This window comes from Mobula birostris, chromosome 3, assembly GCF_030028105.1.
Source record: "Mobula birostris isolate sMobBir1 chromosome 3, sMobBir1.hap1, whole genome shotgun sequence".
NCBI classification, from domain to species: Eukaryota; Metazoa; Chordata; class Chondrichthyes; order Myliobatiformes; family Myliobatidae; genus Mobula; species Mobula birostris.
The window spans coordinates 179517888-179806245 of NC_092372.1; positions in this window are offsets into that span (position 1 = coordinate 179517888).

Genomic DNA, 288358 nt, shown 5'->3' on the forward strand with positions numbered 1-288358 from the left:
TATCTGGTAACTGGGAAGGGTACATCTTGGAGGAGAGATCTTGGGTGTCGTCTAGTTACATTTTGGTTTCATTACTTAATGAGGAGTTCCAAGGACCTTTGTGGGCAGGCAGTATGGGGGGAGGGGTCCTGTTAGGCCTGCACAAGCACCTCCCAGTCTCACCCAGCTAACAGAAGTCATCAGCCACTCGTTTCCAACTCGTCACCTGCAGCCTATTTAAACCCAGCATTCATCAAACTAGTCAGCTCTAACCAGTTGTTCCTAGCCTTCTGTTACCTGTTTCCTGTTGTGCTTAGTATCTGGTCTCTTTTGCTTTGTGGTCTCTCATGGCTTGTTATTTTGTCGATTATTATTGAAGTTATCATTCACTGGCCAGGTAATTACAGGCCAATGAGCCTGACATCAGTAGTAGATAAATTATTGGAAGATGTTCTGGGAGTTCGGATATACAAATATTTGGACAGCCAAGGGCTGATTAAGGATAATCAGCATGGCTTTGTGCGTGGTAGATCGTGCTTAACGAAACTTGTAGAGTTTTTCAAGGAGGTTACCAAGAAGGTAGATGAAGGAAAGGCTGTGGATGTTGTCTACATTGACTTTAGTAAAGCCTTTGACAAGGTCCCACATGGGAGGTTAGTTCAGAAGGTTCAGGCACTAGGTATCCATGGAGAGGTTGTAAACTGGATTTGAAATTGGCTGTGTGGGAGAAGACAGAGAGTAGTACTGGATGATTGCTTATCAGACTGGAGGCCTGTGACTAGTGGTGTGCTTCAGGGATCTGTGCTGGGACCATTGTTGTTTGTTGTCTATATCAATGATCTAGATAATAATGTGGTAAATTGGATCAGCAAATTTGCTGATGACACTAAGAATGGAGGCATTGTGGACAGCGAGGAAGGCTTTCAAAGCTTGCAGGGAGATCTAGACCAACTGGAGGGGTGGGCCAGAAAGTGGCAGATGGAATTTAATACAGATAAGTGTGAGGTGTTGCATTTTGGAAGGACAAATCAAGGTAGGCCTACACAGTAAATGGTAGGACACTGAGGAGTGCGGAGGAACAAAGAGATCTGGGAGTTCAGATACATAATTCCCTGAAAGTGGCGTCACAGGTAGACAGGGTTGTAAAGAAGGCTTTTGGCATCCTGGCGTTCATAAAACAAAGTATTGAGTATAGGAGTTAGGATGTTATGGGGAGGTTGTGTAAGACATTGGTGAGGCCAGATTTGGATTATTGTGTGTAGTTCTGGTCACCTAACTATAGGAAGGATATCAGTAAGATTGAGAGAGTGCAGAGAAGATTTACTAGGATGTTGCCGGATCTTCAGGAGTTGAGTTACAGGGAAAGATTGAACAGGTTAGGACTTTATTCCTTGGAGCATAGAAGAATGAGGGGAGATTTGATAGAGGTTTGCAAAATTATGAGGGGTATAGACAGACTAAATTTGAATAGGCTCTTTCCACTTAGATTAGGAGAGATAAATACGAGAGGACATGGCTTTAGGGTGAAAGGGGAAAGGTTTAGGGGGAACATTAGAGGGCACTTCTTCACTCAGAGAGTGGTGGGAGTGTGGAATGAGCTGCCATCTGACGTGTTAAATGCAGGCTCACTCTTAAGTTTTAAGAATAAATTGGATAGGTACATGGATGGGAGAGGTCTGGAAGGTTATGGACTGGATGCAGGTCAATGGGACTAGCAGAATAATGTTTTGGCACAGACTAGAAGGGCTGAATGGCCTGTTTTCTGCACTGTAATTTTCTATAGTTCTATGATTCTATGAATCATCCCCGCTGCTTTGTATTTGGGTCAAGCCTCTACATTTCCTGAACAGTTGAGGGAGAGGGGCGGGTGGGTGGGTGGGGGAGGGGGGATGAAGTGGGAATCTAGGAGGTGATAGGTAGTGAAGTTAAAGGCTGAAGAAGGAGGAATCTGTTGGGAAAGGAAAGTGGACTATGTGAGAAAGGGAAGGAGGAGAGGCACCAGAGGGAGGTATCATGTATCAAGTAAATTTATTATCAAGGTACATATATGTCACCAGACACTAACTCGATATTCATTTTCTTGCAGGCATTTACAGCAAAATAAAGAAATACTATAGAATTTAATGAAGTCATTCTTTCTTGAATCAATCAAAAGGCTTGATTTCCCAGAATTACAAACAACTCAGACATACTTAATTACTCATTATTCACGATTCCTCAGGATAGAGATTTGTGAAGATTCAATGTCCTCTGTGAGAAGAAATTCCTCCCAATCTCAGACTCAAATTGGCATCCATTAACCTATGGTCATTGTTCTGATTTCTCCATTTAACCTGGCAAGTTCCTTTGGAGCCTATGTGTTTCAGTATGCTTAACCTGATTCTTCTCAACTCTTCAGAGAAAAGACACAACCTCATCAGCCTCAAAAAACAACCCCATTAACCCTGAAATGAATCTTGTCAGTTTTCTCTCTGACACAATTATATCCTTCCTTAAATAAGCAGGCCTTAACTGTACATTATTACCTCGAGGTTTGGTCACATTAATGCAGAGCACAATTGTAGTAGGTCCTCACTATTTCTGTACTTCATCTTTCTCGCAAGAAAAACAACTTTCCATTTGCCTTCCCAATAAGCTGCTGTAATCTGCACACCAACTTTTTGAGTTTGTGTGTCTGTCAGAAGATTGAATATATGTGGTAATGCCCATAATAGGAAGGATTGCATGAGGTGGACATTGTGGACTGTTATAATATCGAGTTTACAGTACATTAGCTCTTCTTCCATTGCTTCTGACTTCAGTTTCACTCCATGCTTCACCAGATTTTTTAAAAATTGACATGAATAGTTCAAGGACAAACTATTTGAAAGTTTACCATTCCTGTTGGTCTTGTTGGGAGAGCATTGTTGCTTTCAGATGCTATCGTGTTTATCAGAATATTCTTTTTGGTAGTAATGGTACTCAATGCTATTAGCAGCTAGAAGGATGTAGAACATGATGACAGAAAGTCTAGTTAAGCTACTAATTAATGTAAATCAGTGTGATGAGCTGAAATCCCTTTTTTGCATGAGTTCTGTACATTATATAATATTAGAGCTTTATTATATTTTTGATACAAACTCAAAATACAAACTTATTATGGATTTCTTGGCTGTATGCAGATTGTGTAAAATTAACAGCAATGAAATTGGAATGATTTAGTATTCAAATATAAGGTATGATTTTCATAACATATTTACAAATAATACTGTTTACTTAAAAGAAAGAACTAAATTTATGCCAGCCAACTGTATTCAGCAAGGATATTGCATGAAGGATTGTCCTTACTTAGAAACATTTTCACTGCTTTATTTGTTTTGTAGTTCTTTTGTACTCAAATCACATTACATGTTTTAAGTATAGACTTTCAAATGAATTTCCTCCAGAATATTGTATCATACCAACTCACTTTCAAAACATTCATAAATTACCTTTTATCAGTGAGTATTATAAATATAGGAAACACGTACAAAATGCTGGAGGAACTCAGCAGACCAGGCAGTATCAATGGAAAAAAGTACAGTCAACGTTTTGGGCTGAGACGCTTCATCAGGATTGGAGAGAAGTTGAGAGAGGGAAATGGGAATGGAGATTGCTGAAGGAGTGGAGGGCGGACGGGTATCACCGGAAGTTTGAGAAATTGATGTTCATGCCATCAGGTTGGAGGCTACCTAGATGAAATATAAGGTGTTGCTCCTCATCATGGCAGTAGAGGAGGCTGTGGACTGACATGTTAGAATGGAAATGGGAAGTGGAATTAAAATGGATGGCCAGTGGGAGATCCCGGTTTTCCTGGCGTTGTGTTTGGTGAAGTGGTCTCCCAATCCTGAGAGCGGACGAGACGGAGATGGAGGAATTAAAAGAAGGGGAAGGCATTTTTACAAGTAATAGGGTGGGAAGAGAGCTGTGAGAATCATCTGCTCTCATGATGAGGCTTTGCATTCCAGAACTATGGAGATGTTCTCATCCTCCTAATTTCCACCAGCATGTTGATTTTGCTACCAGAGGTGGAAATACAGTAGACCTGGTTGACACTGACATACCAGGTGCCTATAAAGCAGTTTCTCGAGCCCACATTGGACTCTCAGATCACTTACCTGTAATGTTAATTCCTGCATACAAACCAGTGATCAAATGGGTCAAACCAATTCTAAAGGTGGTGAAAATCTGGCCTGAGGGTATAATTTCTGCACTGCAGGACTGCTTTGAAAACACAAACTGGAGAATGTTCAGGGAAGCTGCTACCTATGGCAACCATGTTAACATTGAGGGATATGTGGATTCTGTGACCAGCTACATAGAGAAGTGTACTGAGGATGTTACCAACATGAAACATATCTGGGTGGAGGCAAAGCCATGGTTTTCTGCAGAGGACTGTGCCCGGCTGAGGGATCGTGATGCTGCTTTTAGATCGGATGATATGACAGCTTGCAGGGAAGCAAGAACTGTGCTTTCCTGCTCCTCCAGGAGGCAAAATGGGAGCATTCTCAGAGAATTTACAGCCACTACTGCGGTACCAGAGACACAAGGCCCATATGGCAGGGAATCCAGAGGATTACGGAGTACAAATCTACCCGGCACTTCAGTAAACAGGATGCTCCACTCCCTGAGAGGCTGAATGTCTGCTATGCCCCATTTGATGTGCAGTACAAAGTGCTGGCGAAGAAGGCACCGCACCCCCCAAGGTAGCAGACGCCCCATCTGGCTGAAGCTGAGGTACAGAAAACCCCGGCCAAAGTCAACCCATGTAAAGCCGCGGTGCCTGGTAGTATACCATGTCAGGTCTTGAAAGACCGTGCAGCCCAGCTGATGGAGGTGCTGATGGGTATATTATATATGCCATTCCCACTTCTCTCTCTCACCTTATCTCCTTACCTGCCCATCACCTCCCTCTGTTACTCCTCCCCTTCCCTTTCTTCCATGGTTTTCTGTCTTCCCCTATCATATTCCCCCTCTCCAGCCCTTTATCTCTTTCACCAATCAACTTCCCAGCCCTTTAGTTCAACCCTCCCCCTTTCCTGGTTTCACCTCTCACTACTACCTTCTGTTTCTTCCTCACTTTCTCCCAGCTTCTTACTCTGGCTTCTCATCTTTTTTCTCCAGTTCTGCTGAAGGGTCTTGGGCCGAAACGTCGACTGTTTATTCTTTTCCATAGATGCCGCCTGGCCTCCTGAGTTTCTCCAGCACTTTGTGTGTATTGCTTGGATTTCCAGCATCTGCAGATATTCTCGTTTATAAATATAGCGAATGATTTTTAAAAATTGAAGATATTTAAAATCAGAATAAAAACTGAACATACTGGAAACACAAGCAGACTCTTTATCAACCTAAGATTTTAACTCCATTTCTCTTCCTAAAGGTGCTTCCAAACAGACTGAATGTTTCCAACGCTTTTTGTTTTTATTATACAGATAAGAACCTACAAAATAAAATGGGGTTTGTCACCTCTCAATCCTGTCCCAGCTTTCATGGCAATAATAATGAATTCACTGCCTAATTATATGTATGATTTGAGCTCCTTTTATCTTAATACCTTTGGTTAATAAAATCTATTTATTTGAGATTATGCATTAACCCTCATTTCTATGGAGAAGTGTTTCCTAACTTCACCCATGAAACAACAGGCTCTAGTTTTAAATATCCTTTTGACCTAGATTCCCAAAGCAACAGAAATAACTATTTCTATCCATCTTGTCAACTATCATAGGAATGTTAGAACATTGAACATTGAACAGCACAGCACAGTACAGGCCCTTTGCCCTACAGTGTTGTGCCAACCCATTTTCTTTAACTCACAGTACTTCAAGATCAATCTAACTTGTCCCTCCCACACACCCTTCCATTTTTCTTTCATCCACGTGCCTATCTAAGTGGCTCTTAAATATCCCCAACATATCAAATCACCCCTTAATCTTCTAATTACAGGGAATAACTTGCAGAATCTCCCCCAGCAGTTTAATCCTTGAATTCTGGAAACCTATGTTGTGATAGCACTAAGATGATGATCTTAAGATGGGGTGCCCGAAACTATTAACAGTGCTCCATAAATGATTAGCACTTATGATAACCATATATGATTAAGATTTAAAATAGTTGATCACAGATTTGGTTTTCATGCAAATACATTTGTTCAAGTTTTATTCCTTTCCCTTAATCTTTCAATATCTCTTGTGAAATAATGCTTCTATCTACAGTACATATGTTACCACCTATACTTGCATCATTAACAAACTTAGATGTCACTATTTAATCTGCTGTCAATTCATGTATAAATGCAATGAATTCCAGCAGTCTTAATACTTATTTTGTGAGGCACCATTTCCCGCATCAAGCCGATCTTCATACTTGTCCATTGTATTTGTTATCTATCTCTTGCTTTGAGATATCCAGCATGCTAGTTTTATCTTCTTACAAACACTCTAGCGAAATGATATTTTATTTCATTTACGATACAGGGCATCCCACAGTGTCCTTGATAAGGCAATAGTAAGTCATCATTATGAATCACCATAGTCCTTGTGATGAAAGGCTTTTAGCTAGGGAATTCCAAAGATTTAGCAATGACAATAAAGGAACAGTGACATATTTCCAAGTCAGGATTGTGTGTGATTTGGAGGAGAAATTGCAGATGATATTATTACCAACCCATGAGCCTCTGCATCCAATACATCATTCTCTGCAACTTCCACCGTCTCTAAAAGGATCCTATCACTAAATATATCTTTACCTATCCCACCCACCTGCTATTCGCAGGGATCACTCCCTCTGTGATTCCCTTGTCCATTCATCTCACCCCATTAATTTCACTCCTGGCACTTTTTCCTGCAAGTGGCCAAAATGCTACACCTGCCCATTCACCTCTGCCCTCCCCTCCATTCAGGGCCCCAAACTTTCCTTCCCAGTGAGGTAACACTTCACCTGTGAATCTGTTGGGGTTGTCTCTTGTGTACGGTGCTTCCAATGTGGCTTCCTCTACATTGGTGAGAACCATTGTAAATTGGGAAACTGCTTCATCTGCTCCATCTGCCAAAAGTGGAACTTTATGGTGGTCAAACATTTTAATTCTGATTCCCATTCCCATTCTGACATTTTGTTTTCTTGGCCTCCTCCCATGCCAAGATGGGTAGCCTCCAACCTGATGGCATGAACATTGATTTCTTCTAGTAAAAAAATATTTTCCTCCCCCTCCCCTCTTTTTCTATTCCCCAGTCTGGCATCTTACCTCTTCTCACCTCCCCCAGGAGCACTTTCCTCTCTTATCAGATTCATTCCTCTCCAGCTCTTTAACCTTTCCTACTCACCTGGCTTCACCTATCATCTTCTAGCTGTCCTCCTTCCCCTCCCCCCACCTTCTTATTCTGGCTTCTTCCCCTTTCCTTTCCAGTCCTGAAAAAGTGGTCTTGGACTGAATCGTCAACTGTTTATTCATTTCCATGGATGCTGCCTGACCTGCTGAGTTCCTCCAGCATTTTGTGTGTATTGCATATGATGGTATTACTATGCATCTGCTACCTTTGCCCGCATAATTTGCAGAAGTCATAGGTTTAGGTGATGGTATCAAGAAACCCTTAATGAGCTTCTGCAGTGCAATTTGTATTGCCATGATGGCAATAAGAGTGATTGCTTTGGGAATGGAGAACCAATCATGTGAGGTGATTTGTCAGAGTCAGCAGCAAGTATATTATCAGACATATGTTGTGAAATTTATTGTTTTCCAGAGCAGTACAGTGCAAGACAGGTGAAAAAAATTACTGTAAGTTACAAAAATAAATGAATTGTGAAAAATCAAATAATGAGGTGGTATTCATGGGTTTATGAACCATCTGATGGCAATCCTGTGCACCGCAGCCTCCTGCAATCCTGTGCAGCCTCCTGCAATCCTCTGCAGCCTCCTGCAATCCTGTGCACCAGAGCCTCCTGTAATCCTGTGGCTGCAGCCTCCTGCAATCCTGTGCACCACAGCCTCCTGTAATCCTGTGCACCGCAGCCTCCTGCAATCCTGTGCAGCCTCCTGCAATCCTGTGCACCAGAGCCTCCTGTAATCCTGTGGCTGCAGCCTCCTGCAATCCTGTGCACCACAGCCTCCTGTAATCCTGTGCACCGCAGCCTCCCGTAATCCTGTGCACCGCAGCCTCCTGTAATCCTGTGCACCGCAGCCTCCTGTAATCCTGTGCACCGCAGCCTCCTGTAATCCTGTGCGCTGCAGCCTCCCGCAATCCTGTGCACTGGAGCCTCCCGCAATCCTGTGCAGCCTCCTGCAATCCTGTGCACCGCAGCCTCCTGCAATCCTGTACACCGCAACCTCCTGCAATCCTGTGCACCGCAGCCTCCTGCAATCCTCTGCGCCGCAGCCTCCTGTAATCCTGTGCACCGCAGCCTCCTGTAATCCTGTGCACTGCAGCCTCCTGTAATCCTGTGCACCGCAGCCTCCTGCAATCCCGTGCACCGCAGCCTCCTGCAATCCTGTGCACCAGAGCCTCCTGCAATCCTGTGCGCCGCAACCTTCTGTAATCCTGTGCGCTGCAGCCTCCCGCAATCCTGTGCAGCTCCTGCAATCCTGTACACCGCAGCCACCTGTAATCCTGTGCGCCGCAGCCTCCTGCAATCCTCTGCGCCGCAGCCTCCTGTAATCCTGTGCACCGCAGCCTCCTGTAATCCTGTGCGCCGCAACCTCCTGTAATCCTGTGCACCAGAGCCTCCCGCAATCCTGTGCACCGCAGCCTCCTGTAATCCTGTGCACTGCAGCCTCCTGTAATCCTGTGCGCTGCAGCCTCCTGCAATCCTGTGCACTGGAGCCTCCTGCAATCCTGTGCACCAGAGCCTCCTTCAGTCCTGTGCATCGCAGCTTCCTGCAATCCTGTGCACTGGAGCCTCCTGCAATCCTGTGCACCAGAGCCTCCTTCAGTCCTGTGCACCACAGCTTCCTGTAATCTTGTGCACTGCAGCCTCCTTCAATCCTGCGCACCGCAGCCTCCTGTAATCCTGTGCACTGGAGCCTTCGTACCAGGCCGTGATGCAACCAGTCAGAATGCTCTCCACCATGCATCTAGAGAAATTTACAAGACTCTTTGAAGTCTTTGACAGTGACATTCCCAATCTCCTCAAATTTATAATGTAGTAAAGCCTCTGGCATACTTTCTTCATGATGGCATCAATGCGTTAAGCCCAATATAAATTTTCCAAAATTTTGATGCATAGGGACTTAAAGTTGCTCACCCTTTCCACTGCTGACCCCTCAATGAAAATTGGTGTGTGTTCTCCTGTCCCTCCCTTCCTGAAATTCACAATCACTTCCTTAGTCTTGTTGATATTGAGTGCAAGATTGCTGTTCGGACAACACTTAACCACCCAATCTATCTCACACCTATACGTCTCCTTCTTGCTATCTGAGAATCAGCCAATGACAGTGATGTCTTTAGAAAATTTATAGATGGTGTTTGAGCTGTGCCTAGCCATACAGTCATGAGTGGAGAGAGAGTAGAGCACTGTCTAAGCACACAGCCTGTTTTGCTTGTCAAAGAAGGAAATATTATTACTGATCTGCTGAGTGGAGTCAGTGAGACTATATCCACTGTTGTGGTGGCAGGCAAACTGCAGTGGGTCCAGGTCTTACATAGGCAAGAGTTGATTGTAGCCTTGACCAACCTCTCAGTGCGCCTCCTCACACTGGATGTGAGTGCTACCAGGTGATAGCTTTTTGATGTAGATCACATTGCTCTTGGGAACTGGTATGATTGCTGCCTTTTTGAAGAAGGTGGGAACTTCTGAATGAAGCAAGGAGAGGTTGAAGATGTGTATTAACACTCAAGCCAATTGGTGTGTGCATATTTTCAGTCGGTTCTTAAGTGCTGATACTGCTGCAGTAATGAAAGTAAGTGGAAAGTTTTCCATCACACTCAGCATCCTACTTTGTAAATGGCAGAAAGACTTTGGCAAGTTGGGAGGTGAGTCACTCATTACCAGGATTCCTCACCTTTGTCCTGTTCTCGTGGTTGTTCTGACCATGTGGCTAATGCAGTTTGTAAATGGTAGTCCCTGCCTAACCCTTTTTTACCGGTACCCTTGATGCCCATATCTATCTGGACCCCTACACTGGCACCTGCCAACTACAAGTTGCAACTTGCCAATTGCTGCTGTAGTAGATCTATTTGGGCAGGTAGTCAGATTCTTTAATTTTGTTGATTTTTATTAACTAGCACCAGTAAGGTTTATCACCTTCCATATACCAGTCCATCCTCAAATGTGCAGGTGAGAACTGCTATATTATCTGTGAAGGTACACAGGCCATTGATTGTTCCACAGTGACCTTATTTTGGAGAGAATGTCATTGATGAAACTGCTAAACATGCCTACAATCCACTCTTAGTATTATTAGTTATCTAAGGACCTATATTGTTCTAACTCACCCTGTTTTTTGCATTTATTTGTTGAATACTTCCTTCCATGTTAATTCTGAAATCCCTTCAGGTTTTCTCATGCTGTGTTTTACCACTTCTACAGAATTATTAGAGTTTACTCTTCAAAGAATCTCTCCTAGTCACTAGGAACTGCATTAGCTGATGTAACCTTTTTATGCTTTTTCATTGTTTCAAAGGTCTTTAGTCATCCATAACTTTTCCTTTTGGCAATTAGAGCTTTTACCTTCAGAGGCATAACCTGGTTCTGTGTCATTTTAAAGTGTTTGAATATCTGCCACTGCTCTTATGGCAGGTTACAATGGATAGTGTCTGTCGCATGATTTTGAGATCAATCTTTCCTAAACTCACAGTTCAAAGAAATCTTTTGCATTGTCCTCTAGACATGATAGTGTCTTAAAATTTCCACCACTTATGCTTAGAGCATGTCCTGGGAGGCAGGCATGGTAGACAAAGCTGGCATTTATTGTTCATCCTTGTTAGCCCCTGAAACAAGAGACAGGTAATTACATTAGTGAATGTGGAGTTACAAAAAACCAAATTAAGTAAGGACAGTACATTTCCTTCTCAGAACGTTCTGACTATTATGTCAACCCAATCAATTATTATGATAATCTAGCATTTCATATTATTGTTGTTGATATTTAATTACAGGTCTAATGTCTAAAACATTTGAAAACTTCACAGAAGTTACCATGGAGAGCATTCTGACAGGCGGCATCACTGTCTGACATTGGGGAAGGGGGAAGGCTACTGCATAGGACTGAAAGAAGCTACAGAAAGTTGTAAGATTAGTCAGCTCCATCTTCAGAACTAGCCTCTGTTGTATGCAAGACATCTTCAAGGCGTGGTGCCTCAGAAGGCGTCCGTTATTAAGGACCCCCAGCACCCAGGGCATGCCCTCTTTTCATTGTTAGCATCAGGAAGGAGGTACAGAAGCCTGAAGGCACACACTCAGTGATTCAGAGCAGCTTCTTCCCCTCTGCCATCCAATTCCTAAAACAGACACTGAACCCATGAACACTACCTCAAGTGTTTAATATGTTATTTCTGTTTTGCACTATTTTTAATCTAACCGTTTAATATACATATGTACTTTAATTGATTTACTTATTTATTTTTTTCTTTCCATATTATCATGTATTGCATTGTACTGCTGCTGCTAAGTTAACACATTTCATGACACATGCCGGTGATAAAAAACCTGATTTTGATTCTGATTCTGAAATCCTGTACTGTGAAAACTAGAATTATCTGAAAACTAAACATTTCTGGAGACTGGACCAATAGGTAGTTGTCAAACTTCATTGCTTCTTTCAATGCTATGCTCATCTTGCACTCATGCAACATCATCCAAAATGCCTGCTCTTACATTGGACACGGGTATCAGGAAATACTTTTCTTAGTACATCATTTTTGGAGAAAATCCAAAGCTAGCATGATCCTTATACCGGATTTTGGTTGTTTGATTCATGCAAAAGTTGAATATTTCCAGATACAATGGTGGGATGTGAACACGTGTCTTCAGACATGGTCCAACTCTCTCGATCCTCTTACAAGAACTCATCACTGACTACAGCATCTCATCACATTTACCTCTGGTAAGTGTCAAGATGCTTGTGAATTTGTGCAAATATATATTCTCACAGATAATCTGGACTTTCAAACAGCTGACCATAGTTGTCACTCTCCATGGAGTCCAATGACTCTTTCCATAGCTTCTCAGCAGTCATGCTGATAAGTTCATCTACAGAACCTATTTTCAGCAATGCTGTGAGGAGTGGCTGCAAGGGTGACAGATACATTTCAGGTCATTTTTTTTGATTTATTTGAGTTAAATTAAATGTTTATAAGGGTACTATCTACTGCTTTGGAGTATCTGCATTTTAAATTATTCATTCCTATTTTTTAGGTAATTCAGTTTTTATTTTTATTGCCATTTTAGTATGAGATTATTAAAGACTTTAACATATTTTGAAGCTGATTGGCAGCTTTGACAGGTGGTTCAGCACGGGAAGCGGTTTAACTGGATGTCAAAGTACCTCTGTGGGATTAACAGCTCTCGTCTGGTCCTTTCCCATCAGGCGAGAATTGATTATGCAGGAAGTTCTTATTGGGGAATTGGCCTGGTATAGAATAGATTTGTGGGAATGTGTATCTATAGCTTGCTGTTCTTAGAGAAATTAAGGACAATTAAACTATGTAATAAGTTACTACTAGATGCACTATTCAAGCGTTTAGGTGGCATAGAATTTTTAATGTTTTTATCATGGTCTTTGAGTTTAAGAGCCAAGAGGTAATGTTGCAGCTATATAGGACCCTGGTCAGACCCCACTTGGAGAACTGTGCTCAGTTCTGGTCGCCTCACTACAGGAAGGATGTGGAAGCCATAGAAAGGGTGCAGGGGAGATTGACAAGGATGTTGCCTGCGTTGGGGAGCATGCCTTATGAGAATAGGTTGAGTGAACTCGGCCTTTTCTCCTTGGAGTGACAGAGGATGAGGGGTGACCTGATAGAGGTGTACAAGATAATGAGAGGCATTGATCATGTGGATAATCAGAGGCTTTTTCCCAGGGCTGAAATGGCTAGCACAAGAGGGCATAGTTTTAAGGTGCTTGGAAGTAGGTACAGAGGAGATGTCAGGGGTACGTTTTTTACGCAGAAAGTGGTGAGTGCATGGAATGGGCTACCGGCGGCGGTGGTAGAGGCGGAAATGATAGGGTCGTAAGAGACTCCTGGAACTTAGAAAGTTAGAGGACTATGGGTAAAGCCTAGGTAATTCTAAGGTAGGGACATGTTTGGCACAGCTTTGTGGGCTGAAGGGCCTGTATTGTGCTGTAGGTTTTCTATGTTTCTAATTATTCAATATAGAAATTATACATAGTGAAGTAAAGATTAGAAAAATGCTTCACAGAACAATACTAGAGCTATATAACCTTTTTCATCTGAACTTGTTTCTTATCAAAATAGATGTGTTTCACCATATTGAAAGGCTCTTAAAATGTTTAAAGGTCATAAGGAGATGATGAAATATTGGGTATATCATTCCTGATCTGACCCATGGTCTGAGCTTAGGGTCCTTGCACTTTTCCTGTAACTGTATTTATATAGAACAGGCCCTCTGAACCATGACGCCAATCCAGACCAATCTCATATGCTTGAAGGGAAATGGTAGAAGTTTAACAGAGACACGTGTGAAATGCTACACTTTACGAGGTCAAATGTAAGAGGAATGTATACAGCAAATGACTGAACCTTTAGGAATACTGGGGAGTAGGTCTATATCTTCCTGAAAGTGGCAACACGGGTAGATAGGGTAGTAAAGATGGCAAGGTTTATGTTTGCCTTCATTGGTCAGGGTACTGAGTATGAAAGTTGGGAAGCTGTGGCAGCTCTTCAATACTCTGGTCAGGCACATTTGGTGCATTACATGCAGTTCCAAATGTCCCATTACAGATTCACCAAACTGTTGCTTGGGTTAGAGAGTATTGGCTAAGGACTGGTTGGACATATTTGAAGTACTTTCTCTGTCACATCAAAGGTTGAGGGGTGACTTGATAGAAGTATATGAAGTTATGAGAGGTATAGATAGGATAAGTAGGGAGAAATTTTTTCTTAGGGTGGAAATGCTAAACACAAGGATACATAGCTTTAAGGTGAACGGGGTCAATTTTAAAGAAGATATGTGAGAAAAGATTTTTTTTATAAGCAGAAGTTGATCGGTGCATGGAAGCCCCCGGCAGGTGGCTGGTGGAAGCAGATACAATAATGGTGTATAGGAAGCACTTACACATGAAGATGCAGGGAATTGTCAATGTGCAGGCAAGGAGGATTAAGAATTTAGGGAATAATGCAACACAGGAACAGACCCTTTCATCCATTGCACTGATCATAATGCTAAATTAAAGTAAGTCTAAGTGCCTGCACTTGATCCATTGCTAGGTTCGATTGGCATCATGGTCAGCACAGACATCATGGGCTGAGGGGCCTGGTTCGATGTTAAAATACTGGCTAATTTATAAAGTTTCACAATAGCAATTTCAAAGATAAATATCATAAGGTGTTATATCAGTAATCTTAGTTTTACCTGCTTTTCCTTGCATTCATTAAAAAGTAACACAAATCAAAAAGAAGATGCTCTAAATACATTGGATTGGTGAATGCTTGCATTAGCAATTTAGAACAATAGCGAAAATCCTTTACAATTAATCCAGTAACCCTGCTGTGCCTGAGGAAGCAATTCACTAATAGCTTCAAATCCAGGATTGGACACAGCAGAAGAGATAGATAAGCAAGTGCAGTGTTTTGGAATCAGCACTGCAGAAACTATTTATCTAATCAATGCAGGGAATTGAAAATGCCAATGAACAGTTGATGTTCTTCCTACTACACAAAGTGCTTGTCTTGCCAACTTAAGTTAACAGCAGAGAATATAATGATAAATACCCATAGGAAGAACATTAGGTATACCTACAAGTGTGCACTCAGTCAGAACTATGGTCATTCTCCATTACAAATTCAATTTGTTGCATACACACATACTCTATTAATGGTGTGATGGAACATAGGTATTCAAACACAATACTGATGGCTGTGAGAGTCACGCCTGCCAGCCTTTAATTAGTTTACAAGCTAGTTTCAAATTTGTGGCAACTGGTCATATATAGACTAGAAACCATCTGTTCAGCACTACCTGATTTTCGGCATTTTGTTTAAAGAATATATCTGTTAGAAAATCATGTACGTGTATTACAGTTGTGTCAAAATGCCATGAGAAGCAATGTAAGATGAATGACTTCTGGAGTACCATGCCATAGACAAAAGGAGCATAAAGATTACAATTCATGCAAAAGGAAAGTAATACATAAAAATAAAATATATAACAAAATAATGAAGATTGGATAAAGTGGTATAATACTTGGGTGCCACTGTTCCAAAGCATTTAACAGGACACTATAACAGCCTGCGTATCGGAGTTTGGAGTTCAATTCCGTCTCTAAGGAGTTTGTACATTCTCCCCGTGACTGCACAGATTTCCACTGAGTGCTCTGGTTTACTCCCATAGTCCAAAGCCGTACAAGTTAGTAAGTTAATTAGTCATTGTAGATTGTCGTGTGATTAGGCTCGGTGCATTGTTGGGCATTGAGGCTCACTGGGCTGGGAGGGCCTTGTCCGCACAGTATCTCTGAGAAAAGAAATAAAAATGAATCACGCAAAGATTGAACAAATATGCTAGGGTGACAATTAATATTTAAGTTCTATATAGTAATAAATTACCAAGCTGATCTTCCACTAAACAATGCATTTAACAATAATAACTTTGTATAAATATAGAAACATGTCTGGAATGCAAGAAATCTAGAAAATAGTACTACAATCAATTTGAAAGACAATTTTTTTTAAAAGATTATGAGCACACTCAGTCCTCATTTATTGTCATTTAGAAATGCATACATTAAGAAATGATACAATGTTCCTCCAGAGTGATATCACAAAAAAACAAGACAAACCAAAGACTAACACTGAGAAGACCACATAATTACAACATATAGTTACAGCAGTGCAAAGCAATACCATAATTTGATAAAGAGCAGACCATGGACACGGTAAAAAAAAGTCTCAAAGTTCCGATCAATTCCCGATAGTCCCTATAGCAGGCGGCAAAAGGGAGAAACTCTCCCTGTCATAAACCTCCAGGTGCCGACAACTGCCAATGCGTTGGAAGCACCCGACCACAGCCAACTCTGAGTCCGTCCGAAAACTTTGAGCCTCCGACCAGCCCCTCCGATACAGCCTGCTGAGCACCATCCTGTGCCGAGCGCTTCGACCCTGGCCCCGGCTGCCGAGCAGCAAGGAGAGCCGAGGACTCGGGGCCTTCTCCTCCGGAGATTCTGGATATTTATTTATTTGTTTTTTTTTTTGCTTGTGATTCCAGTGACACTGGTTGTGTCAGCAATTTTCACTTGTTCTTATTGCCCTTGAGAAGCTAGTTGTGAATTACGTTCTCAATTTGCTCTAGTCTTTCAGTTGGAAGTATTCCTACATTGATATCAGGGAGGGAGACGCAACAATGGCAATATATTTGCAGTTCAGGATAGTGCATGGCTTGAAGAAGAATCTGCATGTGATTGTGTTGTCATTTGCTGTTGCCCTTGTTCTTCTTTGTGTGAAGTTTCAGGATTGGAACATACCGTCAGTATGGTTGAGGTTAAAACTACACAGTACTGTAGGGATTACACCCAGATGAAAACCTGAAGGTCAGTTTGAAGTCCAGATCAAAGCCCGAAGGTTGATGAGAACTCCAGAAATCAAGGCCGGATGGCTGGAGCATGAGTCTGCGAATCTCTGTGAGTCTGCTGGAGAAGCCAAAGGCCAAATGTCATCAATTCTTTGAGTGCGCCGGAGGCCGGAGGCCGAAGACAGCTTGTCATGGAGTTAGAGGACTGTGTATGTGTGTGGGTGGGAGGAAGGGGGCTTATTTTAATGTTGACGCGTCGTCACTTGGTACGTTGTGCTTTTTTTTTTGTCTGTGCTGATCCACTGAGCATAGTAATAATGCTATGTGAGCAATGGAATGTGTGGCAACACTTGTGGGCTGCCCCCAGCATATCCTTGGGTGTGTTAGTTGTTCATGGAATTGACAAATTTCACGATATGTTATGAGGTACATGTGATAAATAAATCTGAACCTCATATACCAAGCAACTAAAAATCAATTAGAGAAGATTTAGAAAGAATAGAAAGAATAGAAGAAAAGAATAGAAGGGATAATATTAATAGGCACTTGGAAGCATTTGAATTATTAGAGCAGAACTAGCCGGGATTTGTTAAAGGGAAAACATGTTAGACTAAGCTGATTGATATTCAGAACTCAGTGTTTATTCACAAGAGTGCCGCTGAGCTTCCAGTTTAATTCTCTGTCCCACTCCCACTTTAATTTCTCTATATTTGGCCACCTACTCTGTTGCAATGAAACCTGATCGAAGCACAAGAAATTGCATCTTATCTTCCCACTTGCCTCATTACAATGCTTGGGATCAACAGTGAATCAACAAGTTCACATCATAAGCCATTGCAGCCACGTAGCTTACTTTTCTGCAATTCAGTTCTTCTCTCTGTCTCTTCCTCTGATGATTTTGGGTTTAATCTGTCACCTCCTACTTACACCTGCCCCAGATGTACGAGGGGTGATTGATAACTTCGTGGCCTAAGGTAGAAGGAGTCAATTTTAGAAAACCTGGCACATTTATTTTTCCTACATTTACATACTTAGTCCAGTGGTCGTGAACCATACGGATCTCTCCTTTGTAGAAGTTGGCGTCTTGGACCTCCAGAAAGTGGTCCACAGCAGGGTGATTGATAAGTTTGTGGCCTAAAGTAGAAGGAGATGAGTTATTAACTTCAAACTTTCTACATTTTCACTCAAAGAGTTGACCTGCATGTGCATGTAACGAGAGCTATATAACTAATCTCCTTCTACCTTAGGCCACAAACTTATCAATCACTCCTGCTGTGGCCCACCTGGAGGTCCAAGACGCTCTCGTTACATGCACGTGCCGTTCAACTCTGAGTGATTATGCAGAAAGTTTGAAGTTAATTATTCATCTCCTTCTACCTTAGGCCATGAACCTATAGATCACCCCGGCTGTGGACCACTTCTACAAAGAAGGGATCCGTATGCTCCATGGCCACTGGACTAAGGGTGTACATGTAGGAGGGGACTATGTTGAAAAATAAATGTGCTAGGTTTTCTAAAATTGACTCCTTCTACCTTAGGCCATGAACTTATCATTCACCCCTCGTACCTTTACTGATTTCTTTCATCTGGTTCCAACACCACTTAGGTTATTCAATCTCCCCTGCTCTCCACCATATCACAAATCTTGGAGTTTGGTTTTATGTTCCACTCCTCTCAATGTTCCCTGCAATATTAAAACTTGTTTCACATCACAGCGTTGCCCAGTTCATTGACCTTAAAAAGGTAAGATGAAACAAAATCAATCAAGGCTTTTAAAAAGGGATTTGATTAGCACTTAACTTGCAGGGCAGTGAGGAAACAGCACAGAATCGAACTAGTTGGGTTTCAGTGTAAGGAGTTAGCATTGTCCGAATGGCCCCCTTTTACATTCTGACAATTCGATGGCTGGATCCTCAGTCGAATTTCAAATTTCCTAAGGCTATGTGTATAGCTTGCTCAAACTTATCAGTCCCCAGGCACTTCGACAAGTCTCTAATGCTGAGCCAAACCAGAAGATTAAGGGACATGGGGTCTGTAACGACTGGGTAGATCAGATTCAAAATTGACTTGACCATTGAAGAGTCAAAATAATTTCTGGAGGTGTGTTATTCTGACTGGAGGTCTATGTTCCACAAGGATCAGTGCTGGAACCTCTGTTGTTCATGATATACTGTATATATCAATGATTTGGACGAGAACACTGGTGGGCTCACTAGTAAGTTTGCAGATGACACAAAACTGTGGATGGTGAGGAAGGTTGTTAAAGGATACTGCACAATATAGATTAGTTAGAAATATGGGCAGAGAAATGACAAATAGAGGTTAATCTGGATAAGTGTGAAATGTTGCTTTCTGAGCGCTGAAATGCAAGGGGATATACAGAGTAAATGACAGGACCTTTAGAATAACTGTTGTACAGGGGGACCTTGGGAAGCTAGTCCATAGGCTCTTGAAAATGGCAGCAGGTATAGATAAGGAGGTGAAGAAGGCATATGGTACACTTGCATTCACTGTTTAGGAGGTTGGGTGTAAAAGTTGGAAAGTCATGTTGCAGTTATATAATCCCTTGGTTAGGCCACATTTGGGATACTATGTGCCATTTTGGCTGTTGCATTGTAAGAAGGATGTGGAGGTTTTGGAGAGGGTGCAGGAGAGTTTCACCAGAATGTTGGCTGGATTTGAGAGCACTAGCTATAAGGACCGATTAGACAATTAAGTCACTGTCTCAGAGGGCCAGAGAATTATTTTTATCTCTTCTATGTGGAGTTTGCACATTCCACATGACCATATGGTTTCCCCTAAGTGCTCTAGTTTCCTTCCTCATCTCCAAGACATGCAGGTTGGGTTATTAAATTCTACCGTACAGCTTACAACTTAAGTTGCCCCTAGTGTGTAGGTGAATGGTAGAATCTTAGTGGGGGAGGAAGGAGGAAACAGAAGTAATGTGAGTATGGAGAGAAAAATAATAGTGTTAGTTTAAATGACTGATAGTTGGTGCACATTCCATGGGCTGAAGGCCCTGTTTCTATGATGTATCTCTCTATGACTCTATCCACAAATGATAACATGAGTGGATATGGCACTGAAAAGGATTTTCGGTATGTTTAACTTCTTAGGCTGAGACATTAATTGGGATATTGTGACACACACACTTAGTCAACTCCATCTTGATTCATGTAGCATACCTACTATTCCCTGGAAGTAATCTAGGGAATCCGAACCACATTCCCACCATAGCAAGTAAGGTCAGGAGAACAAACCTTTATATAATATTCCAGGTGTGTTTTTAGCAGATTGCACAATAGCTGCAGTAGACATCTGTACCCCTGATTTTTCCAATCCTATTGAAATAAAAAACAAATTACCAATTGTCTTCCGATTTTAGATAATTTACCCTAAGTCAATGTGCTGTAACCACGTCGATCAAGCGCTTGTGTGGGACCTCATTGAAAGCCTTCTGAAAATGCTAATATACCATATTCATTAGTGTATATTCATATTTATTAGCTCCCATGTTTATTCTATTAATCATATCCTCAAAGATCTTCTGTGGATTAGTCAACGATATTTGGCTTTCAAAGATCCACAATGACTCTACATAATCTCATTAATCTTGTACCGGTGTTCTCATGTTAATTTTTCATAATAGGACAACTTCTGGATCTAGAAGTTCAGTTGATGTATTTGATCAAGCTTCTTGCTATTTTGGTAAGATTTGACCACTATTTTGGAGCTATGCTCTCTTCTCATTGCTGCCATCAGGTAAGAGTTACAGGAGCATAAGATTCCACACCACCAAGTTCAGGAACAGTTATTACCCCTCAATCATCAGTCTCTTGAACTGGAGTGAGTAACTTCACTCAACCCAACACAAAATTGATTCCACAACCCATGGGCTTACTTTCAAGGACTCTACAACTCATGCTCTGAATATCTATTTATTTATTTATTTATTTGTTTATTTACTTGTTTGTTTGTTTTTGTTCTTTTTGGTGTTTGCACAATTTATTGTCTTTGCACATTGGTTGTTTGTCTTTGTGTGCAGTTTTTCATTGTCTCTATTGTGTTTCTTTGCAGTTACTGTGAAAGTCTGCAAGAAAATGAACCTCAGGGTAGTATATGGTGACATATATGTCATTTGATAATAAATTTACTTTGAACTTTGAAGAAAGACATCAGTGAAAATATTAAATACTGTAGGACATTTAGAAAATGTAGAATTAGTAAATGCCAAAGAATGTTAGCAAAATATTGTCATTAAATATCTATGGATGAGGCCTAACATAGATAAGGAGCAGAAACAAATTATTAAATAGAATCTTAAACGGCAGTTCTCAGCTCAGGCAGTAAGATTGATGAACAAAGACATTACTGACTCTTTGGTCAGTTTATCTGCTATAGAGTGGAGTGGACTAGAACTTACTATGTGAAGAAGTTCTTCTACCATTAATTTTAAATCTGTGACATTTAGTCTTATACCTATGATTTGTCACTGTCGACCCTTCAGTAAATGGAAATAGTTTGCCATCTTGAATCCTGATTTAATTTTAAACCCTTCCATTGCAACACCCTGTAATCTGTGTGGTCTTGAAAATTTATTGCCTGGATGTTGGTGCCCCATCAGTAGTGATAAAGATGTTATTAAGCAGTGACTCTCTGTTCTACTCTACATCCGTTCCAATGATTTTTAGTGCTACTAACTGAGGATGGATTTCTAGGCATCAATGTTTCAAGTCCCTTCTAATATCAGTATTTCCTCATACTGAGCAGCATCAAAATAAATCTGTAAATCCTCAATCTTCTTTTGATAGTGTGGAGACCAGTGTACTTTAGCTCCACAGCTGATCAAATGCATTCTCCACTGGCTGGCTTAGTCATCAGTTATGAATGAAGGATTATCAGACTGACATGATTGAGGATTGGGTGGGGGGGGGTCTAATAGAAAACAACTGTCCAGCTCTTGGCTGTATCCCTCCCCCTCCTGTCTTCTCTTCTCATTTTGGATCTCCTCCTCCACCTCCCACTTTCAAATTTCTTATTAACTCTTCTTTCAGTTAGTCCTGACGAAGGGTCTCGGCCCGAAACGTCGACTGTACCTCTTCCTAGAGATGCTGCCTGGCCTGCTGCGTTCACCAGCAACTTTGATGTGTGTTGCGTAAATGTATTTGTGTTTCGTTTTGTGCTTCGTGGAGACCTGGCTGATGGAGGAGATACTGGATCATGCCATCGAGCCCGTTGGGTTCTCCCTGTTCCGGGCAAACAGGTCAAATAACCTCTCTGGGAAGAGTAAAGGAGGAGGGGTGTGCTTCATGGTCAACAACACTTGGTGCGACCCCCAGAATGTGCATGCCCTCAAATCCTTTTGTTCCCCAGACCTGGAATACCTGGTGCTGCTGTGCAGACCCTACTGGCTGCCTAGGGAGTTCACGGCTGTTATCATCACAGCGGCGTACATTCCGCCGCAGGCTGATACTGACCTGGCTGTCAAGGAACTGTACGAGACCATCAACACACTGGAGACTGCACACCTGGAGGCTGCCTTCATCGTCGCCGGTGACTTTAATCGGGTGCCGGTGACTTTAATTGAGCATCGCTGACAAAATTCTCTGTGAAGTTTTGTCAGCACTTCCAGGTGAGTACTCATGGAGATAACACACTTGACCATTGTTACACCCACTTCTGCAATGCTTACAAAGCTCTCCTTCGCTTTTGGAAAATCAGATCACTCTTCGATCCAGCGTTTTCTGACGTACAGGCAGGAGCTGAAACAATAGGCGGCCATAGTTAAAACCGTCCACCGTTGGTCTGACCAATCGGCCTCCATGCTGCAGGATGATGTTGTCCCCCAGAAGTCAGTTAGGGTCTTCCCGAATAGTAGATGGATCAATGGTTCTGTGCAAGCAGCACTTACAGCAGGACATTGCTGGAGATCAACTAGAGCTCAAGAAAAGCAGCTATGGTCTGTGCAAAGCTATCAAGGGTGTGAAACAACAATACAGAGAGAAGACTGAGTCAAGATTCACAACAAATAGCACACGTGACTCGTGACGAGGGTTGCACACCATTGCAGACTTCAAAGCCAAATGTTGTGGTGCCGCCAGCATCGTGGCCCCTCTCCCAGAGGAGCTCAATCACTTTTATGCTCGGTTCGATGTCGCTAACTCTGAGAATCCACGGAAAGCCACCGCTACAACCTGCAACCTGGTCATCTCTGAGGCTGAGGTACGCAGATGTTTCCAATGAGTGGACACTTGCAAGGCTGTGGGACCAGACGGCATAACAGGGCGAATATTCAGGACGTGCACAGCACAACTGGTTGGTTTATTTACAGTCATTTTTAATCTTTCCTTCTTCCAGTGCTGAGTGCCCCCCGCTTCAAATTATCCACCATTGTCCCTGTGCCAAAAAAGACCATGGTAACATGCCTGAACGACTGGCGTCCTGTCGCGCTCACCTCAATAATAAGCAAATACTTTGAGAATCTGGTCAAGGATTACATCTGCAGCCTGCTACCACGGAAACTGGACCTTTACCATTCACCTACCGACACAACCAATTGACAGATGACGCAATGGCCGCTGCTCTATATACCGTCCTTACACATCTGGAGAATAAGGATACTTATGTGAGAATGCTGTTCTTGGACGACAGTTCAGTATTCAGCACCATAGTTCCATCCAGGCTCGACAAGAAGCTCAGAGACCTCAGCCTTGACCCTGCCTTGTGCAGCCGGATCCTGGACTTCCTGTCAGATCGCCAGCAGGTTGTCAGAGTGGGCTCCCTCACCTCCAACCCTTTGACTCTCAATACAGGAGCCCCTCAGGGCTGTGTACTGAGTCCTCTTCTTTACTCCCTGTATACCCATGACTGGATCGCCACCCATAGCTCCAATCTGCTAATTAAATTTGCTGATGACCTTACATTGATTGGCCTTATCTCAAACAATAACAAGGTGGCCTGCAGGAAAGAAGTCATCTCTCTGACACAGTGGTGTCAAGAAGACAACCTCTCCCTCAATGTCACAAAAACAAAGGAGCTGGTTGTGGATTACAGGAAGAATGGAGACAGGCTAACCCCTATTGACATCAGTGGATCTGGGGTTGAGAGGGTAAACAGCTTCAAGTTCCTCTGCATAAAAGCCAGGACCAACAGGCTCCGGGACAGCTTCTTCCACCAGGCCATCAAATTGATGAACTCACGTTGACTTGAATGTACTCTATATTACATTCACTGTTCTATTTGTTATAAATAATTATAAATTACTATGATTGCACATTGCACATTTGGATGGAGACATAACGTAAAGATTTTTACTCCTTATGTACGTGAAGGATGTAAGAAATAAAGTCAATTCAAAGTCAGTTCAAATGTGTAGTTGGCCCAGCAAACTCTGTAGAAAGGAAAACAAGGCTAAACGTTCAGTTCAAGGATGCTTATGACTTGTTGTGTTTCCAGCATTTTTATGTTCTTATTTCAAACTTCCATCATCTGCAGTTTCTTTGATTTTCTTTCAAAGGGGGCTTCCCTTTTTCTTGTTGCTGCTTCACAGGTGGACCAGAAGTTGTGCAATGTATGGTAGATAGCCATGACTATCGATACTTCCTCAGGATCTTTTTGCAATGCTCTTCTGATTGGAGCTAGCACCTCGAGTATTGATTTCAATGAGCATGACTAGTTAAGATGGTATCACGTGGCTGCCTCTTCAAGCTCATTTGTGGAAATAGCTTAAGTTCCTCTCTTTAATGTCTCCTTTTTCCCTTTTCAAGTGGTTTGGGTTCTTTCGATGTCCTGATTTGCAAGTGGCCCTCAAAATGCATTTTTTAATGCTGGATGAGTTCCTGTTCCTTGAGCTCGCTGAGTGACCGTTTTCCGACTTTCTCCAGATGTGGCCTGGAAAATGCTGCCTCCTGGGGTGCATCCCGTGACTGATTGTAGGCTGGTGTTGCTGACTGAGGCAATGTGGGAGATGAAGCAACAGGATTTCGCTGCAGCAGATGTATGGACGGAGCTCTCTGTAGTGAAGCACTTCCGCTCTCTTTTTCTCAATGGTAGAGAGAGCTTGCTGCTGATTCTCGAGTCGGAGAATTTCGGAATAAAAAGTAACACAGCAGACTGTAGGATCATAACAGTGACTGTCAGTCTCCTCTTTCGCTGTGAAATGGGTGATATCTCTTGGTCCCTTGTTAGTGAGAGAGAGCCCGTGGCACGTCAAACTGTCGGGTAAACAATAGATTTTGTTGACTGCAGATCATAGTCTCTCTTTGGGTGCTTTGCTGTTGCTTGGTGGGTGGGGGGCACTGAAGCTTTTTGCTGAAATGGATGTGGGGAGGAAGGAGTTCGACGTTTTGCTGCTGCTTGCATGGGGGAGGAGAAGGTGGGGGCTTTGGAGTTTTAACATTTTTCTGTCATTTGTTCTTTTGGGGTTCTTCTGTTTTACGTGGATGTCTGCAAAGGCAAGTATTTCAGGTTGTATACTGTATACATTCTCTGATAATAAATGGAACCATTTGAACCAGTTGAATAATACTTGTTTGCTTGAGATAGAACTTAGGCATAGAACTGTCAGAACAGGAGCAGACCCTTCAGCCATAATGACCATACTGAACATAATGGCAAATTAAACTAGATTTCTTCTGCCTGCATATGATCCATATCCTTCCATCCTTGTACATTCACGTGTCTATCTAAAAGCCTCTCGAACAGCATATTTCCTTCCACTGCTCCCTTGCCAGCCTGGTCCAGGTGCTTACCTCTCTTTGTGTTAAAAATAACTTGTCCCCATTTTTCCCCTAAACTTTTTCCCTCATTATGTCCTCTTGTGTTTGACGTTTCTACCTTGGGAAAGAATATGACTGTCTTACCCAATTTATGCCCCTCATAATATTATGAATTTCTGTCTGGTCATTCCCCCTCAGCCTCTGATGCTCCTGAGAAAACAACCCAGTCTATTCTTTCCTTATGGCTGATAATCCTGTAATCCAGGATGCATCCTGCTACACCTTGTTTGTACTTTTTCCTTGTATTTCCTGCAAAGGGGTGACCAGAACTGCACACATGGAGCAGCATGGCTGGTATTGTGAGCATGATCTGCAGCTGGACGTATGTGGTCATGCAGCAGGTCAGGGCATCTCTTACCATCCCACAGCTAGCACTCTGACTGAAATTTAGGCAACATGGAAAATATGTGCAAGATGAATATATTATGCAGGAAGTGATGGGTAAAGATGCGTATTCATCCCAATGTATTCATTCATTTGAATATCAACTAATCAGTCAAAACTTTCCACAGTTAGAACCATAGGGAACAGTATTTAGAAGGATTAAAATATTAAAAGATGCTCTTTTCTCCTTTCAATCTCTTTTTTTGTGTGTACCTGTAATTAGTTCTCAAGCTTGCATCAGACCGTTTCATCTTCCTTCGTAATCCACAGCCAGATCAGCCACAACATTTATCTTTACAAACTGTTGTCAGGAGGTTTAATTAATGGGTGAGGAGGCTTCAGCCCACTTTATCTTAAACAGGGAAGCAAAATTTAATTGTGGTTCAAATTACGGTGGTTAATGAACGGAATCCAGAAACAATTTATCAGAACTAATAGAGGTAAAGCGACATTCTTCCTACACCTATTCGGGTTTCAACATTAAACATGCCTTCAGGGATACAGACCTTGCTTCTATTTAATATCAATTAAATGGAAAGAATGACTTCTCCCATTAATTAGAATTTTTCTAATTAATGCATTGTTTTTCAAATGGCAAAGGAAGGTATTAAGTCTGATTTGCTCTTAGTGAAGAATAGACTGCAGAGAAAACGGATAAATTGAAAGAATGCGTAGCTTTTTTTGTAGTTAAAAGTGCAGTGGTGCAGCTGACAACAAATTCAGTGTTACATGGTTGTGCACTTCACCTCAAGCCCCTGTGGCAAATAAATTTTCCACTGTGTTATTCCTATGTACCGGTTTGGAAACATTCATTCTTATTTGCCTACATAATGGGATATCAGAAATTAGGGCTCCATGCAATTTGTAACTCAATTTTCCTTGAACTTTTGATTAATTGTGTGATTTTATGTAAGTTGTGGTAAACCATTGCAATGTACAACCGCTATTATAAGGTTGGTAAAACTTGCTTGTACCAAGTTATGTTTGTGATGCTTCAGTCATAGATCCCTATTCTGGTTAAGAGTTTAAATTAATGGTACCAGACCTGCACTAGCAGCCTCTGCATTAAGCAATAAAGAATACTCTTGTGTACTAGGAGAGTGTGTGAGGCTGGACAGACAGAAGAACAGGACCAAAAGATCAAGTGCTTCAATTGAACAAACTCTACTTATTTGCCCAGTTGAATGCACAAGGATGTTTGTCTTATCCATGTGTACACTTCTGCAGCAAGAAGGCAACTGGAACATTTAGAAATGAAAGGATACACTAATCATATAGCAGTTCATGCGGTGGGAACGTAAATTTAAAGAGACGCTGTCAACCATGTCCTTGTCAAAATGATGTGACCGGTATCACTCGAAATGTGGGGAGAACAAAATAAGAATCAAAACAATTTAAAACAGTTCTATCCTGTAAAAAACACACAAAAGAAAAGATTTTTAGAAGCTGCAAATCTGAAATATGAACAGAAAATGCAAGGAATACACAGCAGGTCAGACTGCATTTGTAAGATAGAAACAGAGCGGATGACTTTCCATCAGAACGACTGAAGATTGGTGTTCTAACAAAATGTCATTGAACTGAAGTATCAACTCTTGTTTCTCTTTCTGAGGAGCTGAATATTTCCAGTATGCTCATTTCATTTCATCCTCCAAAAATGTACTTCACTCATCAAATTATTCTCAGCACAGAAGTGGGCTGTTTGGTCCATTACATGTGTGCCACTGCTAGCTCTCCACCAAAGCTACTACTGATATCCCAGTAGGTGATGTAATGTTCCAGTGGCAATTCCTTGGAAAGTGAAGTCATCCATGCCTGCATGTAGAAGGACCTGTACAACATTCTGGCACATCCTGATAAATGGGAAGTAATGTTTGTGCTGTGAAATTTTCAGGCAATGACTAGTCTTGTAAAACTGCATCGTATTCTCTGCAGCTAGAACACACTCCCTCCACGCCAAACACGGGGGATGTGGAAATTCAGTCATTGCGTTCATTTTAAAAAGATCTCAATAGATTTCTGGGCATCACGGGAATCAAGGGTTATGGTGTTAACTCTAGAAAATGGTACTGAGATCAGCCAAGATCTGATGAATGTTACAGTTGGCTTGAAGGAGGTGATGGCCTACTTCTGCTCCTACTCTGAATGTTCTTATAAGTGAAGTCAGTAGCAAGAGTGAGGAGGTGTGAGGGCAGAATGGAAGTGGACCCACTTAGTACTTATGGTGCTTTTTGTGAGACCATGTTGCAGATTGGTTATGAGCTCCTTATGCTTTCCATGGACCTGTACTTACTGCTGTTGTCCAGGAGGAAATTCCCCTGACATTATAGAAATGATTGAAAAATGAAAAATGCAAAATGCCAGACATTTGCAGATGCTGTGAATGGCTGACAGACTGGCAGTTCAAGCCTTGTATCATATATTGTGTGAGTTAGGAAATTACAAGAAACTCCTGCCTCTGCTGTTGTGTAGCAAAGTAATGCTGGCAATATAGGAGCAACTCAAAGGAATTTCTTAACTATAGTCTTCATACAACTAAAAATAACCTTGTTGCATGCCATATACTATGCTGCCCGATGGAAAATCAACAATAAAACCAGAAAGATTTTGAACATCTGGTCTTTTATAACTAATTGAAATGTAAGTAGAGCTAAATTAAGCTTTATGAGCTAACAATTAAAGATGTGTGCTCGTGTTCATTTTCACTCTGAAGTGGTAATAACCTCATTATAAAAAGAGTTTTATTCAATTCAGTCTGATAGACTGCGACCAGGATATTTTTGACAAGTACACAACTATTAACTGAGATTTTCTTTTGACATCGCTCTCCTTGTTGAATGAACATTCAATGTCATGTTTCATAGAAAATGTTTTACAAGTGTAACAAAAGGTATAATTTTTTTTCTTATTTGAAATAAGATAGCAGTGAAAGATAGTGCAGAGTTCAGTAGAGGACAAATTGATACAAGAACATGATTGACAGGTATACTGTACACTCACTGATTGGGAGTCCATGGCCTTCTCCCCGATTTTGGATAGATTAGAAATTACAAACCAGAATAAGGGTTAAGTTTTTTTTTTGTCATTTTCCACTTAGTAGAATGAACTGAAAGGCAAATTACTTAATCATTCAACCAGAAATGCATTATATTAACTGGTTAAGCATTGAGGTGTTTAAAAATGAAGCACATAATTGACTAAGTCTATTATTGTCCAAAGACAAAAAACAAGTAGCATATCAACATTTTCAGCTGGGTATATCTTTGCATCTATTCTATTCTATTAATTAAAAGGCATATATTAATTAGAAACCTCTCCCTCAATGTTGAAAAAACAAAGGAGTTGATTGTGGATTGCAGGAGGAACAGAATGTGGCTAGCCCCTATTGACACCAATGGGATTGCAGCTGAGAGGGTGAATAGTTTCAAGTTCATTAGTGTGCACATCAGCGGAGATCTCACCTGGACTGAACATAGCAGCTGTTGTGGTGAAAAAAGCACAACAGCGCCTCTTTCATTGCAGATGGCTAAAGAAGTTCAGCATGAGTCCCCAGATCCTCAGGACTTTCTACAGGGACACCAGCGGGAGACTGTGCCATCGCCAGGTATGGGATAGGTACTATCCCCAATTGCAGGGCCCTACAGAGAGTGGTGGGTACAGCCCAGCGCATCTGTGGATATGAAATTTCCTCTATTCAGGATACTTACAGCAGCAGGTGCATAACAAGGGCCCGGAGGATCATCAGGGACTCCAGCCACTGTTTCAGCTGCTGCTGTCTGGCAAATGGTACCACAGCATTAAGGCCAGGACCAACAAGCTCTGGGACAGCTTCTTTTACGAGGCCATCAGATTTATCAATATACATTGATCTGATTGCATATCTAACCGTACATCGATCTGTTTGTGTATCTGACTGTACAAAACAACTATGTATATAATTTTAGTGTTTGGGCAATATCCTCCCACATTTCCCTCTGTTTTGCTTGTACATTGCATTGGAAACACAACATAAAGATTTTTACTCCCTTGGATGTAGGGAATAAAATAAATACAGATACAAATACAAAAGGGCCATTCAGGGCATCACGTTTGTGAACACAAGAAAATAGGAGCACGAGTTGTTAACCTGAATCCTCAGCTCCTCCTCTGTGTCAGTTCGCTCTATTACCCTTCATTTCCCAAACATTCAAAATATTATTCAACACCTAATTACTTGCAATCTTTTTACTTCCACTACACTCTGGAGCAGAAAATTCCTGAGATTTACCACTCTCTGCAAAAAAAAATCTACATCCCCTCATTTAAGGCTACCCCTCATTGAAAACACGCCAACATCTGCCCTGTTAAGTCTACTTATGATCTCTTCTCTTCGAATAAATTCTTCTAGTCTCCAAAAAATACACACCTAAACATTTTAGCCCCTTTCATCCCAGAATTAGCCTTATGAATTTTCTTTGGACTTCCTCCTATACCGCTGTGTCGTTTTTTTCAGATAAGAGGAACAGAACTGCTCACAGTTCTCCAGGTGCTGTCTTATTAACAAAACCTCTTTATTTTTAAAGTCAAAACCATTTTTGCAATAAAGGCCAAAGTGCTCTTTGCCTTATGAACTGCTTGTGGCCCCGTCTGCTTACTTTTTGTGTGTGATGCAGTAGTGAGCTAGATTCTTCCAAATTGCACATTAGCAGTCTTTCTCCATTTAGATCATAATCTTCCTTTTGATTCCTCCGTCTAAAACATATGTCCTTACACCTTCCCACATTAAACTCTGTTTGCCAAGCTTTTGCCCAGTCACTCAATCTACCTATGTATATCCATAGCAGTGTCAACGTATGCACTTCCACCTATTTTTGTATTGACCTTATTTTGTACTCTGGATAACTCTAAAGTGAATCTTTCATAAATTGAGTTTTACAGACTCAGGTGATTAAAACTGGATAAGCATTCCTTTCCCATTGTTCTGATAAAGAATTTACAGATGTAATTCCTGCAAGTTCTGTCAAGATGACAATGATCATGATGATAAATATCAGGGAGAATGCTGTGTTATTAGTTCTCATTTCTATGTGATTGCTGATGCATCACTATTGTGAGTTTGAGTTTGATTGACAGAACAGCACTTTAACATTGCCTTAGCAAGTTTTCAAATAGTTGGAAATCAGGAATATCAGTTTAAAAGTACCCTGTTATGTCGAATAGAAACATAGAAACATAGAAAATAGGTGCAGGAGTAGGCCATTCGGCCCTTCAAGCCTGCACCGCCATTTATTATGATCATGGCTGATCATCCAACTCAGAACCCCGCCCCAGCCTTCCCTCCATACCCCCTGACCCCCGTAGCCACAAGGGCCATACCTAACTCCCTCTTAAATATAGCTAATGAACTGGCCTCAACTGTTTCCTGTGGCAGAGAATTCCACGGATTCACCACTCTCTGTGTGAAGAAGTTTTTCCTAATCTCGGTCCTAAAAGGCTTCCCCTCTATCCTCAAACTGTGGCCCCTCGTTCTGGACTTCCCCAACATCGGGAACAATCTTCCTGCATCTAGCCTGTCCAATCCCTTTAGGATCTTATACGTTTCAATCAGATCCCCCCTCAATCTTCTAAATTCCAACGAGTACAAGCCCAGTTCATCCAGTCTTTCTTCATATGAAAGTCCTGCCATCCCAGGAATCAATCTGGTGAACCTTCTTTGTACTCCCTCTATGGCAAGGATGTCTTTCCTCAGATTAAGGGACCAAAACTGCACTCAATACTCCAGGTGTGGTCTCACCAAGGCCTTGTACAACTGCAGTAGTATCTCCCTGCTCCCGTACTCGAATCCTCTCGCTATAAATGCCAGCATACCATTCGCCTTTTTCACCGCCTGCTGTACCTGCATGCCCACTTTCAATGACTGGTGTATAATGACACCCAGGTCTCGTTGCACCTCCCCTTTTCCTAATCGGCCACCATTCAGATAATAATCTGTTTTCCTATTTTTGCCACCAAAGTGGATAACTTCACATTTATCCACATTAAATTGCATCTGCCATGAATTTGCCCACTCACCCAACCTATCCAAGTCACCCTGCATCCGCTTAGCATCCTCCTCACAGCTAACACTGCCACCCAGCTTCGTGTCATCCGCAAACTTGGAGATGCTGCATTTAATTCCCTCATCCAAGTCATTAATAGATATTGTAAACAACTGGGGTCCCAGCACTGAGCCTTGCGGTACCCCACTAGTCACCGCCTGCCATTCTGAAAAGGTCCCGTTTATTCCCACTCTTTGCTTCCTGTCTGCTAACCAATTCTCCACCCACACCAATACCTTACCCCCAATACCGTGTGCTTTAAGTTTGCACACTAATCTCCTGTGTAGGACCTTGTCAAAAGCCTTTTAAAAATCCAAATATACCACATCCACTGCTTCTCCCCTATCCACTCTACTAGTTACATCCTCAAAAAATTCTATGAGATTCGTCAGACATGATTTTCCTTTCACAAATCCATGCTGACTTTGTCCGATCATTTCATCGCTTTCCAAATGTGCTGTTATCACATCCTTGATAACTGACTCCAGCAGTTTCCCCACCACCGACGTTAGGCTAACCGGTCTATAATTCCCCAGTTTCTCTCTCCCTCCTTTTTTAAAAAGTGGAGTTACATTAGCCACCCTCCAATCCTCAGGAACTAGTCCAGAATCTAACGAGTTTTGAAAAATTATCACTAATGCATCCACTATTTCTTGGGCTACTTCCTTAAACACTCTAAGATGCAGACCATCTGGCCCTGGGGATTTATCTGCCTTCAATCCCTTCAATTTACCTAACACCACTTCCCTACTAACATGTATTTCGCTCAGTTCCTCCATCTCACTGGACCCTCTGTCCCCTACTATTTCTGGAAGATTATTTATGTTCTCCTTAGTGAAGACAGAACCAAAGTAATTATTCAATTGGTCTGCCATGTCCTTGCTCCCCATAATCAATTCACCTGTTTCTGTCTGCAGGGGACCTACATTTGTCTTTACCAGTCTTTTCCTTTTTACATATCTATAAAAGCTTTTACAGTCAGTTTTTATGTTCCCTGCCAGTTTTCTCTCATAATCTTTTTTCCCCTTCCTAATTAAGCCCTTTGTCCTCCTCTGCTGAACTCTGAATTTCTCCCAGTCCTCAGGTGAGCCACTTTCTCTGGCTAATTTGTATGCTTCTTCTTTGGAATTGATACTATCCCTAATTTCTCTTGTCAGCCACGGGTGCACTACCTTCCTTGATTTATTCTTTTGCCAAACTGGGATGAACAATTGTTGTAGTTTATCCATGCAACCTTTAAATGCTTGCCATTGCATATCCACCGTCAACCCTTTAAGTGTCATTTGCCAGTCTATCTTAGCTAATTCACGTCTCATACCTTCAAAGTTACCCCTCTTTAAGTTCAGAACCTTTGTTTCTGAATTAACTCTGTCACTCTCCATCTTAATGAAGAATTCCACCATATTATGGTCACTCTTACCCAAGGGGCCTCTCACGACAAGATTGCTAATTAACCCTTCCTCATTGCTCAAAACCCAGTCCAGAATAGCCTGCTCTCTAGTTGGTTCCTCAACATGTTGATTCAAAAAACCATCCCGCATACATTCCAAGAAATCCTCTTCCTCAGCACCTTTACCAATTTGGTTCACCCAATCTACATGTAGATTGAAGTCACCCATTATAACTGCTGTTCCTTTATTGCACACATTTCTAATTTCCTGTTTAATACCATCTCCGACCTCACTACTACTGTTAGGTGGCCTGTACACAACTCCCACCAGCGTCTTCTGCCCCTTAGTGTTACGCAGCTCTACCCATATCGATTTCACATCAGTAATGGAGGATCAGCTCAATGCAGAGGACAAAACAGTCACTGGAGTTTCCAAATTGTCTTTAATCGTTGTAATCCTTAAGAAAATCCCTATGGAAATTTTGACTGTGTTTTGTGGCTCTATGTGTACCTCCTTAGATGCCCAAATTGATCATTGCCCATGCAATAAGAGTTTGAGAACATCCAAGTGTTAAGCTGAAAGTTACATTTGTCCCTCACCAGCATTGGACAATACACATCTCCAGCAAGACATAGTTTAATTGTTTTCTCTTGATGTTTAATGGTATTACCATTGCTGGATTCCTCACTATCGCCCTCCTGGTAACAGTATCACCATAGACAAAAGCTGAAGTAAACCAGCCATATAAAACCATGGCTAGTGGAGCAGACCAGAGGCTGGGATTTCTGTATCATGAGACATCACCGACAAGTTATTAGCAGTTTGAATAAATAGTATTTATCCACGTTCAATGTAAAGGAATTCATTTGATATGGCATCAATTTGCATGCCCATTCATTCATTCTCTTTATCTTTGGTGTACAACGACTGCAATAAGCACAAAGCATTATTCAGTGAAACCCAAACATTTCGTTAGCAGCATCTCCACCATGTCCAAACTCTAGCAAGCCTAGGTTTGCTGAGTTACACAACTCACAGATACAGAAATTCATTGTTCTTCCATCATTGGCAACCCTATGACAAATAAATCTGATAATAAATTTAGGATATTTTTTATTGCTGGTTTTGACTATTTTTTATATGAAAATGCTAAGTGTAGACTAGAGATTAGAAATTAGACTTCATTTCATTAACATAAAAGTGACACTCATTCCGACACTCATCAGAATGACAACAGAGAAGGTACTTGATGGAAACGTTGAGTGATAAAGCGGTGAAAAGTGTCTTCATATAAAACTTGACATGGTATTCAGATGTGGGATGGAAAAAATCAGCAAACGCAAAGGAACATATTGCTATATGCTCTTCCAGATGCTTTTTTAACACTTGATATTATTTTAAATGAATTAATGTTTCAATTAAGTAGTGAATTATCAAGCAATTTCTATAAGCATTAATATTACTGACTGTAATTTCACCCACATAAGACTGATTCAGATACACCGTTGGAGTCTAGCACAGATTGTGAAATTCAGTTTAATTGCATAGATACTATAAGGGAAAATTTTATTTTTCATTTTTTTTTTATTGAGATACAGTGTGGAATAGGGCCTTCTGTCCCTTTGAGCTGCACTGCCAGTAATCCCTGCCTAATCACAGGACAAATTACAATAACCGATTAACCTACCAAACAGTATGTCTTTGCCCTGTCGAAGGAAACTGGAGCAACTGAAGGAAACCCATGCAGTAACAGGGAGAACATGCAGACTCCTTACAGACAGCAGTGGGAATTAAACCAGCATCCCCAGTGATGTAAAGCGTTGTGCTAACCATCGCACTACTGTACAGTGCTTGTGAACAGTGGTCATGCAAAATTTTGCTATCATATAATGAGACTATATTTTGACAGAATTCAATAAACTTGATGTAGGGAGAACGTTTCACCTGGATGAAGTGCCCAGAATGACAGGTCATGGCTTTTGGAACTGTGTGGTAAAGGAAACCATTGGAATAAAACTAGAGGGAAAGAACTTTAACAAGATAAATGTCTCGCTCTAAAAACTGGAATTCAATTGTAAACAAGGTGAGAGAGTGAAAACTTGATTGGATGAGGACTAACCATTCAGGAGGGACAAACTACGGGGTTATAAATACCATCAAACTAGACATGCCCAGGCATCACTCCCAATGAAGATGGCAGTGTTTGTCATAGAACTGTCAGTTATAATCAATACCTGTACCTGGCTGGAAACCCGAGAAGAAATTATTCGTCATGTATGCCAGGAAAGCACCAGATCCTTTTTCCCCAAGCAGTAAGGCTGATCAATACCTCCAACTACTAACCCACCTCTCCACACTGCCCACCATCACTACTTTATCATTTCCTGCCAGTTACATTATGGATATAAAATCTATCTATGTATATAAGCTATCATGTGCATATCTCTGCCGCATCTGCTCTCAGAATGAGGCTTTTCATTCCAGGACGAAGAAGATGTCCACCTTTTTTAAAGAAAGGGGATTTCCTTCCTCCACCATCAACTCTGCTCTCAAATGCATCTTTCCCATTCACATCTGCTCTCATCCAATCCTCCCACCACCCCACTAAGAATAAGGTCCTCCTTGTTCTCACCTACCACCCACCAGCCTCCAGGTCCAACATATAATTCTCCGTAACTTCTGCCACCTCCAACGGGATCCCACCACTAAGCACATCTCTCCCTCCCCCCCACTTCTGCTTCCTGCAGGGATCACTCCCTATGCAACTCCCTTGTCTGTTCGTTCCCCCCCATCCCTTCCCACCAATCTCCCTCCTAGCACTTATCCATGTAAGCGGAACAAGTGCTACACATGCCCTTACACTTCCTCCCTCACCACCATTCAGGTGAGATGACACTTCACCTGTGAGTTGGTTGGGGTGATATACTGTGTCCTGTGCTCCCGATCGGCCTTCTATATATTGGCGAGACCCGACGCAGGCTGGGAGGCCGTTTCACTGAGCATCTATGCTCTGTCCACCAGAGAAAGCAGGATCTTCCAGTGGCCACACATTTTAATTCCATGTCCTATTCCCATTCTGATATGTCTATCCACGGCCTCCTCTATTGTCAAGATGAAGCCACACTCAGGTTGGAAGAACAACACCTTATATTCCATCTGGGTAGCCTCCAACCTGATGGCATGAACATCGACTTCTCTAACTTCCGTTAATGCCCCACCTCCCCCTCGTACCCCATCCCTTATTTATCTATTTATTTATTTATTTGTTTGTTTGTTTGTTTGCTTGTTTATTTTCTCCCCCCACCTTTTTCTCTCTTTTTTCTCCCTCTGTCCTTCTCACTATAACTCCTTGTCCATCCTATGGGTTTTTCCCTCCTCCCCCTTTCTTTCTCCCTGGGCCTCCCGTCCCATGATGCTCTTCCTTCTCCAGCCTCATATCCCTTACTGTCCAGCTCTTGGCTCCATCCCTACCCCTCCCGTCTTCTCCTATCACTTCAGATCTCCCCCTCCCCCCGTCCCACTTTCAAATCTCTTACTATCTCTTCTTTCAGTTAGTCCTGATGAAGGGTCTCGGCCCAAAACGTCGACTGTACCTCTTCCTATAGATGCTGCCTGGGCTGCTGCGTTCACCAGCAATTTTTGTGTGTGTTGCTTGATGTGCATATTTATCGTGTATTTTTAAAAATTATTGTGTACTTTTGTGCTGCATTGGATCTGAAGAATTTTTTTTTTTGTTTTCTTTTACACTTATTGTCTGGAAATGATAAACAATCTTGAATATTCAAAAAATGCAAGTTTAAATACCAAGCTCTGGATATAGATTATAAGAGGGGTCAGTATAGATTATATCATTGTAATGTGCAGACCGATTTCAGTATTCACATCCTATTCACATCTATGCTTTTTAATTTTAAGATTTTACTCCACGCTTATAGAAAAGTAGGCCAAGGGATTACAGAGCCACTAATTATTATTATTTTCTTAATATTTTTATTAATTACTTGAATAGAAGAATACGAAATACATTATGGTATTATGGAAACAGAAACAAGATTGAATTCCCCCTTAACTATGCATTGTAAATTAACCATAATATTGAAAAGGTATAGTTTATTCCAATCTAAAGCAAAATCAAAACCCCATAACAAAATAGAAAAAAAGAGAGAGGGGAAAAAATGAAAAAAAGCTGTTTGGTTAAAAGAAAAGAAAAAAAAAATCTCTGATATATAATCGTAAATTCAAACAGATAATAGCCATCATCATTGCTGACCAAATTGAAGATTGTGAAAGTAGTTTCAAAAAGGCCCCAATAATGTGAAAAAATCTTGTCTAGGTATAGAAATAGAACACCTCATCTTCTCTAGATTTAAACATGACATAACATCAATCAACCAATGGACATGAGTAGGTGGAGCAGCACCTTTCCATTTAAGCAACAAAACTCTTCTGGCTAAAAGGGAAATAAAAGCCAAAATATGCAAATCATTTGGCTTAAGAGTAAAATCATTTCCTCCAACAATGCCAAACAAGGCAGTCAGAGGGTTAGGTTTAAAGTTTACTTTAAAAAGCTCAGAGAAAGTTTGAAATACTTCTTTCCAAAATTAATCAAGCCGCGGGCAGGACCGAAACATATGAATTGGAGAGGCCACTTCGACATTACACCTATTACAGTATGGAGAAAAATCCGAGTACAAACGAGAGAGCTTATCTTTAGTCATATAGGCTTTATGAACCACTTTAAATGGGGGTGTGTGATCGTATGCATTGTGGCTTGTCATTGCTTACGTCAGCAGCACCAACTGCCACTCTGATGGCAAATGAGATCAAGATGCACCATACACTGTGGTGAAGGATTGGGGGTAACAAAAAAGATGCATGTAATAAGAACAAAGGAACATAAAAACATAAGAGGAGGAGTAAATTATCTTAGCTCTCACGCCTTTTCCACCATTTACTAAGATCATGACTGAGCCTTTGCCTCTGGTTTATGAATTCATCTGATTTCCAATAATCAGGAACTGACCATTTTGAGTCTGCATTCATTAAGATCACAGCTAAACATTCACTGCAATGCCAGATCCCTGCATAGTATTCATATGCCGTGACTCCAAAAATCTGTTTTGCTTGTGCTCAAAGACTGAGCCTCCATGTCCTCCAGTCTGGAGAATTCCAAAGATTTGCCATCCTTTAAATGACAAAATTCTCTTCATCTCAGTCATAAATGGTCTAACCCTGGTATGAGACTCCTCTGTCAGAATCCCTCAGCCAACATCCCTGCGTCCAAACTGTCAAGCCTTGAAAGACTTGTATACTTCAGGAGATCATCTTTCATTCTTTCAAACTTGAGAGGATACAGTCCCAATCTACTCGGTTTCTGCTACTACAACAGACTTGCCATCTCTACAATCAGTCTGGTGAATCTTTGCTGCATTCTCTCCAGGACAAGGAGACAAAGCAGATACAATTTTACTAAGGCTCTACGAAAGTGCAGCAGACATCTTTACTCCTGTACTCAATCCACACTTTATAAAGGCCACAATTTGCCTTCCTCATCCCTTGGCGAGTGTTGGTTTTCATTGTTGTGTGTACAAAGTCACCTTGGCCCCATTTGAACATAAGCATTACTCTATTTCTCACCTTTGAAAAACATTCTGTTTTGTAGACCAGAGTGCAAAAATTCACATTTTTCACATTATATTGCATTTACCATTTTGTTGCCAACTCATTTAACTTGTCTATAAACCTCTCAAAGGATCTTTACATCCTCCTCTCATAATCCCACTTAGATTTGTATCATCAGTAAAAGTGGAAAGTAGGACATCAGGTCCCCTCTGCCAAGCTATTGATATAAATTGTAAATAGATGGGGCCCAAGTACCAATCCTTGCAGTACTTCATTAGTCACAGCCTGCCAAATTGAGAAAGATCTGTTTATTCCCACAAGGAAAATACTAAATCAAAGAACCATATAAAATGGCAAGGGCTAGTGGTAAAATAAAAGACTGTGAATTTTGAAAGGAACAGCAGTGAGAGGGAAAAATTGATCATGAAAGAAAACTGACAAGCAATATCAAGACAAACAGCAAAGATTTTTATATATGTATAGGAAAAACATGGTTAGAGTTAGTGTAGGACCCCAATAGAGTGAGACTGGGGAATTTGTAACTGGAAACAAGGAAAAGTGGGTGAGTTAAATTAAGTTAACTCAATAACCGGTTGGGTGAAACTTGAACTAGAAGTTATGGATTAAGGGTGAAAGGTGAAATATTTAAGGGAAAATGAAGGGGAATTTATTTACTCAGATGATGGTGACATTGTGGAATGAGCTGCCAGCAGAAGTGGTGGATGTGGGTTCAATTTCAACATTTAAGAGAAATTTGGATAAGTACATGGATGGGAGGGTTATGGAGGCCTCTGGTCCAGATGCGGTTGATGGGATTAGGCAGAATAATAGCTTGGCACAGACTAGTTGGGCTGAAGAGTTATCTCTGTGCTGTATTGCTCCATGACTCTAATACATTGCTTTAGTTTTCTTGGTAGAGGACACTATTAGGATTCCAGAGATTTCTGATTGACTAAATCAGACACAATGGAAGAAGTTGTGATATTTACCTGTCTTGAGAGGAAAGGTATTAAATAAGCTAATGGGATCAAAGACAGACAAGTCACCAGACTTCAGGGGCTCCTATTTTCATATGTTCTTATGGCCTTTGCTTTCTGTCTGATAATGAATTCTCTGTTCATGCCATTGTATTATATTAAATCCATGTGCCCTAACCTTGTTGGCCAAGCTCTTGTGTGGAGACTTATCGAAAGCCTTCTAAAAATTCAAATTCGCCACATTCATTTGTTCTCTTTTACTTATTCTGCTTGGCCCTGAGGAATTTCAGCAGCTTAGTCAAATATAATTTTCCTTCCATGTATCCATGCTGACTCTGCTGCTGCTTCATTCCCTGAGAATTCAAAAATCTTTTGCTGTCAAACTAGAGTATAGGTGGGTGAATGTGATGCGTTCACAACCAACTGAGGGAAGAAATATCACCTCACCCAAGCCATAAATGACTGATGGCTTATTCTCAAACTAGGCCCACCATTTTTGAGCTCTGTATCTTATGGAAACAGCCTCATTGCATCAAAGCCTCCACAAATTTGCATGTTTCAATGAGATCATTTCTCATTCCTCTAAATGCAGGTGTTTATAGAGCAATTCTACTCAATTACTCCTTATAATTCAAGTTCAAATTGAAGTAGATTGTCATCTGGTCGTACAGATATACAACCAAATGAAACAATGTTCCTCTGGACCACGGTCCACTCACAAGCCATATATCGCACAAAGTGCATAAACCAAAATATCACCATAAATATGGCAATAACATACTTGCAAAATGCATCTACTGCACAGCACAGGTAAACAGTAAACAGTTATAGAACAATCCATCATTTTAGGGCTTAATCTACACTGTCATAAGAATTATCAAATGGCAACATGTTTTTATATTCAATGCTGTTAAATTTTACTTTGTTGAGAGATAGTGGAGGAAGGAAAGGAGAATGGAGAAAGATGTTCAATCGAGGTCCATGATGCACAATATGCTCCTGTGGCTGGAGGCCTCGAGGCATGGACAATGATCTAAATTAGCATGCAACGCATTATTATCATCGTTAATGTGATTTTTCCAGGCACATGTGATTTATGAAAACATTTATCTTTCACTGGACAGAGAAGGTGTGCATCAATTTTATTTTAGGGTCCTGTGAATTTAACTCAAACAAATGCGAGCTGGTGCATTTTAGGATGTTAAACCTAATGTCAGGGTCCTGGAGCATGTTGTTTACCTAGAGGTACAAGTAAATAATCTCCTGGAAGTGATGACAGAGGCAAATAAGGTGGTGAGGAAGGCATTTGATAAACTTGCCTTCCTTCCATACGGCGCTGAGCACAAGAGTTGACGTGTCATGTTGGAGTTGTGCAAGATGTTGATGAGACCATTTTTGGAGCATTGTGTACAATTCTAGTTGTAATTCTATAGGAAGGATGTGATGAAGCTAGAGAAAGTGCAAAAACGATTTACAGGGGTGCAGCAGGGACTGGAAGGTTTGACATATAAGGAGAGAATGGTTAGACTGGAGCGAAAGAGACCGAGAGATGACATGATAGAGGTCTATAAAATCATGAGGTAGATGGTCACAGATTCCACCCACCCCCCCACCCCGGTTAGGGATGTTTAAGATGAGAAGAAAAAGATTTAAAGGTCCAAACGAGTTTTTCCATAGAATGGAGGAGCTAGACGAAGTGGCAGATGTGTTCAAAGGAGATATATGTAAGCCTTAGAGGAATGTGGTCCAAATGCAGGCAAACAGGACTAACTCAGGAAGGCATCTTGGTGGTGTCGACAAGTTAGGCAGAAGAGCCTGTTTCTGTGCTTTATAACTCTACTGTTTTATGCTTACTAAGCCCAAGATCATTGAAACAGCTGCAACACACACAAAATGCTGGAGCAACAGCGCCTATGGAAATAAGTTCACAGTCAATGTTTTGGTTTGACACCCTTCTTCAGGAATGGAAAATAAGAGGGAAGACAGCAGAACAAAAAGGTGGGTGTGGTGGGGGAAAGCAGTGTTAACTAGAAGGTGACAGGTGAAGTCAGGTGTTTGGAAAAGATAAAGGGTTGGAGAAGAAGGAATGTGATACGAGAGGGGAGTAGACCATGGGATGGGAGAAAGGAAAGAAAGAGGGGCACCAGGCAGAGGCTATAGCCCATTGAGGAGAAGAGGTATGAGGTCAGCGTGGGGAATAGAAGAGGGAAGGGGGTGGAAAAAATTACTGGAAGTTGAAATCGAAGTTTCTGCTTCAGGTTGGAGGTCTGTTCCTCCACCCTGAGAGTGGCCTCATTGTGGCAAAAGAGGAGCCATGGACTGACATGTCGGAATGGGAATGGGGGCAGGAATTAAAATGGTTGGCTAGCAGTAAATTCATTGAAACAGGTGGTGGACTGATGCTATTAATCAATCTGCATCTTTTCATATGGGTCTATGTCTGACAAAAGTGTAGCCAAGAAGCCATCACCACCTCAACCACTGTCCAAAGTGCTAATCTCTATTGGCACAATATCCAATGTGTTTTGTAGCCACATTTTAGCTAACTTATTTACCATCCCTTCCCTCCAATGCTATCTGAGGGAAAATTTGTCTAAAAATGGCACAGATAGCTGATCCAACATATTAATGGGTCGTGTGATTACTTTGCATACAGCTTTATTGCTCAAGCTTGTTTTATGCAAAATCAACCTCCTAGGATCAGAGATCCCCAAGTCCGCTACACATGACATGTAGAAGTGAGGGCCCATGTCTGTGCTTTGCAACGCTAGGATACTATAACTATACATTATGTGGGCTGGAATGTTACACTCCACAAACAGTGCAGGCAGATTCACCACACACTTTGGTCCTGAATAGAAATTCTAATCCTTTGCCTTCCAAAGGAGCCATTAGAATATTAGAATACCTTTCAAAGCCGCTTTGGAGCTTTGAATGGCTCATAGAAGAATATCCACTGTGGATTTTGCTTGGGCTATTAGATAGGAGTAAGTGAGAAACTTGTAGCTCCTTCCCTTCAAATAGAACAGAAACAAGGTAGATCACAGTTTTGTTCTAAGTTCTAAAAGATCTTTTCTCTCGCCACCGAACACCAATTCCAACTCCCACCCCCCACCATCACCACTACCAGCCTACTGACATTACAAAAGTTATATCCAGCCTAGGGCAAAATTCTGAGCCTAAGTTTGCTATTGGGCTAATTTTTAATTGGAATTGCTGAAACGTTAATTGGAACTGAAAAGTATCAACTTAAAATAAGTTAAATCTAAAATTGTTGTCCCTGAGGCTAAGTAGGGTAATAAAATAATGAAAAGACACCTCACAAGGCAGATTATATTGTCCTTCATTAAAAATACTATTTAAAATGAAAAGTTTGTATTTATCCTTTGGCCATATCCCTGCAGATAAAGAGCCACTAATTAGGCTGTCACCATTAGACTAGAAAATAAAGAAAACAACAATAATTGTGATAGTAACTGCAGGTTTCTGAATGGTGGAATGGAGAGCCCAGGCATTGAGTTTGTGCATTTCTTTTATTAACTGTATAGATTTCTGACACAGAGTTCAGTGAGTTGAGAGCTGTGTGTCACATCTGCAGACATCATTACTGATTGGTTGGGAATGACACTGTGATTTATAAGCCATCCTGAAAAAGGGTATGTGAAATTTCCAGTCTAATCCAGCTTCAGATGAATGCACATTGGGCCCAATGCCACAGCAACTGTGACTGCTACTGCATTCACTGTTGATTGGTTCTGGCAAGGATGCTAAGTGTCACATGCTTTATAACCTCTAGGGATTAGACATAGTTCTTGTTTCTGTATCTTTCTTGGCTGTAGACTTGTTGCCATGGTATCACATTTTATGAGGCTACTGGAAGAAAGAACATATACATCTGATAAATCCTATCACTTCACCATAAAAAAGGATCGGTCAGCCCTTTGTTTGTCAATCGGTATTTTCTTCCTGAACAAAATATCATCTGTTGACCTTCTATTATTGAATTGCAAATAACGCAGAATCCTAATCAGGTTAACGAATCAGATCATAGAATAATAGAAATTATGATGCTTTCAAAGATTTTGTATTAAAGTAGAATTTATTCATTTGAAGATCGCCATTTGCACGCTAGCTAAGAACTAAGCTCCTTTTATTTCAAATTTTAGAGGGAATTTGAAAATTACTGTTTGAAGACTACTGACGTGAAATCCTGATAGGCTGTGTCCCAATTTTCAGATGATATGAGTGCTGATTGTGAACCAAAGTAAATCCTCTTTGCAGGTAAAGGCTTGTGGAATGGGTTCAGCAATATATACGTAAGTATTTGACATCCAACACAGAACAAGGATCAGGACAAGCCACTGAACTGGGTGGAAGAGAAGGATAATGTGAAAAAGGTGAAGATCTCCCATATCCTCAAGGTCAATTCTCCAAGCTAAATAGTAGTCCAGAGCAATAAGTAATATACCCGCACCCCTTAAAAATGACTCTCTAAAATCTGTCAGCCTCAGAGCAGGTCGAGTGGTAATGCTCGTGGCTGCTAAGGTTACTGTTGGTACAGAATCTTCATTACAGTAGTGCAAGCCATTTATGTACTATTACCTATTCCAGTGTCTAGGAGGTGCATTATTGAAAGGCTGCTCCATGGCTGATGGAAGGCTGTTGCTATTCAGTGAAGTAAATGACAGATGATCTTGAAGTACAACCTTGAGAAACTGTGTCCTGAGAAGCAGACAGGGTTATCTCAGCCTGATGACTGTCTAACACACAAGTGCATGTCTTAGAAAGAAGAAGAAATTTTTGGTGTCTGCAGCCAATTCCCCCTTAGAACATAAACAATTCCACCCATCTGGTGGAACACAGATGACTAGACCACTGTGAAGCTCTGCAAATCCTCTTGCTGTTTCCCATGCTCTGAACTTTTAAATTAGCACTCAAGTGCCATATGACTCTCCCTTCTCTTGCAATGAAAGCTACAGGATTGGATGTACTATAACTGGGTCCAAAAATGGATGCATTGACATATTTCCACACTGACATACAGTAGATTGCCTCCAAGCTCTGAACAAAGTCTGATGTTAAATTGGTGCCAATCGTTGTCACAATCCTTGACATTGTATCTGTCATCCATCTCAATGACTCATCTATGTCTATAACTCAATGGTGCTCTTGTTTCCTAATGAGTGGATATGATCACTCTTCTTTTTTCATGTGCTGACTGGAAACACATTGGCCTTTCTATGTAAGTTACATTTTAAATTATACACAATAAGGCTTCTGAGCTGGGGCCATAAAATTTAAAACTGAGTGGTGCTGTTCCCTCATCATCAGCTTCCCACTGTCCTTTGAGCAGTTTATTGTTCATGAGCTTCTTAAATAAAAGAAGAGGCTTAGCAAAAGTTATATCGGACAAGACAGACAACCTTTCACCATTTTACACCTGTAAAATCGGTGTAATGAGTTCTTCGGGCCTGTGTGGGGCGCCAGAGAGTGCTGGACTATGAGGGTTTTAGAACACCTGAATTGGTCAATTGTTGTTTGATGACAGTCATTAATCGCTTAGAGTTCCTTGTGTTTTTCTTGAGCGATTCACTCTCTAATACAGTCTCCTGGTGCCCTCTGTTTAAACTTGTTAAGTTTATTTTGACATGCTTAGGGATTCTATTTTAGTTGTATTATTTAAGTGGATCCTGTATTGGTGCTTATTGCAGGGTCCCAGTTTCGAGAATATTACTTCTCATAGTGTCACTTGGCTGAGCCACCGATGTTCGTTTGGAATTACTTACCGCCCATTACACCACTGGCATTTAGGGCAGCAATGAAGGTCCTCCATCTCTGGTGGTGTTCAGGACTTCCTTTATCATGTCAGTAGGTTCCTTTCGGTTTTCACAACTGTCAGTCATGCAAGTCCCGAGTGGAGACTCAGGGATACCATCACAATCAGATGTAGAAAGATTCCTCACTGTTGTTTCACCAGTCAGGGTCGTTAACCCCGGTAAGCAGCTGGTGGTAGACCTGAGGAGAGCTAAGGCACCAGCGACCCCTGTTTCCATCCAGGGGGTCAGTGTGGACATGGTGGAGGATTACAAATACCTAGGGATACGAATTGACAATAAACTGGACTGGTCAAAGAACACTGAGGCTGTCTACAAGAAGGGTCAGAGCCGTCTCTATTTCCTGAGGAGACTGAGGTCCTTTAACATCTGCCGGACGATGCTGAGGATGTTCTACGAGTCTGTGGTGGCCAGTGATATCATGTTTGTTGTTGTGTGCTGGGGCAGCAGGTTGAGGGTAACAGACACCAACAGATTCAACAAACTCATTCATAAGGCCAGTGATGTTGTGGGGATGGAACTGGACTCTCTGACAGTGGTGTCTGAAAAGAGGATGCTGTCCAAGTTGCATGCCATCTTGGACAATGTCTCCCATCCACTACAGAATGTACTGGTTGGGCACAGGAGTACATTCAGTCAGAGACTCATTCCACCGAGATGCAACACAGAGCGTCATAGGAAGTCATTCCTGCCTGTGGCCATCAAACTTTACAACTCCTCCCTTGGAGGTCAGACACCCTGAGCCAATAGGCTGGTCCTGGATTTATTTCCTGGCATAGTTTACATATTACTATTTAACTATTTATGGTTTTATTACTATTTAATTATTTATGGTGCAACTGTAATGAAAACCAATTTCCCCCGGGACCAATAAAGTATGACTATGACTAACTCCTGAACCTGGAGGACCAGTGGACGGCTCTTAGTCTGGCCTCCACCCTTTGACCTGTTTGGCATGGGTGACCCTACCAAGAGCCAAAGCGCCAAGCCCTGACTCCAGCCAACATAGCTCCCTGAGTTGAGGCACGCAAGCCTCCAGACCCAATGACAAGGCTATGGTTCTCTTGGAGTCTTTTGGAATTATTATGAATAAATTATCATCGTCGTCCCTACATCAAAGCCTGTCATTCCTCTGCACTTGGTTTCCGACAGAAGGACCCCACCAAGAAATAGACCCAGCGGAGGGTGAACTGCATCGTTTTGACATCAGAATCAGAAACAGGTTAAATATCACTGGTATATGTTGTGAAATTTGTATCTTTGCAGCAGGAATACAATGCGATATATGATAAATATAGAAAAAACTGAATTACAGTAAATATATATATGCATATTAAATAGCTAAATTAAAATAAGTAGTGCAAAAACATAAATAAAATAAAAGTAGTGAGATGGTGCTTATGGGTGCAATGTCCATTTAGGAATCGGAGTGCAGAGGAGAAGCTGTTCCTGAATCACTGAGTGTGTGTCTTCAGGCTTCTGTACCTCCTTTCTGATGAAAACAGTATGAAGAGGGCATGACCTGGATGATGGGGGTCCTTAATGATGGATGCCGCTTTCTTGAGGCATCGCTCCTTGAAGATGTTTTGGAGACTATGGAGGCTAGCCACCATGATGGAGCTGACTAATTTTACAAGTTTCTGCAGCTTACTTCAATCCTGTGCAGTAGTCCCCCTCCTCCTGTACCAGACAGTGATGCAGCAAGTCAGAATGCTCTACATGAAGCATCTGTAGAAGTTATTGAGTGCTTTTGGTGACAAACCAAATCTCCTCAAACTCCTAATGAAATATAGCTTCACTCTTGCCTTCTTTATAGCTGCTTTGATATGTTGGGACCAGATTAGATCCTCAGAGATATTGACACCTAGGAACTGCTGAACCTCTCCACTTCTGATCCCTCTATGAGGATTGGTTTGTGTTCCTTAACTTATCCTTTCTGAAGTTTACAATCAGCTCTTTGGTCTTACTAACTCTATGTGCATGGTAGTTACTGTGACACACTCAGCTAGCTAGTATATCTCGATCCTGTATGCCCCCTCATCACCATCTGAGATTCTACCAACAATTCTATCATCAGCAAATTTATAGATGGCATTTGAACTATGCCATGCCAATCTTGGGTGTAGACAGAGTAGAGCAGTGGGCTGAGCACACATCCCAGTGGAGCAACAGTGTTGATTATCAGTGAGGTGGAGATGTTATTACCAATCCATGCAGATTGTGGTCTTCTGGTTAAGAAGTCAAGAATCCAGTTTCAGGGGGAGTTACAGAGACCCAGATTCTATAGCTTTAGTTGAAAATGCCAACTATTCTCAAGTCCACATTCAGAGTTTCTCAGGTTCACATTCCAACTCCATGTTATGAGCTTCTCCAGTGACTGTACTAAGATTCTCCAGTTTCCTTTCAGAGCTTTTCAAGTCAGAAGTACTCTGGTTCCCAGCTTTGGGATCCTGTGACTCTGGTCTGCATAATGATTGAGGATTTCAAGCAAGCTTACCAATCAAATTCATTTGATTCAACAAATCAGCATTCAAGTTAATAATAGTTTTGGAAGTGTAAAACACTGTGAAAATGATCCTTCCAGGATCCTTCCGTAGGTTTCATGTTTTCAAGGCTTTTTTTCCGGCCTAGCCATCCAAGGTTCTCCAGGTCATCAAGGTTCTCAATGTTGTCAAGGTCATTAAAGTTCTCAAGGTTTACCATAGCGCTTCAGGTTTCCAAGGACTTTTCAAGGTTTTCAAGGTCTTTAAGGTTTCCAAGGTCTTTTTCAATATTCTCCCCATCTTGAGGACTTCCAATCCTTCCTCTCAGAGCCCCGCTCGAGGTTCCCTGGTATCTCAGAGTTCCCAGATCTCTCTGCCTCTCAAGGCCCCCAAGCCTTCCTACCTTTTGACGTCCCTCTCGAGTTCCCCATGCCTCTCTCTCAATTTCCTCCTGCCTTTCTCTTGAGTTCTCCATGCCCCCCACTCAAGTCCCACCTGCCTTTCTCTGAAGTTCCTCCACTGCAACCTCGAGTTGATTTGAATTGACTTTATTTCTTACATCCTTCACATACGAGGAGTAAAAATCTTTACATTACATCTCTGTCTAAATCTGCAATGTGCAATCACAGTACATGTAATTTTTAATAATTTATAATAAATAGAACAGTCAATGTAGCATAGAAGTGACTCAAATCAGCGTGAGTTGTCCCTGGATCTCAAGTTTTCAGGTCTCCCTGTGCTGTCAGGCACCGGCCATAGGGAGCAGAATCCTGTAATGAACTCTTCGGACCTTTGTGGGGCACCAGAGATTATTGGGCTCTGAGGTTTTTAGAACACCTGAACTGATTAATTGCTGATTAATTGCTATTTAATTACAGTCTTTAAATGTTTGAAGTTCTTTGTGTTTTTCTCGAGTGACTCACTCTTTGTAATGTGGTCCCCTGGTGCCTTTAGTTTAAGCTTGTTAAGTTTATTTTGATAGGCTTGGTGATTCTGTGTTACTTGTATTATTTAAGTGGTCGCATTATTAGCACTAATCGCAGGGTCCTAGCTTTGTGAGTGTTACTTCTTGCAGTGTCGCTCGGCTGAACCACCAACATTCTTTTGGAATGGCTATGTATAAACTCTCATCGCTGTCTCCACATCAGAGCCTGTCTTTCCTCTACACTTGGGTTCCGATATTATCAGCGCACATTGTGACCATTAGAAGGGCTGTACGTTGAGCTAAGATGGAACGTGTCATATATGGCCACCCTCATTTCACTTTTGGTCAACACTGTCTGCTCCTTGGGTGGGTTAGGGCACACAGGAACATGTCAATCAAAGCTTCATTTTGCTGTGCTCCTCCTACACCTGCAAGATACAAGGAAGCATGCCAGTGATAACTATGCCTCACGTTTGTGTGGCTGACAATGCGGGCAAACTATGAGATGTATGTGTGCAGCTTACATTAGTACTCGATATGTGATGCTGTTATGCAGCATCGATGAAATAGGTGTTGTCTTGTCAGAGGTAATCTGTAAGTGACTGATGGTGTTGCAGTGAATTGAGCAGCCTCAGGCTGTTAGCATAGTTTTTAAGAGATCTGAGTGACACTGCTAAGGCCAGGATTTATTTTCCACCTCTAATTGCCCTTGAACTGAATGGCTTGCTAAACGCCTTGTGAATAACTCATATTTGTGAGTCTGGATTCACATTAGTCCTTACTGGGCTTAGAAGTCAGATTTCCTCCCTTATGTATCACAGTCTTTGCAACAGTCCAGTGGATTTGCAGTCCTCATTACAAAGGTTTGGTTTTCTTTAACCTGCATTATTCGAAGTGAATTTAAATTCCAAGTCTGCAGTGTGAACCCAGGTGTCAGGTTTGGGACAACAGATCTCTGGGTTACTTATCCAGTTACGTGAGTACTAACCCATCACCAGTGAAGGGAAATTCACTGACCTGAACCACATGTGTAAGGTGAGGGTGCATTTTTCTTTTGCTGCTCCTAAACTCTTAGGATTACTCTCGTGGCATTGACTTCCAGGGTCATGATCATCAGATCACACATGTAGAGGGATGCCTGGCCTTCTTGTAATGGCAGGAGATGCCTCCTCCTTTCCATATCCTTCACCATGCTCTGCTGACTGCATCTGAAAACTCATGCAACGGATCCAAGGAGCTGCCATTTTCCATTACTTAAAAACGCAAACACGAGGAAATCTGCAGATTCTGGAATTTCAAGCAACACACATAAAATTTGCTGGTGAACGCAGCAGGCCAGGCAGCATCTCTAGGAAGAGGTACAGTCAACGTTTTGGGCCGAGACCCTTCGTCCTTGAGACCCTGAGTTAGTCCTGACGAAGGGTCTCAGCCCGAAACGTCGACTGTACCTCTTCCCAGAGATGCTGCCTGGCCTGCTGCATTCACCAGCAACTTTTACGTGTGTTGCTTGATTTTCTATTAATTGCTATTTTAGCTTTACTGGCTGTTAACACCTTTCCTTTAAGCAACGTAGGTTAGCTGTACTTACTGACAACATAAGACTATAAGACATTTGCAGTTCTTCTTACATGTTCTCGACATAACCACTGCTAATAAGCGAAGTCAAGCCAATAATGAAAGTCGAAAAGAGGGCATACAATAGAGCAAAAATTGGTGGGAAACTAGAGGATTGGGAAGCTTTTAAATACCAACAGAAGGCAACTAAAAAAGTCATTAAGAAGGTAAAGATGGAATATGAAAGTAAGCTAGCCAGTAATATTAAAGAGGATACTAAAAGTTTCTTCTGATACAAAAAGTGTATAAGAGTGACGAGAGTGGATATTGGACCACCGGAAAATGATGCTGGAGAGGTAGTAACAGGGGACAGGGAAATGGCAGATGAACTGAATAAGTATTTTGCATCTACCTTCACTGTGGGAGACACTAGTAGTGTGGTGGAAGTTCCAGGTGTCAGGAGTCATGAAATGTGTGAAGCTACCATTACTAGAGAGAAGGTTCTTAGGAAACTGAAAGGCCTGAAGGTAGATAAGCCACCTGTAGCAGATGGTGTACACCCCAGAACTCTTAAGGAGGTGGCTGAAGAGATTATGGAGGCATTATTAATGATTTTTCAAGAATCACTAGAATCTGGAATAGTTCCAGAAGACTGGAAAATAGTAAATGTCACTCCACTGAATGTTGTTTCCACTGATAAATGAGACTAGAACTAGAGGACATAGCCTCAAGATTTGGAGGAGTAGATTTAGGATGGAGATGAGGAGGAACTGCTTTTCCCAGAGTGTGGTGAATCTGTGGAATTCTCTGCCCAATGAAGTACTGGAGGCTACCTCAGTATATATAGATAAGACAAGGTTGGATAGACTTTTGCATAGTAGGCAAATTAAGGGTTGTGGGGTAATTCAGGTAGATGGAGATGGTCAGATCAGCCATGACCTTGTGAATGGCAGAGCAGACTTGATGGGCCAGATGGCCTACTCCTGCTCTATTTCTTATGTTCTTATGTTCACTCTTCAAGAAGGGACAGAGGCAGACGAAAGGAAAGTATAGGTCAGTTAGTCTGACCTCAGTGGTTGGGAACATGTTGGAGCTGACTGTTAAGAATGTCGTTTTTAGGCTACTTGGAGGCACCAGATAAAATAGACAGTAGTCAGCACGGTTTCCTCAAATGAAAATCTTGTTTGACAAATCTGTTGGAACTCATTGAAGAAATAACAAGCAGGATAGACCAAGGAAAATCAAATGATGCTGCGAACTTGGATTTTCAGAAGGCTTTTGACAAGTTGCTGCACATGAGGCCGCTTAACATGTTATGAGCTCATGGTATTGCAGGAAAGTTTCAAGCATGGATAAAAACTTGCCTGATTGGCAAGGGGCAAGGAGTGGGAATAAACGGGGCCTTTTCTATTTGGCTGCCAGCAGCAAGTGGTGTTCCACAGGGGTCTGGGTTGGAACCGATTCTTTTTACATTATATGTCAAAGATTTGGATGATGGAATTAATGGCTTTGTTGTAAAGTTTGCAGACAACATGAAGATAGGTGGAAGGGCAGGTAGTTTTGAAGAAATGAGGAGGCTGCAGAAGGACTTAGACATATTAGGAGAATGGGCATAGAAGTGGCATCTGGAATGCAGTGTCAGGAAGTGTATGGTGATGCACTTTGGTAGAAACAAAGAAAGGGTTGAATATTTTGTAAATGGAGAGAAAATACAAATATCTGAGGGATTTAGGAATCTTTGTGCAGGATTCTCTAAAGGTTAATTTGCAGGTTGAGTCTGTGATGAGGAAGGTAAATGTAATGTTAGCATTCATTTGTAGAGAACTAGAACATAAAAACAAGGATGTAATGTTGAACATTTATAAAGTACCAGTGAGACCTCACTTGAGATATTGTGAGTAGTTTTAGGCCCCTTATCTTAGAAAGGATGTGCTGACATTGGAGAGGGCTCAGAGGAGTTTGACGAGAATGATTCCAGGAATGACAAAGTTATCATATGAGGAGCGATTGATGGTTCTGGGCCTGTACTTGCTGGAATTCAGAAGAATAAAGGAAGGGTTCTCATTGAAACCTTTTGAATGGTGTCAGCCTTGTCAGTCATGGTTTTGTCATCCTGCCTTTAGAATACTTTTCTCTTTGTGATATATCTATGCTGCATTTTCCTAATTGCTACCAGAAACTTCAGTCATTGCTGCACTGCCATTAACCCTGCTAATGTCCCCTTCCAATCAACTTCGGCCAGCTTCACTCTCATGCCTCTTTAATTCCCTTTATTAAGGGAAGATCAAGGCCTCCTCACTGCTCCTTACCCAAGCAGAATTGTCTTTCCCCTGGTGGACTCAAGCACAAGCTTTAAAAAGCCATCTCACAGGCATTCTACAAGTTTCCTCTCTTGAGCTCCAGCACCAATTTGATTTACCCAATCTACCTGCGTATTGAAATCCCACATGATGATTGTAACATTGTTCTTTTGGCATGCCTTTTCTGTCTCCCATTGTAATATCTAGCTCACCACCTTCAGTCCTGTATTTGTAACCCCTTTCAATTTTGTCCCCCTTTTGCACTGCAACTGATCCCACTCTCTGCAATTTTTTTAGGTTATGAGGACACTCAGTCCTTGTTTACTCTCATTTAGAAATGCATGCATTAAAAATGATACAATGTTCCTCCAGAATGATATCACAGAAACACAGGACAGACCAAGACTAAAACTGACAAAAACCACATAATTATAACATATAGTTACAACAGTGCAAAGCAATACCGTAATTTGATAAGAGCAGACCATGGGCATGGTAAAAAAAAGTCTCAAAGTCCTGATAGCCTCAACATCTCACGCAGATGGTAGAAGGGAGAAACCCTCCCTGCCATGAGCCTCCAGCGCCGCAAACCTGCGGATGCAGCAACCTGGAAGCACCCGACCACAGTCCGACTCTGAGTCCGTCCGAAAACTTTGAGCCTCCGACCACCCGTCCGACACCGAGCACTGAGCACCATCTCTGCCGAGCGCTTTGACCCCGCCCCAGCCACCGAGCAACAAACAAAGCCAAGGATTCAGGGCCTTCCCCTCCGGAGATTTCGGATCACACAGTAGCAGCGGCAGCGAAACAGGCATTTCAGAAGTTTCACCAGATGTTCCTCTGTGCTCTCACGTCTGCCTCCATCAAATCAGAATTGTGCACGGCATCCTACTTGACAGATAACAGATATCGTCACTGGAGTGGCCGCGCATGCTGCGTCGCGCCGCCATCTTCTCCTCCTCAGGCTATCATATTTTGCCCTATCATCTGTCTGTTCTTCCCCACAGTCTCAGTACACACTGTCTCTGTTTGTAAATCAAAAGCCCTATCCTCCATCCTATCATTTCAGTTTCTATACCCCTGCCAAACTACAAACGTAGTTTAAACCCTTTCCAATAGCTGCAGTAATCCTGCCAGCAAAGACATTGGTCTCTCCTGGGTGCAGGTAAAACCCAATCTTTTTGTACAGGTCATACCTTCTCCAGAAGAGATCCCAATAATGCAGAAATTGGAAACCCTGCCCCCTACACCAGTTCCTCAGCCATGCATTCATCTGCCAAATTATCCAATTCTTACCCTGACTGGTGTGTGGCACAGGCAGCAATTCAGAGATTACTAATCTGAAGGTCCTGCTTTCAGCTTTCTACCTAGCTTCCTAAAATCTCTCTCCAGTACCTCCTCACTTTTTCTACCTATGTCATTAGTGCCAATATGTACCAATGCTTCTGGCAGCTCACCCTCTAGAATGCTGTGGACTGATCTGCAATGTTCCTGAACCTGGCAGCTGGGAGGCAACATACCATCGGGTATCCCTATTATGCCCACAAAATCTTGTGTCTACTCCTCTAACTATGGATTCTACAACACCATTACAGTCCTCTTCTCCCCCCTCCCCACTTCCTTTCTAAGCCAAAGCACACTCAGTGTAAGAGAACCGGTTACTGCAGCTCCCCCGGGAACTTGTCCCTTTCAACAGTATCCAAAATGGTTTACTTATTATTGAGGGGAACGGCCACAGGGGTACTCTGTGCTGACTGACCATTTACCCTTCTCTCCTCTGACAGTCACTAATTTACCTACCTCCTGCAACTCTGGGGTGATGACCTCCCTGTACTTCCTATCTATCATCTCCTCAGTTTCCTGTAGGAGCCGAAGGTCATGAAGGTCTACATATTTTCCCACTGCTCAAGCACTTGGCCAATAAACACCATAGTTAGTGCTGGCTAGAAGCAGCAGTCGCTTTTGATAGCAGCTGGCTAGGTACCCATGTTACTCTGAGTTGCACCCACTTTAGCTGTCTATAGGATTTAGTCACAGGACACTCTATTTTTACAGGATCTAAATCATTGCCTTTATGGTCTCCTGAGGTGAATGATTGCAACTTTATGACTCTTTCCAGAATGAGGTCATCCTTCACTCAGTTATCAATGAAGTGCTAAAAATAAACATGACGCAGTGTAGACATTTCTTGATAATCCCTTGCCCCCATATGCTCACAGTCATGGGAAGTAGCTGTCATAAAAACAGAATTATACTTTCAGGTTTTGCTTATTTATCCTATTTATTGGGGCAGATTTTGCTCTCAAAATAGTGGTGAGACTAATGGCTGGAGTTGTTATTCTTGTGTGAGTGGTTCAGTAACTTCAGCCAACGAACATTGGGCCATTTATCTTAAATATTCTAAAACTTGTTGACCGACTTGCCTGGCTTTGCCAAAGTGGTTAATCTTCATCCATCTCACACTGCGATTTGCAGAATGTCACAGCTGCCATATTTGTCTGGCAGATACTGGCTGATTCACCACAGGAAGGGTCAATTAATTCCATATCCATCATGTTTTTTATTTCATATTTTCTTACAACAAAAGAATATTCAGCCCAATGAGTAAAAACTGCCTTTTACTAAATCTGGGTTCCCATTCCCCTATATAATTCCCCAGTAATCTATCCTCTGCCACATTCCTAATCACTCCACGTATCTTCTGTCACTTACATACACTAGAGTTTATTTACTGTGCTCAATTAACCTCACAAATAGCTCATCTTTGCGATGCTGGAGGGAAATGGAACATCAGGGAGACAGGCAGAAAATACAAGTTCCACCCAGATAACACCAGAGGTCAGGATTGAGCCCAGCTTAGCAGAACTCTAATGCAGCAGCATTACATGCTCCTCCTTTGCCACCCAAATTTACAGCCTACATTCACAGTAAATGCCATGATAATTTTTATTGTTTTGATCAATCAACGTCACTGATAGCGAGTATTAATCTTTGCAATCATAGATGCCACAACTGCAAAACAAGCAGTGGCATGATGTAACTCAAACTGGCAAATTGGTAAATTACTTTATTAAAAAGTTGAAAGTTCAAAGTTAAAAGTAAATTTTTTTTATCAGAGTTACATACGTGTCACCACATACAACCCTGAGGTTCTTTTTTCCTGTGGGCATACTCAGCAAATCTATAGAATATAACTATAATCAGGATCAACGAAAGATCAAGTAGAGCATAGAAGACAACAAACTCTGCAAATACAAACTTAATTAAATATCAATAAATGACAGCATGAAATAACATGTTAAAGGTCCTTCAAGTGAGAAAATTTATCGTGGGAACATCCCAATAGATGTGTATAGTTATCCTCTTTTGTTTAAAAACCTGATGGCTGAGAGTAGTAACTGTTCTTGAACCCAGTGGTGTGAGTCCCGAGGCACTTGTACTTCTACTGATGGCAGCAGTGAGAAAAAAGCATGCCCTGGGTGGTGAGGATCTCTGATGATGGATGCTACTTTCTTACAACAGCATTTCATGCAGGTGTGCCCAGTGGTTGAAGGGTTTTACCTGTGATCTACTGGGCCTAATCCACTAAATTTTGTAGGATTTTCCACACAAAGACATTGGTGTTCCCATACCAGACTGTAATGCAGCCAATCAATACACTTTTCACTACACATCGATGGAAGTTTGTCAAAGTTTTTGATGTCATGCCGAATCTCTGCAGACTCCTGAAGAAGTAAAGGTACTGTCGTGCTTTCTTTGCAATTACATTTATATGATCGGTCCAGGACAGGTCCTCTGAGATAGTAACATCCAGGAATTTAAAATTATTGACCATCTTCACGTCTGATCCTTCCATGAGGACTGGCTCATGGACCTCTGGTTTCCCCCTCCAGCAGTCTGCTATCTGTTCCTTGGTTTTATTGACATTGAGTGAGAGGTTTTTGCTATTACACCATTCAGCCAAATTTTCATTCTCCATCCTGTATGCTGACTTATCACCACCTTTGATACAGCCCATAACAGTAGCGTCATCAGTAAACTTGTATATGGTGTTGGAATTGTACTTAGCCAGACAGTCATAGGTGTAACATGAGTAGATTAGGGGGCTAAGCACACAGCACTGTGGTGCTCATGTGCTGATAGAGATTGTGGAGGAGATGCTGTTGTCAATCCGAACTGAGTGAGGAAATTCAGGATCCAATTGCACCAGGGGGTATTGAGGCACAGGTCTTGGAGTTTACTGATTAGTTTTGAGGGGATGATGGTATTAAATGCTGAGCTTTAAACAACACAGAGAATTGTGACGTATGCATCTTTGCTGTATAGATGTTCCAAGGTTGTGTGAAGAGCCAATGAGATGGCGTCTGCTGGGGGTCTGTTGCTCTGATAGGCAAATTGGAGTGGATCGAAGTCACTACTCAGACAGCAGCTGATATGTTTCATCACCAGACTCTCAAAACATTTCATCACTGTGGATGTAAGTGAAACTAGGCAATAGTCATTTTGGCAGGTTACCATGCTCTTCCTGGGCACCAGTATCATTGAAGCCTGCTTAAAGCAGGTGAGTACCACACATGCCAGAGCGAAAGGTTGAATATATCTGTGAACACCTCAGTCAGTTGGGCAACACAGGTTTTCATTACTCAGCCAGGTACTCCGTCCAGACTGGATGCTTTCCTTAGATTCACTCTCTTGAAGGCAGCTTGTCTTCAGATACTGAGATCAAAGGATCATCAGAAGATGTGGTGGTTCCTCCATGTTCTGATGGCATAACTGAGCATAGAAGGCATTGAGCTTATCTGGAAGTGAAGCTTTGCCATCTCCCATGTCACTTGATTTAACCTTGTAGGAGGTTATGGCATTCAATCCCTGCCACAGCTGTTGAGCATCTCTCGTTAATTTTAGTCTAATCCGCAATCCCCAATTTGCACATAAAATGGTTTTCCTGTTAGAATACCTGCACCTCTTGTAGTATTCTTGATCACCAGCCTTGAACGCCTCTGACTTGGCTCTCAGCAAATGTCTATCAGGGTTTCTGATTTAGTAGGACCCTGAACAATTTTGTGGGGAGACATTCATCTACAATTGCTTTAATAAAGTCTGTTACGACCCTGCTGTGGTCATTCAGATCCTCAGATGAGTGCTTGAACATGGCCTACCATCCTGTAATTGTTCCCCTGCCTCCCACAACCACTTCATAGTTGTCTTAATCTCTGTCTGTCTATTGTCACAAATCAATTCATTACAACAGTGCATTGAACTAGTACAAGGTAAAGCAATAGGAGAATTCAAAATAAAGAGAAAGTGCAGTATAGGCAGACAGTAAAGTGCACTGTCATAACGAGTTACAGGCAGACAGTGAGGTGCACTGTCATAACAAGTTACAGGCAGACAGTGCACTGTCATAATGAATTACAGGCAAACAGTACAATGCTCTGTCATAACGAATTACAGGCAGACAGTGAGGTGCATGGCCCTAACAGGGTAGACTGTGAGGTCAAGTATCTGTCTGGATCTGTGAGCTGTGTCCACAACTCTGCAGGTTCCTGTGGTCGAGGGCAGAGCAGTTGGCATACCAAACTGTGATGAGTCTGGATAGAATGTTTTCTATGGTGCATCGGTAAAAACTGGGAAGGGTCAAGGGGGACATGTCAAATTTCTTAAGCCTTCTGAGGAAGTAGAGGCACTGGTGAGCTTTCTTGGCCATGGCACCAATGTGGTTAGATCAGGACAGCCTATTATTGACATTCACTCCTAGGAACTTGAGACTCTGAGCTGCCTTGACATCTGTGCCATTGATGAAAACAGGAGCATGTGCTTTACCCCCTTTTTGAAGTTAATAAACAGTTCTTTTGTTTTGCTAATATTGAAAGAAAGTTTGTTGTCATGACAATGATGAAGTGTTTTGAGAGATTGGTGATAGGACCTACCAACTACTGCCTGAGAAGCGACTTGGATTCGCCCCAGTTTGCCTACCAGAGCAGCAGTTTCACAGCAGATGCCATCTAATTGTCTCTTCACTCAAGCTTGGAGCATCTGGACAGCAATGGTGCTCTTGCCATCAGGATCCTCTTTATCGATTAAAGCTTGGCATTCAATACCATCATCCCCTCAAAATGAATCAACAAGACCTTGGTCTCAATACCTCCTTGTGCAATTGGATCCTTGATTTCCTCACTTGTCAGTTAGGACTAGCAACACCATCCCCTTCACAATGAGGTGGAGAGGGTCAGCAACTTTAAATTCCTTGATGTTATTATTTCAGGGGACCTGTCCTGGGCCTAGCATGTAATTACAATTACAAAGGAAGCATGGCAGTGCCTCTAGTTCCTTAGGAGTTTACAAAGATTCAGCCTTCACATCTAAAACTTTGACTAACCTCTATGGATGTGTAGTGGAGAGTATATTGACTGGCTGCATCACAGTTTGATATGGAAACTTGAATGCCCTTGAATGGAAAATCCGACAAAAAGAAAGTCGATACAGCCCAGTCCATCATGGGTAAATCCCTCCTCACCACTGTCCACATCTACATGAAGCATTGTTGCAGGAACGCAGCATAAATCACCAGGGACACCACCACTGGGAACATGTTCTCTTTTCACGGCTGCGATCAGCAAGATGATACAGGAACCTTAGGATTCACACCATCAGGTACAGGGACAGTTACTATCCCTCAACCATAGGGGAAACTTTACTCAATTTCACTTGCACTGTCATTGAAATGTGCCCACAGCTTATGGACTCACTTTCAAGGACTCTTCATCTCAGGTTCTCAATATTTATTGTTTATTTATGTATTATTATTATTTCCTTCTTTTTGTATTTGCACACTTTGTTGCCTGTTGCCCATTGGTTGAAAGCCCAAACTGGTGTATTTGTATCATCTTGTAGATGGAGGTCGAGCAGAATCAGACCACACATTCATTACTGTACAGGGACTAGAGTGGGGAAGGGGGTGCTGAGGACATGGCATGGTAATATGTATTGCTGCGAACATTCATGGCAGATGTGTTGCTGCTCTGTTGGTCAGGAAGTTAAGAATTCAGTTGCAAAGGGAGGTTTTAGTCCTGTGTTAGAATCTGCAGATTAATATGCTTGGATTTATAGTACTGAAGGCAGAGCTTTAGTCAATTAGCAGTAGCATAACACAAGTTGTTGGATGTTTCACCATGATTTCCTTCTTGCCAAATGTTGCTTTATCATTTACACAGATTTAATAATGATCATCTCTTAATATCTTATTATTTTGAAAGCATTGGTGGTTTCATAAGGTTCAAGTATGTATTCATTAATTATTCAATGAATTATTTAATTATGAAGCTGTTGTCTTTACCAGACAATTAATATAAAGCCTGTGAAGGACAACAAGACTGTTTACATGACAAGGCGTAGGGGAGGAAGGATTGAATGAGACCATGTTCTGTGAGAGTTATCGAGGGTACACCTGAGACACTGAGGAGAGAAGGAGCACTGTGATAACAGTGTCCAGAATAAAACCGAGTCTTTGAGTCGGAATGGGAAAAACACCTTCTTAATCAGCAGATGTATTTAGGCGCTGATGTTGGAGCAAAAAGGACTAATTGCACATGTTAGGAAGTATTTGACGGTCAAATGGAGTTTTCATCTAATATCAATGTATTGACCATCAGTAGCATCCGATATGCAGAGATCTTACTTTAACATGCTGTTAGGTTTCACTGATAATTGGGCCCTTTTTTTTCTTTTTTTTTGTTTCCTTACTAACCATATAGTCAAAGTAAGAATTATAAAGCTTAATCGTTTAATTGCATGTTGTGTACTGTTTGTTATTTCGGGGTACTGATTTGTAACAGGGGACACATCGCGCAGCATCCATGCAAATGAGATTTCTTAAGTTTGGCCAGGCCGGGGGCTATCACCCCCTATATTAAGCCACTAGCCGAAGCAAGAGTTACATTAATTTTGCAGTTGTCTCTACTGTCAAATTTATAACATGTTGTACAATCAACCACTACCAATTTCAAGTGTATCGGTATAGTCTGTTTTTCCCAGAACTATCTCACAGATTCACTGCATTATCTCATACTAATCCCAAGTAAGCAACTAATTGTATCTTGTTTCTATTAATAACTGAAATACTATTTAATTGTAAAGTAATGACTATTTAATATTGCTGATGTGATGTTAGTTGGTTCAAAAAGCCAGACTGTAACTGAACTTCCATAACTGATTAATGATTTCAAGCAAATTATTCAGTCTAACACTGAAAAATGTCAGTCATAATTCTTTGCATTTGAAATAAGAAAATAATTATTAGCTTTCAATATTCAGTAGCAATCAAAATGGACACTAGGCTATTAATAAATTCTGGCACTTTCGTCTTTCCCTACATTAATAAAAATGTGAGAATCTGTTTAAAAAAAACACAACCCAGGGTCTTCAAGGAACAGGTAATTAAATGGACCATCTCCCAAAAAATGTTGCCCCTCTTTTCTGTATTGTGTCATGGATAAATCAATGCTGTCATCTTCCAACTAGTTCCCATTCTGTCTTCTCCATCACATCACCACTCACAACGTAACTTCTCATAGGCTCACTTAACCTTTCACATGTTCCCATCACCAAATCCTCATGCTGTTTCATAATTACATCTCACCAAGTGCTAGGTGACTAGTCATGTCTTTTCTCTTTTATAGTAGAGAGACCACAGAACACCAAGAGGAATGAAAGTATCAGAGGCTGCCTTTTCCAGATCACACATTTAACTGCAGATGACAGCACTAGAAATAGGCATGCATTGGATCTCCTGGCTCTCAGTGAAGAGTGAGATGGTGATGCCCTGGGTACAATTTCAATGGTCCAGATGCAACACAACATGCAATCCAGTTGAGTTGGTTTCAGCAGGGAGTGAAAATCAGAAACTGAAGCAGGAGTAGGCCTGCTTGCATTAACCCTACCTATACCCTTCATCCCTTCATAATTTTGTACACATCTATCAAATCTTCCCTCGTTTAGGAACAGTTACTACCCTTCAACCCTCAGGCTCCTGAAGCAGCATGGACAACTTCACTACCTCAACACTGAAATGATTCAGCAACCTGTGGGTTCACCATCGAGGACTCGAGAACTCATGTTCTCGGCTTTTATTTATTTTTTTGTTTTTGTTACTTTAGTATTTGCTCAGTTTGTCATCTTTCCCACAATGGTTGTCAGTCTCTTTTTGTATGCAGTTTCTCATTTTGATAATAAATTTATGTGGAACTTTGAACTTTGAACTCACTCTCCACGAGGATTGTATTACCCCTGCATCATGCATACCTAATCTCCTGATTACCCTTTAGGTTGCTATTGACAAACCTTTTGCCATTACTCATTTGCTAAACTTCTCCTTGCCAATACTCATTGTTAGCTTCACCCAATGGAACATTTCTCCTTCCTCAATACTGGTACTGTGTGCTGCTAACCAAAACCCTTGCCTCCCACACCATCTATGCAAAACTTTTAAAATTCTAATGTCTTTACCCCTGTGACAAGACTTTTACCTATGGCACAAGTAACAAGTAACAATCCAAAAACTATTACCTTTGACGTTCTTTTTTTTAATTTCTCCTCAAGTAATCTTACACAGAACATTCTAGTTCAATGGATATTACAATTTAATCCATGTATTACAACAAATTAATTTTCCTCTTCCTTTTCTATGCTCAAGAAGGTGTCTTTAAACCAGGCACCAGCATACAACATGACCTTTCGAATTCCTAGTCATAGAGGCAGAGAATAGAATCTACTCTCTGAACACAGCTCCTTTTGCAACAATATTCCCCTTTCTTCTCTCAGCTTGAATTGTCTTATTCTCCATGTTGATGTAATGTGAAACAGAATAAGGTTTAATATTTTTGGCAAATGTGTAATTTGTTGTTTTGCAGCAGCATTACAGTACTACACATAATAAAAACACAATAAGTTTCAATAAAGTATATAAAATATTAAATAAATAGTTCAAAAGAGAGGGAATTAAGAAGTAGTGAGGGTTTACAGCACATTCAGAAATCTGAGAGAGAGAGGCTGAGGGATGTCGAGCTGTTAGGATGAACGGTAGCTTTTGATGGATTGTTGACCATGGTCTCTCTTTGGGGCTTTGCTGTTGCTTGCGTAGTGAGTGGTGCGAGTGCTGATGCTCTCTGCTAAAATAAATGGGGAAAGGAGAGGGTTGATGCTGCTTGTGGGAAGGGGGCAGGGGGCAGGAGGCTTTGGAGTTCTTACGTTTTAAATTCTGTCAGTCATTCTTTGGGGTTTTTCTTCTGTTTCGTGGATGTCTGCAGAGAGTAGGAATTTTAGTTTGTACTTTGTATAGATTCTATGGTATTAAATGGAACCAGTGAACCATTGATGATGGACGCTTTTCCTAAAATGTTGAGTTTTCAACTTCAGTTGAGTGTGTGTCTTCATGCTCCTGAACCTCCTCCTTGATAGCAGCATTGAGAAGAGGGCATATTCTGGCTGATGAGGGTCTTTAATGATGGCTGTCGCCTTTTGAAGATTTCCGTAATGCTGGGAAGGCTAGTTCCCAAGGTGAAGCTGGCTGAGTTTGCTACTTCCTGAAGCTTTTTCTGATCCTGTACAGTGGCCCCTCCATACCAGGTTGTGTTGTAACCAGTTAGAATTTTCGCCATGGTACATCTGTAGAAATTTGCCAGAGCCTTTAGTAAAAAAAACAAATCTCCTCAAACTCCTAATGAAATAAAGCCACTCTCATGCCTTCCTTGTAATTGTATCAATATATATTGGGCCCAGGATAAATCTTTGGAGATGTTGATACCCAGGAACTTGAATCTGCTCATCCTTTCACTGCTGATCCTGCGATGAGAACTGGTATATGGTCTCTCGACTTCCCTTCCTGAAGTCCACAAACAATTCCTTAGTCTTACTGACTTCGATTGCAAGGTTGTTGTTGTGACACTATTCAGCCAGATTTTGATAGAGGGAGTGAGATTATTTCTTCAAAATGTTGCATGCGCTTGATAGAGCAGATGGGATTTTTGTTTAATGTTTCATACAGACAAAAACAACTCTGGTATTACAACACTTCCTCAGCCCAGATTTGAAGAAGGAAGTCTGAGATTCGGAGCAGGAGTGCGGAGGAAGCCATTTTTGAATTTTTCATTTTTTTTCCATCGGCGTTCAGAGAGGCAGGACTGCGCAGGCGTGTGACGTTGGGCAAGGCAAGGAAAGTTTGGTATTCATTTTTTGTTGTTATTTGAGGAGGGGGCTGTATGAGTGTGAGGGCAGTTTGTTGTTCTCAGTGCTTGATGTGGGAGGCCCTGGAGTCTCCAAGCCTCCCTGACATCCACATCTGCGCCAGGTGCGCCGAGATGCAGCTCCTAAGGGACCGTATTAGGGAACTGGAGCTGCAGCTCGATGACCTTTGTCTGGTCAGGGAGAGTGAGGAGGTGATAGAGAGGAGTTACAGGCAGGTGGTCACACCGGGGCCACGGGAGGCAGACAAGTGGGTCACGGTTAGGAGGGGGAAGGGGAAGAGTCAGGTAATAGAGAGTACCCTGGTGGCTGTGCCCCTTGACAATAGGTACTCCTGTTTGAGTACTGTTGAGGGGGACAGCTTACCCGGGAGAAGCGACAGTGGCCGTGCCTCCGGCACAGGGTCCGGTCCTGTAGCTCAGAAGGGTAGGGAAAGGAAGAGGAGGGCAGTTGTAATAGGGGACTCAATAGTGAGGGGGTCAGATAGGCGATTCTGTGGACGCAGTCCAGAGACCGGGATGGTAGTTTGCCTCCCTGGTGCCAGGGTCCGGGATATTTCTGATCGTGTCCAAGATATCCTGAAGTGGGAGGGTGAGGAGCCAGGGGTCGTGGTACATATAGGTACCAATGACATAGGTAGGAAAGGGGAAGAGGTCCTGAAAGGAGAATATAGGGAGTTAGGAAAGAAGTTGAGAAAAGGGACTGCAAAGGTAGTAATCTCAGGATTACTGCCCGTGCCACGTGACAGTGAGAGTAGGAATGCAATGAGGTGGAGGATAAATGCATGGCTGAGGGATTGGAGCAGGGGGCAGGGATTCAAGTTTTTGGATCATTGGGACCTCTTTTGGCACAGGTGTGACTTGTACAAAAAGGACGGGTTACACTTGAATCGTAGGGGGACCAATATCCTGGCGGGGAGATTTGCGAGGGCTACTGAGGTGTCTAAACTAGAATGGTTGGGGGGTGGGAATCAAATTATAGAGACTAGGAGAGAGGAGGTTAGTTCACAACAGAGGGATGGGAACAAGTGCAGAGAGACAGAGGGGTGTAAAATGAGGGTAGAAGCAAAAAGTAGTAAGGTGAAAATTAAAAGTGGCAGGCCAGCAAATCCAGGGCAAAAATCAAAAAGGGCCACTTTTCAACATAATTGTATAAGGGCTAAGAGTGTTGTAAAAGCAAGCCTGAAGGCTTTGTGTGTCAATGCAAGGAGCATTCGTAACAAGGTGGATGAATTTAAAGTGCAGATTGTTATTAATGAATATGATATAGTTGGGATCACAGAGACATGGCTCCAGGGTGACCAAGGATGGGAGCTCAACATCAGGGGTATTCAATATTCAGGAGGGATAGACATGAAAGAAAAGGAGGTGGGGTAGCTTTGCTGGTTAGAGAGGAGATTAACGCAATAGAAAGGAAGGACATTAGCCGGGAGGATGTGGAGTCGATTTGGGTAGAGCTGCATAACACTAAAGGGCAGAAAACGCTGGTGGGAGTTGTGTACAGGCCACCTAACAGTAGTAGTGAGGTTGGGGATGGTATTAAACAGGAAATTAGAAATGCGTGCAATAAAGGAATGGCAGTTATAATGGGTGACTTCAATCTACATATAGATTGGGTAAACCAAATTGGTGAGGGTGCTGAGGAAGAAGATTTTTTGGAATGTATACGGGATGGTTTTTTGAACCAACATGTCGAGGAACCAACTAGAGGGCAGGCTATTCTAGATTGGGTACTGAGCAATGAGAAAGGGTTAATTAGCAATTTTGTCGTGAGAGGCCCCTTGGGTAAGAGTGACCATAATATGGTGGAATTCTTCATTAAGATGGAGAGTGACATAGTTAATTCAGAAACAAAGGTTCTGAACTTAAAGAAGGGTAACTTTGAAGGTATGAGACGAGAATTAGCTAAGATAGACTGGCAAATGGCACTTAAAGGGTTGACGGTGGATATGCAATGGCAAGCATTTAAAGATCGCATGGATGAACTACAACAATTGTTCATCCCAGTTTGGCAAAAGAATAAATCAAGGAAGGTAGCACACCCGTGGCTGACAAGGGAAATTAGGGATAGTATGAATTCCAAAGAAGAAGCATACAAATTAGCCAGAGAAAGTGGCTCACCTGAGGACTGGGAGAAATTCAGAGTCCAGCAGAGGAGGACAAAGGGCTTAATTAGGAAGGAGAAAAAAGATTATGAGAGAAAACTGGCAGGGAACATAAAAACTGACTGTAAAAGCTTTTATATATATGTGAAAAGAAAAAGATTGGTTAAGACAAATGTAGGTTCCCTACAGACAGAAACAGGTGAATCGATTATGGAGAGCAAGGACATGGCGGACCAATTGAATAACTACTTTGGTTCTGTCTTCACTAAGGAGGACATAAATAATCTACCCGAAATAGTAGGGGACAGAGGGTCCAGTGAGATGGAGGAACTGAGGGAAATACATGTTAGTAGGGAAGTAGTGTTAAGTAAATTGAAGGGATTAAAGGCAGATAAATCCCCAGGGCCAGATGGTCTGCATCCTAGAGTGCTTAAGGAAGTAGCCCAGGAAATAGTGGATGCATTAGTGATAATTTTTCAAAACTCGTTAGATTCTGGACTAGTTCCTGAGGATTGGAGGGTGGCTAATGTAACCCCACTTTTTGAAAAAGGAGGGAGAGAGAAACCGGGGAATTATAGACCGGTTAGCCTAATGTCGGTGGTGGGGAAAATGCAGAGTCAGTTATCAAAGGTGTGATAACAGCACATTTGGAAAGCGGTGAAATCATCGGACAAAGACAGCATGGATTTGTGAAAGGAAATTCATGTCTGACGAATCTCATAGAATTTTTTGAGGATGTAACTAGTAGAGTGGATAGGGGAGAACCAGTGGATGTGGTATATTTGGATTTTCAAAAGGCTTTTGACAAGGTCCCACACAGGAGATTAGTGTGCAAACTTAAAGCACACGGTATTGGGGGTACGGTATTGATATGGATAGAGAATTGGTTGGCAGACAGGAAGCAAAGAGTGGGAATAAACAGGACCTTTTCAGAGTGGCAGGCAATGACTAGTGGGGTACCGCAAGGCTCAGCGCTGGGACCCCAGTTGTTTACAATATATATTAATGACTTAGATGAGGGAACTAAATGCAGCATCTCCATGTTTGCGGATGACACGAAGCTGGGCGGCAATGTTAGCTGTGAGGAGGATGCTAAGAGGATGCAGGGTGACTTGGATAGGTTGGGTGAGTGGGCAAATTCATGGCAGATGCAATTTAATGTGGATAAATGTGAGGTTATCCACTTTGGTGGCAAAAACAGAAAAACAGATTATTATCTGAATGGTGGTCGATTAGGAAAAGGGGAGGTGCAACAAGACCTGGGTATCATTATACACCAGTCATTGAAAGTGGGCATGCAGGTACAGCAGGCGGTGAAAAAGGCAAATGGTATGCTGGCATTCATAGCAAGAGGATTCGAGTACAGGAGCAGGGAGGTACTACTGCAGTTGTACAAGGCCTTGGTGAGACCACACCTGGAGTATTGTGTGCAGTTTTGGTCCCCCTAATCTGAGGAAAGACATCCTTGCCATAGAGGGAGTACAAAGAAGGTTCACCAGATTGATTCCTGGGATGGCAGGACTTTCATATGATGAAAGACTGGATCGACTAGGCTTATACTCATTGGAATTTAGAAGATTGAGGGGGAATCTTATTGAAACGTATAAAATCCTAAAGGGATTGGACAGGCTAGATGCAGGAAGATTGTTCCCGATGTTGGGGAAGTCCAGAACAAGGGGTCATAGTTTGAGGATAAAGGGGAGGCCTTTTAGGACTGAGATTAGGAAAAACTTCTTCACACAGAGAGTGGTGAATCTGTGGAATTCTCTGCCACAGGAAACAGTTGAGGCCAGTTCATTGGCTATATTTAAGAGGGAGTTCGATATGGCCCTTGTGGCTAAAGGGATCAGGGGATATGGAGGGAAGGCTGGTACAGGGTTCTGAGTTGGATGATCAGCCATGATCATACTGAATGGCGGTGCAGGCTCAAAGGGCTGAATGGCCTACTCCTGCACCTATTTTCTATGTTTCTATGTTTCTATGAACTTAAGTGAATAAAGCATGGATGCAAATGTGCTACCAACTTTACTGGAGCTTAGATTTGCTCTGCCTACCATTCTCCAGCAAACTCACACCTTGGTGGGGTTAGTCAACAGGTCATTGACTTTTTTTATCTGCTGACTCACAGTTCACAAGTACTCTGAGTCTAAGCTGTAGGAGAACTGTAGGGAGGGAACATCAAATGGCAAAGTTGTGTCCAAGATCAGCTCAGCCACATGTAGGTACAATACCGAGGGCTCCCAATGAAAAGGATTATCATTGGAAGGCAGCAGGAAATGTGTGATATACAGACTAATTTTCCATCTACTTTGTGGCATAATATCCATCCACACTAAGCCTAATTGTTAAGGAATGGTGTTGTCCAATTCAGACAATGGCAATTTGACGTTGCATAGAACTGGATGTGGATCTCCATACATGGAATAGCCAACTCCAAGGAATACCAAATTGTAACAATAGAGTGTGTCCACATAGCCTCTGACCAAAGCAGTCGCCTTGATTTTATATCACACCACTGCCCTGCGCTAAGAATGAAGTGCAGCCTGTCCATTGTTGAGTTAAATCAGTATTCAAACCTTCCTCTTCCATCTGTTGTCCAGTCTGCTGAGGTCAAGTTCAGACAGTCCTTGGTTCCCCTCTTGATGATTGGGTCAGTGCCTCTACGGGCAAAGACAATCTTTGCAGCGGCCTCGGAAAGTTGGAGTTCACTGGCCAAGAACATTCTGTCAATTAGAACAGAGACTTGAACTACCAGTATTGCAGAAAGGAAATTTGTAGGGTTTTGGAACCTGTCTATGAGAAAATGTGATGATATTAAATTTCAGTTCTCTAAGGGGCTACATACCATTTATTCATTTCTATCACTTCCCTGTCTTGCATATTTATGCCTGCTGAGTGGCAATGCCTTTTTGTTGCTGGTTGAAGAATATGCAGCCACGAACTGCAGAGGGTATGTTGTGAATGTGCAGTCGATAGATGGTTGTTAGCTGGACAATGGCTTGTTATTGACATTGGTGGCAAAGAGGCTGATGGACATAATTGTTATATGGGTCAACATCGAAAACCAACTGGATCTACAGCTGTGAAGTAAAACAGCAAAATAATGAGTTGCTTCTGTATAGAAGTCATAACCTTCCTTCCTGTCTTCTTTATACATTTCCTCTTCATGCCTATCCTCAGTTTTATCTGGATTTGAGTGACCTGTTCCTTATTTCTCCTGCAGCCCTAATCCATGCTGCCATGCAATGTTATGCACCTTCAGGATGCCACAATGATCCAGGAAACTCTGGTGAATCACAAGCCAGAGACCTTGCACACTCAAACTGGCTTCCAGACCAATGGGCAATTTAGTCCTATCTACAGCTAAGCACTTGCATTTCTCCGTGTTAAATTGCTCCCTGCACGTTGATTATCCTAGGCCATAAAATCTGAAAAATCTTTCTTCAAACCATTTTCAGTCTCACTGTTTTTTTTTTGATGTTGCATTAACATGTTTTTTACGTACCAGTTCACTTAATGACTTTAGCACCATATTTGCCATGCGATTAAGAAGAGATAATTATAAAAGCTGGCCAGATTAATTCTGTCTCTGTCTACATACATCAAACTACTTCAAAGCAGCTTGAGATGGAGTATTGTTTAGGTGACAGCTCATCAGGGCAATGCAGTAGAAATGCCTTCCATACTGTTCATGTGAATGAGTGCTGTCCAGAACTAGACAAAGAAGGCTTCTTTCCTTCCAAAATTCCATATGTAGATAGGGTTATGAACAGAGCTTTTGGTATATTGGCCTTCATAAATCAAAGCTTTGAGTACAGCAGTTGGAATGTTATGTTGAAGTTGTATAAGATGATCGTAAGACCTAATTGGGGGTATTGTGAGCAGTTCTGGTCAGCTACCTACAGGAAAGATATAAATATGATTGAAACAGTACAGAGAAAATTTACAAGGGTGCTGCTGGGACTTGAGGACCTGAGTTATAGGGATGCATTGAATAAGTTAGGACTTTATTCCCTGAGGCAGAGGAAAATGAGAGGAGATTTGATAGAGGTATATAAAGTTAGAATGGTGTAGGTAGGGTAAATGGAAGCAGACTTTTTCCACTTAAGTGTCAGGGGTTAAGGGTGAAAGGTGAATATTTAAGGGGAACATGAGGGGGAATTTCTTCACTCAGAGAGTGGTGAGAGCGTGGAACAAGCTGTGAGTGGAAGTGTTGGATGCTGGTTCAATTTCAACATTTAAGAGGTTTGGATAAGTACATGGATGGGAGTGATATGAAGAAGTATGGTCCAAGCATAGTATGATAGGACTAGGCAGAATAATAGTCAGCATGGACTAGATGGACCAAAGGGCCAGTTTCTTTACTATAATGTTCTATGACTCTATGACTCTAATTGAGTAATAAAAGAAAATATCAAGATTAATAAAAGTGGAACTCAGCAACATAAGGATTTTGGTGGTGGTTAGGGAGATGGCTATGGCTCTGCTTTTGTTTCAGCATATGTGATGCACTATAAAATGCATCAAAAGTTCATTTATATTTATTCCTTAGACTGAAATCTTTACTGTTCCAATGGATTATAAATTCAATTCCAATCATGTGATTAATTTAAGGAAATTTACTCAAGTCTGTGACAATTGCAGATTTATCAGTCAAAGGAATATCATAAAGGTAGAACATTTGGATATCCTCAGTTAAAATACAATAGGCAGCTTGACACTTAGAGGATATAATTAATCCCTTATGAATTGTTCCTTGAGCATATGATGCCACTGACAGGATCTATAGATTCATTTGAATCGGTGTATTACACATTCAGCGTTGCATTACTTTTAGTATTTTGAATTTGTGTATTAATAGTCTCAATTGATATTGCGTTCATTATATCATGTATATTAATTTAAAATAACTGCTTATGTTTTATTTTACCAGTTATCATCTTCTTCTAATGTGCAACAGTATCCATCTGGGGTGTTTGCAAGATAATGCAGTAATGTGTGCTGAGAGTATAATCCAACAGAGCAGTGGGGAAGATTGTCGAATCAATTCAACTCTCTTTCACTGGGAAAAATCAAATTTCATTTTCACTGGTACAGTAATCAACCATTTTTTAAAAAAATTTAATTTAGCTATTTTATTTAGAGTGGTATAGAGTATGTAAATAGTACTAAATGTTTCAACTCTGCAATATACCTAATTATTCTCACAATAAATTAAATACATGCTACAGTGTTTTAGCTCTTTGCTTTCAATTAGAATTCTTAATTACTCCTCTTATGCAATCTAAACTCTGCTCTGGTATGCAATTTAATATATATACTCGATTAGCTGATGAAACACTTAATTTATTTTTTGTTAGGGCAGAACGAGCTGGAGTGTTTCTCTTTATATCCCAACATTAATGAGGATAATAGCCATCCTGGGCTTCCTGGGATAATTTTATAGCTTTTCCCAACCATATCAAGGAACCAGCTGCCTGATGTGTGAGTAGACCACCCAATTACCTGCAACAACACATTGTAGATATAGTGTGCTAAATCCGTGCTGAGATGGGGGCTGCCCCCACCCACTCTGTCGGTACTGCTCTCCAGTGTTCACTTGGTGGAAGGCAAGCTGGATTGCGTTTGCAACTGCACTGGCATGAGATGAGGAACTGCTGTGGGCTCGTTCTTGCAGAAACATGGCCCCAGAACAATATCCATGCATCATTAATCTACAGGCCATGACACTGAGGGACTTTGTCTATTTTGTCTATGTGTACATGTGTGTGTCTATATATATATAATGATTATTTGTATCTGTATGTTTCTGCTATTGTAATTATATGTGCTGTGTGCTATGTGTGATTGTTGGTAGGGTGTTTTGGATCTTGGCCCCAGAGGAACACTGTCTCATCAGGCTATATATGGTTGAATGACAATTAAACTTGACCTTGAACTAAAAAAGAAATAATAATTTGGTTTGCTATTCCTGATTAATGATGCCAGCACTTCAGTTATGACAGTAGTTCTCAGTTTTCTGATCACTTTGTGCTCAAGTCACTCTGGGATTAAGACAACAGTGTTTGCTTAATGGTTTGATCCAGTCAATAACTCGATCAAACTAGATGTTCAGTCTCCTGATGTGTATTATAATTGCTCTTTAAAGGCTGATGGAATGCCTAAAACTGTATCTATAGCTCCATTACAAAATGGCATCTTTTTTTAAACAGTTTCCCTTTGGCACGAAAGTGATGAATGAAATACTATTCTTAATTATGATCACAACTCTGAGAAGTGTTGAATAACATCCTTTCAAAATAACAGCATGCGGTTACTTAGGTCCCAGAAATAGCTTACGTGTCACTCAGGATTACTTATGCTTTTGTGATGCAGCACAGCAATTCCACAAGTCTGACCCAATCTCCCGGCATGGCCGAGTGCCCATTTGTTTTTATAAAACTATCTACCAGGTGGAATAAAGGAAAACAAAACAAAATATTGGAAAAAAATATGTTTTGCTTTTGTAGCTCTGTAATGAAATCTACATTACAGTATGGGTCACCCGAGACACAGAAAATGATCCACAATAAACCAAGCATAACAGATGAAACTCTGCTGCTTGTAGGGAATGTGGAAGTGTTATCCTGGGATATTAGTGATATTTTACAATCATTCACCTTATATTACATATGGGACCTCTGGCTAGGTTAACTATCTACTTTATCCATTACAATCAAAATTCCTGTTTAGATTGGCCTGGCCTTGCTTCAGATTTCTTCCCTGTTATTTTAACCCCTAACACAGGATTCCTATGATCTAAGCATTTGACAGACCAGATATCTCAATGGTTTCAGAGAGCTTTCTATTAACATGCATAATTGCAAATGTCCTTTCGCTTGTTTCAAGCATGAATATTAAGATCAATCAAGAATAAATGTTGACCTTCATATTGATCTGTTTTCTGAAAGCATCTGCTCTTAAAATGGCTTGAATTTTGTTTGTTAAGCAGGCAACTTATGTAAAAGCAGTGACCACGATTTGTGCATATATTTATTATGTATTTTTGTCAATAGGAACATATTAGCTTGTTTGAATAGTTATCAGACATTTAACTTAAAAAACTCTACCCATCCCCACATCCACCCCATACCAACTTCCAGTGCCCTTCTGCGGATTTTCACAATTTTTACTCCCGGGTTATCTGGATCAGCTAGCCATTCCTTATGTGTTGATCCATTGGTGGTTTGCACTACCACTATGCCCAGGGTTGGTCATCTTAGCCCACATGTACAGGGGTGACTGGACGAAGATAAGGTGTATTAATGCTGGAGGCATAAAAGGCCACCATTATTGATTGTAGCATTTACTTATTTACTTATTTTTGAAGAGGATGCAAAGAATATCATGGACGAAATGAATATCTAATGACGATGTCATGAACAGAGCAAGCACAAAAAGAGAAATAATGTATGAGATCATGAAAGGGCAATGTAACTTCATTGGACATGTGATTAGACAAGAGGAGTTAGAATGCACAGTAATTATGGGAAAGACTGAAAGGAAGAAAGCAAGAAGAAGGCAAAGACAAATGATGATGGAGTCAGCAGCCAGAGAACCGTAAATAAATACCAGTGAATTGATCCACTTGACCCGAAACAGGAGTGTGTGGGCCATGGTAGTCAAAGCTCAAACTGGGCATGGCACCTGATGATGACGATGATTTACTTATTTGAACTGAAGATCCCCAGCTGTTGTTACGGGATTCACACCTACCTTCCCAGAGCAATTATTCAAACCTTAGGAAATTAACCCAGTAAATTTACCTCAGTGTTGTTGTGACCTTCTACATTTATTTTGCTTTTGTAAAATTATCAGTGCCATTGTGAGTGGAGTGGAGAAGCATTTTTCAAAATAAGGATATTCTCAGTAATATTAAGGGACAGACGTAAAAGAATAAGATCAGCTACAACTTCCATCTCCCATGTGTAGTCACTACATATGTGCATAATAATTTCTACTTTGATTTCCCTTCTGAGAATTGTACTGTTCCATTGTTGGTTTTCTTCTTAACAGTCAAGAAAAATCTGAACACCAACTGAAAATAAAATAGAAGATAATATTAAAAACAAATAGAATGACTATAGCGTGATTGTCTCAATTCAGGAGACTCCTTTACTATACTATATACTATATTTCTGTCTGTTCAGTCAGAAGCCATTGCAATTCTCAGTCAGAAGCTACTCTGCAATGTTTAATGCACGCCACACAAAGCTGCAGTTAGGATGTGCATGTATTGACACAGATTCATGAGGCAAGAGTACATTGGTCAGAAACTCATTGTAAATGAAAATTCCTGAGTTTCTGTTCTACTTGCAATTACCAAAGAAACACATTCCAAGAATGATGGGTCGAAATAATTACAATTAAGTGTCTCCAGAAATGCCAAAAGGAAAACTGACTCCAGGCTTTTTAAATATCTCTTGGGAATCTGGGGAGACCACTCAACATCAAATTCAGGTGGATCAAACAATCTCTGAATATCAGAAAAAAATATAGATTTACTCCACACAAAGTCTTTGTCTTGTGGTTAGAGAGTTAATCTTTTGCAATCAAGTATTTTATAATTTATACGAAGTGTTGTTGGCTCTTTTTCATCACATGTATAGCACATTTCATTGCCCTAACCATGTTTGTGAAAGGATCATGCTGAGTACCAATGTGGGCTGGCTTTGTGCACTATTAATACTCAGCTCTTTCTCACCTTTCATTAAGATTGAAGAAATGTTTTATTTTGTGCAATACTTAAATAGTATAACTAAGAGGGAATAAGGTACAACTTTTACGAATGTCCATTCTAGGTCATAAATTGAATAGTCATAGAAATCTATATCACAGAAGGAGGCTATGCAGCCCACCGATTTCAAGCAAGCCCAAAACAGACTGCAGGTGAATCCCACTTCCAAGGTGTTGGTTACTGGCCCTGTATGTTTGCATTGTCAGGCAAGTGGTTCTCAAATACCCCAGTAATTCTAGATTTCTGAGGAGTACATAACCACTTCGGATTATCAATAGACAGTTGCATTTCAGGCTTATTTGCTGCTGGTGGTCATCAAGTCTATTTATGATGCAGTCTATATGTCGATGTGTAATAATTATCATCAGAAACCAATCTCACCTTCAAATGTTGATTACCATTTTATTTAATCCTACAGCCAACTTGGGTTGTGCTCAAATACAAGATGCTGGAATATTCTGATTTTATTTCAATTGTACAGTACCAGCACATTTTACTTTTAGTTAGCTGCAGGTCTTTTTAACGACATTCCTTATTAACTCTCCTGTAGGTCAATTTATTGCAAGTGTGAAGGAATACAATGAAAACTCCAGTTTCAATTTAGGGTTTGTGTCAGCGGTATTACCTGGAGCAAAAAAAAAAGAGGAAACCACATCAGGTGTCAGACCTCTCAGTGGGAGAGAATTTCTGAGACTACAACTCCCTATCCTTCACTATTGTCTCGGAGAGAGGAATAGGAGCAGGTGGCAACATTTGTTCATTATGTATTGTGTTGTATGATGTAGGCGGTCATGGTCTTTCCATGTCTGTGACTCCTCTTGCCAAATTTTTCTGCAGAAGTGGTGTGCCATTGTTTTTTTCTGGGCTGGTCTTTATAACATGAGTGACCTCAGCCATTATCAATACGCTTCAGAGATTGTCGGCCTGGCGTCAGAAGTCGCATAAGCAGGAGTAGTGATCTGACCAACCACCAGCTGCTCCCATGTCTTCACGTGATTCTGATTGGGGGGGCGTGGTTAAGCAAGTGTGACACCTTGCCCAAGGGCGACCTGCAGGCTAGCAGAGGGAAGGAGCGCCTTGTATCTTCTTTGGTAGAGACGTATCTCCACCCTGCCACACAAGGTGGCATGGGAAAGTATTTAATTGGGGGAAGGGGAATTATGATGCTATTAGGCAAGAACCTGGGAGCATAGATTGGAACTCAGGGAAGTGAAGAACAGTAATGTGGAGGTTTTTTAGGGAGCACATGCTTTGGGTTCTGAATAGGTTTGTCCCACTGAGGCAGGGAATGGATGGTAGGGTGGAGGAACCATGGTTGACAAGGGATGTGGAGCATCTAGTCAAGAGGAAGAAAGAGGCTTACTTCAGGTTTAGAAAGCAAGAATTAGACAAGGCACAAGAGTGTTACAATGTAGTCAGGAAGAAACTGAAGAATGGATTTAGGAGAGCTAGAAGGGGGCATGAGGAGGTCTTAGTGAGTATGATTAAGGAAAATTACAGGGTGTTCTACACGTATGCAAAGAACAGGAGGCTGGCTAGAGTGTGAGCAGGACTGATCAGGGATAGAAGAGGAAATATGTGCCTAGATTTAGAGGAGATAAGGGAGGATCTTAATAAATACTTTGCTTCAGAATGCACTAGCAGGAGGGACCTTGGTATTTGTGAGGACAGTACAAAACAGCTGAAATGCCAGAACATATTGACATAAAGAAAGAGAAAGTGCCTCTTTTGAAAATCATTAGAATAGGTAAGTCACCAGGGCTTGATGGGATGTATCTCAGGTTATGACGGGAAGCAAGGGAAGAGACTGTTGTGTCTTTGGTGATGATCTTTGCACCCTCACTGACCACAGGAGTAGTTCAGATGATTGGAGGGAGGCAAAGTATATTCCTTAGTACGGATAATCCAGGGAATTATAGACCAGTGAGTCATGCATCAGTGGTGGGAAAATTACTGGAAAAGATTCTTAAACACAGGATTAGAAGCATAGTCAGGTTAGAGATAGTCAGCATGGCTTTGTGAGGGACTCGCCATACCTCATGAGTCTGATTGAATCCTTTGAGGATGTAATAAAGCACATTGATGAAGGTAAAGTGTTTGATAAAGTTTCCCATGGTAGGCTCATTTATAAGACATGAGATTCAGGGAAACTTGGCGGTATGGATATAGAATTGGCTTGCCCATAGAAAGCAGAGGGTGGTTGTAGAACAGAGATGAGGAGAATTTCTTTAGCTAGAGAGTGGCAAATCTGTGGAATTCTTAGCCACAGGCAGCTGTGGAGACCAAGTCTTTATGTATATGTAACATTCTGGGAAAAGTTTTACTGCTAATCTGATGGTCTTTCTGTAGAAGTAGTGTTTGGGTTATGGCTAGAGATAATGGGTGCTTTGTAATGTGAGCTGGGTCCTTTGTCAGTGGGAGATGAACAGGGAAGACGCTGGAGAGAACCGGCCACAGGATTCGACCTGGTGGGGGACCGTGATTCGATGGAGCTCAGGTGCTGAGATCGACTGAGGATTGGTGAATATGAATATTTGGGAAGAGTTGAGCTCCTATTTGTGTACATTTGACTGTTTAATTATAATGGGCCTTTTTTGTTTTTTCTTTCTTTAATAACCCCTTAGCTAAGTTAAGATTCATAAATATAATTCCTTTAACTGTATGCAGTGTACTGTCTGTTTTTTCTTGGCACTGAGTTGTAATAGGGTAGCAGATTACACAGCATCCACACAAACTGGGGTTTGGGTGGGAGAGCCGTCTCAATCACACAGGTTTGGTGGGACTGGAGTCTGTATTCCCTAGACTTACACAGCCAAGGAAACTAGTGAGGTTTCATTTGTGGGGGCTCATTGGGGATCGATTTCATTGGATGCTGTGTGATTGTTCTGAGCATTGATCTAATGGGATGTGTGTTTAAGCCTGTGTGAAACTATTGTCCAGTACAGTAATTTGGATACATGATTATGGACATTGCAGGGGTTGAGCAGTGGTGGGAATCCAGGGGTTACCAGTAATGAATGCGCTTATATTGACCGGGGTAGACATTCGTAGCCCCAATTAATTGCAAATTCAGACTTCAAGTACCTTTAAAGCATTAGGAACAGTTACGATCATGGAGTGAAAGTTTGATAAAATGGTGGGCAAAGACATTGTTTTAGTTCAGACCAGCACTCTCTAGTGGATCTGCCTGGTGCCCTGGGAGAGGGAGGGCCATGGGCTGTCCATACTTTCTGGGAGAAGGGAAGTGTTGTCGAGGGTGACAAATTGGAAGCTCAGTTTCCCATAGCTGGGAGCAGAGACTTTAAAGCCAAGTTGCTCTCGTTTCTGTGGAACAAGGGGAAGGAATGGAAGGATGTGGAAGGTCTAATGTGTCCTTCAGCAAGGGGTGAGCATTCTGAGCTGGTATTGGCCCTCTTCTCCCTGCCGAATAAATGGCCAAAGTCCCAGCTATAGTAGGCTCAGCATGTTCTCATGAATAATGCCCGCCCCCAAAGGGGGAGGAGAAATATGAGACTTGGGCAGAGCAGTCCTCCCAGATGCTGGATGAGTGGCAGTGCTTTGATAATGTGAAAATACAGTGATTGGTAGAGAATTTGAGGGGGCTTGCTGCTGATGTAGTGAGATCCTTAAAGACACAGAACACCTTTGCTACTTCCGTGCAATACAGAAAACGTTTTTGGTGTGACAGAAATCCCAATGGAGTTTATGACGGGATTTCGAGAATAGGCTCATACACAAGTTACTGAACATGCTTGGAGTCAAGAAGTCGAGGACTGTGCCTTATCACCCATAGGGTAATCCCCAGCCCGAGAGGTTCAATCGGACCTTGTTTGACCTGGGAGTGTATGAAGCTGAAGAAGTAGATGATGTGGAAAGGAGGTCCCAAAGGGTCAGGAGACCCTTGGTGAGCTATGTCACTGCCATTTACACCTGAGTTGAACTTTGTATTTTGTATTAAGGAGTGACAAATTTTCTCAACGTCATAAGGACATGACTAATTTTGGTGGGGGGACCTTCTTTGACATGCTTGGGACCTTGGAAATCAGTAAAAAGAACAAGTGGAGTCAAGCTACTGGGTACTTGCCGCATTATCTGATGTTTGGGTGTGAGGCGGGTTTGCCTGTTGACCTCTGTTTTGGGACTGGTGGGGAAGATCTACAACAGAAAATTTATCTGAAGTATGTGTCTGATATGAAAATGGAGATGAAAAAGGCTTATGAATTAGCTGAGGTCTCGGCTACCAAGCAGAATCAAGGAAATAAGAGGAGGTATGATGAAAAGGTTAGGTTCTCCCAACTAATGCCTGGAGACCGAGTCCTCATAAAGAACTTGGAGCTATCTAGGAAGCATAAGTTGGTTGACCGCTGGGCAGCTATGCCCTACGTGGTGGAGAGTCAGATGCCAATTGTACCAGTTTTCCAGGTGAAACCCAGCGATGGGAATGGGCCCGTCAAGATTCCCATCGGAACCACCTTCTATCTCTGGGACAAGAGTTACGGAGCCTGAACTGGACCCCACATCTATTAAGAGAAGTCTGTGGTGATGTGGGAGAACCGAAGGACCAGCAGCGGGAAAGATTAGACTTACACGGCCGAGGAAACCACACATCCACACAAACCAGGGTTTGGGTGGGAGAGCCGTCTCAATCTCACGGTTTTGATGGGACTGGAGTGTGTATTCCCTAGGCTTACACAGCCAAGGAAACTAGTGAGGTTTCATATATTTAAGGCAAAGGTTGATAGATTTTTGATTGATATGTGGAGAAGGCAGGAGATTGGGGTTGTGAGGAAAATATGATCAACTATGATGAAGTGGCAGAGCAGACGATGGGCCAATGGCTTAATTCTGCACCTATATCTTATGGTCTTATGGCATGATTTTAGGATGATTGGAGGAAATTATGAGGGGTTTTAGAGATAAGTTCTTTAATAGAGAGGGATGAGTACGTGGAACAACCTGCCAGGGGTAGTGGTAGAGACAGATACATTAGAGGCATTTTACAGGCATCCATTAGTCTCGTGAGACCATGGATTTGTGCCTTGGAAGGCTTCCAGGGTGCAGGCCTGGACAAGGTTGTATGGAAGACCGGCTGTTGCCCATGTTGCAAGTCTCCCCTCTCCACAACACCGATGTTGTCCAAGGGAAGGGCACTAGGACCCATACAGCTTGACACCGGTGTTGTCGCAGAGCAACGTGTGGTTAAGTGCCTCTCTCAAGGACACAACACATTGCCTCAGCTGAGACTCGAACTAACGACCTTCAGATCACTAGACTGCTGCCTTAACCACTTGGCCACGCACCAACAGAGGCGATTATGAACTCTTAGATAGGCATATAGATAATAGAAAAATGTGGGCTATGTAGGAGGGAATGGTTAGATTGATGTTAGAGTAGGTTAAAAGGTCAGCACAACATCATAGACCAATGTGCTGAAACATTCTATGTCCTATGTTCAATGTTAAATATAATTAATGCCTGAGGCAAAATGCATTTCGTTAATTAAGCACACAAAATGTTATAATTCAATACAATAAGTTACAATTCAAGCATAAAACTATTGAGGATTCATTGGTATTTTACAAACTTGGTGAGTAGCCATCACAAACTCTCAGAGTTACCGTAAAATGTACTGTCAACTTCATGATAGGGTTCCATTTCAAGTAAGGATTATTGCGCTTGGAAGTCCCTGGGATATGATCAAGATCTTGTCACACTTTGAGACTGTTTGTTCATTTTCCATAGCAAGATTTTGAAAGTTAGTTACATTTCAGCCCATCATTTTAAATGAAAGTAGGTTACATGATTTCAAATTCTTACAGCCAACAAAGACCTTAATAAATGTGGTTGAGAATCAGAGAAGATGTGCTTCACTTCTCAAGATTACTGGTCTAAACTTCGCAGTCAGTAGCAGAAACCTTAGTTCACTGCTCATTATCCTCACTGATGCCCACAGTGGTATTTTGTAGTTTCTGACATGGGATTTAAAATCATTGAAATAGTATCAGAAGAATTACAATGAGAGATTGAAACCAATTGGCCCATTATGCCTGTCTCATTTGAAGGAGAAACCAATTTAATCCATTCTTCCCACACCAATTCATAGTCCTCCAAATATTGAAGTTTTTTAAAATCCAATAAGGTATTCGATCTCTTACAAACCTTTAAGTCAGTAAGTTCTCGATTGATACCATCCTCTTACTCATCCTCCCACTCAGAATTACTATAAATTTGTGTTCCCTGGTTTTAGACCCCTCAGCTAAGGGCAGTAGGTCTTCTCAAAACAGAGAACTATAATTGCTGGAAACTTGTAATAAAAATATAAAAAGTAAGGCAGGAATCATGGAGGGAGAAACAGAGTTAACATTTCAGCCTGAAAACTTTTCATCAGAAAAGCTTCATTTTACTCATAGTTGTATACATTATCATTAACTTTTCCCTCAGCCACTTCTCTTCCAAAAAGGAACAACTCTATCTAATCTTTCCCCATTTTTGCATAGTTCTTCAGTATCTTTGACACAGCAATCATGTCTTTTCTTTAGGTACTCCAGTCCAACTAGTGTTATATACATTTCTATCAAGCCTCCCTGTGCCTTCTTCTGTGCCTCAGTTAATAAAGGGAAGCATTCTATATAGTATTCTAACTACTTATTGGCCTGTCCTACAACCTTGTGCATTCTCAGGCCATAGGACCATATGAATTAGAAGCAGGAGTATCTCACTTGAACTCTATAGGTTGTATTGCCATTTACTATGGTCATAGTTGATTTGACTGTAATCTCTACCCCACCTTCCTACCTGTTCTAGTAACCTCTCACCCCTTACTTATGAAAGATCTATCTACCTATTCCTCAAAAATACTCAAACACTTTTTTTCCACTATCCTTTCAAAGAGAGTTCCAAAAACATTTGCTTCAAATTACAAGAGTAAACCCTGTTTCTAGACATTCTCACAGGAGAAAATATCTCCTCATCCTTATCGATAACTGTTAAGTCCCCGCAGGATCTTAAATTGAATGGCACAGTGGTGCAGCTGTCAGCGTAATGCTATTACAGATTCACCAAGCCGGGCTCATTTCTGCCACTATCTATACAGGGCTTGCATATTCTCTCATATTCTCTCCGTGATCGCATGGGTTTCCTCCTGGTGTTCTGGTTTCCTCCCATATTCCAAAGAAATGCAAGTTAGTAGGTTAATTGGTCACATGGCTGTAATTAAGTGTCATGGGCTCATGGCTGGAAGGGCCTGGGACTATGCTGTATCTAAGTGAAAAATCAATAAAATGTTTCACTCTAATTACCTCTCACTCTTTTCAGCTCTAGTAGATATGTGACTAGTCCACCCATCCATTACAGACATGAGTCTAATAAACCTTTACGAACTGCTCCCAACACATTGAACATTCTCTCTTCAAAAAGAAGAACACTACTGTAACAATATTCCAATTATATTCTCACCAATCTCTTGTGAAATTCTAGCCTTTTGTGAATCATGTTCCAGCACTAACTCATTATTTGTACCTTGATAATAGAAAGATTTTGTGAAGTCAGGAGGCAACTTACCTAATTTGTCCTGACTTACCTAATTTACGATTGTAGACCCCGTTAAATTTCTGGTCAGTGGTAGCCTCCACGGGGATCATGGTGAAGGCAGGGCTGACACAAGCAACTGATGTCTGCTCAACTAATTAGATTGAACAATCCTCAAAGAACATAACCACCTAATCTTGGAGGTATAAATTAGAATATTTAATTAATGTAATTTTTTTTTTTACAGAGAGCCAAATCCAGAGAGGAAAAGAAGATTCAAGACTTGTTAATGCCATTGGCAGTACACAAGTGTAAAGGAGAACAAAATAATTGTTACTCTGGGTCCAATGCAGCACAAAAAAAGACACAATAAGATTAAGACACAATAATAAAAGAAAATAAATATAAAAAGTTAAGAGAGCTTATATACATAGATTGATTGTATGTCCTTAAAGTGAGGCTAGGAACAGGAGTGGCTGACAGGAAATGATAAAGTAGTGGTGATGGGGGTGCAGGGTGTGCTGGGATGGGTTTATGGGTGAAGGTGTTGATCAGCCTTACTGCTTGGGGAATTAACTGTTTTTGAATCTGGTAGTCTTGGCATGGATACTACGTAGCCTCCTTCCTGATGGGAGTGGGACAAACAGTCCATGAGCAATACCCGCAAATGGCTGCTGTTTATTGATTACGGCTCAGCATTCAACACCATCATCCCCTCAGTACCAATCAATAAACTTCAAAACCTGGGTCTCTATAACTCTATAACTCCCTCTGCAACCGGATCTTTGGCTTCTTCATCGGGAGACCACAGTGTGGACTGTGGATTGTGGATCTCTTCACTGACGATCAACACAGGTACACATCAAGGATGTGAATTTAGCCCCCTGGTCTATTCTCTCTATGCTCATGACTGTGTGACCAGGCAAGACTCAAGGACCATCTACAAATTTGCTGACAAAACTGGCGTTCTGAATCTCGGATGGTGACGAGGAGGAGAACAGGAGTGAGAAGGATCAGATGGTTGAGAGGTGCCCTGGCAGCAACCTTGCCCTCAACATCAGAAAGACTAAGGAATTGATTATGGACTTCTGGAAAGGGAAGTCAAGAGAATACACACCAGAGTTCGTGTAGGGGTCATCAACGGAAAGAGTGAGCAACTTCCTTCTCAAAGAACCTATCCTGGGCCCAACATATTGATGCAATCGCAAAGAAAGTATGTCAGGAGCTATACCTCATTGGGAGTTTGAGGATATTTGGTGGGTCATCGAAGACTCTTACAAATATCGACATATGAACTCTGGAGAGCATTCTGAGTGGCTGCATCACTGCCTGCTATGGAGGTTCCAACGTGCAGGATTGAAAAAGGCTGCAACAGTTGTAGACACAGCCAGCTCCATCACCTCCCCAACATCTATGATTTTCTCAAACGGTGGTGCCTGAATACGTCATTAATGATCCTGACCACCCGACACATGCCCTAAACTCATTCCTACCATCAGGGAGAAGCTATAGGAGCTCGGAGATGCACACACAATCATTTAGGAACAGCTTCTTCCCCTCCGCCATCAGATTTTTGAATGGTCAATGAACCCATGAAGTCTACATCACCATTTTGCTCTCAACTAGCACCACTTCCAAAAATATTTCTTCTTGTAACTTAGTGATGTTTAATGTAGGCAATGTAACAGTTATATAGGAACTTAGTTAGACCCACTTGGAGTACTGTTCTGGTTACCTCACTACAAGAAGGATGTGGATACCATAGAGAGAGTGCAGAGGAGATTTACAAGGATGTTGCCTGGATTGGAGTGTGCACCTTATGAGAATAGGTGAGTGAACTTGGCCTTCTCTCCTTGGAGCAACAAAGGATAAGAGGTGATGTGATAGAGGCGTATAAGATGATGAGAGGCATTGATCGTGTGGATAACCAGAGGCTTTTTCCCAGGGCTGAAATGGCTAACACAAGGGGGCATAGTTTAAAGGTGCTTGGAAGTAGGTACAAGGGGGATGTCAGAGGTAAGTTTTTCACACGGAGTGCATGCGCTGCCAGCAACGGTGGTAGAGGTGGTTACAATAGGGTCATTTAAGAGACTCTGAGATAGGTACATGGAGCTTTGAAAAATAGAGGGCTATGCAATTGGGTAACTCTAGGCAGTTCTAGAGTGGGTTACATGGTCGGCACAACACTGTGGGCCAAAGGACTTGTAATGTGCTGTAGTTTTCTATGTTCGATGTTCTGTGTATTGCACTGTACCGATGCTACAACACAACAAATTTCACACTGTGTGACAGGACAATAAACCTGATTCTGATTCTGATGTACTGTAGATATCAAGACAGCACCAGTGATAAGGAGCATGAGTGCTAATCATTAGCAGCAAATTTTAAAGACATGAGGTGTGAAAGGGAACATGATGATGAGAAAGAATGAGAGAGCAGTTTAGCTTTTGGAAAATTCCCTGATCATTCCAGAAAGTTACAAAGTGGCTAGATGGAAGATAAGATGTAGTTCTTCTAGTTAACATTGAATCTCAATATGGCAGTGAGGAGGCTGCAGAAAGATGGTTCAGAATAGGATTGGGGCTGGGAATTAATGTAGCATGCGTCAGGAAGCTTAACCTCCTCTGCTAAAAATAGTGCAAGTGAAATGCTGCATCGCTCAGCATGATTGTTTGAGGCCCTTGTGGATAAGATGAATAAACAAGTGTTTAATCCCTTCCAATTTCATGTGAAGGTGCCATGGGGTGGGGATTGGTGGCAAGGGATGGACAAATAGTCCAGAGAGTCACAAGTCCGCATGCACTTCAGATGAGGGAAGAGAGGGCAGATGTGGGATCATGTTGGAGCTGGCAGAAATTATGAAGGACAGCACCTATAAAAGATGTTTTGGTTCTGAAGTTCTCATCCTTATTTTCAAATCTGTAAATGGCCTCACAGCTTTCTACATAACCTGTCCTCCTCCAATTTTGGTCTCTTGAGCATACCAAATATTAATATGTCCACAATCACTGGTCACATTTTCAGCTGCTGAAATGCAAAATCATGGAATTCCACTAAACTCTGTTCTCTAGTACTAATGAAGTGACACTAATTAATTGATCCGAACAAGTGTAGTCCCACAGGTCTAGTTGATCGTGGGAGTTGCAATGTGCAATCTTTATTGTTATTAAGCAATCCTCCAGTGATGTTGCTATTCCAAATAATCACAGCCCGTATGATGTCAGTTACATCAGGTCCTTGTGCCTGAGATTACCACATTTTCTCCTCTTAATATGAAAAAATATATAACTATGAAAAGGTGGTTGAATACCATGAGAACAACAGAAGTATAAAACCAACAGTGTGGACCTAGGGTACACTTTCTCAATTTATTATCAACATCAGCAGGAAGAACTCTCAGCTTCATGATGAGTATTTTCGCTATTCAGATATTTAACCAGTGTAATGATTTTCTTACTGATTGCGAACATCAGCTAACCCATTCCAAAGATATGCCTTCAGGTTAACTGGATACCATATAACCATATAACCATATCAGGACGAAAACAGCCCATCTTAGCCCTTCTAGTCCATGTCAAACTCTTACTCTCACCTAGTCCCACCAACCTGCACTCAGCGCATAACCCTCCATTCCTTTCCTGTCTATATACCTATCCAATTTAACTTTAAATGACAACGTCGAACCTGCGTCAACCACTTCAGCTGGACCATAAACTACCTGTACAGTAGGAAAGTGACAGAAGAATATCAGAATCAAAATCTGATTTAATATCACCTGTATGTGACTAAAATTTGTTAACTTAGTAGCAGCAGTTCAATGCAACACATAATAGAGAAGAAAATAATAATAATAAATCAATCAATCAATCAATCATATTCAGGATACTTTATACAGTATATGTATATTGAATAGATTAAGAATTGTGCAAAGAAAAGAAATACTATATTTTTAAAAAATGAGGTAATGTCCATGGTTTCAATGTCCATTTAGGAATTGGATGGCAGAGGGGAAGAAGCTGTTCCTGATTTGCTGAGTGTGTGCCTTCATGCTTCTGTACCTCCTACCTGATGGTAACAATGAGAAAAGGGCATGCCCTGGGTGATGGAGGTGCGTAATAATGGATGCTGCCTTTCTGAGACACCGCTCCTCAAAGGTGTCCTGGGTACTTTGTAGACTAGTACCCAAGATGGAGCTAACTAAATTTATAACCCTCTGCAGCTTCTTTCAGTCCCGTGCAGTAGTCACCACTCCACACCCCCCCCCATACCAGACAGTGATGCAGCCTGCCAGAATGCTCTCCGTGGTATATCCATAGAAGTTTTTGAGTGTACTTGTTGACTTACCAAATCTCTTCAAACTTCGAATAAAGTATAGTCTTGCCTTCTTTATAACTGCATCAATATGTTGGGACCAGGTTAGATCCTCAGAGATTTTGACATCCAGGCACTTGAAACTTCTCACTCTCTCCACTTCTGATCTCTCTATGACGATTGGTATGTGTTCCTTCATCTTGCCCTTCCAGAAGTCCACAATCAGCTCTTTCGTCTTACTGACGTTGAGTGCCAGGTTATTGCTGCGACACCACTCCACCAGTTGGCATATCTCACTCCTGTACGCCCTCTCGTCACCACCTGAGATTCTACCAACAATGGTTGTATCATCAGTAAATTTATAGATGGTATTTGAGCTATGCCTAGATATACAGTCATGCGTATATGGAGAATAGAGCAGTGGGCTAAGCATGCACCCTTGAGGTGCGCCAGTGTTGATCGTCAGCGAGGAGGATATGTTATCACCAATCCACACAGATTGTGGTCTTCCGGTTAGGAAGTCAAGGATCCAATCGCAGAGGGAGGTACAGAGGCCCAGGTTCTGCAACTTCTCAATCAGGATTGTGGGAATGATGGTACTAAATGCTGAGCTATAGGTGATGAACAGCATCATGACATAGATGCTCATGTTGTTCAGGTGGTCTAAAGCCATGTGGAGAGCCTTTGAGATTGCATCTGCCATTGACCTATTGTGGCAATAGTCAAATTGCAACAGGTCCAGGTCCTTGCTGAGGCAGGAGTTCAGTCTAGTCATGACTAACCTCTCAAAGCATTTCATCATGTAAATGTGAGTGCTACCGGGCGATAGTCATTAGGGGTCATGTTACTTCTCTTAAGCAGTTGTATTGTTGTTGCTTTTTTAAAGCAAGTGGGAACTTCCGCCCATAGCAGTGAGAGGTTGAAAATGTCCTTGAATACTCCCACCAGCTGGTTGGCATAGGTTTTCAGAGCCTTATCAGGTACTCCTTCGGGACCTTCTACCTTGCGAGGGTTCACTCTCTTTAAAGATAGCCTAACATTGGCTCTGAGACAGAAATCACAGGGCCATCAGGTGCGGCAGAGATCTTCACAGATGTAGTTGCACTTTCCCTTTCAAAGAGGGTATAGAAGGCATTGAGCTCATCTGGTAGTGAAGCATCACTTTGTAGGAAGTAATGTCTTGGAAGCCGTACCAGAGTTGTTGTGCATCCGATGTCACCTCCAACCCCGTTCAAAATTGTCTCTTCGCCTTGAAATAGCCCTCCGCAGATCATACCTGGTTTTCTGGTACAGGCATGGGTTGCCAGACTTGAATGCCTCAGATCTAGCCTTCAGCAGAAAATGTACTTCCTGGTTTATCCACAGCTTTTGGTTTGGGAATGTACAGTAAGTCTTTGTAGGCACACACTCATCCACACAGGTTTTAATGAAGTCGGTACAACTGCAGCATACTCACCCAAATTCAAAGTGAATCCCTGAATACAGTCCAGTCCACCGATTCAAAGCAGTCCTATAGTCACTCCTGTGCTTCCTTGTCCATACCTTCTTGGTCCTCACTGCTGGTGCTGCAGTCTTCAGTCTCCACCTATACTGAGGGAGTAGAAGTACAGCCAGATGATCAGACTTCCAGAAGCAAGGGCATGGAATAGCATGGTAGGCATTTTTTTTTTGTAATTTATTTTTTATTGAATTTCATCAACAAACAAACATTTCCATAAGATGTATTTCAGATACTGTACATATATATCATATAATCATATTTGTTACAAATCTCCTCATAATATTTGTCTGAGGTATACATTTATAGAAAGGAGAGGAAAGGAAGAACAATCGAAAGAAAATTATGTACAGAGTAGGGAGTGAACTTTTTTTTTACAACATATTCATTGACTTGTGAGATTAAAATCAGGCCTATGAGGTGTTATGTAGTTAAACCATTTTTTCCAATATGAATAAAATTGTTCCAACTTATGATTAACAGATGCTGTTATCTTCTCCATTTTGTAAATGTCCATTGTAATTTCCATCCATACATTTAAAATTGGGCTCTCCTGTGATAACCATTTCCTGGTAAAGGTCTTTTTACCAGCCTCCTGCAGTATATTCATTAAATATTTATCTCTTTTTACCCATTCCTGAGGTATATACCCAAAATATATTGTCTTACTCTTTAAGGGTATTTCACATTTAAAGATGTCTTGTAGAGCATTATGTATCCCACTCCAATAGACTTTAATAATGGGGCATTCCCAGAAAATATGATAATGGTTTGCATTTTGATTTCCACAATTTCTCCGGCAAACAGGGAGGTTACTATCATAATGGGATTTCTGAGAGGGTGTAATAAAATACCTTATCAAGTTTTTCCACCCGACCTCCTTCCATTTCTGTGAACTGGTACACTTCCATTGATACCTCCATATTATTGTCCAGTCTTCCTCAGATATTATTATCCCTCCTTCCTTCTCCCATTTTGTTTTAATGTATGAAGTCGAATGTGTTTTAAGATTTGACAAACCCTTATACACGCTTGAAATGATTCTATTACCGTTGTCTGAATTATATGCTTTTCTAAATAGCTCTATCAGACATGTACTTGCCTTAGTTACATTTTTAACTGTCCTATTAACATACTGTCGCATCTGTAAATACCGGTAAAAGTCTTGTTTTTCTAATAAGTGTTTCTCTTTGAGCATTTCAAAACTGAGCAGTGTCCCTTATTTCATTATATTGCAAATAGCTGTTATTCTTTTAGCTGTCCAGTCCTTAAATCTAGCATCCAGTTTATTTGGCGTAAAGTCCGAGTCATATGCACACCATTTAAGAATTGCAATGTCTCTCTCTAGTTTATATTCTTTTATAATAGTTTTCCATATTTTAAGAGTTCATTTCACCCACGGGTTATCAATAGTATTTATGTAACTTTGTAGGTTGTTATCAGCCAAAATTGCCTGTAATGGGGATGGAAAGTATCCTCTCCTCAATGTTTTTCCATTGAGCATCATATGATAGATTGCACCAGCATATCACAACTCTCTACTGTGCTACAAAATAGTAATCTCTAAGAGAAGGTAGGCCCCATCCCCCCTTTTCCTTGGCTAATTGTAAATTTTTGAGACGAACCCTGGGCCTTTTACCTTGCCGTATATATATTGACAGCATCTTGTTCCATTCATTGAATTGATTTTGGTTCATCTCTATTGGTAGGGTCTGAAAGAGATATAGTAGTCTGGGCAGTATATTCATTTTAATAGATTCAATCCTTGAACTAAGACCAGGAAAAGGAATTAGGTTCCATCTTGTTATATCTTCCTTAATTTTTTTATATGTAGGCTGATAATTGCATTCTGATAATTTTCCCAAATCTTTTGGCATAATGATGCCCAAATATTTGACAGACTCTGTTTGCCATGCCCAAGGATATCTACTTTCAATTTCTCTTGGTGGGCTATAGTTATATGAAAGTAGTTGGGTTTTATCCATGTTGATCTTGTATCCTGACAATTGGCCATATTGTTCAAAAGACTGCATCAATTTAAGTAAAGAGAATGCTGGTTGCCCTAGATAGATCAAAATGTCATCCGCGTAACAGGCCAATTTATGCTCTGTCCCTTTAATAGTAATTCCCCTGATATCTTCATTTTGTCTGATGTACTGAGCTAATGGTTCCAGATATAATGCAATGAGTAGCAATGACCATGCACAACCCTGTCTCATGCCCCTTTCTAGGGTAAAACTAGTAGATAAATATCTATTGATTTTAATCCTGGCAGTAGGATTGTCGTATAGTGCCTGTATAGTTTTAATAATTGTGTCATGTAGACCAAATCCATGTAAAACCCTGTACAGAAATTTCTAATTAACCGAATCAAATGCCTTTTCAGTGTCCACACTTATCACTATTGCTTCAATTTCATTTTTTTATATGATCCATAATGTGAAGTGTCCTTCGTATATTGTCTTGTATTTGGCGTTGTTGTATAAAACCTGTCTGATCATTATGTATCAGTGTGGGTAGAAACTTTTCTAATGGTTTGGCCATGATGGAGGTGAATATTCTATAATCCACATTAAGAACAGATATTGGTCTAAATGACCCACATTCCATTTTAACTTTGCCTTCTTTCGGTGTAGCTGAGATTATCGCCTCCTTCCAGCTGGGTGGCATTTGCGCCTTTCTTAAAGCCTAGTTCAGTGTGGGGAGTAAAACAGGAATTAACTCACTTCTAAGTTCTTTATACCACTCTGCCGTATGTCTATCTGATCCTGGTGACTTGCTTAATTTAAGCCTACTAATTGCAGTTTTTAGTTCAGCTTCAGTTATGTCAGCAGTCATTGTTCTATTTTGTTCTTTGCTTAAAGTGGTTAATTCTAAAGAATTCAGAAAGGTGTCAATTTGGTTTATGCTTCCCCCTGGAACTTTGGAAAATGGAGTTTTGTAAAACATTTCAAAAGCCTCTAGAATTTCACTTAGCTTATTTTTATCACTTTTGTTCTTGGATCCCTAATTCTATGAATTGTATTTTCTACTATCTTTTTTTTCAGTTTCCACACCAGTATTTTTATTGATTTAGATCCACTTTCATATTGTCTCTGTTTCAGAAACATTAATTTTTTTCTAATTTCTTGTGTAGCCAAACTATTAATTTCATTCCTAATTTTTTTAGGGTTCCTCTAGTGTATCCTTGCCAAACTCAATTTGTGTTTTTTTTCTAGTTCCTTCAGCTTATTTTACTTTACTTTATTGTCGCCAAACAATTGATACTAGAGGGTACAATCATCACAGCGATATTTGATTCTGCGCTTTGCGCTCCATGGAGTACAAATTGATAGTAAATATAGTAAAAATTTAAATTATACATCATAAATAGAAAATAGAAAAAGGGAAAGTAATGTAGTGCAAAAAAACCGAGAGGCAGGTCCTGGTATTTGGAGGGTACGGCCCAGATCCGGGTCAGGATCCATTCAGCAGTCTTATCACAGTTGGAAAGAAGCTGTTCCCAAATCTGGCCGCATGAGTCTTCAAGCTCCTGAGCCTTCTCCTGGAAGGAAGAGGGATAAAAATTGTGTTGGCTGGGTGGGTCGTGTCCTTGATTATCCTGGCAGCACTGCTCTGACAGTGTACGGTGTAAAGTGAGTCCAAGTTTGTGTGATGTGCTGGGCTGTGTTTATGATCTTCTGCAGCTTCTTCCGGTCTTGGACAGGACAACTTCCATACCAGGTTGTGATGCACCCTAGAAGAGAGGAATGCTTTCTACAGTGCATCTATAAAAATTAGTGAGGGTTTTAGGGGGCAGGTCAAATTTCTCAGGAAGTAAAGGCACTGATGGGCCTTCTTGGCAGTGGACTCTGCTTGGTTAGACTAAGTCAGGTCATTTGTGATATTGACTGCGAGGAACTTAAAGCTTGTGACCTGTTCCACTTGTAAATGGGGTCATGCGGTCCACTACTCCTTCTGAAGTCAACAACCAATTCCTTCACCTTGCTGACGTTGAGGGATAGGTTATTGTCTTCGCACCATGCCACCAGGTTCTTAATTTCCTCTCTGTCCTCAAACTCATCATAAAGGAATTATTTTGTAATTCCTCTATTGTCTTATTACTTATTTTTTTCTTATATGAAGATATCGCTATAATTTTCCCTCTTAAGACAGCCTTCAGAGTATCCCATAGAATGGGGGTGTGAAACCTTTCCATTATCATTGAATTCTAAGTCAAGACCAATTTCTTTTTTAATTTATTCCTTAAAATAGATATTATTGAGTAGACTTGAATTTAGTTTCCAAATAGTATTCTTTGGTTGTAGGTCAAAATCAACAGATAAATATGGTCACTTACATCTATTGTTCCAATTCCACGGGTGATTATTTTGTCTCTATCTTTTCCAAATATTATAAAATAGTCCATTCTTGTATATGCGGAATGGGGGGCAGAATAATGAGCGTAATCCTATCTGTCGGGGAAAAGGTCCCTCCATATATCAATTGGACCAACATCCTTAAAAAGAGTGTTAACTTTCTTATGTAAGGACTTTGTTTCAGAAGTTTTTCTATTGGAAGAGTCTAACTTTGGTTGTAATTTTAAATTTAAGTCTCTCCCACATATCAAGAGACCTTCTGTTTCCATTACCATAATATTTGTAATTTTCTGGAAGAAACTAATATCACTTCCTGGGGGAGCCTATATATTCAGTGAAGTAACTGGATTTCCGTCTATATTGCCCCTTACCAGAATATATCTGCCCTCCTTATCTCCCGTTTCGAATACTTTTTCAAAATTTTGCTTGCTTGAGATGAGAATAGCAACTCCTCTTCTATGTCCTGATTTATATGAGGAGAAAAACAAATTAGTGAAGCCCATTCTCTTTAATTTTCCATGCTCATTATCACTTAAGTGAGTTTCCTGTAAATATCCTACATGGGCTTGTTCTTTTTTCATTTTTGATAGAATTTTACTGCGCTTGACTGGATTCAACAGCCCATTGACATTAAAAGAAATGAATTTTACTTTGTCCTTAGTCATGTGTATTTATCTGTTAGTGTATCATCAAAATTTGCAGAATATAACTTAATCGATCTACTCCCTGAACAAATACAAGCCAAGATACGCAGATAATAAAAAAAAGGTAACAAGGTGTGATTCCAAGGCTGGGGTCTCTAGGTGACCCTGGGTTGAGCTATAAGAAAGGTCTAGACGTGGGGGATACCCCCTCCTACCTGTGAGTTGAGAGCCCCCGCTGCAGTACCTATAAAAGTAAGTGAAAAAAACTATGTCCATTACACAGAAATTATTTCCCTGTGTATTCCTCCCATGTATATATTCTCATTTAGGTGGAGAAAAAGGAGTGAGTGAATGAATTAATTAAAAAAATTGAGTAATATAAAATCCACATTATAATACGTATTTCTCGAGATAGGTATATCACCGTTTATTTTTGCTTCCGTTTAGTTTATCAGCAGTTTTAAAGTTAGCCAAAACTTATGGCTCTTCTGGAGGGGGTGAGGGCTGTTCTCAGAGAATTTATAATCTCTTCCTAATATCCTTCTCTCATCCTGCTCCCATCCCCTGCTTTCTCGGTTCTCTTACTATTTCCCAAGCAGATCGGGATAACTGCTCAGCCAGATTTTCCCTTGGTTTGACCATGCTAATGGGCAGCCCTCTGTTCTTCATGTCTGTAGTTGCCTCTTCCACCGTCTGATATAGTCATATCTCTTCTTGGTAAAATACCCTCAGTTTAGCAGGGTACAGGGTTTGGAATTTAATCTTTTCTTGCTTTAACATACATTTCACTTCAGAATATTCCTTCTGTTTCTGTAGGACCGCCGGGGGGGGGGGGGGTGAAGGTAATCTTGATCGAAGTATATTAACTTCCCGTTCCAAAGCACTCTCTTCTTACCCCCAGGCCCTTCGTAGAATCTCCGCCTTGCCCTTGAATTGAAGAAATCTAAGTACTATTGAGAGTAGCTTACTTTCTCTGTCTGTGGGAGGCCGCGGGACAAACGCACGATGCGCCATCTCAATTTCAATCTTCATAGTTGGGGGAATCTCCAGCGTTTCCCGCAGCAACTTCTCTACAAACTCTGTCATCAACAATCCTTCCGCTCCTTCGGGAACATTATAAATCTTGATATTTTTCCGTCACGATCTTCCCTCCTGGTCAAGCAATTTACTTTCCTGTTGATTTAATATTTTTATCGCCTTACTTAGTATCTGTTCCACGTTTTGCACGCGATCTACCACCTTCTCAACTCGAGTCTCTGCCACCACTATTTTTTGATTGATGTTGGCAAGCTCTGACTTTATATTATTGAGTTGCTGTTCTATACCTTTTTGAACTTCCCTTATCTCTTCCAGAATCTTCTTCATATTTGCTGCTTCGCCTGCACGAGGCCCCGCGTCAGCCTCGCCACGACGTGCACATGCAGGAGAGCCACGCGTTGCACCTCTTTCTTCCATAGGCTCCGCAGTGATGCTTTTTTTATCTCCACTCTTTTTCCCCATTCTTGCCCCCCTTATCAATTCAGATATTTTCAAAAGATCTTATATTTGATGGATTAACGGGGCAAAATATGCGTTTTTCCAGAGGAGCTATTGATTTAAGCTGCCATTCTGAACGATGATGTCACCAGAACCCCACGGTAGGCATTCTTGATGGTGGTGTAGCAACGGTCCTGTGTGTTGTTTCCCCTGGTACTGCAAGTGATCTGTTGATGGTAATTGCTCAGTGATTTTTTTCAGGCTGGCCTGGTTAAAATCTCCCAAAACGACGGTGAAGACATTAGGATGCACAGTTTCATGCATGTTGATCCCCTTGCTCAGATCATCTAAAGCCTGACTGACATTGGCCTGAGGTGGAAGAATGTATACTGCTACCAAAATGCCCCAGAGAACTCCCGTGGTAGATAAGAAGGACGGCGCTTAACTGCTAGATATTCCAAGCCTGGTGAGCAGAATTGGGACAGCACTGATATCTTTGTGCACCAAGAAGAGTTGATCATAAGGCATACTCTACTTTTGAGAGACTCTATATATCTATCCTGCCGATGTATCGTAAGCCCATTGATCTGAATCGCTGCATCTGGTATGGAAGGGATTAACCAGGATTCCATGAAACAAAGGACACACACGTTCTCAATGTTCCTAATAAAGAAGATTTGTGAGAGAAGGAATAGATTACAGACAAATACAAACACCGTGGCAGACAATAGCCGATGGGCTGAGTGGCTTAATTCTGCTTCTATGCCTTTTAATGGGTTGCCATCATAACAATCTATGAGGCACTCAGCAAAGGCCAAAAAAAGAAGCGAAGTTTTAGCGGGGCAGCCATTGTGTGAATGAGCCACTGTTAGAGTGGTCAGGCTTTGGCTCAAGAGGCTGTGGCAAGAGGGGCGAAGACTGTAACTTTTTTTTTCTTTCGTTGTCTATTAATACATTGCTAGTGCGGTCAGAATGGATCCAGGTTTAGTGGTATGTTCTTCATGTGAGATGTAGGAACTCTGGGAAACCTTCAGATAACTGCATCTGCATGAAATGCATCAAGCTGCAGCTCCTCAGAGACTATGTTAAGGAACAGGAGTTGGGTGACCTTTGGCTCATATGGGAGAATCAGGAGGTGAGCTACAGGGAGGTAGTCACAACTAGGCTGCAGGAGGCAGGTGCCTTGGTGATTGTCAGGAGAGAGAAAGAGAATATACAACCAATGCAGAGTACCCTTGTGGCCAGCTCCTCAATAATAAGCATAACATTTTGGATACTGTTGGGGGACTGAATGGGGGGAAGCCACATCAACCGGAACTCTGACACAGAGTCTGGTTTTGTGGCTCAGAAGGGAAGGGGTGGGGGGAATGAACAGGAAAAGTGCAGTAGTGATAAGGGATTCCATAGCTGGAGGAGCAGAAAGGAGATTCAAGACTGTATTCAGATGATGAACACAGGACTGAAGGTGTTATATTTCAATGCATACAGTATACGGAATAAAGTAGATGATCTGTAGCACTGTTAGAAATTGGCAGGTATTTTATTGAGGGCATCGTTGAGTTGTGGCTGAAAGAAGATCATAGTTGGGAGCTCAATGTCCAAGGATACACATTATATTAAAAGGACAGGCAGGTAGGCAGAGGGTATGGGGTGGCTCTGTTGGCAAAAAATGAAACCAAATCCTTAGAAAAAGGTGACAAAGGAACAGAAGATGTCAAATTCTTGTGAGTAGAATTTTAAAAACTGATTAAAAAGACTCTGATGGGCCTCTGAACAGCGGCCAGGATATGGGCTACAATTTACAATGGGAGACAAAAGAGAGAAAATTTGTGGAGTGCCTAAAAATGGCTTTTAGAGCAGCTTGTGATTGAGCCCACTAGGGAATAATATAAAAGAGGATGCAGTAAGTTTTTTCAGATATATCAAGAGTAAAAGAGCTGTGAGAGTGGATATTGGACTGTTGGAAAATGATGCTGGAGAGGTACAAATGGGGAAATAAATAAATGGCGGATGAACTTCAAAGTTCAAAGTTCAAATAAATTCATTACTAAAGTTTATATATGTCACCACTTACAATACTAAGATTCATCTTCTTGTGGGTATTCTCAATAAATCCATAATAGAATAATAACCATAATAAAATCAACAAAGTATCACACCATTCAGCCAGACTGAGGAAACGAGAAAAAAGTATGCAAATAACACACACAAAATGCTGGAGGAATTCAGCAAGCTAGGTAGCATATATAGAAAAGAGTAGACTGTCGACATTTTGGGCTGATACTCTTTCCAAAGGTGCTGCCTGGCCTGCTGAGTTCCTCCAAGATTTTGTTTGTGTTGCTTGGATTTCCAGCATCTGCAGATTTTCTCATCTTCGCTGAAACTGTGCAAATACAAAAATAAATTAATAACAATAATAAAAAATAAAAAAAAAACAATAAATATCAAGAACAGAAGATGAAGAGTCCTTGAAAGTATGTTCATAGTTTGTGAGAGCATTTCAATGATACGGGGAGTGAAGTGACATTATCCCCTTATGTCAAGAGCCTGATGGTTGAGGGGTAATAATTTTTTCTGAACCTGGTGGTATGAGTCCTGAGGCACGTGTGCCTTCTTCCTGAAGGCAACAATGAGAAGAAAGCATGCTCTGGGTGATGGGGGTCTCTGATGATGGATGCTGCTTCCCTGCGACTACACTTTGTGTAAATGTGTTCAATGGTGGTGAGGGCTTTAGCCATGATGGACTGGGCTGTATCCACTACATTTTGTAGGACATTGCATTCAAAGGCAGTGATATAGCCAGTCAATATACACTCCACCATACATCTATAGAAGTTTATCAAAATTTTAGATGTCACGCTACGTTATAAGTATTTTGCATCAGTCTTCATTGTGGAAGACATTAACGGTAAGCCAGAAATTTGAGGGAGTCAGGGGGCAGAATTGAGTGTTATTACTAAGGAAGAGGTGCTTGAGATGCTAAAAGGTCTGAAGGTAGGTAAGTCACCTGGACCAGATGGACTACCTCCGGGGTTCTGAAAGAGGTAGCTGAAAAGATTGTGGTGGCATTAGTAGTGACCTTTCCAGAATCACTGCATCCCGGAATGGTTCCGGAGGACTGGAAAATTGCAAATGTCACTCCACTCATTAAGAAAGGAAGGAGGCAATAAAGGAAGTGATAGGCGAGTTACCTTGACTTTAGATGTTAGAGACAATTATTAAGGATGAGGTTTCGGGGTACTTGGAGTCACATGGTAAAATAGTCCAAAGTCAGCATGGTTTATACTGGGGGAAATCTTGCCTGGTAAATCTGTTGGAATTCTTTGAAGAAATAACAGATAAACAATGGATAGTCAATGAACGTTGCTTACTTAGATTTTCAGAAGGTCTTTGACAAGGTGCCACACATGCGGCTGTTTAACAAGATAAGAATCCATGGTATTAAGCAGAAATCCTAGCATGGATAGAAGATTGGCTGACTGGCAGGAAGCAAAGAGCAGGGAAAAAGGAAGCTCTTTATGATTGGCTACCGGTGACTAGAGGTGTTCCTCCGGGGTCAGTGTTGTGACCGCTTCTTTTCACATTATAAAGTATGTCAATGATTTGGATGATGGAGCTGATGGCTTTGTGGCCAAGTTTATGAATTATATGAAGACAGGTGGAGGAGCAGGTAGTGTCGAAGAAGCTGGGAGCCTGCTGACACACTTAGATGGATTAGGAGATTAAGCATAGAAGTGGCAGATGGAATATAGTTTAGGCATGTGAATAATCATGACCTTTGTTAGAAGGAATAAAGGCCAAGGCTATTTTCTAAGCAAGAAGATGATTCAGAAATCAGAGATGCAAAGGGACTTGGGAGTCCTTGCACAGAATTCCCTAAAAGTTAACTTTCAGGTTGAGTCAGTGGTAAGCAAGGCAAATGCGATGTCAGTGTTAATTTCAGGAGGATAGAATGTTAAAGCTAACATGTAATGCTAAGACTTTATAAGGTATTGGAGGATTATGAGCAGTTTTGAGCTCCTTATCTAAGAAAAGATATGCTGGCATTGGAGAGGATGTAGAAGAGGTTCATGAGAATGATTCTGAGAATGACAGGGTTAACACATGAGGAGTGATTGATGGCTCTGGGCCTGTAATCACTGGAGTTTAGAAGAATGAGAAGGGATCTCATTGAAACTTATTGACTATTGAAAGACTGAGATAGAGTGGATATCTAGAGAATGTTTACTATTGTGGGGGAGTGTAGGACCAGACAACATAGCCTCAGGATAGAGGGACATCCAATTAGAACAAGGATGAGAAGGAATTTCTTTCATCACAGCGTGGTGAATCTGTAAAATTCATTACCACAGACTGTTGTGGAGGCCAAGTATTGAGTATATTTACAGTGGAGGTTGATAATTTTTTGATTAGTCAGGTTGTCAAAAATTACAAGGAAAAGACGGGAGAATGGGATTGAGAGGGATAATAAATTAGCCCTGATGGAATAGCAGTGCAGATCCTTTGGGCTGAATGGCCTAATTCTGCTCCTATGTCCATGATCTTGTGGTCTCATGGCTTAAATAAGTTGGGAAATGAAAGTGATAGGATCGCTCTGACAAGGAGCCAAATAGCCCCTTCTGTGTTATAAATAAATTTGAATAAAAACACAATAAGTGCACAATAATTAGATTGCAACCTGAGAACTTGGAACAATTCTCTCACCAGTCATCAAAACAGGAAGATTAGACAGGTGAGGGAGCTGAGGATATATAGCAAAGTGTTGCAATGACGACAGATTGCGTAAGCTAGAGTTGTTTCCTTCGGAACAAGGAGGATGAACAAAAATTTAATTGAGGTGAATAAATCGACAGGCCAAAATAGAAACCAAAGTTAATTAAATAACTCAGCCGCAGCATACATGGCAATAAGGAGAGCAGCCTGTAGTCATGGTGGGCTTGAGGGGCAGGGGACACAAGAATACTGAAATACTGGCTATTTTAGGGTGCGATTTTCCGAGGTGTATCTCAGAAACTCTGTCTACCTTGGACAGCAGTCTGAAGGGGGTTAAAAGCTCGTATCCAAGAACACCTGAGCTTTCTATAAAAGTTTTAGTGTCACACTGTATAACTCCAGTCTGAAGTAAAATTGCTCTGTCCTCTGTCAACTTCTACAAAATATAATAGGGTCAGTGCTGAAAGATATCAGAAGCATCCCCAGGTTGCTGGAGATTTTGAACTTTGCTTTTTTGAATCCACGGCTGACGAGTAATCTGATGAAGTGGGTTCATAGCTCACATCCATGAACACCTGAGTTTTTCTATCAAGTTTTAGTGTATAACTCTATTATATTTTAGTTGTTTGTGAAGTTAATTTTTCTTCACAGCATCAGGCTTTTTTGCAGCCAGAATTGAAATGTGCTGAGAACACATTGTGCTTTGCACTCTGGAACACAGATGTAATGCAGAGCAATACTGTTGGGTCAAGCTGACTCCTGGAACAAAGCCCTGGAGCATAAATATTCAGCATTAAAATTGGAATTGCGTTGGCATGCTCCTAGACTCACAGGAAATTAACTTGCTGCCAGCAAAGCTCACTTCCTTTCTTCAGAACTTTTGTGTACATTACCCTGTTCTAAAGCTGATAGAATATTGGGTATAACTGTAGCTTAATTCATGATGAGTTTAAATCCCACTGCACTCTCTTCATAATTACTTTTCAGCTGTCAGGTGAAATGCCTTGGGAATGAGTTTTAATAGAAAAACAAACTGAATTTCAGAATGAGATCCCTTAGCACCAATACAAATCCTAAAATCCAGCACAATAAAAATGAATTTAAAATAAAAACAGAAGATATTGTAAGTACTCATAGGTCAGCCAACATCTTTGTAGAACAAAAAAACACTAACTTCCTAGGTTGACAAATCAGGTCAATGAGTTAGTCATTTGCCCACCTTGTAACGTGGGCTTCAGCTTTTACTCAGAGCCATTTTACTAATATAGATTTTTACAATTCCTTTTTGGGAGTTCTTTGACAACTTTTCCAGGTTTTGCAGGTTGAAAGGGTTGAACCTGATACAATTTTCCTAATACCTGTCTAAATAGCTGTCGGCTCATGATACAGAAGTTGCCATTTTAGGAGCCTATCAACTTCTAAATGAAGATGAGTGGGCATCTGTCTCACAAACTCTTCTTGTCTCTTTATCAAATGTTCCCCCAGTATGTACAGTGCTTGATCAGTAAACCTTTTTAATTCTGACTGAAAACAAAAGGGGAGAGGAATTTGTCCTTGTTCATTAGAGCTAAATGGGTGTAAGAACATTGCCTGCTGGTTAAAATTGCTCTCCAACTGACTCACTATGATTGACTTGAATGGCTAACGACTATATTTACTGCCTCTCAAAAGTTTTTGTAAACTTTAGTTATTCCTCCATGCTTTTGAAAAATAATTGTTTTGATTAGTTTTTTTTAAATAAACCAAATAAATCCGCGATAGACAGTATGTGTTATCAAAATGTAGCTTTTGGGATATTACACACACATTGTGTGAATCTCACTGTCTCTGCAGAAATAAAAACCAGCAGTTACATCTGCAGTATGTGGGCATTTAAGCCTCTTTTCTCTAATGCAAAGTATTTTTTAATAATCAAGGAAACTGAAGGAAAATGTTAACAATCCTCACCTTTGATAGACAAACAGAGAAAATCTGCAGATGCTGGAAATCCAAAGCAACATACACAAAATGCTGGAGGAACTCAGCAGGTCAGGCAGCATTTATGAAAAGAATAAACAATCAAAGTTTAGGGCCGAGACCCTTCATCAGGACTTTGATAGATACTGTGATGATGACTGGGAACAGTAATAATAATTTCTAAATTTTATTACTTGTGGCAAATCCTGTATCCATTAATCTTTTAGTCAAGCTTAACTTGCATCAAATAGTTTGTAGAATGCAACGTTTCACCCCCTAATTAATTCCTTGAGTTATGATTTGCAAATAATGGGGAATGCTGCCTCTGTTCTAAAACCTCATGACTGGCCACAGACATCGTGATGTACAGGGTTAGTAACCACACAGGAAAAGTATGTGGTGGGGAGTGGTGAGCCAGGGTGTATCTGAAGCAAGAACAAGAGCTTTTGTGCTATTCCTTCTGTAAATCTAAGTGGCTGGATGTGACATGCTCCTGTTACTATTTTCATATTCAATACCTTCATTATCTCAAGGTTTGGACTTCTAAAGGGTAGCTTTCCTTATGTCTGTTAGCCTTAATTATGAAACCATATGCTAATCATCAGAATTCAAGTGCTCATGACTTTAAGCTACCAATTATTTTTCTTTGACTGTTAAGTATTAGATTTAATATAATTATATCTCAATGCGCTCAATCAACATACTAGAAAGTGGTCAATCACTGAAGTTCTAAAGATGCTTTTCATAGTGCTTCTCATTGATCCTGCTCATTTTAACTCCAGCATTTTGAAACATATAATAAACGCAGTATAATTTCCTGTGGCATATCATTTTCTCAATTCTTCAATGTTAAATGTACATTTATTATCAAGGTATCTGCACTATATACAACCTTGAGTTTCTTCTCCTTACAGGCAGCCTCAAAACAAAGAAACCCGATAGAACCTATTAAAAAAAAGGAGACCGTCAAACACCCAATGCACAGGGAAAAAAACAAGTCCTGCAAACAATGAAAAGTAAGCAAATAACATTCAGAACTGAAATTCATGGAAGTGAGTCCACAGTCATGAAGCCAGTCATCACTGCAGCCAATTCAGGAGCCCTCTAGTTGCAGGCCACTGCCTCAGTTCAGCACAGAGATGAATAAACCTCACGGAGCAGCGAGTTGAACACCGGCCATCCTTTGCCTCAGGCCCTGATGTCTGGCCATTTCAGTTTGGCCCACTGATTAAATCGGCCAAACAGTGGGTTGATCCTTGCTCTCAGACCCGGGCCTTACCACTTTGAGACACTCTCAGGCCCAGGACCAGCCGTCTTGATTCAGCCCATACCCGGCCTTTACAATTCAGCCTTGTGCTTAAATCAAGACAAATCTCTATTTGCTCTTCACTCTCGGGGCTGGACCCTACCACTTCGTCTCTGCCTCACCTCAGTTCTGCCACTTTGAATCACCACCAAGTCTGCTCCAGCAGCTAAGCATTGGCTCGTTCCCCTCTTTCAGGCCCTGGCTCCACTGCCTTGATTTGACAAGTACACACCACACCACAACTGCCCTGCACCTTCAAGATTTCAGTTCACGCCACGAAAAAGCCAGGTCAAGTCAGGCAGTTCAAAAGCTCGAATCCGAAAGGAAAGTTACAGGCTATTGATTACAGTGATTGTTTCCAAGAAACAGTGTGATTAATAACGTAATTAATAGTTGCTTTTTCTGCCAAGAAGTCATTGCACATTGCTGTGCTTCACTCATGCTATCTTAAACATTTAATTTCTATTACGTTTCACACCACTTGTTTTGTTCCCTTTCAATCATTTTCAATATAATTTGCATGTGATATTTTCACCATTGACTTAAAATTTCATACCCACTACGATACTGATTCTTTCGTTTGCTAGATTCCATCCTTCAGAATTCTGCTAAACATTTTTTGTTGTTTCACGGCCAGATTTCAACTTGCAAATTCCTTTGCTCGATACGCTAATATTTAATTCCAATACTTCTTTGTAATAACTGAACAAAATTAAAATATTTTTGGTATCTGTTCCTATGAGAACATTTGATTAGTTTTCTTTACTCTTAGTTATAGCATGACAGAATAAACTAATGCATTGACAAAATGGTAAATTCATTTTTTATTCTCCCATTATTTTTCTCCTGCCTCCTAGACAACCTTGACTCACAACAGATACCATCTTCCTGGCCATCTGCTTTGCCTCTGTTCCCTTCCTGTACTCTGACGCTCTGTTATTTGAGATTTAGCACATTATAGTGGTGTCTCCCGCAAACTTGTGGATGGAGTTAGAGCAGAATCTGGCCACGTGTGAGTGTATAGGGGGTAAAGAGAGCACTGATGATGCAGCTTTGGGGGGCCCCAATGTTGAGGATAATCATAACAATTTGCTCCTGACTACCCTTACAGATTGCAGTCTGTTTATCAGGACATTAAGGAACCAATGGCTGAATCCTAGGTTTAGGACTTTGGAGATGAGTTTGCTTGGAAATATCATGTTGAATCCAGAGCTGTAGTTAAACAACAGACTAACATATGTGACTTTACTGTCTAGATGCTTCAGAAATTACTGTACGGCCAGGAGATGGTATCTACCGCGGATCAGTTTCAATGGTGGATGAAATGCAATGGATTGAGGTGGTCTCTGAAGCTGACGTTAGCCATGACCAGACCATTGAAGTATTTCATGATGGTGGTGTCAGAGACTCTGTGAGTAGTCATTAAAGTATGTTATCTTATTTTTCATAGTACTGGGACCAAAGCGGGCTTCTTAAAGCAGGTGCGAACCTCAGATTGATGCAGGGAGAGTTTAAGAATATGTGAAAACATCCCCGCCAGCTGATCTGCACAGGATCTGAGGACACAGCCATGGACACAGTCTGGCACTGATGTATTCTGCAGGTTCACTCTCTAGAAGACTGATCTTACGTCCATTGTGGTCACTGTGAGATCTGGTACAGTGAAGGATGCTGAGGCAGGTGATTGTATTCCAGACCTCTCCTTATTAAATCATGCATTTTTCTATCATCCATTAAATGGCCCTAATTCATCTGCCTCTGTCACAAACACTGGCATCCGCTTACAACTTTCTTTGTTAAAAACCTACTTTGACATCTACCATATACTTTCCTCCACGCAATTTAAAGTTATTCCAGCCACTAACCCCCACCCCCACACATACATTAGCTACAATGGGATAAAGTCTCTGGCTGACAACTCTATCTATGCCTCTTAATCATCTTGTAGAACTCTATTAAGTCACCTCTCATCTTGCTTCTCTTTAAGGCATGGTCTCTAATCCAGGTGGTATCTTGGTTAATCTCCTTTGCATCCTCTTTAAAGCTTCCACATCTTTCTGATGAGGCAACCAGAAATGAACTCGATACTCCAAGAGATACTCCCAACCATGCCAAATTCTGAAACTTAAACACTCTAATTCTCTGGAATATGGATAGCTGATGTGCCCACTTTAAGGGCTTAAGATGTTCCTCTTAATTGATAATCATATTTTGGGTGCGAAGAATTGAGTATTTAAGGAACTCCTGAACAGAGGTCAGTGCTCAATTGTAAGCCTTACTAGTGTTTTTGTCTAGCATTTGTTGTGTGCTCAGTTTTCAATTCAGTTCGATACAGTGTCTCGATACCGGCCTCAAAATAAGCATTTGAGTCTAAGCCATCCTCATCAAGGACTCTCGTCACAGTACGATTGAACCAACATGGAACCAGCTGGGGATCAGAGTCTGTCGTCCACTGTGACCAGCCACAACAAAGATATTTCCAGACAGAGCCTGGAGACTCACGACCTCCAGGTAGCCATTGATCAACCTTCGCAAGGAGGAAACCAAAGTCACTTGGGAGAACCAGTTGGTCCTACTCTGGAGCCAGTACATCCTCCAACCCTGGAGAGATTCAATGGTAGCCCAGGCTCTTGCCATAGCTTCCTCATTCAATACTCGTTAGCATTTGAACTTCAGTTGTCCAGGTTCCATTAGGAGTATGGAAAAGTGGCCTTCATTATCTCTTTCCTGACTGGAAGAGCCCTGGTCTGAGCCACTGCATATTGAGAACTTAGGTCAGAGTTCTGCAGAGATTTGGAGGTGTTCATGGCCCCCATGAAGAAGGTGTTTCATCACAGAGCCTCAGACTGCCTGTTGAAGACTTGACGGTGGACAGTCAGCGGCCCGCTGGCTATGTGATCGAACTTTGGACGTCACAGGAGAGTGGTTAGAAGGGGAGGCCTTGGCCACTCTATACTGCCATGTACTCTGAGACAAACTAAAGGATACCCTCACCTTGGGCGAGCCAGCAGAGAACTTAGGAGGTTCTTATCCACCAGTCCAACTGTCTCGATAATTGTCTGGCAGAGCATAAGTGGGACCACTTCAGGAGGTTGAAGAAAGCTGGTCTGAGCCCTGTCCCTACATATCATGGTTTCAATCCCCAACCACGGGTCATGATCAACATCACCTTTTCAAGATCTAGTCAAACCCATGCAGGTCGGTTGCACTGGACTCTCTGCTGATGAGAGGTCCCGGCATCGGAGTCACAGTTGTGGTTTTCACTGTGGAGAAGCAGATCACCTGTGGGCTGAATGTTCAAAGCTGAAGCCACCTGGGAAACTGCTAAGACCATCCAATGTCGGAGGACTGTGACAGTAGCAACCACTACTCCCAATTTCATGGATTCTGGTTTCATGCTGAAGGCAGAGTCCACCTGGGGTTAGAACTTGAGGTGGATGAAGGCTTTTCTGGACTCAAGGGCAGGGGGTAATTTTCTGAATTTAGAAGCCACCCGTTGGTTCAACATACTGCTGCAAGAGTTGAGCCAGTCCTTGCCTGCATGTCTTGGATGGTGGACTGCTGGGTTTCGGGCAGATCCAATAACAGACTGTGGTGTTGCAGATGAGGATAGGGGATCATGTGGAAGACATCAGTTTCTATATTATTGACCCTCCACTTGTACCCCTTATTCTTGGATACCCTTGGTTGTCCCAGCATTACCCATCCATGGACTGGAGAAAGGGAAGAATCATTGCTTGGTCCATCGTTAGAGGCTTTGTTTACGGCATGGTGTTCCAACATCCAGACTCAAGTGACCAGTAACCAATAAGAGGGCAGCCTTCAGTGCAAAAGAACCTGAGACCTTCTGGAGACCTAGTCCAGTTCTCAAGCCGGTTCTGGCCAATGAGACAGTGCGAGTCCTGACACAGTCTAGTCAGAATCCAGGAGCTAAGGAGAGGGGATTTAGAACATAGAACATAGAAGAACACAGATCTAGGAGAAGACCAAGGAGATGTCCTTGCCGTCTGGGAGATTTGCCGCTAAGCTGAAGGGAAGGGAACTGGCCGCCAGGCTTCAAGGAAGGGAAAGATTCCCGGGGATGCAAGAACCCTCCATAATGCTTCGCTGTCATTGCTTATGGATACAGATAGGGAGTCAGACTCTGATTAGGCCACTGTTTCCATAGATGAACTTTGGGAGCTTAGAGAGAGGATTCTGAAGCCTGTTGAATCATCCCTGTCACCAAAGAAGTCTCAGGAGTCATCCTCAAAAGGAAGATCCAGAGGAGAGAGCAACACCCAAATAGCTTGAAATCTCCTCTGTTTAGAAGGACTCAGAGGAGGTCTCCAGCAAGGGAAAGGCTTCGAATCTTCCACCGCACCGATCCTACGACTGTGCTATAGACCTGCTGTCTGGTACTTGTTCTCTGTGGGCTCGTTTTGAATGAGCCCTCATGCCCAGACAAAAGTACCAAGGAGGAGTACATAAGGAATCTTTTGCCACGGGCTTCATTTGGCCCTCCGCCTCACCCACTGGCGCAGGTTTTTTCTTCATACAAAAGAGAGATAGAAGCTTGCGGCCATGCATTGACTACAGGGGACTAAACCACATAGCCAAGAGCCGCTACCCCTTCCTCTTACGAATATGGCTTTTGAGCTACTCCAAGGGGTGAGGACATTCACAAAATTACACCTTTGGAATGTCTACAATCTGCTTTGTATCAGGGAGGGTGATGAGTGGAGGAAGGGATTCAATACACTGACAGGACACTACAAGTACCAGGTTATGCCCTTTGGCCTTGTGAACACCCCAGCTGTTTTCCAAACCTTTACAAATGACGTGCTCCGGAATACTCTCCATAAGTATGCCTTCGTCTACTTGGATGATAGCTTAATCTTCCCTAAGTCCATGGAGGAGCATGTCGTTCACGTCTGTGTCATTTTAAAGAGGCGACTAAACCATGGACTTTATGTCAAGTTGGAAATGTCCGAGTTTCATGTGACTATTGTTTCATTTCTGTTTCTCATCATCTCTAATGGTAATCTTGAGATGCAGCTTACCAAGACCCATACAGTCAGAGACTGGCCACCACCGTCCAATATCAAACAGGTCCAACAATTCCTTGGGTTTGCTAACTTCTACCAGAAGTTCATCAAGAAATTCAGCTCAGTGGCAGTTCTCCTGACAGCCCTAACTAGGAAATCCATGGGCCCTTTTGTCTGAACTACTGAAGAGGAGGCTGCTTTTGCAGAGTTTACACAGCAGTTTACTACAGCTCCCATCTTGGTTTCTCCTGGCTGGACCTTCCCTTCATTGTGGAGATGGACACTTCAGACATCAGAGTAGGTGCCATTTTGTCTCAATGATCACCTTCAGACAGGAAACGGCACCTGTATACATTCTTCTCCAGACAGCTAACCCTGGCAGAGAGGATATATGGCATCAAGAATCAGGAGCTTCTTGTGGTTAAGCTAGCTTTGGAGTAATGACATCACTGGCTGGAGGGGCCAAGAACCCTTTTATCATTTGGGCTGCACATAAGAACCTGGCCTATATTCAAGAGACCAAGAGACTGAATACCAGGCAGGGCAAGTAGTCTTTGTTTTTTAACCGGTTTAATTTCATCCTGACCTATCAACTGGGGTCTAAGAACCAGAAGCCAGATGCCCTGAACCACCAGTTTGACGAACTGGAATGAGAGGAGCAGCCTACCACCATTTCGCACTATGCCAGGGTGGTAGCACCAATTCGTTGGGGAATTCACGCTCTTGTTCACAAGGCCCAAGCGCAAAGGGAGATCCCTGAGAATGGTCCTCCGGGTCGGCTGTTCGTCCCAAGTTCCATCTGGTCCCAGGTACTGCAATGGGGCCATTCTTCAAGAATGACTGCACATCCAGGGATTGCCAGGACCCTCAAGTTTATCAAGAGGAGTTACTCGAGGCCCAGAATGATGGGAGAAGTTCAGCAGTACATGTAGGCATGAGAGGTGTGTGCCCAAAACAAAGAGCTCCATACCTGACCTCGAGGGCTCCTCCACTCCCTACCCATTCCGAAGACACCTCAGGCACACATCTCCATGGACTTTGTCACGGGTCTCCCGCCATCCAAAGGGAGGTTAGTCATCATGGTGGTTGTTGATCAGTTTTCAAAAGGCTGCAAGTTCATTGCTTTGGAGTAGCCGCCTTCTGCAGCAGAGACGGCTCAGTTTATCCTGGACCATGTCTTCAGGGTCCACAGATTCTTGGTGGACGTTGTCTTGGATCGTGGTCCACAATTCACATCACATTTCTGGAAGGCTTTCTGTAAAATGATAGGGGCAACAGGGAGCCTTTCCTCTGGGTTTCACCCACAATCCAATGGTCAGATGGAGCGGACCAACCAAGACTTAGAATGCGCACTGAGATGCCTGGCCTCAGAAAGGCCTGATGAGTGGTGTGAACTCTTGAAGTGGGCAGAGATCGTCCACAACACCTTACAGCACTCAGCGCATGGGATGTCACTGTTCAAGTGCCAGTTTGGTTATCCACTGCTTCTCTTTCCAGAACAAGAAGCTGAAGTTGTGGTCCCTGCAGCAGAAGGTCTTGTTCAACACTGCAGGGAGAAATGGATGAGGGCAAGAGAGATTTTGCTGGTCTCTACCCAGAGAGCGGAGGCTAAGGCAAACAGAAGGTGAAGCCTGGGTCCCGCTTTACAGCCTGGGCAACGGGTCTGGCTGTCCTCTCATGATTTGCCTCCCTGAGTGGAATCTAGAAGGTTGGCGCCCCAGTTCATTTGTCCCTTTCAGATCCTGAGGAAAGTAAACCCGGTGGCTTACACTTTACAGCTCCTCAGGACCCTAAAGATCAACCCCACCTTCCACATCTCTAAATTAGAACCTGCCCCTTAGCCCCACCAGCTGGCTGGTGGCGAAGTGGCATCAGCGCTGGACTTCAAAGCGAAGGCTCCAGAGTTCGAATCCAGCCTGCTCCCTTGCACACTTTCCATCCGTGCTGGGTTGAGCATCGAGCTAGCAACTCGGCCTCGTAAAGTAAGAAATCCTGCTAAAAAAAAATCATCATGACGGTGTCCCGATGACTCCACTCAGAGTTAAGGGCGTTCTTATTCTTCTTCCTTAGCCCCACCACCATCGGCCTCACCGCCACCTAGGTCTGTCAAGGGAATCAGGTCTTCACGGTGAAAAGACTTTTGGACTCGTACTGTTTGAGGCGTTCGGCAATACCTCATCGACTGGGAAGGATTCAGACTGGAAGAAAGGGTCTGGCTGCTGGAAAGAGACATCTTGGATCCAACTCTCATCTACAATTACTAACACTGCCTCTCCGAGCAACCAGGGCTGTCAGGAGTCGGCCATAAGGGAGGGAGTCCTGATACGAGATGCTCCCAACTTGCTTCCGAGATTTAAATGCTCTAATTCTCCGGAGTACGGATAGTTGACACAGCCTCTTTTAAGGGCTTAGGACGTCCCTGTTAATTGATAATCATATCTTGGGTGCCAAGAATTGAGCACTTAAGAAACACCTGAACATAGGTTCAGTGCTCAATCGTAAGCCTTACTAGTGTTTTCATCTAGCGTTGTTTTGTGCTCAGTTCTCAATCCAGTTTGATACCGTGTCTCAATCCTTGTTTCAGATACCCCAGCATTTGGGTCCAAGCCATCCTCATCAAGGACTCTCATTACACCAAGTGTGGTCTGACTGGAGGTTTATGGAGCTGCTCTTAAACTCTGACTAATGAAGGCCAACGCATCATATGCCTTCTAAACCATTGATACCAACTTGCACTGAAAATTTAATGGTTTTATGGATGTGAATCCCAAGTTCCCTCTGTTCCTCTACACCTTTAAGAACCCTGCCATTAAGCTTGTAGTCTGCTTCAAGTTTGACCTTCCCAAGTGAATCACATTTGCCGCCCGCTCATCATTTGGCGCTACTCCTGACAGAGTGCAAACAGCATCATCAAAAGCACAGCAATTTCTTGAAATCCAATCTGCAAAAGTGTGAAGTTAGGAAACATGGGATCCAGGGAAATTTGGCTGCATGAATTCAGAATTGTCTTGCCAGAAGGCAGAGAGTTGCAGTAGATGGAGTGTATTCCGCCTGAAGGTTTGTGACTGGTGACGTTATGCAGAGATTTGTTCTGTGACCCCTACTGCCTGAGATTTTTATAACTGACTTAGATGAGGAAGTCGAAGGTATGTGTTTGTAAGTTTGCAGCTGACGTGTAGGTTAGTGGTATGGTGGATATTGTAGAAGGTTGTCAGGGCATTGACAGGATACAGAGCTGGGCTGAAAAGCGGCATATGAAGTTCAATAAAGAAAAATGTGATGTCACTTGGAAGGTTGAATTTGAAGGCAGAGTACAAGGCAATGGCAGGATTTTTAGCAGTGTGGAGTAACTGAGGTATCTTGGGGTCCATGTCCATAGATCCCTTAAAGTTGCTTCACAAGTTAACTTGGTAGTTAAGAGCCATGTGGCAATATTGCAGCTCTATAAATTTCTGGTTAGACCATTCTTGGACTATTGTGTTCATTTCAGATTGTCTCGTTATAGGAAGGATGTGGATGCTTGCTTTAGAGAGGATGCGAGAAGATTTACCAGCATGTTGTCTGGATTAGAAAACATGTCTCATGAAGAAGGTTGATCAAGATAGGACTTTTCTCTTTGAGTGAAGGAGAATGAGAGGTGACTTGATAGAGGTGTGTAAGATGATACGAGGTACAGATAGAGTGGACAGCCGGGATCCTTTTCCCAAGGAAGCAATGACTAATATAAGAGGACATTGTTTAAGGTGTTTGGAGGGGTATGGGGGAGGGGGTTGTCAGAGGTAGGTTTTGTAGTACAGAAGGAGTAGCAAGGCGTCTGGAATCCACTGCCAAATTGGTGGTAGAAGGAGATGCATTAGGGACATTTCAGAGATTCTTAGGCACATGGATAAAAGAAAAATGGAGCGATATGGTGGAGGGTATGGTAAGACCGTGGAGTAGATTAAAAGGTCGCTACAACATTATGGGCTGAAGGGCCTGTATTATGCTATATTGGCCTATGCTCCATGCTCTAGGCTCTAAGAATGTTCAAGGCTATTTAGCACTGAGGAGGGACAGGCAAGATGACAAAGGAAAAAGAAATAAAAGGAATGTAATTAATGAAAGATGAGATCAGAATATTGGTGAGAAATGGTCCTGGCCTTGCAGGTCATGATTAAGAATTAAAATAAGTTTGGATTCAAGTAAGGTAGTAGACATTTCTAGGACTTTTTATAGGCCACAAAATAGTAGCTGTAATATTAAGGATGACATAAACCAGGAAATTATAGGAGCATATAATAGCGGTATAATAACCAAGGGGGACTTTTGTATACTTATAGAATGGCAATATAATTTACATGAGGGATAAATTACTGAATAAGTGCAAGATGGCTTCCAATGTCAATATGTTAATGCACTAGCTGAAGCAAAGGTCATATTTGATTTGATATGTGTAAGGGTTGATTACCTTGTTCTAAAGTAGCTTGTAATGAAGAATGATAATAACATTATTCAATTTTATATACAGTTTGGAAGTTATGTAATTTCCTTTGAATCTTAAATCTAACGAAAGGAAACTATAGTAAGTGTAGGAGGTGAGGATTGCCTGGTTTTAAGTTTGATGGAGGCCAACTAATGTCTAACATTGGAAGAAATAATGCATTCTTCACCAAAAAGTATATAGCATATTCCTTTAAGGCACTCAAACCCAACAAGGAAAGCTGACAGGAGAAATTGATGACAATGTTCAATCTAAGGAAGAAAATTATGAAGTTGCCAGAAGTAGCAGTATTCGACTCACCTATTCCTTGTTGGCTCTTTGCTAGCGTATCGTTAAACACACTGATTTTGGTGCAGCATTTTACTGGATCCTGGCTAGGCAGAGCAAGGCCTCAGTGCTGAATGGGCCTTAAGGGCTGCACTGCTGTGGTTCTGGCCCCAGAAAATCCCAACACCCTTTAACAAAAGCAGAAGGCTGGGGGCAGAGCTGTCAAGTCAAGGAACAATTTTAAAGAAATAGTATAAAGTATTATGGTTATTTTAAACTATTAATGTTTTTTAAAGTTTCTGAATTTAATTAAAACACAAGCAATTAAAAAGTTAAAATGAAGTTACTTTCCTTACTTGTTCTACAGGATCAGCATCCTCCATTCAGACGAATGGAGATTACAATTCTATATCAGGTCCAGCTGATGTACAATGAGAGCACTAGCTTCCACAGAAATTACTGACAAAACAGTGCAATCATGGACTAGATGTGACAGATGTACCACATTCTGCTACTCAGCATATCCCAGATATAAACTGGCCCTGCAATAGTCTTGAATTTTCTGGCCTGGAAACAGCGAGTTGCTGGCAGTTCCTTTTGAAAATATTAGAGCATCCAATTGGATTCAATACAGTTTGCCCATAAAAATAGTTTTTTAAATTTCTTATTTTCATACTACTTGTTTTCATTGAGGTTTTGTTGCCGCTTTTGAATCTTTGGTTGTACATTGTCCAACCACATTCTTTATTATCTGCTTGTAATGATTCTTTTCTCAGTTTCAAAATCTTCTGAATTTCTGACCATCATTAGATCTGTAGATGATTACCTGAGAAAAAAGCAATTTTCACCTCAATAGCAGTTGCTTCTTTACAAGCAGGTATACCTTTCCGATAGACAACGTGATTATTTTGTGGCTGCCATCTCCCAACTATTCCCCATTTGCATTAACTTACTTACCAAGAGGCAAATTTCACTCCTTTAGAGTAAAAGCATATTAAGAAGAAAGTAATTTGGTATAGACTGAAAAAAAATCTATTCTTTCCAACACAGAACATGTTCACTTTTCTGTTCTACCTTTATATCATTAAACTATCAACTTAATCACATTTATTAATTTATATCCCTTTAGTTTCTCTGTGATTGTTGTGCTTAATATTGTTTATTCTGTTTGTCGGACTTTTCAAGGTGTGACCAACCCCCTGCCATTTCTCATCACATTCAAAAGAACATAATTTTAACCAGTTTTCTGTTCAGTATGCTCCAGCAAAATTATATGGCCTAACATTAAAAAGCCTCCATTTGCAACTATATCATTTCTAAAAGTTTGATATATTTAATTGTAGATTCTAGCTCGTGTTCCACTTGCTGTTCTTTGCTTTTGTGGTTTGCTGTTTCCATCAGTGACCCAAATCTTTATAGATGCACCCCACTATACACAAAGCATTGATAAATGTGGTCTTGTATTCCTTGGTTTTTTTCATATCTAAATTTTTAAAATTATTTACAGAATTAACATTTTTCTTGAATTCACTCCTAACCACAAGATTTGACTACTTGAGGACATTTTCTGGAATATAAAATTTACATTGGCCTGATTTCTGGGTGCAGTTCTTTGTTAAAGAGATTCTAAAACAATACATAATAGAATGGTCACTGCAATAGCATGTACACAAAGCCCATACATCACTTGATATAAATAGCAAAGTGTGGGATATAATGGGACAAATGGAATGAAAGCAATGACAAGGGAATTCATAATTTGTAGATGAAGACTCTGAAATCCCAGTTCATAATTGAACACCATGGAAATATGTTGGCAGGTGCTAAAGTCACTTGAGGGATAAGGAAGGATTGAAGGGTTTCAACCATGAACATAAGAAACACAAAATAATCTGCAGATGCTGGGGTCAAAGCAACACTCACAACACGCTGGAGGAAATCAGCAGGTCGGACAGGATCCATGGAAAAGATCAGTCGACGTTTCAGTCCTGACGAACGGTTCCGGCCCGAAACGTCGACTGATCTTTTCCACGGATGCTGCCCGACCTGCTGAGTTCCTCCAGTGTGTTATGAACATAAGAATACTCTGGACAGTCCTTCACACCTTTGAACTTCAGATCTTTTTTGTATGTTTAGACTGTGTGGTAAACCATGTATATATGTTGTAACTCGGTTACCTGTCCGGACACACACCTCTGCTGACTGCCCCTGTGGCTCCTCCCACAGAGTCCTGTATAAAGGTGTTCGCCTTGCCCCTCCCCCTCAGTCCAGGGGCAGACACTCACTGTGGAGGTCGTATTGTACAGCGAATAAAAGCCTTTCAGTATTTTACCAAACCTCAGGCTTTTGGAGTAATTGAAGACTGCCATTTTAAAGAGATCTGAAATGGCAGGCCCCATTAAAAAACAAAGTATGCAATGGGGAACTGCTTATTAATAATTGTTACCAAATGGTATGTTTGAAAACCTTTGTTGATGAGCGGGGATGCCACTGACACAGCAACCTACTCCTGATTTTTATAAGCAGGATATGCCTGTCTAATTTTCCACTTCGTCAAGTGGTTAACAGTGTTGTTATTTCCTTTATTCATACATGACTCGAATGTCTCCGAGCTGCTTTGAAGTCTGAATCAATCAAATGATTCTTGTGGATCGGTTCATAGAAGTACTTAATGGTCAACAATATTGTTGTGAATTTAAAATCATGCAGAAGCTGTTGTGGCCAAGGACAACCAATTTACTTTCTTGAAATTTTTTATAGTCACCATTACGTGCAGCAGATTTTTATTCCAGATGTATTAACAGCTAGCTGGACCAAAATTATGCAGATTCTGTGAGATTTGACATTATCCTACCTGTTATTTTACAAATGACATTATTTTGTTTAGTTCAAAAGCATAATTGCCGAAAGTAAAATAGTGGTCAGGACAATGTTGTATCATGTGCTAAGTGATTTTCTGCATATCGCAAAGAGCCATTTCTAGGTCATGGGGAGAAGGTGATTGGCAGTGTGGACAAAAAGGAGATAAACAGAAAACAGAAATTGATTAAAGCGTTAATGTGTAGGGAAACTACAGAAAGACAAATACAAGATTAATGGAAAAATAAAATGAACATTTGGTGATGTACGTTGACCAGAGAAACATTGGATTATACAAAAGAAAAGCTTTTGTTGTTCCATCTATCATATGTTATGAATACAAATACTGCTCCAGATATATGCCAACAAACACACTGGCTCCTTGAATACTATTGTGTATGCTAATTTATGCACACAAGAGTTTCATGAATGTATATTGAACAAGTTGTGGTGGATATTGGAAATATATTCTCTCCATGCAGTTTTCACTCATTCTGATCTCTCCTGTCTGGTAGTTTTAAGAAAGGATTAATTGTTTTGTATTTAAATTTAATTTTATTTCTTGCAGTTGAAAATCCATGTCATATTTCTAATAACATTATGTCCAGGATTTTGCATTTTATTTAATTTCTTTAAGTAATCATCTGAGATATTTTGTACTAATCTACTTCCTTTTCAAACATATGTTCATGTTTAATGTCAATTATAGGTTTTCCTCCATTGCTGATTAAGGTAAGTGTTTGTTGGTGAGAAGCTAAGATGGCCCTTGAGCTGTGTAGCAGGTTCAAAATGTTCTGGGAGCCAGGCTGAGGGACTAGGCCAATAGGCATACTATCTCAAGTTTTCAACAGTACTTTGAGAACCAGTTGAGGAATTATCTTTATATTTCTGTGGTTCTTAATCTATTAGACTCTACAGATGCACTGCAATCAATTTCACATTCTCTATTTAGAAGATTTAAAAAGGCACCCATTTTAATTCTACTTCCTGTTTGCATTCCTATATGTTGGTCCATGGGTGGGAGTTTTAACTGAGCTAATGAAAAGAGGGAGGTGTAAGCAGAGCGGCCATTGTGGGAGTGGTCAGGCTTTGGTGAGAACAAATGGAGGCTAAGAGTGCTGAGTTGTTTTAAGTTAATCAGTTAATTGTAGAACTTAAGCTTAAGAATTTAGAGCTAAAAGTAATACAAGTGTAGGTAGGATGGTAGTTGAGAATTTAGGATGCTCCTCCAGCAAGATGTGGGTTTGCAGGCTACCTAACGGTCTCACTAATGACTGCATCTGCAGGACATGCACCCAACTTCAGCTCCTGACTGGGTCAAGGAACTGCAGCAGGATGTACTCAGGGCAATATGAGGGGTTGAAAGCCTCATAGATGAGACCTTCATTGAGGTGGTCACACGCAGAGTGCAGGATTCAGATAATAGTTGGGTGACCTCAAGGAGAAGTAAGCAGAATAAGCAGGAAGTGCATGGTTTTCCTTTGGCCATCCCCCTCAGCAATAAGTATACCCCTTTGGATCCTGCTGGTGTGTATGACCCATCAGAGACAAGCAGCAGCAGCCAGACTAGTGGCACTGTGGCCAGCTCTGATGCTGAGAGGGGAAGGGTCAAGTCAAGTAGAACGATAGTGATGGGAGACTGGACAGGGGATGTGGCTGCAGAAGAGATGCTGGGATGGTGTGTTACTCCCGGGTGCCAAGATCTCTCAGAGCAGCTGCAGAATATTCTTCAGAGGTGAGGGTGATGGGGTGAGCAGCCAGAGGGCACGGGGCACCAATGACACAGGTAGAAAAGGGAAAGATATTCTGCATCAAAGAGGCTGAAGAGCAGGACCTACAAGGTTACTAGTAATCATAGTAATCCCAGTGCCATGTGCTTGTCAGGACAGGGATAGGATGATAGTATGGATGAATGAGTGGCTGGGGAACTAGCACAGGGGGCAAGGTTTCAAGTTCTTGGATCATTGGAAACTTTTCTGGGACAGGGGTGACCTGTACCAAAGGAAAGCGTTGCATCTAAACTGGAGGGGAACCAATATCCTGTCTGAGAGGTCCGCTTATGCTAATTGAAAGGGTTTAATCTAGTTTGGCAAGGAGATGGGAGCCAGAGAAACAGCTCAGGAAGTAGAGGTATGAAGAGGAAGGTAAAAGTAAGGACCAGTAAAAACAGATAGGAGCAAAGTAATAGATACAAAGGGACAGATAGTTTCAAGTCTCTGTAATGGCCACAAGATCATAATTCCATGTACTGATCCAGGCTCTAAACTCATCACCTTTACTCATAATACTCCTAGCATTAATGAGAGTGGGACAGGAATGGGTGCTTAATATCCCAGGATTTCGATGTTGCAGTAAAGATAGAGAGGGAAGTAAAATGGCAGGGAGTTGCACTACTAATCAGGAACAACATCACAGCAGGACACAGAGGGACATAATAGAGGACTTGTCCACTGAGTCTATATGGGTAGAACTCAAAAATATGAAGGATGCAATCACTCTGATGGTATTATACTACAACAGCCGCTGGGACATTGAGGAACAGATATGCAGGCAGGTTAGGGAAAGGTGTAAACACAGTAGGGTTGTTGTCATGGGGGACTTCAACTTCCCTAAGATAAACTGGGACCTTTTGAGTGCAAGGGGTTTAAGTGGGCAGAAATTATTAGGTGCATCAAGGAGAGTTTCTTAAGTCAATATGTAGATGGTACAACATGAGGAAGGGCAGTACTGGACCTGCTGTTAGGTAATGAGCCTGGCCAGTTGACCGACTTTTCAATGGATGACCAGTTGAGGAACAGTGACCACTATCCCTTAAGTTTTAAGATAGCTTAGATAAGGACTTTGCAGGAGGGTATTAAACTGGAGCAGGGCAAAGTACAAGAGCATTAGGCAGGAACTAGGGAGAGTTAATGGGAACAGATGTTTTTGGGCAAGTCCACATCTGACCTGTGGAGGGTGTTTAAAGACACACTGCATGGAGTACAAGACAGGCATGTTCCAGTCAGAAGGAAGGACAAGGATGGCAAGGTAAGAGAACCTTGGATGTCGAAGGTGATAAATTCAGTCAAGAAGAAAAACTTATGTAAAGGTTAGGAAGTTAGAATTAAACAGAGTCCTGGAGGATTATAAGGAAGCCAGAAAGAACTCAAGAAGTGAATTCAGAAAGCCAGGAGTGACCATGAAATATCCCTTACAAGCGGGATTGAAGAGAATCCCAAGGCATTCTATACATTCATCAAGTGTAAGGAGAGGGTGGACCGCTCAAGTATAAAGGGGGGGAATTTCAAAACATTCAATAAGATTTGTCAAACATGACCTTCCATGCACAAATCCATGTTGACTGTTCCTAATCAGACCTTGTCTATCCAGATAATTATATATACCATCTCTAAGAATACTTTCCATCAATTTACCCACCACTGACGTCAAACTCACAGGCCGATAATTGCTAGGTTTACTCTTAGAACCCTTTTTAAACAATGGAACAACATGAGCAATACACCAATCGAAGAATGTGAGTGACGTTCTTAGTAAGTACTTTACATTAGCATTTACCAAGGAGAGGGGTGTGGAGGATAGGAAGATTAGTGTTGAGCATATTGATATGCCAGGGCATTTCGAGGTAAAGGAGAAGGTAGTGTTGAGTCCCTTAAAGAGCATTAATTTGGGTAAGTCCCCAAGGTCTGATGGGATATACCCCAGGTTATTGAGAGAGGCAAAAGATGAGAGGGCCCTGATCAATATTTTTGTGTCCATTCAAGCTGCAGGCAAGGCCCTGAAGGACTGGCAAGTAGCTGAAGTTGCTCCATTATTCAAGAAGGAAACAAGGGATAATCCTGGGAATTACAGACTGGTGAATCTCACATCAGTGGTAGGAAAGTTACTTAAGAGAATTCTTAGGGATAGGATTTATGAACATTTGGAAAACCCTGATCTAATTAAAGAGAGCCTGCGTGGCTTTGTGTGGGAGAAATCATGTCTTACTAACTTGATTGAGATTTTTGACAAGGTGACAAGGCTGATTGTTGAAGGTAGAGTGGTGGATATTGTCTACATGGATTTTAGTAAGGCATTTGACAAAGTCCCTCAATGGAGGCTCATCCAGAAGATTAAGATGCATGGGATCAATGATGAATTGGCCATTTTGATTCAGAACTGAATTGCCCAAAGAAGATAGAAAGTAGTGGTTGAAGGGACTTATTCTCAATGGAGGCCTGTGTGTTCCACAATGATCTGTATTGGGATCTCTTCTGTTGTGATGCATATAAATGGCCTGGATGAAAACGTAAATGGTTGGGTTGGTATGTCTGCAGATTATACGAAGATTGGTAGTGTTTTGGATAGTGTAGGAGACTGGCAAAGAATACAACAGGATATACAGTAGATCGGTTGAAGATATGGGTGGAGAAATGACAGATTGAGTTTAATCTGGCCAAATATGATGTATTGCACCTTCATAGGTCAAATGCAAAGAGACAATACTCTGTTAAGGGCAAGATCCTTAATAGTTTGATGAACAGAGTGATCTTGGGGTCCAAGTTCATAGCTCTCTGAATGTGGCTACACAAGTTTATCGGGTGGTTAGGAATGCTTATGGAATTCATGCCTTTATTAGTCAAGGTACTGAGTTCAAATGTCAGGAAGTTATGTTGTAGCTTTATAAAACTTTAGTTGGGTCACATCTGGAGTGTTGCATATAGTTCCTGTCATTCTATTATAGGAAGGATGTCAAGGCTTTGGAGAAGGTGCAAAAGGATATTGCCTGGTTTAGGAGGCATGGGGTATCACAAGAGGTTGGACAATCTTGAATTGCTTTCTCTGGAGCAGCAGAGCCTGAGGGAAGATCTGATAGAGGTTTATAAGATTATGAGAGGCATAGATGAAGTAGACAGACAAAAATACCTTTTTCTAAGGGTTGAACTAGCTAATACCAGAGGGCATATATTTAAAGTGAGAGGGGGTAATTTCAAAGGAGGTGTGAGGAACAAGGTTTTTACAGAGAGAGTGATGGGTGTCTGGAATGTGCTGCCTGGAGTGATGGCAGAGGCAGAAGCATTAGAAACTTTTAAGAGATCTTTAGAGGGCCCTATGAATGTGAGGAATATGGAAGGATTTGGGCACTGTGTAGGCAGATTAGTCAGCCATTTGATTACTAAGTTAATTGATTCATCACAACACTGTGGGCCAAAGATCTTGTTCCTGTGCTGTACTGTTCTCTGTTCTCTGTTCTATCTTCAGAGCAAACAGTTGGGTGTGGAGCCTCTCTCCTAGATTCTGTGGTACAAGCAATGTTCTGAACACATCTGCTCAGATAAGATGAGCACAAAGGGATATTCACTTACATGCTGATGAATCTGTCCCCTTTAGTCTATTCCAACACATTATCTTACAGATACTCCATCTGGTGATGAGAGGGTGTACAGGAGTGAGATATGCCAACGAGTGGAGTGGTGCCGCAGCAACAACCTGGCACTCAATGTCAGTAAGACGCAAGAGCTGATTGTGGACTTCAGGAAGGGTAAGGTGAAGGAACACATACTAATCCTCATAGAGGGATCAGAAGTGGAGAGAGTTAGCAGTTTCAAGTTCCTGGGTGTCACAATCTCTGAGGATCTAACCTGGTCCCAATAAGGCAAGACAGCAGCTATACTTTATTAGGGGGTTTGAAGAGATTTGGGATGTCAACAAATACACTGAAAAACTTCTCTAGTTGTACCGTGGAGAGCATTCTGACAGGCTGCATCACCGTCTGGTATGGAGCTGCAGAAGGTTGTAAATCTAGTCAGCTCCATCTTGGGCACTAGCCTCCAAGGTACCAAGGACATTTTTAGGGATTAGTGTCATAGAAAGGCAGTGTCCATTATTAAGGTCCTCCAGCACCCAGGGCATGCCCTTTCCTCACTGTTACCATCAGGTAGAAGGTACAGAAGCCTGAAGGCACACACTCAGCGATTCAGGAACAGCTTCTTCCCCTCTGCCATCCGATTCCTAAATGGACATTGAATCTTTGGACACTATCTCACTTTTTTTAATACACAGTATTTCTGTTTTTGCATGTTTTTTGTAATCTATTCAATATACGTAGTTGATTTACTTGTTTACTTATTTTTACTTTTTTTCCCTGCTAGATTATATATTGTGTTGAACTGCTGCTGCAAAGATAACAAATTTCATGTCACATGCCGGTGATAATAAACCTGATTATGATTCTGATTCCTTCTGTCAGTGGACTTTCTGATTATCCATTCTCTACTTAAAGACATCTCTCTGCAATGTTGTGACTCTCCCTGTAGTTATCATTAACAGTGAAATACATGCATTACTCTCATTCTTATATCTCTCCTTGTGCTGTTCTTGCTAAAGAATTTTGCTGGGAAAGACAGAGATCTGGAGGAGGCCAGCAGAGGACACAATCCTAGAAATAAATAACGTGACAGAATGAATAGCATCTATGTTGGGGTAGACTCTTAGCTACCTGGTGACAGAACTCTTATCTCATGCAACGGTCTTACATGCAATGCCCACTCACATGCAAACAAACAAAATTAAGAAGCAAAATGATCATTTTAAATACTTTTTATTTTGACTGTTCAATGACTTATACATTGCAAATAGGCAAGAACAACTAATGACAGCAGTGGAAAGTCTGTGTCAAAAGTTTAGGCCTGCCCCATCCTTGTTCAGCTGGACAAAACTGCTTCATCACAAAGGCCATGGATACATAATTTTTCTGGAGTAGTAACTGATAATCTACAAGGGGATGTAAACTTAGCCAGCTCCATCATGGGCACTAGCCTTCCCACCATCAAGGAGCTGGAAAGATGGTGCCAATAAGGGACGACTTGTTGCGTGCAGCTCTGAGGGGAACCATCAAATATTCCCATTCAAGACTACTGTTATGTACTTAGTATTTCAATAATATTTGAGTAATCTTGTAGATATCATTCCTCTTCATTTAAATAATGAATTACACATTATATATAAAAAATACATTAATTGCATATGTCATCTCACTATAATGTGATATGTGCGCGCCTCATTTAAAGTAAGCAAACAAGAGTCCCATTTCAGGCTCCTGTGTCTTCATTTGAATTAATTTAATGTTTTAAAGTTAGAAAACATAACACCCTTCCACTCATACATCGGTGTTTTCCGAATTGTGATATGTGCTTCAAGTAAAGACAAAGTTACAGCCACATTCTTCAGACTTATTTGAATTAGTGTAATGCTTTGAAATTACAAAATATAGCATTGGTGACAAGATATTTTTAAGTGAGTCTGGCTGTTAAAGTGCAGTGAGATGTTCAAAATGAAATAAAACACAGCGCACAGCGGTTGAGTTACAAAACACGTGTTCCTCGGAAGGGAAGACACAATCCAGTTTTTAAAGAAGGACATAAATGGAAGAATTGAGAGTACAAAAAGAATGAGTACTGGGCGATAATAATTATTTAAGAAAATCAGAAATAGCTGAATACTGTGGAAAAATTGATTATTTTGATTACATTATGGGTAATTTGCTCAGCTATTGGAACAGTATTTTAAAACAAATGAAACACGCAATGAGAAGTGAGTGCCGATTTTGCTATATGAATTAGTTTTAAAGGCATACAGTTTCCTTTGACATTTGACTGCTCTGACCAAACCATCAGAAATGACGCAAACACGAGGAAATCTGCAGATGCTGGAATTTCAAGCAACACACATAAAAGTTGCTGGTGCAACGTGATAATTCCACGTCCTATTCCCATTCTGATATGTCTATCCACGGCGTCCTCTACTGTCAAGATGAAGCCACACTCAGGTTGGAGGAACAACACCTTATATTCCATCTGAGTAGCCTCCAACCTGATGGCATGAACATTGACTTCTCAAACTTCCACTAATGCCCCACCTCCCCCTCGTACCCCATCCATTATTTGTTGATTTATATACACACATTCTTTTTCTCTCTCTCCTTCTTCTTCCTCTGTCCCTCTCACTATACCCCTTGCCCATCCTCTGGGCTTCCCCCCTCCCCCTTTTCTTTCTCCCTGGGCCTCCTGTCCCATGATCCTCTCATATCCCTTTTACCAATCAACTGTCCAGCTCTTGGCTCCATCCCTCCCCCTCCTGTCTTCTACTATCATTTCAGATCTCCCTCTCCCCCTCCCACTTTCAAGTCTCTTACTAGCTCTTCCTTCAGTTAGTCCTGACGAAGGGTCTCGGCCCAAGACGTCGACTGTACCTCTTCCTAGAGATGCTGCCTGGCCTGCTGCGTTCACCATCAGAAATGAGCTTTCTTTGTAATGCAGGAATATTTAGAGCCAAAGCTATTGTTGATTGCAGAACACTTTAGGTTTTACAAGTGGAATCAAAAAGAAGGGGAGTCCATTTCAGCATATCTCTCTGAATTGACGAGATTGTCTGAAAATTGTCAGTTTGGTAATGGATGTAATGATGTACTGAGAAATCATTTTTTGTTTAGATTATGAGAACACTCAGTCCTCCTTTATTGTCATCTAGAAATACATACATGCATTAAGAAATGATATAATGTTTCTCCGGAGTGATATCACAGAAAACAAGACAGACCAAAGACTAACACTGACAGAACAACATAATTATAACATACAGTCACAGCAGTGCAAAGCAATACCATAATTTGATGAAGAACAGTCCATAGGCACAGTAAAAAAATAGTCTCAAAGTCCCGAGTCGATTGACTCCCAAGTCCCCGATAGCAGGCGGCAAAAACCTCCAGGCACCATCAACTTGCCGATACCTTGGAAGCAGCCGACCCCAGCTGACCCTGAGTCCATCTGTCTGAAAACTCCGAGCTTCCGAGCAGCCTCTCTGATACAGCCTCCAGAGCGCCATCCTCTGCCGAGCGCCTTCGACCTCTCCCCGGCCGCTGAAACACGCAAAGCCGAGGATTTCGAGGCCTTCAGCTCCAGAGATTCCGGTTACTACACAGTAGCAGCAGTAGCAAAGCAGACAATTAAGAAGTTTTCCAGATGTTCCGCTGTGCTGTCACATCTATCGCCATCAAATCAGGATTGTGCACGGTCTCCTACTTGACAGATAACAGATATTCATCACCGAAGTGGCCACGCGCGCTGCCATCGCACCGCCATCTTCTCCCCTCTCCCGGGGCACATCCACTTTTAAGTTTGTGGAATCTTAATAGAAAACATTCAAAATGGCTCCTAATGGAAGCAAAACTTACATTTAGAAGAGCAGTTGAAATCCCTCTTTTAATGGAAATTGCAGACGGAGATGCAATTGAGCTGCAATCAGGAATTGATTGAGCATGAACAAAATTGCAACATCTAAACAGAAACCCACCTGGCCAAACAAATTGTGTTACTTTTGTGGCAGGGGCTCACATACATCGAACAAATGCATATTCAAAGGTGGCACTTGCAGAAAATTCAACAAAGTACGAAGGGCATGTTGGGAGGACAATAACAAATGGACTGCACAGGATCGAGGAAAAGCTAAAAAGTCAGGTTGCAGTTTCAAAAAGAGCATTAATCTGCATGCTGTTCATGAAAATTCTGATAATAATGAGAGTGACACAGGACTGTGTAGCCTTAAGATTTAAAGTGTGAAAGTTAATAACACAAGCAATATGGCTTATGCCAGAAGTGAATGGGAAATTAATTAAAATGAAATTAGACACTGGTTCAGCTGTTTGTCATTCCAAAAAATGAGTTTAAACATCATTTCAAAGATATCAAATTGATGCCTGTAGATATTCAACTAAGAACCTATACTGGATAAAAGGTAACTCCTGTGAGAATGATATCCAAAGGCAGTGAAATACAACAACCAACAATGCACATTTAGATTGTATGTGGTTAAAAACAGAAGGACCAATATTTTGGAGGCATGATTGGCTGAGACAACTGCAACTTGATAGGGGAACCATTCACCACTTGCATGCCACATCCCCTGCAATGAAGCCATATGAAAGCAAATTAAGAAAGGTACTGGATGATGCCACAACAGACTCCATGCTGAACACCGTGAACTGTTCCCTTACCATGGAAGTATTGGTGCCAACCTGTGTGTGTCTGGTTGGAAAGCATATTGGACCAAGGAAGGACAATGTTGCTCAGAGGAATCGTGAAAGTGACAAAAACACTGATCCACCTCCAACAGTTTTTGTCTGAGAAAGAATCTGAAATGTTAATCAGGCAGTAACTTGTGAAATGTGGCTTGGTTTTAAGCTGGAAGGGAGTTCAAGGAACTCCAGGAAAATTGCAAACATTCAGAATTTATGAGTATACCGCACACTGTCGGAGCAGTACTGCCAGGATAATCAAGGACACGACCCACCCAGCCAACACACTTTTCGTCCCTCTTCCCTCTGGGAGAAGGCTCAGGAGCTTGAAGACTCGTACGGCCAGATTTGGGAACAGCTTCTTTCCAACTGTGATAAGACTGCTGAATGGATCCTGACCCAGATCTGGGCCGTACTCTCCAAATATCTGGACCTGCCTCTCGGGGATTTTTTTTGCACTACCTTGCTTTCCATTTTTCTATTTTCTATTTGTGATTTATAATTTAAATTTTTAATATTTACTATCAATTTGTAATCCAGGGAGTGGGAAGCACAGAATCAAATATCGCTGTGATGATTGTACGTTCTAATATCAATTGTTTGGCGACAATGAAGTATAGAGTATAAAGTATAAAGAACCAAAATCTACTCTGTGTGCATTGAGGTTATTGCATGAACCTCAAGAGAGTGACGAAAAGCTGCTTATAGAAGTAGGTGCAAAGACCAAAGCCCGGCTGGATGAATGGAAGGTCAAAAAGAAAGGAGTCAGTGGAGATACGAAAACAAAGGATTATGGATGAGAAAACTAAGAGGAGAGATCAGATCGAAATAGGAGCAATAGGATTAATATGGCAATACGCTAATGAACTAATTGCACCTTCTCAAGATCAAGATGCACAAAGTAAAAGAAAAAGGACAAAGAAGAAAGGTAGCTACTGCTATCAGTACCATTTCAATCAGTCTCAGAGTCAACTCCAAAAACCACCACAGCGGAGACGATTCAGACCTGAGGCTGTTTCACAGCCACAAGTCTCACCTGCCAAACAGTGTGATTCTCCCTTGTCAGGAAAGACATTATCCCACAAGAGTACGAAATCCTCCAGAGCAATTCAATCTTTAAGCCTGAATGGGACAATTTAAAATTTACTATGCTGTGCGTGTCAGTATATAGTAGTTGTGTTATATAGTATACTCTGTATATAGTTGAGATGCATTCTGTATTGAATAAGAGTTCATGGCTGATCAGGGAGGAGTGTTGTATTTTTAAAATTTCAATAATATTGGCATGATATTGTTTGATTAAGCATTCTTGTTCTTTTAAATAAATAATTAAGGGTTATATGTAAAATATATTAATTGCATACATCATCACGCTACCATACGACACGTGTGCACTTTGCTTAAAGTAAAGATGAAGTTATACCTATATTTCTGGACTCCCATCTTTTCCTTTGAATTAATTTAATGTTTTGAAGTTACAAAACATAACAACTACTACAGCTGAAATTCACAGTCAGAGAGTATTTCAGTTAGCATGGATACTTCAGTAAGCAACACTGTTTTAAGATGTTTAAACATCTATCAATACTCAAAATCAACAAATCCCAGACTGCAGACTCGGGCTGTGAATAGTTTCCTTTTAAGAAAAAGGAAGTGAAGAAAGTGTGCTGAGCTGAAAGTTAGGTTGAAACACAAAGGGTTTAGACCCCCCACTCCTGCGTATCCTTCTGGTGAATGTACAGTCTCTGGAAGATAAACTTGAAGATTCAGAACAAGAGGGCTGTACCAGAGGGATATCAGGGACTGCTGGACACCTTGCTTCATGGAAACATGGCTATCTCCTGCTATCTTAGACACAGCGCTGCAACTTGATGACTTCACCATTCACCATAAAGACAGGACAGCTCAGTCTTTTAAAAGCAGAGGAGGTGGAGTATGCCTTATAATTAATACACCATGGCACACAGACAAGGCAGTTCAGTCTCACTCCTGCTCACCTAACATGGAGCAAATGTTATCCTTTCTATCTACCGTGGGAGTGTTCTGCCATCATCTGGTGGCAGTATACATTCCAAGTCAGGCCAATGTCAGGATTACACTGGAGGATCTAAGCTCTGTAATCAGCAGGCACGAAACAGCATACTCTGATGCATTCCCTACCATTCTGGGTTTTTCAACCAGGTCAGCTTGAAGAAGTCTCTGAACAGCTACAACTAACATATCACCTGTGGAGCTGGAAGAGCCAACACACTCAAAAACTGTATACTACTATCAAGAACATTTACTATGCCAATGTGTGCCCACACTTTGGAAAGTCTGATCACTTGGCTATACGTCTACTCCCAACGTATTGGCAAAGACTAAGACTGCAACATCAGTGGTGAGAACTTTAGTTAAGGGAGGTGAAGGAGCACATACAGGACTGCTTTGAGTCAGTGAAATGGATAATATTCTAGGATTCATGTTTGATTCTGAAGGAATACGCCACTGCTGTCACTGACTTCATTAAAACCTGCGTGAATGAGTGTGTGCCTTTGAGAACATACCGCACATACCCAAATCAAAAGCCACGGATGAATTAGAAGATTCGTAGTCTGTCGAGGGCTGGATGTGTGGCATTGAGGACCAGTGATCAAGAAGTATGTATACAAGAAGTCTTCGGCAGTTGAATGGGGTACGACTGTGCAAGCGCATGAAAGTCGGACCATGAGGCAGCGGGAGTGTTTAAAAGCAAGAACATTGAGAAGGTCGGTCATTTCTTTGGCAGTTGAACGGGGCATGACTGCGCAAGCACGTGAAAGTCGGACCATGAGGCAGCTGAAGTGTTTAAAAGTGAGATGATTAACGGAGCGGATGACGTTGTAGCGGGCAACGGAGTAGAGGGAGAAAGAGTGGCAAGGCTTTGGCTCAAGAGGCTTTGGCGAGCAGAGGCTGAGGACGAGCTTCACTCCAAGTGAGGTAAGGCCGGGTAAGTTCCTTTAATAAATCTAATTACCTTAAGAGTAGGTAATGGAGGCAGCAGTTAGGGCAGTTGAGTGCTCCGTTTGCAGTATGTGGGAAGTCAGGGAAAGCACAATTATCCCTGATGACTACACCTGCGAAAGGTGCATCCAGCTGCAGCTCCTGACAAACCGAGTTAGGGAACTGGAGCTGGATGAACCTCGGATCATTTGGGAGGCAGAGGCAGAAATAAACAGGAGTTACAGGGAGATAGTCACCCCTAAGAGTCAGGAGACAGGTGGCTGGGTGACTGTCAGGAGAGGGAAGGGGAATAGGCAGAATGAGCAGAGCACCCCTGTGGCCGTTCTCACCAATAATAAGTATATCATTTTGGATACTGTTGACGGGGACGACCTACCAGGGATAAGTTGCAGTGATTGCGTCTCTGGCACCAAGATGGGACCTTCAGCTCAGAAGGGAAGGAGGGAAAAGAGGAGAGTAGTAGTGCTAGGGGATTCAATAGTTAGGGGGACAGATAGGAGGTTCTGTGGAAGAGGTCGAGAATCCTGGATGGTCTGTTACCTCACTGGTGCCAAGGTCCATGATATCTCAGACTGAGTTCTCAATATTCTCAAGAGGGAAGGTGAGCAGCTGGATGTCATGGTCCATGTAGGGACGTGGGTAGGAAGAGTGAGGAGGTCCTGAAAGGTGAGTTGAGGGAGTTAGGCACCAAGTTAAAGTATAGGTCCTCCAGGATAGCAATCTCAGGATTGCTACCAGTGCCACGTGCAGGCGGGTTTAGAAATAGTAAGATAGTGCAGATCAACACGTAGCTGAAGACATGGTGCAGGAGGGAGGGCTTCAGATTTATAGATAATTGGGCAGGTTTCCAGGGAAGTGGGACCTGTTCTAGCAGGATGGTTTACATCTGAACTGGAGGGGGACAAATATTCTTGCAGGTAGGTTTGCTAGAGAGGCTCCCATGGATTTAAACTAAATGCAAGGGGGTAGGGGAACCAGAGTGTAGGAACAGATGTAGGGGAGAAGGAAGAAAAAGAAGATAGTAAAGTGTTTTGCACCATTAGTGATAAACAGAGAGTAAGAGGTGGAAAATTTCTTAAATGCATTTATTTTAATGCTAGGAGCATTTTAAGAAAGGTGGATGAGTTTAGAGCATAGATTGATACCTGGAAGTATGATGTGGTAGCTATTAGTGAATCATGGTTGCAGGAGGGGTGTGATTGGCAACTAAATAATCCTGGATTTCGTTGCTTCAGGCGTGATAGAATTGGAGAGACAAGAGTGGGAGGTGTTGCATTGCTTGTCAGAGAAAATATTACAGCGGTTCTCTGGCAGGATAGATTAGAGGGCTGGTCTAGGGAGGCTATTTGGGTGGAATTGAGGAATGGGAAAGGTGTGGTAACACTTATAGGGGTGTATTATAGACCAACTAATGGGGAGCGAGAAGTGGAGAACAAATTCGTAAGCAGATAGCAGATATTTCTAGTAAGCACAAGGTTGTGATTGTGGGAGATTTTAATTTTCCACACATAGACTGGGAAGCCCATTCTGTAAAAAGGCTAGATGGTTTGGAGTTTGTAAAATGTGGGCAGGATAGTTTTTTGCAGCAATACATAGAGGTACCAATTAGAGAAGGGACAGTGTTGGATCTCCTGTTAGGGAATGAGATAGGTCAGGTGACAGAGCTATGTGTTGGGGAGCACTTCGGGTCCAGTGATCACAATGCCATTCATTTCAATATAGTTATGGAGAAGGATAGGTCTGGACCCAGGGTTGAGATTTTTGATTGGAGAAAGGCTAACTTTGAGGAGATGTGAAAGGATTTAGAAGGAGGGGATTGGGACAAATTGTTTTATGGGAAAGATGTAATAGAGAAATGGAGGTCATTTAAAGGTGAAATTTTGAGGGTACAGAATCTTTATGTTCCTGTTAGGTTGAAAGGAAAGGTTAAAAGTTTGAGAGAGCCATGGTTTTCAAGGGATACTGGAAACTTGGTTCGGAAAAAGAGAGAGATCTACAATAAATATAGGCAGCATGGAGTAAATGAGGTGCTTGAAGAAGATAAAGAATGTAAAAAGAATCTTAAAAAAGAAATTAGAGAAGCTAAAAGAAGATACGAGGTTGCTTTGGCAAGTAAGGTGAAAATAAATCCAAAGGGTTTCTACAGTTATACTAATAGCAAAAGGATAGTGAGGGATAAAATTGGTCCCTAAGAGAATCAAAGTGGACAGCTATGTGTGGAACCAAAAGAGATGGGGGAGATTTTGAACAATTTCTTTTCTTTGGTATTCACTAAGGAGAACGATATTGAATTGTGTAAGATAAGGGAAACAGGTAGGGAAGTTATGGAAACTATGATGATTAAAAAAGAAGTACTGGTGCTCTTAAGGAACATAAAAGTGGATAAGTCTATGGTTCCTGACAGGATATTCCCTAGGACCTTGAGGGAAGTTAGTGCAGAAATAGCACGGGCTCTGACAGAAATATTTCAAATGTCATTTGAAAAGGGGATGGTGCTGGAGGATTGACATATTGCTCATGTTGTTCCATTGTTTAAAAAGGGTTCTAAGAGTAAACCTAGAAATTATCGGCCTGTGAGTTTGACGTCAGTGGTGGGTAAGTTGATGGAAAGTACTCTTAGAGATGGTATATATAATTATATGAATAGACAGGGTCTGATTAGGAACAATCAACATGGATTTGTGTGTGGGAGGTCATGTTTGACAAATCTTATGGAATTTTTTGAACAGGTTACTAGGCAGGTTGACAAGGGTAAAGCGGTGGATGTTGTCTATATGGACTTCAGTAAGGCCTTTGACAAGGTTCCACATGGAAGATTAGTTAGGAAGGTTCAGTCGTTAGGTATTACTTTGTAATACTGAAGTAGTAAAATGGATTCAGCAGTGGCTGTATGGGAGATGCCAGAGAGTAATGGTGGATAACTGTTTGTCAGATTGGAGGCCAGTGACTAGTGGCGTGCCTCAGGGACCTGAACTGGGTCCAATGTTATTTGTCATATACATTAATGATCTGGATGATGGGGTGGTAAATTGGATTAGTAAGTATGCAGATGATACTAAGATGGGTGGCGTTGTGGATAATGAAGTAGGTTTTCAAAGCTTGCAGAGAGATTTAGGCTAGTTAGAAGAGTGGGCTGAAAGATGGCAGAGGAGTTTAATGCTGATAAATGTGAGGTGCTACATTTTAGTGGGACTAATCAAAATAGGACATACATGGTAAACGGTAGGGCATTGAAGAATGCAGTAGAACAGAGGGATCTAGGAATAATGGTGCATAGTTCCCTGAAGGTGGAATCTCACGTGGATAGGGTGGTGAAGAAAGCTTTTGGTATGCTGGCCTTTATAAATCAGAGCATTGAGTATAGGAGTCGGGGTGCAAAGTTAAAATTGTACAAGGCATTGGTGAGGCCAAATTTGGAGTATTGTGTACAGTTCTGGTCACCAAATTATAGGAAAGATGGCAACAAAATAGAGAGAGTACAGAGAAGATTTACTAGAACGTTACCTGGGTTTCAGCACCTAAGTTACAGAGAAAGGTTGAACAAGTTAGATCTTTATTCTTTGGAGCGCAGAAGATTGAGGGTGGACCTGATAGAGGTATTTAAAATTATGAGGGGGATAGATAGAGTTGATGTAGATAATGCTTTTTCCATTGAGAGTAGGGGAGATTCAAACAAGAGGACATGAGTTGAGAGTTAGGGGGCAAAATTTAGGGGTAACATGAGGGTGAACTTCTTTACTCAGAGAGTGGTAGCTGTGTGGAACGAGCTTCCAGCAGAAGTGGTAGAGGCAGGTTTGATATTGTCATTTAAAGTAAAATTGGATAGTTATATGGACAGGAAAGGAATGGAGGGTTATGGGCTGAGTGCAGGTCGGTGGGTCTAGGTGAGAGTAAGTGTTCGGCACGGATTAGAAGGGCCGAGATGGCCTGTTTCCGTGCTGTAATTGTTATATGGTTATATAAGTCAAGGTAAGACCTACAGAAGGCTGTCTTAAGAGGGAAGAAACAACTTTGATTGAGGTTACAGACAGAATCGAATGCACATCAGCTGTGGCAGGGTATGCATCCTAAAACATGAAACTTAACATCGTGAATGGCAACGGTGCCTTACTCTCGGATAAGCTCAACACCTCCAATGCATACTTTGAAAGGGAGAAAAGGACATATCTGTGGGAATCCCTACTGCATCCAGTGACCCTGTGATGTCTGTCTTGAAGGCCAATGTGAGAATATCGTTCAAGAGGGCATACCGGGCAGGGCTCTGAAAGCCCGTGCCAATCAACTGGTAGGAGTGTTCAAGGACATCTTTCATCTCTTACTTCTGTTGTTGGTGGTTCCTATCTGCTTCAAAAGGGTAACAATCATGCCAGTGCCCAAGAAGAGCAGGATGTGCTGCCTCAATGTCATTCATATTTACTGTGATGAAATTGCTTCGAGAGGTTAGTCACGGCTAGAATCAACTCCAACTAAGCAAGCATCTGGTCCCACTGCAGTCTGCCTATCACCACAGTAGATCCACAGCAAATGCAATCTCACTGGCTCTCCTTTCAGCCTTGGATCACCTAGACAATAGTAAAGCATAAGTTAGCCTGCTGTTTATAGATTACAGCTCAGCATTTAACACAATCAGTTCTAATGAACAAGCTCCAAAACCTGGACCTCTGTAGCTCCTTCTGCAACTGGATCCTTGACTTCCTCACCGGTAGACCACAGTCTGTGCAGATCAGAAATAAACATCTCCTCCTTGTCGACAATCAACAATGGCTCTCCTCAAGGATTCCCTGCTTAGTCCACTGCTCTACATGCATGACTTTGAGACTAGGCACAGTTCAACCACAACCTATAAATCTGCTAACTACACAATTATAGTTAGCAGAGTTTCAGATGGTGTGGAAGAGGTGTGCAGGAGCGAGATAGATCAGATGGTGTGGAAGAGGTGTGCAGGAGCGAGATAGATCAGATGGTGTGGAAGAGGTGTGCAGGAGCGAGATAGATCAGCTGGTTGAGCGCTGTCTCAACAACAACCTTGCACTCAACGCCAGTAAGAACAAGGAATTGATCGTGGACTTCAGGAAGGGGAAGTTGATGGAACACGAACCAATCTTCATCGAGGAGTCAGTAGTAGAAAGGGTGAGTGGTTTTAAGCTCCACGGCATAAACACCTCTGAAGATCTACACTGGGTAAAATATATTGATGCATTTACAAAATAAGGCATCACAATGGCTATACTTCATTAGGAGTTAGAAGATAGTTGGTACAGTATGTCACCAAAGACAGCAGCAAATTTCTGCAGTTGTACCTTGCAGAGCATTCCAACTGGATACATCGCCGTCTGGTATAGAGGGATCAATGCACAAGATCAGAAAAGCTGAGGAAATACATTTTCTGATCTTGTGCATTGATCCCTCTATACCAGACGGCGATGTATCCAGTTGGAATGCTCTGCAAGGTACAACTGCAGAAATTTGCTGCTGTCTTTGGTGACATACTGTACCAACTATCTTCTAACTCCTAATGAAGTATAGCCATTGTGATGCCTTATTTTGTAAATGCATCAATATATTTTACCCAGTGTAGATCTTCAGAGGTGTTTATGCCGTGGAGCTTAAAACCACTCACCCTTTCTACTACTGACTCCTCGATGAAGACAGCATCCAGTGCGCCTTCAAAAGGCAATGACTCTAAAAGTCGGCACCCTTCACCCAGGAAATGCTCTCTTCTCATTGCTACCATCAAGGAGGTGGTACAGGAGCCTGAAAACACACGCTCATCATTTCAGGAGCAGTTTCTTCCCCATCTGCCATCAGATTTCTGAATGGACAACGAACCCATGAACATTTCCTCAGTATTTTTCCCTCTTTCTTTCATTACTTATTTAATGCATTTTTTACATAAGACCATAAGATATAGGAGCAGAATCAGGCCATTTGGCCCATCATGTCTGCTCCACCATTTCATTATGGCTGGTCCATTTTTCCTCTCAGCTCCAATCTCCTGCCTCCCTCCTCCATATCCCTTCATGCCCTGACCAATCAAGAATCTCTCAATCCCTGCCTTAAATATGCGTAAAAACTTGGGCTCCACAGCTGCCTGTGGCAACAAATTCCACAGATTAACCACTCTCTGGCTAAGAAAAGTCCTCGTCAACTCCATTCTAAATGGACGTCCCTCTATTCTCAAGCTGTGTGCTCTGGTCCAAGACTCTCCCACCATCAGAAACATCCTTTCCATATCCACTCTATCAAGGCCTTTCACTATTCGATAAGTTTCAATTAGGTCACCCCTCATTCTTCTGAATTCCAGTGAATACAGATCCAGAGCCATCAAATGCTTTTCATATGACAAGCCATTCAAACCTGGAATCATTTTCATGAACCCCCTTTGAATCCTCTCCAGTTTCAGCATATCCTTTTCTAAGATAAGGGGCCCAAAACTGCTCACAATACTCCAAGTGAGGCCTCACCAATGCTTTATAAAATCTCAGTGTTACATCCTTGCTTTTATATTCTAGCCCTCTTGAAATGAATGCTAACATTGCACTTGCCTTCCTCACCACAGACTCAAACTGTAAATTAACATCAGGGAATACTGCACAAGCACTCCCAGATCCCTTTGTACCTCAGTTTCTAGTATTTTCTTTCCATTTAGAAAATAGTCAATTATTTCACTTTTTCTACCAGTGCATGACCATATGCTTTCCAACACTGTGTTCTATCTGCCACTTCTTTGCCCATTCTCCTAATTTGTCTAAGTCCTTCTGTAGCTTCTCTACTTCTTCAAAAATACCTGCCCCTCCACCTATCTTGTATCGTCTGCAAACTTTGCAACAAAGTCATCAATTCCATTATCCAAATCATTAACATCTAATGTAAAAAGAATTGGTCCCAACACAGACCCCTGTGGAACACCTCTAATCACTGGCAGCCAGCCAGAAAAGACTCCCTTTGTTCCCACTCTTTGCCTCCTGCCAGTCAGCCACTGATTTCTCCATGCTAGAACTTTCCCTATAATACCACGTAGCTTGTTAAGCAGCCTCATGTGTGGCACATTGTCAAAGGCCTTCTGAAAATCCAAAGAACCAACATCAACTGATTCTCCTTTGTCCATTCTGCTTGTTATTTCTAAAAAGCATTCCAACAGATTGTCAGGCAAGATTTTCCCTTGAGTAAACCATGCTGACTATGGTGTACTTTATCATTTGCCTCCAAATACCCCAAAACCACATTCTTTACAATCAACTCCAACATCTTCCCAAGAACTGAATCAGACTAACTGGCTTATGAAAGTTTCCTTTCTTCTGCCTCTCTCCCTTCTTGAAGAGTAGAGTGACATTTTCACTTTTCCAGTTTTCTGGCACCTTTCCAGAATCTAGTGATTCAGGAGCGATCATTATTAATGCCTTCATGATCTCTTCAGCCACCTCTTTTAGAAACCGTGAGGTGAACACCATCTTGTCCAGGTGACTTATCCACTTTCAAATCTTTCAGTTTCCCAAGAATCTTCTCCCTAGTAATGGTATCTTCACACATTTCTCTATGCCTGACAGCTGGAACTTCCACTGTACTGCTAGTGGATTCTACATTGAAGACTGATGCAAAATACTTACTAATTTCTTCCGCCATTTCCTTGTCCCCTATTACTACCTCTCGAGCATCATTTTCCAGTTGTCTGAAATCCACTCTTGCCCCTCTGTTACACTTTGTGTATCTGAAGGTACTTTTGATATCCTTTTTAAAAGCACTAACTGGTTGAGCAACACACATCAAAGTTGCTGGTGAACACAGCAGGCCAGGCAGCATCTCTAGGAAGAGGTACAGTCGACATTTCAGGCCGAGACCCTTCGTCAGGACTAACTGAAGGAAGAGTTAGTAAGAGATTTGAAAGTTGGAGGGGGAGGGGGAGATCCAAAATGATGGGAGAAGACAGGAGGGGGAGGAATAGAGCCAAGGGCTGGACAGGTGATAGGCAAAAGGGATATGAGAGGATCACGGGACAGGAGGTCCGGGAAGAAAGATGGGGGGGGAACCCAGAGGATGGGCAAGGGGTATATTCAGAGGGACAGAGGGAGAAAAAAGGAGAGTGAGAGAAAGAATGTGTGTATAAAAATAAATAACAGATGGGGTACGAGGGGGAGGTGGGGCATTAGCGGAAGTTAGAGAAGTCGATGTTCATGCCATCAGGTTGGAGGCTACCCAGACGGAATATAAGGTGTTGTTCCTCCAACCTGAGTGTAGCTTCATCTTTACAGTAGAGGAGGCCGTGGATAGGCATGTCAGAATGGGAATGGGATGTGGAATTAAAATGTGTGGCCACTGGGAGATCCTGCTCTCTCTGGCGGACAGAGCGTAGATGTTCAGCAAAGCGGTCTCCCAGTCTGCATCGGGTCTCGCCAATATATAAAAGGCCACATTGGGAGCACCGGACGCAGTATATCACCCCAGTCGACTCACAGGTGAAGTGTCGCCTCACCTGGAAGGACTGTTTGGGGCCCTGAATGGTGGTAAGGGAGGAAGTGTAAGGGCATGTGTAGCACTTGTTCTGCTTACAAGGATAAGTGCCAGGAGGGAGATCAGTGGGGAGGGATGGGGGGGACGAATGGACAAAGGAGTCGTGTAGGGAGCGATCCTTGTGGAAAGCGGGGGGGGGTGAGGGGGGAGGGAAAGATGTGCTTAGTGGTGGGATCCCGTTGGAGGTGGCGGAAGTTACAGAGAATAATATGTTGGACCCGGAGGCTGGTGGGGTGGTAGGTGAGGACCAGGGGAACCCTATTCCTAGTGGGGTGGTGGGAGGATGGAGTGAGAGCAGATGTACGTGAAATGGGGGAGATGCGCTTAAGAGCAGAGTTGATAGTGGAGGAAGGGAAGCCCCTTTCTTTAAAAAAGGAAGACATCTCCCTCGTCCTAGAATGAAAAGCTTCATCCTGAGAGCAGATGCGGCGGAGACGGACGAATTACGAGAAGGGGATGGCGTTTTTGCAAGAGACAGGGAGAGAAGAGGAATAGTCCAGATAGCTGTGAGAGTCAGTAGGTTTATAGTAGATATCAGTGGATAAGCTGTCTCCAGAGACAGAAACAGAAAGATCTAGAAAGGGGAGGGAGGTGTCGGAAATGGACCAGGTAAACTTGAGGGCAGGGTGAAAGTTGGAGGCAAAGTTAATAAAGTCAACGAGCTCTGCATGCGTGCAGGAAGCAGCGCCAATGCAGTCGTCGATGTAGCGAAGGAAAAGTGGGGGACAGATACCAGAATAGGCACGGAACATAGATTGTTCCACAAAGCCAACAAAAAGGCAGGCATAGCTGGGACCCATACGGGTGCCCATAGCTACACCTTTAGTTTGGAGGAAGTGGGAGGAGCCAAAGGAGAAATTATTAAGAGTAGGTACTAATTCCGCTAGACGGAGCAGAGTGGTAGTAGAGGGGAACTGATTAGGTCTGGAATCCAAAAAGAAGCGGAGAGCTTTGAGACCTTCCTGATGGGGGATGGAAGTATATAGGGACTGGACATCCATGGTGAAAATAAAGCGGTAGGGGCCAGGGAACTTAAAATCATCGAAAAGTTTAAGAGCGTGAGAAGTGTCACGAATATAGGTAGGAAGGGATTGAACAAGGGGGGATAAAACCGTGTCGAGGTATGCAGAAACGAGTTCGGTGGGGCAGGAGCAAGCTGAGACAATAGGTCTGCGAGGACAGGCAGGTTTGTGGATCTTGGGTAGGAGGTAGAAACGGGAAGTGCGGGGTGTGGGAACTATAAGGTTGGTAGCAGTGGATGGGAGATCCCCTGAGCGGATAAAGTCGGTGAAGGTGTGGGAGACAATGGCCTGGTGCTCCTTAGTGGGGTCACGATTGAGGGGTAAATAAGAGGAGGTATCCGCTAGCTGTCACTGTGCCTCGGCAAGGTAGAGGTCAGTACGCCAGACTACAACAGCCCCCCCCTTATCGGCGGGTTTAATAGTAAGGTTAGGATTAGTGCGGAGGGAGTGGAGAGCAGAGCGTTCCGAAGGAGTGAGGTTGGAATGGGGACAAGGTGCGGTGAAGTCGAGACGGTTGATGACACTATTACTAACTGGTTGACCTTTGTATCCCATCTTTACCTTCTTAATGACTTTTTAGTTGCTTTCTGTTGATTTTTAAAAGCTTCATAATCCTCTAACTTCCCACTAATTTTTGCTCTATTTTATGCTTTCTTTATGGCTTTTATGTTGGCTTTGACTTCCCTTGTTAGACATAGTTGTGTCATCTTGCCTTTAGAACACTTCTTCCTCTTTGGGATGTATCTATCCTGTGCCTTCCAAATTGCTTCCAGAAAATCCAACCATTGATGCTCTGCTGTCATCTCTGCCAAAGTTCTTTTTCAATCAATTCGGGCCAACCCCTTTCTTATGTCTATGTAATTCCCTTTACTCCACTGTAATACTGTTACATTTGACTTTAGTTTCTCTTCTCAAAATTCAGTGTGAATTCAATATGATCACTTGCCCCTAAGGGTTATTTTACTATAGCTCTCTAGTCAATTCCAGTTCACTACACAACACTCAATCCAGAATAGCTGATCTCTTAGTGGGCTCAACCGTGAACTGCTCTAAAAAGCTATCTTTTAGGCCTTCTAGAAATCCCCCCTCTTGGAATCCAGCACCAACCTTCTTTTCCCAATTTACTCACTAATTGAAATTCCCCATTATTATTGTAACATTTTCTATCTCCCGTTGTAATACCTGATTCCGCATAGTGCACACATTCAAATATGCACCCTAATCGATTTTGTCCAACTTTTACATTGCAGCTCATACTGTATCTGAAATGTTGCCCTATCATCAGCCTCTTCTTGTCACTACCCATTGCTTCTGTTTGTAAACCAACTACCTCATCTTCAGTACTATCACTCCAGTTCCTATCCCCCTGCCAAATTAGTTGAAACCCACCCGAACAATTCTAGCCAACATGCCCACTGAACCCCCTCAGGTTCAGTTGTAACCCATCCCTTTTGTACAGGTCATACCTTCCCCAGAAGAGATCCCAGTGATCCATAAATCTGAACCCTTGCCTCCTGCACCAGTTCCTCAGCCATGCATTCACCTGCCAAATCATTCTATTCTTACCCTCATTGGCATGTGGCACAGGCAGCAATCCAGAGATTACTACCCTGGAGGTCTTGTTTCTCAGCTTTCTACATATACACTTCTTATTGTAATTAATAGTTTTTAAAAACTATTACATATTGCAATGTACTGCTCCTGCAAAACTACAAATTTCACAACAAACACCAGTGATATTAAACCTGATTCTGATTCCAATTCTTCAAAAGGTGATTGAAGCACCTTCAATTACTCCAAAAGACTGAGGTTTGGTAAAATACTGAAAGGCTTTTATTCGCTGTACAATACGACCTCCACAGTGAGTGTCTGCCCCCGGACTGAGGGGGAGGGGCAAGGCAAACACCTTTATACAGGACTCTGTGGGAGGAGCCACAGGGGCAGTCAGCAGAGGGGTGTGTCCAGACAGGTAACCGAGTTACAACATATATACATGGTTTACCACAGTGATGCCTCCAAAAGTCAGTACCCATCATTAAGCACCCCCACCACCCAGGACATGCCCTCTTCTCATTGCAACCATCAGGGAGGAGGTACAGGAGCCTGAAGGTACATATTCAATGTTTTAGGAACAACTCCTTTCCCTCTGCCATTAGATTTCTGAATGGACAATTAATCCATGAGCACTACCTCACTATTTTTTGCTCTATTTTTACACTAGTTATTTAACTTATAAAACATATTTCATATATATACACAAAATAGTATATTTTATATATTGCACTGTACTGCTACCACAAAACAACAAATTTTACGGCATATGTCAGTGATAATAAACTTAATTTTGATTCTAAGTAACATGTAATCTGTTGGCAGATATCCCAGGCACATTGTGCATGCTTGGAGAGTATTCGGACATGTCAGAAATGCGCAGCATCTGTTTTATTTAGCTTGTATAGACCATGTGAGCTGGACCTCTTTGCTGTCCTCTCAGTTGCAGGTATCCCACAGAGCCATCCTGTTCTTTTCATTTAATTGGAGATTCTCCTCAATATGGTCTCATACCACTTAAACGCAAGCAGCACTCATGATAATGTGGCTATGGGGAGCTACGGCTAACAAACTGACTTCAGCAGTGCTTGCAAACTGAGCAGCATAGTTCTGAATTGAGCTAAAATTCCATCAAAACTGTCTCAAGTTTTCAAAACAACACTCCAAAACAACTTTTGCAAAGAAAGTCTTTTTTAAAAAGTCACTCAAAAAAGCAGCCGTGAGGCAACAATACTTATTGATAGATTTGCTTGCCAAAGCACTTGGGAAATCCAGTGCAGAGAGAGCTTGAGTCCAAGCTACAGTTAATATTGGTCTCAATGAACGATTTACCAGATTGAAATTTTAAAACTGATTCTTCAGGGGGTTTCTTCAGTTACAAGCTATTCTCTCTGTAACTGCAAATAGCTGCAGTGCTATGCAGAGAGAATTATACATTGATCGGCTAAACAATAATTACTGCTAGTAACATCCCTATCAATAATATTTTATATTGATTGACAGTCTGTCATATATATATATTTCAAAAAACTGTGCTTTTAAAGATGCTTCTAGTTTGAAATTTTTTTAATGATGTTTCACTTCATCCCATTTCTGTTCTCCGATCTTTATTTCATTTCCCATAAAAAGATCAGAAGTTAATTAAAATTGTAGTTTTTATTTCCTGATTTGATGTCAATGTGAGGGCTATTTTGGTTCATATCTCTTAAGATGGCTATCTGTGAATGCTTCAAAATCATTAGTCTTCATAAAGCTAACTACCTAGAACAGATGCCTGAAGTAACTTACAATAGGACTAGTGGAACCTATGGCTCAGATATTGTGGACAAGTTTCTTAAGGGCTATTGTTGAGTCAATAATCTGGGAATTATTTTATAAATCAAATACTATTGCATTAAAGATGTAACACAATGATATATCTGCCAATACCCACCAGGCTTTCGTTACATCCTTTAGCTAGGGATCTACCCCAATGAAATGATGGCAATAATGGGACCATCTGATAAAAGCATAAATATTGGTTCAACTGGATCTGTAACTATGATTAACAGCAATATATTCAAGCATGGCTTTAACTGAAGTATGCAACTGGAATGCACCCAGTCTATTCCAGCAGTTCTGCATATAGTTCCTAGTGGAAGGAACATACTGCATATATGACTTTTAATACCCAGCTGTGTTTAAGAAAAGATAAGCATTCAGAGTTTTGTTAATCTGATTATTTTTCAGTAAAGTATCATTGATTTCTTAGATCTGATAGAGGAATGTTTACTTGAAATGTTTCATTCTCCACAGATGCTCCTGGATCTGCTGAATATTTCTATCATTTCTGCTTTATTTCAAAAAGTAAACTGTGGAATACATATTTGCTTAGTTACTTGCTTATGCTGCTGATTATTTGTTTAAATGGGAGAATTTGCAATGATATAATGACTTACTGAGAGAAAATGACGTTAAGAAGATATCAATTCTTCATTAGATAGCCATAAAGGACATTCTGAATTAATTGCCAAATAATTAGATATATAGTTAATGACGAGAAGAGTTGTTACTCGTTTTAAGTAAAATTTACCAGAAATTCTCAGCAGCCCAAGCAACATCTGTGGAAAGGAAAAGCAGAGTTATTGTTTCACGTCAGAGGGAAATGGGGTAAGTAGGTTTTAATTTATTTTTATTTATTTATTGAGATACAGTGCGGAATAGGCCCTTCCGGCCCTTTGAGCCGCGCTGCCCTGATTTAATCCTAGCCCAATCATGGGACAATTTACAATGACCAATTAACCTACCAACCTATACGTCTTTGGACTGTGGGAGGACACCAGAGCTCCTGGAGGAAACTACAGAGTCACGGGACAACATACCAACTCCTTACAAGCAACAATGGGAAAGATGCAAACCTGTGAATGGGAGGCTGAGTAGAAAAGGGATGTGTTAAAATAACAAAAAAAGGTGATAGCACAAGAAAATAAAAGTCTAGAGGAAAATTGTAATGCAGAAAAATTATCTGAAATCATCGGAGAAATTTTGATGGGAAGCTGGAAATTCAGAATAAAGATGTTGGAACTGCTCGTTATTTGAAACAACTTTAGTGCCTCAGTATTATTCCCCTTTGTCTTAATAAATAGTAGAAATTTCCTACATTAGGAAGGTGCAAAGGATGCTTGTGAGATTCTCTTTTCTGATGATCTTTTAAGACAGCAGTGAACAGTGACTGCAACTTTGGCAGTTCTGACTCCTTGAGTGTATGTATAGAAATCTCAAAACTGTTGCTAGTCACACAGGAAAATGTCAGGAGTCGCAAGTTCCATGGCAAATCCAAACTATTACTCAAAGAATTCATGGACACTACCCCTTAAAAACATCTTTGTAAATTTGTTATAGCTAATAGTCCCCTTCCAAAACTCTCTGTTTTAAAGTTCATTATATCAAATGTATGAAACTATTGTTCATGTTTGAGGGCAGTTTGCTGACAGCATACATCAACTTTTTAAAGTGCTGTGATAAACATTTATTGAAAAGGTTACAACATTCATACATGCTTATACATTCATTTTTCTGGCATCTCTCCAGCAGGGTGCAAGGCCGTGAGAGAAAGAGGGGAAGCGCGTGCGTTTGGTGTTGATGCCAGTAAACAATGACACAAGAAGATATGAGAAAAGCAGAGACTTAATAACTGTCATCACTACAGCAGAGCACCGACACTTGGAAAAATGACTTCTATCGAGCAATGTGAGAGTACATATGAGAAAGTGCGTAGAAGATCTTGCAGATCTCTAATGAGGGTTTACCAATTTGATTTTGGGTTATTGGACAGTGAAACAGTAGTTGGTAATTCAGTTGAAGGGCAACTAAAATGGTATATTCATTCACTGGGCTATCTTTTCTATTTTAATAGTCTCTCTGGCAAGTAATACATCTTAGTGGAAGCAATAAAATAGTCTACTGTATTAAAAGCTCTTTGGTTCACCAAGATATAATTCTTTTTCAGAATAATGAATTACCAGAATGTGTAATTAGAGATGAAATCATTACTCAAACAATTGTTTTTAGATAATATCACACCAATGTGATTTTAAATGAGGGGTGAATTCTACTTTAAATATAACTTAATGGGGAGAAATTCCATGGAACAGTAGATAACAATTATATTGTAAACCAGAGAGGAAATCCATGGGTCTAGTTTGAAGAACTCAGCAGACAAACAAAATCACTCGGCATACCTAAAAATAAAGTGTCAATCTGAAACTCCAACACAGGAGTCCATTAATGCTGAACATTGGGAACAGCTTTCTAAAGACAAGCACCAAGCAATTCTCCAGTCAATGATTAGGTCAAAGTTTGTAGCCATAACTTATTTAGTTTTTTGTCACGGTTAACAAGGGGTGGAAGCTCAATGGAGATATTGTCCTCAATTTTGACAGACTGTAGCAAGAAAGTCCAAAAAAAACTATTTCCAAAACTCTACATGGATCGTCCATCCTGGGATTCTTCTGAGATTCCAGCAGGAGAAACCAGTTCGCTCCATGTGATATCAAGAAATATGTGACAAGCTGTTCCAATACAGTTGAAACATTGAAATCTCCCCAGAAGTGTAGAAAAAATGTCCACATCCAACAAACAACCTGCTGGAAGCATTCAGTGGGTCAGGCAGCATCTGAGGTAGGAAAGGAATTGTTGATGTTTTAAGTCAAAACCTTGTATTAGGACTGTTACAGAGCTTTGAGCTGGAACATCAATAATTCCTTTCCTCCCACAGGCGCTGTTTGACCACTGAGTTTTTCCAACAGATTGTTCAATGTTCTGACTTTCTTGTGTCTCCCGTGTCCTGGCTGCATTCTGTTCACAAAATGTAGGACAAATCCAAATCACTATTTGGTCCTTCCCTAGACATTAATGAAATATTCCCATCAACCTGCTCACTGGTGCCTAAATTCCATTTTGCCAGGATTACTTGGCTCCAAAGCTCATCATGATCTTAGTCCAATCATCGACAACAGAGGAGATTTGCAGAGGTGTGGTGAAAGTGACTGCCCCCAAATGCAAGGCAGTTTGTGATAATGTGTGACATCAAGGAGCCTTGAAACAACTGAATTTAATGCAAATCAACTGAAGATATCTTCAAAGCAGAAGGTGGTTGATAGTGGAAGGTTCCTTTCTGACGGAAAGCCTGTGACTGGTTCTGTTCCCTCAGTGCAAGACCCAATATTATTTGTCATCCATATCAATGATTTGGCTAAGAATATACAAAGCATGGTTAGTAAATTTGCAGATAACACTGAAATAGATTATTTTGACAGTGAAGATATTTATCAGGACTTACTGAGGGATCTTGAACAGTGGTAAGTGGGCCAAGGAACGGCAAAGGGAGTTTAATGTGAATAAGTGCGAAGTGTTGCATTTAGGGAAGACAAATCAGGGTTGGACATTTTCAGTCAATGGCTCAGCCCCAGGGTATTGTTGAACAGAGCAGTCCAGGAGTACAAGTACGTTGTATACCTATTATTGCACTTTCGGAGAACTGTGTGGTGACGGAGAGTTTAGGCACACTGGCTTTCGTCGGTCGGACACTGAGTATAGAAACTGAGATGTTATGTTGCATCTGTACAAGATATTGGCAAGGCTGTATTTGGGATATTGTGTTCAGGTTTGTGTGCAGAGTGACCTGAGGGACTGAGTAATGGAGGGAAACTGAGCAGTTTTCTCACTGAAGCATAGAACAATGAGGGATGATTTTACAGAAGTGTATAAAATCATGAAGGGCATAGATAGAGTGGAAGTACACAGTCTTTTTCCCAATGTTGGGAAACGTAGAACTAGAGAGCATAGGTTTAAGTAAAGACTTAATAGGAACCTGAGGGGAAATTTACTTCACTCAGAGGGTGATCAGTAAGTGGACTGAGCAGTCAGAGGAAGTAGCTGAGGCAGAAATATTACCAGCATTTAAAGTGTATGAAACATGGATAGGAAAGATATGGAGGGATGAGCCACTAAGAAGCAAATGGAGATGAGATGGAAATCTGGGCTGGCATGAACCAGCTGGGCAGAAAGGCCCGTTTTTGCTCTGTATGAATCTGTAGGTCTCCGACTCCATTTTCAGTTCCTTTTACAATTCTTTACAAGTGAACCAATCGAAGCAGCAAGACATGCTTGCCAGTCATGTGTGGACTAGGCTGTGACATGCAGCAATCGTGGCACACAACTGCCAGTCGGTGGTTAAGCAACCTTTGACATTCAGCTGGGATTCCATTACTGATTTTCCATATCATTAAACAGAACCATAACAGCTGCATAAATGTTGTGACTAGAAGAGCAACACAAAGACTGAAAATGTTCTAAGGAATGGCTCAGCTTCTGAGCTTCTGATCATCCTTGACTTTAATCACATCACTTTTGAAGATTGTGCCTTCAGGTGGATAAGTCCCTGTTGATGCTTCTGTGAGTACTTCTGTACATTTTGGTATATTAAATATATCATTTTCTGTAAATGTAAATATTGTGATTAAAATTAAAAGTTAAGGTAATTCCATTGAATTTAAGAGGTATTTCACTTGGCAGCGGACTTTAGCCTAAATGAAAACAATATAAAGTAGAACCTATCAAATCTCATGCACTGCCATTGAAAACCTTACATGTCAATCTGGAAACCTGTTGTTTCCATCATTTAGGGAAACAGGAAACAGAAGATTGAGTAACCATTCTTCAGCTCAGGATCAGCATTTCCTGAGTCTTATACAAAATGTCTTGATGGCAATTTCACACTGATTCCTGGGGCTGAAGTTTATTTCACAAAACTTTTCTAATTTAGGAGAAATCACAGCTCTTCTACAGTAAACTGAACAGGCTGACAACACCTTCAATTTGTGGACACTTTTCTCAAGATTCAGCGAGGAATATTTTATCAATGTAATGATATGGGCCCTATTGATATTGCATCCAATCCCACACTGCAAAATACTAATTATTCCTGTTGCCAGGTATAAAAAGATGAAGATAATTTAAAATCAGGCTTATTCTAATTCATTTTTAATTACTGTAGCTATTACCTCCTGCTGGCCAGGGCAGTGCCAGTGGTACTGTGCCACAGCAGATTTCAAGAAATCAAACCTTATTATTTCATGGCTATTTACTGTGGCAGAGCAAGCTGCTTAACAAGGGAAGAGAATTAATAGTAAACCGTTGAGCCAAAGGTGGGTTCCATTGTAGTTCCATTCAAAATCAGATCAATTGAATCACCTAAAATCTTAATTTGTTATACACCATAAGTTTTGGAATCAAATAATTATTATTAAAATGTGTGCATTACATCACCACATAACTTGTGAAATAATTGGACTTAACTGAAAAGAGCTGGAAGTAATTTGACAATATGCCATTATCTATTTATAGTTGAGATGTGTTAACTTTCAAAGTAACTAGAGACTGGGCTAAGCTTACTGTTAATTAAGAGACTCATGCAAGAGTTGTCAGTAATTGTTTCCTCCAGAGTTTAAAAGCTTTTGATAAATACCTTCTGACATATCACTCCAGTTAGAGAAATCTCAATTGGGAAGCTGTCTGGATTGTTCTATGCAATCCAGCTGCAAGCTAATGATGTTACCCTAATAATTAACATGACTCAGAAATAAATAGAGGATTCCCACATCTGATCCAAGAGTAACTGTGCAAAATAAACTGGGGAGGTCCCTAGTTTGTTTCATGGTGTGTGCTGAGTCAACTGATCTTTGCTAATACTCTAGATGAGCTGCATCAACTAACTGGATTTAGAAGGAAAGAGCTAACCAAAGTTCCTGCTCCAATTTGAAAGTAAGTGACTTTCTTGTTAAAGTATATAGGTATAAACTCTACCATAACATCATTTCCTCTCTTCATCACTATAGTAGTACAGTATAGTAGTACAAAAAGAAATCTTTATTCATAGAGTGTTAAATCATTAGAGTTCCCTACCCTGGAAAGTTACAAAGCTACAGTGTTCAACAAAGATTGATAAATTTCTAAATAGTTAAGGATTGAAGAGATGTGTAAGTTGTACAAGAAGATAGTATGTTTGATGCATAAAAAAAGCCAAAACTTGTTGAACGGTGGAGATTCAAGGAGTCTATGGATCTAACCTCACTCATATTAAGAGGAATAGATAGAGTGGACAGCCAGCGCCTCTTCCCCAGGGCACCACTGCTCAATACAAGAGGACATGGCTTTACGGTAAGGGGTGGGAAGTTCAAGGGGGATATTAGACAAAGGTTTTTTACTCAGAGAGTGGTTGGTGCATGGAATGCACTGCCTGAGTCAGTGGTGGAGGCAGATACACTAGTGAAATTTAAGAGACTACTAGACAGGTATATGGAGGAATTTAAGGTGGGGGTTATAAAGGAGGCAGGGTTTAAGGGTCGGCACAACATTGTGGGCCGAAGGGCCTGTACTGTGCTGTACTATTCTATGTTCTATCACCAAATTACAAAGGAGAGTATTCCTGGAAGAAAAATCACAGGGATTTAAAGGGACCATAGGATCCCTGGAATTTGCAGCATATTCGGTAAAGACCATTCATACCTTCATGACAACAATGGCCAGTTCTTGGATCCTCATAATATAGCCCATCATTCTTCAGGTGCTCAAACAATGATATTTTAAAAGTGGAAGAAATATTTTTTTCATTTTCCATTTTCTTTGAATACTTAAGCTTTTTGGTTATAAAAATATTGGAACTAAGGAGAAGGATTATTTTATTGAAATTGAGAATCATCCATCAAGGTTATGAAGTGCCTGCAAACAGATGGAGATGTAGAGACTAGAACATCGCATTTGAAGGCAAGAAATCATGTATTAAATCCTCCAAGAATATGCCAACCAAAGTTAGCTACCTTTCAGTCGGTGGGGGGGGTAGACAAATTGGGATAAAGGGAAGAAGGCATGGGTGGTGCTGACTAATTTGCAAACATGTTAGTTGGTGAGGAGAAATATGGAATGATGAGTTGGAAAACTGCAATGACTTTACTTTTTATTCCTTGACTTTTCAACTTAATGGTTGGTTCATTTCATAGATTGGCATAGATTTCTACTGCAGAATCAGAATCAGGTTTAATATTACCGGCATATGTTATGAGATTAGTTAATTTTGGTGCAGCAGTACAATGCAATCCATGATAAATATAGAAAATTGAATTACAGTAATATAGTAAATAGGCAAATTAAGGTAAGCAGTGCAAAAACAGAAACAAAAAGAAGTAGTAAGGTGGTGTTAATGGGTTCAATGTCAATTTAGAAATCAGTTGGCAGGGGGGAAAAGCTGTGAAAGGATAATAGTAGATTGGCATCCTGTTTTATATCTCTTTTTCTTTTTGTTTCCATTAATTTTATGCTGCTAGATGGGTTTCCAGTTCACTTTATACCTACCAGATGACATGAAAACCATCTGCATTCCTGTTTTAAGCCTGGTCTACTCAAATAACAAGAGAGCTGGATATTAGGACATGAGATGGACTGCCATTCACCCTCATAATGAGCTCCCAACCCTAGCCATTATATGAAGCAGAGGCTGAATAGAAGTCTGGTATTTCCAAACGAACACAAAGAGAATTAATGTCACATTTGCTCTGGTGATGAGATTTTCTGAGAATTCTGCACTCAGTGTTCACAATGTGTTCTCCTCTTCACTGGAGAAACCAATCACAGATTAGCTGATCACATTGTGGAGCACCTGTATCCAGTCCATAGCAGTGACCCTAAGTTTCCAACTGGTGTCACTTTAATTTTCCATCCATCTCATTCCTCCTGTACTGTTGCAACAAGGCTTAATGACAACTTGAAAAACAACACCTCATCTTCTGTCCTGGCATGCATGGACTCAACATTCATTTCTCCAGCTTGAGGTAAATGGCCTTTATCAGAAATGACCATTTCTGTTGTGACATTGACTCAGCTTTTCTCTCTTCATTAGTATAAACTGATCTGCCGGCTATGCCCTACAGCCCTGCACTTATCAATACAGAATACAGATGAAGAAAATTAATGTACATTTAACAACTATATGAACTCAATTGGTCTCATCCTCTTCAAGCTTCATTCTACTCATCTCTACCTATTTCTCTGCTACCGTAGACTAATTTGTTTTCTCTTTCTGCGCAATGCTTCCAACTCTGCTTGGCTTGACCAGGTCCCAGTCTGTTGTGTCTTGGAGAAGGAATGGGAAGAAGTGGTGAGAGAGAGCATGTGGAAATACCCTTGATTTCCACATACCTTCTGCAGCACAGCAGAAGATGCTTGCAGTGCCATAGCAAACCAATAAATCCATCCCTACCTACCCCACCAGTGTCCCAAATGCTTGCATACATGTATGGGCTGTCCATAAGTTAAGTGCCTGTAAGCTGCAGAAGACCTGTATGGATGATGAATCTGGAATTTTTGCAACAGTCCAAGCCTCAAGTACTCCCCCAGTTTTCTCCCAATGAAGCGTTCTGCAAATGCATCACAAAAAGAAAACAGTGTATCACAGGCACAAAGTGCTGGAAGCTTGGAGGAGATCTGGAGAGAAACAGGTGATATTTTGGATTAGGGATGCTTCATCAGAACTGCAAGACAAGTGATTATTAGGCTGAAGAGATGGTGAGGGATGGAGAAAGTAAAAGGGATGTTCCTGATATGGTGTTATCAAGATAACCATTCTTCCAAAACAGGCAATTGGAGTCAGAAAAAGGAAATAGAAGCAATTGGAAACAGAGAGCGACATGTGTCCCTTGTTTATCACTCAGGAAGTGTTTCCTATAATGAGTGCTACTTACTGGTTCTTCTACTGCACCAGAATTTGGTGCATATAACCACCCTCCCCGGTGCCTCTGCAAGAATGCATTAAGATACAACTCAGTGTGAGGCCTGTTGTTGCACAGGCTGGGGTGAGTGATCTCTGCTGAGATGTGCGGCTCACAGCTGCACCCTGACCAACACAGTGCCTGCGGCCATTGTTAGGGACTGACAGCACCTGCTCCAAATGTTGACGGAAGTCTCTTTCATCTCCCCCTCTCTTTGTTTGGAGAGACAGCTTTATAGAAGCAAACTTTAGTGATAGTCATTGGTGGCCACTGAGTTTAGAGCTGACCCTCTGCTGAAAACAGTCTTCGACTCTAACATAAGTTGAGACTCAATGTCTGAAGCCTTGGGTTTGAAAGTCCACAAATCTGGTGGGGGCTGAAGAGCCAGAGGTGGCCAGTCCTGGGGTTGGAAGACTAAAAATGGTCAGACGGAGAATTTCACACAGACAGCATCTTGGATCAGGATTGAACCTGGAATCTTTGCTACTCTGAGGCAGTGAATTTATTAGCTGCACCATTGTGCCACATTATTTGGCACTGCACTGTGTAACTGTCTGCAGTGCTCCAGCGCGTGCTTGCAGTTTGACGGTGCTTTCTGTCAATGATATCCAGCTAAACTTGTCAAAGTGAGTGTCTTGAATCATTATCAAATAGTCTGTAGCTGTATCAATGTGCTGGATGCCTGCCAACACCTTTATTTCCATGTATTTGTGTTCTGGCATCACTGGGTAATCCTAGTTGCACATTATCTGAGTGAACTGTCGAACACAAAGCCATCTTGAACAGATACAGATTGCTACTGAGAATACTTGACTCAATGCCATTGCACACCGAGCATCATGCCAGCCATCAATACACACTCTTCCCTCCACCCTGCCACTCTTCTATTTCAGAAGTTTGCCTTGCTCCTCACACCTGATAATTTCTCATGCTCTTTTCCAAGGGAAATGCTTTCTGAGAGGGCAGGATATTGTCTTTAGAAGCTTATCATAATTCTTTCTGAAAACTTTAAAGAGCTCTGAAAAGTACCAATCACTTATAAAATCTTATCACCTCCTGTATTATTCAGTTATCTACTAAACTAATTATTTTCAAGAGAGCTGGAGAGATGTTTACAGAAACTTCGAACTCCAAGTGGTTCTGTTTGTGCAAATTGTCTTTACGTCGCAAGGAGTCAAAATCTGTCTCTTCTCCATGGCTCCACAAACCTTCACTACACACACATTGCTGCCCTTTGGAATCCAGCACAATTCCTGCCACCATTGTGCACAAAGACATTAGATGCTGTATCATTGTGAAACCAATTCACCATTGATGGTACCCAAAATGTGTACATTGCTCAGCTCAACAGCAGCCAATTTTCCTGTTTATAATGGTTTTAGGTAACTAACGCAAACTCTTTTTGGAATACGTAAATAAACAAAAATTTCAAAAATGAAATATCAGAGTCAGATTTATTATCACCGGCATGTGACGTGCGATTTGTTAACTTGGCAGCAGCAGTTCAATGCAATATATAATCTAGCAGAGAGATAAAAAAATAATAAAAAATCAAAATAATAATAAGTAAGTAAATCAATTACGTATATTGAATAGATTTTAAAAAACATGCAAAAGCAGAAATACTGTATATTTAAAAAAAAAAAAGTGAGGAAGTGTCCAGAGCTTCAATGTCCATTTAGGAATCGGATGGCAGAGGGGAAGAAGAGGGGAAATGTACTGCTAACTAAAGTGCAGTGCAAAAGTCTTAGGCCTATATATAGCTAGGGTACCTAAGACTCTTGCACAGTACTGCAATAATTTTATGTACTGAACTGTACTACTTCTGAAGCAAATTTCATGACAGATATGAGAAATGATAAACCTGATTCTGATCTGGGTCTCTATTGTGGACTGAGAGTGGGAAGGTGGCTGGGAGAAGGGACTCATGGTTTGGAAAAGGGGAAAGGAGAGAAGAGGGAGTGTGAAGAACCAGAGAGGCATTCTGTAGTAATCAAAAAACTGACTGTTTGGAATCAAGAGATTTTGCCTGGTGTCTCAGGGCTGGGTGAGTCTGTACCCATGCACCCCTCCTGTACCACCTGTCCCTCCACCCTTGCCATTCCCAACATCCTTTGCTCTGACTAGATTTACGAACCCGCTTTCCACTATCCACTTCACGTTGTCAAATACAGTACTGTGCAAAAGTTTTAGGCACCATAACTACATACATGTGCATAAGACTTTTGCACAGTAATGCATAATTGCTAAAAGAAAATAAAATTGATTCTTTATTTTTATAATATTGAAAAGCTGCCAGCTTTATATGGTTTAATTAAATTTCAGTGAAACATGAATATACTAATCTCGCTGGAAAACGCCATTAACTTAATGACACTGACAAGCACACATAGGAATAGAACTTTATTAGTAAAGAGATATAAATCACACCAGCAACATAACTCATGAATCACAAATAAAACATTTAATAATCTTCTCCTTGAGAAAATAGCTGTTTAATCTATACTAAAATTATTCCATTGTTCTTGCCCTGTGTTTAAATCTTATTCAGTCCTCTAAATGCCAATCAACAGATGACTGGTATAAAATAATGTTGAGATTGCTGAGTATGTTCACTCTTGAGCTGTTTGAAGACTTATGTCAGATCAAGCACAATGATGAAACTTTGGGAATTGGATTTTGACATCTAAAACCTGGAAATGAGGCACTCTGGCATATTTGGCATTTTGAAATCTGTTCGCATTTGGTATGTTTTCACAACAAGTTTGTCATGCAGAAAACAAAACAAAACACAAAAGAACGATATGCACAACCAGGATTTGTAGAGGAGCTTGTTTGGCATCAGTAACTCAAACAGGTGCTCTTTGGCTGAAGAACACTTAATGTTTGAATATCCAAGATGGAATTTTCCAATCATCTGCTGCAGCGACAATGGAGAACATGTACAAAAGTGCCATAGTTTTTCCATTCTGAACAGCTGGGAGAATCTCGATTCCTATGGAGAATTAACACTGAGAGATTACAAAGAGTAAACAGAGAGAATTTCAAGGCAATAGAAGATGTTTGCAAAGTGGTAACTTAACTGAGGAGGACAGTGGGTCAGAATGGAATCAGCAGCAAAGCAAGTGTTCACCATTAAGCTCAACGAAAGCTGAGTAAAGATATGCAGGAGCTCTGCAATTACATTTCATTTTCCTTGACGCGGGTTGTATCAGGCATCAGCTTTAGAGAACTCATTGTGTTTTGGAACAGTGAACAATAATGAGAGGCAAATACATGGAAATGCCAAGTTGAGGGTGCAAGCATGTGGCGACCGTGTGCTAACTGTCTCTAAGGACAACTTGGTAGGTGTTGTGTCCGTTAATGAGGTATACTGCAGAGCGCACACCAGCACGGCATCATAGAGAATCTTCAACTGAACTTTACTGATAACACTATTGCACAGTGCATGAACCTCTCCCATGTTGGAGTGGGGAACTGAGTGGCACAGGGATAACCTATAACTTCCACTGCAGTATGGCAGTCAGATTTCCTTTCTTGGAGGAAGTTAGTGAAATAAGTATGCTTTTAGCCATAATCTAACATTGTCATGCCTACCAGTACTGCAATTACATTAAATGTCATTAAATTCCAAACTTTAATTAATTAAAACCCAGATTTTATGATATTACTTGAATTTAAATTTCCCCATCTAGTGTGCTTGGATTGAAACTCACATTTCCAGATCACTTATGGAAGGTAAGCTGCTAATCAAGTTATGCTGTTTTACTCCTGCAGTCAAGGAAGATGAAAAATATTACTGCATTGTAGTCACAGTAATAGACGGTTTTAAATAAATATGCAGCATGTGATCCTATTAATTTGTTGTCCCTCATTCTAAATTTCTAGGTAATTTGAGGGAGAGGCTTCACCTTGTATAGGAGCAAACTGTTGTAACTTTTTAGACTGCATAAAACTGGACAGAAAAGGAGGCAGCTGCTTTCTGACAGGTGTAATGAAGAACTGAAAACATTCTCAAGTTGTCCTGTGTCCTAGATAATAATTAGCTACCCTTCAGAAAATTTTTTGTTGTCCATCTGTGCTGCGTCAGATGTTTTGAGGTAAATCAAGCATGATGGGTGTATGGGCACACAGATGGAATCTGATTTCTGAGTGTCCCATTGAGGAAAGGAAACTACGTTCATTCCCGTCATAGCTTTAACATTAATAGACATCCATATGATAATAATAATAATAATTATTATTGTTATAAGGGAGCTTCAAACCTGAAGCTGAAATAAACCTTTTGTCTGAATAACTGTGAGCTACGTAATTCAATATGCTGTCCTTCTGTCAATTAAGTAGATTATTAACACTACTGGAAACTCTGTAGTCACTTACTGCCAATGTAATTTTTTTACAATTTTTTTCAAAGGAGAATATATTCTTACCTTTAGTTTTATTTTGTGCTCTTTCAGATCAATCAGTAAACAGCCAGGAATGATCTGTTTGATAACTAATAAAAGAAGCAAGTATTTATGACAGGACACAGTGTATTAGTGCGCCTTCATTGTTTCTGGGACAAATCCAACAGTACTGTGCATATAACATCACCTGAGGGACAACAATGGTTCAGAAATGCAGCTCATCATTGTCCTTGAAAGGGCAATTAGAATGGGCTCTAAAAAACTGACCTGCCAATGACACCCATATCATGGTAATGAATATAAATAAACCATTTGCAACGCCTTCTCTTCTGCACTTTCACATCCTGATTCCCCTAAGTATCTTTCATTGATGTTCTCTTATTTCATAACTACTTCTTGTTGTTTGTTACAGCCTCCTAAGGTACTACATTAGGTATCTTGAGTAATTAGGATGCTCAATATTATACCAATACCTCAACTACCATTCATAAGAATATAAGAAATAGGAGCAGGAGTAGGCCATCTGACCCATCGAGCCTGCTCCGATAAGATCATGGCTGATCTGACCATGGACTCGTCTCCATCTACCTGCCTTTTCCCCATAGCCCTTAATTCCCCTACTATGCAAAAATCTATCTAACCTTGTCTTAAATATATTTACTGAGGTAGCCTCCACTGCTTCATTGGGCAGAGAATTTCACAGATTCACCACTGTCTGGGAAAAGCAGTTCCTCCTCATCTCCATCCTAAATCTACTCCCCCAAATCTCGAGACTATGTCCCCTAGTTCCACTCTCACCTACAAGTGGAAACAAATTTCCTGCCTCTATCTTATCTATCCTTTTCATAATTTTATATGTTTTTATAAGATCTCCTCTCGATTCTTCTGAATTCCAGTGAGAAAAATCCCAAGCGACTCAATCTCTCCTCATATTCTAACCCCCTCATCTTTGGAATCACCCTGGCGGATCTCTTCTACACCACCCCCATGCCCAGTATACTGTATTCTTCCTCAAGTACGGAGACCAGAACTGCACACAGTACTCCAGGTGCAGCCTCATCAGTACCCTGTACAGTTGTAGCATCACCTCCCTGCTCTTAAATTCATTCCCTCTAACAATGAAGGCCAATATTCCATTTGCCTTCTTGATAGCTTGCCACACCTACAAATTTACCTTTTGCGATTCATGCACAAGCACTCCCAAGTTCTTCTGCATAGCAGCATGCTGCAATCTTTTACCATTTAACTAATAATCTGATTTTTGATTTTTCCTTCCAAAGTGGATGACTTCACATTTACTAACATTGTACTCCATCTCCCAGACCCTTGCCCACTCATTTAACCTACCTATATCTCTCTGCAGATTCTCCGTAGCCTCTGCACAAATTGCTTTTCCACTCAATTTAGTGACATCGGCAAACTTAGATACACTACACTCGGTCCCTTCTTCCAGATCGTTGATGCTTATCGTGAACAGTTACGGGCCCAGCACTAACCCTTGTGGCACACCGCTCATCACAGATTGCCAACCAGAGAGACACCCATGTATCCCAACCCTCTGCTTTCCATTGGTTAAACATGCTAATACATCACCCCCAACTCTATGCATCCTTATCTTATGGATAAGCTTTTTATGTGGCACCTTATCAAACACCTTCTGGAAATCCAAGTAAATAATGTCCATCTGTTCCCCTCTATCCACTGTGCTTATTATATCCTCAAAGAAATCAAGTAAGTTTGTCAAACAGGACCTACCTTTGCTGCATCCATGCTACATCTACCTGATGGATCCATTTCTTTCCAGATGCCTTGCTATTTCTTCTTTAATGATAGCTTCAAGCATTTTCCCAACGACAGATGTTAAACTAACTGGCCTACAGTTACCTGCCTTTTGCCTACAAGCTTTTTTGAACAGTGGCATGACACTTGCCGCCTTCCGTTCTGCCGGGACCTGCAGAGTCCAGAGAATTTTGATAAATTATAGCCTCTACTATAGCCTCTACCATTTTTTTCAGTATTCTGGGATGCATTCTGTTGTAATGTGAGCATTATTAGATGTAAGTTAATACTAATAAGGATAATGGGGAGTTTTACTTCTGGTGTGCTTTGTATATAGTGTTCCTGCCATGCCGCTCGAGTTGTGAAAGCCTCTGTATATACATAACGGTTTTGATCTTTGAGATAAAGTTGTTTCTTTGGAATGAAGTTGTCGAGTGCGCCTTTTTCAAAGTAGAAGTTACCACACATTCCATCAGGACCAGGAGACTTGTCTATCTTCAGGCCCACAAGTTTGCTCAACATGAGGAATTCTGCAAATGCTGGAATTTCAAGCAACACACATAAACGTTGCTGGTGAACGCAGCAGGCCTGGCAGCATCTCTAGGAAGAGGTGCAGTCGATGTTTCAGGCCGAGACCCTTCGTCAGGACTAACTGAAAGAAGAGCTAGTAAGAGATTTGAAAGTGGGGGGGGGGTGCGATCCGAAATGATAGGAGAGGGAGGGATGGAGCCAAGAGCTGGACAGTTAATTGGCAAAAGGGATATAAGAGGATCGTGGGACAGGAGGCCTAGGGAGAAAGAAAAGGGGGGGGGGGAGACCCAGAGGATGGGCAAGGGGTGTAGTGAGAGGGACAGAGGGAGAAAAAGGAGAGAGAGAAAAAGAATGTGTGTGCCCACCTCCCCCTTGTATCCCACCTGTTATTTATTTATATACTCCACCCATTATTTATTTATATGCCCCACCTCCCCCTCGTACCCCATCCATTATTTATTTATATATATATATATAATATATATACCCCACCTCCCCCTCGTACCCCATCCGTTATTTATTTATATATACACATTCGTTAAATCTCTCTCCTTTTTCCAGCTCTTGGCTCCATCAACTTCTCTAACTTCCGCTAATGTCCCACCTCCCCCTCGTACCCCATCTGTTACTTATTTTTATACACACATTCTTTCTCTCACTCTCCTTTTTCTCCCTCTGTCCCCCTGAATATACCTCTTGCCCATCCTCAGGGTCCCCCCCCCCCCCCACCTCCTCGTCTTTCTTCCCGGACCTCCTGTCCCATGATCCTCTCGTATCCCTTTTGCCAATCACCTGTCCAGCTCTTGGCTCCATCACTCCCCCTCCTGTCTTCTCCTATCATTTTGGATCTCCCCCTCCCCCTCCAACTTTCAAATCCCTTACTCACTCTTCCTTCAGTTAGTCCTGACGAAGGGTCTCGGCCTGAAACGTCGACTGCACCTCTTCCTACAGATGCTGCCTGGCCTGCTGTGTTCACCAGCAACTTTGATGTGTGTTGCTTGAATTTCCAGCATCTGCAGAATTCCTGTTGTTTGTGCTGAAATGGTAAACCTGACATAGAACATACACTGAGCCATGTGCAAGATGGAAGAATCTCAGAGTTGACAATGAGACGACTTAAAGTGCCTCCATTGCTGGAGATGTCCAGACACTGGAAGCAGCTACAGTATGGAGAAATTAGCCTATCACCATAAATGAAGCAAAATCCTCTGATTTGCTTAATTTTCCATTATCACTTGCTCCATCCACTGAAGGTTCAAAAACAGCTAAGGTAGGCAGAAGGAGCCAAGACTGCTGACTAAATATTATGCACAGCCGAATTTCACTAAGACAGGATGGATTGGTGGAGATGTCGATGGCTGAAATATATCTTTAAATTAACTATTTTGTAAAATGGAACATGTATCACAATCTTTGAAAGCAACATATCTGATTGGTTTACTGTGTGTATATTTTTAAAGGATGCCTTCTCCTTGGTAGCTGTTCTAAATGGCACTTCTGCCGTTCCTTAATGTGGTTGAAAGTTGAGTGGCTATAATGCATTGACAGTGGGAAGTGATTGATACCTTGGTGCAGTCCTAACACTTAATTTTCTTCATGAGCACCCATTGAATTCTTTGTGGTTCCTGGTGTTATCATTATGCAATAGATTTTATGTAAAATTGATTAGGCAATTAAGCACTCTACTTAGTGCTTTTTAATGTGATTTATAATTTTCTTGTATCTTATTAGAAGTTTCATACAGTCAGCATTTGATCTGCTGGAAAAACAATATTATTGTTAGAATTATATTGTAAGAGAATAACGGGCTAATTGTTTGTGAAAGAGCTGTGCATCCATATGGTATAATTATAGTATTTATATTTCCCTACAAATATGCTGAGAGGAAAACCCATGTCACAAAATAAGCAGATCCAAATTTCTGTGGCAGCATAAAACTGGTTAAATATTACACTCATAAATCAGGAGTAGACTGCACATAATATTAGACTTTAGTCAAAATGACATCAGATTCAAACTGAATCTGGAGACAGCAAGTAAAATCACACAAAACATGTTAATGCACACTGAAAACCCTGGAGATATGTGCTATAGGAACTGCCCAAAAATAATTGGTCTAGGGTTTGTCACACTATGCTGAGCAGAATCTGGTCTTGAAATAGAATTTCAATTGGCTCTCACAGCACAAGTTGGATTTTCACAGGGTTTCTTACAATATTACAGAGATTGTTATTTTTTTGTTTAATATTGCACATATGTAAAGTGTTCTGTGTTAAATAATGCAATTAAAAGGGCTGGCAAAAGGAAACCATATAATATATTGGATTTCTATTTATATATGGATAGATATGGGAACTTAAGCATAATATTCTTCCAGAATTGAATACATAATTAACACATTCACTAAACACAAAGATACTATGTTTCAAATTAACTTTCTTCATCTAGGCACTTTCCAGTTAAGTACTCTGAAATGTTTTACTAGTTCTTTGAACAGAACAAAGCATGCTTCTGAATTTTGGTAGTCATTTAACAAAGGAGTCTGAGCATTCTTTGGCAACATGAAATTATTCTAGGCAATAGATTTTTCTATTTAAGATACAACTTCTGAAATAATTACAAGAGCCAATTCCCAGTGTTGCAGAGCAATGTGGTGCCATGTTTCTGACTGAGAAATCCAGACTTAAGTATACAAGCCTGAAGTCACATTTTCAATTTAGCTTCCCCTAAAGGAGGTGCTTTGTCAGCCTCTGCCAAGTGGTCCCTATGAAGAGGTAGACGAAGAAATTAAATACAGTCTAAGTCCTTCTTTCACTCCATTTCACAAAAGCTCCAAACTGGTCAATTAGTATACAGCTAGTAATTAACATTGAGGGAATGTGCACGTGCTATTCTTGTCACAACCATGGATTCGGCAGCACAACAGATACGGCAATTGCGCTTGTGAATTTGCATATGTCAGTTAATTATTATATAATCGTTATAGTATTTAACTCCATACTTATTGTCGTAGTGCTTGGCGAGACTTGGACAGAGCACAGCAACGCTTTGCTGTTGTTTTGCATTCATCCTTCCCTGAGATATTGGACTTTCAAGTCAACTGATTCTGAAGACTAGTGGTATTCGTTTAATGTTTAGATGTTCTTTTCAGACACAGTGTAGGCTTCGTTTTCCTTTTGAAACTTGCTGTTACCAGGTTCGGATATGGCCCAAGTGCGGAGTGAGAGACACTGAAGCAGGTCGATAGTTCACAGACTTTGATACGAACACTGTTAAAGGGAAAATAAAGCAATAAATGCTAGGCCAAACAGGGCCGTTAACCAAAACTCTCAAAGGAAAACGAAGCCTACACTGCAGCTGAAAAGAACATCTAAACATTAAACAAATACGTCTAGTCTTCAGAGTCAGTTGACTTGAAAGTCCAATATCTCAGGGAAGGCCGAATGCAAAACAGCAACGAAGCATTGCTATGCTCTGTCCAAGTCTCAACAAGCACTACGACGACAAGAATGGAGTTAAATACTGTACCGTATAGCCTACATTATAATAAGGGACTACTTTTTTAGTAACACGTCATTGCATGCGCTATTAGGCGTGTATTGAGCATGACTATTAGGCTTGTACTGATCTGTACGTGTGTGTGCGAGTTCGGATTATGCCAGTAAAGAACCATGAAACTTAGCTCCCGTCTCCAGCATTTTTATTAATAGCATTGTTGTGTAACCAGGCCACATGCACAACAAATTGGCGACAAGGTTAATGAACCTACATGGTATCGGAACACGGTGTTTTAATTGATAAAGACACTGGGAGGAAGAGCGCAAAGAACGAGCCAAGGAGCAGGAGAAGAAGGCAGAGTGAGGCTGCGAGTCTGAAAGGAAGCTGGAGCACAGCTGGGGTCGGGAACGTTGGGAGAGCAAGAGACACAGTCGGAACGGCAACACGTCCAGCCGAGACCAGAGCCGGCGCTGACCCTCAGGGTCTGAGGATCTGCCTGCCCCAGAAGGGAGATAAAAAGGAGTGACAGACACATCTAGACGGAGTGCGCTTGTGGTTCTAGCAAAAAGGACACGCAAGTCAATTGAAACATGCTGTGACCGCAAGGAGATAGCTAAAAGGAAAACAAGGAAAATCGGGGTTAAATTAACATAAAGATGGCGATGATTGGAACCATTACAGCATTTGATAGTGGCATTGAAAACTGGGTAACTTACATTGAAAGAGTGGAGTTATATTGCGATGTTAACAGTGTTAATGATGAAAAGAAAGCCAGCGTCTTACTCAGTATTATGGGAGCAAAAACATATGGGCTGCTACGGAGCTTGTTAACCCCTGAAAAGCCAGCTGACAAAACATTCAAGCAAATAGGAGACACTCTCCAACAGCATTTAAACCCCAAACCACTGGTCATTGCAGAAAGATTTAAATTTCACAAATGGAATCAGAGCAAAAATGAAAGCATTTCTGAATATTGTGCTGAATTGCACAAGTTATCAGAACATTGTAAATTTGGAGCTGGTCTATCAGACACATTGAGGGACAGGTTAGTGTGTGGCATGCACTGTGAAACCACACGGAAGAAGCTCCTGGGTGAAAGAGACTTTACATTCAAGAAGGCACTGAACATTGCAATATCAATGGAAACAGCAGTGCTTCAGAGATGCAACAAAAACCTCTGGAATATGCTGCAAATAAAATGTTACAACAGACATGAAGGAAAGAAATGTTACCGTTGTTGAACATTTCACATGACCCTGATGACTGTTGGTTTAAGGACAAAGAAAGCAGAAACTGTGGCAAACGGGGCCACACTGGCAGAGTATGCAAAGCTAGTGAACAATGTTACCGTTGTGGGAACATGTCACATGACCTTGAGGACTACTGGTTTAAAGACAAAGAATGCAGAAACTGTGGAAAACGGGGCCACACTGGCAGAGTGTGCAAAGCTAGTCAACAGCAGAAAAAGGACAAAATACAGAGAAACAAGAAACCCCTGAAAGAAAAATACAACAAGGTACACAAAATAAAAGAAGGCAGTTCTGATGAAAACAACTCCAATGAAAGTGAATTGTCTTCTCGGCAACTGCACAGTGTGAGAGAGACAGATGATCAAAGAGTAATAAGGATCACTCCACAAGTGGCAGATGAGAGACTGAAAATGGAGTTGGACACAGGCTCAGCTTTAACAGTGATCTCTGTACACGACTATAAACAACTGTTTTCTCACATACCTCTGAAACAAGCTAAACTATTGCTAAAGACTTACACAGGACAGAATGTGCATCCCAAAGGTAAAATTAAAGTGACAGTGACCTATAAAGACTAAACACAGCAGCTGAACCTTTAGGTACTGAAAAATGGAGGACCACAGTTGCCGGGACGTGAATGGCTCAGGAAAATCCATTTGGATTGGCACACCATCAAGGCACTAGATATGTCAACAAAGGAGTGCAGCTTGGCGGGGAAGAAGTCCGCAGCTCTCCTCTCACCCGTTGTCAACTATTACAATGATGAGGAGAAGCTAGACAGCATCGACGATGAGGACGAATGCAGTATCTGTGGCCACGACGCGGATGAAGATACAGGGGATGCAAGGGAGACAGGTATTGCCAATAAGCAGGATGATGAAGACTACCTGGAAGTAAAAGAGCAGATGTACCAGAAGAAATTGACATCTCTCAAAAGACAGCTACAGCAGTTACAGGAAGGCACTTTGCAGGAGTATCAGAAAAGGATGAAGAAACTAGATCAACAATACAAGGAAAGAATATGAAAGGCCGAGCTTTTTCTGCAACTGGAAACAGAACAAGTGGAAAGGAATTATATTAAAGAGAGGAAGGCAGCAGTGAAGGAAGGAGGAGAAGATGGCGGCGCGACGCAGCACACGCGGCCTCTCCGGTGATGAATATCTGTTACCTGTCAAGTAGGGGGCCGTGCACAATTCTGATTTGATGGAGGCAGAGGTGACAGCACGGAGGAACATCTGGTGAAACTTCTGAAATGCCTGCTTCGCTGCCACTGCTATTGTGTGATTTGAAATCTCCGGAGGGGAAGGCCCCGAATCCTCAGCTTTGCCTGTTGCTTGGCGGCCGGGGCCGGGGTGGAAACACTCGGCAAAGATGGTGCTCGGTGGCTCGAAGTTTTCGGATGGACTTAGAGTTGGACTGTGGTTGGGTGCTTCCAGGATGCTGCATCGGCAAGTTTGCGGCGCTGGAAGCTCATAGCAGGGAGAGTTTCTTCCTTCTACCGTCTGCATGAGATGTTGGGGCTATTGGGACTTTGAGACTTTTTTTTTTACCGTGCCCATGGTCTGCTCTTATCAAATTACAGTATTGCTTTGCACTGTTGTAACTATATGTTATAATTATGTGATTTTTCTCAGTTTTAGTCTTGGTCTGTCTTGTGTTTTTGTGATATCATACCAGAGGAACATTGTATTTTTTTTAATGCATACATTTGTAAATGACAATAAACGAGGACTGAGTGTCTGTCACAGTGGGGTGCTGGGAACGGACCCAAATGCGAGACACAGGCACTGAAGTACAACGAACAGGACTTGACTAGAGTAGGGACGTGACAGGATTCAGACCAGGAGCAGGGACAAGAACGCAGACTAGAACTAGGGAAAGCGGGACCAGAACTAGAAACCATGGACTAGGATACAAGGCTTGGACTCCGAGCCCGAGACTGGACAAGGACCCAGAACCTGGGTCTTGCCTCGGGCTCGGACCCCAGAACCATGCAAGGACATGACATGGCTTCAGGACAAGAGAGGCCTGAGCTTGGGGACAGGCTGGGGTCTTTGCTCTTGAGATTTGAGGCCGGGGTCTTGGGGTCTTGGGTTCTTGGAGCTTGGCTGCGGGATCCGCGAGGCTAGGGCTCTTGGAGCTTGGCTGCGGGATCCGCGAGGCTAGGGCTCTTGGAGCTTGGCTGCGGGATCCGCGAGGCTAGGGCTCTTGGAGCTTGGCTGCGGGATCCGCGAGGCTAGGGCTCTTGGAGCTTGGCTGCGGGATCCGCGAGGCTAGGGCTCTTGGAGCTTGGCTGCGGGATCCGCGAGGCTAGGGCTCTTGGAGCTTGGCTGCGGGATCCGCGAGGCTAGGGCTCTTGGAGCTTGGCTGCGGGATCCGCGAGGCTAGGGCTCTTGGAGCTTGGCTGCGGGATCCGCGAGGCTAGGGCTCTTGGAGCTTGGCTGCGGGATCCGCGAGGCTAGGGCTCTTGGAGCTTGGCTGCGGGATCTTTGTCTTGAAATGCAGAGGCTGATAACTCAGAGACTGGAGCTGAGAGACAGACTGGGAACTGAACATTAACATAGAGCCAGGACTTATCCTTTGACAGGCCAGGACTCATCTTTAACACAACACAAACATGAGACAGGACAGAACATGGACATCAAGCCGGGACTTATCCTAAGACAAGCCAGGACTCAACTTCATCTCCACACCAAGGTGGGAAAGGTCTCTCCATCAGGTAACAGCAGAACAGCCAGACTTACCCAGAGGCAAGGACAAGACAAGATAGGTCCCCCCGCAGGAAAACAGCAAAACAGCCTGACTTACCCCACAGAGGCAAGGACAAGACAAGCCAGGACCCCCGCAGAGCAATAGCAAAATGGCCTGGCTTACCCCACAGAGGCAAGGACAAGTAGAGACAAACACCAAAGAACAACAGATAGTTCCATCTCTGCTTCAGGGTAGCTCCAAGTCTCAGTTCAGCCAGCAACCTCAGCTGGCTACAGAAACAGCTGGATCCCTACCTAGCTCGGAGTGGCTGGCAGCCAGTCAGCTGGCCTGGGAAACAGTCAAATCCATACCACAAACACTACTCCAACAAGTGGCAACAAGGCTCCATGAGGCAGTGGTCCTCCAACCAGGCCTAGAGATCACAAATGGTTACACTAGCCTTTCATCAGCAGGTTGCTCCAAGGGGGAGCTGACAAGGCAAACCAGCAGCCCACACTCAACCCCAAGGCTACTTATATTTCAAGCCCCAAGATGGGAATCAGGTGCCTATGATTAACTCAAACAAGGGACAGCTGGAAGACCCGGAGTCCGGAGTCCACGGACTGGACCGTGAACCAGAATGCAGACTTCACGGACCGGACCATGACAGTGTCCTCATAATCTAATCTAATCTAATCTAATTTGAATATAAAAAGATTGAGTTAGAAGAAAATTAAAAAATGATTGAGAATGAGAAGCTAACAATGGAACTCACAGGAGATTCTATGGAGGTAAAGCCAATAATGACTAGGAAACTAAGGAGGAGACCTAATGACCCTGTTCCAGCTACAGACAAAAGACAAAAACCTGCACCTGTACAGTTAAATTACTTGTTAACAGATGAACAGATAAGGGAAGATCTGCAAACGCTCAATAAGCTTAAATCTCCAAAAAGACCAGCATCTCTGTCTTCTCCTGAGCATCTTCCCAGCAATCCTGCTGAATCACCAGCACAAAGATATGAAGCATGAATAGAAGATGGAAAGTTATATTACGATCAGAGATGGTATCATAAAGGTCAGGCTATCTATTTGAAATCTAAGGAGAATACACAGTTTGGCTGTGTAATTAGTTCAGTTGAAAAAAATGAGATATGGGTAAGGAAGACAAGTTATAGCACAAAGATGCGTATATACCTAGGACAGCTGCACAAGGGAATCTTCATTATACGGAGGCGATCTGCTGCCTAGAACTCTTAGCAAGTTGGAGGCGCACATCTTCTTAACTCCCTATGCTCAGAGGTCAACTTTTCATGACTTTTATACGGAAATCTGTATTAAAACAAACAAGTTTATTGACAGACTGAAGAACACACTATTTGAAGACACTTTCCAATGCCATCTCAGTTTTGATGATTGTACATATTTTTAAGAATAACATTCATCTTTTCACGGATTTCACCTTGCTTTCGTCATCTTTGCAAGTTGGAGGTAACTACTCTTTATGGCTGGAACTTGCCAATTTGTGGTTTGTTTAATTTATTCCAGACAAAAGAATGAAGACCTATTTGCTTCAGTGCCGGACAATCTAGACAAGACCCTGCCCCCCACCCCCCCCGAGACCTGAGTTATAAATGGGTCTTAGACCAAAAGTAAAAAAAAAGGCTTGTTATAATTTGATATTATTACGTTACTTTGTTATAATTTGATATTTTTAAGTTGTTAAGTAAACAAAAGGTAGGCATTTGTGTGTTAAGGGTAAACTTATTTGTTTAGCATAATGCCGCAGTTTAAAAAAAACAGTTGATACACTATTAAAATAAAAGGGGAGGAGTGTACCGTATAGCCTACATTATAATAAGGGACTACTTTATGTTTTAGTAACACGTTGTTGCATTCGTTACTAGGCACGTATTGATCTGTATGTGTGTGCGAGTTCGGATTATGCCAGGAAAGAACCATGAAACTTTGCTCCCGTCTCCAGCGTTTTTATTAATAGCATTGTTGTGTAACCAGGCCACATACACAACAAACATTATCACGATTAAATAATAATTAGCTGACACGTGCAGATTCACAAGCGCAATTGCCGTATCAACTGCGCTGCCGAATCCGTGGTTGTGACAGTTCTCCCCTGTGCGGATCAACCTTGATGAGCAGGATTAATTGGAATGACAGTAAAAGCAATAAAGTAGAAACAAAAATAAAAATATATTAAGAACAATATATGTGTGTATGTGTGTGTGTATATATATATATATATATATATATATATATATATATATATAAATCAGTATCATCTGAAACAGTTTCTGTAGAAAATTATGTTTCGGATTGAGGGCATATCTTAAAGACCTCCCTTCAGAATAACAAGCTGTTGCATTTTTCTTCCTATCATAGTAAACTCTGTAGTAAAATGTGTTTTGTACTCCAGATCTCCATTCTTTGAAAGAAGTATTATTGCAACTTCTCAGGATTTCTTTATGTTTGGCAGCAAAACCATCAAAATATTCAAGTAGTATGATTGAAGAAAAAAACCAAATATAATGTCATCTTAAAAATATTGGATGACATATGAAATGAAACATACAGAGTCACAAGTACTTTTTTTCCTTGAAGGCAGTCAAAGCTCAAGGCACCTTGGTCCAAATATATGAAACAGCAATAACAATTTATTGTTCTTTTTGACATAATTTTATCATGAGGATACCCACATGCAAAGCCACATACAGACATGACCAATTTGCTCATTGAAAGGAGAATTGCTGTGAAGAAGTCAATTCTTACGAATGAAAAAAGGACAGATGTGACAGGTAGCTCTAATAGCGAGAAATTTTTTTCCTTTCATTCTGAGTATTTGATCAGCCTTTACTACATAAACCAGCATATCTATCTCTTCAAATTTTAGCAGTGTTTTACTAAATTGTTGAGCTTATGACCTTAGCTTCCAGGAATAATAGTATCATCTTTTGAGTGATTTTTCAAACTCTTTAAGTTTATCATTAAATATTTAGAATTGACTTGGTAAATTATGACAGCAATCCCTTTCCAAATCTCAAATGGAAATGAAATAGTGACATCAAGTTTAACGGAACAAATTGCATTATGAAACAACTAAATCATTCTTATTTAGGGATACAGCGCAGTAACCGATGTTTCCGGCTCAATGAGCCAGCAAAGCCCAATTACAACAAAGGGATCAATTAACCTACTACGGCATACATATTTGGAATGCAGAAGGAAACCTGAGCACCTGGAGAAAACCCAAGCAGTCATGGGGAGAATGTACAAACCCCTGTAACACCCCGGTTTCCTTGGCTGCGTGAGTCTAGGGAAGACAGCCTCCAGCCCTGCCAAACCCGTGAGATTGAGGTACGCTTGATCCCACCCAAACCTTGGTTTGTGTGGATGCTGTATCATTTGCTACTGTGTAACAAATTAGTGACATAAAATTACAGACAGTGCACTGCAAACGATTAAAGGAATTATATTTATGAATCTTCACTGAATGGTTAGTAAAGAATAGCAAAAAGAAAAGGACCCATTCTAATTAAACAGTCTAATGTGCACAAGTTGGAGCTCATGTTGAACTTCTCCATCACTCACGCGCTAGACCCTCGGTCCACATGAAAGCACATACCACCTTCTAAGCGTCCCTCACAATCCACCTTGAACAAATGGGTCTGCCACCAATCGTATGCTATGACCAGTTCTCCCCAGCGTCTTCTCTCTTCATCTCCTCTCAAACTTAAGAAAACCTCATGTCCAACCTTATTGTCCCTTACCAAGAAAACCTCCCACTAATCAGATGGCACACATTTCACATCATCCCTTATCTTCAACAATAACCCAAACAGGCTGAAAGCAGAACAGCAGCACTTACAGAGGGGCTAAATGAAATACCTACAGCATAACAGTAAAGATGTGAACAAGGCATTACACCCCTTACAGACAGCAGTAGACCTGAGAAGCTAGTACCGTAATAGTCTGATGCTAGTCACTATGCTACTGTGCCACTTCATAAAAATATACCTACTGCAGCAAGTCTAACCTCTCAAATGAGTAAATAATGTTAAATTAAGGGACAATGACATCATGCTATTTAGTCTCAAATTTTGTAAATAAATGGTGTTTTAGTTCCCTCTGACAGCTCTTGTGCCCTGCACAAGCACCAGTGTGAGCACAGTGCACTACTTATGACTACACGTACAAAAGTCATTAAATTATTTTGCAATAAAAAAACTAATATGAAAGTTTAGAAAATAACTGGCTCGAACTTATGGAAGACTAAAAGGCTACAAGATTATCCAGCCAAGCAAGATGAGGTTTTGCCTGCAACTACGTGCAATGTCGTGTTTACAGACTCTATCCAAGGGTGCAACTCCTTGACCTCCCTAAGTTAATATAAAATTCATGCTATTAACCCTTTATAACTTACATTTTTCAAGGCAATTCAGCTGATTTGTGTATTTTCACAGTACCAAATGTGAAGGAGGTATTATATTCCATCGAGTATTTGATCATTTTCTCCTTATTACTCTCAAAACACTTTTTAAGCAGATTTTATCCAACCTCTAAATTAATAATTAATCAATGTATAAATAATTGCTTTTGTTAAAGATCTCTTGCTTTCACTATGAGGAAAATATCTTTCTGCACCTATTTAAAACATTTACTTTTTATGCATACTTTCAAACATTCATGAGTACTGTTTTAGTATCATGATCTGTTTAATACCACAGTGTCCATCCTTTCACAATATTAAAGCTATTTCCCACATTCCCTCACATTGTGCCCAGCTGGATTTTGTGATTTGGCCCTTCATAGTTTTAATCCTTGAGTTTCTACAACCTTTGTCACTTTTCTATAAATTACAATCAGGTGTTCGAGGGAACTTTTGACAAGAATGTATGCAATATTTTAAGTCTAGTTTACCAATAAGTCAACCAAATCAAATTATTCAGGTTGAGTCAGTACTTCAGAACCTGTGTTAATCTAAATTTCACTCGGCTATTTCTGTGGATAGTTAATAAACTCACGGTAGGACCGTCCTTATCATTCCTCTGCTAATGGAACAGTTGCATTTATCTTAAATAAGGATCAGTCAGTTTAAGCCATTGGAGTTGTAAACCTGAGAGAAGTTCCTATTGCAGAAATCCTATGGAATGCCAGTGAATAAATAACCCATTTCAAAATGGAACCTTCCTATTTTTAATATATTTTGTTTCACATCTGAATGTTTATAACATGGAAAATTGATTTGTGGAATGTTTTGGACAAACCTAAGCATTTCATATTTATACCACCTTTTTGACTTTTGCTTCCAAATTCCATTTGTTTTCTTGAACATTGAAGAACTCTTCCCCCATCCTGTCATTTTGTTCATTTCCTGTAAATTTGTACAATTACTGCAACTTGAATTAGGTATTGGATCACTGACTTTCTTATAAATAATGGGCTAAGCTTCCTATTCATTAGACCATTGAAAATGATTGCTGGGTCCTCTGTTTCTGCAGTTAACAAATGCACATGCCAGACTATTCAATATTGATACTTAGATGTTAGCACAGCCAAGTTGCATTAGATCACCATGGAGATACAAAACCCATTTCAAAGTTGTCACATTGAACAGCTATCTGCAAGCTAAATACATAAAAGAAGACAACAAATAGGATTAAGGCAGATTGCTGCTCCACATTGTCACAAGCAGGAATCAGACATTTTTTCGTATGTTTGAGCAGGAGATTTGACTAGTTTGCACCTTGAGCAACATTAAAATGAGAGGCCCCATAACACTGAACCAGACCGAAGTATGCCATGTTAGTAGTTAGAAGGTAGAGAGGATCACCTGACTCACAAACTCCTGTGGCTACATCTGCAGACTTTAAATGCCCCCCTTCTTAATTTGTAGTAAGTTCTTGTACTGATCAAGTAATAGAATTCTATCCAAATTGGAAGTATGTTATATGATGCAGATTCTCTGAATTTCAAATTCTCTGAATTTGAACCTAATGATTTCAGTTCAAATTCAGTTGCATTATATTACAAGCTTTCGACAGCCACTTTTACCAGATTTACAGTTGGGCAGCTTCTCTCACTGCTCGTACAGGTCACTATTCATCAGAGCTGACAGAACAGGCATAGGGAGATGTTCTATCTAAGACACCCAAATTCTGGCTTAAGCCTTGGCTCCAAGTTTAGTAAATGCAAACAATATTTTTGACATCTTTACATCCAAGTTAATTTCAATAGGTTTCTACCCCACATCAACGACAGTAAATTGCATTCTCAATACATAGTAGATTGTGAAAGAAAATTAGGTGAAGTATGAGAATAAGAGTAAGAAGTATTGTTGAACTTCTGTTTTGTTAAGCATGACAATATGACAAAGAAGAGTAATCTGATTTTATCTGTCACATTAACTCATGCGGTTTCACTCTATCTAAGAAATCCCCTTTCTCTATCCATCCCTCCACCAGCCTCTGCTGCTAGAAGCTATTTTGTTTTTATGTCAGTTCTGATAAAGATCCTGGACTAGAAACATTCATTGTTTCTCCCACTGCAGGTTTTGCCTGACCCGATGAGGTTTTCCAGCATTTTCTGTATTCTTCAGGTCATGCCCCTTCATTAAATGGGAGAATCTGGTACACGTTCTTCCTATCATTGCAACAGCCCGGATGCTTTGCCATGGTGTGTAGGTTGGCGGGTAAGTAGCCATGATTGTGTAGGTGGTAGAATCGGGGTGGGAGTGGGGTGGAAACAAGGGTTAAGGAGAATGTGGGGAGCATAAAAACTGGAAGTAATGAAGGATTAGTGTAAGTGGGTGGTTGAAGTTTAGTGTGAACTCAATGAGCCATAGGAACTGTTTCTATGCTCTAGCTCTCAGATTTGATATTTATGACATAGACGCCTAGTTAACACACACTCTTTAAGCTGTCTTAAATGTAGCAAAGTGTTCAAAATAACAAAAGCTTTTCACTGTAATCAGTACATGAGACAGTAATAAACCAATGCCAATACCTGGCAACTTTGCAGTTATTTTTCTTAGGGTCTTTAAAAATTGAAGCATATGTTTTGCTTGCTTTGTACATTCAGTTACCACTTTATCCATTACAGGAAGTACCCAATAAAGTGGCCAATGAGTGTATTTCTGCTTGTTCATGATCTTCTGCTGTTGTAGCCCATCCACTTCAAAGTTTGACGTGTTGTGCATTCAGAGAATCTTCTCTGTACACCACAGTGGTAATTCATGGTTATTTGAGTTACTGCCTCCTTCCTGTCAGCTTGAACTATTCTCCTCTGACCTCTCTCATTAAAAAGGCATTTTGTCCACAGAATGGTTGCCCTCTTGATGTTTATTTTGTTTCTCGCACTATACTCTGTAAACTCCAGAGAATAAAGTATGCAAAATTTTAAAAAATACTTTTAGTAAGACAAATTGTCTTAAGTCTATTAGTTGTTATTTTCAACTGAATATTATGTGCTTCATGTTTGCTCCAGATGTGCATATTGAATATTTTGTTCTGCCAATTATACCTTTATCACCTGTAGCTCAGAAGGGTAGGGAAAGGAAGAGGAGGGCAGTTGTAATAGGGGACTCGATAGTAAGGGGGTCAGATAGGCAATTCTGTGGATGCAGTTCAGAGACCCGGATGGTAGTTTGCCTCCCTGGTGCCAGAGTCCGGGATATTTCTGATCGTGTCCAAGATATCCTGAAGTGGGAGGGTGAGGAGACAGAGGTCGTGGTCCTGAAAGGAGAATATAGGGAGTTAGGAAGGGAGTTGAGAAAAAGGACCGCAAAGGTAGTAATCTCTGGATTACTGCCTGTGCCACGCGACAGTGAGAGTAGGAATGCAATGAGGTGGAGGATAAATGCATAGCTGAGGGATTGGAGCAGGGGGCAGGGATTCAAGTTTTTGGCGCAGGTCTGACCTGTACAAAAAGAACAGGCTCCACTTGAATCCTAGGGGGACCAATATCCTGGCGGGGAGATTTGCGAGGGCTACTGAGGTGACTTTAAACTAGAATGGTTGGGGGGTGGGAATCAAATTAAATAGACTAGGAGAGAGGAGGTTAGTTCACAACAAGGGGTTGGGAACCAGTGCAGAGAGACAGAGGGGTGTAAAAGGAGGGTAGAGGCAAAAAGTAGTAAGGTGAAAAGTAAAAGTGGCAGGCCAGCAAATCCAGGGCAAAAATCAAAAAGGGCCACTTTTCAGCATAATTGTATAAGGGCTAAAGGTGTTGTAAAAGCCTGAAGGCTTTGTGTGTCAATGCAAGGAGCAGTCGTAACAAGGTGGATGAATTAAAAGTGAAGATTATTATTAATGAATATGATATAGTTGGGATCACAGAGACATGGTTCCAGGGTGACCAAGGATGGGAGCTCAACATTCAGGGATATTCAATATTCATGAGGGATAGACATGAAAGAAAAGGAGGTGGGGTAGCATTGCTGGTTATAGAGGAGATTAACGCAATAGAAAGAAAGGACATTAGCCGGGAGGATGTGGAATCGATATGGGTAGAGTTGCATACCACTAAGGGGCAGAAAACGCTGGTGGGAGTTGTGTACAGACCACCTAACAGTAGTAGTACGGTTGGGGATGGGATTAAACAGGAAATAAGAAATGTGTGCAATAAAGGAACAACAGTTATAATGGGTGACTTCAATCTACATATAGATTGGGTGAACCAAAGGTGCTGAGGAAGAGGATTTCTTGGAATGTATGCGGGATGGTTTTTTGAACCAACATGTCGAGGAACCAAGTAGAGAGCAGGCTATTGTAGACTGGGTATTGAGCAATGAGGAAAGGTTAATTAGCAATCTTGTCGTGAGAGGCCCCTTGGGTAAGAGTGACCATAATATGGTGGAATTCTTCATTAAGATGGAGAGTGACATAGTTAATTCAGAAACAAAGGTTCTGAACTTAAAGAAGGGTAACTTTGAAGGTATGAGACGTGAATTAGCTAAGATAGACTGGCAAATGACACTTAAAGGGTTGACGGTGGATATGCAATGGCAAGCATTTAAAGATCGCATGGATGAACTACAACAATTGTTCATCCCAGTTTGGCAAAAGAATAAATCAAGGAAGGTAGTGCACCCATGGCTGACAAGGGAAATTAGGAATAGTATCAATTCCAAAGAAGAAGCATACAAATTAGCCAGAAAAACTGGCTCACCTGAGGACTGGGAGAAATTCAGAATCCAGCAGAGGAGGACAAAGGGCTTAATTAGGAAGGGGAAAAATGATTTTGAGAGAAATCTGGCAGGGAATATAAAAACTGACTGTAAAAGCTTTTATATATATGTGAAAAGAAAAAGATTGGTTAAGACAAATGTAGGTCCCCTACAGACAGAGACATATGAATTGATTATGGGGAGCAAGGACATGGCAGACCAATTGAATAACTACTTTGGTTCTGTCTTCACTAAGGAGGACATAAATAATCTTCCGGAAATAGTAGGGGACAGAGGGTCCAGTGAGATGGAGGAACTGAGGGAAATACATGTTAGTAAGGAAGTGGTGTTAGGTAAATTGAAGGGATTAAAGGCAAATAAATCCCCAGGGCCAGATGGTCTGCATCCCAGAGTGCTTAAGGAAGTAGCCCAAGAAATAATGGATGCATTACAGATAATTTTTCGAAACTCTTTAGATTCTGGACTAGTTCCTGAGGATTGGAGGGTGGCTAATGTAACCCCACTTTTTAAAAAAAGGAGGGAGAGAGAAACCAGGGAATTATAGACTGGTTAGCCTAACATCGGTGGTGGGGAAAATGCTAGAGTCAGTTATCAAAGATGTGATAACAGTACATTTGGAAAGCGGTGAAATCGTCGGACAAAGTCAGCATGGATTTGTGAAAGGAAAATCATGTCTGACGAATCTCATAGAATTTTTTGAGGATGTAACTAGTAGAGTGGATAGGGAAGAACCAGTGGATGTGGTATATTTGGATTTTCAAAAGGCTTTTGACAAGGTCCCACACAGAAGATTAGTGTGCAAACTTAAAGCACACAGTATTGGGGATAAGGTATTGATGTGGTTAGAGAATTGGTTAGCAGACAGGAAGCAAAGAGTGGGAATAAAAGGGACCTTTTCAGAATGGCAGGCAGTGACTAGTGGGGTACCGCAAGGCTCAGTGCTGGGACCCCAGTTGTTTACAATATATATTAATGACTGAGATGAGGGAATTAAATACAGCATCTCCAAGTTTGCGGATGACACGAAGCTGGGCAGCAGTGTTAGCTGTGAGGAGGATGCTAAGAGGATACAGGGTGACTTGGATAGCTTAGGTGAGTGGGCAAATTCATGGCAGATGCAATTTAATGTGGATAAATGTGAGGTTATCCACTTTGGTGGCAAAAACAGGAAAACAGATTATTATCTGAATGGTGGCCGATTAAGAAAAGGGGAGGCGCAACGAGACCTGGGTGTCATTATACACCAGTCATTGAAAGTGGGCATGCAGGTACAGCAGGCAGTGAAAAAGGCGAATGGTACGCTGGCATTCATAGCAAGAGGATTCGAGTACAGGAGCAGGGAGGTACTACTGCGGTTGTACAAGGCCTTGGTGAGACCACACCTGGAGTACTGTGTGCAGTTTTGGTCCCCTAATCTGAGGAAAGACATCTTTGCCATAGAGGGAGTACAAAGAAGGTTCACCAGATTGATTCCTGGGATGGCAGGATTTTCATATGATGAAAGACTGGATCGACTAGGCTTATACTCTCTGGAATTTAGAAGATTGAGGGGGGGATCTTATTGAAACATATAAAATCCTGAAGGGATTGAACAGGCTAGTTGCAGGAAGATTGTTCCCGATGTTGGGGAAGTCCAGAACGAGGGGTCACAGTTTGAGGATAAAGGGGAAGCCTTTTAGGACCGAGATGAGGAAAAACTTCTTCACACAGAGAGTGGTGAATCTGTGGAACTCTCTGCCACAGGAAACAGTTGAGGCCGGTTCATTGGCCATATTTAAGAGGGAGTTAGATATGGCCCTTGTGGCTAAAGGGATCAGGGGATATGGAGGGAAGGCTGGTACAGGATTCTGAGTTGGATGATCAGCTATGATTATACTGAATGGCGGTGCAGGCTCAAAGGGCCGAATGGCCTACTCCTGCACCTATTTTCTATGTTTCTATGTTTCTATGACTTGGTTGTTGGTGCAACATTGCACATAAAGGCCTTAACAACAAAGTGAGGCAACCTGGCTGGTTATCCTCCTCAAAAATATCCATTTCCTTCTATGGTACCAGTGTGACATTTTGCTTTCTTTCTCCCATATCAGGGCAAGGGACTGTACTTTGCAAAGTGCCTTATAGAACTTTATTTTAGTTTACAGAATTAAGGTAAACAAAGAATACTGCAGAAATATTACAGTAATACCAAGAAAATGTTTTGCTTCTGTTACTTATGATAACTGCCAAATTAACCAAGGGTATTCTATTTGGCTGTGGGTAGTGTTAACACCAGTGCTTCTCTGCTCATTCAGTGATGCTACGACTCTTTCTCATGAGAAACAGTTTAAATTATGACAATTCTGAGTAAAATAAGGAGGTAACAATTATTTATCACTAACTTATTATTCAGGCCATATTAATACAATGATAAAGGGTTGATATGCACAAATGTTACTTTCAAAAATTGAGACAAAGTGGAATGAAATAAACAGGCACATCTTAATACTATAAGCAACGTTATCCACGTGCTATGTTCTGCAATTCTTCAAGAACTCCTTGGCACTCAATGTTTCTATGGGAACAAAAGCTTACATTGACTATGTTCAAACTTGCTGTAAGCTTTAAAGTCCATGAATCAGATTTTCAGCAACATTATGTCCTGGAAGACAAAACATGATACGTAAATTCTAAAGTAATTATAAATCACACTTGGCCCACTTTCACTTGACTGCATTTTCTCAGCTGCTCATTATGGTTTTTTTTAACTTTCACTTTCTTGATATAAGCAATAATGTACATAATGAGGAGTAGGTGTAGTGTTTGCTTAATTTTTTTCAGATTTTAAAAAGAGGCAAGAAATTTCAGGTATCTACTGTTTTTATTTTAGATTTCCTATACTTGCTGATTTTTAAAATCTGTATTTAAGTAATTAAGGAGATTACAACTACAGGTCAGAGCTTCTGCAGCCACGCAAAACTGACCATGGATAGTAAATGAAGCTGTCAGTTTTTGAGGGTAAACATGCAAAAGGGCATGCTAAGGAGCATTAATATAGGCTCTCATCTAAAGGTTAATAATGATGTCTTTTTAACACCACAGATATGATTACAATGATTATGTATTACTGACAAACTTGACAATTATTTCACCTTGTAATTATAATGAGAATTATACGAGATTATTTATTTTGACACTCATACCAATTTGTGTACTTGTCAACGATACTGTATGTGATTAATGTGCAGTTAATGATTTTGGTTATACACCGTTTCCTTAATGGGTAATGCTGTGAAGCGCAATCAATTGTGCAATATTGTATTAGGTGAGGCTCCAGGTTAGCAATGCTAAATAAAACAGCTCCATTCACAAAAATAAACATAGTCCAATATTTTTTTGACTATTGCCACAGAGCCACCATCAAATAAAGTGCAGACAAAACGTTAGTACAACAGTAGGCCATTCATCTCCTTGAGTTCATTCTGTGGTTTAATTACATTGTGGTGACTTAATCTGCCCTCCCTTAATATCCTTCATAAAGAAATTAATAAATTTTTGAAAGTGTCCAAATATCCAATGCCTGCAGGAGAGGATTCCAAATGTGACATTCTATCGCTCAATAACATCTATAAAGCTGCTGGATTATAGAGAAGCAGAGAAAGGTGAACATTGTCATTTGACAACGTTCTGGTACCAGAGGCGTGTAGATCATATGGAAGCTAATTGATCAATACATGATTATCACAAACTAGTTATATGGATTGGTAGTTAGCTTTTTGCCTACTAAATGTAAACCTATACCACATCATTTTTTATCTATCTTCTTCTAAACTTAATAAATTAAATATTAAATGGGGCAAAATTAATGGTAAAGAAATTAATCATATTATCCTTTCAAAATAATTCAAGAAATCTAAATTAAGGAACCAAGATTCACCATTAAGAACTCTAGGCATTCTATGCACGCTTTGAAAGGGAGAACACAACTACAGCTGTGAAGATCCCTGCTGCATCTAATGACCCTGTGATCTCCGTCTCAGAGGCCAATGTTAGGCGATGTGAACCCTCGCAAGGAGAAAGATCCCAATGGGGTACTGGTAAGGCTCTGAAAACCTGTGCCAACCAACTAGCGGGAGTATTCAAGGCCATTTTTAACCTCTCACTGCTATGGATGGACATTCCCACTTGCTTCAAAAAAACAACGATTATACCAGTGCCTAAGAAAAATAATGTGGGCTGCCTTGATGATTATCGCCTGGTAGCACTCACATTGACAGAGATGAAATACTTTGAGCGGTTGGTCATGAAAAGACTGAACTCCTGCCTCAGCAGGGACCTAGACCCATTGCAATTTGTCTATCACCAGAATAGGTCAACGGCAGATGCAATCTCAATGGCTCTCCAAACAGCTTTAGACCACCTGGACAACACAGACACCTATGTCAGGGTGCTGTTCACCAACTATAGCTCAGCATTTAATATCATCATTCCCACAATCCTGATTGAGAAGTTGCAGAACCTGGGCCTCTGTACCTCCCTCTGCAATTGGATCCTCAACTTCCTAGCCGGAAGACCACAATCTGTGTGGATACGGGATAACATTTCCTCCTTGCTGACGATCAACTCTGGTCCACCTCAGGGGTGTGTGCTTAGCCCACTTCTCTACTCTCTATATACACATGACTGTGTGGCTAGGCATAGCTCAAATACCATCTACAAATTTGCTGATGATACAACCTTTGTTTGTAGAATCTCAGGTGGTGACGAGATGGCGTACAGGAGTGAGATATGCCAACTAGTGGAGTGGTGTCACAGCAACAACCTGGCACTCAACGTCAGTAAGATGAAAAAGCTGATTGTGGACTTCAGGAAGGGTAAGACGAAGGAACACATACCAATCCTCACAGAGGGATCAGATGTGGAGAGAGTGAGCAGCTTCAAGTTCCTGGGTGTCAAAATCTCTGAGGATCTAACCTGTTCCCAGCATATTGATGTAGTCATAAAGAAGGCAAGACAGCGGTTATACTTTATTAGGAGTTTGAAGAGATTTGGCATGTCAACAAATACACTCAAAAACGTCTATAGTTGTACTGTGGAGAGCATTCTGACAGGCTGCATCACTGTCTGGTATGGAGGGGCTACTGCACAGGACAGAAAGAAGCTGCAGAAGGTTGTAAATCTAGTCATCTCCATCTTGGTTACTAGCCTACAAAATACCCAGGACAGCTTCAGGAAATGGTGTCTCAGAAAGGTAGCATCCATTATTATGGGCCTCCAGCACCCAGGGCATGTCCTTTTCTCACTGTTACCATCAGGTAAGAGGTACAGAAGCCTGAAGGTACACACTAAGCAATTCAGGAACAGTTTCTTCCCCTCTGGCATCTAATTCCTAAATGGACATTAAATATTTGGACACTATACCTCACTTTTTTTTAATATACAGTATTTCTGTTTTGCACGTTTTTTTAAATCTATTCAATATATATAATTGATTTACTTGTTTATTTATTATTATTATTATTATTTTTATTTTTTCCTCTGCTGGATTATGTATTGAATTGAACTGCTGCTGTTAAGTTAACAAATTTCACATCACATGCCAGTGATAATAAACCTGATTCTGACTCTGATTCTGGTTTTTAAAAATTCAGATTGTCAAAATTCTTTAAGTGCTAATAATAGTACTATGAATATTATTGCTACAAATATCTATACCAGATTTTACACAAACAATATACTGTATAACTGGCTGCAATATAAGGAGTTACAGGTATGGCAATTATTTTGAACTGTAAGTCTCTTACTGGATATGCATCAGTTAATTGCTCCAGACTGAACAAATGGGATGGAAAGAGTGCACAGGCTATTCCACTAAGCAACCCAGCTAATAAAACAAGTGAGCACATTAGGATTTGAAAGTACTTTAGTTAGGTCACCTGAAGTAACAAATTTAATTTTTTATGAATACCCCAAGTACAGAAATTTAATCAAAAATTCTGTACTGTCCTTGTGTGGCAATAGCATAGGATTAGAACTTAGTGGCAATGTTCAATTTATCTTCATGTGCAGAGAATATTTGTAATATTCTAATCAAAGCACTTCAATGTCATCATAGCTAGTATTTTTAACATGCAGATTAGAAATATTTAATACTATTCAGACAAAAGGAAGATATATTTATACAGTATACATCAGCTTCTCTTCCCCACAATATTCCCTGGTGCAGCAGGCATATCCGCAGGTGATTTAGTTCCAAATCTATGCTGATATAAAATAGCAAATCAACTGCTCTCCTTTGGGACTATTTCCTTGAAACAATCTTAAACTAGATTAAAAGCAATCATTGTATTGAGAATCTACGACCTAATTAAAAAAAGCATGAAGCTAATTTCCTGGACTAGCCAGTCCCATTTTGCTTCACCTAAGCCTTGGCTAGGGATCCACTTCTGACTGATAAGCAGTGGTCTACAATGAAATCTGGAGCTTTGGCAGAAGAAGGAAGATTGAAGAATGATGCATATATTAGACTTGGGCAAAGCAACAGAGGAATTCTTAACATATTGTATCATCACATCCTGCCCTGCTGCAAGGTAACACATTATCATTACACCCGGTGAGATCAGTTGTGTTACAAGATTCAGGCAGGAGGTGGCAGTGGAGCAGATGGTTCATCATTTCTGGTTTCATTCCAAGACCACAGATCACTCAGTTGCTGTCAATGTAACCACATTGCCTCATCATTACTTAGAAATCAACAGTACATGTATTAAGATCAATGGGTTGCCTCTGACTTTGAATGGCATTGGTATTCACACTTGAAAAAGCAATAAGGTCAATGCTGAGGGCAAATTTTTAAACAGCTTACTTTTATGAGAAAAATTCTGATTTAACTTAAGATTTGATGCACTCTCTAGGACAATATCCCCTTTAACGTTTAAATCTTCTGCAAAATTGTCACTTACAGTATGTGGTGCAGTGAGTAGATGAATTTGTGTTTCTTACTCTCTGTTATTGATGGAAATGTGATGTGCTCCAAAGGAAGAATAGTATACAATTTGAAGGAAATTTACAGATGGTGGTGTTTCCATGAACACGGTTCCGTTGTCTTCCTTGATATCAGATCTGTAGACATGTTGGACTTGTTTACGCAGCATGGAAACAATTCCAACATGTCTATGCTGACCAAAGTGCCATTTGTGTATATTTGGCCCAAGATCCCTCAAACAGCAAAGAGCTGATTGTGGACTTCAGAAAAAGAAAGACGAGTGAACACAAACCAATTGTCATAGAGCGAACAGATGTGGAAAGAGTCAGCAATTTCAAGTTATTTCTGAGAACCTAACGTGGTCCCAATATATCAATGCAGCTATAAAGAAAGTAGGAGCTTGAGGAGATTTGGTTTGTCACTTAAAGCACTCAGAAACTTCTGCAGAGGTACCGTGGAGAGCATTCTGACTGGCTGCATCACCATCTGTTATGGTGGGTGGGGGGGGGGGGGGGGAAGGCTACTGCACAAGATCGAAAGTAAACTGCAGAAAGTTGTAAAATTAATCAGCACTATCATGGGTACTATCCTCCAGAGTATCCAGGACATCTTCAAGGAGAAGTGCCTCAGAAAGGGGGCATCTATCATTAAGGACCCTCACCACCCAGGACATGTCCTCTTCTCACTGTTACCATCGGGAAGGAGGTACAGAAGCCTCAAGGTACAAACTCAGTGATTCGAGAGTAGCTTCTTCCCCTCTGCCATCCAATTCCTAAATGGGCATTGAACCTATGAATACCATCACACTACTTTTTCAAAATTTCTGCTTTTGCACTACTTTTTAAATTTAACTGTTTAATATACCGTTTGTACATTTATATATACTTATTGCAATTCAGTCTTTTTTCTGTATTATCATATATTGCATTGCCCTGTTGGTGCAAAGTTAACAAATTTCAGGACATATGCCAGTGATATTAAACCTGATTCTGATTCTGAAACTTTCCTCCCTGGCTAAATGTCCCCTTGGACCCAAAATGTGAGCAATTACTTTCTTCCCACAGATGCTGCTCAATCCAATGAGTTTCTCCAGCAGATTGTCTCCAGCATCTACAGTGCCTTGTGTCTCCATGATTTACAGCACATTGGTAGTTATGTTTTGTTCCGAATACTAACATTGCATATGACGAGGAGGTAGTAAAATTCCACCTCGCCAGTGATGGTTATTAGATATAGATTATGGAACTGTGACTTCACAGACATGGCTTGCTTTGGAGTCCAAGATCAACAAACATCCCCACTTCCATCAACTCTAACCTTCGTGCAGATCTTTAACTCCACACCAGCACCAATATTGACTTTTAACTTCCCATCCCTGCATTGCCATAGTCGCCAGCTCCCACAAGCTGTGTCACTCCTTTTGCTGCTCCAGTAGGCTTCTCATGGGATCCAGTTGGGCAATGGAATCTTCTGTAAGTTTCCCACCTTTCAGACTGAGTAATCTCCTTGTGCATCTGTGTCAAGTTGCTAACATGGTTAGAGCATTGACTGATTGGTAGGAGGCTGCGAGTGGGAATAAAAGGACCCTTCTCTGGTTTGCTGCAAGTGACTAGAGGTGCTCTGCAGGGGTCAGTGTTAGGACCTCTTCTTTTTATGCTGTATCAATAACTTAGATGATGGAATAGATGGTGTTGTTGCCAAGTTTGCTGATGATATGAAGATTGGTGGAGGGGCAGGTAATGTTGAGGAAACAGGTCAGCTGCAGAAGGACTTAGACAGATTAGGAGAATGGGCAAGGAAGTGGCAAATGAAATACAATGTTGGAAAATACACGGTCATTCACTTTGGTAGTAGAAATAAATGTGCAGACTATTTTCAAAATGGGGAGAAAACCTAAAAATCTGAGATGCAAAGGGACTTGGGAGTCCTTGTGCAGAACATCCTAAAGGTTATCTTGCAGGTTGAGTTGGTGGTGAGGAAGGCAATTGCAATGTTATCATTCATTTCAAGAGGACTTGAATATAAGAGCAGGGAGGGATGTGATGTTGAGGCTTTATAAGGCACTGGTGAGGCCTCACCTTGAGTATTGTAAACAGTTTTGGGCTCCTCATCTAAGAAAAAATATGCTGGCATTGGAGAAGGTTCAGAGGTGGTTCACAAGGATGATTCCGGGAATAAAAGGCATGTCATACGAGGAACGTTTGATGGCTCTGGCATTCTTCCTGCTGGAATCTAGAAGAATGATGGGGGGACCTCAATGAAGCCATTCAAATGTTGAACGGCCTAGACAGAGTAGATGTGGAAAGGATGATTCCCATGGAGTGGGGGGGGGGTGGTCTAGGACAAGAGGACACAGCCTGAGGATAGAGTGGCGTCCATTTAAAACAGAGATGTGTGGAAATTTCTTTAGCTAGAGGTAATGAATTTGTGGAAGTTGTTACCACAGGCAGCTGTAGAGGCAAGGTCATTGGATGATTGAATGGCGGAGCAGACTCGATGGGCCAAGTGGCCTAACTTTGCTCTTATGTCTTATGGTCTAAGTTACAGACACTGCAATTTCATTGAAATGGAGAGGAAACATTGGTCCCTATTAAATGTTTTCCCTCCTACCATAAACCTTGGCCCTTTCGTTTAACACTTCCCTACCCTGGAAAAAACTCTGACCATTCATCCCATCTTTGTCACTCATGATTTTAGATGTTTCTATGGGCTCACATTTCAGCCTCCTACGTTCCAGTAAAAACAACCCTGCCTATCCAGTTTCTCCTTGTAACTCAAGCTGTCCTCTCCTGGAGGCATTCCTGTGGATCTTTTCTGCACCTTTTCCAACTTAATGACATCCTCATAATAACTTCATAATGCAGGAAGCCACAGGCAGGTAAATTAGAATGGGAGAGGGATGCTGATTTATGGTGGTAGGCTAATAAAGTATAAGTGAAAAGATATTTATGCCAGCCTTCACTCGGAATCAACAAATTTACCATGCAGAATATTACACACTAAACTGATAAGTGCCCTGAAATAACTAAAATGCTAAGCCCAATGTTTTAAATTGTTCCATCTCTGAAGGCAAGGTGCTGATGGAAGTGGTGTGATGGCTGTGTCCCACCAGCTCTAAGGTAAGAGCACAAACACGAGGAAATCTGCAGATGCTGGAAATTCAAGCAACTCACACAAAATGCTGGTGGATCGCAGCAGGCCAGGCAGCATCTATAGGAAGACGTACAATCAACGTTTCGGGCCGAGACCCTTCGTCAGGACTAACTGAAAGAAGAGATAGTAAGAGATTTGAAAATGGGAGGGGGAGGGGGAGATCTGAAATGATAGGAGAAGACAAGAGGGGGAGGGATGGAGCTAAGATCTGGAAAGATGATTGGCAAAAGGGATACAAGGCTGCAGAAGGGAGAGGATCATGGGACAGGAGGCCTAGGGAGAAAGAAAGAGGAGGGGAACGCCAGTGGAAGATGGAGAGCAGGCAAGGGGTTATAGTGAGAGGGACAGAAAGAGAAAAAAAAGAAAAAAGAAAAAAGAATAAATAAATAAGGGATGGGGTAAGAACGGGAGGAGGGGCATTAATGGAAGTTAGAGAAGTCAATGTTCATGCCATCAGGTTGGAGGCTACCCAGACGGAATATAAGGTGTTGTTCTTCCAACCTGAGGCTGGCTTCATCTCAACAGTAGAGGAGGCCATGGATAGATATATCAGAATGGGATGTGGAATTAAAATGTGTGGCCACTGGGAGATCCTGCTTTCTCTGGCGGACAGAGCGTAGGTGTTCAGCGAAATGGTCTCCCAGTCTGCGTTGGGTCTCGCCAATATATAGAAGGCTGCACCGGGAGCGTCAGATGCAGTATATCACCCCAGCCGACTCACAGGTGAAGTGTCGCCTCACCTGGAAGGACTTTCTGGGGCCCTGAATGGTGGTGAGGGAGGAAGTGTAAGGGCATGTGTAGCACTTGTTCCGCTTACGACGTTGGAGGAATAACACCTTATATTCCATCTGGGTAGCCTCCAACCTGATGGCATGAACATTGACTTCTCTAACTTCCGTTAATGCCTCTCCTTCCGTTCTTACCCCATCCCTTATTTATTTATTATTTATTTATTTATTTTTTTCTCTCCCATTTTTCTCTCTCTGTCCCTCTCACAATAACTCCTTGCCTTCTCTCCATCTTCCTCTGGCGTTCCCCTCCCCCTTTCTTTCTCCCTAGGCCTCCCTTCCCATGATCCTCTCCCTTCTCTAGCCTTGTATCCTTTTGCCAATCATCTTTCCAGCTCTTAGCTCCATAACTGGGCTGAGAAGTGACAGATGGAGTTCAACACAGGTAAGTGTGATGTGGTTCATTTTGGTAGGTCAAATATGATGGCAGAATATAGTATTAATGGAAGAGTCTTGGCAGTGTGGAGGAGCAGAGGGATCTTGGGGTCTGAGTCTATAGGATGCTCAAAGCAGCTTATTTCATATGTCGTGGAAGTGCATAAGTGTCTATCATGTTGTGTGGTTGGTGTAAACTTGTGGAATCTACCGGTGTGTCGACCCTTGCCTGGGTGGAAGTTTTCCCTGGAAGAGGGTCCACTTTGTGATAAGCAACTGTTGGTGATAATCCATATATGGATTCGGTTTGAGTATCCTGTGGCCACCACTTTGGGATGTCCCGTAGCTGAATTCGGGTGTGGTACCACTTGTGTTGAAAGGATATTCATTGAAGATCACTGTCGGTGATACTTTGTGTGTGGAGTGGAACAACTTCGGAGATAAAACCTACTGCTATTGTTATTTTGTATTGCTGTCCTGGAATCTGTGGAATATCGACATAATTACCTTCTCACAAGATTCACCTTTGGATTACAAATATCTCACATTAATTAACCTGAGGATTGAACTGAACTTTCTTACATACCATCGTAAGACTGTAATTCTTGCCACCTGAGCTTGAATAAGTTTGGGAACTTTATCTATATAACACTGCTAACTTTTGAACACCTGGTTAAGTTACTATATTTAGCAGTTACCAATAAAGATAGTAGATTTTAACATCAAAAACAGGCTCCAGGTGTGTTCTATTGCTGCTGATACCTTTACAGTGTTGCGTGCATGTAACCGGTACTTTCTCCAGGGTTGCGTGTACGTAACATTAAAAAGGGTGCAGAGGAAATTTACAAGGATGTTGCCTCGATTAGGGAGCATGCCTTATGAAAACAGGTTGAGTGAACTCGGCCTTTTCTCCTTGGATCGGCAGAGGATGAGAGGTGACCTGACAGAGGTGTATAAGATGATAGAAACATAGAAACATAGCAAATAGGTGCAGGAGTAGGCCATTCGGCCCTTCGAGCCTGCACCGCCATTTATTATGATCATGGCTGATCATCCAACTCAGAACCCTGCACCAGCCTTCCCTCCATACTCCCTGATCCCTGTAGCCACAAGAGCCATATCTAACTCCTTCTTAAGTATAGCCAATGAACTGGCCTCAACTGTTACCTGTGGCAGAAAATTCCACAGATTCACCACTCTCTGTGTGAAGAAGTTTTTCCTAATCTCAGTCCTAAAAGGCTTCCCCCTTATCCTCAAACTGTGACCCCTCGTTCTGGATTTCCCCAACATCGGGAACAATCTTCCTGCATCTAGCCTGTCCAATCCCTTTAGGATTTTATACGTTTCAATCAGATCCCCCCTCAATTTTCTAAATTCCAACGAGTACAAGCCTAGTTCATCCAGTTCTTCTTCATATGAAAGTCCTGCCATCCCAGGAATCAATCTGGTGAACCTTCTTTGTACTCCCTCTATGGCAAAGATGTCTTTCCTCAGATTAGGGGACCAAAACTGCACACAATACTCCAGGTGTGGTCTCACTAAGGCCTTGTACAACTGCAGTAGTACCTCCCTGCTCCTGTACTCGATTCCTCTCGCTATAAATGCCAGCATACCATTCGCCTTTTTCACCGCCTGCTGTACCTGCATGCCCACTTTCAATGACTGGTGTATAATGACACCCAGGTCTCGTTGCGCCTCCCCTTTTCCTAATCGGCCACCATTCAGATAATAATCTGTTTTCCTATTTTTGCCACCAAAGTGGATAACTTCACATTTATCCACATTAAATTGCATCTGCCATGAATTTGCCCACTCACCCAACCTATCCAAGTCACCCTGCATCCTCTTAGCATCCTCCTCACAGCTAACACTGCCGCCCAGCTTCGTGTCATCCGCAAACTTGGAGAAGTTGCATTTAATACCCTCATCCAAGTCATTAATATATATTGTAAACAACTGGGGTCCCAGCACTGAGCCTTGCGGTACCCCACTAGTCACTGCCTGCCATTCTGAAAAGGTCCCGTTTATTCCCACTCTTTGCTTCCTGTCTGCTAACCAATTCTCTATCCACATCAATACCTTACCCCCAATACCGTGTGCTTTAAGTTTGCACACTAATCTCCTGTGTGGGACCTTGTCAAAAGCCTTTTGAAAATCCAAATACACCACATCCACTGGTTCTCCCCTATCCACTCTACTAGTTACATCCTCAAAAAATTCTATGAGATTCGTCAGACATGATTTTCCTTTCACAAATCCATGCTGACTTTGTCCGATGATTTCACCACTTTCCAAATGTGCTGTTATCACATCTTTGATAACTGACTCCAGCAGTTTTCCCACCACCGACGTTAGGCTAACCGGTCTATAATTCCCCGGTTTCTCTCTCCCTCTTTTTTTAAAAAGTGGGGTTACATTAGCCACCCTCCAATCCTCAGGAACTAGTCCAGAATCTAACGAGTTTTGAAAAATTATCACTAATGCATCCACTATTTCTTGGGCTACTTCCTTAAGCACTGTGGGATGCAGACCATCTGGCCCTGATGAAAGGCATTGATCATGTGGATAGTCAGAGGCTTTTCCCCAGGACTGAAATGGCTGCCACAAGAGGGCACAGGTTTAAGGTGCTTGGGACAGAGGAGATGTCAGGGGTAGTTTTTTTACTCAGAGAGTGGAGAGTGCATGGAATGGGCTGCTGGCAATGGTGGTGGAGGTGGATACGATAGGGTCTTTTAAGAAACTTTTGGATAGGTACATGGAGCTTAGAAAAATAGAGGGCTATGGGTAACCCTAGTAATTGATAAGGTAGGGACATGTTTGGCACAACTTTGTGGGCTGAAGGGCCTGTATTGTGCTGTAAGTTTTCTATGTTTGTATGAATGACTATAATGCTTCAATCCCAGATGAACTCAACATCTTTGATACACATTTTGAAAGGGAGAATGCAACTAAATATGTGTGAATCCATATAGCACCTGGTGACCCTGTGGTCTCTTTCTCATAGGCCGATGTCAGAACATCTTTCATGAGCATGATCCCTCCAGGGTGTCAGGCACTGATGGTGTACCTGCTAGGACAAAGAAAACCCCTGCCAACCAACTGGCAAGTGTGTTCAAGGACTTATTACAACTCTGATTGCTACAGTTGAAGTTTCCCAACTATTTCAAAAGTGCAACAATCATACCAGTGCCCAAGAAGAGCAGGGTGAGCTGCTTCAATACCTATCGCTCAGTTGCACTCACATCTACTGTGATGAAGAGCTTTGTGAGGCTGATCATGGCTAGAATGATCTCCTGCCTAAGCAAGGACCTAGACCCACTGCAATTTGCCTATGGCCACAATAAATCTACATGGATGCAATCTCACTGGCTCTCCACTCAGCCTCGGATCACCTTGATAGTAACAATACCTACATCAGGCTGATATTTATTGATTACAGCTCAGCATTCAACACAATCACACCCTCAGTTCTAATCAACAAGCTTCAAAGCCTGAGCCTCTGCAACTGGATCCTTGAATTCCTCACTGGGAGACCACATTTTGTTAATTTCTATTTCTCAGCAAATGAAACAGCTAATAGAAAGCCCTTTAATTTAAATTCAGCTAAATGTCAAATAAATTTGCCTTGCAACAGTGCCAGACAATGACAGTCTGCAACAGGAAAGTGTTTAAGAATACACTGTTCACATTCAACAGCATTGCCATCATGGAGTTCTCCCACCCCATCACCACCCCAATCAACTTCCCGGGTAGAAGTTCCATGGGTCAAAGAAATTTACCAGCTACGATGCCAACTTAGATGTTGAGTATACTGTGATGAGAAACCAACCTCCAGAAAGTAAAAAAAAACTTTTCAAATAAGCTTCAATTTACAATTTAGCAATATTCTGGAATACTTTCCTGAATGAGGGCAGTTCCAAAGACATTCAAGAAGTCAATACTATACAGACCACTCTGGCACTTCCTCTGCCATCCTAAACATTCATTCCCTCTAGTACTGTGTGTTGTGTACAATCTGCAATGTGCACTGTAGTAACTCATCTTGGTTACTTCAGCAGCACCTGTGATGCCTACACAGGGCTTTTACCATCATGAATAATAAAGGCATTGGGACAACCTCTTGACTTCCACTTCATCACTGCTGAATCTAAACCCGGAGTCCCCCCCCCCCCAACCTTTCTCAGTACAACAATATCCTCTGAGCACCTTTGCTTGAAGGATGGTAGCAATACAAGAAGATGGCTCATCACTGCCTTCTCACGAACAGTTAGAAGTGGGCAATAAATACCGACCTTGCGAGTAATGCAGGAAAACAAATAGGAAAAAAACCCAGCAAAATATAATCTAACAGATCATTTATTATTTCTAATAATCTTCTGAACAAATCACTGAATTAATTGATATAGTGAGTTACTTCATTGCCCTATGTGGAAGAAGTCAATGTGACTTTTCCTGATGTGTGGAATCTATTTCATGTCAGCTACCATATGATCCTTGGCAGAAAATGGCTCTGAATTGGATATCAAGGATACACTGAAACACTCAGAGATGCATTCTGTGCATGTGGAGGTGAGCTTAACTGTTGTATTCACTTTGCACAGAGAGAGAGAGAGAGAGAAGAGGTCAACGCGCATGTGCAGACAACACATCAAAACGCATGTGTAGTTATCTGTCCATACGTAGTCCTGGGGAGAGTCATTGCGCTAAAAGAAATAGATCCATACATTACACTTCCTTCTCCTTTAAATAATGCAAAGTAAAAATTGTATATGTGACAAACTATTTAATTTCCCTTCAACAAACCATATTCAAATAAACATGCTTTCACAATAATAGTCCATAACTACCTTCACTATACTAAAGTTTCAGACTTTTGGGTGGTGCTCTTATTTCTTTCAGGATAGTGCCTCTGGACCTGTGGAGTGGCGTCAGGTTTGGCCGGTGTCTTGTCAAAGAAAATGTTTCTGTTGCATTTCTGTTTGCCTTTCTGTTGCACGTGTCACATTGCTGTTAGTGACATGACCATCCCTGAGAGGTAAGTCTGGTGGCTGTACTGTGTCCATCTTGTTGGACACAGTCGACTCAGGTGTGCTCTTCAGCTGAGCATCCAGTATTTGGCCCATGTGACATCTCCATGTACGATCTCCAACATAAACTGTGTACATCTGTAGTCCAGTTCTTGTAGCTACCCTACCAGGAGCCCACTTGTCTTCTCAGTAATCATGCACTAGGACTTCCTGTGCAATTTTGAAGCTCTTTCCTGATTTACTTAGCAACTGGCTCAACCATTTATCTGCACTTCCCTCTCTAGATTTGGTTGCAGGAGATCTATGTGAGATCTCAAACACAAAATACTCTGCAGGTGCTGGGGTCAAAGCAACACTCACAACACGCTGGAAGAACTCAGCAGGTCGGGCAGCATCCGTGGAAACGATCAGTCAACATTTTGGGCCGAAACCCTTCATCAGGACTGCAGATGGAAGGGGCATCCTCTGCCCCTTCCCTCTTCAGTCCTGATGAAGAGTTCCGGCCCGAAACGTTGACTGATCGTTTCCACGGATGCTGCCCGACCTGCTGAGTTCCTCCAGCGTGTTGTGAGTGTTGTTATGTGAGATCTCACATTCCTGCTCATGAACTCCATTGCAGGTGTTTGATTTGTCATCACATGAACAGAGTTCCAATACACAAAAAGGAAGTTGTCCACCTTGTGCTGTAGAGAAATGTCTTCCTTGTCCATGGCATTATTGGACTTCTTGAAGGTTTGTACAAAGCTTTCAGCTAACCCATTCATTGCTGGGTGGTGAGGAGCTCATTTGAAACGTTTGATCTTTTTTCTTCATGAATAGTCTGAACCCCTCTGACGCGTATTGTGGTCTATTGTCACTCAAGTTTTGTTCAGGTAAGCCATTTCTGGAGAAGCTAGTCCTCAGAGCGGAAACAGCCTCTTCAGTGGTGGTTGACTTCGTTGGTATGACCTCTGCTGGGTCATAGAATGAAGACTTTCCTTCTTTAGTAGCCAACAGCAAAAGACGTGACAAGTTGAGAGTGTTTCTGTGTGGTTTGGTACCTTTGAACTCTAGGCCTTAAGAGTGGGCTTCTAGGAAAAGTGACCAACGTTGTAACTGGACAGAGCGACGGAGGATGAGAGGTGACCTGATAGAGGTGTACAGGATAATGAGAAGCATTGATCGTGTGGTTAGTCAGAGGCTTTTTCCCCAGGCTGAAATGGCTAGCATGAGAGGGCATATTTTTAAGGTGCTTGAAAGTAGGTACAGAGAAGATGTCAGGGGTAAGTTTTTTACGCAGAGAGTGGTGAGTGCATGGAATGGGCTGCCAGCGACAGTGGTGGAGGTGGAAACGATAGGGTCTTTTAAGAGACTCCTCGGTGGATACATGGAGCTTAGAAAAATAGCAGGCTATGGATAAGCCTTGGTGGTTCTAAGGTAAGGACATGTTCGGCACAGCTTTGTGGGCCGAAGGGCCTGTATTGTGCTGCAGGTTTTCCGTGTTTCTATGGATAGCAGACATCACTGGGATTCCCTTCCTAGGATTGAAAATGGAGACAAGGGGCTGGTGGTCTGTCACTTGTGTAAACATTTGTCCATATAAATTTCTTTTACTGACTTTTTCAGTCCCCATACTAGACTAAGGGCCTCTCAGTTGATCTGTGCATAGTTGCATTCTGCACTCTTCAGTGATCTTGAAGCAAATGCAATTGGGCATTTCAGATCCAGCTTTCATAGTGTGTGACAAAACGGCACCAATGCTATAAGGGGATGCATTGTTCGAGGTTTTGATGGGTTTGATGGGTAGAGATGGATCATAATGGGTGAGCAGTTCATCTGATGCTATTAGTCTCTTTGTTTCCTTGGATGCTCTTTCACATCTTTCTGACCATTTCCACTTTGTTCCTGTCTGCAACAGTTCATTCAATGAGTGTAGTACTGTCGCAAGATTTGGGAGAAACCTGTGGTAGTAGTCTACAAGGCCCAAGTATGACCTGAGTTGTGACACATTTTCTGGTTTGCATGCTTTTAGTATTTCTCTCGTGACTTATGTAAGTCATGCTTGAAAATGACATGTCCACATTAAGAGGTTTTATTCATGAAAAACTCACATTTCTCTCTCCTTGTGTGCAGACCACACTCACTCAGCCTGGCAAGCATATTACCAAGGTTCTGGAGATACTTTCATCATTCTTGCCAGTCACAATGATGGCATCAAGGTAGCGTTGTGTTCCTGGGATATCTTGGAACACTTGGTCCTTTGCACTTTGTCAAATTGCTGGAGCTGATGCGACGCCAAAGACGAAACAATTATACTGAATCAGTCCCTTGTGAGTGTTGATTGTGAGGAACTTCCTGCTTGACTCCTTAATCTTCATTTGTAGATCGGCTTATGACAAGTCAATCTTTGAAAAGCTCTCCCTTCCTGCCAAAGATGCAAAAATGTCTTCTATTCGTGGCAGGGGATTCTGCACAGTACACAGCACAGGTTTGATACTAACTTTGAAGTCCCTGCATATGTGAACAGCTTTGGCCTTCCCTGTCTTTATCACTGAGGCAATGGACATGGCCCCATTACTCCACTCAACCTTAGAGAGAATGCCAGACAACTCCAAACTCTGAAGTTCAGCATCCACTTTAGGACATATTGTGTCAGGCACTGGACATGCTTTATGGTATCTTGGTATTGCTGCTTCATCTAGTTCAATTCTGGCCTTCATGCCTTTGAGTTTACTAATACCCTTCTCATTAGCATTAAGCAGCTATGACAGCCTCTGGTTAGTGCTACTGTTTGGGCTGCAGTTGTCTGTTGATGACACATTAAGAGCTTTGATTGTGTGCCAGTCTAGTTGGATATTTCTCAACTATTCACGTCTGAAGAGTGCTGATCCTCCACTTCTCAACACATAATGCTCTGACTTCTGTGTTTTGCCTTCATACATCACATTTACTTTCAGTTTACATTTAGGAGACACTTTTTCACCTGTGTAGGTCTTTAGCATCACTAAGGTCTGCTTTAATGGTAGCTTAGATAACAGTCTGTTATAGTCAATCTCTGAAATTATAGACAAAGCTGACAGCGTATTCAGCTCCATTTTCAGTTTTACAGCAGACACATCTGCTGTGATCCATATGATTTTGTGATCTGCTTCAGTAATGCTATGCAGTTGTTGGCATGACAGCTCACCTTTGTCAGACTCTGTGTTGTCTAATCCAGTTTCACATTCAGTACATTATGTTGTTGTTTACTATTGTGTTTGGAACTTTTCACTCTGTGTGGCTTTTCTCTTTAGTTGTGCTTTTTGTCTGACTTGAATGCTCTCTCTCTATGTGGCCTTGTCTGTTTTCACTGTCTGCAACCTTTTTCTTTGAACCAACAGTCATTTGCAGGTTTGCATCATGAGAGGATTTGCCACATCGATAATACTTCTGGCTTTTTGCACTATTCAGGGACATTTTGAGTGTTTCACATTCTAAACACTTTTTTCTGTAGTTCTCTTGCATACTTCTCTGCTGGCTCTAAAAGTATTGCAATGGTCAATGCCTATTCTAAGGTTAGGACTCTTTCTGACTGCAACCTCCTTTGAGAGCTGTGACTATGCATGCCACATACAAGCCTGTCTCTTAATACATCATAAAGTCTACCTCTAAAGTCACAATATTGGGAAAGAGTGTGCAGTTCTGCAATGTATTCAGAAATGCTTTCATCCTTTGACGTTCATTTTGTGAAATCTAAATCTCTCAGATATTACCAGCAGTTTCAGGTTCAAGTGATGTAAAATTGTAACAAATTCATCGAACATCTTGCTTGCTGGTTTTTCAGGAGTTACTAAGTTGCATAAGAGCCTGTATGTTTTAGCACCCATTAAGCTAATAAGCATGGAGACTTCCTTTTCTTCATCAACGTCATTCACATTACAATACAGTTCAACCATCTTGATATATGATTCCTAGTCCTCATTTGCACTATCAACTTCATCAGCTTTCCTGACTAAGGCCATCATCATGTTATTTTCACTTTGACTTTTTTAGTTGTGCATCTCTCACTGTGTGCTATGTAGTTAACTCACACACTCCTTTGTTAGCGACCATGATGGCCTTCTCCATACAGATTCACTCTTTCCTCTTGCTGTCTCTTTTCCTTTCTCTGAATTCTGTCGTCTTGTAACTGTCCGTGCAGTTAGTGATATTTGCTAACTTTCAGGTTTGTACTTGTCGCCAATTGGTGGTGTCTTTACAACTACATATTGATTAAATAAAAGCACGCACATGAAGGTGAGCCTAACTGGTGTATTCACTTTGTAGAGAGAGAAGAGGTCAAAGCTCATGCACAGACAACAGATCAATGCACATGTGTAGACGCTGGATCAGTGCACACGCATAGTTGTCTGTCAATAATTAATGCTAATACGTTACACCTTTCCCATTGGAATCATCATTTGCCTTTGCAGTTGTCAAGATGTGAAGTACCTTCAAGTGTCAACCTTGCCATTGTGGTCCAGGAATTGGAAAGCCATTTGTCTGGGACTTTCCCGTTGAACTACATGAGGAGACTGTATGAGGAGATGCTCCACTCCAGACATTAGGTTTTTTGGAACAACCCAAGACTATCACATCAAGGATGCAATCCATACATGGAACTTCATAAATTGTCTGTCAGGTTACCCTATATTGCACAACTGACTCCCCTTCAAAGTTTTAATTACCTGTAAAACATGGTGGAATGGTCTGAAATTGTAGAGGCTGTCATATAAATGCAAGTTCACCATTCCCCTCCTTCTCTCATTAATCTTGCACAGATTATAAAATCCTCCAGTGTAATTGACTCAATTGTACAATCTCTACATGATACAATATTCTGCAATTCTGATAAAATGACCACTTTTATCCTAATGGAGGCATGGAACACAGAAAGTGCAGTAAGCTCCAAGCCTTCAAGGTTACAAGTATCATTAGTGACCTTGTTTGGTTTATTTGATATCTGATTCCTTTTGTCTTTCTTATTTGGAGTATTAAGTGCCCCAATATTGCACTATGGCCGATGTCATCACATATGTAAAAGCTGTGAAGATGTTTGTTTGTTGCTGTTTGCATTTGAGAAAACTTAGGTTTTTTGCAGCTTGTGGAGAGCGCACAGATATTAAACAGTGCAACAATTCATGATCCTAGAACAAAATTTGATTTGAATGGAACGTAAATGCCACAAATGGAGCATGTAATTTGAGTCAGTGATAGTTCCGTAAAGAGTCAGAGCTTGCCAATTGATCCTTAAGTTAAGGCTGTCACATTTTATTGACCTTGAAATTGCATTTTCTTAGCCTTTACAGATCATACAGTTTCGACCACAGGGTCAACCTGGGGATTTTGAAGCGAGGAACATTTGTGTAAACGGGATATAACAATGAAGTAAAATAAACTTATTCTTGAAGCGTGCATCTCTGTTCCTAGCAGAGGGAAACTACAGTAAGGGAATTCTGCATAGCACTTAGGTCACAAGGTCATTGGGCTATTAAAATTGCACACCAGGCCTCACTTCAGCAGCAGCCACTTGTGGCCTCTTGCCCCAAGTGTTCAAATTGATCAAACTCTTGCAGCATGAATTTATAGATTAATTGCCTTCCACCAATTAACTTGTGAGGTTAATTTGAAAAAAAAATCGCTTGATTGAGTGAGGCTATAGAAATTACCTATATTTTTCCATTAATTGAAGCTGCACTTTATTTTTGTTGTTGTTGTTCAGTCATTAAGCTGAATCCGACTATTCGTGATCTCATGACTGTAGAGTCCACAGGGTTTTTGTGATAAGATACAGAAGTATCAGATGCTGCGGCTGCCCAGGTTGGGACCTGGCTGGATTTGAACTCAGGACCATCTGCCTTGAAGTCCAGTGCTGATGCCACCAGACCACCAGCCTACATCACTTTATTTAGCTGATTTAAAATTTCATCACTGCTATTCTAACATCGATGCAATTTGCAATAGGCTTCAATCAATCTATGCAAAGTATAATCCCTGATAATAACAGAGAGAATTTTTTAAAAACTTAAAACATAGGCAGATGGGTAATAGGGCCAGCATGCCAATGTAGTGGTTAGCACATTGCCTTGCAGCACCAGTGATCAGTAATCAGGGTTCAGTTCTCACCACTGTTAGTGAGGAGTTTGTACATTCTTACCATGACTGTGTGGGTTTCCTCCGGGTCAGCTGTGGGCGCTGGAAGTGTGGCAACACTTGTGGTCTGCGCCTGCCCCTTCAGTAAACGATATATCTCTAGGGTTGGTATAATTTGGGTTCATCCCAACAGTAAAGTTGGAATGTTCTGATAAGGGAATGGAAATGATGGTGAATGCAGCACCATGCAAAGTTATCATTCGCCAGGAAATCTTACACCGCATAAATCTAAAGGGAAGGTATATTTACAGATATTTCAACTTAACAAACAGAATCGGAATCAGGTTTAATATCCATTTCAAATGTTCTGGCTAACTCAGGATTATTGGCACTTCCACCTTGGAACCAATTGTCAGCAGAAAAAAAAGTCTTACAACGGGGTCTCTCCTTCAAGCGGCATTCTGTGAGCATCTCTTCTTGTGCTTCGCTCCGCACCTCCTGTCAACAAAGACCAAAAACCAGACCACTGTCCCCCCGAGAAATATAATCCCGCCCAGTTCTCTTGAATGTTCCATAGCATCCCACCAGACAGAATGTTACAGCACGTTACCAAGACAAATCCAGTTGGCTGACACAACATTCTTAGGCTGAGCAACAGTCTCCTTCTCTCAGCCGAAGCCAAAACACTAGTCTATGAAGCTAACTAATGGATCACACTGAGTTTGCAGAAAATTGCTAAAAAGCTTAACAGCATTGCAGTAGAAATTACAACAAAACAGGACGATACATGCTCTTTTTGGGGTAAATCTGCTTTATTTTCAGGAAGATAAGATTAATTTGACAAGTTTCATTATCGCTGCATTTAAATCTTCCATCTCAGGCTGCTGCTGCCACTGGAAGCCAACTTCCTGTAAACACTAGTGAGTAACCAAACATCACTCCGTCAACTAATTTTTCCTCTCCCAGCAGTGGTGTTACCACAGCCCACATTTTACATTTCAGTCCTCAACTTGGCTCAAACAAAGCTTTCATGTAGCTGAACCACAGATGTTCCTGAAAAGTAGCTAAATTAGCACTCAACTCCAGCTACAATGTTTAAAATCTTCAAGTGAAAGACATGTTCTGCTGTTGTAATGTAAAATTAATGTAACACAGGGGTAAAAGTTATCTATCACTTCATTCCAAGGTAAGGTGTGGGTCCAGTGAAATGTGCCACAAAGTGATGGAAATGTATTGAGCTGAACAGCAATTGCCTGTACAAATACACCAGCGAGATCCATTTTGTGTGTCAGTGTAGTCCTTCCTTCTGCATCTGTGCACTTCAGCATGGAAGTATGAAACGTGTTGAAGCAGTGAGCCCACAGGAGGCTTTTCAAGGTCTCTCAGCTGCAAGCTAGTCACCGGTGCATCTAGCATGGCTCCGGTCATTTGGACTGAGTTGCCAATCTACATGGTAAACATGCGCGATATTGACCCTGTTGGAAGTGACTTTGCCACATCTGAATTTGCTGCCAAGTTGTCTGTCTAGTTTTATTCTTTCTTTGTTTCCATGTAGCATTAGTAGAGCAGCTGAAATGACCAGATTGGTCACATAACAGCCGGGCTGAGTAAAAGATGGGCAGATTTCAGAATCAGGTTTATTATCACCAGCAAGTGACGTGAAATTTGTTAACTTAGCAGCAGCAGTTCAATGCAATACATAATCTAGCAGAGAGAAATAATAAATAAATAAAATCAAACATAATAATAATAAATAAACAAGTAAATCAATTATGTATATTGAATAGATTTAAAAAACATGCAAAAACAGAAATACTGTATATTAAAAAAAAGTGAGGTAATGTCCAAAGCTTTAATGTCCATTTAGGAATCGAATGGCAGAGGGGAAAAAGCTGTTCCTGAATCACTGAGTGTGTGCCTTCAGCCTTCTGTACCTCCTACCTGATGGTTGAAGTGAGAAAAGGACATGCCCTGGGTGCTGGAGATCCTTAATCATAGATGCTGCCTTTCTGAGACGCCATTCCCTAAAGACGTCCTGGGTACTTTGCAGGTTAGTGCCCAAGATGGAGCTGACTAGATTTACAACCTTCTGCAGCTTCTTTCGGTCCTGTGCAGTAGCCCCTCCATACCAGAGAGTGATGCAGCCTGTCAGAATGCTTTCCACGGTACAACTATAGAAGTTTTTGAGTGTATTTGTTGACATGTCAGATCTCTTCAAACTCCTGATAAAGTACAGCCGCTGTCTTTCCTTCTTTATAACTACATTGATATGTTGGGAACAACAGGAATTCTGCAGATGCTGGAAATTCAAGCAACACACATCAAAGTTGCTGGTGAACGCAGCAGGCCAAGCAGCATCTGTAGGAAGAGGTGCAGTCGACGTTTCAGGCCAAGACCCTTCGTCAGGACTAACTGAAGGAAGAGCTCTTCCTTCATTGATATGTTGGGACCAAGTTAGATCCTCAGACATCTTGACACCCAGGAACTTGAAGCTGCTCACTCTCTCCACTTCTGATCCCTCTATGAGGATTGGTATGTATTCCTTCGTCTTACCCTTCCTGAAGATCACAATCAGCTCTTTTGTCTTACTGACATTGAGTGCCAGGTTGTTGCTGTGGCACCACTCCACTCGTTGGCATATCTCACTCCTGTACACCCTCTCGTCACCACCTGTGATTCTACCAACAATGGTTGTATCATCAGCAAATTTATAGATGGTATTTGTGCTATGCCTAGCCACACAGTCATGGATATAGAGAGACTAGAGCAGTGGGCTAAGCACATACCCCTGAGGTTGATCGTCAGCGAGGAAGATATGTTATCACCAATCCACACAGACTGTGGTCTTCTGGTTAGCAAGTCAAGGATCCAATTGCAGGGGGAGGTACAGAGGCCCAGGTTCTGCAACTTCTCAATCAGGATTGATGGTATTAAATGCTGAGCTATAGGTGATGAACAGCATCCTGACATAGGTATTTATATTGTCTAGGTGGTCGAAAACCATGTGGAGAGCCATTGAAATTGCATATGCCATTGACCTATTGTGGCGATAGGCAACTTGCAGTGGGTCCAGGTCCTTGCTGAGGCAGGAGTTCAGTCTAGTCATAACTAACCTCTCAAAGCATTTCATCACTGTTGATATGAGTGCTACTTGGGCAATAGTCATTAAGGCAACCCACATTATTCTTCTTAGGCACTGGTATAATTGTTGCCTTTTTGAAGCAAATAGGAGCTTCTGCCGCAGCAGTGAGAGGTTGAAAATGTCCTTGAATACTCCCGCTGGTTGGTTGGCACAGGTTTTCAGAGCCTTATCAGGTACTCCATCAGGACCTTCTGCCTTGCAAGGGTTCACATTCTTTAAAGATAGCCTAACATTGGCCTCTGAGATGGAGATCACAGGGTCATCAGGTGCAGCAGGGATCTTCACAGCTGAAGTTGTGTTCTCTTTTTCAAAGTGTGCATAGAAGGTGTTGAGTTCATCTGGTAGTGAAGCATCACTGCCATTCATCCTATTGGTTTTCACTTTGTAAGAAGTAATATCTTGCAGACCCTGCCAGAGTTGCCGTGCATCTGATATCACCTCTAGTCTTGTTCAAAATTGCCTCTTTGCCCTTGAAATAGCCCTTCGCAAATCGTACCTGGATTTTTGGTACAGGCTTGGATCGCCAAACTTGAATGCCACTGATCTAGCCTTCAGCAGACAATGTACCAGCCATGGCTTTTGGTTTGGGAATGTACAGTAAGTCTTTGTAGGCACACACTCATGCACACAGGTTTTAATGAAGTCGGTACCAACTGCAGCATGCTCATCCAGATTCAAAGATGAATCCCTGAATACAGTCCAGTCCACTGATTCAAAGCAGTCCTGTAGGTGCTCCTGTGCTTCCCTTGTCCATACCTTCTTGGTCCTCACTGCTGTTGCTGCAGTCTTCAGTCTCTGTCTATACTCAGGGAGTAGAAGTACAGTTAGGTAATCAGACTTCCCGAAGTGAGGGCGTGGAATAGCACAATAGGCATTTTTGATGGCGGTGTAGCAATGGTCCAGTGTGTTGTTTCCTCTGGTATTGCAAGTAGAAACATAGAAACATAGAAAATAGGTGCAGGAGTAGGCCATTCGGCCCTTCGAGCCTGCACCACCATTTATTATGATCATGGCTGATCATCCAACTCAGAACCCTTCCCTCCATACCCCCTGATCCCTTTAGCCACAAGGGCCATATCTAACTCCCTCTTAAATATAGCCAATGAACTGGCCTCAACTGTTTCCTGTGGCAGAGAATTCCACAGATTCACCACTCTCTGTGTGAAGAAGGTTTTCCTAATCTCTGTCCTAAAAGGCTTCCCCTTTATCCTCAAACTGTGACCCCTCATTCTGGACTTCCCCAACATCAGGAACAATCTTCCTGCATCTAGCCTGTCCAATTGATGGTAGTTGCTCAGTGACTTTTTCAGACTGGCCTGGTTAAAATCTCCCAAAACAATGGTGAAGGTGTTAGGTTGCACTGTTTCACGCATGTTACTCAGATCATCTAATACCTGATTGACATTGGCCTGAGGTGGAATGTAAACTGCTACCAGAAGGACCCCAGAGAACTCCCGTGGTATTTCCTCCTCTAAAGAGTATACATAAATCAGATGTTTTATTTTCAACAATCCAGTAGTCAGCATTACTTAAGGTTAGTGTTTATTTTTTAAGTTTCAATTTATTAATACACAATTCACAAAATTATCGTGGGATTTAAATGTGGGTCACTGGCTTGTTAGCCAGGCCATCAGGAGTGCTAATAAGAAAACAAAAATTGCTGGAGAAACTTAGCAGATCAGGTAGGATCTATGGAAAGAGAAAATGTTTCATGCCAATGATCTCTCATCAGGCTCTCTACCTTTCAACTACTTCCAGATTGTCAGTAACTTAACCCCTGTGTGAGCACAATGACTTCTTCAGCAGAGCCTTAAATCATGAAGTCAGAGGGTGGAAGCTTGCATCATAATGATAAACACAAGAGATTCTGCAAAGAAATACAAGAGATTCAGTCCTGATGAAGGATCTTAGCCTGAAATGTTGGCTATTCATTTGCCTTCATATATGCTGACTGACCTGTTGAGTTCATCCAGCATTTTGTTTATGTTGCATCATCAAAGTTCAAAGTTGAAAGTAAATTTATTATCAAAGTATGTATATGTCACTATATTCATTTTCTTTCAAGAACAAATAAATACAATAGAATCAATGAAAAGATACACAGAAACAAAGACTGATAAAAAAGCGTTTTTGTTAAATTAATTTAATATATGAGGAAATTGATTACCTCTTTAATTGTCTGAGCGTCAGGAATAAGCTCTGAGTGAATTTCATAGAAAGGTATTTGCAGAGAGTGAGGGTTCCAGTCTACTCTGACCTCTAAAAAGAAAGCTGAAGGTGGATTAGGTGTCCAAATTGCAAAAACTCTTGTCAACTGGCAGCTTTATTAATGAGGATCTGGATTTAGCAGGTGATGAAGAGACAACAAGGAGCAAAATGGATCTTCCCATTCAACAGATGAAGAAATCAGGTGATTTTGGGATAACTACTAATGTTCATCATCTGGAGACCAGATGGAACACTTACTTGAATGTTCACGATGTGATTAGATTATAGAGAGGAAAGCAGCAACTCCGCACTAGCAACTGATGGAATCAACATTCGTTGCAGCCTCATTATTGAATATGGTTAATTCGTTATGGTCAAAATGGTTGCCATAAGGGATGGTGTACGAATGTGGACTGCTAATTGACAGCCCCACCTACTGGTAGAAATAATGGGAAAATCATGGTCGATTGTGATTTCCCAAGAGGCATTTCCACTGAGACTCTCCTCTAGGAAAGTCCATTCAAAAATTTGCTCCTTGTTTTATAGGTTCACCTGAATGGAAAACGCCAGTAAGGCTGGAGATCTGGGCTCCTTCTACATACAGATCATCGCACTAGCACAAAAATATAGCAAGGCTGAAAAAGAAATAAGGATGAACATGGATCTTATTTCTTATAAAAAAATGCAGTAGAATGAGTTTTCAATTCACACATTAATCTCATTTCTCTTTTGTGCTACTTGAGTTTATTTTCCCCTAAACCACAGCTTAAACTCATATCTAACCATAGGGAATTATTTCTATTAAACAACCCCTCAGTATCAAGAGCAGTTTGTCTCAGTGGTTTAAGATAATTGACTGGAATTTCGTTACCTGCACTCTTGAAAATCACAGCAAAGTTTATACTGATTTTATTACCAATTTTGCTGTCCAAATTATCCTCCCACAACCACGGCATTTCACCAAAGATCTTTCCTTATCCACATCCTGTTTTTCATCCACAAGCAGTCATTACAGAATTATTCCATCTCTGTGTATTTGCTAATTCTACACAGCTCTACCACACTGATCAACTACACAGTCTTCAAATCTATCTCACTTTTTCCCAAGGTCTTAGTAGGAGATGTTTCTTGTTGCTCTCAATTCTAACATCTGATTCACTGGTTCACCATCCTCTAATATACTGTTTAATCAAAAATTATTTTGTGCATGTTTCTACTCTGATGGAAAATGAACTGAAAACCTTGAGCTTTTCATTTCTCAATAACAACATATAAATGTGATGCAAACAACAACAGGAATTCTGCAGGTGCTGGAAATTCAAGCAACACACATCAAAGTTGCTGGTGAACGCAGCAGGCTAGGCAGCATCTCTAGGAAGAGGTACGGCCGATGTTTCAGGTCAAGACCCTTCCTGACGAAGGGTCTCAGCCTGAAATGTCGACTGTACCTCTTCCTAGAGATGCTGCCTGGCCTGCTGCATTCACCAGCAACTTTGATGTGCGTTACATAAATGTGATGGATATTTATTTCGGAGCCTAGTTGAAAACTTTCTCATAAGACCATAGGCATAGGAGCAGAATTAGGCCATTCAGCCCATCAAGTCTGCTCCATTCCATCATGGCTGATCCTGGATCCCATGCAATCCCATATACCTGCCTTCTTGCTATAATTCTTCAATGCCCTGACCTATCAGGAAATGATCAACTTCTGCTTGAAATATACATGCAGGCTTAGCCTCCACCACAGACTGTGGCAGAGCGTTCCACTCTGGCTAAAAAAATTCCTCCTTATTCTAAAGGGTCACCCCTCAATTTTGAGGCTGTGCCCTCTCGTTCGGAGTACCACGGTCATAGGAAACATCCTCTCCATATCCACCCTATCTAGTCCTTTCAACACTTGGTATGTTTCACTGAGATTGCCCCCCCCCAGATTCCTCTAAATTCCAGTGAGTACAGGCCCAAAGCTGCCAAACACTCCTCATATATTAACCCCTTTATCTCTGGTGTCATCATTGTGAACTGCCTCTGGATTCTCTCCAATGACAGTACACCCTTTCTGATGGGGCCCAAAACTGTTGACAATACTCCAAGTGTGGCTTGACTAGTGTCTTATAAAACATCAACATTATCTCTTTGCTTTTATATTCTATTCCCCTTGAAATAAATGCTAACATTGCATTTGCCACCTTTACCACAGATTTGACGTGTAAATTAACCTTCTGAGAGTCTTGCATGAGGACTCCTAAGTCCTTCTGCACCTCTGCTATTTGAACCCTCTCCACATTTGGATAATAGTCCGCACTATTGTTCTTTTTACCAAAATGCATTATCATACATTTCCCAACACTGTTTTCCATCTACCACTTTTTTGCCCATTCTTCCAATTTGTCTAAATCACATTGCTGCAGTCACATTGCTTCCTCAGCACTACCTACCTGTCCACCTATCTTTGTATCATCCGCAAACTTTTCCACAAAGCTATCAATTCCGTTATCTAAATCATCGACAATGTGAAAAGTAGGGGTCCCAGAGGAACGCCACTAGTCACTGTCAGTCAACCAGAAAAGGCCCCTTTTATTCCCACTCATGGCCTCCTACCTGTCAGCTGTTCCACTATATATGCCAGTATCTTTCCTGTAATGGCATGGGATTTTATCTTCTTAAGCAGCCTTTATCTTGTGGCACCTTATCAAACACCTTATGAAAATCCAAGTAAATGACATTCACTGCCTCTCCTTTGCCCACCCTGCTTGTTACTTCCTAAAAGAATTCTAACAGATTTGTCAGGGAAGATTTCCCTTTACAGAAACTATGCTGACTTTGACTCATTTTATCATTAGTCTCCAAGTACCTCGAAACCTCATCCTTATTAATAGACTCCAACACTTTCCCAACCACTGATGTTAGACTAACTGCTCTATAATTTCCATCCTTTTGCTTTCCTCCCTTCTTAAGGAGCGGAGTAACATTTGCAATCTTCCAGTCCTCTGGGACCATACCAGAATTAAGTGATTCTTGAAAGATTATGACCAATGCATCTGTTATCTCTTCAGCCACTCTCTCAGGACTCTGGCGAAGATTGATGCAAAGTACCCACTAAGTTAATCTGCCAATTCCTTGTCCCCCATTATTACCTCACCAGCATCATTTTCCAGTGATCCAATATCAACTCTCATTATATCAACTCTCTTTATATAACCGCAAAAAACTCTTGGTATCCTGCTTTATATTATTGGCTAGTCTTCCTTCATATTTCATCTTTTCCCTTCTTATATAGTAGGTTTTTCAGTAGCCTTTTGCTGGATTTTAAATGCTTCCCTATCATCCAACTTCCCACTCACTTTTACTACCTTATATGCACTTTCCTTGACTTTTATGCAGTCATTAGCTTCCTTTGTCAGCCACAGTTGCCTAAGCTCACTTTGCATTGAAATGCTAAACTCATTTTCTAAACACTGCAGCTGCCACTTGTAAGATCAAACAGATATAGGTAAAATTACAAATAATATTCTTTGTTTAGCCTCTGGTTATAAATGGAAGTCAGTCTTGAGTTCTTAAAATGTAAATGGCAAGTAGTAATCAGCTTGGAGATAAAACAAAGTACTGCCTTTATAACAGCTGGTACCAAGATATTTTTATAGAGCTTTTCTGTATTTTTCAAGTCACACAGCGTATAAATGTAGAGAGCAATTCAGGCTTATTAAGAATTGGGTAAAGAACATCAAGAAGATTGCTTAACTATCATTTACCACACGCAAAGGCATGTTGACTATCCCTAATCAATCTCAATCTGTCCAAATACTCATATGCCCAGTCCCTTAGAATACCTTCCTTTAATTTACCCACCACTGATGTCATGCTCGGCCTATACTTTCCTAGCTTGTTCTTGTTAACATTAGCTATCCGCCAATCCTCTGGCACCTCACCCATGGCTAACCTTTAAATATCTCTGCTCAGGCCCATGCAATTTCTGCTCTTGCCTTCCACATGGACCAAGGGAACATTTTATCATGCCCTGGAAATTTATTCACCCTAATTCGCTCAAAACAGCAAACACCTCATTTTCTGTAATAGGTATACGGTCCACAGCCTCACTGCTGCCTTGTCTCACTTCTGTAGAATCTGTCACCATCTGCCTGAGTCAATATAGATGCAAAAAATCCATTTATGATCTCCTTTTTAGCTCCATGCAAAGATGACCACTCTGATCCTCTGGAGAACTAATTATGTCCATTGTTATCCATTTGCTCTTAATATATCTGTAGAAGTCCTTAGGATTCTCTTTCACCTTGTCTGCTCGAGCAACCTCATGCCTTTTTTTTAAGCTCTGCTGATTTCCTTCTTAAATGTTATTCTCCGCTTGGTATGGTCATGAGTCCAAGGTTCTTTATAAATGGCTGGGTCATTTTATCAAGGAGGCTCTGTGCACATCTTTCCCTATGTCCATCTGGTAACCTCTTCCCATACAGAGCTCAGAATAAGAGTGTAGTTTTCAGGAGTCTCGTGTCAGGCATATGCCTGATGTTGCCTGCGCAAATTAGCAACTGCGCCTAACTAAGGCTTCAATGACCCGTGAATTGTTAGTGAAGGCTGATCAGATAATGATGCCCGAACACAAGTTTTATGCAGTATTAAGGTACAAACCCATTGTGTCTCATAATTAGATGGAATCAAATTTTTAGGTTAAAGTATGACAATGTTTTTTGACCTCATACGAAAATAATTCCAAGCTTGGCTGCAGCAAAATAACCAAATGACGTCATTAAACTGTAATACTTCAGCAGTTAGTACCCTTATATTTCCTAGAATAATCTTTGAAAGATATATCTTCTTAGTAACAGTTTCTTCTGCCCTTATTCTCAGGGGCTTTAATAGTTGGAAATTATTCTGTACCCTTTGAGAAATTTTCTTTTAATTTAGGCAGATTTGGAAATGCTGTTTGAACAACATTGTTATTCTAATGAATCACAAATTCCCAGCTCTGTCCACTTTGATATAATCTAGTATTGCATGGTTTGTTTTGATGGGTCACAGATGTCTTGTAATTGCTCATGTACAAAAGCGTTATGTTTAATTTTCCAGATGTGTTAGTTTTTATCATTGTATTCCAAATACCATATTTGATTATTGAAAAATATATAAATTGGTTATAGAATCAGAAAATCATACAGAACTCAATTGGGCCCTTCAGCTTATTAAATCCACGACAACCACCAAGCTTCCATTTCCATCAATTCTATATGAATCCCATTTTCTTTCTCTCACATTCCCATCCTTCTCTCCTGACAAACCCACACACACCTCTGGCTTCGGCAGTCTGAAGTACCAACCTGCTACAAGCACGCTTCAATTGTATCGGTGCCTAAGAAGAACGTGGTAACCTGCCTCAATGACTATCATCCAGTAGCATTTATATCCAGTGTGATGGAGTGTTTTGAGATGTTGGTGATGAAACATATCATCTCCTGCCTGAAGAGCCATTTGGATTTGTCTATCGGTAGAACAGGCCTCAACAGATGAACTTTCCTTGGCTCTTCACTCAAACCTGAAACATCTTTACAACAAGATGCATACATCTAGATGCTCTTTATTGATGACAGTTTGTCATTTAAAGCCATCATCCCCTCAAAACTATTCAATAAGCTTCCAGATGGTGGCCTCAATACCTCCTTATGTGATTGGATCCTCACTTTCCTCACTTGCAGACTCCAGTCAGTTTTATTGGCAAAAACACCTCCCCCACAATCTCCATCAGCAGAGGCTGTGTGTTTAGCCCCCTACTCTATTTGCTTTATGCTTATGAGCGTGAGGCCAAGCACACTCCAATGCCATATTCAAGTTTGCTGACAAAACCATTGTTGATAGCTGAATCAAAGGTGATGACAAATCGGTATGTAGGATGGAGATTAAAAATCTGGCTGAGTGGTGCTACAACAACAACCTCTCACTCAATGTCAGCAAGACCAAGGACCTGATTATAGACTTCAGGAAGAGGAAGTTGGAGGCCCATGAACCAGTCCTCATTGGGGGATCAGAGGTGGAGAAGATCAGCATCTTTAAATTCCTTGATGTATTCAGTTCAGAGGACATGTTCTGGGCCCCGTAGATTAAATGCAATTATGAAGAAAGCACACAGCACCTCTAATTCTTAGAAGTTTGTGAAGATTTAGCATAACACTTGACAAATTTCTTTAGATATGTGGTGGAGAGTATGTTGGAGAGCATGCATCACAGTCTGGTATGGAGATACCAATGTCCTTTGACAGAAAATCCTAGAGAAAGTAATGGAATCATTCTTCCCCACTACTGAGCACATCTACATGAAACACTGGCACAGGAAAGTAGCATCCATCATCAGGCACCCCACGCTCAGGCCATGCTCCCTTCTAATTGCTGCCATCGGGAAGGAGGTGCAAGAGTCTCAGAAACCACACCACCAGGCTCAGCATATTACCCCTAACCATGAGGCTGGTTGTTTGTCAATCCTGTTGCATGCAGTCTTTTATTGACTGGGTTAGGTTTCTTAGATTTACTATGTATGCTCACAAGAAAATGAATCTCAGGTTTGTATATGGTGATATATATGTACTTTGATAATAAATTTACTATGAACTTTGAACTTTGAACACACCCTTGTCACATCCACGGATTTGGCAGTGCAGTAGATATGGCAAATGCGCTTGTGAATATGCACGTCAGTTAATTATTATTTCATTGTGATAGTATTTAACTCCATACTTGTTGTCGTAGTGCTTGTTGAGACTTGGACACAGCACAGCAATGCTTCGTTGTCTGTTTGCATTTGGCCTTGCCTGAGAAATAGGACTGTCGAGTCAACTGACTCTGAAGACTAGTGGTATTCATTTTATATTTTAGTTGTTCTTTTCAATCTCAGTGTTAGCTTTGTTTTTCCATTTGAGTGTTTTAGTTAGCGGCCCTGTTTGGCCTAGCATTTATTGCTTACTTCCCCTTTTAACACTGTTCGCATTAAAGTCTGTGAACTATTGACCCGCTTCAGTGTCTCTCACTCCGCACTGGGGCCATATCAGAACCTGGTAACAGCAAGTTTCAACCACACAAAGACGAACTGAGCAGAAAAAGAGCAGCTGACCTTGGCCATGAGATTCATTGGTCAAGTAGGAGACAAGCTACAGACAATAGAATCTCTTCTCTGTGAAGTTATAGAGGCAATGAAGCAGATAATCTCGTGCCGACAAGCCATAAGACCATAAGACAAAGGAGCAGAAGTCGGCCATTCGGCCCAACGAGTCTGCTCCGCCATTTTATCATGAGCTGATCCATTCTCCCATTTAGTCCCACTCCCCCACCTTCTCACCATAACCTTTGATGCCCTAGCTACTCAGATATCTATCAATCTCTGCCTTAAATACACCTAATGACTTGGCCTCCACTGCGGCCCGTGGCAACAAATTCCATAGATTCACCACCCTCTGACTAAAAAAATTTCTTTGCATCTCTGTTCTGAATGGACGCCCTTCAATCCTTAAGTTATGCCCTCTCGTACTAGACTCCCCCATCATGGAGATCAATTTTGCCACATCCACTCTGTCCATGCCTTTCAACATTCGAAATGTTTCTATGAGGTCTCCCCTCATTCTTCTAAACTCCAAGGATTACAGTCCAAGAGCGGACAAACAGTCCTCATATGTTAACCCTCTCATTCCTGGAATCATTCTAGTGAATCTTCTCTGTACCCTCTCCAACATCAGCACATCTTTTTTTTAAATAAGGAGACCAAAACTGCCCACAGTACTCCAAGTGAGATCTCACCAGTGCCTTCTAGAGCTTCATCATTACATCCCTGCTCCTATACCCTATTCCTCTAGGAATGAATGCCAACATTGCATTCAACAAGCCCTGTCTCACTTGGAGGAACAGGTATCATCTCGAGCCACAAGTGTTCAACAGCTCACCACAGACAATCGGACTCGAGTGTCTGTGATGTCCGCACTCACGGCTGCCTTCCACAAACTTACTGTGAACAGTCAGCATCAGCTGACATCAATTAACATTCTCGCCAACACAATTCAGCAGCCTCAGGCTGCCTCAGTCCCACTCCCAGCATCTCGCAGGTCCTCCTTTTCTGCTGCCCCAACAACCTCTGTTACTAATGCTCTGCTCCCCCGCCTGGACCAGAGCTGACTCCCGCATTCAGACCCCCTCAGACACCTGCGCCTGCACAGGAACCAAGTATTCCACCTCCAGGCAGATACTCTGGTGATCCCGATGTCTGCAGGAATTTTATTACCCAGTGTGAGCTGACATTCCAATCCCAGCCTGGTCATTTTGGTGATGATACGTGAAAACTGGCATACATGGTCAATCTTCTTGATGAACCTCCACTCAGCCTGCTCAACGCTTTATGGGAGCAAGGATACCCCGCAGCCCAGTCATTCCGACATTTCGTGGTGGAGTTAAGGAGGGTTTTTGATCTTCCAGTATGGGGTCAGGAGGTTGTCCACCAACTCTTGGACCTGCACTATGGCAGAGAAACGGTGATAGCCTATGCAGTCGAATTCCATACCCTTGCAGCAGAGACACTGAAGCGGGTCCATAGTTCACAGACTTTAATGCGAACAGTGTTAAAAGGGGAAAGAAAGGGGAAATAGAGCCGTCTCTATTTCCTGAGGAGACTGAGGTCCTTTAACATCTGTTGGACGAGTCTGCGGTGGCCAGTGCTATCATGTTTGCTGTTGTGTGCTGGGGCAGCAGGCTGAGGGTAGCAGACACCAACAGAATCTACAAACTCATTCGTAAGGCCAGTGATGTTGTGGGGATGGAACTGGACTCTCTGACAGTGGTGTCTGAAAAGAGGATGCTGTCCAAATTGCATGCCATCTTGGACAATGTCTCCCATCCACTACATAATGTACTGGGTGGGCACAGGAGTACATTCAGCCAGAGGCTCATTCCACCGAGATGCAACACAGAGCGTCATAGGAAGTCATTCCTGCCTGTGGCCATCAAACTTTACAACTCCTCCCTTGGAAGGTCAGACACCCTGAGCCAATAGGCTGGTCCTGGACTTGTTTCCATCTGGCATAATTTACATATTATTATTTAATTATTTATGGTTTTATATTGCTATATTTATACTCTATTCTTGGTTGGTGCAACTGTAACGAAACCCAATTTCCCTCAGGATCAATAAAGTATGTCTATCTATCTATCTATCTATGAAAACAATAAACACTAGGCCAAACAGGGCCCCTAACTAAAACCCTCAAAATGGAAAAATGAAGCCTACACTGCAGCTGAAAAGAACAACTAAATATAGAATGGATATCGCTAGTCTTCAGACTATGACTCGACAGTCCAATTTCTCAGGCAAGGCCAAATGCAAACTGGCGGCGAAGTGTTGCTGTGCTGTGTCCAAGTCTCAACAAGTACTGCAACGACAAGTATGGAGTTAAATACTATCACAATGAAATAATAATTAGCTGACACGTGCATATTCACAAGTGCAATTGCCGTATCTACTGCGCTGTTGAATCCGTGGATGTGACAACCCTAAGATCATATCAATCAACTACACACAAGCGATGATTTACAGCTGCCAGTTAACCTACCTTCCCCAACAGTTTTGTAATGTGGGAGGAAACCAGAACATCCAGAGAAAACACATACGGTCAGAGGGAAAATGGGCAAAACTCCATACAGACAACACCGGACCAGTCAATGCAGCTGCAAGGCAACAGCTTTGCTCACTATGCCACTGTGTCACCCTTGATTACATTGATTACAAATCACCCATAAAGTTACAGTTTATGAATGTTGTCACAGTTCTACGACCTGTCTCAGTACATTTTGGAACAACAAAATCAATACATACAATTAATTTGTTTAATATCAATAAAGTCATAAGCAGACTCATAGAGTCATTACAACATAATAAGAAACCATTCTGTACATTGGCTCTATACTAGCTTATAATAGTCTCATCCATTCTTACCCCACATTTTTCCCCCAGTACTGATCCAAATCCCCTTCAAGAACAGTTTAATTTTGCTTCCACCGCTGTATTTAAGATTCAAGATTATTTATTATCATTTGTCAGTACACAAGTGTAAAGGAGAAAGAAATGATTGTTACCCCATATCATAAGATTAGATAATCCATAAGCTGATTGTATGTACATAAAATGACACCAAGTACAGGAATAGCTGTATATAAGGTGACTCTGACAGGATCCTCCATGAGATTGCTGGCCTGTTTTTCAACACCTTCCTGTATAAATGTTCTTAATGATGAGTAGGCTGGTGCCGGTCATGCGTTGCACAGTTTTAGCAACCGGTGGCAGAGCCCTCCTATCACCACAGTGCAGTTTCCATACCACACAGTGATGCAGCACGTTGGGATGTTCTCAAATGCATATCTATAAAAGCTCATGAGTAATAAACCCAGCTCCCTTCAGCTTCCTCAGAAAGTAGAGGCACTGGTGAGCTTTCTTGACTGTGGAGGATGTGCTCTAGGATCATAGGAAGTCGTGCAAGTTGTGCACTCAGAGGAGTATGAGACAGGGAGTTCCAGATCCACACTATACTCTGAGTAAGAGGTATTTTCCATACAGCCCCATTTTAGATTTTGATTACGTCAAAAAATTTAACCTTCTGTGTCCTTAAATTAGCACTAATACAAAATAAAAATATGCCAACTTAACCTTACTCTTTCTAAACCAGTCATTATCTTTATACCCAAAAACAAAACTGACTGCAGGAAAAAGTCAGCAAGGTAAGCAGCATCTGTGGAAACAAAAGTTCTAAGCCAATGTCTTGGGACAAGACTGCAGCAGAACTGAGAGGGAAGAGTTAAGATTGCCAGAATACAGCAATGCATTTGGGGTGGGATAAGAGGCTGGTAGGTGATAGATGGAATTAGATAGTGAGGTGGAACCAGATAAGGCATTTATTAAATAATGAGAGAGTGGTCAGTGTAGAAAGGAAGTTAATGTTCAAAGGTTCAGCAAGTAAACTAGGAGGGCAAGTGAAATGATATTCTATGCTATGTACATTTTTGATTATAGGAGTAAGAGATTCTTCCTGCAATTGTACGTAGAGAGCTTTGATGACACTTCATTGAAACCAGGTAGGGAAAGAAGGGAATAGGAGAGATGAACAAATGGAGAAGAAATCTAGGTAGATGGGTGAGAGTGTTTTGTTGCAGATTCCTGTAACCACCATCTCTTTCATCTTCATTATCTTTTATACCTCTACAAATTTAGTCTTACAGCTTAAATCCCTCACGCCCGGAACTGTTCCAGTAAATCATCTTCTTTCTAAACTGGTAACCAGAATTGAAGTTTCAACCTAAACAAGGTTCAACACATTCTCCTTGTGGTTTGTATTCTGACTCTATTCTACTGATGAATTCATACTTTTCCACTACTAAAGCCCGTGAACTTTAAGCCCACGTATGCCCAAGTGCCTCCCTCTTTGTGTGCACCCTTTAGAACGATGCCATTTGATCTGATTTCTCTCTCCTAATTCATTTTGCCACAGTATCATTTCACCTTTCTCGATATTAAAATATCAATGGCCCCCTACCTATCCATTCAGCCTATCTCTCTATACTACCTCAATACCAATTGCACCTCACCGTCATTGAATGAAATAATTGAAGCACTTTCAGAAATCAGCACACGTGATTTGCTGTGAGCAATGTGTAAGCACGCTGAAGAGAAAAGCTGAATTTACAAACTACTGTTTCATTTTGTATACGTATATGTCGCAAGCTTTGTTTTTGGAAAATCCAAGTTTCACTTTGTGTGAAAGGGTAGTAAGTACTGTACTATATTCATTATTGGTAGTGGGTATTAATGAAACTTAAAGAATTATCCCTTCTAACTGAATAAATTTCTCCACATTTCAGTCCTAAGCAGGTTTCCCATTTTTCTAAAATTGGTAGCAGTCTCCTTGCCCAGTGATAGCGTCATCCCTGCTACTCTCCTGTTAAACCCTTCAAGGGTTTTGTATGTTTTAATGTTCATCTCTCATTCTTCTAAACTAAATAGTACAGTTTGCTCAACCTCTTCTTATCCTTGAAACCATTTGACTGAATCTTTGCCGTGCTCCCTCATGGAAAATATATCTTTTCTTAGGTAAAAACCAGATGGAGTAGTTCAGGTGCAGTATCTTCAAAGTCCTATACAATAATAGAAAGACTTCCTTACTCTTGTAATTTAAAAATCACATAATAAAGAATAACCTCCTAATTTACTTGCTGAACCTTTGATTATTAACTTTCTTTGAATACTGACAAACTTCACACTAATTTACTAATATTCTACTTTTCTGTTTTTTTCTCCTAGAAAGGTCACCTCATCTCTTTCCTACATTTGCCATGTTCTCATGCATTCACTCTGTCCATGTTCCACTGAAGCTTTTTGACATCCTCTTCCCTACTCACAATCCCATCTAGTTTGGTATCCACAACAAACTCTTTCTTGAGTGAAAAGCAAAACGAAGAACAGGCACACCAATTAGCCCAGACTGCAGGTTTCCCAAACATTCACATGGTAACTCATGTGTCACTGATGGCTGCACATGTGAACCCAGATGTGATCATCAATGCAAATGTCTATCACTCCACACACATACAATCAAATACTATCATCCCATATGTTCAACACTCAACACCTGAGAATGCCCCCCGTAAAGGAGCCAGCATAATCAAAGACCCCACCCACGTCATACATTCTCTCCTCTGCAAAGTTCTAAACTCAAATGAATGTCGTAAGCTCTATTTGATATAGATAGCTCCAGATACCCTTACTAAAGGAAGAATATAACGTGGTCACCTTCTCTCCTTCACTGGTTATCCTCCCCTGTGCTTAGATGCCAAAATTCACTCTCTCAGCAGTGAGCTCCCCCCCCCCCCACCACCACCCCGCCAAAGAGGAGGAATTTCCAGCTAACAAAGTAGTTTAAACATTTATTTCAGTGATATGCATTTAAATTTAAACAACATTCTTTAAACACAATTAAAACTCACAGAGGATTTCTACCTTATAAAAGTTTTCCAAATTACAAACAACTTCTAAAACACGAAGGATTTCCAACACACAGATACAATACTTGTAAGCTAAAAAGACATACCAATGATTTGCAGTTGAACAAATCGTCAGTCACAGAAATTGAAGACAACAGAATGGAGTCTAGTTCACCCTATCTTTCTGTCATTCTTCTTACTGTTCCTGGACCATTCCTAACAAGCCTGACCGCTCTCTTACATTTATATTGTTTGCTTTTTTGCTACTTGTGTGACTTCTCACAGCTGTGAATGCTGACTCTCAGGGTACACAAACCCTCTAACTATTAATAGATCAGCTATTTGATGTGCTAAGTGATGGTATCAATCTGGTCTGCAAGCTTCCTTGAACTAAGTAACTTAGCCAGTGTTGAATGCACCTTTTGAGTAGTCAGCTCCATGTTGTGCACTAGCAAGTCTGTGCTCTACAAAGAATGCTGTAGGTTTGCAAAGGTGTTCTTTTAACTTCAGGCTGATTATTGCTTGCCATTTACACCATTTACATGACGAACTGAAGACTGGCTCCCGTTTCTGACAAAGAAGAATATGGGTTGGAAGTTTAACTTACTCAGAAAAACCCTTTGAACTTTGAAAGTTTCAGCTCCCATGTTTAGAAAGCTGAGCTTGGGAAAAAAGGTCCCCTGGCCATAGACAGTGAATATCCATCATACCCCACCCTCCCTCAATCAGGCAGAAGGTACAAAATCCTGAAAGCACGTACTACCAAGCTCAAGAACAGCTAACATAAGATGATTGAATGGTTTCCTAGTATGATAATATAGAATCTTGATGTTACAATCTACCTTATTGTCATCTTGTACTTCATTATCTGTCTGCACTGTACTTTCTCCCTAACACTTTATTCCATTATCCATTTATTCCATTCTGCAATGCATTTTTATTTTCCCTTCTACTAGTCAGTGCATGATGCAATTGAATGATTTGTACGATTGGCATACAAAACAAATTTTTTTCACTATATCTCAAAATATGTGACAATATTAAACCAATCTACCAATCTATGTTTGTACCATTGTTGATAGTTTACTGTGTATGGTATTATTCAGTGTTTGAAAGCTATTCCCTGAATCCATGGCTCCTTGAGGAGCTGTTTGATACTAGAGAGCAAAAGTACAGTTGCAGTCAGCTAGCTGTACAGAGCCTGTCAACACATTCCTCAACATTATACTCGAGACCATGGAATAGTCAAATGGGCCCATTATTCCGGCAGTCTCAGACTTCAGCCAAATGGAACACCCAACCATTTACAGCTCATAGGATTTTCTGGCACCGCAGTGAGTGAAGGGAAAAATGCTACAGAATGCTACAGAAATATGCTACAGAAAAATGCTACAGAATGCTACAGAATGCTACAGAAATATCACAAACAACAGATTGATTGAAAATATCTTCTCAGAAAGCTGTAGATATAGATGACTTCACACCATAGGTTCAAAACGGAAATATTGAAAAATGCTACTTTAAAATAATAAGAATGTATGAAATGAACATTGCTTGACATAAGTTCGGGTACATTTTACGTGTGGGACTGATTTAGGATTAGCCTGTAATATAATTACAGCTAATGAAATTTCCATTGACAGGAATAAAATCCTATTTATTAATGGACAAAAAGAAAAGATTTGATATAGACCTATGTTTAATTTGGTCTGTACTGCAATTAACTTGCCATGTACTGCAGTGCAAAAGAATGAGCTTTTCCTTGTAAGGTTAACAAACTAAATAGAGCAATCTATTTCTCAGCATACTGTGTTTTCCAATATCATTATAATGCAAATTGTTAGTTAACTAGCTGTTTTAGCAGTAGTAGTAGTAGTAGTAGTAGTAGTCATACTTTATTGATCCCGGGGGAAATTGGTTTTCGTTACAGTTGCACCATAAATAATAAATAGTAATAGAACCATGAATAGTTAAATAGTAATATGTAAATTATGCCAGTAAATTATGAAATAAATCCAGGACCAACCTATCGGCTCAGGGTGTCTGGCCCTCCAAGGGAGGAGTTGTAAAGTTTGATGGCCACAGGCAGGAATGACTTCCTATGACGCTCTGTGTTGCAACTTGGAGGAATGAGTCTCTGGCTGAATGTACTCCTGTGCCCACCCAGTACATTATGTAGTGGACGGGAGACATTGACCAAGATGGCATGCAACTTAGACAGCATTCTCTTTTCAGACACCACCGTGAGAGAGTCCAGTTCCATCCCCACAACATCACTGGCCTTACGAATGAGTTTGTTGATTCTGTTGGTGTCTAGTGAGTGACTACAAAATTTTCAGCATTCCTAGATTTCTAATCAAGAGGAAGATGTGGAATTCTGCATCATTTAGATTCTTTCTTAAGCTCAGTGATGGCACACCTTATGTATGAAAATCCATACACAATCAGAAGTATTAAGGTAATTGTGAAGTTTTTTTTGCTGGGATTGTTGATATCTCTCCTTTCTCATTTAAGGATAAGTAATAATTTGATTATAAACACTTCCAACAAAAATAGGCATGATATGCATACCAGTAATTGTAATTTTTGGTATCCAAAATATATTTGCATAATTGTCATTCATGGTACATGATTGATAAGATTTTAGAGGGTAAAGATATTTGAAAGCAAACTCACACTGTGACTACTGTGGACCAGATACATGAGCCTGATTATTAAAATTCAATGTCATTTAAATTTTAAGGATTACTTGAAGAATTAACAGTACCATACATTTCTGTGGAAAAATCATCAAACAATTGTACTTGTATATCACTTGTAAATGCTGCTCATATTCTGTCGGTCCTCAGTTGATGTACATTGATGGAAGTGCAATATTAGTAAAAATAAATAAAATTATTCTTTGTTGGCAAATTGCAAACTTATAAGGCTATTTTGTTCTTGTGCTTTGTGTGATACATGACAAAATTTATTTTTTCTCATCGCAAATCATGCAATCAGAGCTGCACATTCTGTAACAGTTAAGCCAGCATGCATCTAAGGCAGCTATGTGACAAAGTCATTCATGGTCCATTTGCAGATCATCTTTTGATGAGACCAAGTGCAGGACTTAGTCTGAGAAAATACACATTTTGAGCTAGCTGAAGTATGACTGAGACACAGTGCAATTTCTAGATTAAATCACTGGAATGAACCCATCAGATTTCCTACGGCCACAGTCCTTCCCTGAATGTATTGGTTCCTCATTGAGAGTATCACAGCACAGTTAGCCAATCACATTCAAGTTCCTTGCAAAAGTCCTGGCTAATTGGAGCAGGTAAAAAGATTTCAGTCTCTCGAGTTTCTTTGGCCATTTAATAAGAGTCTGGTGAATCTAATGTCAATTCATTTTCTTGCCTTTCATCTATTTTCCTTAATATGGTTAACTAATTCAACTATTGATTTTGAGCACTGAGCCATTCAATTATTCCAATGTCCAGAGCCATTTTGGCACAAGGTCCTAACCCCTTGTTCTCCATTGTGTAATGAATCCTACTTACTGCGAGCAATCATACAGTTTATGTTTGGGGCTGGAATGTGAGTGTCAACAGCTTTGACAACTCTTTAGTATTAAATTTATTTGTGTTGTCCAAGAAACTCAGGAACCTCTTTAATGTTCCATAAATGGCTGCATCCAGAAAAAAAAGGACCTTGCTGAAACTGGTTAAAAATCTATATCTCAATATCTATATTTTGACTATTTTCTACAAAAGGCGATGAAATAATGAAAAATTCTAAAGCAGTGATAGAGCAGCTATGGTTTATTTTTCTTTTTATGAAATGTAAAAAGTGAGATATAGGAGGCTAGGTAACGTTTCTCGAATCCTGCAGTCTGAACATGTACAGAGTAAATCATTTATCAGAATACATCAACCTGCTTGTCAGGCTGCAATCTAAAGCCTTTCTTTCAACAGACCACAACATAATTTCTTAGTTTCTTAGTTTATTCAGCTTGTTTAGATACAAGCTGGAGAATGGCTTTCAATAATGAGAGAGACTTCCAGTGCAAGAACTGTTGTTATTTGTACTGTGCTGCTGAATGGGTGCTGGAAGCAGATTCAATTGGGCTATCAATGGGAAATTGGATGTACACTCGAAAATGAAGCATTTACTTGCCTCAGGGAAATGTTGTAGAATGAAACTAACTACATTGTTCAAGATGCTAAAAAAAAACCCAAAAACAATACTGTGGGTACTGGCAATCTAAAATATAAAAAGAACCCACAGATAATGCCAGGTAGTTTCAGGAGATCAATTAGTATCTATAGACAAAGAAATAAAATAGTGTCATGAGCAACCAGATTCTTCGTTGGCAGTATTAACAGTCCAAAGTTTCCTGCCAACAGTGGTTTGACTGTAAACCCTCCCCCTAAGTTTAACAGATCTTCTATTGGCAACTTCTTCACAAAGTTGTCTCCAATGTGATCAGTGAGGCTCTGAGAATCCAAGCCTTTCAAACATCAACAACATCCCATGGTAGGCCTGAAAAGAGCCATTTCACCCTCACAACACCAAGCAGGTTAGCTCTCAGTCTCAGCCAATTGTCCAAAGTGTCAAGCAGATAATAAACAGCTCATATATGGAAAAATTCAAATCCTATTAAAACTTCACTGAGCCATAATAACTTAAACAAGTTAAAAATTTAAAAACAGAAAACATTTAAAAATAATTAACTCAATTCAATTAATACAAAATATACAAATGAGCTAAAGCCTGCTTCTCCTCGAAGTCATTAATCCACTGAAGTGAATGATGTTTAGGAACCTTGAGTCTCACCTTAGTTAGCAGATTCCCTTTTACTTGTTCTTTTGTAAAGTGTCTGGGCATAGTTTGGAGCTGGAAACTATGACTGGCCTTACAGGCTGACATCAATCAGTTCTCACCATCGAGGGTTTGACCGCCGACTTAGCATTTCAGCATGGATGGCAGTGGTCCATCTGGCTTAACAGCTCAGGACAATGGTGAGTAGAAAGTGATGAAAGGGGACAGACACCATCTCCCTGAATGAACTGGCAGTTTTGTGCTCTGTGTGACTTTAACATTTTCCCAGATTTAATGCAATATGACCATGATGTTATATTGACATTGTGACAATTGAAACAACAGTAGTTCACTGCAAAAATCTGTTGGAAGATATATTTCTGGACTTACATAGCACACAAGCCTCTTTCCACACTAAAATCCACAACCACAAGGAAAAGGATGAATGGGAACAAGCAGAGAATGGCTGAAAGGCCTATATGGATATAAAAGCAGCAACTTGGTCAATCAGACCAAATCATGATTTAACGCACAAAATGCTGGAAGAACTCAGTGGGCCAGGCAGCATCTATGAAGGGAAAAGGACCTTTGATGTTTCAGATGGAGACCCTTCATCAGGACTAGAAATAAAATGGAGGAAGCCATAGAAAAGTGTAAGGGGAGGCGGTAGAGCAGGAGTTGGCAGGGATATGTAAATGCATGTGAGAGGAGGATGATAGGTAGGTCAGGACAGGGAGAGTGGCAATGATGTAAGATGCTGAGAACTGATAAGTGAAAGTGATAAATGGCTGATGAAAATGAAATCTAATAGGAGAGGAAAATGGACCATGGTAATAAAGGGAAGGAGGTGAGGAAAAAGCTAGGGGGGGGATGTATGAGTGCTTAACAGATTAAGGGGAGGGAGAGAATAGGTGATGTGGGATAAGGGAAAACAGAGTGGGGAAAGGAGAGGGAGAGGACAGAGGTGAGTAATTACCAGAAGTTAGAGGAATCATCCCATCAGATTTGAGACTACCAAGGCAAAATATGATCTATGGTTCCCCTGTGTGAATCATGATTTGATACAGAATGTGGTAACGGATTTGAGTATTTTCATGGTGGAAATTATGGGCTTTCTACTGATCCCAATCCCAAGTTATTTTCAAACTGCACACTGTCAGGCTTTCTTGGAGGTTCCAAGTGCATCAGGTACTTCATGGACCACCTCCATGAGCTTACTTTTGTAGACATCTCAATAATCTCCACTGAGTTCATATCTATATTGTACTATCAGTACAATTAGTTTAAGGCCAGGATCAAGATCCCTCCCATTTGTAGAATGTATGATTTGGGGTTAGTGCTGGAACAAGCTGGTGAGACAGATCATCAACCTGATGGCTACCTTTGTCCTGATTATTATGTTCCAGTGTTTTAAAATTGCAATATTTTGATTACCATTCAATTGGAAAACTTATTCTTTAGGGAACCTATTCTTAATACATAAATGCTTATCTTTACCCTAGAGGATTACTGCATATAAATCCCACCTCTATATTCTCTAAGTTATACACACTGCCACACAGTGCAAAAACATAGAAACATAGAAAATAGGTGCAGGAGTAGGCCATTCAGCCCTTCGAACCTGCACCGCCATTCAGTATGATCATGGTTGATCTTCCAACTCAGAACCCTGTTCCAGCCTTCCCTCCATACCCCCTGATCCCTTTAGCCACAAGGGCCATATCTAACTCCCTCTTAAATATAGCCAATGAACTGGCCTCAACTGTTTCCTGTGGCAGAGAATTCTACAGATTCACCACTCTCTGTGTGAAGAAGTTTTTCCTCATCTCAGTCCTAAAAGGCTTCCCCTTTATCCTCAAACTGTGACCCCTCATTCTGGACTTCCCCAACATCGGGAACAATCTTCCTACATCTACCCTTTCCGATCCCTTTAGAATTTTATACATTTCAATAAGATCCCCCCTCAATCTTCTAAATTCCAGAGAGTACAAGCCTAGTTGATCCAGTCTTTCATCATATGAAAGTCCTGCCATCCCAGGAATCAATCTGGTGAACCTTCTTTGTACTCCCTCTATGGCAAGAATGTCTTTCCTCCGATTAGGGGACCAAAACTGCACACAATTCTCCAGGTGTGGTCTCACCAAGGCCTTGTACAACTGCAATAGTACCTCCCTGCTCCTGTACTCGAATCCTCTTGCTATGAATGCCAGCATACCATTCGCCTTTTTCACCACCTGCTGTACCTGCATGCCCACTTTCAATGACTGGTGTGCCAGTCAAAAACAGGCTCCTCAGACCATCGTAGAGCACTACAACATAGAAATAGGCCCTATGGCCCATTGAGTCCTTGCCAGACTATTATTCTGCCTAGTCTCATCGACTCGCACCTGGATAGTCTTCTATAGTCATTACCTAAGATGGTAGCTGAAAATGTGATATTAAGTGGTTTTGTTTCTTTATTATTCCTGCCTCTTGATCCTTGGCCAGGTTTCATTTCCTGGTGTCTGACACAAAAATATTTTGAGGGAAAGACTACAAAGGACTGCAAAGAAAGTACGACAGTGCCTCTACTTCCTTAGGAGTCTGCGGAAATTCGGCAAGTCGTCAAGAACCTTGACAAACTTCTATAGATGTGTGATGGACAGTATGCTGATTGGCTGCATTATGGCCCGGTATACGAACACCAATGCCTTTGAGCGGAAAATGCTGCAAAAGGTAGTAGATTCAGTCCAGTACATCGCAGGTGAAGCACACCTACATGAAACGTGTCATGGTCCAGTCTGTTAACTACTCATTTCAGTTAATTTCCTTTTCCCAGTGTTCCACTGGGCTCCTTGATTAGTGCACCTGATCCTCATTCAAACCGGCAGCATAAAGACTTTGGCTTTCATCTACTCGCTGCTGCTTTGTCACCGTAGCCAGTGCGGCTATGCTCATTCCACCACAGCCGAGAATCGTGGACTCTAGTTGCTTCAGTGCCTGTGGCTGCTTAGTGAATTCAGTCATTTTCGTGTCCAGGTGAGTTGCCAGCCATGTTGCTGCTACTCCGAGCCAAGGTGCGAATTCTGTCGTTCTCATGTTCGGCTGAGATTTGCTGGCCGGTTGTTGCCACTCCGAGCCGCCAAGAATAAGGGACCATCTTCTGAGCCGCCAAGCATAAGGGACCACCTTCTGAGCTGCCAGGAATCAGGGACCTCTTCATGAACTTCTCCATGTCTAGATACAAATGGACTGTCATTGTTTGGTTTCTATCGTCTTGTTTCCAGCTGAGTAGGTCCAGCCATTTGCCGCTCCTCCGAGCCAAGATATGAATTATCTGTCTTTGTTTGGTGTTGTCGTCTCCGTGTTCCAGTTCCAGGCTCCCTGTGCCAGTTCCAAGTCAGGGCTCTGAGTCCCAGTCCAACTCAAGGCTCCAAGTCCCAGTCCAAGTCAAGGCTTCAAGTCCCAGTCCAAGTCAAGGCTTCAAGTCCGGGTCCTGGTTCCAAGCTCCAAGTCAAGTCCAGGTCCTGGTTCCAAGCTCCAAGTCAAGTCCAAGTTCTGGTTCCGAGTTCCAAGTCCAGGTCCTGGTTCCGAATTCCAACTCAAGTTCTGAGTCCAAGTCAAGTTCCAGGCTCCGAGTCCAAGTCTGTCTCCCTGCCTGTGTCCTGCACTTGGGTCCACCTCCAGTTGCTCCGTGTAACAAAACGTTGTTGTAGAAAAGCAGCATCCATCATCAAAGATCCTCACCACCCAAGCCATGCTCTTTTCTCGCTACTGCCATCAGATAGAGGGTGCAAGTACCTCAGGACTCGCGCCACCAGGTTCAAGAACAGTTACTACACCTCACCCATCAGGCTCTTGAACAGAAGAGGAAAACTACACCCATTCTATTTCTGATGTTCCCACAACCAAATAGCTCACTTTAAGTGCTCTTCATTTTGTTATTTCATGCTCTTGTTATTTATTGCTATTCACTTATCTTTGTGTTTGCACAGTTTTTTGTCTTCAATGCTCTTGCTCTTTCATTGATCCTCTTTACAGTTACTGTTCAATAGATTTGCTGAGTATGTCTGCAGGAAAAAGAATCTCAGAACTGTATGTGGTGACATTACTGTATGTAATCTGATAATAAATTTTACTTTAAACTTTGTACTACAAAAGAGAGAACATCCTCTATAGCAAGTAAATTAGAAGACATTGAGAATTGAAGCGAAGATTGGAGAAAAAGGATGAATCAAGTTGCAGTTATCTTAGTTAGTTTCAGCCACATTGGTCTTTGAGGTTCAGTGAAGTGATAATTGCTGGCATCATCTCTGCCTTGGATCTTTACAGTTAATTTCTACTGCATCTGATTATGCAAAAGAAAAGGAAGACTTACATGGGTAGTTATGGAAATACAGATTCCATTTGTGATTGAATAGATGGTGGTGTGTGCATGCAGTATGATAAGGACTTGCAGCTCAGTACGTGAAGGTGTGTTGAAGTGTATGACCACTAGATATTCAACACTGTGAATTCAGTTTGTCTGAGATTAACATTGCATTTGGTACAATGTCTTATTTGAAGACACATTCTTTAATCTCTCCTTCCTTCCCCATCCTTCACTAGAGCCTCCCATCCATTGTCCAAAAGTCCTGAAGCTAACTCTCTTTTCTGTTTAGACGTTGTCAGTGTTTTCCAGATCAACAACTTGCAGGCCAATGGTCAATACTTACACCGGACATCTTTATGTTTAAATGTGCATTTTGGCTTTACCTGAAGCTTGTCAGCAATACCTAGAGTAGCCTGATCATGAGATTGACCTTTGTTTGCAACAGTTAACATTGGCTGGATGCTAGAAATGAGCTTCACATTGATGTGCTGTTTGCAGTCTACTTATCTGCGGAGAATTAATCATCTGGGGCACTCCTATGGCTATTTCTGGACATTCAGGTTTAATTCCAAATGGTTTTAGAACTGAAACTTAAAACATAGCAGAAGTGCATACAATCCATTACATCTTTTCTGCTATTCAACTCATTCACAGCTAATCTGGATCAATGCAGTTCTTGCTACCATCTGATCTGTGTACTTTCATGTTCCAATAAGAGTCTAGCTGTATTAGTTTAGAAATGATCACAATTGACAAGTGGACTGGGCATTCAGATATACATATACAAAAAAAAAAGATGGAATAGCTTTATTTTTGCATAAATGGTTAATTTTAATTTTAATGCAATATTGAGCTTTGAGACAGAAGTGTCACTTTTCACCTCTGTTGTCCTTTTTTTTTCTCCTCAGTCTCCTTAAGATTCTGCAAGTGATCAGACCAAAAAAGTGTGATGTGTTTGTGACTCCTAGAGTTTACTTTAGCCATTCTGCCCTGAGAACTATTGATTTTTCTTCCCAAGTGGAAATGGCTAATACAAGAGGGCATAAATTTAAAGTGCTTGGAGGAAAGTATCGGAGCGATGTCAGAAGTATTTTTTCTTCATACAGAGAGTGGTAGGTGCATGGAATGCAATGTCAGCGAAGGTGGTAGAGTCAGATACATTTGAGATATTTAAGAAACTCTTAGATAGGCACATGAAAGAAAGAAAAATGGAAGGCCTTGTGTGAGGAAAAGTTAGATTGATCACGCAAACACGAGGAAATCTGCAGATGCTGGAAATTCAAGCAACACACACAAAAAATGCTGGTGAACGCAGCAGCTATATCTTCTTTCAGTTAGTCCTGACGAAGGATATCGGCCCAAAATGTCGACTGTACCTCTTCCTATAGATGCTGCCTGACCTGCTGCGTTCACCAGCATTTTTTGTGAAGGTTAGATTGATCTTGGGGTAGGCACAACATTGTGGGAGAAAGGGCCTGCACTGTATAGAATTGTTCTATGTTTTATGTTCTACTGGTGAGATTTACAGTAATGACTTTAATTTAATCTACCAGAAAATCCCTACCTTCCATTGCCAATTAGTTTAATGAGAATCAGTATGCTATAATATTCCATTGACTTATATAGTAGACTGCAGCGGAAAAGAATTTTTCACAAAGTATCTGTAACAAATCTAATAATAGATGGCTTAAAATTGCAATACATTGAAATAGCAGTACTGTAGAACAAAATTTGAAATGAGTTGGGTTGCTGAATTAATCATAGCAAGGCAATGACTAGTCATGACAAGACAATCCAACTTTTGAAAAGATCTTAGAAGTAGAGAAATTAATTTGTTTTAAAGTAACATGTTCCTCTTTATATTTTTCTGTTACTGTATGACGTTGGTACTACAATATCCCTTGAAAGGAAAGAACTTATAATAAAAACATATACATTGACCCTGTACATTCCCCAAACAAACCAAGATTTCTCATCACTGGAGCTTCTGGACAGTAAGTACACCCATGTTTGACTATTGTTTATTGACTACTACTGTACTTCATTACTATAATTCCAATCATCTCCAAACTGCTAGACTTAGGGACATAACTTCTCCCTTTGCAACTGGATCCTCGACTTTCTGACGAACAGACTGAAGTGAGTAATAAGAGGCAGCAACTCCTCCATCACAATTATCCTCAACATGGGGACCCCACAAGGTCACCTTTTCAGTCCCCTACTCTATTCTTCATACACTCACGACTGCATGGGTAGATTGTGCTCTAACCCCATTTACAAGTTTACAGATGACACCACTGCAGTCAGTTGAATTTCAATTAATAGTGAGCTGGTGGACAAGAAGGAGCTTGGCAGCCTAGTGGCAACAACCTTTCCCTCCATGTAGGCAGAACAAAAGAGCTGGGCATTGGACAATATTTTTTAGTGTGAATGTATTTTACTGATATCTTACATGCGCTACGTGCACTTTGTGGTGTGTGTGACTGTTGGTACTGTGCGTCCTTGACCCTGAAGTAACACTGTTCCATTTGCCTGTATCCATGGGCGTTTATCTCTGGTTGAATGTCAATTAAACTTGAACTATCAATGGTGCTGCGGTTCAGAGAGCTGAAAGCTTCAAATTCTTTGGAGTGAACATCAGCAATAGCCTGTCCCGGCCCAACCACATAGTCGCTCCAGCAGAGAAACCACAATGCCACCTCCACTGCCTCGGGAGAAATTACTTTAGTCAGAGGGCCGTAAACCTGCCCAATTTGTTGCCATGAGCAGCTGTGGAGGTCAAGTCATTGGGTGTATTTAAGGCAGAGATAGATAGGTTCTTGATTAGCCAGGGCATCAAAGGTATGGGGAGAAGGCAGGGGAGTGGGATGACTGGAAGAATTGGATCAGCCCATGATTGAATGGTGGAGCAGACTGGATGGGCCGAATGGCCTACTTCTGCTCCTATATCCAATGGTCTTATGGTCTTATGGGAGGCTAAAGAAATTTTGCAATCCCCTTTGACCATCACCATTTTTAAGGCATCATAAATAGCAAATGTTACATTGCCTTTTCATGATCTCATACATTATTTCTCTTTTTGTGTTTGCTCAGTTCATGACATCCTCATTAGGTATTCATTTCGTCCATGATATTTTTTGCATCCTCCTCAAAAACCACATCTCTGCTGCTACAATTTGTTTCCTCATGTTACTAGATATTGTCCAACATTCTGAGCCATATAACATAACTGGATAAATGTAACATTTCAATACTCTGAGGTGAGTTGCCATGTCTAGTTTAGTATTGGTCAGCATACTCTTCATTCTCGTAAAGGTGTCTTTTGCCATCCCTATTCTTCTTTTGATGTCCAAGTCACACCTGCCATCTGATGTCACCCAGCTTCCTAAGCAGCAAAAGTTCTGTACTTGTTTTATGTCTTCCCCGTTTATTCTGAGCCAGCAGATAGGATTCTTCTTCATTTTGGATATCACCATACATTCTGTCTTTTGGCGATTGATAGATAGACCCATTTTTGCACTTTCTTCAACAATTTTATCAATTAAGTTTTGGAGTTCTTCCTCCGTACTTGCAATTAACACAGTGTCATCTGCATATCTGAAATTATTGATGTTTTCACCGCCAACTTTGATTCCCAAGATGTCTCTTATTTTTTGTAATATTGTTTCACTGTAGACATTAAATAAATCAGGGGAGAAAACACACCCTTGTCTAACACCTCTCTTGATTTTCGTAAACTGACTCACTTCTCCATCTATTCTTACAGCAGCAGTTTGCTCCCAGTACAGATTTCTGATTAGGCGGAGGTCTTTCGAATCTAGATCTAGAGTTTTCTATATTTCAAATAACTTATTGTGCTTCACTTTATCAAATGCTTTTGTGTAGTCAATAAAACAAACAAGCTAATCTTTTCACACTTGAATAGCTTGTACCTTTGTCTTTCACAAAACCACATTGTTCTTTGCCAATTTCAGCTTGTATGTTACTTGTAGCTCTTGTCATCAAAATCCTTAGAAGTATCTTGGTGATATGACTTATTAAACTTATGGTCCTATATAATTCACATTCTATTGCTCCAGCTTTCTTAGGAAGAGTGATAAATACTGAATTTTTCATCTCTTCTGGTATTATTCCAGTCTCATAAATGTCTTTGATTAAATCAGTAAGTTTTTCAATTCCATAATCTTCAAGGGCAATAATTTGTTCTATTACTAATTCATCAGGACCTGCTGCCTTTCCTTTCTTCATCTTATTTATTGCACTACAAACTTCAGATTTTAAAATACTTGGTCCTTCAATGTTTTTCTTAATTTCTGGTTTTTCACCTCAATTGTCTTCAAACAATTCCTGATAATACTCAGTCCACCTGTTCATAATCTCATCTTTTTCTATGATAGTGGTACTGTCCTTTGCTTTCAAACATCCACCTGAAGAACAGAAGAGCTTTTTACCAGTGATATTCTTGATTTGTTGATGTAACCTTTTTGGATCAGTAATAGGGATTCTTTCTCGTTGCTCACATTCCTGGTTTAACCATTCTTCTTTGGCTTTTTGACATAAGCTTTCAACTTTTTATCTAAGGACATATATTCTATAGGATTTGTTTTCTTCTGTCTCCTTTCTTCCATTAGATTTTTGATTTCATCTGTCATCCATTTATTCTTTGTGCTTTTTTCTTTTTTAGGAATCACTAACTTTGCTGATTCTACCAAGGCATCCTTCAGAGAGTTAAATTTCATTCCTACATGATTGTTATTATAAGACCATAAGATAAAGGAGCAGAAGTCGGCCATTCGGCTCATCGAGTCTGCTCCGCCATTTTATCACGACCTGATCCATTCTCCCATTTAGTCCCAATCCCCCACCTTCGCACCATAAACTTTGATGCCCTGGCTACTCAGATACCTATCAATCTCTGCCTTAAATACACCCAATGACTTGGCCTCCACTGCTGCCCATGGCAACAAATTCCATAGATTCACCACCCTCTGACCAAAAAAATTTCTTCGCATTTCTGTTCTGAATAGGTGCCCTTCAATCCTTAAGTCATGCCTTCTCGTACTAGACTCCCCCATCATAGGAAACAACTTTGCCACATCCACTCTGTCCATGCCTTTCAACATTATCTTTCCAATGATTCTATACCTAGACTTTGAAATCTATTCCTTACTTCAATTATAAAGTTTTGTCTTAAGTTTTCTTCTTTAATTAATCGCAAGTAGTTAAGGGATTGTTCAGGCTTTTGCTTCTTTAGTTTTTTAAGTTTTACTTTTACATGACATACTACTGGGTTATGGTCACTATTACAGTCTGCACCTGGATATGTTTTGCATTGAGTCACTGAGTTTCTAAATCTTTGGTTTATAGCAATAAAATCAATTTGATTTCTAGTGCTATCACCTGGAATTTTCCAGGTCCACAAGCATCTTGGATGGTTTTTAAAGTAGGTATTCATAATGACCTGATTATTCATCTTGCACCATTCTGCCCATTTCTCACATCTTTCATTTCTTTCCCCTAGTCCAAATTTTCCTATGGTATTTCCATCAGCACCTTGTCGCAATGCAACAACAATAAACCAATTTGCTGATTTACCAAATTCAGTGCTATCATGTTCTTCTCTTAAGTAGCCCCTTAGGAGTCGGGACAACTTATTTCCACTAGTTTTGTACATTCTTATGGCAAATTAGGCTGATGTGGGAACTGCAGACTCTTCCATAGATGGTTCAGGTGATGGACATCGAGGTGGATAGGTGTATAGTTTACGAGATGGTCTGTGCTCCCTATGCATGGCTCAAGGTTCGCAAGCCTACTCTGAATGCTCCTGTTCTACTTTAAGCATTCATGAGCCAGAGTTTCCCAGGAGTTAGTTTGGATGTCGCTTTTCTTCAAGATGACTGTTAGGACAATCATGAGCCTTCTCCTATATCTACATGGTAATGTCTTCCCAAGAGTTCAGAATAAAGTTTTAGTCATCAAGGTACTGTACAAACGACTTTCACATTGCTGATCTAGAAGTGAAAAATCATCCAGAAATCTATTTAATATCTAGTAAATTTTGTTAGAACATTTGAAGAGATCATATTAACATGATACCCATTTTAAGCAAAATAGAATGGCACAATGGTGCAATGACACATCCAGTAAGGCTGTTCCTCACCACTTCAGCAACCAGATTTCAGTCTGAGCCTCCAGTACTGTCTCTTCTCCCTTTGACTGCAAGTGTCTCCTCTGGGTACTCCAGTTTCTATTCGCATCACAACATCCATGACGTTTGGAGGGTTAATTGGCTGCTGCAAATTGCCTTCACGTGTAGAATCTGGGGAGAATTGATCTGCAGTTGTTTTAGAGATTCATGTGTCTGATGGCATAACATTTGCAGTCTCATAACACAAATAGTTTGTTTTGGAGGGTTATCATTTCTATCTCCATAGATTTGGAACAACAAATCAAACACTTAGCATAATTGCAGCTATTTTACTTGTTCCATTCCACATAGGTCAGAGCTTGTTGTGCATGCAATAGTCTAGATCCCCATGTAGCTGTGTATAATTTTCATAACAAGGTTATTAGAGTTTTTAATTAACAACTAAAAATGACCTTCTACTGATTTCTAAATATAAAGTTAAATTTACACAGTGCCTGTTAAATAATAAATAGACACCAGGGAATTTCCCTGATTTTATGAGCTGCATTAATGCCACTGATAGAAAGAACAGAAGTGTTTGTTTCTCTACTGATGTCACTCTATTGTATAAATGAACTGAACAAAATTGATGTAAAATTGCACATGTATTACCAGCAAGACTCTGACATGAAAAGAGGTTCCCAAAACAAAGGGACAACAGCTTCATTTCAGCAAGGTATCATTTTCAATACAATATCATTGTAATACTTGTATTAGTCCCTGTTTGATTTGAGAATTTTGCCCATTATAATTGTACTTTTGTAAACTTTGAATTTAAAGGTACAGGCAACAAATGCCATAAATATTCACAGTTCATTCATTTCTAAAGTTTCCTTTTGATTTACTTTGATTTTGCATTTGATTAGTTTGAGCACAGTTCTAATCAGAAAATCCAAACACGAGGAATTCTGCAGATGCTGGAAATTCAAGCAACACGCATCAAAGTTGCTGGTGAACACAGCAGGCCAGGCAGCATCTCTAGGAAGAGGTACAGTCGACATTTCGGGCCGAGACCCTTTGTCAAGACTAACTGAAAGAAGAGCTAGTAAGAGATTTGAAAGTGGGAGGGGGAGGGGAGATCCAAAATGATAGGAGAAGACAGGAGGGGGAGGGATGGAGCCAAGAGCTGGACAGTTGATTGGCAAAAGAGATATGAAAGGATCATGGGACAGGAGGCCTAGGGAGAAAGAAAAGTGGGAGGGGGGAAAGCCCAGAGGATGGGCAAGGGGTATAGTGAGAGGGACAGAGGGAGAAAAAGGAGAAAGAGAAAAAGAATATGTGTATATAAATAAATAATGGATGGGGTACGAGGGGGAGGTGGGGCATTAGCGAAAGTTCGAAAAGTCAATGTTAAGTGGTATGTTTGGGTAGCCTCCAACCTGATGCCATGTGGGTAGCCTCCAACCTGATGGCATGAATATTGACTTCTCGAACTTCCGCTAATGCCCCACCTTCCCCTCGTACCCCATCCGTTATTTATTTATATACACACATTCTTTTTCTCCCTCTGTCCCTCTCACTATACCCCTTGCCCATCCTCTGGGCTTTCCCCCTCCCCCTTTTCTTTCTCCCTAGGCCTCCTGTCCCATGATCCTCTCATATCCCTTTTGCCAATCAACTTTCCAGCTCTTGGCTCCATCACTCACCCTCCTGTCTTCTCCTATCATATTGGATTCCGCGCCCCCCCCCCCCCGCACTTTCAAATCTCTTACTATCTCTTCTTTCAGTTAGTCCTGATGAAGGGTCTCAGTCCGAAACGTCAACTGTACCTCTTCCTAGATATGCTGCCTGGCCTGCTGCGTTCACCAACAACTTTAATGTGCGTTGCTCTAATCAGAAAATGCTTTATTTGCTGTCTAGAAATTGTGATAACAGGTGCTCTAAGGATATTTTTGTGAATTTATTTTATACAATTAGAGAACAGAGGACAGAACGAGGATATGTGGTCCATTAATTCAAAGTATTCCTTTTCAAGGAACACTCCCATTAATTCACAAACCAGAATCTTAATCTATATTAGAGGTTTTTTTTTCCATTTCAAATATTTATCACTACTATTTAATCTGGTTCCACTACAATGTAAGTAGTCCATTCCAAATCCTAACCACTTGGTGCAAACCAAACACTTTCCCCTTGGTTTCTCTTGTCAGGGTCTTAAGTCACTCCTTCAGCTTTGTGAAAAAGTTTTCTATCATTTATACCACCTCAGTTACTCAGACCACATCTCTATTATGCTAATCCTAGCATACAGACCGCTTGTCAGGAGCTCCAGACCAGTTCTGAAGTAGGTGAAAACCCGGCCAGCAGGAGCCATCTCTGCTCTTCAAGACTGCTTTGAGCACACTGACTGGCACATGTTCAGGGAGGCTACAACCGATGGCGACTCTACCAACTTAGAGGAGTACACGGCATCAGTGACTAACTACATCAACAAGTGCATCGATGACGTCACTGTGGCCAAGACCATCACTACAGGCACTAATCAGAAGCCATGGATGACATCGGAGGTGCATGCGCTGCTGAGGACCTGTAACTCTGCCTTCAGAGCAGGTGACAAGGCAGCCCTAACAGCAGCGAGGGCCAAACTGTCCCGGGCCATCAGAGAGGCAAAGCGTGCACACGCCCAGTGAATCCACAGCCACTTCCAGGATAGTGGCGACACACGGCGCATGTGGAAGGGCATTCAGGACATCACCAACTACAGGACAACATAACCTGACTGTGCGGGTGAGGCCTCCCTCCCAGATGCGTTGAACGACTTCTATGCTCGTTTTGAGGCAGAAAATGACGTGGCGACGAGGAAGACCACCCCTCCTCCAAATGACCAGGTGCTGTGTCTTACCGTGGCCTATGTGAGGAGAACCCTGTGCAGGGTCAACCCACAGAAGGCTGCTGGACCAGACAATATTCCTGGCAGAGTGCTTAGAGGATGTGCAAACCAGCTGGCAGATGTTGTCACTGACATCTTCAACATCTCCCTGAGCAGCGCAGTCATTCCTACTTGCTTCAAGGCCGCCACCATCATCCCCGTGCCGAAGAAGTCTTCAGTGTTCTGCCTCAATGACTACCGTCCCGTTGCGCTCACATCCATCATCATGAAGTGTTTCAAGAGGCTCGTTATGAGGCACATCAAGACTCTGCTACCCCCCTCACTGGACCCCCTGCAGTTCGTGTACCGTCCCAACCATTCAACAGATGATGCCATCGCCACCACCCTCCACCTGGCCCTAACCCACCTGGACAAAAAGACACGTACATTCGAATGTTGTTCATAGACTTCAGTTCAGCATTTAACACAATCATTCCTCAGAAACTGATTGGAAAGCTGAGCCTACTGGGCCTGAACACCTTCCTCTGCAACTGGATCCTAGACTTCTTGACTGGGAGACCTCAGTCATTCTGGATTGGAAGCAGCATCTCCAACACCATCACACTGAGCGCGGGGTCCCCCAGGGCTGTGTGCTCAGTCCACTGCTGTTCACTCTGCTGACCCACGACTGTGCTGCAACACACAGCTCAAACCACATCATCAAGTTCGCCGATGACACGACCGTGGTGGGTCTCATCAGCAAGAACAATGAGTCAGCATACAGAGAGGAGGTGCAGCGCCTAACAGAGTGGTGCAGAGCCAACAACCTGTCTCTGAATGTGAACAAAACAAAAGAGATGGTTGTTGACTTCAGGAGGACACGGAGCAATCACTCTCCGCTGAACATCGACGACTCCTCCGTAAAGATCGTTAAGAGCACCAAATTTCTTGGTGTTCACCTGGTTGAGAATCTCATCTGGTCCCTCAACACCAGCTCCATAGTAAAGAAAGCCCAGCAGCATCTCTACTTTCTGCGAAGGCTGAGAAAAGTCCATCTCCCACCCCCCATCCTCACCACATTCTACAGAGGTTGTATTGAGAGCATCCTGAGCAGCTGCATCACTGCCTGGTTCGGAAATTACACCATCTCGGATCGCAAGCCGCTGCAGCGGATAGTGAGGTCAGCTGAGATCATCGGGGTCTCTCTTCCCGCCATTAGAGACATTTACACCACACGCTGCATCCACAAAGCAAACAGCATTGTGAAGGACCCCACACACCCCTCATACAAACTCTTCTCCCTCCTGCCATCTGGCAAAAGGCACCGAAGTATTCCGGCTTTCACAACCAGACTATGTAACAGTTTCTTCCTCCAAGCCATCATGCTCCTCAATACCCAGAGCCTGGACTGACACCAACCTACTGCCCTCTACTGTACCAATTGTCTTGTTTATTATTTATTGTAATGTCTGCACTGTTTTGTGCACTTTATGCAGTCCTGGCTAGATCTGTAGTCTAGTGCAGTTTTGTGTTGTTTTACGTAGTTCAGTGTAGTCTTTGTGCTATTCATGTAACACCATGGTACTGAAAAACGTTGTCTCATTTTTACTGTGTACTGTACCAGCTGTTATGGTCAAAATGACAATAAAAAGTGACTTGACTTGACTTGAATTGACTAAATCCTTCAGCATTTTAAACGCTGCTATAAAATTGCTTCTCATTCTTCTCCACTTTAAAGAACACAACACCAGCTTCTCCCGCAAATCTACTTTCATGTAATCTTTCAACCATAGAATCATTTTATAAAACTCTTCTTAACGTCTTCAGACAGTCCTTTGTATTGTGTGGTGAAAAGGAAATGATGTACTTCTATAATGAGTCTGGGATTGATAGCCTGGAAATTAGACCACATATTTTTATTGACAGTCCAATTTCCATAAAAATGAACATCAGCAACCCATAATAAAGTTTGTGAAATTGTGAAATTATATGAGCCAATTTTGGAATTTTCATTCTTTAGCGAGTGGCCAAGTTTTCACAACCCCTGTTGGAAGTGCCTGAAAAGCTACCCATTTTAACCGCAATGGTAACAAGAGCAATCTACTCTCCATCTTAACGCCTTTCCCCAACACTGCACCACACATCCAATCATCCAACCATACAAGCCAACTGAAGAATCTCCTGATTGCCCAACCCTTGCTCGCACAGCAGCAAATTCCTCCATCCCCTAACTTCCCACATCCTCCACTGCTGCCTTTGGATCTGTTTATGTGTCTGACCCTATCTGATTTCACCTACATACACCATAATGGTCTGGACTTGACTAATGTTAAATTTCTAAGAGTTGGTCCTCAACCAAAATGGTCAACAGTATACTGTGCAAGAATCATCCAATACTTCTCTTTATGCTAGGTGGAAATTTGAGGCTCAATAAAAGCAGAAAATACTGGATGAAGGCAGCAGGTTATGCAACATCTGTGGAAAGAGAAACAATTAATGTTTATAGTGAAGAACATTCTTCAAATTTGGTGTAAATAAACTGGCTGCTTTTTCAGCATTTTCTGTTTCTTTTTGTTATGCCCAGTCACTACCAAAATTAATTTTAAAAAAAACACAGGAGTCTGGGGAAAATGTGTCTACTTTGTTTTAGTTTAGTAAGGCACTCGCTTACGACGTGGTGACATAATGATGCTTGCCATTCACGTACTTCTTACGCATAACCCATAATGAAACATGTAAAACAAAGAATGATTAATCAAACAATATATTTACAATATTACTCAAATATTACTGAAATACACAACACTCTTTCCTGCTTAGCTATAAACTCCATCTCAATATGGAATGCATTTCAATTCAAATATGTAACATATTGTTCTCTAGTCATCTCGTATACACAGTTTACTATGGAATCCAACTGCTATTTTGACATCCACAGCATGGTAAATTTTAAATTGTCCCATTCAAACCTAAAGACTAAATTGCTATAGTACATTTTTTACTCTTGTAGGATAACATTTTTCCTGACAAGGGAGGATGTCACTCTGCTTGACATGTCAGACTTATGGCTGAGGAACAATCTCAGGTTCTGGGGTCTCCCCTGTGGTGGTTGTAAGAGTTGACTTTGGGACTGCAGGAAGTACTGTAGTCTTGACAGCTTTGGACACCTTTCTTCTGGATGTACTGGCATCCCGAAGAGTACATGTCAAGCTGCTCAATCTGCTGATCTACCCCAGGCCGCCAGACAAAACTTGGAGCCAACATTTTCATTTTGACCATAGTGAAATGACTAGTGTCCAACACTCTCTGCTTGGATGAATCCTCACATAAGGCAATTCTGTCAAGGGAAAATTCAAACTTGTGCTGGTAAAAATGAGGGAGCTGGAGTCTCTGTTGCACGTTCCTGCCTTTTTGGATGGCCAGGTAGACCTGAGACAGAGTGGGGTCTTTTCTGATTTCCTTTGGATCATTACGGCCGTAATAGGGAGACTTTCAATTTGTATTAGGGAGAATACATCAAGAGGAGGGTCTTTTTAAGTAAATTTTTCTGGTACCTCCTTTTCTAACTGTAAATAGGACAATCTTCCAGCATTTCCATGATTAGCCATCCTCTTGAATTCAATCTTATAATTGTACCCTCCAAGAAACAGAGCCCATCTCTTCACTCCTGCTGCTGCGGTTACTCGAACATCCTTCTGTGGATTGAAAATGGACACTGGTAGTTGATGATCAGCAGTGGGGGTAAGCTATACCCCATAAGAGCACTGATTGAAACATTTTAAACCCCAAACCAGACTCAAGGCCTCATTGTCAATCTGTGCGTTATTTTTCTCTGCTGTACTAAGGCAATGTGATCCAAAGGCTATGGAATATTCAATTCCATTGGCCATAACATGTGACTTGGCTGCTCATCTACTATAAGGTGAGGCATCGCAGACAAGCTTCACTGGTGTTTCCGTTGTCATTTCTTCCTGAACTACAGTCATGAGTTCAAAGGGTGGAGTACAGTAGCCAGGTTTGGCAGGAACCTGTTACAGCAATTGACAAATTCTAAAAAGCACCACACTGTGACACATGAGGCATCCACCACAGGACGAGTTTTCTTAGCATACTTGTGTAGTTCTTGTGTGTCAATGGTGTAACCATAGTAAGTGATGTTTGGTGTGAAGAATTCACACATGTTGCATTGTGCTCTGAGCCTATAATCTTCTAATCTTTTTGACACTGTCTTGAGATTTGAGATGTTCCTTATCATCCTCTCTGATAACAATAATGTCCTCTAGTAACACCTAGTGCCTGAGTATCCTTGCAGCAACTGACCATTGCTGTTACAAATGTCAATCTCACAAGAGTTACCTTTTTTCCAGTATGAGTTTTTAGTTCCAGTGCAGATGCTACTCCAAAAATAAACCTATTGTAGCAATAAAGCCCTTTGTGAGTGTTTATGATGAGAAACCCTTTGGATTCTTCTTTCATCTCCACCTGTAGGTGAAGTGCTTACTTTGCTGAACTGCTTCTCTCTAGAAAGGTATGCAAAGATCTCCTTTATCCTGGGCAAAGGGTATTTATCTACTTGCAGTACTGAGTTGTTGGTGACCTTAAAATCACCACAGATCCTGACAGACCCATCCTTCATGCTGGGACCATTGGCTATAGCTATGGGCTTGACTCAACCTTGGAAAGAATTCCTTCAGCCTCCATATAATCCAGCTCTCTGGCTACTTCATCACAGATGGTATAAGGAACCCAAAAGGCTATGAAAAACTTGGGTGTGGCATTTTCATTTTACCCTTAATATGTTTATGTTTTCCAATGTCATCTGTGAACTCTGCTGTGGCATTATCCGGTACCTTTCATAAGTCACTTACAGCTGATTTTATTGCAGGACACTTGGCATACAGATGGTGGATAGATCTCTAATGAAGTTGTATTTGCCTCAGCCAATTATGGCCCTTCAATGCTGGCCATTCTGCTTTAACCACATACAACTCTAATGTGGCTTATTAGTTGTTTTATTTCACTGTTACAAATGTCATTCCCACAGGAGTTATCTATTCTCCAGTATGAGTTCTAAGTTGAATATCTGCAGGCTTCAGCTCAGAATCTTTAAAATGCCGTTCAGTGCACTAAACGGCCTTTCAGTGCATCATTAAGCCCTTCACTAAACTGACAATGCTTGGACAATTTCTTCAATTCATCCACTTGTGCTTCCTTTTGATTCCACTAATGAAACCTAAAGTGTTCTGCAATCAGCAATGGTTTTGGTTCTAAATGTTTCTGCATTACATACACAATATCAGCAAAGCTCATTTCAGCTGGTTTGGTTGGAGCAGTTAAACAACTAAGCAAAATATATGTTTTTCCATCAATTACAGTCAGCAACACTGGCACTTGCTTTTCATTTTCTATTTCATTGACTTCAGAATACTGCTCAATTTGTTCAGTACACATCACCTAATTGCCAGCTGTACAATTGAATGTGTCTATCTTTCCAATGTAGCCAGCCATTACTACTTTTTGAAAAATTATTTTCGTCACCCATTACTCACTGTTTATGAACCCGTTAAGTTTGTTATTTACCTTCCTTTTTTTAACGACTGTCCCCTTGCAAAGAAACACATGCTATGCTTCAACAGGTCGATAGCCATCTTAGGTCCACTTTACAGCTTCTTTGTCACCATTATTATGTTTTGTATCTCCAGAGATCAATTGAAAGAAAAACATGGGAGCATGAGGAAAATGTGTATACTTCATTTTACTTCGTGTGGCATTCTCATTCACATCCTTCATATATATAACCCATAATGAATTATGTAAAGAAGAATGTTTAATCAAATCAAAGTTGCTGGTGAACGCAGCAGGCCAGGCAGCATCTCTAGGAAGAGGTATAGTCAACGTTTCAGGCCGAGACTCTTCGTCAGGACTAACGGAAGGAAGAGCTAGTAAGAGATTTGAAAGTGGGAAGGGGAGGGGGAGATCCAAAATGATAGGAGAAGACAGGAGGGGGAGGGATGGAGCCAAGAGCTGGACAGGTGATTGGCAAAAGGGATATGAGAGGATCATGGGACAGGAGGCCCAGGGAGAAGGAAAAGGGGGAGGGGGCGGAAAACCCAGAGGATGGGCAAGGAGTATGAGGGACAGAGGGAGAAAAAAGAGAGAGAGAGAGAAAGAATGTGTGTATATAAATAAATAATGGATGGGGTACGACAGGGTGATGAGGCATTCGCGGAAGTTTGAGAAGTCAATGTTCATGCCATCAGGTTGGAGGTGAGAAGTCAATGTTCATGCCATCAGGTTGGAGGCTTATTTTTGGAGTAGCATCTGCACTGGAACTAAAAACTCATACTGGAAAAAAGGTAACTCTTGTGAGATTGTGTTGCTTGAATTTCCAGCATCTGCATAATTCCTCATGTTTGCTTAATCAAATAATATATTTACAATATTACCCAAATATTACTGAAACATTAAATACACTACATATTTATTTAATATTTCAAGCACATGCAGTAGTTTGATTTATAAATCTCAAGCTTTTACACCTTGTCAGGCAGTACTTTACCATTCTTCCATACCACATTAAAACTGTGTCCTTTAGCTCATAGTATTTCTTTTTATCCATCCTGTGACATTTGTAACCCTCAAAATTTTTCTATTTTAAATTATCTATGCCACAAGTCAGTCTATGATTAAACTGTGGTGACCTTGTATCCTCTTGTCTATATTTAAGCTATAATGTTCTTTCGAAGTGGTAAATAGTTTCCTACCTTTTCGTTTCCAGTGGCTGTTAGTTCTTCAAAATAAGGCATCACTTGATTTTGGTAAAAGACTATAATCCTGAAGAACATTTATATTAAGTGGTCTTTGGTGGAAGTTCTGCAATGCTATGTAACTCAAAATATATCACATCTTTTTATGAAACAAAGTAGAATGAATGATTGCATTTGTACATTTAACTGTTTATCTGCTTGTTCATCAAAGCCACAGTTTCAGATTGTATTTAAAGCTAACTATCTGATTTAACATCTGACCTAACTAGGAGCTGCTGAGTAATTGAAAGAAACTTCGAGTGGAACAATAGCTCAGTTAGTAATGCTTTTGCCTCATTCATCTAACAACCTAGGTTTAATCCTGACTTCTTGTGCTGTCTATGTGGAGTTTCCCTTTGTGACCATTTGAGTTTTCTCTATGTTTTCTAGCTGCCTCCTATATATCAAAGATGTGCAAGTTTGTGGTTAAGTTTGACAGCTGTAATTTGCCCCTAATATGCAGATGACTGATAAAAACTGGGTGGTATTGATGGCAGCAAGTGGAGAATAAAATGGGATTAGGGTAAGTTTAGTGTAAGTATGTGTTTGATGCCAGCACTAACTCCATGGACTGAAGACCCTGCTTCCATAGTATATGACTATACCTCACTTAGCTTGGATGCATCAAACAATAAAGATGACAAGCTATCCCCAGTTCTGGTGTACCTGTACTGCTTTGAACTAGAGTTAAAAATAGGAATTATGGTATTTACTTTCCCAGCTGGTGAAACATCTGATGTGAAATGTGAAATTTTGATGAAATGTGCTCACATTATTCATGACTGTCCAGAAGCAGCAACTGATTCTTTTCCATAACTAGAAGAACTTTGTTATGTGTTGTTAAATACATTCATATTCATGTGATTTGTGTAGAAGAACTGTATGACTTCTGCCAGCTTGTGAACAGGAGAATTCAACATTGCTAGAGCAAAACAGCAGGAATTCCAATCCTTCCTGCCAATGTTAGAAAGAAATGTTGATTTTTGAGTCAATGCTATTGGTAAGCTTGTTAATGAGCCCTGCACCCTTTTATGGTTTACTTGTGCTAATGCTCAAAAAGCTTCCTTTCAGAAGTTGGTGGAATTTACTAAGAAACAGTGACTGAAGTTGCATTGCAAATCTGTCCCCTTCTCAAGAACAGCAGAGGGGCTTAAAGAAGGGTTCTCACAAGGGATACAATGATACAAGTGCACTGTTTAATTGTGGAAATGCAAATTAGTGATGGGGAGTTCTATAATGCCATCAACAATCTATTTCCTTAACAGCACTGAATTACTCTGGAACTATGGAAACTGGCCTTTGAATGTGCCAGAATGCAATGGCACACAAAACAGCCTTGCCGCATGCCAAACAATGATTATCATTCTAAATTTAGACGGAAGTCATCATTTTGACAAATGAGCAAAACAAACATTCCTGAATGACTGAAATGGAAAGGAAGTATCAATTTCTGAAAATCTGAAGAATTCTCTTTGCAGGTCAACAAAAGTTTGGTGGAATACTCAGATCTAGCAAGGAAGGGCAAGTGAGTTCATATTGTGTTGACCTGGCAAAGGAGTCCCTGTTGAATCTGTGCTTCCATAATGAACACAGTCTAGTCGTCTGAAAACTCTCATGTCGATGCTTCTGCAGTGAGGATTGTTTTGACCTTGACTGTACAGTTTTCATTTTTAAACTGCTGAAAGACAGGCAGACCTCACAAAAGACTACTTCAAAAGAAATATGTAATTTATGGGAAGTATTAAACACCATGTAGCATATTGATAAGAGGGCAAGACTTCTAAAGAACAGGAGCTAGTTAATTGCAAGAATTGCCCTATTTTATATTATGTGAAATGTGATAATTAGCAGATTTTTTCTCATGTTTTGAAGTTGGATGAAGGTGTCATTACTATGTTTTTCACAATTTCATTTAATGAAGACATAAGGGTGTGACTAGGATTCAATCTTTTCTGATATTCAGAAGTCAGCCTCCTCTATGGAAAATGGAAGCTTGTTTACCTTAACAACAATTTCACATCATTGGCAAATTTTAACTTTGTGGATTGTAGCTGCAAATTTCAGTCATTAGTAAACATGAATATTTCAATGGTCTTTAATACTGAACCTTAAAGGTTAAAACACAGGCATTTAATTTGTTTTCTTTGCCATACTATCCCGTCAGCAACTATTTCATGGTGTTTGATTTTGATTGCAAGTGTAATTGTCTGGATTACTCTACCTATTTATTTTTATCTGCTCTTCCTTTTCTTACATACTCCCACAAAGTACCACATGTAGGCTTGGATCAACCTGGATCTCAACCAGAACCTGGTCTGAAAACATCAGCACAGGCCAGTATCAGTGCGATTTTCAAAGTAATGAACAGTCTGCTGAGGGACTCAGTGGATCAGATAGCACCTGCAGGAGGATAGGAATTGGCAGGTAGAAACCCTGCATCAATTCCTTACCTCTCAGAGGTGCTGTTCGACCTGCTGAGTTTCTCCAGCCAGTTGTTCATTGCTCTGTATTTCCTGTGTCTTCAGTGTGCATTTCCTCCATAACACATTGTGCAGATGTTAAGGACATGCTTATCTGAACTTGTTTGCTGATGATCTCCATCTGGTCTAAGGTTACCCTGAGAGTGTCTGCCAGAGTTGCAAACTGACCCATTGCCACATACAACAGCAGACCTGGATCTCTCAGTGGTCATCAAGAAACTTTATGCTCAAGTTTAATACAAGGATCATCAGCCACATCTGCCAATTTTCATCCATTAGGCAAATAACATTTAAGCTTCCATAAAAGAGCTAGTAATGTTATCAGGATCCTGACGAAGAATGAGACCAAAATGATGATGATATATTTCCCCATGCAGCAGGGTTCCCAGACTATACTTGACAGATATCCCTGTTTGACTCATAGACTACAATGGCTGCATAGTTTTTCATTGCTGGCCATGTCCACACAGGTAGATGCATATTCTCAGAGAGCCATGACATTATTTTTCTTTGAAGATAGTGCTTAATGTGAAAAGAATAGTTGAAATAAATGTAGAAAATGATGGAAATATGCATGAAGTCAATCTGCAAATGAGGATGGAGGAAACAAAGTTAAAGTGTCAGGTCAGTGATCCTTCATCAGAATTTTCATTTGATGAAGTGTCATTGAGTGGTGGTGCTGACTTTTTTTTCCCTCTACAGCTGCTGACTGGCCTATTGAATTTTTCCCACTTTTCTGTTTCATTTCTGAATTCCAGTACCAGCAGCCTCTGGCTTTTCAAAGTAAACCATTGTCTCTGCTGGAGTCATGTCCTGACCTGTGACTACTGCTTATAGCCAGATAATCATTAGGTAGTGAATATGGTGTACTGAGAGGTATATATACTCTGGGACATCCCATAGTGATGTAGATCACCATATAAATGCAAATTTTTCTTTATTTTCTTTTCCTCATAAAAAAAACCTTTCTCATCATTTAAAGGTAATCCAGAAAACAAAAGGACAATCATAGAGTCATACAAAATGGAAGCATACCATTATGTATTTATTATGCATTGGGCTTAACCAGCTGGTGGCGTAGTGGCATCAGCGCTGGACTTCAGAGCGAAGGCTCCCAAGTTCGAATCCAGCCGGCCCCCTTGCACGCTTTTCATCCATGCTGAGTTGAGTGTCAGCTAGCAACTTGGCCGCGTAAAAATAAGAAAGCCTGCTAAAAAAAAAAACACCGTCGTGATGGCGTCCTGATGACTCCACTCGGAGTTAAGGGCTTTCTTCTTCTTCTTCTTCTTCTTCTTCATGTATTGGGCTATGTCCACAGCTCTCTGCAGCCTCTTACATTCCTGCACATTCAAGTTGCCATACTGGATCATGATGCAACCAGTGAGGGTAATTACGACAACACATCTGTAGAAGTTCATTAGAGAGCTCAGTGATGTGACAAACCTCTTTAATATCCTAAGGAAGTAAATATACTGGTGCACCTTTCTTGCGATTGCATCTGTAGGCTGGGGTCAGAACAGGTCATCTGATGTGTTAGTGCCCAGAAATTTTAAGCTGCTAACTCTCTCCACTGCTGATTCCCCGATATAGACACCAGTTCACCCTTCTTCCCCTTCCTGAAGTCATCAATAAGCTCTTTGCACAGATTTCCAGCACCTGCAGAATCTCTTGTGGTCATAATCTGCTGCTTAGTTTTGTTGGCATTGAGCGAAAGGTTGTTGTTGCCGCACCACTCGTAATTAATCCTTCCAAAATTTCCATCTTTCCTTGTCCTGATAATGACGATAGGTCAAATGCCCTTCAGAAGGTCACAATGGTCCATGAACCCATGAACTCATGAACTTAGTTTATTTTTTCTAACTTTTTATGTCCTGTAGTTTTAATGTCCTGCCTCAAAACAATAACATTCATGACATATGTCACTAATAATGAAACTGAATCTGATTCTGAACCCAAATATAATGCTTAGTATTATAATATTTACTTTATTCTTCCATTTGTTTATATTTGGTGCCTTTTCAAATATTTTATTCAAATATTGAACATGACTAACATAATTAGGGGAAGTAATTAGGAAGAACTGCTGTTTTTCAGAAAGCTGTGCAATTAATTAGCATTGAAAGTAACACTTAAAGATGATTCAATGAATCTGTCGTATTATTAAATTAATTCTCAACCTGTTGGATATTGAAGCTCCCTCAGTTCAGGTCACATCATCAGAGCTTACATTTTCCCATTGTTTACTAAGATGTGGACATTATTAATATTTTAATCTGATTGTTTTGTCTCTCTGGGCAATGCTGATCCTTTGTAATAAATCCAAAATCTCGAGGAAAATGATGCACAGTCTCCTGTCATTTTTGTCCAGTTGTTCTTCTTCCAAATCTTATACCAAGAAGCTCAGAAATATTTTGTAATATTTACCAAGTGAATGCAGTCATTCACTTTTGATAATGCACTGATTAAAATTCAGTTTTCGGGTACTTTCTAGGTGTTGAACACTGCTTATTAAAACTGCCAGTGTAGAACATTAAAATTGTTTTAAATTAATTACAATGATTGTGAAGCATATTCTGCATCAATAGTGAAACCGTATAACCACAGGAGAAAATATTGAATCCAGAAATATTAACATACAGTGTAAACTGAACCATATTCTGCTTCAGTGGTGAAATCCTATAACCACGGGAGAAACTATTGAATCCAGAAGCATTAACATACAGTGTAAACTGAACCATATTCTGCTTCAGCAGTGAAACCGTACAACCACAGGAGAAACTATTGAATCCAGGAACACTAACATACAGTGTAAACTGCTTTCATAATTATGGTTAACAATTGGACTGGGAATAGGAGTTTAAAACAAAGTGTCGCCTCACCTGGAAGGACTGTCTGGGGCCTTGAATGGTGGTAAGGGAGGAAGTGTAAGGGCATGTGTAGCATTTGCTCCGCTTACACGGATAAGTGCCGGGGGGAGATCAGTGGGGAGAGATGGGGGGGGACGAATGGACAAGGGAGTTGCGTAGGGAGCGATCCTTGTGGAAAGCAGAGGGGGGGAGGAGGGAAAGATGTGCTTAGTGGTGGAATCCCTTTGGAGGTGGTGGAAGTTACGGAGAATAATATGTTGGACCCAGAGGCTGGTGGGGTGGTAGTTGAGGACCAGGGGAACCCTATTCCTAGTGGGGTGGTGGGAGGATGGAGTGAGAGCAGATGTACGTGAAATGGGGGAGATGCATTTGAGAGCAGAGTTGATGGTGGAGGAAGGGAAGCCCCTTTCTTTGAAACAGGAGGACTTCTCCCTCGTCCTGGAATGAAAAGCCTCATCCTGAGAGCAGATGCGGCGGAGACGGAGGAATTGCGAGAACAGGGTGGCATTTTTGCAAGAGACAGGGTGAGAAGAGGAATAGACCAGATAGCTGTGAGAGTCAGTAGGCTTATAGTGGATAAGCTGTCTCCAGAGATAGAGACAGAAAGATCTAGAAAGGGGAGGGAAGTGTCGGAAATGGACCAGGTAAACTTGAGGGCAGGGTGAAAGTTGGAGGCAAAGTTAATAAAGTCAGCGAGCTCAGCATGCGTGCAGGAAGCAGCGCCAATGGAGTCGTCGATGTAGCGAAGGAAAAGTGGGGGACAGATACCAGAATAGGTACGGAACATAGATTGTTCCACAAAGCCAACAAAAAGGCAGGCATAGCTAGGACCCATACGGGTGCCCATAGCTACACCTTTAGTTTGGAGGAAGTGGGAGGAGCCAAAGGAGAAATTATTAAGAGTAAGGACTAATTCCGCTAGACGGAGCAGAGTGGTGGTAGAGGGGAATTGATTAGGTCTGGAATCCAAAAAGAAGCGGAGAGCTTTGAGACCTTCCTGATGGGGGATGGAAGTATATAAGGACTGGACATCCATGGTGAAAATAAAGCGGTGGGTGCCAGGGAACTTAAAATCATTTACAAGTTTAAGAGCGTGAGAAGTGTCACGAGCATAGGTAGGAAGGGATTGAACAAGAGGAGATAAAACCGTGTCGAGGTATACAGAAACGAGTTCGGTGGGGCAGGAGCAAGCTGAGACAATAGGTCTGCCAGGACAGGCAGGTTTGTGGATCTTGGGTAGGAGGTAGAAACGGGAAGTGCGAGGTGTGGGAACTATAAGGTTGGTAGCAGCGGATGGGATCCCTGAGCGGATAAAGTCGGTGATGGTGTGGGAGACAACGGCCTGGTGCTCCTTAGTGGGGTCACGATCGAGGGGTAAATAAGAGGAGGTATCCGCGAGTTGTCGCTGTGCCTCGGCAAGGTAGAAGTCAGTACGCCAGACTACGACAGCATCCTCCTTATCGGCGGGTTTTATAGTAAGGTTAGGATTAGTGCGGAGGGAGTGGAGAGCAGACTGTTCTGAAGGAGTGAGGTTGGAATGGGAACAAGGTGTGGTAAAGTCGAGCCGGTTGATGTCCTGTCGGCAGTTAGCAATAAAGAGATCCAGAGCAGGCAGAAGACCAGAGCGGGGTGTCCATGAAGGAGAGGAGGGTTGAAAACGGGAGAAGGGGTCGTCGGTGGGGGTGGAAGAGTCCTTGCCGAAGAAGTAGGCTCGGAGACGGAGACGGCGGAAGAAGAGTTCCGCATCATGGCGAACACGGAACTCGCTGAGGTGTGGGCGAAGGGGGACAAAGGTGAGACCCTTACTGAGAACAGAGCGTTCTGCCTCAGACAGTTGAAGGTCGGAGGGGATGGTAAAGACCCGGCACGGATGAGAGCTGGGAGCAGGGGAGGGAGGAGCACCAGGACATTGTCTCCCACACCATCACCGACTTTATCCGCTCAGGGGATCTCCCATCCACTGCTACCAACCTTATAATTCCCACACCTCGCACTTCCCGTTTCTACCTCCTACCCAAGATCCGCAAACATGCCTGTCCTGGCAGACCTATTGTCTCAGCTTGCTCCTGCCCCACCGAACTCGTTTCTGCATACCTCGACACGGTTTTATCCCCTCTTGTTCAATCTCTTCCTACCTATGCTCGTGACACTTCTCACGCTCTTAAACTTGTAGATGATTTTAAGTTCCCTGGCACCCACCGCTTTATTTTCACTATGGATGTCCAGTCCCAATATACTTCCATCCCCCATCAGGAAGGTCTCAAAGCTCTCCGCTTCTTTTTGGATTCCAGACCTAATCAATTCCCCTCTACCACCACTCTGCTCCGTCTAGCGGAATTAGTCCTTACTCTTAATAATTTCTCCTTTGGCTCCTCCCACTTCCTCCAAACTAAGGGTGTAGCTATGGGCACCCGTATGGGTCCTAGCTATTCCTGCCTTTTTGTTGGCTTTGTGGAATAATTTATGTTCCGTACCTATTCTGGTATCTGTCCCCCACTTTTCCTTCGCTACATCGATGACTGCATTGGCGCTGCTTCCTGCACACATGCTGAGCTCGCTGACTTTACTAACTTTGCCTCCAACTTTCACCCTGCCCTCAAGTTTACCTGGTCCATTTCCGACACTTCCCTCCCCTTTCTAGATCTTTCTGTCTCTATCTCTGGAGACAGCTTATCCACTATAAGCCTACTGACTCTCACAGCTATCTGGACTATTCCTCTTCTCACCCTGTCTCTTGCAAAAATGCCATCCCCTTCTCGCAATTCCTCCGTCTCCGCCGCATCTGCTCTCAGGATGAGGCTTTTCATTCCAGGACGAGGGAGATGTCCTCTTTTTTTTTAAAGAAAGGGGCTTCCCTTCCTCCACCATCAACTCTGCTCTCAAACGCATCTCCCCCATTTCACGCACATCTGCTCTCACTCCATCCTCCCGCCACCCCACTAGGAATAGGGTTCCCCTGGTCCTCACCTACCACCCCACCAGCCTCCGGGTCCAACATATTATTCTCCGTAACTTCCGCCACCTCCAATGGGATCCCACCACTAAGCACATCTTTTCCTCTCCCCCCTCTGCTTTCCGCAGGGATCGTTCCCTACGCGATTCCCTTGTCCGTTCGTTCCCTCCCCTCCCCCCCATCCCTCCCCACTGATCTCCCCCCGGCACTTATCCTTGTAAGCGGAACAAGTGCTACACATGCCCTTACACTTCCTCCCTTACCACCATTCAGGGCCCCAGACCGTCCCTCCAGGTGAGGCGACACTTCACCTGTGAGTCGGCTGGGGTGATATACTGCGTCCGGTGCTCCCGATGTGGCCTTCTATATATTGGCGAGACCTGACGCAGACTGGGAGACCGCTTTGCTGAACACCTACGCTCTGTCAGCCAGAGAAAGCAGGATCTCCCAGTGGCCACACATTTTAATTCCACATCCCATTCCCATTCTGACATGTCTATCCACGGCCTCCTCTACTGTAAAGATGAAGCCACACTCAGGTTGGAGGAACAACACCTTATATTCCGTCTGGGTAGCCTCCAACCTGATGGTATGAACATTGACTTCTCTAACTTCCGCTAATGCCCCACCTCCCCCTCGTACCCCATCCGTTATTTATTTTTATACACACATTCTTTCTCTCACACTCCTTTTTCTCCCTCTGTCCCTCTGACTATACCTCTTGCCCATCTTCTGGGTCCCCCCCCCACTTGTCTTTCTCCCCAGACCTCCTGTCCCATGATCCTCTCATATCCCCTTTGCCAATCACCTGTCCAGCTCTTGGCTCCATCCCTCCTCCTCCTGTCTTCTTCTATCATTTTGGATCTCCCCCTCCCCCCCCCAGTTTCAAATCTCTTACTAACTTTCCCTTCAGTTAGTCCTGACGAAGGGTCTCGGCCTGAAACGTCGACTGTACATCTTCTTAGAGATACTGCCTGGCCTGCTGCGTTCACCAGGAACTTTGATGTGTGTTGCTTAACACTATGCCAATATGAATATATTTTGGGATTAAATGACAGATTGAAACCTGAGTATGATTAACTAAAATAATATATATTCATAAAGATGGGTGCACTGTAGTGTATCCATTAGCATGACACTATTACAGTTCAGGGTGTTGCAGAGTTTGGAGTTTAATTCTGCCACAGTTCTGTAAGAAGTCTCTGTATATCCTTCCTGAGGAATGTGAGAGTTTTTCACCGGATGCTCTGGTTTCCTCCCACAGTCCAAAAATGTGCCGGGTAGGTTAATTGGTCATTGTAAATTGTCCTGTGATTAAGTTAAGGCTAATTGGGGTTGTCAGGAGTTGCTGGGGTGGTGTGGCTCAAAGGACTGAAAGGGCCAAATCTGCACTGTATCATTAAAAGTAAATAAATAAACAATGGAAAGCAGGAAGTCACCTATTTACATCTGTAGCAAGTACATGTTTTTCTTTTAACATTGTTCTTTATCCCCATGACTACATCACTCAGCAATCACATATCTATAATTCCCTGGGTTTGCATGTCTTGGTAGAAAACTTCAATGAAACAATAATGCAGGGAAGTTGCATCTCACTTGAAGTCTGCTGATGACAGTCAGCTCATTTCCAGAGTAAGATGTTGTCTTGAAGAAGTGGCAAGAGGGAATTAAAAGGAAAACAACAGTTAGCATTCTGTTTGGAAATCTCCTGAGAATATTAGGTTGGCATCTCCTTTCTGAGGCAGGATTTAACCCTGCTGTGCCCCAGATCAGTGCAACTTTTTTTTAATATAGATCAGGACAAGGTGGGCTCTCTACCTTTAAGAAAGAGTTGCTGCAAAATCACCAACCACCAGAATAAAAAGCTGGAGACTTAAAAAGAGGAAGAATATCAGAGAGGATTCCATATTGCTGCTAGGGCTCATCTGAGGTTGAACTTGGACAGGAGAATGAGATTACTGAGGGCCATATAATCTTGTTTTAGCCTCATTTAATTCTATGGGATCTTACTCTCTTGTGAGTGTGCAGTCGCATTTGTCTAGGAGGTTCATGTGAACAGTAGTGAGAGGTGCAATAGAGAGGAATAAGGACCCAAGCCCCCTTTCAATGCTTTTTAACAGAGTAACTAGAATAACCCAATTAAGAAAAGTTGATGGTATTTCAATTCTGGAATTTTATGCATTCTAGATGTACTTTTTCCCGTCATTGACAGCTGTTGATACAACTACCTTTTCACATCTGTGAAATTCACCTGCTAAATACTTCTACATCTCCAACTCACTTGTCTCTGTAAAAACTAACTTCAACAGAACTCTTGATTACCTGGTAATTCAAAGCTAAACGTCCAAGATATGCTGAAGAGTATCAAAAGCAGTATAAATGTCTGCCACTACAACCTATAAATTGATATCCCTCACACCATCATTACTATCAAGCCAAGGCCTCAACTCTGCTTCAGTAAAGGGTAGAAAGACTTGCTGAGAATAGCTCCAGGCAGGCCTAAACATATGGAGGTTTTAGCCTGCTGAACTGAAGGACAGGACAACATTAAAATGTAAACAGCTAGAAGCACTCAGCAGGTAAAGAAGCATTGGCAATAAATAGAAAAAGAGCTGACATTTCACGGTTAAACCCTTTATCAGAGCTGGGCTTGATGAAAGATAAGCAGTAAAAACAGCATGCAGAGGTGAAAACAAATAATCTGGCAACCTAGGGATCAGATTGAAGCTCTGCATTTTTCTCATGAATGGTGGTGAGCGTCAGTAGCTGATGGGAGGATAATCCTAAATGGTGGCAGGATCCAGCAGGTGAGTGCAAAAGACATGGCTAATATATTTTCAACCATGGTCCACCAGAAGTCCCAAATAGACGAATTGCCTCAGCTTCAGCTGGAGATACCCACTATCACATGAGCCAGTCTTCAGCAAATTTCATCACATCACGTGATACCAGGAAATGGCTGAGAATATTGGACAAGCAAAGATAATGGAGTCAGACAACATCCTGTCTAAAGCATTGGATCAGCACTCTAGAACATACAGCATGGATCCAAAGCATTTGATATTCGTTGTTCACTCAAATAAGGAGCTGCCCTTCATGAAGGACAGTCATCACGTAGAGCGGTCCTGATCTTACGCCATTGCAGAGTGTTTAACTGTAGCTACCATCTCAGAGAATGATGAGAACTCAGTGCTCTTTCCTCAGAGCAAAAGTAGATCAGAAAATGTAGGAACTACTGAACAGATCATTCAGCATCTGTAGGTGAGAGACAGAATTAATCGTTTGCCATTTTTTCAGAATTATGATTATCAGACACAATTGCATACAGATCATGAATTGACTATAAAACCATTGCACAAGTACTTTTCCTAAAAGAGCCAAGGCCAAATACAATGGCAAATCTCAATTAATTATGTACACCTTAAGAAAAGAAACTCCCTTCAGTGCTGTTAGAATTTATTATCGTAATGCCAATGCAAACTCAGTTAAAATAAATTGACTCAAGCATTGTGATCTTTCTGGCTCTTCTCTCTGCCCTGGAACATTTGGACAATAGGAACTTACATGTCAAGCTGTTGTTCATCGACTACAGCTCATGTTCAATCTCATTATTCCATCCAAGTTAATCATCAAGATCTGGACTTCTAAACTCTCCTCCGTCACTGCATACATGACTTCCTCATCAGTAGTCCTCAATCAGTGAGGATTCTTAACAACATCTCTCTTCACTGATCATTAATGCAGGTGCATCTCAACAGGGCATGCTTACCGCCCTGCTCTACTCTCTGTACACACATGACCATGTGGCTAAGCATAGCTCTAATGCCATATACAAATTCACAACAATACCACTTCTGATGGATGAATCACAGGTGATGTGTCAGCTTAACGGAGTGAGGTGGTTGTGTGGTGCAACAACAGCAACCTCTCATTCAACATTGGTACAACTGAAGTTCTGATTGTTAGCTTCATGAAGGGGAAGGAAGGCAAATGTCCATCGGACCAGATTGGGGGATCAGAAGTGGACTGAATCAGCAACATTAAACTCCTGAGTGTTTACATACGGTTGACCTACCCAAGGCTCCGCACTTAGATGCAGTCATAGAAAGCATGCCACCTTCTTTAATTTCTTAGGAGGTTAAGCAGGTTCAGTTTGTCACTGGACACTCTGACAAATTTCTACAAATGGAAGTATCAATGTCCAGTATGGCAATTCAAATATGCAGGAAATGTTAGAAGTTGCAGAGGGTGTAGACTGTGCCCATTCTATCACAGAAACGTCCATCTCCAGCATCAGTAGAATCTACTGGAGACACTGCCACAAGAAAGCAACATCCATATTCAAAGATCCCCACCTTCCGAGCAATACCATTTTCTAGCAGCTGCTACTGGGCAAGAAGTAAAAATGCCTAAGGTCCCACACCATCAGGTTCAAGAACTGTTACTTCCCTTCAACCGTTCAGATCTTAAGCCAATTGACACAACCCCAAATGCTATCGTTTAGCACACATTCTTTTTCTCTCTCTCCTTTTTCTCCCTCTGTCCCCCTCACTATACTCCTTGCCATCCTCTGGGCTTCCCCCCCCTCCCCCTTTCCTTTCTCCCTGGGCCTCTTGTCCCATGATCCTCTCATATCCCTTTTGTCAATCAACTGTCCAGCTCTTGGCTCCATCCCTCCCCCTCCTGTCTTCTCCCATCATTTTGGATCTTCCCCTCCCCCTCCCACTTTCAAATCTCTTACTAGCTCTTCTTTCAGTTAGTCCTGATGAAGGGTCTCAGCCCGAAACATCGACTGTACCTCTTCCTAGAGATGCTGCCTGGCCTGCTGCGTTCACCAGCAACTTTGATGTGTGTTACTATGGCCACTTTGATGGCTTTGCACTAATGACTGCTTTTGTTCAAATTGTGTTCTTTCTTGTAAAATACTTTACAATTTATGCTTATTTTACTTTTGTCTTATGAATGCTGATAATATGATGCTAAGTACCAGTGATGCTGTTTGCAAGTAAACATTTCATTGCAATTTTGCATACATGTACTTTCACATATGACAATACCTTTGAACTTGTCTTTAAAATGTACAGTATTTTTATGGGGCTTGAGGGCACAGATGTGTCGATGAAGTTGCTTTGGCAGTAAACACAAGAGACTCTGCAGATGCTGGAAATCAAGAGAAATACAATACTTTCTTGAGCCCTGGTGAAGAGTCTTGGCCCTGCTTAGTAGAATCGGCAGATGTTGTTTACTTGGATTTTCAGAAGCTCTTTGACAAGGTGTCTCACATAAGGCTGCCTAACAAGATAAGAGCCCATGCTAATACAGGAAAGAAGATGGATAGCAGATTGGCTGACCGGCAGGAAGAAAGAGGGTCTTTTTTTGGTTGGCTGCCTAGTGGTGATACACAGGGGTGTTGGGACCATTTCCTTTAATCCTACTTGTCAGGAATTCGGATGACAGTATTGATGGATTTGTGGCCAAGTTTGCAGATAATATGAAGAAAGGTGAAGGGGCAGGCAGTGTTGAGGAAACAGGGAGTCTGAAGAGGGATGTAGACAGACTGGGAGTATGGCCAAAGAAGTGGCAGATGGAATATAGTGTAGAGACGTGTATGTTCATGCACTTTGGTAGAAGGGGTAAAGGTGCAATCTATTTTCTAAATGGGGAGGAAGTTCAATAACAATATAATGCTGCAGTTTTAAAAGGCATTGATCAGACTCCATTTGGAGTATTGTGAGCAGTTATGAAAAGATGTGCTGGCATTGGAGAGGGTCTAGAGGAGGTTCACTTGAATGATTCCTGGAATGAAATGATTATCACATTAGGAGATTTGATGGCTCTGGCCCTGTACTTGCTGTAGTTTAGAAGAATGGTGGTGGTGGGGGGGTAGTCTCACTGAATATAGAAAGGTCTGGAGATAGTGGATGTGGGGAGGATGTTTCCTATAGTGAGTGAGTCTAGAACCAGAGGGCACAGGCCTCTGTCCATCTAGAACAGAGATGAGGAGGAATTTCTTTAGCCTGAGCACAGTGAAGCTGTAGAATTTTTTACCACCGATGCCTGTGCAGCCAAGTCATTGAGTGGTGTTGATAAATTCTTGATTAGTCAAGGTATCAAAGGTTATGGGTAAAAGGCAGGAGAATGGGATTAAATTAGATTATGAGGACACTCAGTCTTCATTTATTGTCATTTAGAAATGCATGCATTAAAAAATGATACAATGTTCCTCCAGAATGATATCAAAAAAAATCACAGGACAAACCAAGACTAAAACTTACAAAACCACATAATTATAACATATAGTTACAACAGTGCAAAGCAATACCATAATTTGATAAAGAGCAGACCATGGGCACAGTAAAAATATTCCCAAAGTCCCGATAGCCTCATCATCTCACGCAGGCGGCAGAAGGGAGAAACTCTCCCTGCCATGAACCTCCAAGCACCACAAACTTGCCGATGCAGCACCATTGGAAGCACCCGACCGCAGCGGACTCTGAGTCTGTCTGAAAACTTCGAGCCTCTGACCAGCCCCTCTGACACAGCCTCTCCGAGCACCATCCTCTGCCGAGTGTTTTGAACCTGCTCCAGCCGCTGAGCAGCAAGCAAAGTCGAGGACTCGGTGCCTTCTCCTCCAGAGATTCTGGATCACACAGTAGCAGCAGCAGCGAAGCAGGCATTTCAGAAGTTTCACCAGATGCTCCTCTGTGCTCTCACGTCCGTCTCCATCAAACCAGGATTGTGCATGGCACCCTACTTGACAAATAACAGACATCACCACCAGAGTGGTCGCTGCGAACTGCGTCGCGCCGCCATCTTCTCCTCCCTCACTAGATTGAGAGGGATAATAAATCAACCATAATAGAATAGCAGAGTAGACGTGATGACCCAAATAGTCTAATTCTCCTCCTATGTCTTATGATCTTATGGTCTTATTTACACACCACTGTTCTATTGCGTGGTTATTTAAGTTACTATTAGCTTCTTGTCAGCTTGAACCAAACTGCCCATTCTCCTCTGACCTCTCTCATTAACAACGCATTTTTGCCCTCAGAACTGCCACTCACTGGATGTTTTTATTTTGTTATTTGCATTATTCTCTGTAAACTCTACTGTCTGTTGTGCATGAAAATCCCAAAAGATGAGCAGTTTCTGAGATACTCAAACCACCCCGTCTGGCTCTAACAATCATTCCAGAGTCAAAATAACTTCAATCATATTTATTCTGATGTTTGGTCGGAACAAGAAGTGAACCTCTTGATCATATGTGCACGTTTTTATGCATTGAATTGCTGATACATGATTGAATTAACGAGTAGGTGTACAGGTGTACCTAATAAGGAGGCTACTGAGTGTATGTGTTTCTGTGATTATTTTTAACTGATGTTGCTCTAGTTTGCAATGAACCCCAATATTTCTCCCAATGTTGTTGAAGTATCAGCCCACTCTACATCCAATGATACTACCTCATCGTGACTTTGAGCAATAATATCAGAAGGTGACCGTTCTTGGCTGACTTTCAGAAACATTTCAAACTTATTGTTTTCCTTGCTATGTGTCCAGGTATCATGTATTCATATTAAGTGGTTAATATTGACTTTGGGGATTATTTCTGTAATTTTAATGAGCTAATACCTAGTCAATACCTCCCCACTACCTCCTAAATTGTATTTCTGCATCTCTGGCCTGACAAGAGCCCCCATTTAGTTCTAAGGCAGAGCAAGGTATGTTTCGATGGACTGGAAGGAAAAATTGCACATTAATATTACTGAATCATGTTCAATTGATTCTCTATGAATTTTTCCTTCACTGCTTTCATTACCATGGAAACCAAACATTCCTTCCTCATTAGAACTCAGGCAGAAGAAAAGAAATGAAACGTCCAATAACTTAATATATTGTTCAAAATTAAAAGATCTAAACTGTGGACCTTTGATTGCACCATGTCTTCAGGTAGACCATGCAAGGCAGATGCTCAATTACATTTTTTGTGATAGTACACAAGCCTGCATGTTTGCTTTCTAATCACACAGCTAGATTTTAATAATTACCAAAAGTTTGTCCAGTGCTATTCACAATAGCCAATATAAAACCAGTGAATGTTCTAACTGACTACAACCACACCTGAAAGAGATTAGGAGATTATTTATCAGATATACATAATGCACATTTACTCCAGAGTCTTCTATGCCTTAAGTTTGATAGGCAAATCCCCTAACCACTGTCTTCATGTTTACTTTCTCCAGATCAGTTTTAGAATCAAAATCAGGTTTATGATTACTAACATACAGTATGTCATGAAGTTTATTGTTTCATGATAGCAGTACAGTGCAATTCATTAAAAAGTTACAACATAAATAAATAATTAACTCATGCAAAAAGAGGAACAGCAATGCAGGGGTTCGTGGACTGTTCAGAAATCATTATCAAAGGATACAACTCTGAAATTCTTCAATTCTCCATTTAGCCCTGAAACCAAGAAAGAAAGGAAGCATGATCATTAATTCCCGAGTCCCACCTCCCCACAAAAAAAAACGGAACAGGCGCATTAACCCTCCACATCCCTCTTCCTGCACAGAAACCAAGCAAAACAAATCTGGCACATCAACCCCTAAATCCCTCTTCCTGCACAAAAAAATGAACAAAATGGATCAGGCACATTGACCCCCAAATCCCTCCTCCCACACAGAAAAACAAACAAAACGGATCAGGCACATCGCTCCTAAACTATTGAGTTTAGGTTTTTAAACAGCTGTACTTCTTCTCAAAAGTTCAAAGCTCAAAGTAAATTTATTATCAAAATCTATATATCACAAAATGCTACCCTAAGATTCATTCTCTTACAGGCATTCACAGTAGAACAAAGAAGTATAATGATGATGATGATGATGATGATGGTGATAGCATCCGTATGTTTGAAAGGACGGTGGATCGAAGCATTGGAGTGACCTAGCCAGGGCGGAAGGCATGGAGATCCTGGGATGCCCAGTCGTCAGGATTCCCCTCTCAGCCTCACCAGTGTTATCCAAAGGATAGCAAAGCAGTGTGTTTTGCACCAGCTTGTCTGCAGGAGCTGCCGGAAGAATGTTCAGTGATGTCCAGCTTCCTTGGGAGCTCCACTCCAGATTTTCTGTCTGGGTTTACTCCCATAGCCTTTGTCTCTCCCGAGGCTGCACACAAGGCAGTGGGGCTACTTACCCATAGCTGGGGATCTGGTTCACGAGCACCAGGGCATGACCACATGCAGGTGGGCCTGCATGCTACGTGTGCAAGGGCCAGACCTCCTCCCCACCCTCTGTAGTTCAGCCTGAGTCCGAAAGGAGCTCAGTTTCCGTGTGTCACTATCAAGGAGGCACCACATGAGGATTGCTGTAAAGGCTGTGAGCTGGCAGGGAGAGACTTACACATTCGGCTCTCCTTTTTGTGAGACTGCCAGCCAGCAGTGGAAGCTGAAAGCGAGAGTGAGAAGCATTACCTGCTACACTACCACACTAGACTTGTCACAACAACCATTTAACACACAGAAGTACAATAGAATCAATGAAAACCTACACACAAAGAATGATGGATTGTGCAAATACAAAAAGAAACCAGTAATATAATAAACAAATACATAGATAAATAGATAGCTAGATAGATAAATAAATAGATCGATTAAATAAATAAATAAATAAATGGCTGAATGAATAAATGGATAGATAGGACTGAAAACAAGCGTTGTAGATTCCTTGAAAGTGAGTCCAAAAGTTTGTGTTCAGTGAGCAGCTTAGTGCTGATGGTTGAAGTTTAATAACACTTCCTGAACCTGGTAGTATGGGACTCATCTAGTGTCTAAGGCACCTATGGTTTCTTCTTCTTGATGGTAACAGTGAGAAGAAAGCATGGCCTGGATAGTGGGGATCTTTGAATATTGATGCTGTTTTCTTGTGGCTGCGCCCTTTAAAAATTTGTTCAATGGTGAGAAGAGCTTTTCCTGTAATGAACTGGGCTGTATCCACCACCTTGTGCAGGTTTTTCCATTCTTGGGCACCAGTATTTAAAAACATTTGTATATACCAGACTGTGATACAACCAGTCAGGATACTCTCCACTGTCCATCGGTTGAAGTTTGTCAGAGTTTCAGATGACATGACATCTAAAGAAACATCTAAGAAGGTAGAGGTGCTTTCCTTGAAATGGCATTTTTATGCTGATCCCAGGACAGATCCTTTGATGACAACAGCCAGGAGTTTAAAGCTATTTACCTTATCCACCTCTGATCCCCTGATGGCCACCTACTCATGGACCTCCAATTTCTTCCTCCAGTAGTCAGTAATCAGCTCTTTGGTTTTTTGATGTTAAGTGACAGGTTGTTGTTATGGCACCACTTAAAAAATGTTCAATCTCTCTCCAGTATGCTGATTTGTCACCACCTTTGATTCATACAACAACAGTGCTGTCATCAGCAAACCTGAATATTGCATTGGATCTGTATTTAGCCTCACGGTCGTGAGTGTAAAGTGAGTAGAGCAGGCAGATGAGCATACAGCCTTGGGATGCACCTGTGCTTATGTTGATCGTGGAGGAGATATTCTTGCCAATCGTATTGACTGGGGTCTGCAAGTGAGGAAATCAAAGATTCAGTTGTACTAGGAGATCTTGAGGCCTAAGACTTGGAGCTTATTGATAAGTTTTGCAGGGATGATAGTGTTGACTGCTGAGATTAAGTCAATGAAGATCATCTGATGTATTGTATCTTCACTGAGCAGATGTTCAGACCTATGTGGATACCCAGTGAAATGGCATCGGCTGTTGATCTGCTGTGATGGTAAGCAAATTGTAATGGATCTAAGTCAATCCTCAAGCAAGAGTTGATATGCTTCACGACCAACCTCTCACAGCACTTCATCACAGTGGATGTAAGTACGACTGGACGAAAGTCATTGACACAGGTTACCACGTTCTTCTTGGGCACCAGCATGACTGAAGCCTGCTGGAAGCAGATGGGTATCTCACACTGGTGAAGCAAGAGGTTAAAGATGTCAGTAGATATTCTAGCCAGTTGAATAGCACAGATCCTCAGTATTCGACCATGTACATCGCCTGGGCCATATGCTTTTTATGTGTTCACCCTCCTGAAGGATGCTCTCATGTCAGCCTCAGAGGCTAATGCACAGACAGTATCGTCATGGGCTGCGGAAGTTCATGAAGGTGCTTCCATAGACTGTCATTCAAAATAAGCATGAAAGGCATTGAGCTCATCTGGGAGAGAAACACTATTCTCATTTATATCACTAGATTTTGCTTTGTAGGAGGTGACAGCATTCAAGTCCTGCCACAGCTGTTGAGATCCTTCTATGTTTCACATTTGGTCCGGAATTGCCACTTTGCAGGTGAACTGGCTTTCTGGAGGTCATACCTGGATCTCTTGTGCTTTCCTGGATCACCAGACATGAACACCACTGTCTAGACCTCAACAGATTGTGAATCTCCTGGTTTATCCAGCGCTCTAATGGTAGTATTGAGAAAGTATGTCCCAGGCGGTGAGGGTCCTTAATAATCATTGCTCCTTTCTTGAGGCACTGCCTTTTGAAGATGTTCACTGGGACAATGAAATTCCTTGCTCACATGCTTACAAGGTAAACAGAAAACATGGTAGGAATATATCGTATATTAACAATAAATACAGCAACAAGCATAAAACCACAGAATGGTGCAAGTGTGTATGGAGTATCCTCCTACCAATCTCCTTCTACCAATCTTTCAATACCATAACATTGTCTTCAATTTATGGAATCCTGGTTGATAGATAATTTATCTCATCAGCAATGAAATAGCTTTGTGTCTTCAGACTGAAGATCTGGCAAATCAATGTCTAAACCTGACCTTCCACTTTGAAATCCGTCTCTTTTGTAGCTCTAGTTGTGACAGGGGAATTGCCTCCTACTGCCTGTATATAAAAAAAATTGTTTCCTATGTTTGTCGTGGTCTCTTGATAGATTAGTCTCGACAATCTACTATGGTGTTTTGCTTCGATGGTCCATATCAATACCACATCCAATTTGAGACATATTATGGATAACCTTTGCTTCCCTGAGGTAGCCATTGTTGGGAGTGACACATCTCTGACCCAGTATGCATTGCAGCATTTTGTGACTCGTGTAAATGTAATTTTCAGCAAGGTATTTATTTATTTATTTATTTATTTGCTTGTTGAGATAGAGCACGGAATAGGCCTTTCCCGCCCTTCAAGCTGTGCCGCCCAACAACCCTTGATTTAATCCTAGCCTAATCATGATTACTCCCCTCACTTCCCCTGGTGGTCACCCATCTACTATCTGAAGCCTGTACGCCAGGTCTCACCACCTCAGTAAAAGACTTATCTACGAAGTTTTCAGCTTCCCAGATGGTCTTGAATGCTTCCAGCTCCAGCTCCAGTTCCTTGACCTTGTCAGTCAAGAACTGCTGATCTACAGTAGTCATCAGGGAGGCAGTTAGGTACACTGAAATCCCACATCTTACTGGAGGAATATTCCATTGCCTGAACTACACATTTTAATGCCTCTAGCTTCTCAAACTTATGTTCTAGATCGCCTGCTCTCCCCCAAGCCTGTTGAGCCAAAGTCTGACAACTCTAACACTGGCCCACTCACACAATGGCCACTCTGCTCAAAACCCCGCTTCTTTTTATTGAACCTTGTTGAGTATCCTGTTACTATGAACCCAGGCAAACTCTTGCTCCTCAAACATGTCCCGATAGGACCTGCTCGCTTTCTAAAACTAGCTTGTAAAGTCTGTGAAGAACTGCCTCCAACTCACTCTGCGATCTTCCACTCTGCTGCCAAATCCTAACAGGCCCAGCTTGTTTTTTAAAACTGGCATGTAAGAACATGGAATATATAGAATTTATTTAAATCTTACATCCATCCCATAACATGAGGGAGTAAACATCTTTGAGTTATGACTCCATTGCAATGTACAGACATGTGAATTTAAAAGTCAAATAGCTTGTAGAAAGGAGCTGTCCCATTGCCTTTTGGTTCTGGCTTTAATGCAGCAGTACCATTTGCAGATGGAAGCAGCTGAAGCAGTTTATGGTTGGGGTGACTGGTGTCCCTGATGATCTTTCAGGCCTTCTTTCGCCACCTGCTACTATAAATGTCCTCAATGGAGGGAAGTTCACACCCACAGATGTGCTGGGCTGTCCATACCACTCTCTGCAGTGCCCAGCAATCAAGGCTGGTGCAGTTCTTGTACCAGGCGGTGATACAGCCAGTCAGTATGCTCTCAATGGTGCCCCTGTAGAAGGTCTTGAGTATTTGGGAGCCCATGCTGAATATCTTCAGTCTCCTGAGGTGGAAGAGATGCTGTTGTGCTTTATTTGCCGCAAAGCCGGTGTGTACAATCCAGGTGAGATCACTGGTGATGTGTATACCGAGGAACTTGAAACTATTCACTCTCTCGACTGCAGACCCTTTGACTTTGATTGTGCCGAGTCTGTCTCCATTCTTCCTGTAATCCACAATCAGCTCTTTCGATTTTTGGACATTGAGGGAGAAGCTGTTATCCTGGCACCACTGTGTCAGAGTATTAACCTCTCCTCTGTAGGCTGTCTCATCACCACTAGAAATAAGTCCGATCAAAGTCATGTCATCTGCGAATTTGATCAGCCCTCCCCTCCACTGAGCACATCTGCATAAAGTGTTGTGCAGGAAAGCAGCAACCATCATCAGGGACCCCGACCATCAAGGTCTTGCTCTCTTCTCACTGTTGCTATTGAGAATCCTTAGGATTCACACCAGCAGGTTTAGAAAGGTTTAGTCATTACCTGTCAACCATCAGGCTCTTGAACCAAAGTGGATAACTTCACTAAACTTCACTTGCCCTATCATTGAAATGTTCCTACAGCCTGTGGACTCCCTTTCAAGGACTCTTCATCTCATATTTTGCATATTTATTTATTATTATTATTTATTTATTTTTGTATTTGCACTTTGCACTGGCTGAACACCTAAGCTGGTGTGGTCTTTCATTGGCTCGATTATGGTTATTATTTTATTATGGACTTATTGAGTATGCCTGCAAGAAAAAAATGAATCTCAGGGTTGTATATGGCGACATATATGTACCTTGATAATAAATTTACTTGGAACTCTGAACCTTCCTCCCCTTGCTTATAGTTTAGATCCTCTGTCCTATATCTTTCCCCAGGACATCAGAGGCTTCATCCATCTTAGGGAGCAATGTCGTATGTCCCATGTGCTGTATGTGCAGCTAAGCCTGCATATGCTGTCTGACATTCCTAACTTGTCTGCCATGCTCAACAAATGCATGAAATGTATGTCTTCTCATAAAAGCCATACTGTATACTGAACAGCATTCTATTGCATTTCCATTTACACCTTTGATCTTGATGCAAGGCCTGTTACAGTATGTGTTTTATTGAGGGCAGCTTTTCTCAAACCCCTCAGCGGTGCCTGGTAAAACAATGAGACATTCATACCATAAGGTACATTCAGTTTTTAATGATCAATTTACACTTAGATAAATTATACTGTTTTCCCTTCCATTGTGCTCATTTGTCCTGGATTTAAATGTTGGAACTTCAGCAAACATTTCAGACATTGATCTGATGCTGCACTTGCATGATCAGTTCTGGAAACTCCTTTCCACTTTTCAGGGCCACTTCCATAGATATAGTGATCCCACATGCTCATTCAAACATTAGTCATAAAAGCCATATACTGAACAGCATTCCATTACATTTCCATTTATACCTTTGACCTTGATTATAAGTTTAATACCTTGGACTAGTTATGTTCATCTATAAGTTCATACACCAATCTATCATTGCAAATTGTACAACCTCTGCCTAATCCAGGCAACATCCTGGTGAACCTCTTCTGCACCCTTCCCAAAAGGAATTGAATTTCTTCTCGTTGAGTGAAAGACCACGATCACACTGCAAATTCAGTAGGTGAGATACAGACAACGAAATGGAGCATACATAAGCCATCATCCTTCCTTCTTCTTCTGACTGTGCTGGAGATGCAAAAGATTAAACCAGTGTTTTAGTTATTTTAGAAAAATAAATCATTGGCTGATAGCACAGTAACAAAGTCATCTTAATTGTTTCATCTCTTAAGAGCAGTCTGATTCCTCACCTTATTTCCTCTAGCTCCTCACTCACTCAACCTCCCCACAGACATCCTAAAATAGCACAGGTGCATCTTTTTAATACTGCAGTGATACATCCTGTTGTCCAGCCTGCATGCTTGCTCCACACTGTGTGTTACATGTATGCTCAGTGGCCACTTTATTAAGTACACCTGTACACCTGCTCATTAATGCAAACATCTTATCAGCCAATCATGTAACTGCAACTCAATGCACAAAATCACTTGTTGTTCAGACTGAAAGAAATGTGAGCATGTTGGTGCCAGACGGGGTGGTTGGAGTATCTCAGAAACAGCTGATCTCCTGGGATCTTTCATGCATAGCAGTCTCTAGAGTATACAGAAAATGGTGCCAAAAACTAAAAAAAAGATCCAGCGACCAGCAGTAGTGAGTGAAAATGCCTTGTTAATGAAAGAGGTCAGAGGAGATTGGCCAGACTGGTTCAAGCTGACAGGAAGGCAACAGAACTCAAAGAGTCACACATTACATGAAGAGCATCTCCGAATGCAGAACACATTGAACCTTGAAGAGAATGTACTACGGCAACAGAAGACCGGACTGGGTTCCACTCCATTACCTAATAAAGTGGCCATGTATGTACACACATAGATAATAGGACAGGAATTAGTTGTAAGATTTATTTAAATTGACTTTACTTTATTGCACTCTATGTGCTTTGTACATAACATGCATGGAACTGAACTGTATTATTGATGCAATTTCCCTGTGGATATTATAATGTAAGGGACAATGGATTGTGGCAATTTTATGCTTAATTAAGAATCATTAGTAGAGAGAAGTGTGGTCCATCTCATTAGATTTCTTGGTCCTGTTTTGATTATTTAGAATTTTATTCCTCACAATATATCAAGATACTTTTGAAATGTAGTATTTCATATTAATTAATAGACTTTCTATCTTCTTACTTTAATTATGCTGTAACATAGAATGATCATCAGAAAAAATACATATCACATGAAAAGAGATGTCTGGAATATTTTTTCACATCCTCAGGCCGTTGTTCATTGTTGTTGAAATATAACAGCAACATAAATGTCAACCTTTTCCGTGGAAACAGGATTAGCTTCAGTTAATAAAAATAGCCAGAAATTCAATATCCAACCCACGCAAGTTATGAAATTTGTCAACCGGCATTTTACAGATACAGTCTGATGCATAAGATGTGCTGACCCCCTGAATTGAGGGTAAGAACTGAGGTGGACTTTAATCACTGCATTCCTAATATAATAATTTGAGCCAGTGCTGATCCTTTACAACTACAGAGCAGGGCTCTAATTAGTCTCTTGGGACATTATTACAAAGTGAGTTATAAATCAAGAAGGCACTGATGGTGCATAAGATTGATTGTAGACCACTGACAGAATCTATTTTGTATCAGGCTTATTATTTACTGCAGTGACCCAACCTTTGAATTCAGCTGTTCATGAACTATGTATTTGATTTTTGTGCTTTCGGAAAAGTTTGCAACATTATAAGGAAATAGCTCTGAACCTTCTGGGGTATCATTTCCAGAGGAGATTCCTGACCTCCTATTTCACTCTTAGCAAAAGATTAACAAAAAGACCAGTATGAACTTTTGTTTCTCTAGGGTGCTGGCAAAACATAGAACTGGAGACAGAAAGAATGCCTTGGAAATTACTCAAGTTTTAATTGACTTGGGAAAAAAAAAGAAATAAGTTAAATTCACACAATCCTTCCTCTTCCATAGTTTTTTTTTAATCATTTACTGTAATACCTCCATACATAGTTCAATATTAAAATGTATTTGAAAACACTTCTGTGAAGAGGTTTGGGAAGTTCTACTGTGTTAGCATAATTATGTAAATTCACATTGTTGCTATTGTTATTGCTCACATCCCATCTCACCAAAATGGCCAACCAGGGAATAATTATATAAGGAAGCCCCAGCCATGATGAAAAGAACATGACAGCCCGTTTCCATTCAGAGAGGTCCCAAGACAGTTAGAAACAGAAAAATATTTATTAGGATGTTGGCTGAAGAACCTGTATTGCCTTGGATACCACAAAACTTCCCTGCTCTTCTTAAGGAATTGCTCTGGAATCTTTGACATTGAACTGAGAGAGCAAGTCTCTCAACTGAAAAGCAAGAACTCAGTACTCATTAAAATTTCAGTCTGCATCAAGTGATCTGGTCTCTGAAGTGAGCAATTGAAAAATAAATTGCTGGAGGCCAAAAGGTTTTTAGAGTAAGAAAGCTACAGTAAATAAGTCAATGGACAACTATTGATACAATATTCAAGAAAAGCTAACAATCAGCTTCTTGCATGGCATCACCGCGTGGTACAATGTGATACAGATTAGAAGCTCTAGGTTCAAGCTCTAAACTAAACTGCATGAGGTTAATTGTGCTGTGTGATACCAGAAACACCCTGAGGGCCAGTGCAGAAAATTACAAACAGGCTCTTAGGTTCTGGCAGTCACTCCTCATTGCCAGAAAGTGAAGGTATGGAGATTAGTTGAATTATCCTACAATCAAGTTGGTAGGCAATGCTCAGTCCCAATGCTGCTAAATAAAGAATGGTGAGGAACCTAGGGATAGATGTTGAATTGACATCATGAGTTAGCAGCACATGAAGATGGATTTGTGGTTCCACACAACAGAAGCACTTCCTCTCCCTGTATAGTTTGGCTTTTTGTCAATATCCTGACAAATGCATTAATAAATCACAATATAAATCACAACAGTTTATAGAATGTAGAACAAGGTTACACATCATTCAATTTTCAAAGGAAGTACTGCGAGTATGAAAGGTTATGTCATACATCTAAGCTACCTAATTAAATATCCATCAGGCTCAAGGATGGTTTCTATTCCACTGTTATCAGACTCTTTAATGGACCTCTTGTATGATAAGATGGACTCTTGGTCTCACAATATACCTCAATATGATCTTGCACTTTATCATTTACCTGCACTGCACTTTTTCAGTAGTTTTTATATTTTATTCTCCATTGTTTTACCTTATTTTAGCTCAATGTACTGTGTAATGATTTAAAATATCTAAATAGTATGCAAGACAAGCTTTTCACTGCATCTCCAACACAATACAAATCCAGCCACTCATTTCATTATTCCAAGTTCATCTGTGGAAATGGAAAAGCAAAATGCCATAGGTGCTGAAAATCCAAACGAAAAATGCAATTTTTCTGAAAAATGTATCATCTATATCTTTAGTTTTTGATTCTTTCCTTACAGGTGTGGCTTATCCTATAATGTATTCTGATTTTATTTCTATAATAATATCTGTTGCAAAGCAATCATCATTATCATCATCATCATTACGTGCCATGTCCTATGATGTGGGCGATCATGGTCTTGTCCATGAGGGTTCTTGGCAAATTTTTCTACCAAAGTGGTTTGCCTTTGCCTTCTTCTGGCGAGACCCCCAGCCATTATCAATACTCTTCAGAGATGGTCTGCCTGGCATCAGTGATCACATAACCAGGTCTTGTGATATACACTAGCTGCTCGTACAGCATCCAACACCCATTCCCATGGCTTCATTTCATCCTGATCAGGTGGCTAAGCAGGTGCTACACCCTTGCCCAAGGGCAACCTGCAAGGGAAGGAGCGCCTTACACACCCTTCAGTGTCTCCACCCTGCCACGCATGCAAAACATTATGTGACATAATTTGATGCCAAGTGCTGGCCTTAAATAAGCAAGAACTTTGCAAATGACTGCAGTTCATATTCTGCCGCAAAGAGAACTGATCTGTAACCTCCTTTGAGTCTCAGCTCAGATTTAGTTGTTTTTTCATTGTTCTTTAAGGGTTTAAGGACAGGAATGTGGGGGAAATTAGAGGTCAGAGCAGAGTCCAAGTCTCCGCTCGTATCTGAAAGTCAACAACGCAGATGTGGGACATCCATGGTCGACATCAGACGTTGAGCTGGCAGAAAGTAGATGAGAGCAGCCCTCCAGGTCAGCGAATTTTTAGTGAGCCCCAGAGTCAGAGTTTCTGCAGGAGGAGTGAGTTCCGATTGCTGGTTTATGATGGCACAGGTGAAATACTACAATGCCTTTCTGGCAGCAAACAGAACTACTAATGACTCTATTAATCACACTTTCTTCTGGACAAAGGTCCCTGCCATCAATAGCCTGTAACTTTCCTTTCGGAGTTGAACTTTTGCACTGCCCGTACCATCTTGGATTTTTGCATTGTGAACTAAAGTCTCAGAGGTGTAGGATGGTCGCAGCGAGGCCTGCATAGGCTGAATTGAGGCAGCAAGGCCTGGGCCCGAGGAATGAGCCGATGTCTGGCCATTGCTGGAGCAGACTTGGAGCCTATTTGAAGCAGTAGATTCGAAGTGAGGCAGAGTTCAAAGCAGTAGGGCCCTGGCGCAAGAGTGAGGAACAATCCAATATTTGACCAATTTAAGCACCAGATCAGATTGGAAAGGTCAGGGTGTTAGGGCCAGATGCAAGGGACAGGCTGGTGTTCAGCTCACTGCTTGCCAATGTTTACTCACCTCTATGCTGAACTGAGCCTGAGGCCTGTGTTATTATGTGTGTACATAATATAGAACTTCAGTTCCCAGTGTGCAATGTGAGCAGTTCACCCAGAACTGGAAGTGACATTGGTGAACGGATCACACACACTCTTGGCGGGTTGGAGTGTCCTGAGTGAAATGTGGTCAAGCAGAAGCCATTTACTTTAAATAAATATGTTAGTTTTACTTTACTCACACCAGTTTGTCTTTAATCAAGAGCAAACATGGTGTCAAAAGTCAGCATGAGGTCTCGATATGGAGCATAAATGAATACCACGAGCGACTAAGAAAAAGAGGCAAGTTCCAACTGAGAGAAGCTGCTGGCAAGGGAGCATGCTGTCTCAAAGCTCAGCAAGAGATTCAAATGAGAGAAGCCCAAAACATTCTTATGGAATACCAAAGACCACCCGCAGCAATGCAGTTTACCAACAATTTAATGGATAATTGGAAACGCTTCAAACTGCGATTCAATATATATCTAGCGGCTAGTAGAGCTAGAGGTGCGGAGGAAGACTTGAAAGCATCTTTCTTCATGTAATTGTGATGATGCTTCGGACATCTCTAACAGTTTTCAAATTAAAGAGGCAGCCTTTAGGGAGGAAGGCTCATACAGTAAGTGCAACAAATGTATAGTTAGGCACATTCCAAACATGTGTCCTGCTTATGAAAAGTCCCGCAAAACGTGTGGGAAGAAGAACCATTTTGCAAAGTGCCGCAAAGCTGGGGCTACCAAGAGAAAAGTGCACACAGTTGCTGAGGAAATCGAGGAAGTTTTGTAGATTCTTATCATACTTCTGGTGCTGGTAACACAGAATAGATTGTGCTATGACTGTGGATGAGAGAGTAATTCCATTCAAACTTGACACCAGAGCCCAGTTAAGTCTATTATCCATGGATACTTACAAGACTCTCAAAATAAAGGGCAAGATTTAACCTGTGAATGTAAAAGCGACTGGCTACACTGGAAAGAATGTTCTAGTAGAAGGAGGCTGTATATTGATCTTTAAGCACAAGGGGCAGCTGTTAATGGCACGGCTACTGATTGTTGAAAAGTGAGTCATCATCATCATCATCATCAGGTGTCATGCCCAGTTTGAGTTTTGACTGCCATGGCCCACACACTCCTGTTTCGGGTCAAGTAGATCAATTCATTGGTATTCATTTCTAATTCTCTGGCTGCTGTCTCCATCATCATTTGTCTTTGTCTTCCTCTTGCTTTCTTCCCTTCAATCTCTCCCATAATTACCGTGCATTCTAACTCCTCTTTCCTAATCACATGTCCAATGAAGTTACATTGCCTTTTCATGATCTCATACATTATTTCTCTTTTTGTGTTTGCTCTGTCCATGACATCCTCATTAGATATTTGTTTCGTCCATGATATTCTTTGCATCCTCCTCAGAATTCACATCTCTGCTGCTACAATTCATTTCCTCATGTTACTAGATATTGTCCAACATTCTAAGCCATATAACATAACTGGATAAATGTAACATTTCAGTACTCTGAAGCAGGTTGTCATGCCTAGTTTAGTATTGGTCAGTATGCTCTTCATTCTTGTAAAGTTGCCTTTTGCCATCCCTGTTCTTCTTTTGATGTCCAAGTCGCATCTGCCATCTGATGTCACCCAGCTTCCTAAATAGCAAAAGTTCTTTACTTGTTTTATGTTTTCCCCGTTTATTCTCAGCCTGCAGATAGGATTCTCCTTCTTTCTGGATATCACCATATATTCTGTCTTTTTGCAATTGATAGATAGACTCATTTTTGCACTTTCTTCAACAATTATATCAATTAAGTTTTGTAGTTCTTCCTCCGTACTTGCAATTAACACGGTGTCATCTGCATATCTGAAATTATTGATGTTTGCACCGCCAACTTTGATTCCCCAGATGGCTCTTATTTTTGTAATATTGTTTCACTGTCATCGTGGCTATCCCTCGTGGTCGAGGATAATGGTCTTCATTCTGTTGATCTACTTATGGGCTCTCAAGTGGCTTATTAGTCCAATCTTGGCTTTGAAAGTTCTTCCGCATTCAGGACAGGTAGTTCCAGATGGCAGATCGGGCTTTGGTTGTTGCTGCCTCTCTTTCCATTTTCTTCTCTTTTCTTCTAATTCTGCACATCTGTTGGCTTCGATATTTGCTGTTCCTTCTCGGATGATGGCTTGCCAGAGTTTCCTGTCCTTGGCATTGGTTTCCCAGTTGTTGATGTCAATGTTACATTTCTTCATGTTGGCTTTTAAGACGTCTTTGAATCTCTTCTGTTGTCCGCCTCTTTTACGTTTGCCTTCGTTAAGCTGGGAGTAGAAGATTTGTTTCGGCAGACGTTCGTCTTTCATCCGAACAACATGACCGCTCCATTTTAGTTGGTTCTTGATGATGTAGGCTTCAATGCTTGCTGTTTTTGCTTCGTTTAGCACACTGACATTGGTTCTTCTATCTTCCCAGCTGATACTTAAGATGTTTTGAAGACAGCGTTGATGGAACTTTTCAAGTGCCTTCAGATGTCGCTGGTATGTTGTCTAGGTTTCTGATGCATACAGGAGCATCACTGTACACATCAAATAAATCAGGGGAGAAAACGCACCCTTGTCTAACGTCTCTCTTGATTTTCATAAACTGACTCAATTCTCCATCTATTCTTACAACGGCAGTTTATTCCCAGTACAGATTTCTGATTAGGCGGAGGTCTTTCGAATCTAGATCTGGAATTTTATGTAATATTTCGAATAACTTACTGTGCATCACTTTATCAAATGCTTTTGTGTAGTTGATAAAACAAACAAACAAATCTTTTTGCACTTGAATAGCTCGTTCTGATAGTATCCTTAACATCAATATTGCGTTCCTTGTACCTTTGTCTTTCACAAAACCACATTGTTCTTTGCCTATTTCAGCTTGGATCTTACTTTTAGCTCTTGTCATCAAAATTCTTATAAGTATCTTGGTGATATGACTCATTAAACTTATGGTCCTATGTAATACACATTCTGTTGCTCCAGCTTTCTTAGGAAGAGTGATAAATACCGATTTTTTCATCTCTTCTGGTATTATTCCAGTCTCATAAATGACTTCAGATTTTAAAATACTTGGACCTTCAATATTTTTCTTAATTTCTGGTTTTTCACCTCGATCGTCTTCAAACAATTCCTGAATATACTCTGTCCATCTGTTCATAATCTATCTTTTTCCATGATAATAATACAGTCCTTTGCTTTCAAACATAGACCTGAAGAACAGAGGAGCTTTTTACCAGTGATATTCTTGAATTGTTGACGTAACCTTTATGGATTAGTAATAGGAAATCTTTCTATTTGTTCACATTCCTGGTTTAAACATTCTTCTTTGGCTTTTTGAAATAAGCTTTTAACTTTTTTATCCAAAGACTTATATTCTATAGGATTTGCTTTCTTCCATCTCCTTTCTTCCATTAGATTTTTGATTTCATCTGTCATCAATTTATTCTTTGTGCTTTTTTTCTTTTTCAGGAATCACTGACTTTGCTGATTCTACCAAGGGATCCTTTAGAGAGTTAAATTTCACTTCTACATGATTGCTATCATCTTCAACAGATTCTATTTCTAGACTTTGAAATCTATTCCTTACTTCAATTGTAAATTTTTGTCTTAAGTTTTCTTCTTTAATTAATTGCGAGTAGTCAAGGGATTGTTCAGATTTTTGCTTCTTTAGTTTTTTAAGTTTTACTTTTACATGACATACTACTGAGTTATGGTCACTATTACAGTCTGCACCTGGATATGTTTTGCATTGAGTCACTGAGTTTCTAAATCTTTGGTTTATAGCAATGAAGTCAATTTGATTTCTCGTGTTATCACCTGGAATTTTCCAGGTCCACAAGCATCTTGAATGGTTTTTAAAGTAGGTATTCATAATGACCTGTTTATTCATCTTGCACCATTCTGCCCATTTCTCACCTCTTTCATTTCTTTTCCCTAGTTCAAATTTTCCTATGGTATTTCCATCAGCACCTTGTCCTACTTTAGCATGATCTTCCATGACAATAACAATAACAGTACCTTGAGATTTGCATCTATTCTTTGCTTGTTCAAGCTCTTCATAGAATTTATCTAAATCTTTATTTGTTCCATCTGTTGTTGGTGTGCATACCTGTATAATTGCTAAATCAAATGGTTGTCCTCTGAATCTAACAAGAAGCACTCTTTCTGATATTTCCCAATGTCCTAAAACACTTTTTGCCATGTTTTCATCCATAAGAATTTGTGCTCCATTAGTATGGGATGTTCCACAAGAATAAACTAGTTTTTTATTTCTAATCTGACATGTTCCAGCACCTATCCAACAAACTTCGCTAATTCCCATGATGTTAATCTTTAGTCTTTCCATTTCATTTATCACATTGTCCAATCTTCCTGCTTGGTATAAGGTTCTTACATTCCAAGTGGCAATAATTTTCTTTTGTGTTATTTTAATTTTATGAACAGTAGCTTGATGATGGTCGGGGATCCCCTGCTGGCCAGAATCAACCCTACTGAGCAAAACATCTTCAGAATTGTCTTGAAGATCCTCTTAACGCTGTTGTTGTGTGATACATTTTGTGAGTTTGACTATCGTTTTCTTAGCACACAGCAGTGGTGGTTTGCTATTGCCTACTGTTGGGCAAACTAAAGAAATCACCATTTCTCTTTCCAAATGTTCATCCGCCTGAACTATAGCCGTTGACATTTGAGGTCCTAGCTCATCTGCCTTCTCCGTCGTAAGTTCAGTTACTGAACCTGCCAGATCTACCGTTGGCCTTTGCTCGTATCCTGAGCAGGAACTCTCGCAGGTGCTACCATTCCGAGTCAGAGCGGCCCTGGGAGCAATGAATGTCTAAGAGGTAACTCCTCTCTCCCCAAAGCTCTGAAAGTCCACTATCAGAGCCTCATCACCGGTTGCAGTTTAGAGTCATACCCAGGACTGGAAAATTGAGTACAGCTGATATTAGGTCTAACTACCTGTGAAAGGCTCAACCTGGTGGAAAGATTGTTTGTAGTGGATTCACAGACCAACGAGGACCATGTAATATGCGTGGAAGAATACCCAGATGTGTCTGAGGGGCTCAGGTGCTTACCTAATGCAACTTGAGAAACTTGTAACATAATCCATGAGAGATCCAGAGAGTTTATGCAAGAGAAGCACAAGAACTTCAGCTTCCATAGATATCCATACCAGCTGCACCAGAATGACAGTCAGGATGCCAATGCTGAACAGAGAAATCACCAGTCTTGCTTCCACATCATGCAGCTTTGGTTCAAAATCCGTCTCTCATCGACTTTCAGCTAAAGACTGGAAATCAAAAATATCTCCATGATCCTCACCAAAGTTGAAGAGGAAAAATAAAAGGGAAGATGGAGTGACACGATCCCTAAGGTCAAAACAACAGCATCAGTTCAACACAAACCAACAGGAGAAGTCTATCTTTGATACAGAGCCAGCAGAAGGAGCTCTGTGAATTGAGACTGACTCAATTGGAACTTGTAAAAAGACTCACTGATCACATGGATGTAGTTCAGGGCACCATTATGGGGCATGCAGAGCAACTTATGATCACACAGCAAGAACAAGAACAGAAATGAACAGATAACATCTTAGCAAAAGGATATGAAAGAAATAAACATGTTGCTCAGAATTCTCAGAAAGACACTAATATTAACACAACAATTGAAAACAATATACCTGTGGAGACAACTAGCTGACCAAAAAGGATCATGAAACCACTTCAGAGAATGTTGAGAGTTGATGAGTGAATAAGGGACTGTATTTGCTTATGTAACACCCTGGGAATGGTTTCACTGCTAATGTAATGGTTGTTCTGTAGCAGCGGTGTTTGGGTTATGACGAGGAATAACAATGGCTTTGGAATGTGCACTGTCCAGTGAGGGGAGTGTTTTTTCCTTGTTGTGTGCCTGAGAGCAAGGTGTTCTAGGTCTTTTGTTCAGCAGAAGATCAAGAGAGCAGATGTCTGAAAGGAGTGTGCTTCGAGTGGGGCTGGGAGTCGGTGGAACCCTGAGGAAGTTAATGGAGGACCACCAGAAGGGAAACCATGAGCTCAAATGTGTGCATTAAACTGTTTCTTTAAATAGGCCCTTTTTTTTGTTTTTCTTTACTAACCCTCTTGTCCAATTAAGAATTATAAAGCTAAATCGTTTAATGGTGTACTGTCTGTTATTTTGTAGTACTGATTTGTAACAGGGGAACACATCATTCAGCATCCACACAAACAAGAGGCTTTGCACCTCAGATTTCACACGTTTGGTGGAGACAGAGACAGTCTTCCCTGGACTATTGCCACCATCTGAACCTGAGGGTTACAACTGTGGGGGTATCGTTCCGGGATTGATTTCGTTGGATGCTGTGTGATTGCCCTGAGCATTGCACCAGTGAGTTGTGTGTTTAAGTCTGTGCTAGTGTGGATGCTGCCGGGGTGGAGTGGTGGTGGGCATCCACAGGGTTACCGGTAACTAATGTGTGTGTGTGTTGAGTGGGGTAGATATTCGTACTCCGGATGAATTGTTAATTCAACTTTTAAGTACTGTTAAAGCTGTCGGTTAAATTACGATTGTGGGGCGGAGGTTTGATAAAATGGCGGGCACAGACCTTGTTTTAGTCAGACTAGCATTGACATAATGACAGTGGAACTGCCTGGTACTATTGGGGCTCCAAGAGAGGGGGGGCCGTGAACTGTCCATACTTTCTGGGAGGAGGGGAGTGTCGCGGAGCAGGCCAAATCACAAGTCAAGTCTCCAGTAGCTAGAGGTGGAGATCTCAAAGACAGGGTTCTCTCGTTTCTGCTTAGCGACGAGAAGGAGTGGTCTGATTTGGAATGTCTAATGAGTCCCCGTCCCCCAGTGAAGAGAGAGAATTCTGAGTTAGTATCCACCCTTACCCCTCTGGTGAATAAATGGGAAAATGCTCAGATCCAAAGTCCCTGCTATGGTAGGCTCCGCCTACTCTCAGGATCAAAGTCCACCCCTAAAAGGAGAAGAGGAGTATGAGACTTGGGCGGAGCAGATCTCTCAGTTGTTAGATGACTGGCAGGGCTCTGATGATGTAAGACAACAGCAATTGGCTGAAAATTTGAGGGGGCGGGCTGCTGACGTTGTAAGAGCCATAAAGTCCCAGTACCCCCTTGCCACTGCTGCCGCTTACACACGAGCACTGGAAAATACATTTGGCACGACAGGAAGCCTAATGACGGGGTTTCAGAACATGTGTCAGGAGAAGGGAGAGAAGCTTTCTGCCGACATCTTCCAGCTAGAGAGGCAGCTAAATTGCTTGCGACACAGAGGGGCCATTCAGGTGGCTGGGGTGGATCCGTTAAGAATCGACCAGTTAGCAAAGGGCGCCCAGTCCCAGAATCTGGTGCTTGGGGGTCTCCGACTGTCTCGTAAGGCGCGCCTCCCTCCCTCATTTGTTGAGCTGATCGGAGAAGTACAAGAGGAGGAGGAATGCATTGCAGGCATGGGAGGCCTCCGTCAGCAGGGTACGGTCCCCAGTAATGGTCCCCTGTGGTGAAGTGACCACGGATAGCCTGCCCTGGGGAGTGCTAGAGGAGATTGTGGCAGAGCTGAGAACTGAGATGTCCCGGTTGTCATCAGCTGGTGTGACCCCTGCCACCCCCCCCCCCCACATGATGGAGCTGATAGGGAGGCGGATTCTCCAAGGGGACAGACTATGCGGAGGGCTGCTAGCAGCCAGTGTCACACAAGAAAGGGAGCGGCCGGTATCGTCTGTTATAACTGTAGTGAAGAAGGATACTTCAGGCAGGAGTGTGGACAATGGAAACCCCTTGGAGGGTGAGATAGCGGGTACCTAAGCAGAGGAAATCATTGGGAAAACTTAAAAGAGACCCAGTGAGGGGATGGCCTCGTGTTTCAGGGGGAACACATTCCCAGCAATGTATCAAGGAACACCCTAGAGCAAAATGCCCTATTGCTGAAGACTTAGTGGAGCCAAGCTCCAGTGTATCACTACAGATAGAGGGTATTTATGCTAGAGCCACACTTGACACAGGGTTGCAGGTCACTTTGCAGCAGTGTTTATTTTACTACTAGTATTTGGTGCATTTACCATTGATACCATTCAGTGCACTAGAGATCTGGGGTCTTAGTGGGGTAATTATCCATATAATGGTTATTTATCGGTGAAGCCGAAGTTTTCGGAGGCTGACATGGGAGTGGCTGAGGTCCTTGATACATGGAAGCGTGCAAGAAGAGAGCTGGACAGAGCTTCCTGAGAACTTTGTCCATTCACCTGGTGTTTCAAGTTGCTTTTGAGGAAGTGCATGACTGTATTGGGCCGGATACTGAGTTTAGACAAGGGACTGTGTGGTTCACCCAGTCAAAGCCAATCATGTTACAGCTCAGGGAAGTAGCGAGAGTGATGGGAATGCCCAAATTTCCAGAAATGCCTGCGAGCAAGACCTTCTTGGTGGACGCTCCAGAAGACAACGAGGGGGAGTTGGGATTACCTGCTGGCCTACTGGTGAGCCCAAACTGCAGAAACCCTCAGTTGTAAAGGTGGACAGGATGACAGTGATTGTCCAGAACACTACGAAGAGGGAGGTCACATTCAAGTGGGAGATGCACCTGGCACATCTTATTCGGTGACAGTAATGTCTAGTGACCCTGTGAGACAAGCTGGGTAGAAACTATCTGAAAAGGGGGGAAAGTTGACAGCTGATTCATTCAACTTCAAGGATTCCCTGGTACCTGTGGATTGGAAGAGGAGGTTGATAGAGAGGATGGTGAATCTGGAAGGTGTCTTTTCCACTGATGAGTTTGATTGGGTTGTTTCAAGAGAACTCGTCACACTCGTCTGAGGACACCCCGTTCAGAGATAGGGCACGGCAACTGGCCCTTGCAGATGTGGAGGACGTTCGGCAGCATTTGTGTAAGTTGAAGGAAGCTGGGATCATCACCGAGTCCCAAAGCCCCTGTGCATCCCCAATAGTAGTGGCCCGGAAGAAGAATGGTATGGTATGGATATGTGTGGACTATAGGACTCTGAACGGGCGTACTATCCCCAGCCAGTATACGGTTCCAGGGATCGAAGACACACTGACCTGTCTTAGTGGTGCAAAGTGGTTCAATGTGCTGGACTGGAGGAGTGGATATTACCAGATTCCCATGAGTGAGGCTGTCAAAGAGAAGACAGCATTCATATGTCCACTGGGCTTTTTCCAGTTCGAAAGGATGCCCCAGCAGATATCGGGAGCCCCTGCAACCTTCCAGCATGTCATGGAGGAAACAGTGGGGGGATATGAACTTAAACACGAGGAATTCTGCAGATGCCGGAAATTCAAGCAACACACATCAAAGTTGCTGGTGAACGCAGCAGGCCAGGCAGCATCTCTAGGAAGCAGTATAGTTGACGTTTCAGGCCAAGACCCTTCGTCAGGACTAACTAAAAGAAGAGCTAGTAAGAGATTTGAAAGTGGGAGGGGGAGGGGGAGATCCAAAATGATAGGAGAAGACAGGAGGGGGAGAGATGGAGCCAAGAGCTGGACAGTTGATTGGCAAAGGGGATATGAGAGGATCATGGGACAGGAGGCCAAGGGAGAAAGAAAAGGTGGGGGGAACACAGAGGATGGGCAAGGGGTGTAGTGAGAGGGACAGAGGGAGAAAAAGGAGAGAGAGAAAAGAATGTGTGTATATAAATAAATAACAGATGGGGTACGAGGGGGAGGTGGGACAATAGCGGAAGTTTGAGAAGTCAATGTTCATGCCATCAGGTTGGAGGATACTCAGACGGAATATAAGGTGTTGTTCCTCCAACCTGAGTGTGGCTTCATCTTTACAGTAGAGGAACTTGTTTGAGGTATTGGTGCATCTGTGTGCTTCATAGTGTTTGGATCCATCTTGGAAGAGCATGAAGCGAAGCTACTGAAGGTGCTGGGCAGCCTGAAAGCTGAAGGGTTAAAACTTTCTCTGGACAAGTGCCAGTTCTGCAAGACATCTGTCAGCTATGTTGGACACATAGTTTCATGGATTAGAGTAGCTATGGATCTGGCTAAAGCAGAGGCAGTGACCACCTGGCCAAGGCCCCAGACTGTGAGCACTTTGCCCTCGTTCCTTGGGTTCTGTGGTTACTATCAGAGGTTTGTGATGGGCTACGTGAAAGTGAGTCACCCTTTAAATCAGCTTCTGTGTGGCTACCCTTCCTTGGGGAAGAAAGGGAGAAGGACAAAAGGAGAGGAGGGTAAAGAGTATCTTAGGCTTTCGGACCTTTTTATACCGAAGTGGGACGCGAAATGTGAAGAGGTCTTTCAGTCGCTGAAGGAGATGCTGACCCAGGTGCCTGTGCTGGCTTTTGCCAGACCCCCGATTGCCGTATGTACTGCATACAGATGCCAGCAAAGCGGGCTTGGGGGGTGTCCTGTGTCAGAATTAGGGCACTGGGTTGAGGGGTTGTGTTTGTCAGCCGGAGTCTGTCTCCCTCTAAAAAAAACTATCCCATGCACAAGTTGGTTTCTGGCATTGAAATAGGCTGTGGTGAATAAGCTGAGTGACTGCCTCTATGGTGCCAAGTTTGAGGTGAGTACAGGCAACAATCCCCTAACTTATATCCTAACTTCAGCGATACCACAGGCCATCAGTGGTTGGTGGCATTGTCGGCCTATGATTTCAGCCTGAAGTACTGGCCGGGAAGTAGGAATATGATGCTTTGTCCCGATGTGCGCATGAAGGGATGGACAGGGATCAGGGATGAAGAGTGGGAAATCATTCCTGCCCCAGGAGTGAAAGCCATGTGCCAGTTTGCCATTGAAGGCAAACGGAAGGCAAGGGCAGAATGGAGCGGTAGATCAATTGGGAGCTTCTGATGGCGCCTTTCCACAAGTTTACCGTAACCTGACTGCTCTGAAGACAAACTGGTTACCAGAATTGAGTCCTGGGGAAGTGGCAGCTGCTCAACGAGATGACCTGGGCATTGGTACCATTTGGTCAGCGGTCGAAAAGGGAGACGTGGTCCAAGCGGAGAAGACGAAACACACTGTGGTGCCTCCATTACTGAGAGAATGGCCCAGATTAGAGTTGAGGAACCAGTTCCTATACCGGGTCACTTCACTTCCGGACCAACCTCAGCATTCCCAGCTGGTTCTGCCTGAGAAGTATCGGAGGATTGTGCTGAAGTCACTTCATGATGATTCTGGACATTTGGGGGTTGAAAAGGCCTATGGATTGCTCAGCGATCGGTTTTACTGGCCTCGAATGAAGCCAGAGGTCGAAGAATACCGTACCACTTTCAGAGTGCGGGGCCCCTTGACCTGGTGCATATGGATTTCTGTCAAAAGAGCCAGAGGCCAGCAACATGGCGAATGTCTTAGTCATCACGGATCACTACATCAGATACATTCAAACTCTCCCTACCAAGCATCAAAGGGTGTCCACAGTGGCCAAAGTGTTATGGGAGAAGTATTTCATCTATTATGGTCTCCCCAGGCAGATACATAGTGATCAGGTACGGGATATCGAAAGTAGGCCTATCCATGAGTTACTGAGCATGCTCGGAGTCGAGAAGTCAAGGGCCACTCCCTATCATCTGCAGGGTGATCCCCAGCCCGAGAGGTTTAATCGGACCTTGGGGGTCAGCAAGAAGAGCAGGTGGAGTCAGCATATTGGACATCTGGTCCACTGTTACAACTGTACCCAAAATGAAGCTACTGGGTATTCGCTATATTATCTGATGTTTGGGCGGGAAGCAAGATTGCCATCAACCTTTGTTTTGGGACTGACGAGGATGACCTACCACTGAAGCCTTATCTGAAGTATGTGTCTGATATGACAAGGGAGCTGAAAAAGGGTTACGAATCAGCTGAGGTCGCAGCTGCCAAGCAGAATCAAGGAAATAAGAAGAGGTATGATCAAAAGGTGAGGTTCTCCCAAATCATGCCGAGAGACTGAGTCCTCATTAGGAATTTTGGGCTACCTGGGAAGCACAAGCGAGAGTCAGATGCCAAACGTACCAGTTTTCTGGGTGAAACCAGAGGATGGGAATGGGCCGATCAAGATTCTCCATTGGAAGCACCTCTGCCTCAGGGACAAGAGGTGCAGGTTGACCCGGACCCTGACCTGAAGCCTACACCTACTGAGAGGACTCTGCAATGTCATGGGGTGACTGAAGGACCAACAACAGGAGAGGTTAGACTGGCCCCCACCCCTGAGTGGGATACTGATTCGGAGGATGAGGAAATGGGGGTATTGTATACGCTGCCTTTTACTAACTCCCCACTGACTGAGGAAGAGATTTCCAACCCTTCTCACTTTGAGTCTGGTGAAATCAGCCCGGAGGGGTGCTATCTGTGGACAGCCTAGCATTCAGCGGGACCCTGCAAGGGATGAAGCGGGACTCGGCCAAGAGACAGAGGAATCTGAGTTGCAGGAGGACATGAGTGATCGACTGGGGAAGGCCTCACCAGGTAGACCAGAAGTATCCCCAGTAATGTTGGAACATGAAGAGGTAGATGAGGGGATACGAAGGTCTCAAAGAATCAGGGGACCACTAGATAAGCTGGCCTATGTAGCAGCAGGGGAACAGAGTGTGGCCCCTACCCCTTTGGGGAGCTTTGTCACTGCCTTTTACACCTGGGTTGGACTTTGTGCTTTGCAGGAAAGGTTGGCAAATTATCTCAAAGTCATGAGGACATGACTAAATTTGGTGTAACGCCCTGGGAAAGGTTTTACTGCTAATGTAATGGTTGTTCTGCAGCAGCAGGGTTTGGGTTATGACTAGAGATAACAGGGGCTTTGGCATGTGCGCCATCCAATGAAGGGAGTGTTTTTCCTTTTTCCGTGCCTGAGAACGAGGTGTTCTAGGTCTTTTGTTCGGAGGAAGATGAAGGGAGAAGATGCCTGAAAGGAGTAGACTTGTAGTGGGGCCAGAAGTCAATGAAACCCTGGGGAAATCGATGGAGGACCACCAGAAGGGAAACTGTGAGCTTCAAAGTGCACGTTAGACTGTTTCATTAAAATGCACCCTTTTCTTTCTGTTTTCCTTTACTAACCCTCTAGTCCAATTAAGAATTATAAAGCTAAATCGTTTAATTGCATATGGTGTACTGTCTATTATTTCGGGGTACTGATTTGCAACAGGGTAACACATCATGCAGCATCCACACAAACAAGAGGTTTCACACCTCAGATTTCACACGTTTCGCGGGGCCAGAGACTGTCTTTCCTGGACTAACGCCATCGTCCGAACCTGAGGGTTGCAATTATTATAACTGAAGTTAATATACATAACCTTGTTGGAAAGCATTATGGTGCTTCGCATGTTTATGAAAAAGTACTATTGTGTTTGTGTTTTTTAAAAGGCAAAGCAAAGATGTGTTAGTATGTGTGTACACAATATAGAACTTCAGTTCCCAGTGTGCAATGTGGATAGTTCACCTGGAAATGGAAGTGACGTTGGTGAACAAGTCACACACGCTCTTGGTGGGCTGGAATGTCCTGAGTAAAATGTGGTCGAGCTGAAGCCATTTACTTTAAATAAATATGTTTTTTTTGTCTATGCAGGTTGTCTTTTATCAAGAACAAACGTAACATGGCCTGCAACTAGTATCCTCCTGGATCACCTGTACTGATAACAGGCTTCATGGCTGTGAACTCACTTCTATGAACTTTAGTACTGAATGTTCTTTGCTTACTCTTTACTATTTGCAAAATTTGTTCTTTCTTATGCACATTAGGTGTTTGACACTTCTTTTTTAATGAGTTCCATTGGGTTTCTCCGTTTAGTGGCTGCCTGTAACTTTGAAGACCCCATGATTTCATGAATTGGTGAGTTCAGAGTTCAAGGACTAGTGTTTGGTGAACAGAGAGTCCTGGGACAGATGCTGAGGATCCTGGCTGAAGGATTGAATCAGAAGTCCAAAGCCAAGGCACATTAGATGGAGCTGAGTCTGCAAATCTTCGAGAGCCTGCTGGGGAAGTCAAAGCCCAACGTCTGCTAGTTCCAGTTTGAGTCCAAGTCCGCTGAAGCTGGAGGCTGAAGAAGATGGCCAGTAATGAGGTTAAAGGACTGTGTCTTTACATGAGTTAGGGGGAGGAACGTGATTTGTTTCGCTGTTGTTGTTTTGTTGCTTGTTGTGTCCTGTATCATCCTGCCGAGTATTGTGGGCATATTGTGTTGGCACCAGAATGTGGGACACCACATGCAGGCTGCCCTCAGCACACCCTCCGGTGTGTTGGCTTTTAATACAAATGACACATTTCACTGTGTGTTTCAATGTCCAAATAATAAATAATCTTGAATCTTGAATCTGATATGGTGATTTCTGCATCTACAAGGTTTTCTGGAGCCTGTTGCCTCCCATGAATTGCTATGATAATATGGGCAGAAACTGCAGCCAAGTTTCTCCCAGCAGGGTCCTGCAAAGAGGAGTGAATGAAATGAGCAGATAATCAGTTTTAGTGATGTTACTTAAAAAAAAATAAGTATTTAGCTAAGGATACCGGGAAAAATTCCTTGCTCCTTTTGTTGATAAAAGTGACATCTATTTTGTGCATAGCAAGCACAAGCAAGTGCCAGCAATAGAATAGATGACACACTAAATCGATGGTGCTCATTAAAGGAAAGAAAAGCCTGCCCAGGACACAAGCGGAATGCTTCTGCACTTTGTTGAACCGTCTGTGAATCCCCTTAACCACACAGACAGGAGGGCTTCATACCACAAAGACAATAGATTAGAAATTCATAAGCATGGGAAAATTAATGTTAAAATGACACAGCTTGGAAGACTGATTCCAGCTTGTTAAAGTGCCAGCATTGTGTGATCCTTGTGTATGCATCCCAAGCAAATCAATTGCAGTACCAATCCCAATGTTTTTCCATTCGGACAAGATGAGTCTTGAGTCCCAGGGACCAGCTAAAACTAAATAGACTAAATAGATACATGAAATGCTCCGGATGATGAAAACATTATGATCAGTTCAGAAACAATGAAAAAGGTTTATACAGGACATTGAACTAAATTCAAAGCACCGAAGAGTTACCAACTGCAGCACAGAATTACCAATAATCACAAAGATAATGAAATTTTAGTGTCATATCTGGTCAAGCAGGGTGACGCACAATCAAGAAGCAAGATGGTGTGGAAAAAGAACACACTCACACAATTGAAGAGATGCAAACACCTGAAGTTACAATGGATATGCTAAAGACCATTATAAAAAGTACCCACAACTGGAAAAGTACTGGCAATGATAATATTTGTTACTTATTGGCATTATATTATTATTAATGACTGATAACGTCCTTCCCTACTCACAAAACCACTGAGCTACTGAGCAGCGAAGGGTTACCCTCCAGTCAGCTGCTGCCGTATTCAGTTGGACGCTGACTTTTCTGCAAGAGAAAAGCAGGAGTGCTTTGACAATGTGTTGTAATATGTATATTGGTGTGGTTGCCATGATTAAATGGCTGTAAGTGATTATAAGGCATGAGAGGTGGGTGAGAGTGGTTGAGGCGTGTGCATGCAACACTGCTCTGTGTTGCCAAATGGGATTTATCACTATTTTCACTGACTTTGGCTCTCATGTGAGGTTTTAATCCTTTTGATAAATTGAGGCCAATTTCTAAGTGTGTACATTTACTTCTCTAACCACCCTTTTCTCCCTTGAGACCCTCCTGAATATCCGACAGGAGAGCCCCTTTTTCATCGAAATTCCTCGCTCTGCTTACGTAATGTGGGATGCCCACTCCCATGCCTGAGGTGCCATAAGTACTCAAAATGGAGCACCAGAGTGGAAAATCTAGTAGATCTACTGACTCATAGCTCCAGCAACTGGGTTTAATTCTGACCTTCAGTCGGCCTGTCCACGCAACAGTGTGAATTTCCCCTGGGTGCTCTATTTCCCTATCACATCACCAAGGTATGTGGGTTGGTAGGCCAATTGGCAGGATACAATACAATCAATGGATGAATATGATACATATTAGTATTTGGGATGTCACCAGGTAAAGAAAATAGATCATTCTCTGATAAAGGGAAAACATTTGACAGAATTTATTTCAGGGCTTAGGAAAATCTGCCAAACAGCTCAATAGTAAAATTATAACAAAGACAATAAATGTTTTCACTATACCCATATTAACGTATTGTTTTGGCATAACTTCTTGGTCTGAAACTGATCTGGAAGATTTACAAAGAAAAATAGGAACTGAAATAAGACCATAAAATATAGGAACAGAATTAGTCCATTTGGCCCATCAAGTCTGCTCTGCCATTTCATCATGGCTGATCCAATTTTCCTCTCAGCCTCAGTCTCCTGCCTTCTGCCCATATACCTTCATGCCCTGACCAATCAAGGATCTAAATAATAAATTTCAGAAAACACTATGCACATTCAATAGCACTTAGATTAACATTATCCGGGATAGAAGAGGGAAGAAAAATAACATACAAAAAAAGTTACACAACAGTCAGGTAAAACTTTTAAGGATATATTTTCATCAACAAAAATGGGATTCAGCACTCAGTGCATGCATATGCAATTCTAATAAAAAGTACACATCTCTAAACTGAAATGAAAGCACGGCCCAGAAAAATGAACAAACTATCACTTTCGAAGAAAAAGATAACCAATGGAAGACCATAATCCTCCATGGAAGACATCCCCACAATCTGACCTGACTAGATATCGACAAGGAAGCATTGAAAGCCTGGGTCTGAGTTGAAGACCTTTTGCAGAAACAAAGGGGCTCCTTGTGACAATGCAGGGCGAAGTGCTTAACATAAAAAAATTATCAAAGCACATAATAAAATACCAACAAATTCAAGACGATAATTGTAGAAAATGCAAGAGAAACCAGAAACAATCCAACACATTACAAGATCCTGCAGCAGCTTAGCTCAATCTGATTACTTACGCAGGTGCAATCAAGTGGCAAATGTCATTCACCAAAATCATGCTTTAAAATACAAACTCCTGAAAGACACTATACCTTTTGCTATAAGTACAAACTTGTTCCAGTTATAGAATCAGAGTCCCACATATTATATTATGACGGATCTGTTATTACAGACAGGACAATCGATATTAACCGTCTAGATATAATAATACAGGATAAACAAGCAAGAACCACTTACTTAATAGATATAGTCATTCCAAACACACATAACTTACAGAAATCAATAAGTGAAAAACACCAGAAATATGCTGAATTAAAAGAGAAAATTGAAAGATTTTGGAACATGAACAGGGTATACATTGTCCCAATGGCAATATTTACAACTGGTATCATCCCAAAGGTACTACACAATAGTGCTAACCAATTAGGGCCACACAGTAATATCTATGTAAATCTTCAGAAAGCCACAATACTAAACACCACTAGAATAGCCTGAAAGAATAGCAATTGAGAAATGAGCATGCTTTACTATGCCTGCACCTCTGATTTTACCACTTGAGCTGAGAAAAATATTTCACATTTTTTATTTTATAGGCATCTGTCAGTCTCATGAGACCATGGATTTGTGCCTTGGAAGGTTCCCAGGGCGCAGGCCTGGGCAAGGTTGTATGGAAGACCAGCAGTTGCCCATGCTGCAAGTCTCCCCTCTCCACGCCACCGCTGTTGTCCAAGGGAAGGGCATTAGGACCCATACAGCTTGGCACTGGTGTCGTCGCAGAGCAATGTGTGGTTAAGTGCCTTGCTCAAGGACACACACGCTGCCTCACTAGCGACCTTCAAATCACTAGATGAACGCCTTAACCACTTGGCCAAGCGCCAACACACATTTTTTATAATTATCGTAATAATAACTTATTTACAAAGCATTTTTCATGCAGACAATGGAGTTCCAAATGGCATAAAGTGCAAACATGAAAATAAAAGAGAAAAAGATGTGAGTTAAAAGCATGATTAAATAAGTAGGTTTTGAGCTGGCTTTTAAAAGTGTCAATTGAGTCTGCATCCTTTATTGTCTGAGGTATTGAATTCCACAGTATAGGAACGAAGTTCAAAAAAGCTGACCTGGCAATTATTTTTTGAGGGAGATTGTTTAAATTTAAGAGCAAGTGATTCTGTGATGTACTCTGGTCTCAGACAATCAAGGCCTTTAAAAACAAGTAAGAGAACTTTAAAATCAATTCCAAAAGATGCAGGAAACCAATGGAGAGTAGTCAGGAGGGGGTTAGATGCTCCCTCATCCTGGTTTTAGTTAAAAGCCTTGCAGTGGCATTCTAAATGAATTGAAGCTTGTCAATGGATTGCCTTGAAAGGCCAGTGCATGGCATTGTTGTAATCTAGTCTATTCAATATTAAGGCGTGAATTAGTTTTTAGCTTTTCAGTATCATTACGTACCAGAAACAGACGTACCTTTGCAATATTTCTTAAGTGTAGAAATGCTGCTTTGGTCACTTTTACTACGTAGGATTTAAAACTTCAGTCTGAAACAAGAATAACACCCAGGCTTGTTTCTTCAGATTTTATAAGGGGAGTCAGTTTCCCAAATTGTAACTCAGAAGAAAACCATCACATTACGTGTACTGCTGCCAATAGAGCTCATGTTTGCTCAAGCCAAACACAAAATATCGTCATGCCAAGGAATTATACTGTTGTGGTCCTCTAACGCATTATAAAACAGCAATTCTAAAGGTCAAGTTCAAATTCAAGTTTATTATCATCCAACTATACATGCTGTATATACTGTACAACCAAACGAGACAACGTTCCTCCAAACCATGGTGCACCCACAAAACGTACATACATCACACACAGCACTTGCAGCAAAATATTATGACAATAAGTTAATAAATATATTTCTAATGCATGTTCAAAAGTTCAAAATATATTTATTATCAAAGTACATATGTATATGTCACCATATCCAACCCTGCGATTCATTTTCTTGCAGGCATACTCAGTAAATCCAATAGCTATAATAGAATCAATGAAAGACCATACCCAAGGGAGTGGACAACCAGCATGCGAAAGACATGTGCAATGTGTAGCACAGGTAAACAGTAAACAGTTCGCTGTCCTAATGATGAGATCTCAGCAGTGGCAGAGTATTCATTAGTCTCACAGCCTGGGAGAAGAAGCTGTTACCTAGTCTGGCAGTTCTAATCCGAACACTCATCTACCTCCCTCCTGACAATAGTAAGTCAAAAAGATTGTGGGTTAGGTAGGAGGGATCCTTAACAATGCTTCGAGCCCTTCATGTACGATATTCCTAGTAAATATCACAAACGGGAAAAGGGAGAATATGGTGGAGACCCTTACATGCCTTAGTCTCCTCAGAAGGTATAGACTACTGCTGTGCATTCTTGACTAATGAGGCGTTGCTCATCCAGATTAGATTGTCCGTTATGTGTTCACCAATAAATTTTATGCTCTCTTCACTCTCTCCATGGCTGAGCAATTGATGTGCAATTGAGAGTGATCAACTCATACCTTGCTGAAGTCTAAAATCATCTCTTTTGTCTTGTCCACATTGAGATGACAACCAGGTTGTTGTTCTCACACCATTTGACAAACCTCTCTACCTCCTTTCTGCATGCTGTATCATCGGTGCTGATGAGGCCAGCCACTGTAGTAGCATTAGCGAACTTGGTGATGCAGTTTGAACTGGATCTGGCAGTGCGGTCGTGAGTCAGAAGCGTGAAGAGCAATGAGCTGGGCACACAGCCTTTGGGGGAGCCAGTGCTCAGCATGATGGAGCTTGAGATGCTGCTGCCATCTCAATTGACAGAGGTCTTTCTGTCAAGAAGTCCAAGATCCAGATACAGAAAGGGGTGTTGAGTCCCAAAGAGGACAGTTTACCCACCAGCCTCTGGGAGATGATTGTATTAAACATCAAGCTGAAGTCAATGAATGACATCTGGTATATCAGGCATAATGTTCTAGGTGGGACAGGACAGAGTAGAGGGCCAAGTCTATGGCATTATCAGTGGACCAGTTTGAATGGTAGGTGAACTGGGAAGGGTTTGATGTAGTTGCAAAGTGGCATATTATACAATCCATTACCAGCCAACCAAAGCACTTCATGACTGATGAGGTCAGAGCCACAGGGCCGTAATCATTTAGGCCAGTTACTGTTGCTCTCTTGGGCACTGGAACGATGATGGCAGCCATAAAGCCTGCAGGCACAGTGGACTGTTGCAAAGAGATATTAAAGATGTCTGTTAAGACCTCTGTTAGCTGAGCTGAACAATACCTCTGCACCTGACCAGGTATGTTGGCCAGCCCCACAGCTTTGTGTGGGTTTACCTTGGCTAGGATCCTCCTCATCTTGACTACTACTCCAACCAATGCCTCTCCCATGATTTTTCAACCACCTGACGTCACTCATTCCTTCATTCCCCCACAATATTCATTCAGTTTTCCTTGAATAGATGCTGGATTTTTAACCATCAATTGATCATTATAGGAAAGGAAAAGTACGTAGAATCCAGAATTTCTCCAGTTAGCAGACGATTTCCCTCCACACCTCTCTGAAGTGGTGGGGAACCGCGTACGAGGCAAGTTACAGCAGTGGTTTGCCATTGCCTTCTGCCGAGTGAGTTTCCAAAGAGATCACCAGCTTGTAACCCAGCACGGATGGAAAGCATGCAGGGAGCCAGCTGGATTCGAACTCGGGACCTTTCGTCCCGAAGTCCGGCACTTATGCCACTATGCCACCAGCCAGGTCAGGATCATTATAACCCAGGAATAATCATTCAATATATAAACAATGTAATAGATAGATAGTAGCTTTATTGATCCCAAAGGAAATTACAATGTCACAGTAGCATTGCAAAGTCACAGATATGCAAATATGCAAATACAAGGGGTGATTGGTAAGTTGGTGGCCTAAGGTAGAAGGAGTAAATTTTAGAAAACCTAGCACATTTATTTTTCCT